This window comes from Microcebus murinus, chromosome 10, assembly GCF_040939455.1.
Source record: "Microcebus murinus isolate Inina chromosome 10, M.murinus_Inina_mat1.0, whole genome shotgun sequence".
In the NCBI taxonomy this organism is placed as follows: domain Eukaryota; kingdom Metazoa; phylum Chordata; class Mammalia; order Primates; family Cheirogaleidae; genus Microcebus; species Microcebus murinus.
In genome coordinates, this window is record NC_134113.1 from 45,540,885 (window position 1) to 45,815,601 (window position 274,717).

Sequence of the window (274,717 nt, forward strand, 5' to 3'; positions counted from 1 at the left end):
GTGAGGATACATAGCAGGACTCCCTGGGATAATCCCAGCCAATAACCAACTGTTACACTAGGAAGAAAAGGACAATGATACAAGCTCACTTCCAAGCACCTTCTGTGTGCAAGAACATTTGAACACATTATCTTATGGACCTCAGGACAACCCCGCACAGTGGGTGTTCTTATTCCAGTTTTGCAAAGACATTCATTTGCCCCAGTCAATGGCAGAGCTGATATCCAAACTCAAATTTTTCTGGCCCAAAGCCCATGCTTGCTCTTTACATTTGTCGTGCCGGCCCCTCTAAGCATCTTGGGGGTTACACAAAAGGAAGGCTGAGTCAAGGTCTTTGCCAACTTTAACTTTATGGCCCAGCAGTTAACTAAAATAAAAAGTGTTTTTCTCAAGCACAATCCCCACCCCATTAGCCCCACCACTAACCTACACTTGCGGCTGAGTGATGCAGTGTGTTTGGTGACACCAAAGTCACCTAATGGGAAATCCATGCTGCCAAGCTCAACGGTGTCCCTTAGAACGATCAGGTCCAAGCCTCTTGTTTCTAGATGAGGGAAAGGACATCATGAAAATTAAACAATTCATTCAAGGTCACACAGCAATTTAAAAAATTCAAACGCTGATCTCCAGAGTGCAAGCGCGGGACCCTTCCCACAGCACCTCCCACCCCATCAGCGTGACTCCAACGGGGCAGGATCCAGGAAAGGTTCAAACGGAGCCCTGCTGTCTGAAAGACGCCCAAGACAGGACAGTACTGAACGCCCCAGACAGGACAGTGCTGAACCGAGGCCCCTTCTCCCTCCAGAGGTAAATGGGAAAAACTAACAAAAGAAAAACCCCGCTCTTCCTGGACGTCTGTGGAGTCCACAGATCCTTGTCCAGCTCATGTAACCTACTCACATAATCACACCTCTGCTCTTTTGTCATCCTGGCATGTACTTAAATACACTTCCTGAGGGAAGCATCACAGATGTCTCCAAGCAAAAACGTCCAGCTGGTGGCCTTCCATGAGCTGCTCCAGGGTCCCTGCCTCCCAGAGATGATGGCTGCTGGACGTAAACCGGATCAAAGAATCCCTGCAGAGAGAGAGAAATGAGTGAGGTCATGGTGTTGACCCCATCCCCGGCTTCAAATCGTCCCATTCCAATGTCAGTTCAGCAGTGCATGGGAGATAAGAGATGACAACCAAGGACATCACGCTGTGTCAAGATTCCCTCGCCACCTTATGCCCACTGAGATGCTCACCAGAGCCACCCAGGTCAGCTTTGCCGTTGGCGTTCACCAGCCTCTCTCTACTTCCGGGCTTATGGATGGCTCACTGGTTCCCAAAGTTGTGAGATTGCTCTACCAGTTCCAGGAGGCTCTAATTTGGAACAGTTTTATTGATATAGCTGGAGCTGACCCCAAACCTGGGCAAATATTGACACTCCTTGAAGATGTGCGGTGATGGCAAACAAGTACTGAGTTGGCCAGAGAGAAAGCCGGGGCAGGGAGGGGGAAACTGACATGTTTTGAGCTTCTGCTGTATTCCAGGTACTTACTGTCATTCAGTCCTCACCGTGACATTATTAGTGTCTCCATTCGACAGACATAGAAAGACTTTCAAAGAGGTAACACTTCCAAAGACTTCTCCAAGGACAGACAGGAAATGGTGGAAGTAAAATTCCATCCCAGAGCCACCTAACTGTCGTCCTGCACACACCAGACATTCCTGTGGCGGGCGCCGAGGGTTTCCTACCTACCCTCCCCTTTCTTGCTGTGATAGAAGCCCGGTTGTACTGAGGCAGCCATGTGCACAGCCCCAGGTGGCCCCAGAGTTTATCGGCATCTACCATCCTCTGAGATCACCTCTAGCTACTGGCCCTGATGCTTCAACTGCAGCTCAGAATCTGTCTCCACATGGAAACCATCTTCCACGCAGCAGTGAGTGAGACTGCAGTCACTGTGGCATCACCATACATATGGTGTTCTACAGAGTAAGCCAACTTTTGTAGGCTAACGCTGAATACCACATTTATGGCATTATTTCCACTGGAAAATGCATTGCAAGATCCACCAGCTCCCCACTCTCAACTTCACCCCCCCCCAAAAAAAAAATCTTACAAGAGATTTCATGAGTCTTTTATAAAGCTTACAGTCTATTCAAATTTCACAGGTCCAAATCCAAAGCTGCCTTCTTATTACCAGCCCTTTACTCATTGGGAAGATCTAGAACTACTACAATTGCCAGAAGAAGTTCTTGAATGTACAGTTGTTTAAGGGGTATTTCTGTACTATCCCACCCACTTTGTTAAACTGAAAGAAAATCTTCCTTAAGACTGAAAAAAAGGTATTCCAGCCAAGAAGATAACATATTAATTATGTCTATTCTATGATGACAGTGTTTCGCTTCCCTGGAGACAACTGGCTGGCACTGTAAAGGCCCAGGGCTTCTCTGCCCCGGCGCTGGTGGCATTTGGGGCCGGGTGACGCTTTGTCGTGGGGAGCTGTGCTGTGCTGCAGAATGTGTAGCAGTGTCCTGGGCCCTGCTCACTGCATGCCAAGAGCACCCTCTCAGTTGTGACAAGCAGAAATGTCTTCAGACGTTGCCAATTGTCCCCTGGGGGAACAAAATCGCCACTAGTTAAAAACCACTGGCAGAGCTGATAGATTCAGAGGACGTGCTTGCAAGGCTGCATTAAACCTGACAGAGCCGCGAAAACATCCAGTGAAGTAAGAAATGCTGACGGCAAATCCGACCTTTGCGAAGTAGGGAGCAGACGGTCACGAAAATGGCCTCCAGCTGTAATTATGGGCAAGACCTTTCTCCAAACCACCAGGAAACCCAGCTTGAGAGAGCTTACCCCCGAACTGCTGGTTCCTGGGGTCGGGAGGCAGACCCTCCAGGTTTTCCTGACCTTGGTTCTCTTCCCTCACACAGAGGCTATGAAAAGGCCGCCTCTCCCACTCGGGCTCATGCTTCCCCTGGCTTCTCACCCTGTGACTTGATGGAACTCCTTCAGGGTTCCTGTTTCATTTCACTGTGCATTGTTGAAGCCCCTTTTCTCAGAATAATTAGCACAGCAGTTGCCATTGAGCAGATGCCAGCACTTTAACATTGAAAGAGAATCTAATTAACTTACAGAATATTCTGGGAGACTTCTCTGGCATGCAGCGTTGGACTTGTTCGTGGAGCAGGCCCAGCACATTACACAGCAGCAGGCTTCCTCCCCGGCACTGTGCTCCCGGAAGCCCCAAACTGGAGCTTATCTTACCCAGGGGTCCTCAAACGTTTTAAACAGGGGGCCAGTTCACTGTCCCTCAGACCATTGGAGAGTGCACACTCTGGGCCCAGGACGAGTTGGCTGCTAAGCAGGACAGACAGCGGTGGCAAAAACACCCGGATAAATGTGCTAGGTGGCCCGCATGTGGCCCACAGGCCGTAGATTGAGGACACCTGTACGTTACCAAGCAAATGTGAATCCCTTTCTGGGTTCTTCCAACCCTGTATGTATCTTGTTATCTCTTCTGAATAAATTCTGTGAGTTCTTTTCAGAGCATCTCTCCATTACCTCAATGATTATCAATGGCAGGAAAAAAATTCTAGCAGCAATTTAAGTTTACATTAGCAAACTGAGAGCAATGCATCATTCATTCATTCATTCATTCATTCAAATGCTCTAGGAGGAAAGGAAATTTCGTCCGTGGTTTGCCACTTATTTATTGAATAGATGAATGGCCATCTTGTTTGAGGTGCTGTCATTAGTGCTGAGAATACAACAGTGGCAGGGCCCAGTGGCTCGTGCCAGTAATCCTAGCAATTTGGGAGGTTGAGGTGGGAGGATTGTTTGAGGCCGGGAGTTTGAGATCATCCTGAGCACCATAGCAAGACCCCAAGACTCCAGCCCTACAAAAAACATAAATAAATTAGCCAGGCATGGTGGCACACAACTGCAGTCCCAGCCACTCGAGAGACTGAAGCAAGAGGATCACTTGAGCCCAGGAGCTTGAAGCTGCAATGAGCTATGATGACGCCACTGCACTCCAGCCTGGGTAACAGTGCAAAACCCTGTTTCAAAAAAAAAAAAAAAAAAAAGGATAGAATACAACAGTGAACAGAAATGGCACAGGCCTCAGGGAGTTTATAGTCCAGCAGGGAAGCAAGAGAATTAAGAAATAGAACAATCACAAATTGTGATAAGAGCTAACATCGAGAGAAGCTGGTAGAGGAGGCAGCCCTGCTTAAATAGACCTTGAGGAGATACTGATGAAGGACTTGGCCTGAAAAGGTATTCAGGGAATCATACACACATGCACACACATAAATACACATGCACACACATGCACATGCCACACACACATGCACACATACACACACCTGATCTGCTTCAAGGGAACATTTCAGGGCTGAGGGACAAGACTTTAGCACAAAGGCCCTGAGGCTTACTCATTTGTATCACTCAGTAAAAAGACAGGGGAAAGACACTTCATCTCCCATGACGATTGTATTTGCCACGATGCTGAGTGATAGATACGTCAGGAAGCCTTAAATTAATAATGGTGCAGGAGATAATAGGAAAAGTCTTTATTCTTGGGACTGACTCTGGATTTTCTCCCAAATGTATAGATTTTAGGACTGGGGGATTAGAAGTATTTTTTATTTAGGAAAAAAAAAACTTTGTGATTTAAATACCACCCAGAAGAGTAAGTTTGTTATTTTTGATTATTCTGTGTCAAAAACTACTTACCTATGCTCCTCCTATGTTCAACTACATATCTACTCCGTGTCACATTACACAAGGTCCTGTCGAAAGCAGGGCTGCCTGGGGAACATCAATTAAATCTGTGTTCCTTCCTAAATCTAGTGCTGTCTTTAGCAATTAAAAATTATTTTCTGTGTGCAAATCAATGCCTACTTCCCTAGCAATTAGCATCAGCTCATTTGTTTATCCTTTTGCTGAGGACCTACCATGTGCCAGGCATCGAGCTAGAGGCTGACAGATGCAATGTGGGCAACTCCCTGGTCTCTGCACTGGCGGAGATTACAGTCTAGTGGGGGAGGAGGGGCAATCAACAAACATTTATAGAGTATTGACGGCACATGATAAAATCACTAACCCTGCCCGAGAGGTCAGGAAATGACTTGCAAGTTGGGACCCTACAGATGGGTAAGAGTCAGTGTCAGCCGGCGAAGAGGGGTGGTTTGGGGAGCTCCTTCCAGGCAGAGGGGGCTGCATGTGGGAAGCCCTGGGCATGGGCAGCGGGGGCAGTTGGCACATTTGCTGAACCCAGAGACGGTCAGAGTGGCAAGAGGCCAGTGTGAAAGAAAAATGATCCACAACACAATTTTTTTTTCCATTTGACTAAAAAAGCAATTCGTGAATTGGGGAATACCAGACCAACAGTGGTTTGGTGATGCACTGAGGGAACTTCAGAGGCAAGCGTTTATTGGGAAAATGCAGGAGTGAAATATAAAGAAATCTGATTGGTTTGCAGTTACATAATTGTCTTTTGGGGGCTAACTTGTTGGAAAGTCTCTAGTCACATAATTATATGTTAGTTGGCTGCTTATGATTGGCTGGGGTTAAGTCTTATTTCTGTCTAACAACATTTACCAGAAATGGCCCACGTTTTGCTTATATTTGCAGTTATGATCCAAGTCAGGTTTCACTTACGTTTGCAGTTTAAGCTAGATTGGGGCTATTTTTAAGGCCTAGCTGGTTTTGTCTGCTCAGAAATCTTTCAGGCTCGGTCGCCATTTTAGTTTGACTTTAAACCAGGAAATGAGGACTCAAGCAGCTGATGGGCCCGACCGATGGGCAGGGGCCAGCCCCGAGGGTCTTATGAGCCATGTTAGGAATCTGGGCTTCCTTCTACGTGAAATCAGACGCCCTGCACAGGCTGGAGGTGGCATATGACACAGATTTGCACTTTAGGAAGATCCCCGAGACCCAATGCTTCCCCCTAGCCCCGGGACAGACCCTGGAGTTGTAGTCAGCCACCCACACGGCCCCTCCAGGTGACACTGTGGCCAACAAGTGGGAAATGGGTAGGGGAGGCTGGGGAGGACACAACAGAGAGGCCGCTGGAGATGAGCGGCAGGGGACACTTCCATTTGGAATAGGTCACGCTCTGTTCCTGAAGCCTTGAGATCCCAACCCTGCGTGCCACGAGCGCAGGGGGCTGTGAGGCCTTTGGAAACCTCCCAGGAACCAGTCATTGCCACGAGCAGGCTGCCCTTCTCTTGCTCTTAAAAACCACTGCCTTCTTACACACAGCTCTTGGCTGACTCAGGCCCTACACACCTTCTACAGGTCCCTCAGACAAACCAGCGCCGAGCTCTCTGGGGCCTGGAAAACTGGCCATAGGTGGTAATCCAGGGTAATTGTCCCACAGGGGTCACCTGACATGTTCGATATATCCACAGACATCTGCAGGCAGGGAGGTTGCCATCCTTCCAGTGACTTTGTGAAGCGGGTCACGTGAGTCTATGAAATGCCATGGAACCAGCAACCTGTCCCTTGGCCAGTCAACTGTCAGCAACGCAGGGTGAGTCAACAAACCAATCACGGAATGATTGATCCATAACCCATGAGGATTTTCCAGAGATAGTTTACTCACTCTAAGCCGGATGCAAATGCATTAAATGTGAGGGCAGGATACACCTCCCCGCAGGTAAAATCCACTGGAAAGAGTTCAATTCTTTTGACTCCCACAGACTGAGCCTTGGAGGGTGAGGAGACCTTGGGGCTGCCCCTCTGCTACGTCAGGAAAATGCTGCTCACAAAGAAGGAAGGAAGGTGTGATCCTTTTTTTGTGCTGGAAAGTGGCTTCCTGGGAAATCTCGGTGGTGTGATCCAGGGAAAGGAGAGGGAAGGGAGAATGAGGCTTCTGAAAGAGGAAACCACCAGTTGAGCGACAAGAACCACACGTGCAACAGGATGTTCACGATTTGCCTGGACTCTGGGAAGTGCCCGCAGGAGACTCCGCATCTGCTCTAGGTCTGTATGATGCAATCTGAGAAAATGCAGTCTGGAGAAAGGCCTGTATGGGTTTCATGTGTTTAATTCCAAAAGAGCAGAGAGCTGTCTTGGGGAGAAAAAGAGTGGTTAGAAAATGAGGCCAGGAGAGAGTGAGGTGCCACCACGTCGAAGGCATTGGGACAGATGCTGCACCGCCTCCCGGTGCCTGTCACCCCTGCTGCTCACATCTTGTTCTCCGCAAGCCCCTGGGCTGGTCCAGAGGCTGTACTCGAGGACAGGGCCTTAGGGGCACCTGTTCTGAGTGGGAGCTGGAGGGAGAGAAAGACATGTAGGGACAGTCTCAGGAAGAATTGCTGGGCATCATGAAAGTCACCTTCCTTCGTCATTTTCCCAAACCACAGTGATAAAGATTTAAATTGCATTTCATTTATTTTTGGATGCTGTGTGACTTTTTCAAATGCAACATCAAGTCAAAATAGGGGCCAAGTTACCCCAGCTTTACAAGGATTGCATAACATAAGGGTACACATGCCTCTCATCGAATGCTCAATTCATCCATGTCATTAATTCCCCAACACTGACCAAGCGCCAACCATGTGCTTAGTCTCTTCATCTCCCACCTCGGTCAAGCCTTAGGAAACCCTAGCTGCACTCCAGGTCACGGGGTCACTTAGGCCAGGTACTTGTCCAGTGTTCATCCTGCTTGTAGACAGAGCGCAACATCACAACATCGTAAGTACCCAGCCCTACAGCGCAGCTACGATACCAGCTCATGGTTAGCACTAAGGGCAGAGCCTGTGCTAATTACTTTAAGTGCATTATCCCATTTAATCTTCACACTAACCCAATACAATGGATAACTGAAATTATCTCCATTTTACAGATGAAGAGCCCAAGGCACAGAAACTTTGTCCAAAGTCCTGAAACAAATATACGGCACAGTTCAAATTCAGACCATGAGTCTCTTTAATGACAAAGTCTTTGCTCTTAACACTAAATTCTGCTGTCACCTTGTTAACCAAAGTACTACATAGTCAAAGAGTCTGAATTAATCAAGTCTAAATGACAAAATGTAGGAAAAAGAAATCTTTTCATTATTTACTTTTAAGTACATAACAGAACCGGGTTAACTAAATGTTACTGAGCAGTTCTGTTTTGATGGATGACTTTCAATAAATGTTTTTTAGTAACCGATAGAAATAATCCTTATCCATTAATGTTTAATTGACACATCATTTTCCTGCCAAAGTAGTACTGTCAACTGCTGATCATTGAATGTTACTGTCACATTGAATGTTACTGGATTCTGTTGGAGGTCTTAAGATTATAAAGCTTCCATTCAAAATCTTTTAACAGTATCCAATTGTTTAGAAAACCTGTCATGTCCCAGCTCTGGGGAATCATCATGTATTCCATATTAATTAAGTCTGCTTTAATAAACTACTCACAATAGTCTCATTGCTACGGGAAGAAAAATTAACTGTGCAGAGTCAGCCAGCCCTGCGGGGATGGGACCACAGACTAGCTGTGGTGAGTATTTGTGATTCTTTCTGGCTGTCAGCATATAACTCACCTTCCCATGTTTGGGGAATTTCTCACCTTGTGAATCTTGGTGCTGGAAAAAGACCACTCCCCGTTATAGGGTGTGAAAGCTCGACTCCACCTCTTTTGCTAGGGTGGGGCATGTGACCAGTGGATCCTCCCCGTTGGCCCCTGATTCAACTGCTAGTGATACAAAGAGCAGGACCTTCGCTAAATCCATTCCACAGAGCAGGGTGGCTGCGGCAGTGGCTACGCCCAGGTTCAGGGGCAGCAGCTGACACCACTGGGGTCAGAGGTGCAAGCAGCAGGGGCTGGGCCCAGGGGTGATGCCAATGACATCCTCACAGCACCAGTTCTGCACTGCACTTTAGGACTGTGGTCCTGTCTATAGCATCCGAGCCCGGTTCCCAGCACACGCAGGGAGTCTAGGAGCTTCCTAATATCTTATAATAAATTCCTTTTCATCAGAATCATCCAAAGATGGTTTCTGTTGCATTGAGGTTAAGAACCACAACACTAGAACTGTACCGTGAAGCATTTGAAGAGCCAGTATCAGGTGTCTCTGAACCAAAGTTTGGAGTTCAGATTCAAAACCAACAGGTGCAAATGGTCAGACACAGGCTGGGTGGGACAGGACTGCTTTTGGACTGCTCTCCTGGAAGGCCCAGGACTCTGCCCATGGGAGCTCTTCTCTGCATCTGGCACCATGGTCGCCATGAATTCAAACAAAGGAAAAGCCAGCTGCACCTCAAAGCTAATTAACGTGCTGAATGAAGCTCTATATGTGGGGTCCAAGTTTGTCACCTGGTGTGGCTTAACAGGAACCCCCTCTCCCACCCTCAGAGAACTGTGCACTCTGTGAGATCAGGGTCCTGTCCGTCTTGTGAGTCAGCAGACTCCCTGCATCTGGAGCGCAGCAGGTGTTCAGTGACATTAAACCACTCTGAGCCACAGTTTTCTCATCTGAGAAGTGGGGGGAAACATATTTATCTGGCAGGTGTTGCAAGAATAGACAAGGTATGTAAAGCATCTGGCACAGTACTTAGTATTTAGTAAGTAACAACTGGTAGCAACATTATTATTATTATCTTTCTAGGGGTGGCATCAGGGCAGCTGCTACAAGAGCATTTGCGGTCCCCGTGGACCATGCAAAATATAGAAGCAAAGCACAGTTGAGAGGCCAGTTACTATAGTACAAATAAGCACAGTGAGGGGAGGGCTCGAGATAATGGCCCCTGACATTCATGTGTAGAAAGTCCAGGAACACTGACTCCAGAGGTGACCTTGGGGGTGGGAATTGGGCGGTGATGCTGCATCACCAAACAGCTCTGTAGACTCACCACTCGGTGGAACGCTCCTCCGCGGGGTGGTCTGTTCAAGCAGTTTAGCAGCAAAGGCATGGGGGAGGTGCAGCGGTGCAGGCCTCCCCCACATCCAGACACTCTGTGCAGACGGCAGGCAGGCAGCTGATGGATTGGGTTTTTTATGGAACAGAGTATTTAAATTTAAAATCATATATGTCTATAGTTTTTTTTAAAAAAAAATTAAATAGTACAAAAGGAGGTAAATGGAAAAGTCAGCATCCCTATCACCCCCAAACCTTCAGGCAGATTCCCCAGAGATAATCATCAATATTTCTTACAGATATTTTTAGGCAAACACAAGGCTATATGCATAGTTTTTCACAGATGGGAATCATAAAAAGCTGTTCTGAAACTTGCTTTTTTCCCCTCTTCTCACTTTATTTGTCCTGAATAGCTTCCCATATCAGTGTGTGCAGATTGACCTCCTCATTTCTAACAACTGCTCTATTTATAAGGTAACATAACAGATAAGCTCCCAGGTCTCAATAGACTACATAATTGAAATTTATTTCTCATTTACCTTAATCCAATTGGTGATCAAGTGGGGAATGGGGGGAAGAAAGAGGCTCTGTTCCTAGCACTGATTCAGGAATCCAGGGTGACCAAGGCCCTGCCACTTTCAACATGTGACTTCCACATGTGGCTTCTAAAGTCACCCTGGTGACACTATCCAGCCAGCAGATGGGGAAAGAGAGTGGAAAAGGGTGAGAAGTTAGTTTTACAGAGAACCACATCTAGAGGTGACAGCTAACACTTCTGCCCACATCCCATTGGCCAGAACTTGAAGAGCCCCCACCCCACACAACTACTAAGAGACGTGCTGGCCGGACAGCTGCTCCCCCACAACCCATGCTGTAGAAGGGGAGCACAAACCTTCGGGGGACGTCAAATACACACAACACAGTTGCACTGTAGGAATACCTCGGGATTTATTTAAGCTCTAGAAAGCTAGTTTTCTTCTTCTCTTTCTTCTGCTTTTCTACCTGTCTTTTGTCAAAGGCAAGTTTTAAAGTGTGGAATGATACCACGTAACAAGAATGAAGAAATAAGAAAGTGGACACCTGGCACCACTGCTGGTGGGTATACATACCAGTTCAGGTTTTGTTGGGTAGGGAGAAAACTCCAATGAAAAAGCCTTCTAAAGGATGCATAACTTTACATCTAAGGATGTTTCTTAAAGAAATCAGTGGGTCACAACTCATGTCTGTGTATACAAGGATGTTTATAACAGTCACACATTGTAAGCAACTTTGATGCCCAACCACAGAGAACTGTTTAAATTACTGTGTACGTCCATATAATGGAATACTATGCAGGTATTTAAAATGATTGTGTAGATACCAGCAAACATAAAAATGTCCATGATACCTTATGATAAAAAAAGTAAGACTCCTAAAGTACAATTTTTTAAAAAACAAATTGATATATGTAACAAAAAGGCTAGAGGACACATTCAAATTTTTGCAATATTTATCCCTGGGGAGTTGAACTCCAGGTGTTTTTCACTTTCTTCTTTTATACCTTTCTGTATTGTGTCGATATTTTATCATTAAAAATAAAACCAGCAAATCTATTTTCAGATTGAAATGAAAAAAAAAAAAAGTAGATAAAGGGGACTGGGGTTTAGGTGATTAAAGGCAAGCATGTGAGTCAGACATGGCCTGCTGGCCCTGCCTGTCTGTTGGATCTGTCGCCTGACACTCAAGTTGCTATCAGGAGCACTTTTCTCTGTCAAAGAGACTGGCTTTTGTCACGCAATCCCCAGGTTATAATGGGAAGGAAGGACGGGCCCCAGAGCAGTCGGCAGAGCCAGCCCCGCTTGAGTCGGTCACCGTGGCTCGCCATGCCCCGGCCTCCGCATGGGGAACGCCATCAGGGCCCTCGTGGCCTTCATCCCTGCTGAGCGCTGCCAGAACTATGTGGTCAGAGACCTCCAAGAGATGCCGCTGGACAGGATGGTGGACCTCAGTGGGAGCCAGCTGCGCCGCTGCCCTGTGCACGTGTGCTCCTTCAGGGAGCTGGTCAAGCTCTACCTGAGTGACAACCACCTCAACAGCCTGCCTCCAGAGCTGGGGCAGCTGCAGAACCTGCAGATCCTGGCCTTGGACTTCAACAACTTCCGGGCTCTGCCCCAGGTGGTGTGCACCTTGAAACAGCTCTGCATCCTCTATCTGGGCAACAACAAACTCTGCGACCTCCCCAGTGAGCTGAGCCTGCTCCAGAACCTCCGGACCCTGTGGATCGAGGCCAACTACCTCACCCAGCTGCCGGACGTGGTCTGCAAGCTGAGTCTCCTTAAGACTCTGCATGCCGGCTCTAATGCCCTGCGTCTGCTGCCAGGCCAGCTCCGGCGCCTCCAGGAGCTGAGGACCATCTGGCTCTCAGGCAACCTGCTGACCAATTTCCCCCCTGTGCTGCTTCACATGCCTTTCCTGGAGGTGATCGATGTGGATCGGAACAACATCCAGTACTTCCCCAGCCTGGCCCACCTGTCAAGCCTGAAGCTGGTCATCTATGACCACAATCCTTGCAGGAACGCACCCAAAGTGGCCAAAGGTGTGCGCCGTGTGGGAAGATGGGCAGAGGAGACACCAGAACCTGACCCCAGAAAAGCCCGGCGTTATGCGCTGGTCAGAGAGGAAAGCCAGGAGCTACAGGCACCTGCCCCATCTCCCCCAGCCCCTCCTAGCAGCTCCTGAGGAGCTTTACTTATAGGCCAGTGACAAATACGTTCCAGAGACCTCTCCATTAGAGTGGAAAGTATTGCTCTGGGTCCTCTGGGGTGGCCCTGCCAGTAGGGGCTGATGGAGAGCTAGGTAAAATGCCATAGCCACATCACACGGAGAAGAAAACATTTCTGGCCAACAGCATCTCTCCAGAGGGAAGTTGTCATGCTATTGGTGGCATAGCAACCCAGAGTGATCATGACTTCTAAGAAAATGGCTTCTCCAAGCAGTTTTTGAAATAGTGAAGAGGAAAGGCCGGGGCACTTTGGCCCAGAGTGGCTGGTCATGAGGCTCATGACCTCTTCAAATAAGGTATTTGTTGTAGAACTAAGTGTTCAGGGGGCCTGCCCCTTTGCAAGATATATATTCTTTCCTATGAATGACCACAAAGAATATCAAAGTATTGTTACTGATTCAGGCCACTGAAAAGGATATTTCTACCTAGTCCATCAGTCAGATTCACAGAAAAAAGGCTTTTTGTTGCAAAGGCTCGAGATCAAAACATGTCCCCCAGCAGCTTAGCACCTGCTGAAAAGCCCCCTGATGGAGAAAGCCTCTTGGTGGAGTCCGGCTGCCACTTTAAACTTGACAGTGGTTCGTGTTGATTTAGTTCGTTTCCCCTAAAAGGTTTGACCCAAGGTCTGCTCCCGACAGTTTACTGTCACTGACAATGTTGGAAGTCATCTGGAAAGCAGAACCTCTCTTCGGCAATGCGGTCTCATGTAAGTCAAGCCTTGTGATTCCTGGCTGCTTCCCTGAGGAAGAGCCCTTGTTTATTCACATTAATGAACCAGATCTGAGCTCAACTGAATCCCCATCCTTGGAGGGAAACCACATTTCCAGAAACCTAGTAGGTTAAAGGTAGTCAGTGAGAAATCTGTTCACTTGAAACAAGCACTTTGAAACTTGAATTGCAGGGTTGTAGTGTACATATGAAATCTCTGCCTCTGCAGTCTCTGCCTACTTAGTCTCTGCCTAAGTATCTCTGCCTTTGTTCTGATTTGTTTTTGTTTTTATTTTTATAGAGTCTTTTGACAGTGTATACACTTCGGCATTTTGACCATTGTTTTTGGAAGTATGTAAATTGTGACCTTCCCATGAATATATAAACTTTAAAGAAATTTCTGTCAGTGGATGATTTAATAACACAATCTCCTTAATGTGTTTGAACTTTTTCAGCAAACAAAAAGTATCATCTTAAATAAAACATACTTTACTGAGCTTTTAAAAAGTACTTTTCCCAAAAAAGCATCTTAACCCAGCAAAGTTTGCTTCTAAAATGACATCATACAATAAGACTATTTCTATGTATGTCTTCCTACCAGAAGTATTTCTTGCTAAACCAGAGGAAGAGAAAGTTCCATGATATTGTATAATCCCTTCCTACTGTCACCTCCTATCTGCAGGGCATCTGCAACACAGTGATCAGACTGCCAAAAGGGCCCTTCAATCATTTAATATAATTAATAGGTTATACCTATAGGTCAAACATGGTTAACTCCTTTAGTAACACGTTCAGATTTCTATTAGACAGCTAGGATTTAGAGTCTTTTCTCATTCCTAATGATTGAAACCCAACTATACTCAGCTGATGATAGAAACTTTTGTCAACAGAACTTGCCTTCTAAGCTTTATCTACAGCAAAGTTTATGGATTGCTGACTTTCTTTTGACCCTCTCTTCTCCCTCCCAAGATTAATGGGCCCACCTTTTCTAATGTAGCTGAACTATAGCCATAAAACAGAATGAAGCCAATTGATCATATAGAGCTCTCATCTAATGAGCTAACTGGTCCGAATTAAATGTCAAATTATAAACATTTTGGCCTATAGTCAAGCTGTTTTCTTCTAAAACAATCAATACACAACAAATCAACATTTCTCAAACAATATGGTTGAGCATTCACTAAATTTGCTATTCAAAAATGTTTTCACTGTAGGTTTTCGAGGAATCTTATAAAGTATATAAATGCATACTTACATTTCTATAACCCTTCTGATGTTTTCTGGAAATGTTGACATAATTAGAAAGCAAAGGAACAAAAAAAATGTTGAAGCACCAAATACAACCCTTTTACTCCTGATTTTAAAACCCAAAGGGTTAATGCATCAAAGGGAAAATCTCCTCTAAAAGTTTACATAGGACTTCAGCTTCCATAAGTCATACCAGCTAAAACCTTTATAACACGGATTCAATGGAAATGAATCAGCAACCACGCTTGCTTCTTTATTTTTTCCTAAAACGCAATATCACTACAGTTTGTAATTTTACACCTAAAAAGTAGGCTTCTGCCCTAAAAATCAACTGAATTCAAACAACTTTAATTAAAAGTATGTATCAAACACATAGTGACCCAGAGGCAGAGAGCATGGCCCTTCAGACCACCTGGGTTCAAATCTTAGCTTTGCCACTTACTAATCACTTATCATCTGTGTGCCTCAGTTTCCTCATCAGTAAAACAGTATGTTTCTACCTCACAAGGCACTGTAAGGGTTAAACCAATTACTGTGTATAAAATGCATAGAACACTGTCTGGCGTGTGATAATGAATGTATACATAACATGTTTTTTACTAAGTCGTATATCATGCAGCACAACACTTATATTTACCCTAAAATCAGTATAATTCCTGTCTTAAAGAAAAAAAACCTCAGTGGCAATAGAACAAAAAGGCTTTTTTCTCCCTCAGTAAATTTTCAACCATGGTATATGTAGTCCTAAATATAAGAAATATAACCACAATTTGGTCAAATGCTCCTGGATTACCTAAATAAGAAAACAGACATGATTGTTTAACAAGGATTCGTTTTTTAATTTCTAAATGAAAAGTCTGCTCCCCCATTGTTAGTCTACAATTTACAAAAGCACCTAAGTACTTGAAAACATGATACGCGCCAGGCAGGCGCGGTGGCTCACGCCTCTAATCCTTGCACTCTGGGAGGCTGAGGCGGGCAGATTGCTCTAGGTCAGGAGTTTGAGACCATCCTGAGCAAGAGCGAGACCCTGACTCTACTAAAAATAGAAAGAAATTAATTGGCCAACAAAAAATATATAGAAAAAATTAGCTGGGCATGGTGGTACATGCCTGTAGTCCCAGCTACTTGGGACGCTGAGGCAGTAGAATTGCTTGAGCCCAGGAGTTTGAGGTTGCTGTGAGCTAGGCTGATGCCACGGCACTCACTCTAGCCTGGGCAACAAAGTGAGACTGTCTCAAAAAAAAAAAAAAAAAAGAGACTGTGAGGGCTGTCCGGAAAGTATCCAGCCATCATTAATATAACAATGGCTACATGGCTGGATACTTTCCGGACAGCCCTTGTATTCCTTGGCACTAGGGGCAGGAGGAATGTGACTGAAGTCAGGAGTCCTGCTGTTAATACTTTTACTGTCTTTTTGTCATTTTTTTAAAAAACCATACTCCTTGTTATCTATCATAGAAAGGATACTATTAAAAAACAACAAAAATAAAAAATAAAAAAATAAAAATAAATAAAAAACAACAAAGTATGTATTATATATGCCTCTTTTCCCTTCTGGATTACTTCTGGAAAATGGGAAGCAGATCTTATCTGACTCCGCAGTTCCAGCATGCTACTTGATTATGGAAGATTTTATCACGGATCCAGGCTGTAGGACAGGAGGCAGGCTGACATGTGGAGCACCCTAAAGGTCACGTACTATCTTCAGGGTCTTAATTTAATTCATATAATCTTTTCAATATTCCTTTGAAAATAAGGTGTTATATAGAGCTCATAATTTAAAACTCAGACATTTGAAATAAGGATTGTCTTTATTCTTCTACTGGGAGAGAAAACAGAGAAATGTTACCCAAACCCATTAAGAGCTGAGAGCCATGGAAGAAGAGTTGCCTAGCCAAGACGTAGTAGGTCCTGCAGGGATGCAGCTACTTCCAAAGAGCAAAGTCAAGAAGAAAACAGATTTCCTCTCCCCATATTCTGCCAACACCTCTTAAACCAACAGAACACCAGTTCACAGGGAATTGTGAAAGAGGCAGCTGGCAAGGGTAAGCCTGCATGGCCTCAGAGCAGATGAAAGCTGGATTTGGGAATGAGGAGATAAAAGGATTGCACACACAAATCATCCTTCTTTGAAGAAAGGCTGAAGCAACTTGGATAGATGTAAAAATCTTAAGCACATAGACAAGTTTCTATGCAGTGACAATAACTATTAATGTATATTCCAAATTTCTATTTCCCTTCCACAAGTCTTCTGAAAATAAAAACTCACTGCTTCCATACTTGCTGTTTCTGAGTTGAAAGAAACTATATCAACTTAAAATCACTATAGAAATTAGAGGGCCTAGGCTGTACTTACCTCTGATACTAAAGATTTTAAAATTTGTGAATTTGAGATTTTTCTGAAGACAACAAAATTTGTAAGGGCTTCAAAGGATACAAACTCAAAGAAGGAAAAGAGCATGGCTGTATTCTTGGATACAATAATTGTTTCCACATTTCTACCTCCTTTTAGATTAATATTTAGTGACCTTTTTAAGGTCTTTGGAGAAAATGTGCCCAAGTATCCTCTCAGATTAAACTAACTCCAGGCTATCTGGTCTCTCAGTATAGACAAGCCGACCTCTCCCACGAAACCTCTGCGGGTTTTCAGTCATATGCTCACCTGGCTCCACCTTCCTCAGTTGTGGGGATCACACCTACTATATGACATGATAAAGCACTTAAAAAAAATCACAGTGGATGGTACTGCTATGGTACTAAAAGAAGTCTCTTTGATAACACTAAATTTTTCCACTTTTATGAGACTGGGGCCGGGCACAGTGGCTCACACCTGTAATCCTAGCTCTCTGGGAGGCCAAAGCGAGCAGATCACTCAGGGTTAGGAGTTTGAAACCACCCTGAGCAAGAGCGAGACCCCGTCTCTACTATAAATAGAAAGAAATTAATTGGCCAACTAAAAATATATATAGAAAAAATTAGCCGGGCACAGTGACGCATGCCTGTAGTCCCAGCTACTCGGGAGACTGAGGCAGAAGGATCATTTGAGTCAAGGAGTTTCAGGTTGCTGTGAGCTAGGCTGACACCATAGCACTCTAGCCCAGGCAACAGAGTGAGACTGTCTCAAAAAAAAAAAAAAAAAAAAATACTGAGACAAACTTTTAGATGCTCTAACTCCCCCAGCCCCACAAAAAATATTGGTGTATCAATGTTTCTTTGAAAATCCTTTGCTCTTTTTTGGGAATTGTACATAAGAGAGATATCCAACTTAAAAACACACAACCTATTGCTAGGCTCTTTTATTTCTTGTGCATTGTTATATACTGATGTATCAATCTAAATCTAAAGTAGCCTGTAAATCATCAAACTCAGTACATACTTACGCCCATTCTCTTGTCCATTTACCAAAAGTCTAGGGGGAGGGGGAAACAGTGCTTAAGTCTTAACTATACCCATCTTCTTTAAGAGAGTGTTAGCTCACAAAACACTTGGAGAGGTGCTTGGACCATCATGCAATAACCAATATTTAAAATACTACCTTTGCAAACTCGAAGTAACAGACACCGTAATTTCTTCCAATGTAAAAGCACTCAGAAACAAAACTAAACGAGTACTACATTTTATGGTACTTTCACTACACATAATTAAATGGGTAGTAAAAATTATATATGATTGCATATATTTACAGCACAGCAACAAAACCAAAAAGATCAATGTATGTGTGCTTATCACATTTGACTTGGGTTTGTATTAATCAAGAAAATAATTCCATAAATGTATATAGTTAATGATTTAAGTGGAACTCTACACTGAAAATACAATAGTTAATTTCCATTAAGTAGAGTTCAAACAAAGTACATATAAATCAATAAGACATAAGAACTAAGTCATTATTCAAATTTTTATTTTAATGCACAGTATGAGAAATGAACTTTTTAATCAACTGAATTGTATGGAAAATGACACAGCAAATAAATTAGACCCATGTTAAAACAGAAGGTCAGCTAAATGTCCAAACTTAAGGATATAATAACGGGCATAGATAAAGATAGATTCCACAGTTGTCTTCAAGAGGTTAAAGTCTTTCAAACGCAAATCTGTTACAAACTGGTCCAAAGATTAACAGCATATGGGAATTGCTTAACAGGGGTGGTGATCAGGAACACGTTTCCTGTAAGGAAAAACATACATTTAAGACAAAAGTCAATAGTAAAAAATGAAAGGCATGATTTTAACCAAAGTTTTAAACTAAATACAAATTAGGTTAGAATCCTAATTTTATTAAAAGTATAATCCTGCTGTGGTTTGATGTCTGTCACCTCTAAAACTCATGCCGAAAATCACCAACGTGGCACTATTGGGAGACAGGGTCTTTGAGGGCTCTGCTCTCATGAATAGATTAATGAGGTTATCATGGGAGTAGGACTGGTGGCTTTATAAAAAGAGGAAGAGAGACCTGAGCTAGCAGCTCAGCCCCCTTGCCATGTGATGCCTGGCACCACCACCTCAGGACTCTGCAGAATGTCCACATCAGCCAGCAAGAAGGACCTAAGCAGATGTAGCCCTTCAACCTTGAACTTCACAGCCTTTATAACTGTAAGAAATCAATTATTTTTCTTTTAGGTATTCTGTTATAAGCAATAGAAAAAGGACTAAGACAACTCAATTCTCTAAAGATGTTTCTACCTCATGACTAACGTTCTTCAAATACTGTTATTAGTAACAGGACATTAGAAAATCTGTGGAATGTGAAGAAGGCCTGACTTATTTTATTTAACAGTTCTTAACTTCTCCAACCACCCTACACAACAAAGATGAATTTTCCAGAAAAGGGCTAATTCATGCATGTTAGGGAATTTTACTAAATTAATGAGACAATTACTTTTAATTGTTGTAAAATGACAAGGCTCTGGGGCTTCTAGATGAAAACCTCTGGAATGCTATTACTCAAAAAAAAAAAAAACAAAAAAACCTGCCAATAGATAAGCTGGTGATTGGATAGTATAACTCACTAAAGTATGCCAATGTTATCCCCCTCACATCTTTTATTTTTTGGTGACCATAAAGTGAAGGAGCACATGACAATCTTTTGGAAAGAGAGAATGGCAAGGGCAATAACACAGTTTTTTTACTTAATATTTGTTCAAGAAGCAAAAACTTGAGAAACACTGCTTCTCGAAGCTAGCACAACAGTTAAGAAAAGCAGTTGAAAAAAGTGTTAAGAACAGACTCAAACCTTCCAACCTCAGTAGCCTATTGGGGAACCAGGATGCTGCTAATCATTCTCAAAAAAGTTACCAAACAGCTGTTAACAAGGCACTCTTCTGAAAAAAATAAGTCCTTTGGAGGTTAATAAGGAATATAAAAAAATAGTTCACAGTACAGTAAGTTTGGAAAGGGCTCAGTTAAACAAAATTATTCCTTTTTTTTACTGCAAATTACTAAGAATTCTAATGTATTTGTGGATAAGGGCACTGAATTATTGTGAAGATTTCTGAGAGTAGGTGTGACCTTGCTCTCTAAGTCAGAACACTTTAAGAGCAGCGGTCCCCAACCTTTTTGACACCAGGAACTGGTTTCATAGAAGACAATTTTTTCATGGACAGGGCTGGGAGAGATGATGGGGCTCTGTGGCAGGGTCCCTAATAGGCCACAGATTCATACCCGTCCGCATCCCTGGGTGGGGGACCACAGCTTTAGAGAACTGTTACCTTCTGCTGTCATTCTGCTTAAAGACAACAGAAAGCATATCACAGCATTTTATTATTCCAAGAAAACTTTCTGTCAACTTTTCCCCTCACATACTATCAAAATATGGAATGCTTCCCATTAACCTATCCTCCCAATCAGAAAATCTCTGGGTTTCTCAGCCCTGTGTTCTTTCCATTACATCACAGTGGACTTAAATATATAGTCCATCTTTTCTCTAGACATCCAAATCATTTTCTACTCTCCATCCTCTAACAGTAACCAGACAGCTATCATTCATGTAAGCAAGCAAGTGAAATGAGTGCTGCAAAGTTTTGCACAAAGAAATTCCTCATAATTTAGTTCATTTAAGGGTGTAATTTTCCAATATTTCCACTTCCCTCCTGTACCTATGGATAAACTCCCCATGCTCTTATCTAAAAGCATCTCCTCCTAGCAAATCTCTTCCCCATAAAGAGTAAAGAAAAAAAATTAAAAAAAAAAAAAAAGAAGAAATAAATTTAGTATAATAAAGAAAAAATAAATAAAATAAAAAGCATCTCCTACTCTGGTCCTCTAAATCTCCATGTCCTCTCTTAGCTACCTAGTGGACTGTTCTCCTCTTCTGCATGCTACTCCCTCTCTACTAATCTCTCCCGCTGAAACATGCGGAGTTTTCACAGAAAGACCCACACCTCCTCTAACTACTCTACTATCCCACTTCTCTGCTCCCATCCATAACAGACTCCTGAAAAAAGTGGTCTATAAACACTTTCTCCAATTCCCCTTTTCTAGTCTTTATTGAACCTATCCCAGACTATTGCCCCTTTCAATTTTGACATTTTAAAAATCATCAAAGGCTTCTCTATGTTGCTAAATCCATTTTTTCTTTTTTTTGAGACATAGTTTCTCTCTGTTGCCCTGGCTATAGTGCAGTGGCATCATCACAACTCACTGCAACCTCAAACTATTCTCCTGCCTCAGCCTTCCAAGTAGCTGGGACCATAGGCACAAACCACGATGCCCAGTTAATTTTTCTATTTTTTTTTTTTTGTAGAGACAGGGGTCTCGGTTTTGCTCAGGCTGGCCTCAAGCAATCCTCTCATCTTGGCCTCCTAGAGTGGTAGGATTACAGGCATGAGCCACCACCTCTGGCCACTAAATCCAATTTTTAAGGTGCATTTTTAGTCCTTATCTTACTTGGCCTATTATCATTTTAGCAGGTTATCAACCCTTCTCCCTAAGTACTTTCTTCATTTGGCTTCTGTCAGACAACTCCTTGGTTTTCCTATCTCAGTGGCATCCCTCCCTTTTAGAATTTTGTATTATGGAAACGGTCAAATGTATATTAAAGCAGAGTGATTGTATAATGAATTCTTATGTGTCTATCACCCAGTTTTAACAATTTTCCACACATGTACATTCCTTCTTAGTGTCCTTTATTGGTTGCTCTGAATCTTTCCAAACTTATTGCAGGAGTTCTCTAACTTTCAGTATTTAAAATCCCTTTCCTTCTTTAGCTATAACATTCACTCTTAGAGATCCAACCAGTCTCATAGTTTTAAATACTATATACAGGCTGACAATTTCTAAACATATAACTATAGCTTGAACTTCTCCCCTAAACTATGGACTCATCTATCCAACTGCCTTAACAAGACACCTGAATGTACCAAATTGAAACCCCCATTTTCTGTCCCTCTTCCTCCCTCCTATAGCCTCCCCCATCTCAGCTAAGAGAAACTATTTTTCGAGACAAAAACCTTGAATTATCCTTAATTCTCTTTCCTCTCATACCTTATATCCAACCCTACCAGCTCCACCTTCAAAATATATCCATAATCAATCCCTTCTCACCATCTTCACCATTATTTCCTAGTCCAAGCAGCCACACTTTCCCATCTCCCTGAACTCCCACTAACAGTAAAATGAATGGTTTTGGTAACTACTCACAAAAGCAATTAAAAATTATTAACTAAATCTTCAAGAATTAAGATTTTCTTGCCACTTAACCATTTTTGTGTGAGTTTTTTAAATATCAAAGAAAAACTGCTGGCACGAAAACACTAAGCAACCTTGCACGTTACGTGCTCAAGCTCTTGCTACTAAGCCCTTCTCCCCAAGCCCTAGCTCTCCAACACTTGACTTTCCAATCCCAGTTCTTTTTGTGCCTTTTAAATTCTGCTGCCCATCCCTCTTACCTCGTAAGCTTTTCTAGCTTAAATGTAAGAGTTGTGATTACATAGTTTAAATAACTTCAGAAATACTTTTATCTAGGCAAAAACATCTCCACTTTTCCATTAATTACAATTATCAAATACAGCTTCCTATTTTGTTTTGGAAATTGTTTCTTGAGAAACAGAAGTGCTACAGTACCTTGGTGCTGCTTTGATGATGTTGTCCACACGTAGAATCACCTCTGCTGCTTCAGCTGCACTCAAAAGAACTTGTCGCTTCACTTGAAAACTTTCAGTTATACCCAGTACAGCCATATCTCCAATGGTACCTTCCCTCATATCTGAATAAAAAGTGTTTATTGTAAGTAGTTTTAACAAACTATTATACCAAAACATCTCTAATGATTTATAAAAAATGAAGTTGATCCTGTTATTAATAAAATAAGATTACAACACCCAACAACTTGATTTAGTAAAAGGACTCATCTATAAATGCACTCAAGGGAAGCTTTTAAAGAAATTTATAAGGTAAACTACTGATCCACCTATATTAACAGAGGATACCAATGTCAAATAACAAAAAATTATACAGAATACCAGACCACTTACATTAATCTTCTACCTATCTTCATCTGTACCTATCTATATAAAATTATTGCAAAAATTTTGCTTATCGCTACTAGTGTGGAATCTTATGAATTGAAAAATAATTTAGGCTGGGCACAGTGGCTCATGCCTGTAATCCTAGCACTCTGCGAGGCCGAGGCAGGTGGACCGCTCAATGTCAGGAGTTCGAAACCAGCCTGAGCAAGAGCGAGACCCCGTCTCTACTAAAAATAGAAAAATTAATTGGCCAACTAAAAAAATATAGAGAAAAAATTAGCCGGGCATGGTGGCGTATGCCTGTAGTCCCAGCTACTTGGGAGGCTGAGGCAGAAGGATCACTTGAGCCTAGGAGTTTCAGGTTGCTGTGAGCTGAGCTAATGTCATGGCACTCTAGCCAGGGTAACAAAGAGTCTGTCTCAAAAAAAAAAAGAATTGAAAGAAAATTAAGAAGTCATCTACTCAACTTCTCATTAAGAATTCTACATCAGCCGGGCGAGGTGGCTCACGCCTGTAATCCTAGCACTCTGGGAGGCCGAGGCGGGCGGATTGCCTGAGGTCAGGAGTTCGAAACCAGCCTGAGCAAGAGTGAGACCCCTGTCTCTATTATAAATAGAAAGAAATTAATCGGGCAACTAATATATATAGAAAAAATTAGCCAGGCATGGTGGCACATGCCTGTAGTTCCAGCTACTCGGGAGGCTGAGGCAGCAGGATTACTTGAGCCCAGGAGTTTGAGGTTGCTATGAGCTAGGCTGACGCCACGGCACTCACTCTAGCCTGGGAAACAAAGTGAAACTCTGTCTCATAAAAAAAAAAAAAAAAAAAAAAGAATTCTACTTCATCTTCTGCAAGATTATTAATTGGCCCTCTCTTGTTTAATGACAGATTTATCTACCTGCTTAAGACTGTTCCTTTAATGTACTACACAGCCTGTCAGAGCCGGGAAGCTGGAGATCTGTGATCTATGCTCAAGAATGTCTCAAAATAAGTTCACTATGAATTTAGGAGTTACCACTGAGTATATTAGAAACACAGCCATTTACACTTTTTTCAGCTATGAGTACTATTTATGTATTTAAATTCTATAGTCATAGTTACAAATCTTCTAACTAGTGTCATACCTCTTATGGAACAACAGTTTTGGGAGTAATGAGAATACGAAGTTAAACACATTTTCCAAGTATATACAATGGTTACAAAAGCATGGGTCACAGGAATCTTTTATATGGTTATCATAAGAACTTTTATCTCCCTCCACCAAAAAAAAGAAAACCCCTCGATGACAATTACTTTTAAACACCACTACAAAGTTCCCCTTGATTTCTTACCCAGTCCAGCAGTTGTATTGCCTTCGCTGTGAGCGGCTCGGAGCTGTGCCACCAGATCTGCACTATCATAGCCTGCATTGTCAGCTATGATGGTTGGCAACTATAAAATGAAGAAAAAAATTAACTACCTACTCTACTATCAGAACCATTGATTTTTAAGTAGAAGGATAGCTTGTTAAAATTAAACATTTAGAAACAATGTAAAATATGCTTCCTTTTAATTACTGCTCACAAAGTAGATATACTCCAGAATCAAATTTAAAAGAGGTGTTAAACAATTCACTTTCTATTCATTTTAAAACTATCAGTTACTCACAAAATTTAAGTTCAGATCGCTTACTTGTATTAACTTACCATTCTCAATGCTTTTGCGTAAGATTCCATTGCAACTGCTTCTTTGCCTGGTGTTCTATTGGCAAGCTGTGTCACAGCATGAGCCATCAACATCTCAGAACAGCCTACAGATTAAATTCCAAACAAAAATATTGTTAGGCTTAGTTATCTTCAAGACATGAATTTCTGACTTCCCTTTAGATATGTCAAGCATTTTAAAATTAAGTGCAAAGGCAATATAAAGTTTCTATAAGAACCATTAAAACCACTTCTTATACTTTAATAAAAGAAAATGTTTTAACATTTTCTAAATGCTTACCTCCTCCATAAACCGTTCTAGAATCCTTAACAGTTTGGGCAAGAACACACAGTGCATCATGCAAAGATCTTTCTGCTTCATCTAAAATTTGTTGAGTGGCACCACGCAAAACAATGGTGCAGGCCTCACCTAAAAGTAAAACAATATTCTTATGTCACAGTGACCACCTAAGTCATAAAACGTAATACAGTTTGCCTTCTATTATTTATGTAGGTGTTGTTCGTAATATTAAGTTTTTTTTTTTTTTTTTTTGAGACAGAGTCTCACTTTGTTGCCCAGGCTAGAGTGAGTGCCGTGGCGTCAGCCTGGCTCACAGCAACCTCAATCTCCTGGGCTCAGCGATCCTACTGCCTCAGCCTCCCGAGTAGCTGGGACTACAGGCATGCGCCACCATGCCCGGCTAATTTTTTGTATATATATTTTTAGTTGGTCAATTAATTTATTTCTATTTTTGGTAGAGACGGGGTCTCGCTCAGGCTGGTTTCGAACTCCTGACCTTGAGCAATCCGCCCGCCTCGGCCTCCCAAAGTGCTAGGATTACAGGCGTGAGCCACCACGCCCGGCCTGTAATATTAAGTTTTGAAAGCTGACACATCTTCTACTGTTATGCATTCTCTTTGCGAACAATCCAAGTTCATAATGGCTCCAAGTAATCAAGAAAGAAAACTATGTTCACTAAGGCATGGTAGAAATGAAGCTAACCTTAAAAGGGACTGAAACAAAACATGATATATACATTACCATATCTTAAAGTTTCAGGAGTTAGGACTTGTTAAGATATCATTTTCTAGTAACCATAATAACCATCTTTCACTTCAACAGAGCCTACCAAAGATTCAGGCACCTTAACCAGGATCTACATAATTGCTCACCAAGGGCAACCCCAGAAAAGTGAATGAGTTTATCTTCTCCAATCATGACTTCCTCAATAAGTTTGCAACTTCCAAGCTTCACCAGTTCTGGGTGATCAAAGGTAGAGGCAATTTCACCACCTATAAAACATAAAACATGTATTAATTAAACGTATAACAGGTTTAAAATTCCTGTTTTCTAGCAAGCAGTAATGGATAGAAAACATGTTATCTAACATTTTAAAAACTGATTTCTGGCTGGGCACATTGGCTCACACCCGTAATCCCAAAACTTTGGGAAGCCAAGGCAGGAAGACAGCTTGAGCCCAGGAGTTTGAGACCAGCCTGGGCAACACAGCCAGACCTCATCTCTATTTTCTTTTTAAAATAAATAAAATAAAAACTAATTGCTTACTATGTGTGAGGCACTCTTTTTAAGCATTTCATATGGACTAATTATTTAATCTTCACAACAATCCTCTGAGTTAGGTTCCATTATTACTGCATTTTACACATGAGAAAATGAGGCAAAGAGGCTTAGTTACTTATCCCAGGTTACACAGGACAAACAGGACAAATATGAAACTGGCATTCAAACACAGGCAGTCTTGCTTCAGACCTATATGCACCAACTGTGCAATACTACCTCCCTAAGGTTAAACTGAGACTTGAAACCATTACCTTTCAGTCTGAATTTAAATTGAGATTCTCTTAACCCAGTCTGGAAGACTAAACCCTTATGAAACCCAGAAGACACGAAAATATTTGTCCTACTGTGTCAACAACTGTATACTTTATGAATTGCTTAAAATAATGAACACTCAGTATCTCTAATTATCAAAACAACTGAAATGTCAGAAAGCCCGAGTAAGGCCTAGAAAAGGAGATATGCGTACTAAGAATCTCCCAGAGCAAACTGAGCAAGCTGTCAAGGGTAAATTCATTTTAATCCTTACATTTTATTTCTATTCCTATCTTCCCTCCACCTTCCATGCTGTAAACCAAACAGGTCAGTCACTTTCTTTCCCATTTCTTAAGTTAAATTAGGATTCCATTTCAAAATCCTTTCTCTAGCTGATTACTCTTTCTCTTTTAATAACGTGGATTCCACACATTACCAATCAACCCTTCTTTTCCTAATCTTTACCATCTACTGACTACTCAATGCTGTTATCTTTCTATTTTACAATAAATTTATAAAAAGACTCTGGTCTTCTAAACTCTAATTTATAGTACATAATTTGTGTAGCTTAGATCCTTTTTACTTTTGGTTGGGAAATTTTAGAGACTGCGTTGTGTTCTAGATGAGAGACTCTAAGATAGATACTTGGGACATCATATCCAAAAGTAAGACTTAGTCTATTTCTTCTTGCAATTTAAAACAAAACAAAGACCACTTGTCTTACAAGCATTTTCATGTGATGTCTCTCTCTCTCTCTGACATGTCTCACTGTGTTCCCCAGACTAGAACAGACTATTCACAGGCACAATCGACAGCATACTAAAGCCTGAACTCCTGAGCTCAAGTGATCCTCCTACCCCAGCCTCCCAAATAGCTGAGACTACACGCACATGGCACCATGCCCAGCACAAAACATTTCTTGACATTTGCAATCAATGCCATATACCTTACAACTCAACAGCTAAGGATGAGAGCCACTATGGGATCAATTTTGCAGCCATAAAGTTGGTCTAATTGATGCAGTAAACTTTTGTGTGTGTATATGAAGTAATTTCAGGTACCAAGACCTTGTGATATCAGGTTATCCTCTGAATGTGATATCATTAACATTTATCTCTTAGACCTTTAAAGCAGGTAAACCCACTTTAAAATAATTAATGAAAGGAAAATATCTCCAAATTATAAAGTGTTTTAAGAAATTATTCTGGGATGAGACCAAGTCTACTCTTCAAATGTTAGTATGCTTTAATTTCTTCTAATATTCATGACGGTTCCAAACAGAATGTAACAATCCTAGTGACTTCATGTCTCAAAACCCAGATCTCCTTCATTCTCATTCCCAGATACCAAACCAACTTTCCTACCTTTTCAATTCATTCATTTTCAAGGACCTAACATTTAGATAAAGGTTGTTAAACTTAGTTTTTTGAGCACTACTTAGAGAAACCATTACCACAAGAAAATAAAAACAAGCTGCACTGTGTCATTTTTGATATAGACATATCTAACTTGTAAACACAATTTCTACTCAACACAACTGGGATTGTATCACCCATACTTCCATTGAAGGGTGCTGGAGTCTACAAACTTTCACCATACACTGGTGGATTGTTTCACTTATTTCAATATCTATTACTTTCAGAAACTGTTAAAAATTAACAAAAGTGGCTGGGCACGGTGGCTCACACCTGTAATCCTAGCACTCTGGGAGGCTGAGGCAGGCGGATTGCTCGAGGTCAGGAGTTCAAAACCAGCCTGAGCAAGAGCGAGACCCCGTCTCTACTATAAATAGAAAGAAATTAATTGGCCAACTAATATATATAGAAAAAATGAGCCAGGCATGGTGGTGCATGCCTGTAGTCCCAGCTACTCGGGAGGCTGAGGCAGCAGGATTGCTTGAACCCAGGAGTTTGAGGTTGCTGTGAGCTAGGCTGACGCCACAGCACTCATTCTAGCCTGGGCAACAAAGCGAGACTCTGTCTCAAAAAAAAAAAAAAAAATTAACAAAAGTAATATTTAAGTATTTGACCCTCTCTCCAACAGACAGTAGGTATTCAACAAAGGTAACTATTATAACTGTACTACTGTACCATACAAAAAACATTCAGTTACTTAACAGAAATAAATGAATAAACTCAATAAAGACTCCTTTTTTAACCTCTAATTTGTTCAGAGCATGTTTATTACAGGTTTCTGAGAAAAAAAGATCTATCATTTTTAAAGCAATAACATAACAAAATCTGTACTTACGGCAAACCTGATATATAATTTGGTATATTAAAAATAACATAACTAGGCCGGGCGCTGTGGCTCACGCCTGTAATCCTAGCTCTTGGGAGGCCGAGGCGGGCGGATTGCTCAAGGTCAGGAGTTCAAAACCAGCCTGAGCAAGAGCGAGACCCCGTCTCTACTATAAATAGAAAGAAATTAATTGGCCAACTGATATATATATATAAAAAAAAAAATTAGCCGGGCATGGTGGCGCATGCCTGTAGTCCCAGCTACCCGGGAGGCTGAGGCAGAAGGATCACTTGAGCCCAGGAGTTTGAGGTTGCTGTGAGCTAGGCTGACGCCACGGCACTCACTCTAGCCTGGGCAACAAAGCGAGACTCTGTCTCAAAAAAAAAAACACACACACACAAAAAAAAAATAACATAACTAAGTATACTTTAAAATAACTGAAACTGGAATGTTTCTAACAAGAATGAAAAATGCCTGAGGTGATGACCCCATTACCCTGATTTAATTTATTCATGTTGTTTGCCTGTGTCAAAACATCATATGTACCCTATAAAAGATATACTACAATTATTATACCCATAATAATTAAAGTAACTAAATTAAATGTATCCGAAAGTATAAATCAGATTTCAAAATAACTGTTGACACTCTAAGCTTCTTAAAGGAACTTCTTTGTATTTTCAAAAATGGGTTGCATAAAGTTAACACTCAATAAATTTAAGAGTGACTGTTATGTTACAAATCAATGCTTTTTTTCTCATACCTGTGACAAGAGCTAAGCGTTCTACACCTGCAAAATCTGCATGCTCAATAGCCATAACACCAGCAGCACCAAAGAGCTGTTCAGGATAATTATAAATTAACTGCCTGTAAATAAAATACATAAAAGCAATATGTTTTAAAACTGCCACTGCACAAGATAAACTACATCAGACTAAAAAACAAGGAAACACATTTACTTCACCAATGACCAAAGAAATGCAAATTAGATCAAGATATTACTTCTCAGTTGTACTTATGATTTATAAATGTAATACTAATGCATCTATGCTAGCACCAAAAATACGTTTTATATTGCTGACTGTATAAACTGGTCCCATAATTCTGGAAAGCAATTCAGCAGTAATAAATCAAAAACCTTATCTACATTTGTATGTGGAAAAAATGAAGTCCGAGTGAAAAAAGGAAAATATATTTATATGCTCTGATTTCTGGGAATCTACAGCAATAAAACTAAAGATTTAAAATCTTAACAAGGCAGCCGGGTGTGGCGGCTCACGCCTGTAATCCTAGCACTCTGGGAGGCCGAGGCGGGCAGACTGCCTGAGGTCAGGAGTTCGAAACCAGCCTGAGCAAGGCCGAGACCCCATCTCTACTATAAATAGAAAGAAATTAATTGGCCAACTGATATATATATATATATAAAAAAATTAGCCGGGCATGGTGGCTCATGCCTGTAGTCCCAGCTACTCGGGAGGCTGAGGCAGAAGGATCGCTCGAGCCCAGGAGTTTGAGGTTGCTGTGAGCTAGGCTGACGCCACGGCACTCACTCTAGCCTGGACAACAAAGCAAGACTCTGTCTCAAAAAAAAAATAAAAAATAAAAATAAATAATAATAAAAAAAAGAAATTAATTGGCCAACTAAAATATATATAAGAAAAAATTAGCCGGGCATGGTGACACATGCCTGTAGTCCCAGCTACTCGGGAGGCTGAGGCAGTAGGATTGCTTGAGCCCAGGAGTTTGAGGTTGCTGTGAGCTAGGCTGAAGCCACGGCACTCACTCTAGCCTGGGCAACAAAGCAAGACTCTGTCTCAAAAAAAAAAAAAAAAAAAACAATCTTAACAAGGCTATTTATAAGAATTTTTATATTTAACAATGCATCTTGCCAACAAACTAAATGTCCACTAGAAGAGTGTGCATAAACCATAATTTAATGGTTTAAACTACGAAAATCCTTAATTTTGAGCAAAAATATTCACAGCAGTTCGTAAATAACAAATCACAAATTCAACATAAGTAATCCATAATCCTTATGGAAGTGTATAAGGCACTTCCATAAGGTAGGAAAAAAGCTCTTTTCTCAGATTACAAATATTAGCACAAGCAAACACAGACCTGTTAATAAAGCAATTTATTCCATGCTTAAGAATACGCTCAACTTTCTCCTTCATTTTTTCCTTTTCTGCATGTTCTATTTCTGCAACCTTTGCTGTAGAATCAACTCTTACCCGGGAACCAAATATCTGAGACAAAGAAAAGCATAAACAGTGCATCAGTTTCATTATTACTGTTCAAGAGTACCATAGCATATTTCAACATTTTCATCAACACATATGCCAAAAAAGTTTACAAACATGTAAGTGCATATATATTCATATATATACTCCAAGCTTTTTCATGAAAACTATTCCAACCTGAGTTTACAGCAGTCAGAAATCAGAATTTCAAGAAACGGTTACATACCTTTATTTTGTCTGTATCCATTCCAGTATTTGCAATAAGAATTTTAGCATTTTCAATTCGCTTAGGTTGATTTACTCCAATTTTTTTATCTAACAGAAAGCCTACAATAAATAGAAGGGTAGAACTATATTAAATACTTCAATGTTCCATTAGTAAGTCTTATAAAACTGTCTGCTTTATCAAATTACTATTTCGAAGAAAGCATGTAAGTCCAATTTACCAAGCTTCTACAACCTATGAAGCATTCCACAGGACCAGTGATCACAAAATCAACTTAGTGAGTTACTTAAAAAATAACATACAAAACAGAAAATATAAGGGGGCACAGTACAGACAGTAAAAGTAAACAAGATTTTGAAACTTTTATTTCAGATATGTATTATACACACAGGTAAGAGTTGCAATGTAAAGGTACTAAGTCGACTTTCCTTAGCTTAAAATCAACACAAGAGAAAAGAAGCTATGAAGATTCAGACACACACAGTATACTGTTAGAAATTACTGAACTTCTCAAATTGAGGCTGCTGGTAAAATTGAAAAAACCATAGTCAATGGAGTCAAACCTGGCCTTGATATACACTTGATGTTCACTGGCTATGTAACCTTGGACAAATTATTCACTCATCTGTAACACAGGAATATAACTAGTGGCAGACACATACTAGTTATTAGCCTAGCCCAGCTGATTTGGAACTATCATATGAACTCAGTACTGTCTACCTTTCCAAGCATTTTTTAGTTGCTTAAAAATCTTTTCTTAAGCTGGCCGTGGTGGTGGCTCATGCCTGTAATCCTAGCACTCTGGGAGGCCAAGGTGGGAGGATCGTTTGAGCTCAGGAGTTTGAGACAAGCCTGAGCAAGAGCAAGACTCTGTCTCTACTATAAATAGAAAGAAACTAGCCAAACTAAAAATAGAAAAAATTAGCCAGGCACCGTGGCACGTGCCTGCAGTCCCAGCTACCTGGGAAGCTGAGGCAGGAGGATCCCTTGAGCCCAGGAGTTTGAGGTTGCTGTGAGCTAGGCTGACGCCATGGCACTCTAGCCCGGGCAAAGGAGTGAGACTCTCTCTCAAAAAAATAAAACCAAAACTTTTTTATCTTATGAAGCCATTATTATCTTGAGTTTTCTGCTCTATTCAACTAAACCTAATCTTCAATGTGTCCTCATAATGAGAACTAAATGGCCAAAATACCTATTACAAGGCCTGGCACAAAACAGACATTCAAGAATATAAGTGCTCATGCTACTATCCTTGTTTTACTAATCTTTCCCTACCAACAGCCCCATTAGAAATTTGCAGAGCCCTTGCACATAAATTTTACCAAGGACATTTTCAGAACTGATACTTTCTTACAGTAAACAGACACACATGACATATAGCAAAACCAAGACTCCAAATCACAGGTAAAAGCAAAAGCAGTAAAGCATAACCTAATCCTTTTTTTCCTTCTCAGGGAATGCCTATACTTTCTATAAGCCATTTTCTGAAGTAAATACAAGGTGAAGATACTTTGAAAAACTATGTGCTATAAACAAAACATAGTATTAAAAAAAAAATAGTTGCTAAGACTCAATCACTCAAAAATTGGATCCTCACAACCTGTAAACATATACAATTATTTATCAAATTAAATTTTTTTAAAAAGAAACTAGTCACCCCTCAGTATACTCAGGGGACTGGTTCTAGGACCCCCATGTCTAACAAAATCTGCACATATTCAAGTTCTAGTCAGCCCTAAAGAACCAGCACATACAAAAAGCTGTTGCTGCCCCTGCCATGGAGGTTTTGCATACTGAGAATACTGTAGTTTCCATCTACTTTTGGTTGCAGATGCAGAATCTGTGGATATGGAGTGCCCACTGTGTTGAAAAATAAGTTATTTGATAATATTAATTTAAAAAATAGAAAGCCCATGTACAGGTTGGACCCACACAGTTCAAACCTATGTTGAAAGGCAACAGAGCAAGACCCTGTTTTTTAAAAAAAAAAAGAAAGAAAGAAAAAGTTCACGTGCTTTGTGAAGTGTCACTGGTCCCAATTAACGCATGAACTGCCATGTGAGTTGTATTAAACTCACACTAGTTTTGAGCCTCGACCTCATGAAGCGTATGTAACTCACATGCCTCTTCACCTTGGGAGCCCTGTGCATATAACTTATGCACAGAAACAATAAAAAATAAATTTTTCGGCTGGGCGAGGTGGCTCATGCCTATAATCCTAGCACTCTGGGAGGCCGAGGGGGGGAGGATCACTCAAGGTCAGGAGTTTGAAACCAGCCTGAGCAAGAGTAAGACCCCGTCTCTGTTAAAAATAGAAAGAAATTAATTGGTCAACTAAAAATATATAGAAAAAAATTAGCCAGCCATGGTGGCGCATGTCTGTAGTCCCAGCTACTCGGGAAGCTGAGGCAGGAGGATTGCTTGAGCCCAGGAGTCTGGTCTGAGGTTGCTATGAGCTAGGCTAACACCACAGCACTCAGTCTAACCCAGGCAACAGAGTGAGACTCTGTCTCAGAAATAAACAAATAAATAAAAATAAAATTTTCATTAAATCAGAAAGGATTGTTTTATTTTCGAAGCTTTTATTCTATTTTCATAACTAAACACTGTGGCCCCAAGGAAGAAACTTTTTTTTCTAGTATGGCAGTCAATGTGTTAACTAAAAACAGGATTCACTCAATATTCAGCCCTCAACACCTAATGAAAGCTTCTTTCTCATATTTGACATTCATACTTACCTTCGTCTAAATACGAATCTGCCAGACTTCCTCCTAGCTTCTTGATGACATGAATTGCCTCCAGATTACCAGAGCCTTTCAGTCTGAGAACAGCTTCTACAGCTAACTTAGTAAAGTGGTCTTTGTGATGAGTAAGAAGTTTTGAGGATAATGTTGTTCCTGCAATATTCATTAGATCTCGACGGAATTTAACTTCATCAGAACTAAAACCAACCAAACAAAAAGAAACTCATGCCTGTTCTTAAAATGCTTACCCAAAGATATCAACCGTAACTTTTCAAAAATTTTTATCTAGATAGTCATATGACAACAGATAACTTTACTCTAACCTATTAGGCCTCTAAGTCATATGAAAAAAACTAAACCTCATCAGTAATCAAGAAACACAAATTAAAGGATGTTATTATTTTCCCCACCAAAGTGACAAAAAAAAAAAAAAAAAGGGAAGGAAGGAAAACAAGCAAACAAATGAATATCAAATGTCAATAATGTGGGGAAATAAGCATTTTACAGCAAGTGGGAGTATATATTAATCAATTTTTTCCAGAGACTTATTTGGTGATGTACATAAAAAGTGCCTTAAAACACACACTTACCTTTGGACCCAGCAATTGTACTTCTAGAAACATTCTGGGGGCAAACTTATTACATTATTATAAGGCTAAAAACTGTCAAAAACACAACTCTTCACCTGTAGTCAGATTAAGTAAATCACTCTAGTCATATACTCAAATGCGTAACTCTATTATAACTAATGCTGCAGAAAATATTGACACCCAAAAAAAGAAAAAAAAATATTGTCACCCAAAAGTGTGCTTGTTTTTTAAGTAGGTTATAAAGATGCTAACACATCCTACAAGATGATACTATTAGTTTTGTTTGCATGTTTGAGCAACATGCAAAAAGACTAGAAATCTAAACTTTAACTTTAGTGACTATCTTGGGAGGGTGATATGGTTTTGACTACTGGGGGAGGAGCTGCAGGATCATGCTTATGTATGCTTTTCAGCACATACAGCATGTTATGAAAGAATGTTAAATGTTCAGAACAATAGTACTTTGGTATACCAACCCATGATCAACTGCAGAATTCAACAGAGCCTCTCTTGCAGCCTTTGTGGCTTCTCTCCAACCCGCAATGATGGTTTGTGGATGAATCTTTTTTGCAATTAAAGATTCTGCTTCCTATTAATAAACAGTTACAGAAATAAAAATTACAAATAGAAAGTTAATAAACACGATTACTTCTGGTATTCAAAAACCACAGCAGCAACAATAAAACAAGGTTAGAGTTGCTCGGTTACTCTTACCCTCAGTAATTCTGCTGCTAAAACAGTAACAGAGGTAGTGCCATCACCAACTTCATCATCTTGAACTCTTGACATATCTAGAAAAAGAAATTAGTTTTTACCAACTCAAAATTACTACTCTGTAGCTTACTAAGTTCTCCAAAAATAACCACTATCGATCTAAATCTCACTTATCTAGGTTCCTAACCTGACAAATTCTTTGGAACTTTAGGGTATGGCATACAATAGTTTTACCACCAATTATTACATGGCACTCCTAAAGGTATATTTTAATAATGACAACAATTAAAAAGTGATGGACATCGATTAATTGAAAGTACAGATAGTGACACAGTCTATCAAAAAAGTTATTTCGGGGCCAAGTGCAATGGCTCACACCTGTAATCCTAGCATTCTGGGAGGCCGAGACAGAAGGACTGCTTGAGCTGAGAGCTCAGGAGACCACCCTGACCAAGAGTGAGACACCCGTTTCTACTAAATATAGAAAAATTAGTGGGGCACCATAGCGTGCAACTGTAGTCCCAACTACTGATGCAAGAGGATTGCTTGACCACAGAATTTGAGGTTGCAGTGAGCTACAATGATGCCACTGTGCTCTACCCAGACCAACAGAGGGAGAGTCTGTCTCAAAAAAAAAGTTTTTTCAAAATGTTAAGCATTATATACACTCACCAACTAAAACTTTAGCTGCCGGATTGTCAACACCAATGTTTTTGAGAATAGTGGCACCATCATTGGTTACCATAAGAGAGGCATCTCGTCCACTGCTTAGAAGAATTTTGTCCTAAAGGGTAAATATTTGGTTCAAGTAGACATAAGTACATCTTGAAGAATGCATGAGTCAATCAGTACTCTCATATACTGCTAGTGTATAAATACTCTCACATACACCTGTTTGGCAATATCCATTCAAACATTTTCAATGCATACACCCACAACCAAAACTTGGTATCTACCCCTAGAAACACTAGAAGCACAGGGAGACACAAACTAGGTTTGTTTTGGCACTATTAATAGCAAAAACAATGTAAACAAACTAAACGCCCATCGATACAATCATAATCAAATTAAAAAATAATCAAGCTGCAGAATATTTGCAGTTAATTATTTGCTTACTCTGAATTTAAAAGAGCAAGCTACAGAAAAAGTATTTGTAGTGTTTCATAAAAACATTACTTCAGAATATGTAAGAAAATACATAAGATACACACCTATCTACAAAAACAATGAAAATAATATTGGGACGATGTACATCCAAATGATAACAGTGGCTACCACTGGGGAGAGATGTGGGATTGGGGATGGTTGACCCAAGGGGACTTTCATTTTTAGAAAGGAAAATACATTTCTCTCACTTTTATAATTAAGAGTTTAAAGATTAAAAGGCATTAAAAGTGTTTGTTATTAATTGTATTTCCACTAAGGTCTCTAAGACAATATTAAAACTTATATAAAAATTCCCGGCCGGGCGCGGTGGCTCACGCCTGTAATCCTAGCTCTCTGGGAGGCCGAGGCGGGCGGATTGCTCAAGGTCAGGAGTTCAAAACCAGCCTGAGCAAGAGCGAGACCCTGTCTCTACTATAAATAGAAAGAAATTAATTGGCCAACTGATATATATATAAAAAATTAGCCGGGCATGGTGGCACATGCCTGTAGTCCCAGCTACTCGGGAGGCTGAGGCAGAAGGATCGCTGGAGCCCAGGAGTTTGAGGTTGCTGTGAGCTAGGCTGACGCCATGACACTCACTCTAGCCTGGACAACAAAGCAAGACTCTGTCTCAAAAAAAAAAAAAAAAAAAAAAATTCCCTATTTTTCTTACCATGCCCTTGGGTCCCAATGTGCTCTTTACCAAGTCTCCAATGGCGATGGCGCCAATAAAAGACGACTGGAATAACAATCAGAAAGATTTTAAGAGTCAGTTTTACAGAGAAAAATACAATTTATCTTTAAAAGAATGAGGCGAAAGAGGCTCACCAGACGAGCTGTCTCTGCTCTCTCTTCATCAGCTCCAGCCTTGAAGATGTTAACAGGTGCAAGGGAAAGGGACGCCTAAAAAGTAAAATCAAGAAACATTCAGCTTGAATAATACTTTTAACACACACTTATGTGTCTTCCACTAGTCTGACAAGTAGATATCTAAGAGAAAATCTGCTTAAAACATAGCATTTTCAAACACATGAAACCTCCATCATTGGAACAGGCATTTAAGTGGGAGGGAAGGACTTAATGGAGGGCAACACCGGGCTTTTTGAATTTACAAGGGCGCCAGGAATATAAATTATACGCCCGGAATATAATTAGACTGTTAAGTGTGGCACGAGTAAACACGATCTTGAACTAAGGATGAAGCAGGCAGAGGTCGTAGGCCATTAGCCAGACGACCACCAGGCGGCCGAGGGAACGTGCGGCCATCATATTCCACCTCGGGTAGCTCCCACCCGCGCACTCCAGGCTCCGCCCTCCCTGTCAGGGCGGAGCCGGTCCAGCACTAGAAATTTCTACGCTTGAGGTGAGATCCAGGCCTCGCGGTCCCAGGACTTTGGAGAGACCGAGTCAGAATGGGACGCTGGCCTGACGGCCCGCCCCTCCCCCCGGCCCGCACGGAGGCCCCACAGGCCGGCCCGGCGCAGGCCACACGCCGCGCGGCCCGTGCGTGCCATGTGCGGCAGGCTTCGGAGAGGTATAGGGAGCCTGAGACGCTGAGAGGACAGAGAGAGCAGTTGGGTAGGAGGGAACGAGGAGGCAGGAGCAAGAGGCATGTGGCAGGGGGCCAGGCTTACCATGGTTCCGAGGAGTTCGGCACACAAGCAACTCCCTCACAGCTCGCGCCCCGGTCCAGCAGCGGAAAGGAAGCCGGAAGTGACGCCACACGCCCTACTGAAGGGGGCGGGGCCCCGGCCTGCGCACCTCCGCCGCCTCTCGTGGCGGGGCCATTTTGATGGAGCTCACCGGCTGGAAGCGCAGTCTTTCACGCTGGAGAGGGCGGGCCTCCGCTCGCGCTCCGCCCCCTGAGGCGCCACCCTCTCGGGACGAGAAAGGAACAGAGTCCAGCAGATTTGGAGTAGAACCGCCGAAGAACAAAGACACCCGGGGGGGGGGGGTTGCCATAGCAACGGAGTTCGTGCTCGCATTTTTAACTTTTCTTGAATTTGATCTTTTAAAATTTATATTAAAGTCACACATATAAACCGTTTAAAGTATTATGTACTAATAATCAAGAACATAATTCACCTACTTCATCACTTCCTGTCCCCAGAGACAACTTTTAACTTTCAACCTTTTCAAAAAAATTTTTTTTGGTTATTTACCGTCATATTTCTAAATAATATGTTATTGCTATTTCGATTTTACATATTATTTGTCGAGTATTACAGAGGAAGATTTCCTTTCCTTTTATTTAGTTTTAAACGCTGTTTCTAACTGAACGTTGACTGCCCTGAAGGACAAGGTCTTGTGAACTGTGAGGAAGGCATTTACAATACTTTATCTGTCCCATTTATTCATGTCCAGGAATTCTTGCATTTCATTCTTTTTTTCCTCCAATAACATTCTTACTAACTATCTTGACAGAAATCAAGATCAATCCCAAATATTTCAGTTTACTAAAAACAAACTTAATTTTCTTTCGACTCCTTAAGATGTCTAAAGCAAAATTTTGTGCTTTAAAAAATGTGTTAGTTTCCTATCATCCACTCATACCCACTTTTCTCCCTTTGATTAACTGATCATTTAGCAAGCTCCTGGATTTTTAAGCTTTTTTTTTTTTAGAGACTCCTGAGCTTGAGCCATCCTCCTGCCTCAGCATCCCTAGTAGCTTAGATCTCCTGAGTTTTTGACAATTGCTATCATTGATGGGTATTTTCAATTTTCAATTGTTTCTACCCTTCAGATATACTCTAAGTGGGTTGATATACACCTGGAATTGGCAAGCTAAGAAGAGTCAAATCCAGCCTGCCAGTTGTTTTGTATGGTCCCAGAGCTAAGAATGGTTTCTACATTCTGAAATAGTTGAAAAAATAAAAAGAACATTTCATGACACAGGAAGATTCTGTGAAATTCATATTTTGGTGTCCATAAAGCTTTGTTGGAGCATAGGCATACCCCTTCATTTTTACTCCGTCACAATACAGTAGCAGAGTTTTGCAATGGTAGAGTTGAGTCATTATGACAGAGATAGGATGGGCCCACAAAGCCTAAAATATTTATTATCTGATACTTTACAGAAAACGTTTGCTGCCCCTGGTTTATACTATTCCTAAGGTCCAACATGAAAAGGAGTGTTCAGGCTGGACAAATTGTTATTTTGAAACTACCAAGAGTTTTCTGTTCTTTGTGGAAAAACTTGCTCTTCTTTCAGAAAATGTACTTTAATAGGCAGATCCTAAATCACATTTGGGAATAAGAAAAGTCATAATGAAAAACTAAGATTCCTGCATAATATTGAAAAAAGGCTGTTTTTCTTGTGGGCAAAATTACAGACCTGGGGATATTTGTCATGTCTTCTGGCAGGTAAGCCTGAGACTGTGGGTGATAGGGAAACCAATACTCCTCCCTGCCAGGCTTTGCACAAGTAGGGTGAACAGAGACAGGGGAATTAGGATGGGGACAGGGAGGCAGGCCCTACCACTTTGGAGCTGAGGCCAGAGGCAGCCAGACCTCTATGATGGGACCCCAGAAATTTGTCTTCTCTACACTGCATCTCTTGACCCTTCCTTCTTTCCCACCTCCCCCGCCTTTGATGCCTCTCCTACACTCCAGAGGTTAAACACTCAGCTTCTAGACCCAAGCTGCACAAGCTTGAATTTCAACTCTTTTATAATATATACTAGTTTTGTAATCTTGGGTGGGTTCCAGAGGCTTTTCAAATCAATTCACAGAAGGCCATTTCAGAGAGTGACCAACTTGCTGGCCTATGAAAAACATGTCTTTTTAGCTAATTATAAATTTTATGATAATTTGTATTAGATAGGTTACAGGGTCTAAGGAGGTAGTGAAACCTTGGGAATCCACTTGTCTGTGATAGTTTGACTTTCTCCTTGTTCATCTCCTCTGTGCCCCTTGGTCTTGGCTTCTCTTAGTTAAGCCCTCCTCTCTCTGCCTCACAGACTTTGTGACCCTCTCCTTTCAGTGCTCCTATCTCTTCCCCTTGGTATGAATTCACTTTCAGTGAGTTGGCTTTTTGTTAATTGGCGAGCTTCCAGTTACATCACCTCTATGTGCCTCCATTTCCTGGTGTGCAAAATGGGAGATAATAATAATACCTATCTCACATAACTGTCATGAAGACTAAATTGCTTAGAACGGTGCCTGGCCTACAGTAAGCTCTCAGGTTAGCTCAGATATTGTTATCATTGTTATATCTCCAATAGTCCAATGAACTTTGTTAAGCATTGTAGCCACGGTTGGATGTGCTTGGCATGATGTGGAACTAGGAAAGCACCATAGGATACTTTTATCTGATGACTAGAGGTAGTTTGGGGCCAGGGTGGTGTCATGATTTGGAGTGAAATAACTAGTTGAAGTGGTAAATCACCACCAACACAGAGTTATGGAACTTGTCAACATTCCGCAGGAACGCTGAGAATACCTGGGGAGGGAAACCAAATAAAGGACCAGGAGTCCACAGCCACACCGAATCAGGGTCCATCCAGACTCCTTCTGTTTGGGTAGTAGTGAGAAGGCTGGAAAACTTAATAATATCCAGATATCACACACAATTTGACATTTGGTGCTTTGCCAATAAAGGGACACTCTAGTCAGAAATTAAGGCTAAGATCATCTTTAAGGTAAGGCTAATGAAATATTTGTGAAAGTTCTTTGTAATTGTTAAAACACTACACAATTCAAAATTCCAAGCTTCTACGAAAAGAATTTACCAGTATCCAAGCAATACACTGCTTTAGATTATTTCGTTACTTTTGTTGATTCTGTTTGTTTATAGATACCTTCTGGATCCAGTGGTTCACAATGGGCATGGTATGTGGAGCCCTTTAAGGTTATAAAAATTGTTGTGAACTACTACTGTAATTTGTTACAGTATGGGAGGGTGGAACCATGGGTCCTAGATATTTGGTGGTGCATGGAGTGTCCTGCACAATAAAACTTTGTTCCACATCATATGGAATTGTCAGAGGTTCCACACAGGTTTTATTTACATAGATGAATAACCTGTCATAACTGTAAGGAGCACAGAACCTAAATCTGTTTTACATATATGCAGGCCTTTTTAAAAATGAAAGTTTTAATATACATATAAAATTTCTAGGCATACCAATAAGGTACATATAGATTGAGGACAGATTGTATTTTATTGTTGAGAGAAATTTACTAAGAATTATTCAACCATTTTGGGGAAAATCACATTATTGAAGGCAAGACTGTTTACAGTATCAGAGTCACCAATATGATATGCTTTTGAAGTCTGCATTTGACTGTTGCATTCATGCTGATTCCACATGGAAATGCAAACATTCAATCAATTCATTGTCTTCCAATATTCTTTAAGTAAATCCTTGAGTACTACTTAGGCTTTTATTATAAATTATTTTCCATTTATCTTTCCTTTATATTAGGTGTTGTATTAACTATTTTTAAAAATTACATATATGGGTAGGTTGTATCCTCAATGGCTTTCACTTGTAATGGCAGTTTACAAAGTATTTTTTATAAAAAGCATGTGTTGGATGTGAGAGCTAAGAAGCACTGAGGTTAGACTTAAATGCCCAATTTGGGGGAAGGAGAGAGTAAAAAATTTACAATATGCATTTTTCTCTAAGAGTTATAACAACAACCATTTATCAGGTATTTACTGTGTGCACAGTCCTTTGGTGGGTATCTTTGTGCACAGTCCTTTGGTGGGCTCTTTGATCACAGGTATTTCCTGACTCTGTCCTTGGGATACTATGCATTCTATTATACAAACTTGTACGTACCACCCAGGTGGCTCCCCAGCTCCAGACTTAGATATCATGCAAGCTCTAAACCTCCTAGGGTTAAGTGATATTCAGATATCTGTGGTGAAGGGCTTTCTTAGAATTCCAATGTCTCAGACCAATACTTTTAGAAAATATAAAATCATGGGCTTGAATGTTGCCACAACTGCTATACATTTTTAAACATCTCAATTTTGTATTTATCTCGTTGCAGGCCGGTGGCAAACAGTTTGCAGACAGAAGCCACCAGTCTATGGACTACACTTATAGTAGCACTCCTTTAGGCTACTAAGGCACATCATCAATTTTTCTGAATCAGGAAATAGGTAAAAAGCCTTTCTGGTATTAACTGAGAAGTCATCTCAGGAATGAAGATGGGAAAAGCTCATAATTACATCCTGCAAGAGAATCACCCAAGATGAAAGTAAAGAGATAAAGAAGACTTCTTGGTACTTAGGTCAGGTGTGTAGAATGAGAAAAACTGTGTTTAAGAACATGACCTCTGCAGCCAAAGCACCTAGGGTTCAGAATCCTGGCTCTAAATTATAGGGTGGGACCTGGAACAAGTTACCTAACCACTCTGTTTTATTCTTCTGTAAAATGGAAATAATAGAAACTATCTCCTATGGTTATCCTAAAGCTGCAAAGCATTAATATATGAACAGTGCTTGGTATACAATAAGCACTGTTCTGTACACAGGAAGGGATGAATGTCAGCATGGGAGATGAGGGAGTAAGGTAGAAATACCTAGTTTCCTATTTCTGTACTTTAAGCCTGGCTAGTTTGCCTGGAACTTTGTTCTGTACAGTTGTGAGAAATGTCTAAAATAGGGTATTCCAAAAGGCTGCCATTTATAATGTCTTTAAAAAGATCGCTCAGCTTTGTTACTGAGGAAATTGCTGTTGACAGAAACCATCTAGCCATCTAGCAACCTACTGGACATATCCTGGTCTGTGGATGGCCCACAGACCATGAACTAAGTCCCCAGTGGAACACACCATGTTCTTCTCTATACCTATAACCCTTAGGTAAATTTTTAATCTCAGTGAACTGGCACCATCAACTACCTAGTCACTTAAGCCAGAAAACTGGGTGTCATCCTTAATTCCTCCATCTGTCATTCCCCTTATTATTCAGAGGTGTTGATTATTCCTCCTTTAGGCACTCATGTATTGGTGGCCCTGAATAAACTACACCTTTGATGTTCATGCCTCTGCATGATCCACTGCCCTTGAATCTGGGATTAACCGAATACAGCAGAACTGACATTGTGCCAGTTGTGGACTTAGGCCTCAAGAAAGCTCAGCTCTTGGGAACGCTAAGTTGCCATGTAAAAAGACCACTGAAGAAAGACAAAAGACTACATGGAAGAAAACTAAGGAACCCAGGAGACAGCAAGAACTGAAGTTCCAGATATGACCCAGTTGAGCCGCTCCAGCCAGTCCCCAGCTGTCTGAACCATACTAGCTGAGGCACAAAATATGTAAGTGAAGAAGCCAGCCTTCCAGATAGCACGTGGAGTAGACACAAGATGAACCATCTCTGCTGTGCCCTGCCAATCCTGATCTACAGCAACTTGAGAAATAAGAAAATGATTGCTGCTTTAAGCGACTAAGTTTTAAGGTGGTTTGTTGCACAGCAATAAATAATCCAAACAGTCCTTTAATGATACTCACAGGCATTTATCAGGTCTTGCCTCCGTCTCTGAGAAAGGCTCCTGGCCAGTTTCCTGTTTTATTAAAATGTCATGCCCTCCATTGTATCCTTTATGTTGTCAGAGCAATCTTCCTAAACTATCATTTCTCCAATGCTTAAAATTCTTCATGTTCTCTCATCTTATTTAAACAAAAACTCCTTAGTATTCTATGTAATCTGCCTCTCATTGATCCCTTCGTCTCTGTCCCCCCACCTTGCCTTTGCAGTCTATGCTCCAGTCAGATGGAAACTCTTGCTGCCATTGAACATCATGATCTTTCTATACCTCTGTGCCTTTGCATGGGCTATCTCTTCTCCCTAAGACATCCTTGCCTCCTCTAACCTACAAAGGCTTTCATCAAAACACCTGGATGGATTACCCCTTCCAAGAAGCTCTGCTTGAAAACCTCCCCCCCTTGGCTGAGTTAGATGCCCTTTGTGCATGCCTGTATCACACCAGTTATATTAAGAATCAGAGTGACAATTTTCTCAAGTGTTGTAAAGTACATAGCTAATAACATCCTAGAGGAATCAGAGAGAAGTTAATTCATTACATATATGTCCCAGTGCTTAGTTCTCTGGGGGAAGGAATGGCATTGCTTCCAAGAGCTATTCCAAACTACAAATTCTTTTGAGGACAAGGACATACACAGGGCCTTGTTCATGGTCATTTGTTAAATAAAAAGAACACGTGACTAACTACCATCCTTAAAAAAGCTTCAAAGAAAAATTACAGAAATAATCCAAAGAAGTTTTTGATTTTTAAGAACAAATGCCCAGGTTTTCCAAGATATAGTCTCTGCCACCACATCTTAACCAATTTTGTATTCTCTAGGGTCTTGCACATAGTAAGCATCCAATCATTTGTGGACTTGTCTATCTCCTTCATTGTATAAATGATGTCCACCTTGAACTGTAGTCAACTAGGCTTTACAGTGTCACTCAGTGGCTAAAAACAAGTTTGGAGTCCCAGTGCTGAGAACTATTAATACTAGTTTGAATGACCACACAGATAAAACTGTGAAAGTTTGTCATTTACATACAATTTCATTTTGATGAAACACATAATCTTTAACTTACTATATGTTCATTTGGAAAATGGACACAGTGATAGGAGACTAAGAAAACCTCTATCATAAAGTTTCAAGTAATGTGTGAGATACAAATACAGTAAAACTTTAAATAGGTATTCAACCAAAGTTTTATTGGGGTTTTATTGCAATCTACTCTCAGCAACAAGGGGAAAACGACCATAAAAACTCCGGTCAGACTTTACCCAACCAAGCGGTTTTTCATGAATGCTAAAGGTCAGTGTATAGTCAGCTCAGCTTCTATTATCAACTTGAGTACCTCATCATGAATATTTATGCAAGAATGACAAGAGTAAGGCGTCGCAAGATCCTAAGTCATCTAAGATTAAACCATATTTTACATATTATAATTTTTAGGATAGTAAAGTATACCAATACTCTACAATAAAGATTTTTTTAAAAAATGTGTTGGTTAGCCCTTGTTGAATCAAATTCAATTATTAGCTTATTCTTTAAGTACTCCAGTTAATAAAGGTTTAACTGTACTTTAAGAACTCTGACTTTTCCAAAGATACAAAATTAGTTCTTATTTGTCAGGATAAAAATTAAGCTTAAAAACACATTCACACTTGTCCTTAAAAGCATGTTTACATCATATATGAAAGAACAACTCATGCTTGATGACATGGCTTATATAATAAAAAGTCATATGCAAAGGACAACTAGAGGACAATCCTCCCATCCTCACTTCCTGCAAAAAGCCACACTAGGCCTCGGTGTAAAAGTTATATTTTATTGCCATGCTACAAAATGTATGAAGTTGGCACTGATAGGGAGAAATAGAGACAAAGGGTGGAAGGGATAGAGGGCAAATGATGTTGTTACATATACAATAAGGTTTTATTTTAATTAACAGTGGTTAAGTTTTGCCAATATTAAAAATGCAAACCAAAATTTTAAAATGCTGATATGAAACAGCATTAAAATACAATTTATGCATAGTACAGTATCACTTATGTCTTTTATTAGAGAAATATGGAATGTTTATAAAAGAAATCAACTATAGGGGGTAAAATTCATATTTCATATACAATTTGGCAATGGTAGTCCCACTGTTAGACAATCTTTTATAAAGAAAAAATTAAAAATCTAATAAGCTACCTTTATACAAAGTTGCTATATTTATGCCTTTATGTAGGAAAAAAACATTTATAATGCAAATTAGGACATACAATAATCTTACAATATTATACAATGTAATGAAAATAAAAACATAACACAAAGTTTGTCCTTTATAAAATGTATATTTTGCATTTACTAATGCAAATGTGGCACACTGGTGACTACTGTACTATTAATACCAGTCTGTTTCCATGCTATAATTGTCCAATTGTCAGAATTGCAATTATAATGATGCTACAAAAGAACTGTTATACCCCCAAAAAATGAGGAAGTAGGGATGGGGAGTAGAAATGTAAAGAACAGGAAAGATAGATAGGGTGCTGGTTTGGGCAGAGTATATTGTGGTATGTCATAAAATATTTGTTAAATTTTCAAGCCAAAAACATTTTCTTTACATTCTATAATTTCGTACCAATGCCTTTATTCAAATTTGGCAAACATCAAGGAAAAAGTAATTAGTACCATATACCTCACATATCAGAAATATGAATGAGATGCCAATACATCGCTTACTTCTGAATGATGTCTCTGATGGTATGTCTATTTCAAGAATATATATTTATACACACACACTACACATTGCACAAAACACTTGGGCATTATGAATAAGGAACAGCACAAGGGGAATTGGAAAGTACGTTTTAGCTTGTTAAAACCCTTGAGGCAAAAATATGGTGGCACATTGTTGGGAAATTATGAAAACATAAGGCCCCTGTCCCATTTTTAATAGAACATCATTGAGGTACATTTTTATATGCTGTGCCACAGATTTGGGGTGGGGTGGGAACAGAAACACAAGCTTGACTTATTCTGATAACATTGAACTGGGGGTCAACATTAATATCTATAAAAACAAAGATTACTTGGCAAATTTTCCTAAGTCTCAAATGTGATCTATTCTGGATATACTGGAAGTAAAAAGCTTTTTGCTGAGTCTTCAAGAGTAAAGTGCATATCTCATCACTCCACAGCAGCAGTAAATAAAAGGAACTATTTGCCAATCTTCCTGGAGGGAGGGAAGGCACCATATTTTCATTTTTAAAGGAAGATGAAACTGGGAAATAAAACACACTAACAAAAAACACAGGTATTACCAATATCAGTTTTCAACCCTGGTCTGGGATAAATGCTATTACGATCTATATGGTTAAAAGAGGATTACTGTCTGGGGAAAAACGTATGAACAATGATTATATTTCCAAAACCAAAAAGTAGAATCACATAGTCTATCAATAGAAAATCTAAAATTAGGTCTGTCTCAGAAAATCTGAGACATATGGCCACAATTATATGCCAATAAAATATCTCATTCTAAAATGCACCTGGTAATAGGTACATTCTTCCAGGACAGAGCTAATGCCCATGACTAGACTACTCAAAAGACAAGGAGTATTCTAAATTACTTTTTATTAAATAGGAACACAGGTGATTTCCAGAAGACATCTAGAAATTAACACCAGTTGTATATATCTTCCTAATACTCTTATAGTACCTAAAATCAAATTCTTAGCAGACAAATTGGTCCCATTTTCATTTTTAAAGCACATAGTATTTAAAGCATAAACTGTAATGATTATATTGGAGTTATCTAAAAAATATAAAAACTAATTAGAATCTGGAAGAAAAAAATGAAAAGGATGAAGGGAAACAAAGTATCCAACCTCCAAAGTGAATAAATAGATGAGCCCTTTCATTTGGAGATTAATGTTCTGCCTTGACTGCTTATTTCAGAGAAAACCATGTGCATTGGTTCCATCATAATTCTTACTCCATGTTAAAAAAGCCATTACATAAATTTGGCACAATTAGCAATTTACTCAGAAGAAAGGATAAATGGAAAAATATATTAAAAATGGAAACTGCACATCTATACCACTGCTCTTTTTAAGAGAACAGTGAACACTTTAGTAAGCACCAAGTTCACAGGGGAGAAAAAGGGGGGAAAAGAAAATTCTGCTATGCACACAAAATGATAAAAGATATCGATACTGATTTATGATAAAGACACTGAAAATGGCACTGAAAATAAAGACACCTTTAATAATTTATTTTTTAATAATGGCCCCACTCTATCATTCTGCTAATCCATTCATTGTCCTATGATAGATTATTTATTGAATAGGTTGGATGCTATATCGCTAAAACTTTTTCATGCTAAATTAACCTTAGTTACATCTGGTAGATCCAGATCGATATCTCAAACTTCCTCATATCAAGAGAAAACAGTAAAATATTTTGCAAGGTTATCTGGCCTTCTTTCCACTCTATCTTCTCTTGTATTCTCTAGTGTTTGGGAAATTGGAACATCCTTAATTTTCCAAGAGTATGACAAATGGACTCTCTTCAGTTTATATAAACTTCAGTTCATTTTGAATCCTAAAAATTATGACACAATCTCATTGCTACAAGGCTTCCAATGCACATGCTATGCTGGCAACGGTATTAACATTTCATTGGAATCAAAAAATAATCAAAGATCCAGCTACAAGTGAAAGGACAGCAGAGCTGAGGAACACTAGAGTGGGCAGAGTACAACTGCAGCCATGTAGCTGAGGGAATCACTGCTAAAGTGCTGGGGGGAGTGCCCACAGAGAAAACACAGTACCTTTAGGGAACTTTGCATGTTAAAAGTATCTTCCTTTTTTTTCTCAGCTGCTAAAGAGATCACCTATGGACACAAGTAAAATTTAAAATTGAGATAATGTTTTTATCACCTTGAAAAGTAAACAGTATATAAATAAATACTGGACAAGGGCAACCCTGTTATAGTATAACAGTAAGTTCCAAATGAACCTTCAAAACCACAATTTGACAAAACTGCAAACTAAAAAACAACGAACACATAATCCAATTTCAAAACTATATACAAGCACAAACATTTTAAATTGAAAAAGACATTAAGCAACAAAATAAGACAGCCCAAACACCAAAGAAAAAAACTGAAGATAAATGGAAACCTAATGGCACAATGCCTCCAGAAAACAATGTGTTGTCAATAATCTATAGGAGAGAATCTTTCAAGAGATTATGATTCAGATTTTCAAATGTTTTTGGGTAAAGTGACCTGAGACTGATTCTTGAGCCTATTGTAATTCTGAGTAAGATATCTATCTGGACATGTCCTTCAAATGACATCATGAGATGAGTAAACAGAAAATCTTATCTCCCTCCTGCCTTTCAATATATCAACAGTAAACCATATTCATGGATGTAGGACTCTTTCTAATGACACTGAAGGCAAAGGAGCTGACTGGTATAAAAGGAGGTATGGTACTTCTGTTTTCCTTTACATATGTTTTGGCTCAAGTCAAAAAGCCTTTAATTAATGAAATAAAGGATTCCTCATGTTACATGCTGGAGGCCACATACTGTGAGCAGTGAATCTACAAATTACTTTCAAAGCCTAGAGTTATCTGTTAGCAATACACATTGTCAAGAGGCTTTATAAAAAGTTTTAAATACCAACCATGACTTAGACATGAAAGATATGCGTAAGTCCGGAATATTGATAAAAATCAACCAGCATGTCATTCACTTCAACTCTCATTTTAAATAGGCACTGTGAAAATGGGAATGCTGCTATACAATGAGTAGTATATAATGAAAATTAGTGTTCTTTAAGGAGTACCTGCTCTACATTAATTCCCTTTAGTTAAAGATGCACATGAAATATTCAGAAAAAAATTTTATCAGTCTATAAAAGGAGTTAGTGTTTAGAAATGAAAATGAAGCACTTGCATCTTCATTTTTAAAAATTTCACAAAGGTGCAAACAACATAATGCTTTCCAGGCTCACATGGGCAGATCAGTACTATTATGTCTAGTTTTCCTAGATGTACCATCGTCTCGTGGCAGTGCTTTCTGCAAATTTGACATAGCAGCAGTTCTCTCGATGTCTATCACAGCATACAGCTCTGTGCGCCTGGTAGGGGTTTGTGGAAGGGGAGTGGTAGGTGTTTTCGGAGTCTGAGGGTTGTCAGAGTCACTGCCACCTTCCAAGTCAACCTGTATGTAATTGAGCTGCCTGTGTTCTAAACTTGGGCGTCTGATATCAAAGTTAAAGACTGTCGGTGTACAGTCCCGACGCCTTGAATATTCTATTTTGTGAGCACTTGCCGGCACTGTTACATTCTCTGTATTTACATAGTTATGCATTGGATCTAGATTATTATGGTAGCCATTTAGAGATGGGGTCTTTGGTCCTAAATTGTCGTCTTCATCCCTACTTAGCTTGCGGGCTTCCCAAACAGGAGGCAAAGATGGTAAATTTTCATAGTTTAACAATGCAGTTCTTCTCTGAGCAGAGTTGTTGATATTCTGGGTATCTGAGGTACTGGTGGATGTCAGACGACCTCTCCTGACCCCTGAGGCACTAGGGATAGATAGCCCATTTATATTTTCATACACCAGTTTGTTAACAGAGGGTGCATCTCTTCGTTCATCACTGTCATAGCCAGTGTCCCATTCTGTGTTATTTGCACCACTTCCACTAACTTGATCTTTTCCAAGTTGCTCCAGTTTCTCTTTTTCCATTAATTGCTTTTGAACAGGGGTTGGTCCTAAAACAAACTTGACACTTTCGGGTTCAAGAAGAATCTGAGGGTCCCTGTCCTCAATGCTACTTGGTTCTTCTTTTGGTGTGTTACTTTCAGCATTAGAAACCCTCGCCTCCAATGGGACATGCACACTTGTGCGGTTTTTCCGTTCTTCTTGCACACCTGTAGTGTTAACATAGGTATGGACCTAAAATGAAACAGAAAGTGAATGAGTAATTTACTTAAAAAGCAAAACAAAAAAAGCCTGACCATATCGGTTAATTTTATTAACTTTCTCTCTCTAAATGTACATAAAAACTTCTGCACCTATTTTTTATTAATAAAAAGATGGGAGAAGACGAAGAAGGTAGAAATATCTTCCTAATTTGACAAAAGAATTACTACTTTAAAATAACATGCAGCATTATATTTGATGGTGAAACACAAGTGTTGTGTAAAAAAAAAAATTAAGAACCAAACAGGGATTATCATTTTGATGCAGTTCTAAAAGTTCTCATCAATGCATTAAAACATGATTCAGAAATAAGAAATAACAAGTATTGAAAAAGAAATAAATTTATCATTATTTACTGATGATCTATCTGACTGTATAAAGAGATAAACCCTATTAGATTTAATAAGAGTTCTGTAAAACACATAGATATAAAATAGATACCACCAAGTAAGAAATTATCACTATTTGGAAAAGCTCAATGGCATTTTGGGGAGATAATATAAAAATGTTGGCAAACTTTATACATAAAATTTTAAAGATTCAAAAATGAAATGCAAAATTGGGAAAAATATAATTATGGTAAGTAATATAAGAACTCACTATGTAAAAAGTACAAAGAAATTTATTTTAAAAACACTAAAAACCAGATGTGAAACATTCCATGCATGCGGGCAGCTGCAGTGGGCCACAGAAGATGGTGGTCTCCACAGGAGTTAAAGCTCCTCATAATTTTTGCTTGTTGGAAGAACTTGAAGAAGGACAAAAAGGAGGCGGTGATGGCATAGTTAGCTGGGGCCTTGAAGATGATGAAGATATGACACTTACAAGGTGGATAGGCATGATTATTAGGCCACCAAGGACAAATTATGAAAACAGAATATATAGCTTGAAAGTAGAATGTGGACTTAAATACCCAGAAGCTCCTCCACCAGTTAGATTTGTAACCAAAATTAATATGAATGGAATAAATAATTCCAGTGGGATGGTGGATGCATGGAACATACTGGTATTAGCAAAATGGCAAAATTCATATAGCATTAAAGTTGTACTTCAAGAGCTAAGACATCTAATGATGTCCAAAGAAAATATGAAGCTTCCACAGTCACCAGAAGGACAAGCATACAAAGGTTAATTTTCGTGAATCTCAAACTTATCTTGAATCAACAACCTTCTACTCATGTTAACATCTTGATTAAATATCACAGTGCAAAGTACCCACACAGTAAAAAGTAAAAATTTTTTTTTAATTTTTAAATTTTAAATTTTTTAAATTTTTACTTCCAGGTGGAAGTAAAAATTTCCACCTGGTAAAAATGACCTGGACATTTATAATACCCACTAAATAAGAATATATTTAATATATGTACACCATTATGTTTTCAGATAACAGGAGGAAAAATGCAGCACAATTTTTTTTTCTCTTGTTAAGGTACTGTCATTTAAACATAAACCTGGAATACTCGAGATAGAATTCAGGATTACAAGATGAAAGCATGAAGAGAACGCGGATGGCAGTGGAAGCATGTCTTTTTTCTGAAAAGTAAAAATCTCAAGAAGGAAAAACAGAAATGGCATGCTTTATCCATCTTGCTTAGTGAAAGAGCTGCAGTTAAAATTGTTTAAAATAGCAGGTACAATGAATACCGTCACAAATTGTTAATTTTTGATGCGGTGTTGGTGCTGACTACCAGTAGTATCAAAAATATGTTCAGGGCCGGGCGCGGTGGCTCAAGCCTGTAATCCTAGCTCTCTGGGAGGCCGAGGCGGGCGGATTGCTCGAGGTCAGGAGTTCGAGACCAGCCTGAGCAAGAGCGAGACCCTGTCTCTACTATAAATAGAAAGAAATTAATTGGCCAACTAATATAGAACAAAAAAAAAAAAAAAAAAAAAATTAGCCGGGCATGGTGGCACATGCCTGTAGTCCCAGCTACCCGGGAGGCTGAGGCAGGAGGATTGCTTGAGCCCAGGAGTTTGAGGTTGCTGTGAGCTAGACTGATGCCACGGCACTCACTCTAGCCTGGGCAACAAAGTGAGACTCTGTCTCAAAAAAAAAAAAATAAAAAAAAATAAAAAAAAAATATGTTCAGGATTGTTTTGATACCTGTATTTATAATTTAAAAAATGTTGGGGGAGGGTTGATGAGTTTCTGTTAAAAGCTATTACTGTGTGTTACATGTAACAGACATGATAAATATTTGTTTACAGTCTTTGTTTAACAAACCATGCATTTAATATTAAGTGAAGTCAACAAAAAGGAAATAGGTGCATAGATATGTGATTCTGAGATTAAAGATAGTGCTAAAATGTAAATAAAATGTGGAATGTGTCCTAAAAAAAAAAAACGACTAAAAACCTCTTAATGGTAAATAACATATGGTTTATAAAAGATAGGTAGAATTAATTAATACAGAGGTAATGTTCAACCAGATACTTCCACAAATGAAAACTAGAATAATCAGGAACACTAAATAGCTCCATAACAACATCAGTAACAATACTTTCCTACTAGTAAGTAGTTCAATAATTATAAAGACTACAATATGAAAAGCAGCAGAAATTCTTAATCCATTGGAGGTTCTTATACGGGAACGGACCTTATGTCTTTCTTAATCTATAGATGCACCTCTCCTGTGAACCCACAAATTCCATTTATGCTTCATTTCCCTGAACACTTGCATATATTTGAGCACATGCCAGCAAATACATGCTATTTCCTATTTACTTCACTATAGAAGTAATTTACAAACAGTAAAAGTTAAAAGTATTAGCACAGTAATATTTTAACTCCAGTCATTATTGCTGTTAATACAGGAGCACATGCTTACTTGTTCCTCAGCCACAAGCAAAGGATGTGTAGATTCTTCACCTACTGAAGGCAGGCGAGCACTTCCCACGGAAGGATGTCTGCTTGAAGGATGGGATGAAGCATCTCCAAATGAGGGATAGCGAGGATATCCATTAGGTAAGTTCTGAGCAGCAAACCCTGGAGCTGAATTTTTGTTTATTTGTATATGGAGAAAGGCAGGATATGGGGCAAGGCAGAGAGAATAAAAATGAATAAGAATCTAATCTGCACTGAGAAGATTTAAAAAGGTGTTTCTGGCAAGACAGCAGAAATCAGAACACAAATAGCACCCTCATGCATTTTAGATAATACAAGATATTTAATGTTTTCATTTTAAAAATATTTGAAATGTTTATAACTATAGCTAAGTTTTTTTTTAATTGACAACTATTAGACTTCTGTTAACCAATGGTGACTTCTAGTGTGTTATAAATCAAATATCCACAAATGTCTATAATTCAAAATGTGAGAGGGAAAAAAGAAAAAAAAAGAAAAAAATAAACAAAAAAAGAAAAAAAAGAAAAAAAAAATGTGAGAGGGAAAATGGGTACTTACTTGTAGGTGTTCGAGGTGTTCTGGGGACTTCCAATTCTGTCTGATGATTATTTCTTTCTACAACTGGCTCTTCTACCACATTTATACTATTATTTTGCATAATCTCTTGCAACATGTTAAATAATTCTTCTGCACGGGCACACTTAAAGGCAAAGATTCCTACAAATACACACCAAAAGGGAAAAATGGCTATCATGCCTTTAGAAAAGCTACAGGAATACCTACCAAGGAATAGAACTATAATGCATGCATTCTATATACCAGTAGCAAAAAAAGCCTGTTACATAAATGTCTGATAAACTAATGATTTTCCCTGTTTGAAAACAAACACAAAAGAAAAGTTCACAGAATAATTTTCATTTGTCTAAGGGAAATGGCCCAAAACAAAGCAGACAAAAACCAAGATTTGCACACTTAACACTAGTCTGCTTTTTAACAGCAGAGGGAGCCCAATTCACCACTATCAAGGTGATCATTTACCATTTAATAGGCTCTTTGCTAGGTGTTTTTCAATCATTATCTTGCTTATTACAATAATTCTGTAAGATAGGTATGTCCACTCTCCTTTTATAGAGAAGATACAACAGAAGTCATGTAACTCTCCAAGACCATTCAAGTAGCAGGTGACAAAAAAAATCAAACCATGTTCTGTTTGACTCCAAAGTTTAGGTTCTTCCCCCAACAAGTTATAACAATAAAGACACTTTTAGTCAATTTAGCAGGACTAATCATTTACTAAAAATCTTAAAGTTAACACAAGCCAAAATCTCTGACATAGAAAATGTGCTTAACAAACACTTGATAAATGAATATAGTTTATTATCTTTTCTTAGTAATCCACTTATTTTGGGAATTTTTTCTTTCAAGAGGAAAACAAAATACTAATTTAAATACTATATATAGATTAACTAAAAGAACAAAATTTAAAATAGGATAATATTTGGAAAAAAAAAAAGGCTCTATCTACCTTGTCCAGTTTGACACCTTCGACCACTTTCAAAAGAAAAGAGATTCGAGTCATAGCCATAGCGCCGCAGGCAGAGGTAATGCCATTTTACCGAGTCACGTTTGCGGGTGTATAAAATCAGCTCTGTGTCTGTAAGTTCCATTATGCCAGAACCTAACTCATTCCCATCATCATCCACATTAATGACCTAAAAACAGAAGGTGATAGCCATACAAATATTTTACCAATTCTTCAGAAAAATGCCTTGTTGCTGATTGGTTAAGTTATGTGCTCATTTGTTAGTTCATTCATCAACCAATGTATGTGCAGGGCATGAACTATAAAACAGTATAATACCCAGTTCATATCTGTAATAAATTTACTTTCCCACTAGGGAGACAATATATACAAACACAAAGTCAACACCACAGAATTGTGTATGATTAATTGTCAAATAAATGCAAAAGAGGCTGCAGAAGGCCGGAATTGTGGCTTAAGGCTCTTGAGAAACTTTCATTTAAGAGGAGGAGGGACTTTAGCTGGACCTTCAGTACAATTAAATTTAGACAGGAAATAAAATAAGAGGGAAAACCTAGTGGGTCAGGGGATGTAGGACACATCATAAAGATGCAATGCTAAATCAGTACAAACAAGGTACCTTTCAAAGAGATCAAAATAAGATTAGCACGGAGTTCATATAAGGAAAGGTCTTACACTGCTGAGCTTCAGAAAACATCCAAAGACTAATAACAGGTAACATTTATGGATAAGTTACTATTCCCCTGGGAATGAGCAAAGTGTTATATATTATTTTTCTTATTTAACCCTCATAACAATCCTAGACTGCATTGTACAAATATGGAATTAAAACTTAGTGATAACGTAACTTGCCCAAGGTCACAAAGCCATGAAGTAACAGAAGTGTGACTTACACCCAAGTTTGTGTGATCCAGAGGCTATGATTTATAGCAGACTGAGGTCAGATTACGACAGAGACACTAAATGGCCATGGGAGCATTTAGCCTAAAGGTAACAGAACACCAACCACAGAAGTTTTAGCAAACAAGTTAAGGAATGATGAAAGAGGAAGATTAACTTGATGGTGACTACAGGATGAATCACGGGGTGACTAGAGGTAGATTCCATTTAAGAAATCGTTCAGGCACACATGAAAAGGCCCCTGAAAAATGGCATTTTAAAGACAGTATTACCAGAACTGTGTGGCTATTAGATACAGAAGACCAATGGAAAAGTAAAAAGAGAATTCCATACTGTCAGTAAGAAAAAGTTGTCCTTATTTATTAAACCCAGAAAAGGCAGAGTGGAAAAAAGGGAAATATAAAAGTCTAGTGATAAAAGTCAGAAGGTAAGATATATTAAATGTAGTAAAAGAGGAGCATCCAACTAGGGAGTAAGATATATAACTCAACCAGTTTTACTGACCTTAAACTTGTTCCGATGGTTATCTGGGACAGTGTCTTTATCTGGACAGCTACAACAGCTACCCATGGCTTCTTCAGAAGACCATGTGAGCACTACATGAGAAATAATTTGAAAAAAATTACTCGATGTAGGATATAAAAATTCTAACAGAAAAATACTTTAGAAATTATCTAACACACACATTATTTTGATGCAAAAAAATTAAGCCCAACAAGGCACATGGCTAAAGCCAGATTTCACACAACTAGTCAATCTTGCTCAATAACAAGAATAAATTTTGTGGGGTGGATGTGATAGAGATCTCAAATTTCTAGTTTAATTTGCAAAGGTCTGCCTATTCTAAAATTATCTTAAAAACAAACCAATTTAAGGTCTCTCATATAATACTATGGAAATATTTATGGTTACTTAATTAAGAGTTAATCATGGAATTAATTAATAATTAAGAGTTAATCACAGAATTAATCCTTTGTCACTTATCAAGAATTTCATGTTCTTTTCTTAAAAAATTACTAAAGGGATGCTAGACTTCTGGCTTGGCTGGTATTTTAATTCTTATTACACTTTAGTATCTCTTATGTACTCCACAAGATAACAGTTCATTGATAAATAAGACATAAAATCAAATTTCAAACAATACCTTAATAAGATAGAAAGACAACTCAAAATCCAAGCAGTAGTGTAACACACAGAATAGTGACAAATTGATATAGTAAGTCTATTTAATATTCCTTTCCCAGAAAGCTAGAGATAAGATGTTATATAGGTGACATTAACTGTTCAGGAACATTCTGAATGAACAAGGGAAAAATTCAAAGCATCACTTACAAATAAGGGAAAGAATCAGAATGAATGTGACAACATTTGAAAAAGAGGGAGAGAAGAAGGAAGCACAGAAGCTACAAAACATTACAAATCTGGTTGAAACTTGCTTAAAATTATTCAGTGGATCTCCACCACCTTCAAGATAAAATTTAAAACTTAGTTATCACCTAACGTCCTTCACAATCTGATTCCTGTCTACAGGTTGACTCTAAACTCTCCCTTCTCTCTGCCTCAAGCGCTACCCTTACTCCATCCAGACTGGATCTGTAGTTTTCCCAAAGCACCTTGTTTTCTCACATCCTTCCACATTGCTCCCCTTCTGTGTCTCTCCTTTCTAAAGATTCAACTCAGAATACTATGCCTCTAGGAAGCCTTCCCTGACTCAAACCAACTGGTGAGTTACACTTCTGATGTATCATCCCTCTACCCCTGCCCCAAAGCACCCCAGGCTTCCCAGTAGCATAGCATCTCCCACACTTTGTACTTAATAGAAATTGTCATAAGGTGGTCTGTTTATCTATCTTCTTCCCTCCACTAGGAGCTCTTTTCCAGCAGGGGCAAACCTTACTCAATTCCACATTCATTCACAGTAGGTGCCTCAGGCCCTTTTGTGAGCTAAATGGACTATACTAAACAAATGTGAAGAACGCCTGGCAACTATAAGTATTAAAAAGATGAAAAAGTACTTGTATACTAGTATATAAACCAAAAGAAATCATAAATATAATGGTAAAGTTCATTAAGACTCAGGATCCTAGCTCTCTGGGAGGCCAAAGCAAGAGGATAGCCTGAGCTCAAGAGTTCGACACTGGCCTGAGCAATAGTGAGACCCCATCTCTATTAAAAAAAAAAAAAAAAAAAAAAAAAGGACACATAATATTTGATATTTTGCTCTATCTAACATGGTAGCTAAGTATCATGGTGCAAAGATAAGTCACTGTCTATACCAAAATTATTTGTCTATAATCAAAGAGCTATGATTTAAATGGAGAGAGAGAGACACGCGCAAACAGAAAATGCACTACAATAAACTTGTTGTATTAGAAAATGAGCAGATTACTGTGGGCACAGAGAAGGGAGCAACTAGCTTTCTGGGTTAGGCAGGGAAGGAAGCACTCTTTGAGCTGGGAATTAAAAGAAGACCAGAAACAGTATGCTCAAAAACAAAAACAAGGCCGGGTGCGGTGGCTCACACCTGTAATCCTAGCTCTCTGGGAGGCCGAGGTGGGCAGAGTGCTCGAGGTCAGGGGTTCGAAACCAGCCTGAGCAAGAGCGAGACCCCATCTTTACTATAAATAGAAAGAAATTAACTGGCCAACTAATATATATAGAAAAAAATTAGCCGGGCATGGTGGCACATGCCTGTAGTCCCAGCTACTCGGGAGGCTGAGGCAGTAGGATTGCTTGAGCCCAGGAGTTTGAGGTTGCTGTGAGCTAGGCTGATGCCATGGCACTTACTCTAGCCTGGGCAACAAAGTGAGACTTTGTCTCAAAAAAAAAAAACCCACAAAAACAAAAGATAAATAAGCACTTGAGACAGATAAAAGAGTACATACAAACATAAAGGTCATACTGCATTTAGGAGAAAGTGAGGAGTTCAGTATGACTCCACTACTGAGCAGGCTGGAACACAAGTAGTGGCCCAACTATAAAGCATCCTGAACAAGCTAGGGATCTGGGACTTTATCTTACAACCAACCTGAGGCTAGTGTGAGGCTAGCATGCCTCCTACCCTAACTCTATCGTGGCCTTTAACACACTCCATTGTAATGTTTATCTGCTTGCACCACCCACTTCACTGTGATCTTTCTGAAGACAGGAATCTTGTATTCTTCATTTTCTAAGGCACTAAAAGTATATTGCTTGACATACACATGGTTTTATAAATGTTTACTTTTTAAAATAGTACTAAATGTTTAATTATAGAAGGAAGAAAAAGAATATTAAAAAATTTAAATAAAGGGATAATTGATAGAATTTAAAAGTTTAAAAATTTGCCTTGAAATTATGTATTCATTCTCTGCCCAACCTCTTTGTAAATCTAAAAAGCTAAAAGGTTACTAAAGCATTGGCTTCTGCCACAAAAGATGGTGATTCGAAGGAATGTTTTTAAACTGTTTCTCAAAAGTTGCAGTAAAATAATCCTCCCACTTGCTACCTGTTAATCTTCACGAGCTAGCTGTTGGGGCAGAACCTCTTGTGTTGGTAGGGATATACAGTCATATGCTGCAGAACAATGTTTTGGTCAGCGACAGACTACATATACCACTGAAGTCCCGTAAGATCATAATGAAGCTGAAAAATTCCTATCGCTTAGTGATGTTGGTGCAGTCATAACGTTGGAATGCAATGCATTACTCGCATATTTGAGACGATGCTGGTGTAAGCAAATCTACTGTGCTGCCAGTCGCATAAAAGTATAGCATGTAAAATTAGATATAATACATAAAAATTAACAATAATAATAAATAATTATGTTACTGGTTTATGTATTTACTATACTCTACTTTTTACCATTATTTTAGAGTGCACTCCTACCTATATATTAAAAAAACGTTTACTATAAAACAGCTTCAGGCAGGTCCTTCAGGAGGTATTCCAGAAGAAGGCATTGCTATCATAGGAGATGACAACTCCATGTGTGTTATTGCCCCTGAAAACTTAACAGTGGACAAAATGTGAAGGTGGAAGACTATGATATTAATGATCCAGACCCTGTGCAGGCCTAGGCTAATGTGTGTGTGTCTTAGTTTTTAACAAAAAAGTTTGAAAGGTAAAAAATTTTAAAAATAGAAAAAAACATATAAAGAAGCTGGGAGCAGTGGCTCATGCCAATAATCTTAGCACTCTGAGAGGCCGAGGCAAGAAGACTGCTTGAGCTCAAGAGGTTGAGACCAGCCTGAGCAACAGAGAGATCCTGTCTCTACCAAAAATAGAAAAAATTAGCTAGGCACGGTGGCACATGCCTGTAGTACCAGCTACTCAGGAGCTGAGCCCAGGAGTTTGAGATTACAGTCAGCTATGAGGACACCACTGCACTCTATCCAGGGTGACAGAGTGAGACCCTGTCTCAAAAAAGACAAATACAAAAATAAAAAAAAACTTATAAAGATATAAAGAAAAAATATTTTCAAATAGCTGCACAATGTGTTTGTGATTTAGCAAAGTATTGTTACACAAGAATCAAAAAGTTTTTTTATAAAGCAAAAAAGTTACAGTAAACTAAGGTTAATTTGCCACTGAAGAAAAAAATTTTTAAATAGTATAGCTTAAGTGTACAGTGTTTATAAGTCTACAGAAGTGCATAGTAATGTCCTAGGTGTTCACATTCACTCACCACTCACTCATCCAGGGCCAAATTCCAGCCCTGCAAGCGCCTTTCATTGTAATTGTCCTATACAGGTGTACCATTTCTTATCTTTTTTCTTTTTTTTTTTTTTTTTTTTGATATGGGTTCTTGCTATGTTGCCCAGGCTGGTCTCAAATTCCTGGGCTAACTCGATCCTCCCACCTGGGCCTCCTGAGTAGCTGGACCTATAAGCATGCTACACAGAACCTGGTTTTATCTTTTATACTGTAGTTTTACTGTATTTTTTCTATGTTTAGATACACAAATACTTACTATAGTCTTACAACTGCCTACAATACCTAGTACAGTAACATGCTGTACAGGTTTGTAGACTAGGAACAAAAGGCTATACCATACAGCCTAAGTGTGTAGTACGCTATCCAAAGAGGTTTGTGTAAGTACAATCCATGATGTTCTCACAGTGAGAAAATCTCCTAACAATGCACTACCCAGAACATATCCCTGTTCGTTAAGCAATGTGTGACCTATACGAGGGACTGAACAATCTACACGGGGAGTCCATCTACACTGAATGTTTCAGTTCAGTACAACAATTAATGAAATGCCTAATACGTGACACAAAGGCCTTGTATGCCGTGCCAAGGAGAAAGGATTTTATCCTACACATGATGGAAAGCCACTGATGTATTATTCGTAGCAAAGTGAGATGGTGAGATGTGCATTTTAAATGCATCCATCTGTAGGATAAATTTAAGTAGGAGTTTACACAAAGGAAATCAGTTTGGGACTATTAAATGAAATATGATAAAGACCTAACACCAGAGCAGCAGCAGCGGGAATAAAAAAGAAAAGGATGAATTTAAGGAATATTTAGGAGGAAAAGACAGTGGTAGCAAGTAGCTGGCTTGGTATAATGGAAGGAAAAGGCAGTTCCCAGAATGGCAGATAAAAGGTGCTGGTTCCATTATCTGAGGTAGAAAAAACCAGTAGTCATCAAGTGAAAGTGATGACGATTTGTTCAGTTTTAGATATGTTAAACTGAGATTCCAGAGAATGACCATGTGGAGATATGCAATAGAGAGTTAAGTACACAAGTATGGGTTTGAGGAAGGAGGTAAACTATTAGAACACATATAGCATTTAAATCTATAAAATAGAAGACACTGTGCAAGAATAGTATGAAGAGTGGTCTGTGGTTGAAATTCTGGAAGGATGAACCAGGTGTAGTGGCTCATGCCTGAAATCCCAACACTTGAGAGGATGAGGTGGGACAATAGCTTGAGGTCAAGAGTTCAAGACCAGCCTGGGCAACATAGTGAGATCCTGTCTCTACAAAATAGACAGGCGTGGTAGTTTATGCTTATAGTCCTAGCTACAGGCTAGGCAGGGGGATCACTTGAGCCCAGGAATTTGAGGCTGCAGTGAGCTATGATGCCAGCCCGGGCAACAGAATGAGACCTTGTCTCACCAAAAAAGAAAGAAATTCTGGGAGGATACAAATGTGTTTAAGTATAGGAGCAGAGAGAAGCCAATGAAAGAGAAAAACAAGACTAGACAGAACAGTACAAACTAAGAAAATAAAGTATCAAGAAGGAGGGCACCATCCCTACCATCCCTGGTGGCATGGTAGAGAGGGTTACCAAACCAAGTGAGCAGGAGGAAAATAAGGAGGTAGCCCCCAAAGGATAGAAACTAGTCTTTCAAGAACTGGCTGAGAAAAGAAAGAGTAGAGCATTTTGCAAGCGTCCTCAAACTACGGCCCACGGGCCACACGCAGCCCGCCGAGGACATTTATCTGGCCCGCCGGGTGTTTCTGCCACCACTGTCTGTCCTGCTTAGTAGCCGACTCCTCCTGGGCCCATGGTGCACACGTGTGGAATGTGCGCCTCACTCTCCAATGGCCCTCCAACGGTCTGAGGGACAGTGAACTGGCCTCCTGTTTAAAAAGTTTGAGGACCCCTGTTTTAGGGTGTGGACAGATACAGGATTCAAAAGATTATGTGGCTGGAGTTACTTATTTTAAGATGACAAAGATTTATGTAGGCTTATAATTAGTAGGTCAGAAAAGGTTAAGAGTATAGGAAAAAACAAAGGAAAGAGAAGAATTAATTGATAGGTCAAGACTGAAGGGGACACTAGAGAAGGTGAGTTTTGGGGTCCAGGTTGAGAAGTTTACCCACAGGAGGTGGAATGCTTCATCCTCTAAGGAAAGGGAAGAAATAAGGATTGGTGGAACATAATAGAGACACTGAAGTAGAAAACATCTACCATCCTGAATTTCCTTTGTAAAACAGAAGGGAAGGCTTGCAGAATGAGAGACTTGAAGCGAATGGCAGGATTAGTCACCAAGGAGCTACCCAAGGAAAGGCAGCAGAATTATTAAGTAGGCTGTGATGAGAGCTCAATGGAGGATGCAGAGCAAGATCATTCTGTTTTGCTAGCTGTGCTCGTAGTCCAAAGGATAGACAGTTCAGCTGACACAGGGTCAGAGAGTAGGAGGGCAAAGATATTAAAGGACATTGGCAATACAAGGGTTTGAAATGATGGACAATTAGGTCCAGTTAGGAAAGAAGTAAAGAAAGAAAAGGGCTAACAAATAAGAGAAAATGGAGGCAAAAAGGAATAGGCAGCCTCAATAAGGCTAAAGAATAGGTTTAATATGAGTAAGGGACTGAAACAGCTAGAGCACAGGCATTCATGGTCAATCTTCCAACTCCTAAAAGGAGACTTTTTTTAATGTGACATTTTCGCCCAAATCTCTGATTCTTCCTTCTCAACCACAGACTTCTATGCAAAGAGGAAAGCTAGGTACTAGATATTCTGCATTTATGACCACCAGATTAATATTTGGAAATCACATTTGAGTTATGTGAAAGCTAATAATATATACTAGTATTGTAAACACTTTGATGAACAACCATGTGACCTCATCAGCATATACTTCTCCAAGTTCATAACACAGCAAATGGTTTTATTATGCTCCCTCAAGAGAGCAACAAAAGTAACTAGGGTACATTCAAGAACAAAAGGTAGGCCAGGCGCAGTGGCTCACGCCTGTAATCCTAGCACTCTGGGAGGCCGAGGCGGGCAGAGTGCTCGAGGTCAGGAGTTCAAAACCAGCCTGAGCCAGACCGAGACCCCGTCTCTACTATAAGTAGAAAGAAATTAATTGGCCAACTAATATATATAGAAAAAATTAGCCGGGCATGGTGGCACACGGCTATAGTTCCAGCTACTCAGGAGGCTGAGGCAGTAGGATTGCTTGAGCCCAGGAGTTTGAGGTTGCTGTGAGCTAGGCTGATGCCATGGCACTCACTCTAGCCTGGGCAACAAAGTGAGACTCTGTCTCAAAAAAAAAAAAAAGAACAAAAGGTAGCTTCTGTTTAGGAAGATCAATCTGCAACAAATTTGCTGAGTATTTTAAATTAGTAAACATGTCTTAGTTTAAAGCCATTTTCCCTTATTATTTGGAGGTGGAGGTGTCAGCAAATCAGGAGGCAAAATGTTACATTCAAGAAAACATATTAAATTTTCTAGTTTAAAAAATAATTATAAACTTCATGATATTTTAAAAAATAAACTTCAACTTACCTAGATCTGGCCATTAATAGTCTTAGCCTCTGCTGCAGCATCAGTTTAATCATACTTTAAAATACCATGTTTTCTTTGTTTGCTGACTTAACCTAAAAATAGTAGGAAAAAGTTGAGAATTTCTTATTTCTTTTAAAATAATAATTTTCCTTATGAAATTTCTGTCAGCACTGTTAGTTCAATTAATCTATTTAAATAAACTCAAAAGTATTAAAAATTGATAAAAATTATTTAATACAAGATCAATTTTTTCAGATTAATATAATATGTACATGTTACCATTCCTTTTCAAAAGAAAAAGCAAGAATGCAATAGTTTAAATTTTGTGATGTTTCTGGCTTCTCCACTATAGCTATGACACTAGACAACTCATTTCTCTATACTCATCTCCTCAGCCATAAAATGAGGGGTTAGACTAAACTACCTCCAAGGTTCCTTTCCAGCTCTAAAATTTAGTAGCAGACTAATTCTCCGTACCTGCTGACTTTTCCTAAACTTCACTCAGTCATTCTTCTTAAAGAGCTGACTCTCTTTAAAATCCACCCTCTGCATAGTCCTGTTCCACAAGACCACCCCACAACCAATTCAGAGAAGTCAGTTAAATCAGAAAACAGACTGTATGAACAAGCAGAGGACAGTAAAATTATAGTGATAAATTACAGCCTAGAGTTACAAGAGATCTTAATATATTCTTGAAAATTTTCTGGTCAATTTTGTATTCACTCTCTACACAGAAAAAAATCAAACTCATACAAACAGGAACTACCTATGCTGCATCAAGCATTGTGTTAGGGGTTATGGGAATAGTCTCAGTTTAATCTACATATTAATCAGAGTTAACAAATATGATTGATACCCAAATGTCCTATATATAATCAGCATGTCAGGTGTTTGCTTACACTCCTTGTGAGCTACTGCTGCTACACCTCATTTTAAGATGACTAGCAATCTAGTCCTTCCTCTTTACTATCCCTCTTCTTTTCTGTAGAAGCTCAAACATGTATCATGTTTTGTCTCTAACTTGGAAAACTGCCCCAGGCTGAGCTAATTCTGCCATAAAATCACTTCTTTAATGTGAATATATATTCTCTTTGTCCATCTCTCTCTTCTAAGAGATTTTAGCCAATTAACTCAGGAAAATCTCTCTTCCTCTTTCTTCATTCCACTTACAAGCATTCTTCAACCCCCATCCTGAAATGAGTTTAATGAAAGTAAATAAAAGAAAAATAAGATTGATCCATCTATATCTCTGTATCAATGAAAAGTCACAGCTTTAGAATGAAGCTAATTATATTAAAGAATCAGTATGTCAACCTATAAAGTACTTGAAAATATTAAAAAACCCTCATATGAATCTCTGGAAATTTATTAATCTGACATCTTTTTGAGGGTCAATATTTATTCAGTTTTATTGTTTAATTATTCTGATTATTAACACTGCTCAAGTATTATGGAGTTTTTGCTTGCTTTTACTGTTTTTCAGTACAAATACCCAGCATCTCAGTTGTATCAGGGATAAAAAGACATTTTGTGCCTCTTTTAAAAGGATACTTTCTAGAAGAAAACACATTCTGGGTTCCAGACAACTAATATACCAAAGCACTCCTGGAATGAACATAACCCAATGGACTACAGATGTCTTGCCTTTGACTTTTGATTATGAATGCCTCAGATACTCTTATGACTTCTTAATCCCCCCTTTGGTTTCTCCCCACTGATGGAAGACTACGAACTAAAAGGTAATTGGGAAGTAGTGAGAGGGAAGAGGTGGTTATTGCCACTATGTGGAGCTATAATCTTACTGCTGTAACATGGATGTTTTTCTACAAAATAGGTATAACAGTATGAACTATGATGCTTACTCAAAAAGAATATGATTTTACAAAAAAAAATAATCAAGAGGCTAAAAATTACACTAAATCCTGTCTACTACCACCCTATTTTTGTACAGCAAACTAATTTTACAGCCCTTACTATATGCCAGGCATAAGAGTCATTTAGTCCAAACAGGTAGTTTGACCTATGAGGAAGATACACTACCATTATTTCTGTGTTCCAAATGAGGAAACCAAAGCTTATTACAACAGTTAGGTAGTTTTCCCAAGACCAACAGCTGATCAGAGGAAGAGCCATACTTAAATCCTGATCTGACTCCAAAGCCCAAGCTCTTATTAAATAATACGTGTAAAAAGCTTAAAACTGTGCCTGGCATACAGTAAGCACTCACTAAATATTAGCTATGGAAATAATAATAATAAAACAATGCTGTATGCCTTTGGCAGTCAGTCAACCTTTCTGTGCCTAAACTGCCTTTATAAGGCAGAATTTCACAGAATTACTATGAAAACCAAATAAATTCTGGATATAAAGACATTTAGAAAAGTATATAATGTTTTAAAAGACAAGGCATTATTATATCACTACTATAGGTAAAATCCTGTCTCTGCTATCATAAAGGAGTCTTTTGCACTTATAAGCACAGAAAGCTTAGAACTTAAGCACCATCCTTATAATAAGTGTTATATTAATAAATTTAGTAAAGCTGTCCTAAATTATTCCAACATGATTCTTGTGGAATGACATGTAAAGAGAACACTGAACTCTATTCACAAGTGTGATTATAAATTTGGTGCTTAGGAAGGTATATTTGCTCTTTAAGTTCCCCAGCACTGAGGGTGAATTTAGCTTATACTACAGTAGCTCTGTTCAAATACAGCCAGGACAGAATATCTATAGTTAGAAGCATAACAACATAAGTCTAAATTCTGGGCACAGCTAACTGCCATTTTTAATTATATTAAAACAATCAAGAGAATGGCATTCAAAAACCATGCTCTTTGAGTCTGTGGTCTGGCTGTTTGTGCTTTTTTTTTTTTTTCTTTTAAATCATTGGGTAGGTCTTTTATTATTTATACAAATTCCTTTTCTGTTTATTCTTAACATTGACAAGAATTTTTACATTTTCCTGAGGCACAAGAGTTTAAAAAAAAAAAAAAAGCTAAGGAGGGGAGAGTCTCAGTACATTTTGCTAGTTACCTAGACCAGAGCCGTTATGTGAAAAGTAAGGACACCTGCATAGTTTCCTTGTTAGCTGAAAACTACAAAGGTATGAGTATTTTTTAAGCATCTATGCGTGAATATGGCTATATCTTCATATTCCTAAATAGATTTTTCTTCCCTTAGGTTTTTTATTGTAAGAGCCATGTTGATGAACTGCTTCACAATTCATAACTCTCCACCCATCTCCACTCCCCTTTTTTAACTCTTGAAAAAATATTTTACATTACTTACAAATCACTTCAATATCTGGTACTTTATTTTCTGGAAACTCTTTATGTCTAATCTAAATTCCTTATACTGCAATTTAAACCAGATTCCTCTCATTTCTGTTTTCTCTGTAAGAGATAAGTAAAACCAGGATAATCAAGAAAGATTACACACATGCTTATGTATATTTAAACTGCCATCAATTTATTTTTCTGTGGATAAATCTAAAATATTAATAAAGTGGCATTTCTTTATTTCAGACATAGTTGCTTGAATTAAGCTAACACAACGTTACTTAGTAGATAAAAATGATTTGTAAGCAATTATCAATATTAAAGAGAGCATTAAAAAATGAATTCATTCATTTCTTCATCCACTCTCTGAAGCATCCAACAAAGTTATTTTCTGAGCACCTACTCTCTACCAGGCACTGAGTTAAATGCTAGAAATAATGATAAAAGACACATTCCCTGATTCCAGGGAGCTTACTGTCTAGGGAGGGAGACAGACAAGAAAATGAATACACGGCAGAGTTGCAGACCCATGTGTCATTAAACATTCAACTAGAGCAGAAGAAAGGGCAGAAGTAAGAATAAAGAAGACTTCCTGGGAAAGCTGGTCCCTAAACTGTGCCCTGAAAGATGGGTGGGAGTTAACTGAGACAGGGGCAATCCAGATCAAGAAGAACGCATGCAAAAGCCCATGGGCCTAAAAGAACACAGCTGCCTTCAGGAGCAGCAAATAGTTCCTAAGAGTTAAAGAGTGTAGAGTACGCATGAGAGGTAGGTGGGAAGGTAGGCACATGGCCACTTCACGAAGGGTCAGTCTGCACTACTGAGGCTAGTTCACATTCTCCCTTAGAATCTTAAAGAAATCACTAACATCCTATCAAAATACTTTCCTATAGAGGCAGAAAATCTGGATTACATACAAGGAAAATTTATCTTAAAATAAATTGGTAAGATTGGTAAGAATAAAATTAATAGTGTTTTACTGTCTGTGATGCCCAAAATAGTAACCTTCAAGTCATAGCATCCACCTATAAACATAAACATTCTCCCATAGCATTTGGACTTGCTGTGAATGTCACTGTAGAATGACTTGAACCTCAGAATCTCCCCTTCCCTTTCAGACCTAGAAAACTCATCCACCTTAGCCCTATATTTCATATTGAATCTGACAGTCACTTTAATCATGCATTTTGGATTTTAGGAACAGAAATACAAGAATATATGTGTATAAATACATATATAGATTCTTGTGTGTGTATTGTAACAATTTTATGTGTATTTGGCAAATACTGAGAACATGTTACTAAAATGGTTTGCTAAAAATAGAACAAAAAAAAACTAAAATGAAAGACAATATAAAATACAACCTCTACAATTTTTTTTTTTTTTTTTTTAGAGAAGCAGGGTCTCACTCTGTCACCCTGGCTGGAGTACAGTATCGTGTTCATAGCTCATTGCAGCCTCAATTTCCTGGCCTCCAGCAATCCTGTCACCTTGGCCTCCCAAAGTGCTAGGATTACAGGCATGAGCCACCATGCCTGGCCACATCTCTACCTGTAATAGTGCTGGTTCATAACTCAATCCTGGGGTCATCCTTAACCTTGGAATATACCTATACCCAGAGACATTGGTGTTGAAAATTTACACAAATCAGAATGCCCACAATCTCTATCCTAAGATATGTGCAAACCCAGCGGATGAGTCACTCTGCCTTAGCTAAGTCAATAATGTAATCAGTACCAAGGGCACCAATCCCAGCACCTTCAATCACAGGAAAAAGGTATCTTCAGCCTTCTGAACTCTCAAAAGAACTCTTAGTTTAGTGCTTTACATTACAATATAAAAATATATACAGGGAAATCAAATACTCCTCCAGCAACATAAAAGGATGAACATTCTATATGAGAGATCGTGTAGCTCTTTCCATTAAAAATTTACAGATTGCACCACAGAAAGTAGAGATGTATTTTTAAGGTAATACTAAGAAAATATAGGCATTCTCTAGAAAGCATTTGTCATTTACTCAAATATATTTGATGAATATATTAGATCTTATAGAAATAAGCTGTCTATAAACACTGCATATCAGAATTCCATGTTTATATTCTTCAACTCAATTATGATGTCTATTTACTAATTCTTACAACTGTGTCAAATTAATAAATGACACTTAACCCTCATAATAAACCTCTAGTTTATAAAATTACTAATAGACACTAATCCCCTATCAAGGACTGAACTCTAGCATGATAAATACTTGCTTATGAAAAAAATCACACATCATACAAAACCTTTAACCCAATACCCATTTACTAAAAAATGGGTAAATTTTAGTAAATGGGTACCCAATTTTAGTAAATTGGGTACCCATTTATTAAAATGGGTACCCGATACTCATTTACTAAAAAATACTAAAATTCAAAGGAACTGCTATTTCCCAAATAAATGCCATGTTCTTCTTAGTATAATCACTGAGTAACTTAAAATCAATTCAGTTTTTGTAATACTACAACTGTGGTTTTAGTTAATGAGATTTTACTAAACTGAGCAACAGGAGGAGGTAAAACCTCAAGTATGAATTTTATAATATTTTTCTCAATATTGTATATCTAAGAATTCTTAAAAAGCATTTGACTTTATTATGGCTTTATCTGCCCCCCCAACCCCCATTTTTTTTATTTTTTAAAGAGACACAGTCTCTTTATCACCTAGGCTGGAGTACAGTGGCATGATCACAGCTCACTGCAACCTTTATTTTTAATTTTTTTTTTTTTTTTTGAGACAGAGTCTTACTCTGTTGCTGGGCTACAGTGCTGTGGCGTCAGCCTAGCTCACAGCAACCTCAAACTCCTGGGCTCAGGCAATCCTCCTGCCTCAGCCTCCCGAGTAGCTGGGACTACAGGCATAATATTTTTAGCTGGCCAATTAATTTCTTTCTATTTTTTAGTAGAGACAAGGTCTCGCTCTTGCTTAGGCTGGTTTCAAACTCCTGACCTTGAGCGATCCTCCCGTCTTGGCATCCCAGAGTGCTAGGACTACAGGCATGAGCCCCCACACCCCCACTGCAACCTTGAAAGCCTGGACTAAAGCAATCCTTCTGCCTCAGCCCCCCAAGTAGCTGGGACTATAGGCATGCACCACCACACCTGGCTAATTTTTAAAATTTTTTGTAGAGACATGGGTCTTGCTATGTTGTCCAGGCTTGTCTCAACTCCTGGCCTCAAGTGATCCTGGAACCTTAGCCTCCAAAAGTGCTCAGATTACAGGCATGAGTCATTGTGCCTGGCTATCTTCACTTTTTATATAATATCCTTAGGTAGAACTAAATAAACACTAACAATGAATAACAGAAGTAAATAAAAAAGGTATTTATCAAAACTGAATACAGGCCGGGCGCGGTGGCTCACGCCCGTAATCCTAGCTCTTGGGAGGCCGAAGCGGGCGGATTGCTCAAGGTCAGGAGTTCAAAACCAGCCTGAGCAAGAGCGAGACCCCGTCTCTACTATAAATAGAAAGAAATTAATTGGCCAACTGATATATATATAAAAAATTAGCCGGGCATGGTGGCTCATGCCTGTAGTCCCAGCTACTCGGGAGGCTGAGGCAGAAGGATCGCTCGAGCCCAGGAGTTTGAGGTTGCTGTGAGCTAGGCTGACGCCACGGCACTCACTCTAGCCTGGACAACAAAGCGAGACTCTGTCTCAAAAAAAAAAAAAAAAAAAAAAACTGAATACAGAGGTATATAAATAGAATTTGCTGTAAATCTCCATTTCCACACTCAGGTAGATATCATGTTAGTTACTAAACTAGTATTAAAAGTCTAAATATTGACTATGTGTATATAAAATATGTATGTATATACAAACACAATCTGCTGCTCGAAATAAACTAAGCCAAATGCCAAGCAACCCTAAATAACCCCCAAACAAATTGTTTCATGAAAAGCTCATCAGTTTCTGCATTTAAATCAATCTAAAATGCTCTTAAGCATACTCTCAAAGGAACTAAATTTGCTTCATTTTCTACTTTTATAGCAAAGCATTCAAAATTATGGTTATAATCTAGCACAAAACAACTCACCTGACCCACTAATAAGAGTGCTCTATATAGTCACCCCTCGATATACGTGAGGTATTGGTTCCAGGAACCCCTGCATCTACTAAAATCCGCCCATACACAAGTCCTACAGTTGGCCCTGCAGAATCCACGTATATGAAATGTCGGCCTTCTGTATGCACAGGTTTCACCACCCCCCAGTACTGTTTGGTTGGGAAAACACTGGACCTATGCAGTTCAAAGCCCATGTTGTTCAAGGGTCAACTATATATATATTTGCTAACATGTCCCACTTTCACAAAATGCTGACCAAAAAAAGTTAACCAAAAAATTTTGCATCAGAGTACATCTATCCATGTGATTAACTTTTATGGTGTCATTAACAAGCATTGTTCAAAAAATATTTTATGACAGAGAAAAAATGCTCATGATATAAAGTTAAGCAGAAAATAAAGGATAAAGACTGTTATTTGATAAAACAAACTCCATTAAATGTAATATGGTATCCTAGGTGAGATCCTGGAACAGAAAAAGGACATTAGTGGAAAAACTGATAAAATTCAAATAGTCTGTAGTTTAGTTAATAATATTGTACCAGTGATTATTTCTTAGTTCTGACAAACATATAGTTATGGAAGATGTTAACATTGGGGAAGCTAGATGAAGAGTATATGGGAATCTCTGTACTACCTTTGCAACTTTTTTGTCACTCTAAAATTGTTCTGAAAAAAAAGTTTATTTTAAAAGTTGTTCTTCATGCCCAGGAGCAAATTTGAGAGGATTTGCGTTTTAAAAAATAACATTTTACACTTATTTTTCTTTTCTCTATCCCTACAGAAAATATATAAATTCAGGGAAAAAAGAGTAAACTAACACACACTAAAACATTAATACTGATTCACTTGGTGGTAGAATGAGAATTTTTTCTTCTTTATATTTCCTATACCATGAGAATTGCTTTTACAATCAACAACTAACTAAAAAATATACAAATCAATACTTATCAAAGGTTTCTTTAGGAAGAAAAACTATAAATGTCTAAGCAGAGCCCAAAGGCAGACTACATACAAAACAGGTTAGGGCAGACTGTGAAGAACACAGTGGCCAAGAGAAAGTGCCAGGAGAATTTAAGTAGGCAAAACCTAATTAGTAAATGCTGGAAACCTGCCAATATGCAGAACTTAACATCCACTCACAGGCTAAAGGTGCCTGAGGCCAGCAAAGCTATGCTCAGAATTCATGTCTTAGGGGAATGTCCTGAAAAGCTCCCAGTACTAAGAATTTATAGAGATATAAAGGCTAGGTTTATTCCAAACAAGAATAATACAGCTGGACACCTGGTACACAAATGCCCACTGAGAATTGCTAGAGACACTCTTAAGTACCACTACGTGTTCCCTGAGTTTTTCTACCTTTCTTCTTTCCTAACACCTTCTTACCACCCATGCCCAGTCCTTAGTCCTAAAACCTAAAATCGGGCACCCTGATACCACTCAGCAAAATGGGTAGAATTATTAGGGTCTAGAGATCACTGGATTACAGAATCAAATACTATTTCAGATGTCTGACAGATGCCTCTACAAAAGTTTCTTTTTCCTTGATATTTTCAGGGCAAAATATGTTTTAGTGACTCCATTAAGTCACAAGAGAAGGAAATTAACCAACAAGTATTCTTCAATCAAAATTTAAAAAATAAAATACATTTTGTCCCTCAAAGATTGTGCCAGTGGAATCAGATAGACTGCACTTTAATAAAGAATCTCTTCCAAGCTGTAGTGTGTTAGGCTGTTTGCTCCTCTTAAAATAGCTCTAAGAGGCCAGTTCTGGGTTTCATGTTGCTTTTTAAAAATAGTTTTTAACTTTTAGTTTATTGTTTTGTTTTTGCTTTTGGGTTTTTTTTTTTTTTTTGGTAGAGCGGAGGTCTTTACAGGCTAGTCATGAACAGGCGATCCTCCTGCCTCAGCCTCAGCCTCCCAAAGTGCTAGGATTACAGGTGTGAGCCACTATGTCCGGCCAGTTTTTAAAGTTTTTAATTCTTAGTTTTCTTATGGGTTACCATCACTCTCAGCTGAGAATACAGTAAGTTCTGGAACTGCCACTTACTAAACATTTATATGCATTCTTTTTTAGTTTACTTTCTTTTGAATCCTCATAGATTTTGTAATAAAATGCCCAGATTATTCTTAATAAGATGAAAAGTAGGCCGGGCGCGGTGGCTCACGCCTATAATCCTAACACTCTGTGAGGCCGAGGTGGGCAGATTGCTCAAGGTCAGGAGTTCCAAACCAGCCTGAGTGAGACCCTGTCTCTACTAAAAATAGACAGACATTAATTGACCAACTAAAAATATATATACAAAAAATTAGCCAGGCATAGTGGCGCACGCCTGTAGTCTCTGTTACTTGGGAGGCTGAGGCAGGAGGATTGCTTGAGCCCAGGAGATTGAAGTTGCTGTGAGCTAGGCTGTCGCCACGGCACTCACTCTAGCCTGGGCAACAAAAGTGAGACTCTGTCTCAAAAAAAAAAAAAAAAAAAAAAAAAAAGATGAAAAGTAAGGCCCTATACTCATAGCCAAAGTGATTTTGCATGTTAAAGTGCCTGGCTTTTACTTCATGAGTTCTATAAACAGTGATGTTAAGCATCAGAAGCCTTTTTTGTTTAATTTCTAGTTCTTGGTCATGTTTAAGAAAATAGAGGCTACCAAAAAAAAAAAAAAGTGATCCCCAGGAGTAACTATTTAATATACCATTATTATTGCTGTTATTATTTTAAATACTAACATACAGTTTTTCATCAAAGCTGAGAAATGACTGATTTTAAGACCAACATTTCATATACTACTGAGAAAGACAAAAAAATTGTCAATTTATTAATAACTATAACCTGCCACTAATTGTAAGATACACCCAAATTTTAGTGAATAAAATCAGGAAATGTCTTTTAGAATCCATGAAGCATGGTATGTGGTCAACAAAAGAACTACTGATGCAATACAAATAACACTAATGAAAAGTTGTTTGGACTATCTTTTCTATGCTTCTTCTCAGATACTAGAAGGCAGTTACAATCAGGTGGTAGGATTTCAGAGCATCCAAGACTGATGTTCTTTGGAGCCCTTGTTAAATATTGATCTAAGAACAATCTTGGCCAGGGGCGGTGGCTCACACCTGTTATGCTACTACTCTGGGAGGCCAAGGTGGAAGGATTGCTTGAGATCAGGAGTTTAAGACCAGCGTAAGTAAGAGCAAGACCCTGTCTCTACTAAAAAATAGAAAAATTAGCCGGGCATGGTGGTACATGCCTATAGTCCCAGCTACTCAGGATGCTGAGGCAGAAGGATCTCTTGAGCCCAGGAGTTAGAGGTTACTGTGAGCTAGGCTGACACCATGGCACTCTACTCAGGGCAAAAGAGTGAGACTCTATCTCAAAAAGAAGAAAGAAAAAAAAGAACAATCTCCTAACGTAGACTTCCAGAAACTATTTTCCCCATTTTTCAAATGGGGAAACGAAGGTGAAGAAATTATTTTACTGGAAGCTAAATTTAGAATGTTTAGTTTTCCTCTCTACAATTTTAATGCACCCTTACCCTCAAGGTTTCATGGTTTGTTTTCCTTCAGATTTATCTTGCTCTTAAACTCAGGATATCAATCATCCATGGTGAAGGTAGTTCTGAAGAGCCACATTCACAATTACAGCTCAGGTCACAGGAGCTATTCCCTCTGAGCACAACTTATGATAAAATATAATTTGAAAGCAACTGTAAGAATATTTCTTTTCTTCTTTTTTAAAGACAAAAAACAGTTGAAATTTCTAAGATGTTTTATTCTGTCCTACTTTCAAAATGTTTCATCACCAGTACTGGCTGAAAAGCTGTTTACTTTAAATCCTCTTTTTAAAAAAGTCTTTGAACTTAATTCAACAGTTAGCTAACAAAGAATATTAGTTTCATATAATTATGTATATAAAATACTCATGTTGAAGACTAAAAATTTTACATTTTCCCCATACAAATTTTGAATTGAAACTATTAATCTTCTAAATAAAAAGTACAATATGGCTTAAGCAAGATTTTAATTTTCATATATATAACTGACAAATAGCATGTATCTTTGCTACCTAAATGTACTTTAAATATTACATTAGAATCTAAAATAAAAGGCTTTGTTTTTAGCAATCTAAATTTCTTCAATAGAAGGCATTATCAATCTCCAATAATGCCAGCAGGGTAGCATGATACAGTGAAAATATAGGCTACAGAGTTAGAGAGATCTGAGTTCTTACTAAACCTCTCTAACTCTACATTTCCTCATAGGTAAGTTAAAAACACTTCCCACCACCAATACTCTCTTATTTCATATGGTTGTTACACATTTAGAGGCAGTTGTAATAATAACCATGAAATTAGGGTACTAAACAATGAATATGAAAAAAAGAGGATGGATTCAAGTGATACTTAGGAGCTAACATCAGTAACACCAGATGATTAGGTTGGGAAGGATAGCTGAAGTCAAGGAAGATACCCATAGGTGACAGTACATTCATTAAGATGGGGAACATAAGAAGATTTAGAGCAGCACATAAGCTCAGTTTTTAACGTAATTTGATGCCTATGAGATGAATTTTGTCAAACATGCAAGGAAGAAATAATTTTACACAAAGTATTCCAGAGAGTGGTTTTAAAAGGTTTCTTCTGAAGGAACTAGGGTAGTTCTGAAGAAACCAGCATAATCTTGATAATAAAACCCAAAAAGGATAGCACAGCACAATGAAAGAAAATCATAAGTTGATCTCCTTTACAATTATTGGTGCAAAAATTTAAAAATATTAGAAAACTGAGTACAGTAACAAATAAAATGGGTAAGGACTCATGACTTTTTTGGAGTTATACCAGCAATCAAGGGCAGGTTTAACATTAGAAAACCAAAGTAATTCTCCACATTTAATAGACTAATAAAGAGAAAAATCATACAACTACTAACAGATTCAGGGAAAAGAAATCTTTTCACAGGTTTCTCTCAACAAAAAAGGTAAAACTATAAGGCTGTTTTGGAACCAAGTAGCCTAAAAGGACCCACCTCTGTGTTTCCAAGGAAAAGAGTAGGCTGTAGTGCTCAAGGAAGGGGGAAGCCACTCTACATGACAAAGATGCTACCAGTATCATTTGCTTTCAAAAGAAAAACATTAGCATCAAAAATCCTTACCAAGTTTTTCTTATATATTTAATGTTAAATGCAGTCATGCTTGGTGTGCCCTCACACATTTGTTCTGACAGTCTACTAACAAATCTCTTATAACAATCAATTTGTAAGACAAAGATGGTCTATAATGTTGCCCTTGATTTACTACTAATCATTTGCATTAAAGGGGAGATGAATGCACAACTCTTCTGTTACCCTTATTCAGGATACGTTGATATAATTACCTTTTCCCTTACCTTGTTGCTACCCACGAAAGAGCTCCCTATCTGAAGAAAGCATGATTGTTTCCATTGGCACAAACTTTAAGAAAGTTAAGTAGAACCTATTTTAATCCAATTAAAGCAGAAAATTCATACACACACACACACATATTCACCATTTTATTTTAGCCTCAACATATAAAAAGGCATGAATTCAGCAATCTTATAGTCATGGCCTTTTTTGAAAAAAATGGGGCCCACCAATTAGAATTTTGTTCTGTATTTTACATAAACCTTACTTAAAATGTATGTTACTTGAAATGGATCAAGGAATTCTATTTCTGGCAACATTGTAGGTTGGATGCCTAGATGGGTTCTATTGCTTGAATCTACAATACTATATTAAAAAATTGTTTTTTAATTTTTTTAAACTTCTTCCTAATTTGGCACAACTGTAAAAAGCTATGGGAGTTGGCTCTTGACTTTAAGGTGACCTCACAACGCTGCTTTGAAAACTGCAGACTGCGGGAGACAGAGTTATATTCTAAGACTCCCTTACATGCAGCTGAAAATCCAAAGGGCTAAAGCTGCAAAGCACACATGAATGAATAGTAAACCTACCATGTAGAAGGTGACAGCAAGCAAACTTGCCTGCTTGACTTTGTGGTGCTGGCAGAAAGAAGAAAAAAATCTCCTTTGAGAATTTATAACTATAAGCCAACTAAAATGAGTTTGTGGAGAAGAAAAAATATAAAAAGGGGGTAAGAGACATGGAAAATAGATTATATGTCTAATTAGAGTTATAGAAGGAGAAAATAAGAGGCATTATTCAAAGAGATAATTGTCAAGAATTTTCCACAATTATTCAAAGACATTATCATTTTCCTCAGATCCAGGAAGCCCAAAGAATCCCAAGAAGGATTACGAAAAATAAAATAATAAAATGAAATGAATAAAGAACACTTCAATACATTACATAAAACTAGAGAACAACACTAAAAGAAGAAAAAAAAGAGGGCTTAAAACAGCCAAATAAAAGAGAGATTACTTACAAAGGAAGGGCAATTAAGACTTCTCAACAGCAACACTGGCAGTCAAAGGACTGGAATAATGTCTTCAGTGTGATGAGAAAACTTAGAATTCTACACACAGGGAAACTACCTTTTAAACATGGAGATGAAATGAAGACATCTTCAGATAAAGAAAAAAGTGTCCTTTTTACCAAAAGATTCTTCATCACAGGAAATTCTAAAATAATACACTTCAAGTAGGAAAAAAATTATCAGGTCTCAGATCCAAAAAAGAATAATGTGCCAAGAAAATAGTAACTAGGTAAATAAATGTAAACAAAATTTGACTACCTAAAACAATAATTTCCATAAAATTTTGTGTGTACGCAGAAGAATATGCTAAAACTAAGATAATAAGCAATAGTGTTACAAGTTGGGAAGAAGACAATCAGAGCATTCTAAGTTATTGTATTATTCAGGAAAAGGTTAAAGACTCTGATTAATTGAGATTTTTCCTAAGAAAATATGCATGTTAAGACAGTTAGGATAACCACTAATAGAATAAAGAATGTATTACCTTATAAATATGTGTGCATGTACATGCATACAAAATGTGAAAAGGGACAAAATGAGAAAGAACCATGCACACATGAAGGTATTCACACACTTAATAGAAAAGAATGGCAAAAATGGGAGAAAAGCAGAGTAGGATAAATAGAAAGAACACAGACAAGGATAAAAATAAATCTAAATCTATCAGTAATCACAACTGACCAAAATTCTCCAGTGAAGACTGCCATTATGAACAAAAACAAAACTCAACCCTACTCCGTTTACTAGACACAAACTAAAATATATGAAAAGCTAAAGAATGGAATATACAATACTAACCCAAAGTAAACTAGAGTAGCTATATTAATCCAAGAAAACAGCAACAACAACAAAACAACAACAACAAAAAACTGTAAGACTAAAAACATTTTTAGATACAGGGCCCTTTCATAAGGATAAAAAGTTCAATTCAACAAAAAGATAAAACATTCTAAATTGTTTTAATGTTTTGTTCTATTATTTTGGTTTATTATTAATGTACTTAACATAGATTCAAAATAAAGTAAAAACTAACATATCTACAAGGAGAAACTGACAAACATACCACCATGGTGAGACACTAACATGTCTTTCTCAGTAGAAAAACTGATACAGTGGTCCCAAAATAAAACCAAGCCTGAATCCAAAACAAAATCAAGACAAACAAACACAGAAGATTTGAATAGAAAAATTAATTAGCTCATTGACATATATGTAATGCTGTATTTAATAAATGGAGAATTTACATTATTTCCAAATGCACATGGAAAATTTATGAAAACTAGCCATAAACTATAAACTATTTATAAAACACAAACTATTTATGAAACTAGTCTTTTTTTTTTTGAGACAGAATCTCACTTTCTTGCCCAGGCTAGAGTGAGTGCCATGGCATCAGCCTGACTCACAGCAAATTCAGTCTCCTGGGCTAAGCGATCCTACTGCCTCAGCCTCCCAAATAGCTGGGACTACAGGCATGCACCACCATGCCCGGCTAATTTTTTGTATATATATTTTTAGTTGGTCAATCAATTTCTTTCTATTTTTGGTACAGACGGGGTCTCAGGCTGGTTTAGAACTCCTGATCTCGAGCAATCTGCCCACCTTGGCCTCCCAGAGTGCTAGGATTACAGGTGTGAGCCACCATGCCCAGCCTATGAAACTAGTTTTATTCTCTACAAATTATATCACTATGGTCTCTGATCATAATGAAACAATTGGAATTGCATTACCAAAAAATTTTATAGCTAAAAAAAGTTATACATTTTGAAACTAAGTATACACTTCTAAATAATTCATGGGGCAAATAACTATTTTTAAAATAAACAGAACCAAGAATATTACACATCCAAAATTAGGGGAGGCAGCTGAGATGGCACTTAAAGTCAAATTTAAAGACCAATAATCCAAATTTGAAAGTTTTTATAAAGAATAGGAAAAAAACTAAAAGTTTTGAGAAGTAGAAAGAAACTAATAGCAGAACTTAAAAGAACAGAGAGGCCGGATGTGGTGGCTCACACCTATAACCTAGCACTCTGGGAGGCCACGGTGGGCGGATTGCTCGAGGTCAGGAGTTCAAAACCAGCCTGAGCAAGAGTGAGACCCCTGTCTCTACTATAAATAGAAAGAAATTAATTGGCCAACTAATATATAGAAAAAATCAGCCGGGCATGGTAGCCCATGCCTGTAGTCCCAGCTACTCGGGAGGCTGAGGCAGCAGGATTGCTTGAGCCCAGGAGTTTGAGGTTGCTGTGAGCGAGGCTGACGCCATGGTACTCACTCTAACCTGGGCAACAAAGCGAGACTCTGTCTCAAAAAAAAAAAAAAGAACAGAGAAACATTTTACAATAGAGATGACTGACAGCCATAAGTTCATTCTTTGAAAGAGTAATTAAAACAATAAACCTCTGGAAAAGCTAGTTGAGAAAAGGAGAAAACAGACAGTAATAAGAATGAAAAGAGAACATAATTAGATTCTATAGTGATTCAACTGGTAAGAGGATATTACTGACAATTTTATAGCAATAAATTTGAAAACAAACTTTGAAAAAACATTTTTAAATATGATTTATTAAAAATGATTCAAAAAGAAATAGTAGAGGCGAGACACTGAGGCCTCTACTCCCAGCACTCTGGGAGACCGAGGCAGGAGGATCGCTTGAGATCAAGAGTTGGACACCAGCCTGAACAAAAGCATACTTCGTCTCTACAAAAAAATAGAAAAATCAGCCACGTGCAGTGGCACATGCCTGTAGTCCCAACTACTTGGGAGGCTGAGGCAGGAAGATTGCTTCAATCCAGGAGTTTGAGGCCGCAATAAGCTAGGAAGATGCCACTGTACTCTAGCCAGGGTGACAGAGTGAGACTCTTGTCTCCAAAAAAACAAAAAGTAAGAAAGAAAGAAAAGATAAGAAATAGTACTCTATTTTAAAACTTCGTATCATACAAAGCTACCACCACCGAGCATCAAATCATCAAGTGTGGTACTGGCATAAGGAAAGATATATAGATCAATGGAAAAGAACCAAAGGTCCAGAAATAAACTCATACATTTATGGTCATTTTCACATTTTCAACAAGAGTGCCAAGACAATTCAATGTCAAAAGCTAGTCTCTTCAACAAACAGTGCTGGGACAAATAGATTTCCACATACAAAATAATGAAGGGAGGCCCTTAACTGAGATACAAAAATTAATTAAAAATAGATTAAAGACCTAATGGTAAAACCTAAAACTATAAAACTCTTAAAGAAAACAGAGGAAAGCTTTATGACATTAGATTTGGCAATGATTTCTTGAATTTAATACAAAAACCATAGGCAACAAAAGTAAAAACAGATAAACTGGGCCATATAAAAATTTGAAACTTCTGTGTACCAAAGGAAACTATCAACAGAGTAAAAAGGCAACCTATGGAAGAAAATATTTGTAAATCATGTGTCTGATAAGGGGTTAATATCCAGAGTATATAAAGAACTCATACAAAGTCAGCAACCAAAAACAAACAAGCAAGAATAAGCCAATTAAATAATGGGCAAAGGACTTGAATAGACACTTCTATAAAGACACATGAATGGCCAACAAGCATATGAAAAGAGGTTCAATATCACTAACCATTGGGGAAATATAAGTCAAAACCACAATGAGATACTACCTCATGCCCATTAGTATGGCTGCTATCAATAAAACAGAAAATAACAAATGTTGGGGAGGATATGGAGAAACTGGAACCCTTGTGCACTGTTGGGGCAGTTACTGTGGAAAACAGTATAGTAATTCCTCCAAAAATTAAAAATAGAATTACCATATGATGTAGCAATTCCACTTCTGGATATATATCCAAAAGAACTGAAGGCAAGATATTGAAGAGATATCTGCCTACCCATGTTCATAGCAGCATTATTCACAATAGCCAAAAGGTAGAAGCAACCAAAGTGTCTATCAGTGGGTGAACCAATAAGCAAAATGTAGTATATACATACAGTGGAATATTAATCAGCCTTTAAAAGGAAGGAAAATCCATGTTGTAGCATGCAATATGCTACAACATGGACAAAACTTAAAGACATTATGCTAAGTGAAATAAGCTAATCACACAAAGACAAATACTGTATAACTTCACTTATTTGAAGTACATCCTCAAACTCATAAAAATATAAAAGAGAATGATGGTTGCCAGAAGTTAGGGGCAAGAGGAAATGGGAAATTGTTTAATGGGTACAGAGTCTCATCTTTGCAAGATTAAAAGTTCTGGAGATTGGCTGTGCAACAATATATGTAATGCTACTGAACTGTACACTTAAAAATGAGTAAAATGGCAACTTTTATGTGTATTTTACAATAATTAAAAATGTTTTTTAGGCCAGGCGCAGTGGCTCACGCCTGTAATCCTAGCACTCTGGGAGGCCGAGGCAGGCAGATAGTTCGAAGTCAGGAGTTTGAAACCAGCCTGAGCAAGAGCAAGACCCGTCTCTACTATAAATAGAAAAAAATTAATTGGCCAACTAATATATATAGAAAAAATTAGCCGGGCATGGTGGCACATGTCTGTAGTCCTAGCTACTTGGGAAGCTGAGTCAGGAGGATTGCTTGAGCCCAGGAGTTTGAGGTTGCTGTGAGCTAGGCTGACACCACGGGACTCTAGCCTGGGCAACAAAGCAAGACTCTGTCTCAAAAAAAAAAAAAAAAAAAAAAAAAAAAGTTTTTTAGAAAACTTCATTAAAAAAGAGAGGTTTTTAAAAATCTAGCTAGGACAATATGAGACAAGAAAATTACAGGCCAAACTGACTCGTGAAATAGAAGTAAAAACCCTAAACAAAATATAAGCAAACCAAATCCAGAGATTTATAAAAAGAAAATCTAAATTGGGTTTATCCCAAGAATGCCTGGTTAGCCTCAAATGCAAGTCAAAGTAACTAATCACATCAACAGATAATGAAAAAAAAAAATTCAATCATCTCTAGAGTTAGGAAATGGAAAACCTTTCAATATAACTCAACATCCATTTATGATTTTAAAAACAAACAAAACTTTCAGCAAATAAGAATAGAATGAAACTTCCTTCACTTGGTAAAGGATGTCTAAAAAAAAAAAATCTACTGAACAAGTGTCATTCTTAATGACACTTGAAAGTTGAAAGCATTTCTTTTGTGAACAGGAACAAGACAAAAAGACCCCAAACTATGAATATCTGCAGATGTCTAAAGAATACAATATGGTTCAGGGGTAGACAAAAAGACCAGTGATACAGGAGAGAATATCAAAACTAAATTACCCATATATGAAAACTTGATTTATGGCATAGGGAGATCTGCAGATCAGGGAGAAAACGAAGGACTACTTCAATGAACAGTACTGGAATAACAATTATCCTTATGAAAAAAATGAAGTATCCCTTACCTCTCACTCTCAAAAATACCATTTTCTAGGAGATTTAAGTATTAAATATGAAAAGCAAAACCATAAAGCTTTTAGTGGCTAATATAAGAAAGAATATCTATCTGTATGACCTCTAGGTGGGAAAGGATTTAAGATAAACTATAAAGGGAAAAAAGCATATATTTAACTACATTAAAATGAAGGACTGTTGTGAGGTATACATGCAAACCGATTATATTCTGCTGTATGGGTGGGAGAGGGCGAGTTACAGAGAATGCCACCCCAAAGTTATCAAGGTATACATGAGAAATGCCAAATAATCAACTTAATTCAGAGATCAAATTATTTCACACCTTTAATTTCCCTTCGTATTTTACAAATTAATCAGAGAAAAATCACACCAAAGTAAGTGGACGGATTATGAAACGATAATATGACGCTAATGTAATACAGGGCTGCCACTGTTTCAAGTACTTCACATCTTAAGTATATTACACATTTATGCCCTTATTTAAGATCAACACATTATTATAGGGATTTGGAAATAAGGACAAAAAACAAAAACAACACATGGTTCAGTAAGTGTCTGTATCAATACCTATATCTAGATCTCATTTCAAGTATTAGCAATGATGCCCATGGTAAAATCTAAATAGGTCTCAGGTTAAGTGGGATATTAGTTTGACCCTTCTCGCTGTCCTTCAATCATTTTTACCAAATAGGCTACTCACTTGTCAGATATGCCAGAATCTATCTTTGGATGCTTCAAGAAAGAAGTACTCAATGCATCAAGATATGATCTCCCCTGAAAAAGTAACTTTTTTTAAAAAGGGAAGAAATAGACTAAGTAGACAACATCTTTTTAGGACTTTGCAAATAATTCTGAAATTAAAGTGCCAGAGAAATACAAAATTACAAGGAACACATTATTTACTCAAGGAACTATTAACATTGTATGTATGACTGAACAGTATGAATTAGAAAGACAACACTTAGCCCAAGATATATACTTAAAAAAAAAAACAATGAAAGAATGTATCCATAAAGCAACATAAATTCATCCCCATTTCATCTACCATCAAAGTGCACCCCCCCTCCGTTAACCCCAAACACAGACACACACACACACACACACACACACACACACACACACACACACACACAGAGTAGACATTTTTCATCTGAACTGTAAGCCTGCCTCACATGAAAATAAATTATTTTAACCACACACAAGCTCCAGCGCTTGTAGTTTCTACATGCTGCCCACACAGCATTTTGCGAGCATGTGATTAGGAGAAATGATGCACAATCACACCACATTCCTTCCCTCGGCTCACACATCAAGAACTTGCCCTCTCAGCTGCATTCTTCTCCAAACAGCCATAGTTACCTTAGCAACCCTATGCTCCTAATATGGACAGCTGGTCCATTTAAAGTCAGTCCTTCTTGGCAGGGAAAATGCTTGTTCTTCAAATTGGGGGAGAGAGGAGAGGTTTTCCTTTCAATACATATTACAGGGGTTGATTTAACTTGATCAGCACTTTTGTTCTGCGGCAGCAATTTGTGTTGAGTTTCCACCTATTCTAAATTTTTTTAAATCTAAAAGCAAGTAGCTGAAAAAAATCAAGCCAGCTCATATGGAACTCTAAGAGGGGAACATGAAACAAAAAGGTACCTAAAAGAATTGTCTTTTATAAAACTACAAACATATCCACATTTTTGTGGATAAAGTTCAACTTTAGTTAAATTGAACTGTAATATCTGAAGCCTTAACACAGAATAAGAAATCAAAGACAGAAGACTTGTGTCTTTTTAATATTATATAGCCTAATTTTGAACAACAAAAACACTGCTAAATTTCAAAGTCCCGTAACTCCAAAGTATTAAATAGACTATCAGTCTGCATTCCTTTATTCTACCACATACATGTGAAATCTCTCACAATCTTTTCACAGGCTCAAATGTAAGCCAGGTATTGAAACCGAGTGTTTAGTTTATCTGAAGACCCTCCAGACTTAGAATGACCTAGAATAGCACTGGATTACTCAAAACCAATCTAGATCTCTGCCTATACCATTAGAGCTGGGTCTAAACCAAATTAAGCCTCTCAAGATAAAAGACACTGGTTTATAATCCAGTATACCTGATTTTTACACTATAAAAAATTTGGGGAGAGGGATTACCATATTTTGAAATATATGAGATCAAATTGCTTGTTTCATATCCGCAAAGGAATTCTAATCTCCCATCTATCAAAACCAGACACCTAACCTCTAAGGAAAGTAAACAGGCATACTCAAAACTAAAAATACCTAAGTTTATGGCATTCATTGTAAATTATAAATATTTATGAAATACTTTTCTATATAAGGTGGACCAAATCTATACAATGTAACAAATGTTCCTTTAGTAAATCTTAAGGTTAAATGAATACCACCTACATTATTCATTGCTTATATTTTTGTGTATATATGTTTTTTAAACTTCTCAGGCTATGAGGTTCTTCCTGGTTAGAAACATTTCTTTCAAGTTAAGACTAACTACAACTTCTGTATAAGGTAAAGTATCAGTTGGCAGGGTAGCAGTATAGATTAGTGAAAAGAACCTAAAGCCAATTGTAAACTGAGAATACTATCTGTTCTACTTATGCAGTGACGTGGTAACATTAAAGTGAGAATAATGAAATTACTATGCTATAGAAAGACTCAAAAATTACAGAAACTGGAGAAAGGGACTATGTTACCTAATGTCTAATTCTCTGTATTATATTTTTTTAAAAGGATGGGGGGAGTATTCAACAATGCATGGAATAACTAGTCAATATCAACTTCAAGGGTTTCTAGTCTTCCCACCAAAGTTCTTATAAATACTCTAAGTGTTAATGTATAAATAACTACTTCTTTCAAAAACCCTCAACCTTGGCTTAACTTTTAGCAGACATGTGAATTCCCTTCCTGCTATGGTTTGAATGTGTCTCCTCCAAAATTCAAGTGTTGAAATTTAATGGCCAATGTGACAGTATTAAGAGGTGGGGATTTTAAGAAATATTTAGGTCATGAGGGTTCCTTCCTCGTGAATAGGATTAAGGCCTTTATACTTTTATAAAGCTGCACTCAGTGTTAGTACTCACTTGCCCTTCTACCTTCTGCCATGTGTGGACACAGTATTCTTCCCCTCTAGAGGATGAAACCCTTACTGGATAGCCAAACCTCCTAGCACCTTGATCTTAGACTTCTGAGCCACCAGAAATGGGAGAAATAAATTTATGTTCTTTATAAATTACACAGTCTGTGGTATTTTGTTACAGCAGCACGAACGGACTGAGACACTTCCATTTTTCTATTCCACTACTGAATCAGTTCTATATTTTCTCCTAGCCCCCAGAACTAAGTGCCCCTAAGCTGCTCACCTTACACTTAAAGAAACTGCTTCCAACAAGGTACCTTTAACTCTTTCCACTGATGGAAGACCCTCCCAGATCTGTTTACTACTGTCATTATCCCCTACTTAATGTCAGGCCCAAATCCATCCTCTCACAAGAGATACTCTGACTCTCTTCTCTTCACTACTACTGGGAATACCACCACCATAGACTTATAGCTTCTAAAGTTCCCACTCTCTGATAATTTCTAATGAGGGGATCGAACAGAAGGTGCTCCTTCTGATACTGTACCACTATAGAGGAAATTGTGTTTCTGTACACAGATATAGAACCCTGCATTTGTTTTTGTTTTTTTTATTTAGAGCCCTGCATTTGTATTTATTCGGTTCTGATTCCTTGTTAGTTTCAGCAATGGGGATTCAAAGAATATGTTCTACTTCAAGGAAGTAGCAGGAGAAATAAGATGAATGTTCAAATATAATGCAGACAATAAATAGTAAGTAATAGGTAACAGGAACGTTCCATATTACTGGTACTATCTTTCAACTAGTAACTTTTTGTGGACTAATACTGATATCTAAGCATTTTTAATACGCTATTTCTATAAGAAAAACACATGTTTTTGCTGCACTTGACTAGTCTTAAAAAAAAACACACACACATGTTTTTGTTAGGCTCCATTATCCTTTTTTCTGACTGTTCCAACAAACTGTTTGATAAGCAGTACTCTAAACAGATGTATTTCTTTCTCTAATTCTAAACTTCCACAGCACCTAATTCACATTCTTTAACTTCAATTCTGATATAAAGAAACTAGCATAAATTGGCCTTTTCTTAAATGCCCATTTCAGTGTACCTCACACATTTAAGGAATTTTACATTTAAGAGCCTATTTTCATAAATATCAACCTGGAGTATAATGTACCAGTAAGATAAACAAACTACATGAATACTCAGCAACATGGCCAGATCTTTTTTTTTTTGAGACAGAGTCTCACTTTCTTGCCCAGGCCAGAGTGAGTGCCGTGGCATCAGCTTTGCTCACAGCAACCTCAAACTCCTGGGCTCAAGCGATCCTCCTGCCTCAGCCTCCCAAGTAGCTGGGACTACAGGCATGAGCCACTTTGCCCGGCTAATTTTTTCTATATATATATTAGTTGGCCAATTAATTTCTTTCTATTTATAGTAGAGACGGGGTCTCGCTCTTTCTCAGGCTGATTTCGAACTCCTGACCTTGAGCAATCCGCCGGCCTCAGCCTCCCATAGTGCTAGGATTACAGGCGTGAGCCACGGTGCCCAGCCAACATGGCCAGATCTTGGGGGGGAAAAGGAGGAGGAGGACAATGGAGCAGAGTACAATAATCAGACTTTATATGTATATATGTCAAATCCTTTTATTCTAAGGTTTGTTATGGTCCAGAAGAGTGTTTTATTCTATGTAGGTTTCTTAAGTAATATTAGCATGGTTTAGGGTAGCATATTATCTTTTTTTGTATGTGTATTATCTTTTATATAAATAAAATACAGGCACATAAAATAATAAAACCTTTTGTAGGACAAACAAAAGAATATACATCAAACACATTAAAAAGTCATTTATATAGTAAATAAATATAAAAAGGATAGAAGAAAGGTCCTTTAATAAACCAATGGTGATAGGTATGACACAAATTGAAGGACATATTAACACTCCTGTACTTGAGGTTAAAAATTGATGTCAGATAAAGTCATTCTCTTTCATAAATAATTAACCAAAAATTAAAACAAAATCATGGTTAAATATAATACATAACATAAAATTTATTATTTTAACCACTCTTTGAAACTGTACAATCATTTTTTTTAAAGTTGTCACTGTCCTTTTGATACCTTTAACTACATATCAGGGTAATACTATATAAATGTGAATCTTCCCTTGATATTTTTTATGCCAAAAAAAAAATTATGAAAGCTTCTGGGTATCTATACAAATAAACATATATACTTTTATATTTTTGCTTTTTTCCCTAGGCAGGGAATTTAAAAAATAAGTATATATCAAACACTTACAGGGCAGCCCTAAGGGTACCAAACACTATGATCCATTTGTCAGTGTGTATCATACACTATATTAACATGGAAGACTTAGATTTCATTTGCCAAAAGAACAGTGAAAAAGATATAATAGATTAAATTCATTGAGATTAAATTTTTTAAAATTTCTCCTTTTACTTTAAGCACTGTGGTCCAAAAAAGGAAGGATCTGGACTTCTCCTATAGTACTGTTTCACTGCCTGTGAGCAGTGCCCTGGAAGATTAGACAGTGCTACACATAAGTTCCAGGACCCCTTCTTTAACCTCCTAGAAGTATAGAAGAAAAAAATAGGGGGAAAAAGTTTTACAAGCAACTTGAAAAGAAAATAAATCTTGGGTGATCTGCTCTTCCCTTCTCCTCCTCAGCTAGTGGGTCCCTTTATTTTAACCCTTTATTTTCTTTCAGTGACAAGGGTAAAGACTGACCCGATTAACTAAATCTACAGCAGTTTCAAAAAATAAGAGAAAAAGGTGTGTTTGAAAATGCATGTTCTCCTCAGGATATGAGATATTGAAAAGGAAAAATAAATAAAAAATAGGGTTATTGATCTGAATAATTCACTTTATAAGCATTTGCAGTTGACAAACTGAATTAATCAATCAGTAATCACTACTACCTATCCCAAAAAGTTCCTGAGAATATTTTAATAAAAGTAACTTCTTAAAGGTGCCAAACAACTGATTTCAAGTAATCAACTCATTTGAAGATTTCACCTTTCAGAAATCTAAATATAATAATATAAATTAATGATGACTCAAAATCCATTATAAAGTTGATCATTCAGGAATTTAAATATATATAGTGGCACCTTTATATATATATTAACGTTTTATTATCTACCTGGTAGGAAGCATTCTACTTTTAAACTAAACATAGGTGTTTAGGTGGGAACATAGCTAAACAATCTCCTTTAAATCCCCTGAGATAGCTTCTATGAACATCCTACTCCCTAAAGTCACTTATATAGTAAATTCTGAGGTAGTAAAAGAGTAGCTAATAAATTTGTGAGAATCTTGTAATAATCAAGAAAAGATATGAAATAAATACATGGAAAAAGGTTTTTTTAAAAATCAAGAGCAATTAAGCCTGTATTCAACTATATTTGTTGTATTACTATATTAACAATTTCTTACCTTGTGGAATTCTCTTCTGAGAAAAACAGATACAATTTTGTTCCTAAAAAAATTTCAGGTAGAAAGTTAAAAATGTTAGTTTCAAAAGAGTCTCTTAAAAATAAAAAACTACAAATGCTAACATGCTACATTCAAAATATTATGACATTTGATATTACCAAAGCTTAAGAGAAAGGTCTCTAATAATAAAAGTACTTTTTATAAAAATACTTATAGAATTTATTACTTTTATTATTATAAAAATACTTATCATTCTACTGACTGAACATCAAATCATTTTTGCTAGGTACATAATGATGTGTGGCACATTTTCATATTCTAAAACATCAATAAATCTCTCCAAGATTTGATATTCTGAAGGATACTTTTTTTTGGTATAATTCACATAACCTAAAATTCATCCCTTTAAACAGTGTTTTTTAACATAGTCACAAAGTTTCACCGCCATCTAATTCCATAATATTTTCACCACTCCAATAAGAAACTCTATACTCAAGAGTACATTTTTTTTTTTTTGAGCCAGAGTCTCACTTTGTTGCCCAGGCTAGAGTGAGTGCCATGGCGCCTAGCTCACAGCAACCTCAAACTCCTGGGCTCAGCAATCCTACTGCCTCAGCCTCCTGAGTAGCTGGGACTACAGGCATGCGCCACCATGCCCGGCTAATTTTTTGTATATATATTTTTTTAGTTGGTCAATTAATTTCTTTCTATTTTTGGTAGAGACGGGGTCTTGCTCAGGCTGCTTTTGAACTCCTGACCTTGAGCAATCCGCCCGCCTCAGCCTCCCAGAGTGCTAGGATTACAGGCGTGAGCCACCACGCCCGGTTCAAGAGTACATTTTTAATTCCAGGGAGAAAATCTGAAACATATTTAATTTTAAAAGATAACCAGACACATACTCTTTAAAACATTATGATCAAAATTATGTTTTCAAAAAATATATAGAACAATGATTAAAAGGAAAAACAAACATCCAAAAATTATAAGAGTAGCTATATTTAAATATTTGTGTTTGTAGCAATATAATGACTGTTTTCCATATATTTTCTTTACTGCTGTGATTCTATATTATCTTTATGATTCTTAAAAAAGGTATCTAATACAACCATAGAGCTATATGCTAGAATTTGTACTACAAGGTAAAACCAAAAATACAAGGTGACCTTTTTAAATGTCCACCATATTTTCTATTAAATGTTTTTCAAAGTAGATAAAATAAGTATAAAGTTTTAAAAAGATTTGGCCACACTTACTAATCTGGTTGAAACGCCACAGCTGCATCTTACTTTATGACAAATGGACTGTTTCATCACTTTTGCATCTGGGCATCTACTTCTTAATGGTCATTTCTGAAATAAAGGTGCAATTATTAAGAAAGTTATTCCTGAATATATTATAACAAAAAAACAGAAAAATCTTTAAGGACGATCACCTAAATTGTCATGACCAGAGAGAACTACCAAAACACTTCTTGAGAAACCTTCTAATAAAAAACATTATTAACAGGGCTGAGGGTGGTGTGGAAGGGATAGAAGATAGGCTATCATCCCACAGGACCAGACCTCGTCAGTCCTCAATGCTTTCACTCAGCGGCACCTTGCAATTCCCAAATGCCATTTACAGACTGGGGAAAAAAGTACAGATGGTAGTGGGCAAGGGGCGGCAGAGAGGCATGGGAGAAAAGGGAAAACATGGATGGGGAGTCCTTAAACCGCACATTTTGAATACAATAATTTTTTTTTTTTTTTGAGACAGAGTCTCCTCTGTTGCCCGAGCTAGAGTGCCATGGTGTCATTCTAGCTCACAGCAACCTCAAACTCCTGGGCTCAAGCTATTCTCCTGATTCAGCCACCCGAGCAGCTGGGACTACAGCTGCGCAACTACACCTGGCAATTTTTTTCTATTTTTAGTAGCTCCTGGCTAATTATTTCTATTATTATTATTATATATGTATTTTTTAGTAGATACAGGGTCCTGCTGTTGCTCAGACTGGCCTCAAACTCCTGAGCTCAAGCGATCCTCCCACCTCGGCCTCCCAGAGTGCTAGGATTATAGGCATGAGCCACCATGGTCCCACAATAAATTGTTTACTGATTATGTTTATTTTATTGTCCATTTCCCCCTTTCACCTTGAACATAAGCCCCAGAAGGGCATCTTTGTTGGTTTTATTTACCAATATCTTTCAAGCACCTAATACAATGACTACCATACCACAAGTGTTAATATTTAATGAAACGATGAATAAATTGATGAATTACTTAACTTCAATGGATGAAATATTTACGCTTATGGTATTTTAAAATAGCAAATCTCAAAATGTCTTCTTTCACAGTGACACCACTGATGTTAACATCAACATCATCATTGTTTTATACCCAATAAACAAAGACCATAATTAAAAGACACAAACCCCAATGTTTAAGGAACCAGAACAAAGACAACGTCACTCAATAATTTTGTCACTGTACCTTAGGTAAAGACTCTTAAGGAGGGGAGTTGCTGGATATGCAATTTTGCTAAATATTGCCAAATGGGGTAGATGGGTGATCTTTTTCTTTTTTAAACATGTATGCTTTTTGAGGTACTTGTGGAGACAGCAGGAATATAGGGGGAAATCTTTCATAAAAAGTGAAAAGTTGCTACTGTAACAGTTCTCAAGACCAGCCCTCAAGGAATCCAGTAAGTAGTTCCCTACTTTACATCCCATAGCTTAATAGCATTCCATAAAATGTTATTTTGTAAAAAAAAAAAAAACTTAGAATACATCTATAAGTACAGATTTGCTTTTGTTTTGCCTTTCAAAAAGCAACAATGAAAGGATAAACCAAAACCATTTTAAAATGATTATCTATGGAGAAAAAAGAAGCAGGTGGAAAAGACAGGAATGGAAGCTAGACTTCTCAGGAAATACCTCATTTTACAGTTTTTACTTTGGAAACACGTTTTAAAATAATTTAAAATACAAAATAGGCCGGGCGCTGTGGCTCACGCCTGTAATCCTAGCTCTTGAGAGGCCGAGGCGGGCGGATTGCTCAAGGTCAGGAGTTCAAAACCAGCCTGAGCAAGAGCAAGACCCCGTCTCTACTATAAATAGAAAGAAATTAATTGGCCAACTGATATATATATATAAAAAAAAATTAGCCGGGCATGGTGGCGCATGCCTGTAGTCCCAGCTACCCGGGAGGCTGAGGCAGAAGGATCACTCGAGCCCAGGAGTTTGAGGTTGCTGTGAGCTAGGATGCCACGGCACTCACTCTAGCCTGGGCAACAAAGCGAGACTCTGTCTCAAAAAAAATAAATAAATAAAAAATAAAATACAAAATAAATTCAAAAGGAAAACTAATCTGTAAGAATAAGAAACTGAAACAAATGAATCAGACTATATATATTAATTTGGTGACATAACCACACATAAGATCACTTCAAGGCACTTTAAAACAACATTTTAAGAGTATATCCTGGGCATGGGCAATATAAGTAACCTTAACACTTGTATCCCCATAATACGCTAAAATAAAAAAATTAACAACAAAAAGAATATATCCTTAGCAGGATATATCCAAAAAGCAACAAAACAAAACAAAACAAAACCCGACCTAAAAAAATATCTTAAACTACATTCAGCAGTTTTTGTTACAACAAATGCTGGCAAATAGGTAATATCTGTCATTAGGAACAAAGGTTTGCAGCATAAGAGAAAAAAGATTCAAATATAAAATCACAGATGTAAAAATCCTATAATCTGACATTTGAATTAGAATACCTATAAGGACCCAGGATTTATATAACTTTAATAAATATCAATTCTTTGTTCTGCCCCCCAAAAAAGCTTTGAAGCAATGATTATCCAGTCACAAAGCACTCCTAGTCTAGACTGTGTTCTCTAAATACCATTTTCCACTTAAAGCAACCAAGACTCCTAGAACATGTGTTGTGCTAGGAAGCAAGCTATTGAAGATTACTAGAGTTGTGGAAAAAAGTGACACAGAGGCCAGTTTGAAGGACCCAAGTAGCCCACTAGACAAAGGTGAGTCAATTTTAACATCAAAAAGATAATGATCACCATTGATTGAAATGTTAAATATGCAAAAATTCGTAATAACCTCTGGGAGTTGCTATGGCACTAACTTTATATGAAAGGTACCCAGAGTAATCAAGCAATCAATAAATCTGAAGTCTTCTTTGTAGGACTCCAAATGGCAAATATAGAAGAAAGGACAGGATTTTAAAAAATCACCATTTTGCAACCCCTAGTGAAATAACAAACTAAAAAATAACTGGTTGCTAAAACCAGTAGATGAAAGGTTAATGGGAAACTTATAATGGATGAATCAGGCTGGCAAAATCTGAATCCAGTGATTAATCTTAACATCATTACAAATGGGTCTGTTAGAAATTTATGTACATAAGTATTCATCACTACGCATGAAGTGTTCATCCTGGGAGCTCCAGTTTAAAAGATATTCCTAATATTACTACTTTTACCACTTGCAGTCTTTTTTTTTTTTTACTTGCAGTCTTATTGCCATAGTCCACAGCACCTTATTTTGTATCTACATTTTTACCTCAACAAGTCAGTCATATTAGCCATTTTCAAAAGAAAGTCAGATCATGTCATTCTTCTGATCAAGCCATCCAGTGGAATCCATCTCACTAGTCTAAAAGCCAAAGTCCTTCCAAAGGTCCCTAAAGACCATGATCTGCTATCTTCCTCCATCTCTCTGACCTCATCTCCTGCTAGCTTCTTTCCTTTCCTTAAACACAAGCATGTTCTCACTTCAGGGCCTCAGAACTTTTTTTCCTTCAGCCTGGAATACCAGATCTCTCTCCAGCTTATTCCTACACTTTCTTTAGGACTTGGTTTTTATAAGTCACCTAATCAAAGAGATCCACCCTAGTACCCTGGGCAAGACTAAAATATCTGCCTGTTTTCTTTATCTGGCAGAGAATATACAAGGAAAAATAAATTATAAATTTTGGAGACTATAATCTTCAAAAATATCATCAATTTTCAGACCTTCATGTCTAAACATCTACAGAGAATATACTATCCCTTTTAGAAGATTCTTATGTTCCCAAATTCAAATAATTAATGAAGATGTATCTACTATAGTATGGTTTTTGAGGGGGTTTTTTGGGGGGGAGGATTGATTTTAAATCATCTGTTCCATAACTCTGGAAATAAGTGGTGGAAGATGTGAATTAAATGAATCCCATTAAAAAACAACAACTAGCAAAATAAATGACATTCTCTTTCTTCCCACTTCTTTAGAGATTTGTTTGGGATTACATTATAAAGCTCCCAATAATCTCAAGAAAAGTTTACTTCCAAATTATCTATTACCTTTAGGTGCCATAACCACCAGAAAAGAATCAAAAAAACTCACTAACTCTTAACATGACTAAACTAGCTATGACATGGTAGTATATTTGAACTTAATTACTTTTTCTTTAAATAACAAACTCCCTCTGGGCTAAGGCCTCCTCTGCCTTTTAAACATCCTACGACTGGCAGACTTCAGGGTCTTAAAAGAAATAGTCAAGGGACAGAGAAAACAGCAAGTATGACTCAGTGATCATATTTAATAGTCCCTGAAGACCAAAACAAAGATACCAGTTCTGTCAAGAGTTCTCTAGAGTTGCCTAAAAACTGACTTCTCCACATACCTTCCATCTGAACATCTATTTTCACTTAGTTTAAGGTTCATAAAGCATACCTCAGGTATAAAAATAAATCAAGATTACAATGAAAACAATTAGCAGGAGTTCCAAAAGTTGGATGATGAAATTTAATGCTAAAATCTGCTTTGATTGGGCAGGGGGGTGGAAAGAAGCCTTGAATATTTTTGTACAGAAATGCTCCCACTCATCTAGAAATCAGACTTTAGCAAGTTCAACTAGTTGAACAACAACTAGTTAATACTAAAGTTACCTTTATTGAACAACTTCTATGTGCTACATATTTATGTTAGCTCACTTAATTCTCAGAACTTCTCTATGGGAAAGGTATTAACAAAGCACATGACAGTTAAATAACTTATCCAAACCAGAGATAGCTCCAGGATTTCAAATCTCATTTTGTCTTTTTCAACTATTATAATCTGCAGTAACCTGGAATAAAATTATTAGTCACAAGTCCTGCATTTGCCTCACAGGAGTAACATGTGAACACAGGCTTCTCATTTAAAAAATCTGCTCCAAGGCCTGTAATCCTAGCACTCTGGGAGGCCGAGGCGGGCGGATTGCTCAAGGTCAGGAGTTCAAAACCACCCTGAGCAAGAGTGAGACCCCGTCTCTACTATAAATAGAAACAAATTAATTGGCAAACTAATATATATAAAAAAAAAAATTAGCCGGGCATGGTGGTGCATGCCTGTAGTCCCAGCTACTCGGGAGGCTGAGGCAGGAGGATTGCTTGAGCCCAGGAGTTTGAGGTTGCTGTGAGCTAGGCTGACGCCATGGCACTCACTCTAGCCTGGGCAACAAAATGAGACTCTGTCTCAAAAAAAAAAAAAAAATCTGCTCTAAGCCAGGCATGGTGGTGCACACCTGTACTCCCAGCTATTAGGGAGGCTGCGCTAGAAGGATTATTTGAGCCCAGGAGTTTGAGTCCAGCCTGGGCAACATAGCAAGACCACATCTCTAATTTTTTAAAATTTTGCTCCATTATTATTTTAGACAAGAAGACAAAAGGGGAAGCCTGTGGCATTAAGGGATGGATCCAAAGAACATGCTACACTTAGATCTAAGAGAATTGAGTAAGCTAGACATAGCACAGCACAATAACTGGCTTTTGATTCTTAATGATTAATCTAAATCATCTCTAAATGACTGACTACATCCATACACTTAGAATAGTCAGAGAAGAAATGCTGGGTTTAACAGAGTTGGTACACAGATGTTTACTAAAAGTTTCTTTATTTTTCTGAATATATAAAATATTTTTCTCTTTTAGCCCTCTTTATATATATGAATATATATATGTAAAAGCATTTTTAAAGTACTGTTACAATTTATAATGCAATTGTTAGAGTTATGATTCCTAATTTTCATTTTCTGAAAAATCATTTCATGTGGAATACCTTAGTTCCTGACACTATTAGATAACACTGATTGGCTTTAGTTCTTCAGACTTAATAGAATCTGATTTTTAATGTGTCATTAATCAGAAAATATTGTGTAGAAATATTTTCTTTCATCTAAGGACTTCTTGTGTATGAAAGAAAAAAAAAAAAAAAAAAAAAAAAAGAAATATTTTCTTTCTAAATTGTAAACTAAATTATTATAGTACTATTAGACACACCTACTGCCTATCATACAGCAAAAGTAACCTATCTACTGTATTCTAAAATAATTGAAGTAATTCTTTAACTATCAGGACATTATATGGCCTTGCTATACTAATGTCCTCAGTTATTTGGAGAAAGTAAAAATTTCTTGGGACAAATTATTCCCATGACTAAAACACATGCTATTTAAACATAAATACAACTTACTGATTTACACAGAAGAGAAACTCAATAGATTTATTTAATATTCACAAAGGACTACATACACATGCTAGACTTCTAAATACTTGTGACCTAAGAATTTTCAGTAAAAATTAACATTAAAAAAAAACTCACACCACTTGGTTAAGTTTATGGTATCAAAAAAAACAAAACAAAACAAAAAATCTCCCTCACAGTCTCAGTTAATTGTACACTGATGGTTAAGAATGATGAAGGGTTTTGCAACAATCTGGATAGAATTGGAGACCATTCTCCTAAGTGAAGTACCTCAAGAATGGAAAAAACAAAACAACACATGTACTCACTATTAAATTGGAAATAACCAATGAGCACACATGTGCACCCAAAGAAGTAAAATTCAGTGGAAATCAATCAGGGGGGCTGAGGGAGGAGAAGTGGGGCAAAAACCCACCTAATGGGTATAATGAGCAATATTTGGATGCCGGGCACACCTATAGCCAGGACTTAAGCATTACAAAAGTGATCCATGGTAACCTAAAACTTTTGTACCCCCTTAATATTTTGAAATTTAAAAAAAAAAAAAAGAATGACAAAGGCAAGGAACAGGGAGGAAAGAGAGGATATATACTCTCGAGATATCAATTATAATATATATTTTTCAAGATCGTAGGATTTCAGTGTTTCTCAGCAACAAAACCTTTGTGTGCAGATCTATAATTAAAACTACACAAGGCCGGGCATGGTGGCTCACGCCTGTACTCCTAACACTCTGGGAAGCCTAGGCAGAAGGATTGCTTGAGCTCAGGAGTTGGAGACTAGCCTGAACAAGAGCGAGAACCTATCTCTACTAAAAATAGAAACATTAGCTGGACGTGGTGGTGTACACCCGTAGTACCAGCTACTCAGGGAGGCTGAGGCAAGAGGATCACAATGAACCCAGGAGTCTGAAGTTGCTGTGAGCTACGATGACTTCACTGCACTCTGCCAAGGGCAACAGAGTAAGATTCTGTCTCAAAAAAAAAAAAAAAAAAAAAAAAGACTATGTAAAGAAAATGGTCTGTATTTTTTTAATAAGCCAACAGGTCAAAAAAGCTCTATACAGTTTTGAAATCAGAGAAACAGGCCCAGGCTCCTCCAGGCCTATATGTGCAATCTCTCTATAACCAGTGTTTGTCTTATCTTTCTCTCCTTTCCTTCCTTCATCTTGCATATACTCATACACAGTATGAACTACTGTCCTTTAAATATTCGTGTTTTGTATAAAAACATGCCATTCACATTCTGTGTCATGATATGAAAATGCATTTTTTAGTAAGACAAAACATTACATCTTAACTGTGATTCAATTAAGAACAACAAGGTAAAAACTTCCAGAGTAAGTTTTCTTTATTTCTTCAACATTATGTACAAACAGACATATACAAATCTAAACATCAACAGAGTCTACGGCTTGTTCTTGTTCTTCAAGAATTTTCATGCAATATACAAAATATTCATTATGAAGAGCACCTTGATATTAAAGCAAGTTTGCCTTCGATACTATCCCAGGAAGCTGACTTACTTGAATATCAAAAGACCTGCTTTTTGATAACCTCTTCTTGAAGATGCTGTCTTTATATGTGACACCATCACCTCACTGCATTAACTTCCTCAGAAGCGGAAGGAATTTTTATAAAGCACTCCTCAGACCCTTTATTTTGCTGTGGTGCCCAACCACCAGGCCATGTACCAGTGAGCAGCCTGTTAGTGACCAGGCCAACAGAGCTCCACTCCCCGCCCCACATCTGTGTCTTCTGTGAAAGTTAGGAAGAGGTGGGGGAGCTGCACAATAGGAGGTGAGTGGTAGGCGAGCCAGGGAAGCTTCATCTATATTTACAGCCCCTATCACTGACATCACTGCCTAAGCTCCACCTCCTCCCCAACCCATCTGTGGAAAAATTGCCTTCCATGAAACCGGTCCCTGGTGCTAAAAAGATTGGAGACTGCTGTTCTAAAGGATAATCTATAACTTCAAAACTAGAAGTCAAGCAAAAATAGATTTTTTTTTCAAAATTCCTCCTTACAAAACACCATCTTCATTCTTCAGTAGTTCTGGTAGGCTCTAAATATTTTTCAGCAATGTATAGGATATAGAGACAATTTTTCCCCACAACCAAACACTAAGGTAATTTCTCATGGTAGGAATTTTACAAAGGACAATGAAAGAAAGAATGACCAATGTCTTCAACCAATTTCCAGCAAACTAAGAAATATAATTCATGTCTCATGAGAAGGCCTTCAATAAATCCATATCCCAAAACACCCAAGACAAGATATACCCATTTTCTCTGAACTACTGCTGTGAAATATGTTTCCTCCTGAAATCTATAAAGATAATCAAACATTTCTCTTGTTTCTCTGCTGTAAGAAATAAAAAAAAAAAAAGATAATCAAACAAATTTGATCGCCCTCCCTAACATGTGCCTCCTTCCTTATACATCAAGAACTTGCTGAATAGTCTATGTTTAAATGCAATGTAGAAAAAAGGCTAAGAAGGTAAACAAGACAAACCTCAGAAATTTTATTAGAAATAAAAGAACAGATTTTGAGAGTGGAGGAAAACCTGTGAAATCATTTTAGATTTTATTGATATGAAGAAACTAAAGTAGCTTATGAGCAAGGAAGGAATCAAAGTTCATGTTATAAATAGTATTTTCCCCCTGAATTACCCATTCCAACAAATCTATAATAGACATTTACCTTAATACATATATAACATATAATATATGAATCACAACAGATTACAGTGCTGAAGAGTTTAAATGAATGCATGAATTCTGAGTGAGTGTGTAAGTTAAGAGAAATTAGAAATGACCCATGTGCCCTTTAGGAATGGCAGAAATCCAATAAATAACCTATTTTCTCGGTGCAGCTCTTTTGGTCAGTCTAAGTTAGATAGATGCTGTTCCGACCCAGCATGTCATTTCATATATAGATGATTAATTCACCATTAGCTAATGCCCTAGGAAGATAAGAAAATGTATACAGGTGAGTTTTCCTCATTTGAAATGCTTGTGACCAGAAGTGTTTTAAATTTTTTCAGATTTTGGAATATGTGCATGTACATAATAGGATATTAGGATATACTGAGGATGGGATCTAGTCTTATATATACCATAACATATAGACTGAAGGTAATTTTATATAATTTTACACAATATTTTTAATAATTTTTGTGCAGGAAACAAAGTTTATACATACTGACCCATCAAAAAGCAAAGGTATCACTATCTCAGCCACCCACGTACGGAGACAAACTGTAGTTGTTTGGCATCACCATCATTCTGTGCACTAAAAAGATATATTGCAGCTGGGGACAGTGGCTTGTACCTATAGTCTTAGCTACTTGGGAGAATGAGGCAGGAAGATCACCTGAGGCCAGAAAACCAGCCTGGGTGATACAGTGAGATCCCTACCTCAAAAAAGATATATTGCATATGTTGCAGCTGAAAGGGGTTGGGAGAGTCTTTTTTCCCTTGGGGACACTGAATCAACTGTGTGTTGTGTGCCCACATTTTGACTGCAGCCTGTGATATGAGGTCAGGTGTGGAATCTCCCACTGTAGCATCATGTTTGTGCTCAAAAACTTTCAAATTTTGGAGCATTTTGGATTTCAGACTTTGGATTAGGGATGCTAACCCTGTATATGCCAACACCCTGTGTTCCACCTAGTAGTTCAATGAAAGAACTACTGCTCATTTGAGGCCTGCTGGTTCACTAAAAATGTCTGTACAAGGGGCATAAATCTCAAAGTAAAATAATGGGATAGAAGAGTATATATATAACATCAACTCAATTTATGCAAAACTCCATTTTATACAGCTTGCATTGGACCAAAAGCAAAAAATTCATGAAGAAATAATAGTTCTCAGTGTAATGTTATTAAAATTTATATACTAGGAAAGATCAGATGGGGGTAAGAACAAAAAGAATAGTATACTCAATATTGAAAATTTAATATTAAAGAGAACAAAAATCACTTTTAATTTCATGAACATTTCCCTTACATCAAGCATTTCTCTAGCACCCAGCCCTCATTTATACAGTCTACAAGAGAGTGTGTGTGGAAGGGCACTCCATCTACTCACTTTTACAAAAATTATAGCTGCCCATTTAGTCCCAGAGGCACAAGTGAATAAGAACATTATTATAAAGTGCTATTTTGGGAGCACAGAAAAATCTGCAGGACAGACTTCTACTAAAAGAATAATTAACAAGAGATGTGGTTTATGAAGAAATACTCTAGCTTAGTTGACATCATAGAAACTATAGGTGTTTGTCTTTATGATTTTCTCCCCAAACCAAGTTGGATACTTCCCAAGTTAAATAACAGCTCTTGTTTATTACTCCTAGATATTACACATTTTTTTTAGCTTCAAACTAGAAACATATAGTCAATTTAAAATGCAAACTGGTAGACAGGCTTAAAACTTACAGTTTACTCTAGGAAAAGCACTGATTCAAGCTTAAAAAAAAAAAAAAGACTTCAATGACTTTCCTAAAGCAGAAGGGGAGAGAGTTTGTTTTTCAACCTACCATTACAAGAAAAAAAAATGTAAAAAATGCTTCTTGTAGGATAACATATGTATGTTTGTCCCTTTTTTTTTCCATACATATTGTCCATCCTCCCTCTCCAGTTATGTGGGTGTGTGTATGTAATGTTTCTCCCTTCCTCCTTCAGTCTTAGACACTCTATCTCCCCTCTCCTTCATGTCAGCCTGCCTCTCTTACACTCAGTTTCCAAGCACTAATATTCAGAAAGAAAGCATTTTGTAAGGCTGTAGCCTGTGGCAAAGTGAACTACAAAAAATAGTCAAAAAATGAGAAAAAGAATCAGAAATTATTCAATCATCAGTTGAAAACAGATAAAATTAAAGCAAATTAAAGCCATAAACTTTCAATTTTCTTTAAAAATGTCTAAACATGGGCTGGGCGAGATGGCTCACACCTGTAATCCTAGCACTCTGAGAGGCCAAGGCGGGTGGATTGCTCAAGGTCAGGAGTTCAAAACTAGCCTGAGCAAGAGTGAGACTCCTGTCTCTACTATAAATAGAAAGAAATTAATTGGCCAACTAATATATATAGAAAAAATTAGCCGGGCAGGGTGGCGCATGCCTGTAGTCCCAGCTACTTGGGAGGCTGAGCCAGCAGGACTGCTTGAGCCCAGGAGATTGAGGTTGCTGTGAGCTAGGCTGACACCACGGCACTCATTCTAGCCTGGGCAACAAAGTAAGACTCTGTCTCAAAAAAAAAAAAAGCCTAAACATGGAAAGGACACAACAAAAAAAGAAAACTATAGACCAATATCCCTTACGAATATAGATACAAAACTCTTCAACAAAATACTAGTAAACCAAATTCAATAGCACATCAAAAAAATAATCCACCATGACCAAGTGGGCTTCATCCCACTTGGGATGCAACGGTTTAACATGTGTAAATTAATAACTGTGCTTCACCATATACACAGAAACAAAAATAAAGACCACATGATCATCTCAATAAATGCAGGAAAAACATTAGACAAAATCCAGCACCCTTTCATGATAAAAACCCTCAACAAACTAGGTATAGAAGGAACATCTCAAAATTATAAAAGCTATATATGACAAATTCATAGCTAACATCATACTGAAAGGTAAAAAGCTGAAAGCATTCTCCCTAAGAACAAGAGAAGGGTGCCCACTGTCACCACTTCTGTTCAACATAAAACTGGAAGTCCTAGCCAGAGCAATCAGGCAAGAGAAAGAAATAAAGGGTATCCAAATTGGGAAAGAGGAGGTCAAACTATTACTTTTGTTGACAATATGATCATGTATCTAGAAAATCCCAAAGATTCTGCTAAAAGACTCCTGGAATTGATAAATAAATTCAAATGGCCAACAAACACATATGAAAAAAATGCTCAACATCACTAATCAACAGGGAAATGCAAATTAAAACCACAATGAGATATCACCTTACCACTGTCAGAATTGCTATTATTAAAAAGTCAAAAAACTACAGATGCTGGCATGGATGAAAAGACAAAGGAATGCTTAGTTGGTGGGACTGCAGATTACCACAATCTCTATGAAAAACAGTATGGAAGATTCCTCAAAGAAACAAATATAGACTTACCGTTCAACCCACTATCTACCCAAAGGAAAAGAAGTCATTTTATTAAAAAAAGACACTTGAACTTGAATGTTTACTACAGCACAATTCACAATCGCAAAGATGTAGAATCAACCTAAGTGCTCATCAATACATAGTGATTTAACAAAATGTGGTGTATATATACACCATGGAGTACTACTCAGCCATAAAAAGAAATGAATTAATACATTTTGCAACAATTTGGATGGAACTAGAGACCATTACCCTAAGTGAAGTATCTAAGGAATGAAAAACCAAATATCACACATACTCTCTAATAATTTGGAACTAATTGATGAGCACACATGGGCACAGAGAGAAGTAAAAGTTACTGGAAATCAAGCAGAGGGGAGGAGAGGAGGGGTTAAAAACCTATCTAACTGGTACAATGAACACAATTCGGGTGATGGGCACACTAATAGTCCTGACTTAAGCATTGTAAAAGCTATCCATGTAAGAAAAACATTTCTACTCCCTTAATATTTTGAAATAATAAACTATCGACAGAAAAAAATAAAATAAAAATAAATGCCTAAACACATAAACACACCATACACAAGATCTTGATAAACCTAGTGAACTCTCATAGATTCATTTACAGAATTCTGAGCTAACTGTATCAGGAGAAAAAACATTAAATTAGTAGGTTTAATACAGCAGTTATGAGGCTTTGGAGTCATAGCTCAGAATTTGTATCCCAACTCTGCTATGACAAACCATATGATCTTGAGCAGATTACTTTCACTTGGTCTATTTTTTCATCTCTAAAATGAAACCAGTAAATTTGTTATGAGGATGACACAGATATTATTGTAAAACGTTTGGCATAGTGTCTAGCACACAGTGAAGGCTCAACAAATATTATAGCCAAAGCATCAGGTACATTGAACATCAATCACACTTTTGGTATGTTTAAACTTCCCCTGTCTTATGATTTCAGAAGGCTAAACACTTTCCCACATCTCCTATACATCTACAACATGTACTTAGCCAAATACACATGTGTAGCCCGGACTAGGGATGGTAAACTAGAGAGCAGGAGAAACAGAGAGCAGAGGAAACTCATTCTCACACTAATGGTGGAGCAATTTCAGCAAGGTCAAGTTCAGGGCAGAGGTGCCAGCATTTAGAGGCATCCAGAGCCAGCAGTGTCGCTGGGGCAGGCTGTGGCGTCTGTCTGTCTGTCTCTAGATGGTACTGGCATCCTCATGGGAATTCATTGTGCAATGTGATTTGGGGCATTGTTTCTGACTGCTTAGCCCTGAATCTGGTTCTCTAACCTTCACAACAATTTGATGAGCCACTGAACTCTACCCAATATCCTCTTAAAATATATATTTGAATTAGTGTTTACTACCTCCAAGAATTCTGACTGACGTACCAGGTAGTAGCAACATCCATTCTCACCTGCCCCACCCCCAAGGAGGAAAAAAGGACAATTTTCAATCTCTCCAAAAAACACAAAAAGTATTGTTCATTTTCAACCAGTGGATTTATCCTAGAAAGTCTCAGAAACTTTACCTTTATAAATTATGCATAATCATTTTCCTAACTTAGAAAGTGAGAAATACCTAGGCAATTTTAGATTTATTTCAAAGGAACACTGTCAAGGAGAAGTAGTGACACAGGAAAATAACTACATGCACAGACTAGCTCTCATTGAGGTAACAGATTATTCCAGCAAGGCTGAAACCAACCTATGTACTCTCCCAACAGCTTTCGTCTCAGCAGGAGCTTTTCACTTGAGAGTCTAGAACCAAGGAGCTTCCCCCAAGGGTCATTTTAAGGTCAAAAAATTTTAAATTATTACCAAAAGGCCATATATATTCCTCTTTTATTTTAACTAATAACTCAGTGAAACATCTAAACAGCAAAACTTTCAATTCTGTTAAGACAATACACAAACATCCTCTTCCTCTGCCAGATTTCTCTGCAAGTCTCTCTTATAGTTCAATAATGCTTTTTCCAGTGCCTAGAATATTAAATCTGTTATTTATCAAATTTGTTAATTAACAAATTTGTTAAATTTGTTCATATCAAATCTGTTAATTTTATTACTTGTCAGTATAAATGTGATATAAGGTTTACAGGAAGGGTAAAACTGGGGGGATTAAATGTGAGGTTTCTTTGAGAGTCTCATGAGCCAGTTATCATAAGAGCTAAAACTATGTTTTAATAAATAAATGAACAATTAGAGTAAAATCAAGTATAGCTTTTTTTTAAAGGAAGTCATAGTTTTTTCAGAATAAAATTTAGAAAAAAAGAAGCAAGCATTTGGAAACATATGTTAATATTTAATCTATATCCAATGTAATAAAAAGTCACAGAAAAATTTTGGTAGAGATTAGAAGGATGAGAAGTCACAGAATTTTAGGGTTCATGATTATCATGCATCAGAACTATGTTATAGCACAGAAGTAGCTGAGGCCTTCAGAGTTAAGCAATTTAAGCAAGGAAATCTATTTTCTTTTCTTTTTTTTTTTTTTTTTTTTGAGACAGAGTCTCGCTTTCTTGCCTAGGCTAGAGTGAGTGCCGTGGCGTCAGCCTAGCTCACAGCAACCTCAAACTCCTGGGCTCAAGCGATCCTCCTGCCTCAGCCTCCCGAGTAGCTGGGACTACAGGCACAAGCCACTATGCCCGGCTGATTTTTATATATATATATTAGTTGGCCAATTAATTTCTTTCTATTTTTATGGTAGAGACGGGGTCTCGCTCAGGCTGGTTTTGAACTCCTGACCTTGAGCAATCCGCCCGCCTCGGCCTCCCAGAGTGCTAGGATTACAGGCGTGAGCCACCGCGCTCGGCCTAGGAAATCTATTTTCTGATTCCTAGCTAAGTGATGACATAAAAACATCTTCAATTTCTTAATAATTCTTGCTTCTTTCTAGAAAGAGAAAAGTTGGCAACTTTTGTGAATTAGGCTATAACTACTTTGTAACTAACATGTCCTGCCTATCATCTGTCAGCTGCAAGGTACTCTGGTGAGTCACTACCTCAGACCTTAACTTCTTAAGAGATTTCATTGGCCATAGCTCTGAGGTGGGCATCCAATATTTTGAAAATGTGCTCAGCCAGAAACGCCCAAGTCCATGAGGCTGTGGCAGAATTACAGTTCGGTGGTTTAATGTTAGTTACCTTATAGTTACTGTGAAATTAAAGTCATTTAATGTATGTTCCCCAAAATAAATGTATCTACCCCCAGATTAGATGTAGTATTTTTTGTATAATTGGATTTCCTAATACTGATATTTGTCATCCCCGAAGAATGTGTTTTGTTTTTTTAAAAAAGAAAGTATATGTGGAAATAAAGTCAGATAGAAAATTCACACACACACACACACACACAAAATAAAACAACAAAAAAGACATCTTCATCTTGCCCTTTAAATAAGTTGAAATAAAGTATACCATATGGCATTATTTCTGGATTTAACATAACAAAAAATACTAAATCCAAGGGAAGGGATTTTAACACCCCATTGTTTATATTACTTTTAATATAAATAAAGTTTTGATTTATAATAATTTATAAATACCCTCGACTTAATGATATACAAAAAAAGTCATGAAGAAAAGTAAATGCTTTTTATAGTGCCAAGAAGTTCACTTCTATGCAGGCACGGTGGCTCACACCTGTAATCCTAGCACTCTGGGAGGCTGAGGCAGGTGGATCGCTCAAGGTCAGGAGTTCAAAACCAGCCTGAGCAAGAGCAAGACCCCGTCTCTACTATAAGTAGAAAGAAATTAATTGGCCAACTAATATATATAGAAAAAATTAGCTGGGCATGGTGGCGCATGCCTGTAGTCCCAGCTACTCAGGAGGCTGAAGCAGAAGGATTGCTTGAGCCCAGGAGTTTGAGGTTGCTGTGAGCTAGGCTCACGCCACGGCACTCTAGCCAGAGCAACAGAGTGAGAATCTGTCTCAAAAAAAAAAAAAATTTCACTTCTATGTAATGCCTAGGATATATTGTAAAGTAAAACCATTTTTGTGTATGTGCTAAGGGCTATTTCATTAACCACTAAGTACAATATGTATATTAGTTGTTATTCACTGGATACCCTTATAACATATACCTAAACACTAAGAATTTAATATTATGCCAACTAACCCAAAATATTTTTCTGGTCACAAACCACCCATCTTATAAAAGAACCATGTTCCTTAGGAAAAAGTTCTTTTCCATTTGCTTACCTTATATTAAACATACCAGGAGCTTTCTACTCAGGGGAATAAGAGGAGAAAGTTCACACAAAATCAAACTCTTCTTAAATAAGACATGTCCAAGTCAGCCTTACAAACTAGCTATATTTGTGTTTTATGAGAAGCCTAGAAGAAACAGTGCTAAAAAGGACCTATGGCTAGTTCTGAATTACTACTCTGTTATAAAGAGTAATTTAGGCTATGAAATAACAACAGTAAAAGCCAAAATCCTTAAAAAACAAAGCGGAGCTAACAGACTCCTATCAAAATAAGGTTTATGAACAAAAAGTACACAATACCCAAAAGAGAGCAAAGAGAGAGGGTGTAAAGAGACAAAAGAAAGTTTACAGCAAGGATGTCAAACCCAAGACACATTTCTCCTCATTCAAAACTGGCAGACACACATAAAGGGTGACAGCTCTGTGGAGTCTGGAAAAGGCCTAAAAACCTCTAGATGGCTATTACAAAGCAATGGGAGTTGTCAGAGCAAATAAAATACTGACCCTGGTTTAGATTGCCTGGATGAAGATTGTGCGGAAAATTCACTAAAGAGAGAATATAAGGAAAAATAGTAGCAATAAGAGCAGCAAATATTTACTGGGCTATTTTTTTAAGTTGCGTACATTAACTTCACTTAATCTTCAAAACAAACTTCATAGCTACAAATATTACGTCCATGTTATATATGAAAAAAACCAAACTGAGATTTACAGGATTTTACACAACCCACTCGTCAAAGTCATACATGTAAAAAGTGATGCCTGGGTGCCATAGCGCATGCCTGTAATACTAGCACTGTGGAAGGCTGAGGCAGGAAAATCACTTGAGCCCAGAAGTTCGAGACCAGCCTGGGCAAGAGCAAGACCCTATCTCTATTTTTAAAAAGAAAATGTTTTTTTAAAGTGGTCAAACTGGGGCTCTAATCCAGATCCTTTGTAATGGATCATGGAATTCTTTTTTTTTTTCTCCACTTTTTATTCAGAAACCATGGATCACTGAATTCAACAACTAACTTAACCCTCTATTCATCCCCATGTAAATCCACCAGTTCAGATTTTTTGAGATAAAATTTTAATTATATAAGTAATATCATGTTTCTAATTTAAACTCTGGAAAATATAATGGATGTACTAAAACTGATACCTTTTTATTGCTTTTACTGTTAGTGGTTTAATGAACACCTTGTACATAAATTTCTGTGCACATTTCTATTCCATTTATAAAATCTTACAAATGGAATTTTGGGTCAAAGAGTGTATATACCTCCTGCTAGAACATCTAATTTTAATATTACTGAAATGATAAAGAAATAATGGTCCCTTGAGGAAAACAATTGTCTCATTCTCCCTTGTATCTGAAATGTCTAGGCACATGAACAAGTACTCATTAACTGCTGAATGAATGAAGGAAGTTTACCTTCCCTTAGCACACAAATCTCTGAAGGAAGAATCACATAGAGCAGGTTCCCAAATGAGAAGATATCATGCCAAATACCAAACTTATTGATGGGCTGCATAAAACCCTTCTTAGGGAGAGAAAAGCATGAATATGGACACTGCCATTCAATATATTTCCACATGTTTAAAGGAATTTGGATATCTTATAGTATATTTAAAGAATAAAGTATTTTAGTAGGTATGTAACACTGAAAACATTACTTCTTCCACTTTATTATCTAAATGCCATAATCTATTATTGTCCATGGAGGTAATTTTAGAACATGTTCATATACACAGAGCTTCAAAGTGCTAAATATTTTAAAACTAGCTAGATTTGTCATCTTACTTTGATTTTCATTCATGGATTCTAATGCTATTATAGCAGGCAATGGTCCCCATAAAGATAAAAAACAGATTCAGGACAAGAAAATATGTAGGGCATTGAGCTAGCACTTTAGATGTATTAATATAATCTTTACAACACTATGGCAGGTATTATTATTTCTATTTTACAAGCAAATAAACTGAAGTACAGAGAAATTAAGAAACTTGCTTATTTCTTTGAACCCAGAAATTGTGACCACATTCCTAATAACTACATAGTATTGACTCCCAGTAACAAACATAAGCATTTAATACAGCTTCTGCCATGGTTTTCAGTGGACATTAGTGATAAAAGGGCACAATGACAACATGTTTGCCAGGAAATAGGATGTTGAATCAATCCAGATGGATTATTTATTCATTTACTAAATAATTATTTATCATGGCCCAAGAACTGTATCAGAATATGGGAGTAGTCTCCAAACCTTGACAACATAGTCTAGCAAAGAAAGATACAGACAGATCATGTAATATAGATATCTAGATTTAATATAGATAGAATAAAACAGAATTATTCACCAGTGTCAAGACAAAGGAGTAATTAACTCTGCCCAGGGCACTTAGAAAAGTTGTACAGAAGAGGAAATACCTCAACAGCATCTTGAATAACAGACTCTTATAGAGGTTTCTAGCTAACAGTCTCTCTCCCAAAATCATTCCCCATAGAAGGGCAAGGTTCTCACTGCTATGAGAGGACTGCAGTAGAAGCACAGAATATGGCTTAGCATAGTGGTACCATCTGTGTTCTAGGGAGAGAGAGAAAGGGGTAGGAATTGCAAGGGCTGGGTCTGAGAATTAAACCCATCAGCATGGAGGGGGCCAGTGTTAAAGAAGGAGTCCATTTATCAAGCTTAATTTCATAACTAATACAGCTATAAAACTGCCTTTGGCATACCTGTAAATTCTTAACAAATTTTTAATAAAAGGGAAATACAGGTTTTAAAAAAGGTTTTAAAACAAAGGAATGGGAGAGGGAGTAAGTAGACCTTCAGTTAAGCATCACTGCCTTAAGTTTTTCCTGAAACCTCACTTTAAAAAGTTAAAGGAGTGTTTAGAAGTATAAACCCCATAAGGATAAAGAGAACGGGGAAAGACACAACAGCAAATGAAAGATTTTATGTGACAAGGGGTGATGACCAGCTCAGTGGTTGAACCAAGAAGATCCAAAGCACTTCCCAAAGCCAAAAAAGGTCATGGTCACTGCTTTGGTGGTCTGCTGCTGGTCTGATCCACTACAACTTTCTGAATCCCGCGAAATCATCACATCTGAGAAATATGCTCAGCAAATCGATGAGATACACCAAAAACTGTAATCCCTGCAGCCAGCACTGGTCAACAGAAAGGGCTCAATTCTTCTCCACAACAACGCCTGACTGCAAGTCACACAACCAAGGCTTCAAAAGTTGAACAAATTAGGCTACGAAATTTTGCCTCATCCGCCACATTCACCTGACCTGTTGCCAACCAACTACCATCTTCAAGCATCTCAACAACTTTTTGCTTCCACAGCCAGCAGGATGCAGAAAATGCTTTCCAAGAGTTCATGGAATCCTACCACACAGATTTTTGCACTACAGGGATAGATAAACTTATTTCTCATTGGCGAAAATGTATTGATTGTAATGGTTCCTATTCTGATTAATAAAGATGTGTTTGAACCTAGTTATAATGATTTAAAATTCATGATCCAAAATCTCAATTACTCTTGCACCAACATAGTAACAACAACATTTTAGAAGCTAGAAAAGGAAGAGTGGCAACTTTCCTATCAAGACCAAGAAAGCTGAAACCTAAACCTGACCAGGGAAAGCCATTAGGAAACAAGCTGATAAAGACATAAAGTAGAATAATGATTGCCAGGAGCTGGGAGAGAGAGAAATGGAAAGTTATTGTTTAATGGGTACAGAGTTCCAGTTTGGGATGATGAAAAACTTTTGGAGAAGGATAGCGGTCACAATTGCACAATAATGTTAATGTACTTAATACCACTGAACCGTATATCTTTAAAATGGTTACAAAGGCAAATTTGATTTTATTATATTTTACCAGAATATAAAAAGAAGCACCAGCAAACTGACTCATGCTGGAGAGATTTGGGTATCTGAGGCTCAGTGAAAACAGAATATAGGGTGGGGCTGGAAACCAGATGACTGGTAGAAAGTTTATGTGTGTTGGCTGGGTGTGGTGGCTCACACCTGTAATCCTAGCACTCTGGGAGGCTGAGGCAGGAGGAATGCTTGAGTTCAGGAGTTCAAGACCAGCCTGAGCAAGAGTGAGACCCTGTCTCTACCATAAGGAGAAAGAAATTAGCCAAACAACTAAAAATAGAAAAAAAAAATTAGCCAGGCATGGTGGCGCATGCCTGTAGTTCTAGTTACTCAGGAGGCTGAGGCAGAAGGATTGCTTAAGCCAGTAATTTGAGGTTGCTGTGAGCTAGGCTGACGCCATGGCACTCTAGCCCGGGCAATACAGTGAGACCCTGTCTCAAAAAAAAAAAAAAAAGAAAGTTTATGTGTGGCCTCACCCAGAAAACCAATCTTCTCCCCATCCTCGATAAAAGTCTGGAGATGCACCTCTGGAGACAGTAAACCAAACAAGTAACAATGAAGCAAGATAAAATGCCTTACTGCAAAACAGGAGAATTATGTGAAATTTTGTTCAAGATGCAGAAGGCTGTCTCCAAGAAGAAAATGGAGCTCGGCGATTACTTGATGTGTCCAACCATGTTGAAAGCTGTTTTAGATTTGTCAGAGAATTGCAGATGAATTAAATTGTGCCTACTGGCACAAAAACAAAAAATTTTAAACTGGAATAATTATGTGGGAAAACTAAGTTGAACAAGAAAGGAAATACAATCATAATGAATTTTGATTCAGCTGTGAAAAATACCTGCATAGTCATAAAATAAATAATAAATAATTTACCCCTCAGAATCTGATATCCTATAAAGAATCTGATATCTTATAAAGAGAACATGAGAAAAAGGGAATATGTTAACGTTTGTGGGCAGTAAAGTGATTAAGATAACTAATCACCATCTTTCTTAGAAGGAAGCCAGTAAACACTGTCAAAAATGAAAAAGCAACAAGAAGCAAATAAGTGACTTAGAAAAATGAAGACATGTATCAGAACAAATAGCTGCCTCTAAAGATTGGAAATTGGAGGTCAGGAGAAATGGGGAACTGCTGTTTTCATTAAACCTTTTAACACAACTTGTCTTTTTAGAACTATGCATATATAAATATCACTTTAATTTAAAAATAAATAAAAATTTAATTTAGAAAGGGAAAGCAGAAGGTTGTTTAAAAGATCTAAAATTGTCTAAAGTGAGTATACATTATTTTTTCCAACTATTGAGTTCTGTTAAGTCTTAGAATTTCCAGTGATACTGAGGTTGATCATAATAAATACCTTTCTTGTAACACAATTCACTGACTGATACAGTATGCAATTCATTAGAGAAATACTTTGGGAATGTAGCAATTCTAAAGCCTAGCTGTTAGAAACCACTCCTTAAATACAGTATTTATTTTTTTCCCAAAAATATATATTTGGATATATTTTATATAAAAGTTTCTATTATTTGCAACTCTTGGGTCAAATCCAAATTTTGACATTTTGAATGACTAGCATTTGTAAGCACCAATGATGGTAAAGTTGAACTTTAAGTCTGAATGTCAAATGATACAAATGGACAAAACTGAAAGCCTACCTCATGGAAAAATGTACGAAGCACTAAATATGCAAAAGAAAACAGGAAACAATCTTATCTGCAAGAACTGTAGCAACTTGCAACTTTTTAAAAGTCACATTCTTGTGGGTACAAATTCACCAACTAAATATAATCTAATTAACATACTTCTACACAGTCAAAACCAAGAACCTCATTCCAGAAAAAGAAAACAGTCAAAGCACAAGATTAAAACTACATCAGAATCTACTGAATGTTTAAAAACTTAATGAAGTTCTTTTCTTAGAAAGATAAAAAGCTATGAGCCTTGATTTGCTCTTCCAGCAGTACTAACGGACTATGATATTCTACAACATATAGTTGCTCAACTTCAGGTGTCAATTATAAAACAAATTTGTAAATAATTAAACTATTACAAAGGCTTAAGAGCATTAAAATCATATTTGTTATATTATCTACATTACACACCCACATAATCAGACAGGAAACAGAGTCAGAGATACAGTAACCAAGGAAAGCCCCAAATATTTATCAGTCAGTGCCCATTATGTGAGGGAACATGAGAGAGAGAAATGCATATGAAACAAGACTCCTTGCACTCAAGAATTCTGAAGTTTAACAGTGCAGGAAAGGAGGTAAGAAATGTGTATAGTAGGGCTATGTCTTACTCTCTTTTCTGTTGCTTATAAGAGAATACTTGAAACTGAATAACTTATAAGAAAGGAAATTTATTTCCTACAATTAAGGAGGCTAAGAAGTCCAGGATTGAGTGGCTATATCTGGTGAGAGTATTCTTGCCTGGTGTGGGTTCTCTGCTGAGCCCCAAGGTGGCAGAGGATATCACATGCTGAAGATCTCTATTCCTCTCCTTATAAAGCCACCAGTCCCACTCCTATTGCAACCCATTAATCCATTAGGGCAGAGCGCTCATGATCCAATCACCTCTTAAAGGCCTTACCTCTCAATACTGCCACACTGGGAATTAAGTTTCAACATGAGTTTTGGAGGGGACAAACATTCAAACCATAGCAGGCTGCCAATATCAAGACATGAAAACAATCATGAACAATACAAAACAGTGAAATGACTAAGAACTAAACTAAAAAATTACAAATTTACAGAAGGGCAAGATAATAGAGGGCTTGAAAGAAATGGGCACCAACCTGAGTCTCAAAGAAGTATAAAAGTGGATGGACATGCTTGAAGCTCTTACTCGAGGGGGGAGGGGGAGCATGGGCAATATATGTAACCTTAACACTTGTACCCCCATAACACGCTAAAATAAAAAAAATTTAAAAAGTATAAAAGCATTTGAAGAGATAAGAGAGATAAGGGAGAAAGATCACTCTCTCTCTCTCTAGATTTTGCTATATATTTAAATGTTTTTCATAATGAAATATTGGGGGGAAATGTATGCAAATCAAAAAAGGAAGATTACGCCTGTAATCCTAGCACTCTGGGAGGCCGAGGCGGGCGGATTGCTCAAGGTCAGGAGTTCAAAACCAGCCTGAGCGAGACCCCGTCTCTACCAAAAATAGAAAGAAATTAATTGACCAACTAAAAATATATATACAAAAAATTAGCCGGGCATGGTGGAGCATGCCTGTAGTCCCAGCTACTCGGGAGGCTAAGGCAGTAGGATCGCTGAGCCCCGGAGATTGAGGTTGCTGTGAGCCAAGCTGACGCCACGGCACTCACTCTAGCCTGGGCAAGTGAGACTCTGTCTCAAAAAAAAAAAAAAAAAAAAAGGAAGATTATCTGAAAAGAACTACCCAGAAAATTAATGAATTATCTACAACTTAAAAAAAAAAACCAAACAACCAGTTATCTTGTGTACCAATAAATGTTCACATTATTTCAATTAGCCTCATTCTATTATTTGAGAGAGAATAAGAGCAAAAGCACTACAATCCTATTTCCACAATGAGAAATTGACAAAAAGAGGTCACTTACAGTTAGTGACAAAACTACATAAAGACAACAGCTGAGACCTACTAATTCCCAGTCCTATAATATATCCATTATACAGTACTATACTATATAGTGTTAACATACTGTTTTACACTGGACTTGCTTTATTATCAAGCTCAATCTCTTATATCAACCAAAAATTAGGATGCTATAGACAGTACTAAAAAAGATTTTTATTTTTTAAGTATGCTATAATACACAACAGTCAATGGGTCTCAATTAAGATCATGAAACTTTTAAAACTAGAACCGGGGCCTTTTCAGTAACTAGAGATATGTTACTAATATTCTCAGTGTGTCCTCTAGCCAACAGGACGTTCCAATGGTTAGAGGAAGACAGGGTGGTGCTCAGGTCAGAGCTAAAGTCATAGTTCCGAGGAACTTATACCCACAATTTTTTCAGTGTTTTATCTAAATTATTTTGGCTATAAATTAAGCTACATGAATAGGGATCCACTACTTATTAATTGATCACAATTACTTAGTATGCAGACAGGTATAATTCAGTTTCCTGCCTACATTTTTATATGTGTTAATGTGTGACTGGGAGAAGCTGGAAAAAGGAGTTTTGAATGGAGACACAAGAGACAATCTTCCACCCTCTAAAGCGGCTGGGCCATAATACAAAAAGCAATACACCTGGAGAAGAGGACCAGAACCTTAATCCCAGCTCTGCTACTTCACTATTTATTAAATAGACCTCCTGCACCTGGCACCTGTCCTTCAAGTTGGCCTCTGTATTTAACCAACACTTGTATAGTGTTCACTATGTATGCCAGCAACTGCTCTAAGTACTTTACAACTTATTTAACCCTCATAACAACCTTATGACATAGGTACCAATATCATCCCCATTTTATAAATGAAGAAACTGAGGGACACAGAGATTAAATTACTTACCTAAATCCCACAGCTAAGTAAGCAATGGAACCAGGATTCAAACCCAAGTAGCCTGACACCACAACCCACACTCGTAATCACTCCACTAAGCAGCCATGTAGTAGTAGATGGATAATTATTTCCACTTACCTTTAGATATGTGCTTTTACTATACATCATCCTGATTAAGTCTTAGATTAATATTTAAAACAATATTATCTGAATCTGTTAACACAGAAGTAATTATATAGTGGGTATCAAGAGCAAGTCAGAAACTCAGATCAGTGCTTTATCGATCATATTCAGAAAATCAATAGGAATAACATTCGCTAAAGTACTTCATTAACCATTCAGGACTTTATTATTTTTAATTCTCTGAAAAATAATATCAATCTATCAAGTTCAAACACGCAGACATACAAAAATACATGAACTACTGTCTGTTAAATTATTAGTCTGTTTCAAAGACCATGTATCAGACTAAACATTTGACCAATGAAATATACCCAATGGAAAGTTAGACGCCATTTAACATTAGTTACATTTCAGTGATAATTGTAAAAAGATACTATACAAACTTCCATAGATTACCAAAAATTAAACCATACAATTTTTATTGCTGCCACCATAAAGTTTTATCTAATAGCTATTAGTACTAACATTTATTAAAGTCTTATATTTACAAGAACATTTAAGTTATTAACGGCATTAATATTAAAAATATATCCCCTAAATAGTACATACCAGTACTTCCCAAATTTATCAGCATAATTATATTTGCAATATTCTTCTAAAATACTGAATAAACTAGAGAAATTACTAAAAGTTGGTTACAATTTTATGAAGAATCTGAGATCAAACCAATTCAAGTGTTATAGAACCCAACTGTAACAACAAAATCAAATATACTCTTTGGGGATACAAGACAAAAAAAAAAAAAAAAAACAGACTTCTGGAATTCTTATTAACATTAAGACAATAAACTAAATTTTGAAACAATTCCCAGAAGTGTTAATGCTGGAAGTGACTCCTCTTCATGAAGAGAAATTTATGCAATATAAACATGTCTTACAAGCCAACTCAAACAGTGTTAGGGTGAAAATAAAAAACATCTGAAGACAACTTTACTGTCCCATAATTTTTTAAAGCTCAAGGAGAAAATTTTAGGTTAGTATAAAAACATTAATTAAAGAAAATAAGAAAATAAAAATAAGAAAAAGTAATGAAACACTTCTGGAAAAAGAAGGGGAGCTTCTAATTAATAAAAGATGAAGATAATAGAAAAAAGACAAAGAACTCATGTGTAGAAGAAACATTCTTGGAATCTGCATTGAAAATAAATTATACAAAGTAATGACCATAAAATAGGTGGTCCCACCTAGTGGGCTAAAAGTATAAAGAGCTTATATCACATATTTCCACACAAACTCAATGAAGACTTTTCCTCCACTATAAATACACAAAAGGTTTTTGTTGGTTTGATTTACTATGCCTATTCTCAGCCCTAGGATATTTTTGTACCCAATCTCCAATTGGAAATGGGATGTTATCTGTCCTCAAAATGTCGAGTTATTGGCATAAACATAGTTCCATGTCTAATAGAACTTTTATGCTCTACAAGTCTTTTAAGTGGCACTCCTATTGAGATGTAAGACCACCTATATATTTAAAACTGTAAATCAAAACTTATGGGGTACATCGTTCACTGATAACGGATCAAAATTTTTTCCTAGTATGAGAATACAATTTCGGTACTTATGTTTTCATCATAAAATAGATTAGATGCTATCATTAAATAGATGAATTCATATTATGTATATCTTTTATTTTATGGAATTAGTATTTCAAGGTTAGCTACACAGTGAATCTGACTTTCCCACCACTATAAAAGCAAAAAAATGTTCCACAGAACTATTCCCAAAACATTAAGCAAAAAAACTACTACAAAAGAAAGTTCACACTTCTTTGCTTCCATTTCTTCATTTGGTAACATTGGGTACCATGTGATATCCAGTATTTTTTAGGAATAGAAAATGGAAACATATTGGCTGGGTGCGGTGGCTCACACCTGTAATCCTAGCACTCTGGGAGGCTGAGGCGGGTGGATAGCTCAAGGTCAGGAGTTCAAAACCAGTCTGAGCAAGAGTGAGACCCCATCTTTACTATAAATAGAAAGAAATTAATTGGCCAACTAATATATACAGAAAAAATTAGCCAGGCATGGTAGCACATGTCTATAGTCCCAGGTACTCTGGAGTCTGAGGCAGTAGGATCGCTTGAGCTCAGGAGTTTGAGGTAGCTGTGAGCTAGGCTGACGCCACAGCACTCACTCTAGCCTGGGCAACAAAGCGAGACTCTGTCTCAAAAAAAAAGGAAATATATTAATAATTATAAGATTGCTAGCCAGGTGTGATGGTTTGCACCTATAATCCCAGCAACTCTGGAGGTTGAGGTGAGAGGATCACTTAAAGCCGGGAGTTTGAGATCAGCCTGAGCAACACAGTGACGCCCATCTCTAAAAAATAATAATATCAATTATTATAAGATTTCGACCACCAGATGCACTATTGTGAGCAATTTAAAAAGTAAGGCATTAGAACTAGTTGTCCACTTACTTCCATTAGGCTCTGTGATTCTACTTTGAGAAAGGAGGAAAGGTTTTGTGTTTTAAAAGTTATAATAATGCATACATTATGTAAAATGCATACATTAAACCAAAAGGACATTATTATATTATAAGAGTCTATTGAAAAAATATATATCTTATAATGAGATGCTATTGACTTGGGTTATTTTCCCTTTATCATTTATATAGATGTTCCTCAACTTACAATGAGGTTACATCCAATAAATTCATTATGAAGTTGAGAAATCATAAGTCAAGCCATCATAATTGAGGACTGTCTGTACTCTGTTTCATTTAATCTTCCTCAGTATAATATATTCTCATTTCAATCTCCTGGTTCTATGCTTTCAATTCCCTTAAAATTTTTGTATAAAAAAAATCTGTAAAAACAATTTAACTAATACTAGTTTTCATTGGAGTGGGGGGAACCTTGGCATTCTCATTTCTATAAAATGGCTAACCTTTGAGCCCCAGGAGAGATGTGGGGCATAAGAATCCACCCTTCCACTCTGCTTTCTTCCCTGAGCCACCATTCCTCCACTCCTAGCACTGAAGAAATAAATGCAGCAGCACTGTTCCACTACTTCAGCCAATTCCTACCAACTACTTCTGCCCAAACTCCTCTCAACAGCCCAAAGGAAAATTTATTATAATCACTGCAGAAGTTCATGGTCACTGACCACAGATAACATATGAAGGAAAGCTGCTAATTCTCTTTTTCACACACAAAAGAGCCAACTGTAACACTTACTAGCAGCCATGCAATGAGGACTGTAATCAGCAGAATTCTAAGATCCAAGATTCCTATTCCCTGGTGTATGTACCCTGTAAAATCCCTGGGACTATGAAGATGATGGGGTTTCACTCTCATGATCAGGTTAACTTTAAGAAAGTGGGATTATCCAGGTGGATGGATAATCCTGAACTAACCACATAAATCCTTCAAATATGGGTCTAGAAGTAAGAGACAAAGAAATCAGAGAGATTGGTGAGTGAGAGAGATTAGACATGAGGGATATTCTCCATAGCTGGCTTTGAAGATGGAGGAGGCCACATGGCAAAGAATACAAGCAGCATCTATAAGCTGAGAGTGGCTCCCAGCCACCAGCCAGCAAAGAAATGTAACAACAGTCCTACAGCAGCAAGGAACTGAGGTCTGCCAATAATCTAAATGAGCCTAGAAGTCAATTTCCCCCAGAGCCTAAGGACAAGAAATCAACCCAGATGACACCTTGATTTCAGCATTGTGATACCCTGAGCAGAGAATCTAGCCACACTGTACCCAGAATTTGATATATATAGAACTATGAGCTAATAAATGGGTGTTGTTCTAAGTCACTGAATTTATGTAATTTGTTATGCAGCAAAAGTAATAAGGGACTCTGGAGGGAAAGGTTGTAGGCTGATGCTGCATGCAGTAAGTAGGTTTCCTTTTAGCAACAGCAACACCACAACAGGAAGATCTGAAGCGGAACATAAATTTGCCTGAAAACTAAAGGGTCACCATAATGGGGTATTTGCTTGGAAAACACCCTGCTTTCACTTCCTTCATATTTATCATTACCAGACTATATGTATTAATTTGCCTGCTGCTTGTCTCACTCACTGGAATGAAAGCTACATCAGAACAGAGATGTCTCTTATTCTCAAATGAATACCCAGCACCTTAAAAAATGCCTGGCACATAGGCATGCAATAAATATTTGCTAAATGAATAGCCAATAACCAAAAAATCACAGTAAACTGTGTTAAATTTGAGGTTTATTGGAATAACTACATTATCAACTAGATAAGCTGCAGCCAACCAAGTCCATCATAACAAACTCCCTTTAATACAAAACAGACAGGTGTTTCTCCATACACAGTTGTTTCATACATGCTTTTACAGATGCCCATCCATTAAAGAATGCTTGTAGCCTGGTAAATGTATTGACAAGAGTGTTTTAATAAACAATATAGTAATAAAATCCCAACATCAAACTGATTAACATGGGGAATTTACCTCCAATTGATAAAGCCAATTCATGTCAATTGCCCTCCACCCTCCAGAGTTCAAGAATCCTGATATGCTTGAAAAAACTTAGAACCAGAAAATTCTCCAGATGAGCAGTAGAGCACATTTCTACAGAGTGAATCACATTCACATCTAGTTTCTTTGTTGTGCTAAACTGAATGTTGCTCAAAGTAAGTTTAAACTCCCTAATATAATACAAAATAAATATAGTGACAATTATACCTTTTATTAGATACAGACTCAGGCACTTTCAATATCGGATAACAGCAAGAGACATCCAATTCTCTTTTAATACATCTCTTTTCTGCTAGAACCAATTATTTCTACAGCAGTTTCCAACTTAAACATGGTTAGTTTAAAATCCTAAAATCGTTTGTTGGTTGGTTAGCTGGGAGTCATAAATGCCTTTGCCCCATAGAATCACTGTTATAAATGGTGGTTAGGTGTCGCAGTACTATAGTTCAGGTACATTATAGGGTTTTGTGGCCTGGCAACTACACTATGTACTTTATTTATTTATAGTTTGTCTCAGTCTCTTAAAAAATGGGGAGGCTGAGGCTATAATCATCATTATATGTAGCAATTTAATAATTTTTTTAACCACTGCAATTCCTAAACAAGTCTTTCAATTGAAAAAAGTACATCTTAAATTGAGACCATCTAAATTAAGCTTGAAAATAAGGCATGAGAACTATTCTCTAGGCCACTAGAAAATAAATTTAAAAAAAAAAATTTTAAATTCAAAAAATTAAAAAAGAAAATAAGTCATGGAAAGTATATATGTTCTACTTAGATATTCTGTAAAATTAATTTTATAATGTAGAGAAAAAGCACTATTATGAAAAGTAGAAATGATTTTTATCACCATAAATTCAAAGAACTTTCAAAATATGTCCAGAGTTAAGGGACAAATTTTCATTTTAAGGATAACAAAAACACAGTCGACTATTTGTTAATACACTCATTCCTCCCATCCAACAAAAGTAAAAAGAACTTCACATTTGTGACCAGTGTTGGTTCATACTTCTGCATATGAATCGAGAAAAAAAACTGTATAATAACTATTCTTCAAACTTATTCCTTATCCCTATAATATATAATCAAATTTCCTCAAAGTAGGATCTAAAAAGGGATGGAATTCTTCCTCTTTAGATAAACAGTTCATACATAAAATGATGACAGCCTGAGTCATGTTAATGCCTGTATCCACAAATTTCATTTACTGAATTATTATTGCTGAATTAAATAAACCTGCTACAGCTCAATCATATGAATAAGAACATAAATAAGATCATGTTCTAATTGTTACTAAATCTGAAATCTAAGAATGTATTTTCCTCATCATTGTATGTGCCTTCTCCAATTGTCATTATTTATATTCTAGATAAAAACTTCCTAATACACTGACAAAGTACTTTATCAATATTTTGGTATCATCACTTTAATTTTTCCATTGCCAATTATTTAAAGCAAGTGATATTAGTTTTCCGTTTACAGTACCAATATAAAGTTTTTCTTTAAATATATGTACTTAAGTAAAAGGATCATTTAAAGAAAAGTATTAAGGAAATAAGATTTCCCTAAAACCTGAAGTCTCCAAAACACTACTCTGACCAGAACTGTGGCTATTTTTCAACTCAATTCTTTCTCCACATTTTCTGGCTTAACTGGCATAAATAATTTAAGCTGAGTATATTCAATGTATAGTTTTAGCTCTCTTAAATTTCCATTAATTTGAAGCAATTGGTTTCTTTGTTCTGTAACATATATAACTTAAAGGTTCTAAGCTCTGCAATATTTAGAAGGTACTTACTTAGCACTTACAAATGACATTTCTTATTAGCCACTTTTGCCAAAGAGTATGTGTTCTGGGACGAGAGAGACAAAGATGTCTAAAAGCTCCATCTTTAGCTCCCAAGAAACATTTAAACATCTAGGAGATTTGGTCCTCATACCATTATAAAGGAATACTGAATCATAACCTAGAAGCAACAACCAGTGTGGGAGAACTTAGGTGTTTGTGAGATTAAATGCAGGGTTCAGCACATAGAAGATATTGAGACCTACCCACTACAATAAAGCCAACATTGCATTGTGATGAATTACCAAAGAATGTAAGAAAGCATAATTTTTGCCCTGGAGAAATTTTAAATTATTAAGAGATACATAGCAATAAAATATACTGACAGATTTATCACACAGTAGGCACTCAAAAAAGTTTATGGATGGGTAAAATTCACAAAATATGGCCGGGTGCGGTGGCTCACGCCTGTAATCCTCGCACTCTGGGAGGCCGAGGTGGGCGGATTGCTTGAGGTCAGGAGTTCAAAACCAGCCTGAGCAAGAGTGGGACCCCGTCTCTACTAAAAATAGAAAGAAATTAATTGGCCAACTAATATATATAGGAAAAATTAGCCGAGCATGGTGGCACATGCCTGTAGTCCCAGCTACTCGGGAGGCTGAGGCAGCAGGATCGCTTGAGCCCAGGAGTTTGAGGTTGCTGTGAGTTAGGCTGACATGTTCTAACCTTGGCAACAAAGTGAGACTCTGTCCCAAAAAAAAAAAAAAATAGAAAAAAATTCAAAATATATCTGAGGCCACAAATGAAAACTTATGGTATACACATGAAACAGAATTAATCAAGGAAAGGTATATTTTTTTTTTTTTTTTTTTTTGAGACAGAGTCTCGCTTTCTTGCCTAGGCTAGAGTGAGTGCCGTGGCATCAGCCTAGCTCACAGCAACCTCAAACTCCTGGGCTGAAGCGATCCTCCTGCCTCAGCCTCCCGAGTAGCTGGGACTACAGGCACGAGCCACCATGCCCGGCTGATTTTTATATTATATATATTAGTTGGCCAATTAATTTCTTTCTATTTTTATGGTAGAGACGGGGTCTCGCTCAGGCTGGTTTTGAACTCCTGACCTTGAGCAATCCCCCGCCTCAGCCTCCCAGAGTGCTAGGATTACAGGCGTGAGCCACCACACCCAGCCAGGAAAGGTATATTTTTAATTAACCTAATCCTATGTATATGCAGCTAGTTATCTTCTAAAGGCTTTGTATCTTAAAGAACAAACATCAAAATGACAAGTGCTATCATTTGTCATTTTAGCAATGCTTAGATAAATTTCTTAATTCAGATGATGGCAGCATATTTTAGCAGGTTCAAAGGGCATTTTATGCAATTTTAAAAACCACATTAGATTTTAATGGAAGCTTATCAAATTCCTGACATCTGCAATCCATCTTAATTATCTTAAATGGTCTGAGACAGAATAAGACCAAAGGGGCTGATGCCCAAATGTCTGAATACTTTGCTGAAAAGGCTGAGCTTAAAGATACCCAAAGTGTGTTAGAAGCAACTTTGAAAATGCACAAATGTAACAATTATTTTAAACCAACAATTTTAGAAAAATAGCAGTTCCTATCTAAAGCTTATATAAATAAGACACTGGCTTGCAAATGTCAGCAGAGTTTTAAGATCCCTTTCTAAAGTGATAGTCTCCCTCTCTGTTTTGCTTGGTATCTTAATTTGCTTTTAGTTTCAAAACTAAATTTGCCAACACTATTCCTCTCAAAACCTCAGGAATTCCATTACTAGTTTTAAGCTAAATTAAAGGAAAATAGATGCATTCAACCCAGGGCAGAAGTATGCACAAAGTGTTTGTTGATGCTCATAAATAGACTGAGAAAGTTAGACATGTCTGAAGGACAACGGCTGTACAGTCAACTCTGTTTTGCTCCACCATGGAACCAAATAGAGAATTACTGCTACCCTTTCAAGTGAAGCCAGCCCTTGATGCCTTTAAACTAATCGGGATATAACAGAACATTCTCTTTAAGTCAGAGCTTTTGTGTATGTTTTTACTTCAGTAAAGTAAAAAATCCATATAGAGCCAAGATGTTACTGCCCAATCCCTCAAAACAATCCTTAAAATGCCCTCAACCCTGACTACCCACTTGCCTCCAAAAAACATATAAAATATTTTTTAAATAAACTATAAATGCTTAATATATGATATTTTTATTGTTTTATCCCTTGAACACTTCTTTTCCATTCCATTTCCCTTTTCTCAAACTCTATGAATTCTCCTGACAATTACAACCATTTCCACTTCCCATCCCTCTCCATCACCTCCCTCAAGACCTAATTCATCTCAACTCATCTGAATCCCAGGTATCAGGATTCCCTGGGTGGAACCAGAAACATTATTTCCCATTTCCCTATTCCCTCCCTTAGCCTGTCCCAGCAAAGCAGCAACAAATGACAGGGGGGAAAACACCTTACATTCATTACCATTTCTCACTCTTTTACCCCTAACTCATTCACTCTCCCCACTAGCTGTTTTGCTCTTCAGATCACCCTTTCTAACTCCCTTGCCCCAAGTAATGGAAGTCACAACCAACCAAGGTCCTAGATTTTAAGTAGACCCAAGCCCCTAAAAGAGGGCTACAGCAGGATGAATGTATTTTCACCAGTGTTATAAAGGGGAGTTAGAATATAATGGGTTAAATTCTTTATGGCTTGACCTGATAAGCTAAACTTCATTTTTATATGACTTACTGGAAACATGGATTCTTAATTCCACATTTCTTTTTTGTTTGTTTGTTTTAAATTCCCCATTTCCTCTACCCTCAACCCCTGGCCAAATTCCTTTTTAAATAAAATTCACTCACAAGGTAGAAACATCTATATAAAAGAATAAAATTACAATGACTACTAGTAATTAAAATAACACATTTTTGACAAAATAAACAAATGCTAGTTGTTTGTACGACATGAGTGATCAGTGCTTGCAACCACATAATTAATAAAAATAGAGAAAATGAATTTAGTTATAAACTGCATATAACCCATATACTTTTTGCATAGGATCTTATAAAACTAACATTCTAACTTTGGAAATGAATACACCAAGAACAATTTGGCAACACTTACCAAAAATTTTAATGTATATCCATTACCACAAAAATTCCACGTCTAAAATTTAAAGCATGATATATTTAAAGGTGTAAAACATGTATACAATATTCATAATAGCATTATTTAAAAAGCCAAACATAAGAAACAAGCTTAATGTCCAGTCTACCAAAACAGGAATTTGTAATGCCAGAATGTAATACATTCCATACAATGGATACCATGCAACCATTAAAAAGGATGGAATATGGTCATAAATGTAGAAAGAAAATTTGCTATAAAACAGCAACCACCTCAGGGAGGGGACCTGGTAGACAGGCAGTAAGGAAAAGAGACTTGCTTTCACAGTAAACCTTTTGTATCTTTAAGTTTTAGATCATGTGCACATACTACCCTGATGTTAAAAGTGAGTGATTTTTAAAATTGTTAAAGGATTTAGACCCTTCTTTCCAATCTTCTAATCCATAATAGTTCTACTCCTTCATCTGTAAGCAATGCTAATTAAGATTGAAAATCTAGGCTACTAGAGGTTACCAACAACCAAGGGTAGAAGACTTACTTACTTTTTAGTGAGAAGTACAACTTATGGCAACTGCATCAGCCAAAACAAAATAGGTGAAGAAATGGGTAAAGAATTCTTTTTTTTTCCTTCCTAAGTGGATGCAATGGGTAAAAAATTTATCTTACCCAAAACAACCTTTATTACAGAAAAAAAAAAACTGGATACAATATAATTTTGTCAGCACTCTACAAATCATGCTTCAACATAAGAGAAAAACTAACTGGCTGGAATTTTTGGTTAGGGTCTAGATCTCAAATGGCTACACAGGCCAGAAATATTTTGTAAAGAACCTAAGACGTACCAAAATCATCTGAATTCAAAAGGCAGTTAAAAACAAGGGGAAGGCGAAAGGACAAAGACTTGGGCAGTAAGTTTCAAATGCCAAAACAAAACAAAAAACCACACACTTTTAAGATATTTTTCTCTTTAGTTCTTAAATTCCAAGTAAGATTGAGCACTATAATCCCTTGCTTAGTAATTAAAACTCAAGAAATTGAAAGAAACAATTCAAACTCCTTTTCAAGCTTTTTTTTTTTTTTTGAGACAGAGTCTTGCTCTGTTGTCCAGGCTAGAATCAGTGGCGGGCTAGAGTGCCATAGCATTATCGTCACAGCTCACTGCAACTACAAACTCCTGCACTCAAAGGATCCTCCTGCGTTAGCCTCCTGACTGGCTGGAACTACAGGTACATGGCCCCAGACCCAGCTAATTTTTGTATTTTTTGTAGAAAAGAGGTCTTACTACTAAATTTATGTACAAACCTTAATTTAAAAATACTTTATGCTAAAAAATGCTAACAATCACCTGAGCCTTTAAAAGTGGTAGTCTTGCCGGGCCCAGTGGCTCATGCCTGTAATCCTAGCTCTTTGGGAGGCCAAGGCAGGCAGATTGCTCAAGGTCAGGAGTTCGAAACCAGCCTGAGCAAGAGCAAGACCCCGTCTCTACGATAAATAGAAAGAAATTAATTGGCCAACTAAGATATATAGAGAGAAAAAATTAGCCAGGCATGGTGGCGCATGCCTGTAGTCCCAGCTACTCGGGAGGCTGAGGCAGCAGGATTGCTCGAGCGCAGGAGTTTGAGGTTGCTGTGAGCTAGGCTGATGCCACGGCACTCACTCTAGTCTGGGCAACAAAGCAAGACTCTGTCTCAAAAAAAATAAATAATAAAAGTGGTAATCTTTTTGCTAGTGAAGGGTGTTGTCTCAATATTGATAGCTGCTGATTGATTAGGGTGGTGGTTGCTGAAGGCTGGGTAGCTCTGGCAATTTCTTATAATAAGGCAACAATTAATTTGCTACCCATCAATTGATTCTTTCTTTCATGAAAGATTTCTCTGTAGCATGTGATACTATTTGACAGCATTTTACCCACAGAACTTCCTTCAAAATTGCAGTCAATCCTCTCAAACTCTGCCACTGTTTTATCAACTAAATATATTCTAAATCTTTTGTTGTCATTTCAACAATGCTCACAGCATCTTCACCAGGAGTAGATTCCATCTCAAAAAACCCTTTTCTTTGCTTCTCCATAAGAAGTAACTCCTCATCCATGAAAGTTTTATCATGTGATTACAGCAATTGAATCAGATCTTGAGGCTCCACTCCTAGTTCTCTTGCTATTTCTATACCATCTGCAGTTACTTTCTCCACTGAAGTCTTGAATCCCCCAAAGACATACATGAGGGTTGCAATTAACTTCTTCCAAACTCCTGTTAATGTTGATATTTTGACCTCCTTCCATGAATCACAAATGCTCTTAATGGCATCTGAAATGGTGAATCCTTTCCAGAAGATTTTCAATTGACTTTGCCCAAATCCATCCTAAGAATCACTATCGACAGCAACTATAGCCTTATGAAATACATTTCTTAACAAGACTTGGAAGTTAAAATTACTCCTTAATCCATGGGTTGCAGAATGCATGTTGTGTTAGCAGGCATGAAAATCATCAGGGCTCCTTGGGAAGTAATATTTGGAAAGGAATCATTTTTTCTGTGCAGGTCTCAACAGTGGGCTTAAAATATTCAGCAAACCATGCTATAAACAGATATGCTGTCATCCTAGCTTCCTTGTTCCATTTCTAGAGCACAGACAGAAAAAATTTAGCATAATTCTTAAGGGCCCTACGATTTTCAGAACAGTAAATGAGCACTGGCTTCAACTTAAAGTCACCAGCTGCACTAGTCCCTAAGAGAGTCAGTCTGTCCTTTGAATCTTTGAAGCAAGGCACTATCTCGTCTCTATTAAAGTCCTAGCTGGCATCTTTTTCCAATAGAGGGCTGTTTCATTTTACATTAAAATTCTGTTGTTTAGTGTAGCCACTCTCATCAATTATTTAAGCTAGATCTGGATAAATTGCTGCAGCTTCTACATCAGCACTTGTTTCACCTTCCACTTTTATGTTATGAAGACAGCTTGTTTCCTTAAATCTCAAGAATCAACCTCTGCTAGCTTTTCAAACTACAACTTCCTCACCTCTCTCAGCCTTCACAGAATTAAAGAGAATTAGGAACTTGCTCTGGATTAGGGTTTGGCTTTAAGAGAATGTTGTCGGTAGTTTGATCTTCTATTCAGGCTACTCAAACGTCATCCATACCAGCAATATGGCAGTTTCTCTTTCTTATTATTCAGGTGTTCCCCCGGGTGGTAGCATTACTAATTTCCTTCAAGAACTCTTTCTTTGGCTGAGCATGGTGGCTCACACCTGTAATCCCAGCACCCTGTCTCTACAAAAAAGAGAAAAATTAGCCAGGCATGGTGGCATACACTTGTCCTCCCAGCAGCTACTTGGGAGCCTGAGGCTGGAGGATGGCTTGAGCCCAGGAGTTTGAGGTTACAGTGAGATGCAGTAACACCACTGCACTCTAGCCGGAGCCACAAAGCGAGACTCTGTCTCAACAACAATTTAAAAACTTTTCCTTTGCATTCACAATTTAGCTAACCATTTGGTGCAAGAGGCCTAGCTTTCAGCAAATCTTGGCTTTCAACATGCCATCATCACTAAGCTTAATCATTTCTAACTTTTGATTTAAAGTGAAATACTTGTGACTCTTCCTTTCACTTGACCACCTAGAAGCCACTGTTGGATTATCGATTGGCCTGATTTCAATTTTGTTGAGTCTCAGTGAAAAGGAAGGCCCAAGGGGGAGAGATGGGTGAACGACCGGTCAGTGGAGCAGTCAGAACACACACAACATTTATTAAGTTCACCATCTTAGATGGGCAAAGTTCATGGCATCCCAAAATAATTCCAATAGTAACATCAAAGATCACTGATCACTATCACATAATAATGAAAAAAATTGAAATGTTGCAAGAATTATCAAATCGTAACACAGAGATATGAAATGAGCTCATGCTGCTGGAAAAATGACACCAACAGACTTCTCAATGTAGGGTTGCCACAAACCTTCAATTTGTAAAAAATGCAATATCTGCACAATGCAATAAGACAAAGAGTAATAAAACAAGGTACACTTGTATTACACTGAAAGTACCTTTAAATTCTCTCTGTTCTATAAGAAAAGGATACTATTGGAATACTTAATGGATAATACTGCATGGCTGTAGATTGTGCTAAAAAGACAATCCAGAACTTTAATAAAAAGACCCATCTACAAAGAAAAACCTTGACCCTATGGAAAAATGGTGAAAGTAATGTATATTCAAGTTAAAATTTAAAATACATATTACTTTTTATGATTCCCTGCTAACCAACATTTTCAATTACATACTCAATATGTCACATACAGAATCTATATACGTAACTACTTCAAAATGTACAGAATTATTGTGAAGACTAAATAATGTACTTAAGCACAATGCCTGGCACTTAGTAAATATTCAATTAAAAACTTCTATCTTACTTTAACGATTCTGTGCTCTTGAGATGTGGTTTCACTATGTCTCCCAAGATAGTCTCAAACTCTTAGGGCTCAAGCAATCCTCCAGCCTCAGCCTCCCAAGTCATTAGGATTACAGGCACGTGCCACCACACTCAGTGAATTTTGTCTTTTGTTGTTACCCTGATGGTCTAATGCTCTTAGAATATAGTACTGCTGTCTCCCAAAACATATAGAAAAGTAAAAGATGCACAATTTTCTTGTTATTCTGTTATTTTTGTATTCATGTATATTATACATGTATACTTAACACATTATTAGTCAGTCATACAAATTCAGTGGTGGCCATTAAAAAAGTGAACATGTCCAATACTCCTGAAAGCTCCAGGAGACTATGGTGTCCTAAGGTTATACTTAACTGTAAGAATAAGATTACAGCAATGCATTAACATGTCAGCATGACCAGGTACTTGAAGCTGACAAGAACATAGGGAAAAAGAATGAGATGCTGGTATGGTATCTGTGGAAGGAGCAGCTGCTCTATGAACAAGATAGGGGAAAAAGGTTAAAGATCCAGATTGAGGAGAGTAAGTAGGAGATAATGGCACAGACCAAAGAGAAGCAATGTAGAAACTGGCAATCATTTGTAGGTGACAAACCTGTAAGCTAATGAGAAATATCTGATATTTTAACCTCTAGCTCAGAACTGTTGAACACTGGCAGATATATTTAAATGCCTTTCCAAATTACTTAAAAACAATATCATTTTTAAAAGTTCATGTCATGACATTGCAATCAATTTTACTCTTCATGGAAAAAACTGTTACATAAAGAAAGGTGCTCTAAAATTAGAACAATGAAGTATCTTTCTTACCTACTAAATTAGGGGGAAAAAAGAACCACTAATAAGCCAGGTGCCACGATGCATGCCTGTAGTCTCTGCCACTCAGTCGAATCACTTCAGTCAGGGCAACAAAGCAAGACCTCCTTTTTTCTTTTCTTTCTTTCCTTTTTTTTTTTTTTCTGAGACAGTCTCACTCTGTCATCCCGCTAGAGTGCAGTCGCCTCATTGTAGCTCATTGCTACCTCAAAATCCTGGCTCAAGCCATCCTTCTGCCTCAGCCTCCAGAGTAGCCAAGACTACAAAGCATGCACTGCTAATTTTTCTATTTTTTGTAGAGACAGAGTCTCGCTCTTGCTTAGGCTGGTCTCGAACTCCTGAGCTCAAACAATCCACCCGCCTCGGCCTCTCAGAGTGGTAGGATTACAGGCGTGAGCCACAACACCTAGCTGATTTCACTTTTTCAATTAAAATAAATTATATTTTCAAAACATGCATCCCAAATGATTACATATTGCATGATTTCATTCAGATAACATTCTCAAAACGGCAAACTAGTGGTTTGTAGGGGACATTGTGAATAGAAAGAGGTAGTACTAAGAGGTTCTTCTGTGGTGACAGAAAAGTTCTGTAAGTTGACTGTGGTAGTGGCTATACAAAACTATACATGGGACAAAAATGCACAGAAATATATGCACATGCACACACAAAGAAGTACAGGTTTAAAGAATGGTGAAATGGGTATAGGGTTTGTAGTTTAGTTAACAGTAATGTATCAATGTCAGTTTCCTCATTTTTTTTTTGTAATTGACAGATACATAAGATATTTTCATTGGAAAACTGAGTGAAGGGTAGACAGGATACTGTATTATCTTGCAACTTTCAGTGAGTCTCTACTTCAAAATAAAATGGTTTTGTTGTTGTTGTTGTTGTTGTTGTTTTTGAGACAGAGTCTCACTTTGTTGCCCAGGCTAGAGTGAGTGCCGTGGCATCAGCCTAGCTCACAGCAACCTCAAACTCCTTGGGCTCAAGCAATCCTGCTGCCTCAGCCTCCCAAGTAGCTGGGACTACAGGCATGCACCACCATGCCCAGCTGTTTTTTTCTCTCTATATTAGTTGGCCAATTAATTTCTTTCTATTTATAGTAGAGACGGTGTCTCGCTCTTGCTCAGGCTGGTTTCGAACTTCTGACCTCAAGCAATCCGCCCGCCTTGGCCCCCCAGAGTGCTAGGATTACAGGCGTGAGCCACCGTGACAGGCCTCAAAATAAAATGTTTTTAAAAAATAGACACACCAGCACGCATAATATTAAACTTTTTTAAGGGGATGGGAAATATAGGAATGTAAAATGAGCCACGTAACACGTAGCTTTCAAAGCACTAACCTACTAACTATTCACAAAACCCATAGGAGGCAAATCTTTAGATTGACTATAACTTACTTAAGCCAGGCTTTAATAAAAGGCTTCAATTTAAATAAAAGTATCAGTCAATTTTCTGAACATGCTTAACTGAATAGTTTTGAACTTCAAAGACTATAGTTACATAATCAATTAAGCAAGAGCCCTCAGAACTTTCTTCCTTGCCAGAGAACAGTTTAAACAGATACAAATAGGATTTTCTTACATATATTCAAATTAAATATATAAATTACTACAAAGAATAGCTTACCATCTCTGGACTGTGCTCAATGACAAAAATCACATCTGTCTTAATTCACCATTTTAACTCAATGCCTAGCATGGTTCTTGATACATACTAGGCTCCTGATAACTATTTACTGAATCAATCCATCAATGAATGAATTCATGTTCTAACCAAGGTTCAATGCCCAAGTCCCTCCAGCTCAACTGGGAATGTGAGGTAAAAGTTAAGAGAAAAAAGGGTAAATCTTCATAGGACCCAGCTTCTACCAATTCACCTGTTCAAAGGATTATGTTAAACACCATACCCTAGTACCAATGCAAACTTTGACCTTAGGAAAAACTTAAGTCACCTCCTCTAATCAGGCCAAGTCCTAAAAGCTTGTGTAATAACTAGAAAAAGAATTGAACTGGTATCAGAAAATCTGCCTTACTAACTTTCTCACCTAATGCTTTTGAATTTTCTTTGTTATGTACAAATCTATCAACTTTTGATATGACAAATCTTAGCTAGAGTTATGCAAAGTATCAAAAACCTCTTCCACATAAGCCTTAAGTGCTCAACAATTATATATTTAATTATATCTATTACATATACTTACATTTTTTGTATATTCATATAGAAATAACATATATCATATAAAAAAACACGATTACACTAGAATCTCACCTTGTAAGTGAGATTGGCAATTCATGCCTTTATGTTATTCATTCAATAATCCAAGGTACTGACAATGTAACAGTGAACAGGACACAGACCATGCCTTGACTTAAGTTTATAGTCTATTTAGTAACTTAAAAGGCAACAACTATAGCTAGTGAAAAGACTCTTAATACCAGGGTTTGAATTCCAATGCTACCTCTTATCAGCTACATCTCTGAGTCTTAGTATCCAGAACTATAAAGTAGGTCCTACCTACTGACATAAAGATTAAAATAAAATCATAATATATAAAAATGCCTGGCAAACTAGAAAGCACTATACAAATATAAGGTATAAATCACTACATATAGATTTTCATTAAGGAGAAAAAACAAAACACTAGGCTACCTCTCTACACACTGCTTATCAGTTGTAAGGGAGAAAATATTAACTTTAGAGTAGATAAACCAGACACCTTCATCAAAATTAAAATGAGCAATGAAAGGCAAATGGGCATTATGTGTCCCTAGATGTGATATCCTGAGAAGGAAGCATCACTTTTGTAGTATTCTGACTGAAGATAAATAACCTGAATCACAAAACAAATCAGCTCAAATCCGACAAATCCAATTTGAAAAATGTTCTGTAAAATAACTGACCTGTATCCTTCAAATGCATAAAAGACAAAGAGCGGCTAAGGAACTCTTCACAAATTAAAGGAGACTACAATATGTGATCAAATTGACAAAACTGGAATATAAAGTATAGGTCGGATAAAAGTAGCATATCAATGTAAAATGGAATTTGAAATTTGATGATGGTACTGTGATTACCTAAGAGATTATCTCTATTCTTAGGAAATACATTCTAAGATATTAAGGGGTAAAAAGGCATACAATTCTTCAATGGTTCTCTCTCTCTCTCACACACACACACACACACACACACACACACAAAGTGTGTATGCCATAAGACAAATATGGTAAAATGTCAAAAAAGGGGATAAAGAGTATACCAGAGTCTACTATATTATTCTTGCAACTTTTCTGTAAGTTTGAAATTAATCCAAAATGAAAGGTTTAAGAGAACAGGATACTCCTATATTCCAGGGGTTTATTTCTAAGTTCTAAGTTATAGAAGTTTGAAGTACTGCTAAAAATCACTCTGCAAAATTAAATAAATTTATACATGAACTCTAAGTTCATGTATAAATTACATGAACCTCACAGTCAAAAATTATTCAAGTAGGCTGTGTTACCTGAGAAAAGGAAAAAAAAAAATTACAAGACCAGGGACCAGGCAGGGTGGATCACGCCTGTGATTCCAGCACTTTGGAAGGCCAAAGCAGGAGAATTGCTTGAGGCCAGAAGTCAAGGGGGCCAGCCTGGGCAACACAGTGAGGCCCTGCCTCTACAAAACAAAAATTTTTTTTAATTAGCCAGGCATGGTGGAGCATGCCTATAGTCCTAACTACGTGGGAGGCTGAAGTGGGAGGATTGCTTGAGCCCAGAAGTCCAAGGTTCCAGTGAGCTATGACCCCACCACTGCACTCCAGCCTAGGCAATAGAGCAAGACCCTATCTCTAAAAAAATAAGAAAACTTATAAGACTAGGAAGCATGGCACCATGAGCAACAGCCAGCAAAATTATCAAACACGAAATGTAAAATAAATATATTTAATAGGTTTTTAAGAAATAAAAGAAATACTGGGAATATGGCCAAGAAAAGAAATAAGACTACTCAAAAAAGGATAAAGCAGTGTTAAGAAGTAACTGAATAAAACTTCTAGAAAAAAAATATACAGTAAATGAAATTTTGAAACAATCAGTGGCGGGGCACAGTGGTTAATATCCATCAGTCCCAGCTACTCAAGAGGCTGAGGCAGGAGGAACACTTGAGCCCAGGAATTCAAGGCTGTAATGTGCTATGATCACACCCATGAACAGCGACTATGCTCCAGCCTGGGCAACCTGGTGAGACTCTGTCTCTAAAAAATAAAGAAATAAAAATTTAAAAAAATTTTTAAAACTCAATATGTTACAAGATAGATGAACCCTGAGGACATGATGAGTGAAATAAAACAGATATAAAAAGACACATATTATATGATAAGGTACCTAGAACAGTAAAATTCATAGAGATAGAAAGTAAAATAGTAGTTGCTAGGAGCTGGGGGGGCGGGGAGGGAATAGGGAATTATTGCTTAATGGATACAGATCTCAGTTTGTGATAATGCAAAAGTTCTGGAGATGACTAATGGTGATGGCTGCACAATGATGTAAATGTACTTACTGCTACTGAACTATACACTTAAAAATGGTTAAATGGTAAATTCAATATTTTGTTTATTTTACCATAATGGAAAAAATGGGTATTATTGTTAAAATAATTTTTAATTGTATAAACTAGTAGAACAAAGCAGAAGAGAGAACTAGCTAACTTCAAGAAAAGACACTAATTATTCACAACATGATACAGAACAATAGAGAAATGGAAAATATGAAAGATAGGCTAAGAGGCACGGAAGGTATAGTAAGAAGATCTAACATACATCAAACACAAGTTCCAGACAGAAAATACAGGACATAAAATTTGAGAGAATGGCAGAAAAATTCTCCAAAATTGTTTAAGGACACCAATCTTCAGATTTCAAAGCCTAGAGAATATTAAGTATGATAAATAAAATCAACTTTTAAAAATATAAAAATGAAGTGCAGAACACCAAGGACAAAGAAAAAAACTCTAAAACTATCCATAAAGAACACAGATTGCCTATAAAGCAATGACAATTACACTGACCGGATTTTTCAACAGCAATAAAAACCAAAACAGAATAAAATAAGATCTATAATGAGCAAAGAAAAAAATAACTGCTAATCTGGAATATATATTGAGGAATATCATCTTCAGAAATTACATTAAAGACATTTTCCAACAAATAAAACATTTTCCAACATACCTTCACTAGAGAAAACTCTAAAAGATACATTTCAGGCAAAGAGAAAACAATCTCAGATTCCCAGATCTTGGAGGTCTCAGATGCAAATGAGAATGACGAGCAAAGACATCTGTAAACACAGTATATAGGCAAATCAAAGCAGCAGTGTTTAAAACTGCTTTAAATTTATAATTCTTTAAAGTATAAAATGAACTATAGTATACACACTATATACTACAGTGCATGCTTTTGTAAGGGTAATAAAAGTAAATTTTAAAAATCAATATAAAAGATTCTCTTCTACCCTTCGTTTTATTAAAAAGTAAATTTTTAAAAAATCAACATAAAGCCAGGCTAAGTGAACAAAGCCAAACACATAAAGCCACATACTGTATGATTCCATTTATATGAAATGTCCAAGAAAGGCAAATCAGTAGAAGGCCAGGCGCGGTGGCTCACGTCTGTAATCCTAGCACTCTGGGAGGCCAAGGCGGGCAGATTGCTCCAGGTCAGGAGTTTGAAACCAGCCTGAGCAAGAGCGAGACCCCGTATCTACTAAAAATAGAAAGAAATTAATTGGCCAACTAAAAATATTTAGAAAAAATTAGCCAGGCATGGTGGTGCATGCCTGTAGTCCCAGCTACTCGGGAGGCTGAGGCAGCAGGATTGCTTGAGCCCAGGAGTTTGAGGTTGCTGTGAGCTAGCTGTGAGCTAGGCTGACACCACGGCCCTCTAGCCCGGGCAACAGAGTGAGACTCTGTCTCCAAATAAAAAAAAAAAATCAATATAGAAGAAAAATCAAAAGACTATTAGCTTGTATGCCTAATGTTAAAAAAAAAAAAAAAGAAAGAAAACAAAAGACTACGAATCATTCCCCAAAAATCTAGAATATTTCACAAAATTTGGTCTTTAAAATTGAAACAATAAGAAAATGGATTATTGCATTCAACAAATACTGACTGCCTAATCTGCCTAAACCTGAACTGAGGTTTAAAGATTTCTAGCCTCCCTTCTCCCTCTTCATCTTGCTAGCCCTATAGATTTGCACTAACAAAGTAGCCACTCACCACATGTAGCTATTTACATTTAAATTAATTAAAATGAAATAAAACTTAAAATTCAGTTCTTCTGTATTACTAGACAATTATAAGTGCTCAATAATCATATATGGATACCCATATTAAATAGCATAAATATAGAACAGTTCCATTATTACAGAAAGCACTATGAGACAGTATTGCTATATTTCATTATAACACAGAAATACATTTTAGTTAGTCATGTTTGTGTTGCTATAGCAGTGGTCCCCAACCTTTTGGGCATCAGAGACCAGTTTCATGGAAGACAAAAGGAGTAGAGGGGAGGTGGAGCTCAGGCAGTGATGGCAGCATTTAGGAGTGGCTATAAATATGCTGGCTCACCTGCCACTCACCTCCTGCTGTTCATTCAGCTCCCTGATTTCATGGAAGACAATTTTTCCAGGGGGGGGGGGGTGTGACTGGTCCCTATCAGGCTACAGACCTGTACCAGTCTGCAGCATGGGGCTGGGGAACACAGCTATAAGGACTACCTGAAGCTGAGTAATTTATAAAGATAAGAGGTTTATTTGGCTCACAGTTCTGCAGGCTATACAAGAAGCATGACACCAGCATCTGCTTCTGGTGAGGGCTTCAGGCTGCTTCCACTCATGGCATGTAGAGGTCACATGGCAAGAGAGAGGGGAGAAGTGCCAGGCTCTTTTTAACAGCCAGCTCTTTCAGGAACTAATAGAGCAAGAACTCACTCATTACCATGAGGATGGTAACAAGCCAATCATGAGGGATCCACCCCCATAACCTAAACGTTTCCCATTAGTCCCCACATCCAACACTGGGGATATCAAATTACAACATGAGGCTTGGGGGAACAAACATCCAAACTACAGCAATGTTGATAATCAAAAAATCTTAAATATAAAACAACATTTTAAAAGTTAAATAAATTCCCTTTTGAAGATATTTTATCTCTATCAAATGACAGCTCTTTAGTATTTAAAAGTTTTCTGTTTATTAAATATATATATATATATGTGTATATAAACAGTAACAGAAATTGTTCACCCTCTCCTATGTCCTAACAAAACTATCAGACACAGAATTAGAAAAGGGGTGGGTGGTGGTGGTACGGTGGTGGTACGGTGGCTCAAGCCTGTAATCCTAGCACTCTGGGAGGCAGAGGCTGGAGGATTCCTTGAGTTCACGAGTTCAAGACCAGCCTGAGCAAGAGCAAGACCCCATATTTACTTAAAAAAAAAGACAAAAAGAAAGAAAAATTAGCCGGGCACAGTGGTGCACTTCTGTAGTCCCAGCTACTAGCTTGAGTCCAGGAGTTTGAGGTTGCCGTGAACTAGGATAACACCACTACACTCCAGCTGGGGTGACAAAGTGAGACTCTGTCTCGAAAAAGGAATGAGGCAATAATAAAAAAATAGTTAAGCACAGTCCTACTGAACTGCAATATAAGCCATGTCATACGGATATGTAAATCTACAGGATGAAAATACAACTATTTCTTGGGGTCATCAGTTTTATTTGAGAGTACTTTCTTTTTTTTTTTTTTTTTTTTTAAGAGACAGGGTCTTCCTCTGTCTCCCAGTCTAGAGTGCAGTGGTGTAATCATAGCTCACTGTTACCTTGAACTCCTGGACTGAAGTGATCCTCTTACCTCAGCCTACCAAGTACATAGGTGCATGCCACCATACAGCTAGTTTTTAAATTTTTTGTAGAGATGGGGGTCTCAATATGTTGCCCAGAGTAGTCTCAAACTCCCGGCCTCAAGCAATCCTCCTGCCTTGGCTTTCCAAAGTGCTGGGATTATAGGTGTGAGCAGTCTGAGAATATTTTAAAATACTGCTTACATGCATAAAAGATAGCAAAAAGCAAATTTTATATTAATTTTAAAAAATATAACTCTACAGGCATCAGAGACTTTTCAATTTACAACAGGCACATTCTGGGCTGCATCCCTATACTTCTGGGGATACTCATTCACATTCTGCCATTGGAAGTAGTCTGAGAGAAAAATTTAAGCATTGTTAAAATAAACGAATTATACACGATTTTATTTAACAGAAACAATCTACAACAAAATTCTTATCTATAAAGCAATATCACCTTTAATATCTGAAGCACCAAACCTTTAAATTTCTTTAAAATTAAATGACAGAGGGCCCAAGCTATTTCAACTTAACCTGAACATTGTGCTTTAGGCATTCTAACACATATTTAAATATTTCTATAGCAGTTCCAACTTTTTAAATTAACCACAAACACTCAAAGGAAACAAATGTTAAGCCTTAATTTAACAGTAGCTGAGACTAGGTTTCCACCTTAGATTCCTTCCCTCCATCGCTCCTCCCCCCAACGCTAAGTGAACTAGGGAGTCAATAAACTTCTCATCTAGACAACTGATGCAATTTCAGTAAGCGCTTATGTTAATAATTGGTTTGTGTCCCCAGGAGGACTTCTGTGGCTCCACTTACATAACCCATTATGCACAGTGCCACACTATTCTTTCTCTAGAAAGCATTCTGAATACTGATATTTGCACAAGGTTTACTTGCTGTATTAAATAAAAAGTCTTTTCTTGCTCTATCTTTCCTATGGAAGAGGTGAAAAGGAAGCCCAATTTCTGCTACTTTGCTAAATAACTTGTCAAAGGTGAGTTATTTATGTTATTGGCTAATCAACAGAGTAATGACTTAAAAAGCAGCACCCCCAGGCAACCCCAACAGTTCACCAGTTTTCTCCTAGGGCTCTGGTTGAGCATCACAGTCTTGAACAAATAATTTGGAACAACTTTTATGAACTCAACTGAAAACAGGCTGAACTGCTCCTTGAAATGTACTTAAGTATTAACTGTGAAACTTGACAAAATTCAATTCAATGGTGCTGAGAGTCACAATGCACCCTCTGTAGGGTAACAGAAGGGCAGAATATACCCCAGACTTAACTTGAATATTCATAAATATGTTGGATGAATACTCTCCCTAAATCCCTCAGATTCTGTTTAAGCCAAAATTTTCGGATTTCACAGAACCATAATCTTAAAAAAAGGAGGTGGGGGTAGGGTAACCAGCATAAGGTTGCCAACTTTTATTCTGCCAAGGACATTTAAAACAAAACAAACAACAACAAAAAACCCGACCAATTACCCATCAGCACTATTTCATAAAAGAATATGTTCCCACCAAAAATAGTAAAATGTAATTTTAGAAAAAAATTATCTTCTCAATTCAATAGATTTAGCTTTATGAAAAGGTAACTACATTCTCATTTCACTTCAGACAAGTGAAAACTTTGTCATAGACTGACAATAGTCTCACAGTTCTGCAATTGGGAATCACAGGTCTAAGTGGCTAGCTCCCATTTAGACAAGAAAAGCAATGATAGCACATGCCCAAACCAAATATTAACCTGTTAAATAATGAGGAAATGCAGGCTTGGAGGGGTTTAGGGACTCTCCCAAGGTTGCAAATGAAGGATTTTGACAGAGATCTAATTCCAGAGTCAGAGTTCCAAACCATTATGCTAAGTTTCCTCTAATATTCTTCCAATGTTATAAAGATCCACCCTCATCCAGTCACCTTTGTGACCAATGACAACCAAGGAATTTCTAAGACAGCTGGAGGGAGTGAGAGGTGTACTCCCTGGCCATCACTCAGACTAAAGCTAAATGGAACTCCTGACCTTTGCCTCATTAATACCAGGCTCGCTGAAACTAAGCCAAACAGCCCAGACAAAGCACACACAAAATCCCCTGCCTCCAACAACACTGACACAGGACTCTTTGGACTTTCCCAAGTGCCTGTGATATAGTGAAAAACATATTCCTGAAAAACAAAAGGAATGTATTAATTCTCAAGAAGGAAATAAAGACTTCCATGGTAACTCAGTCTGAAAATAATAAACTTGCCCTCAAAAAATTACAAATTTAAGCCTTATTCTGCAAACTATTATAATCTTTTACACATTAATACACAAGTTTCTCCATTTAAATATCTAAACAGAAAACCACATGAAATTCTATAAATTTACAGTTCTTAAAGTTTTCAAAATAAAATATATAATTTTCATATATGTATTATACAATGGATAAAATTATCTTATTTTATCCCTCTAGGCTAATCAGAAGATTAGAGACAAAACTATTCAAGTTAACTTAAGTACTTATCAAAGAGAGTTGGAAGAAAAATATGTAATTAAATACCATTTTCTATAAAAGGCAATATTAACAGCCATAATAAGATACAAATATTAGCTTTGAATAGTCAGAGGTTCTTGATATTGAAACCAAAACCGAAGTTACACACATAAATAAATGGAATATTGTATCAGAGATTTGCTTCCAAATCCTCACATATCACTTGTCAAACAAATGTCCAAAAGAAACAACCAAACATAGCTTTTAAGTAACCAAAGTCTGACACTCTGGATCAAAAAAATCTGAAATAGTTTGTCCTTCCTGAAATAGGGTAATGGCAGCATAGTATTCTTGCTAGCAAGGGCAAGAAAATTGTATTTCCCTATTGGATTTTTAATGATCAGATTCTTTCTACTCCATCTGAATTTGTAATGTGAGGGAGCAAGCAGTACACAGACTATCAAATTCTTTACCCAGGGCATAAAATAATCTATTTAGGTGTCTTTTCCTTCTGTTTTAAATAGATGGTATCTTAAAGATTTTTTTATTTTTCCTTTCCCTCCACACTCTCCCTTGGTACTTTCATCTTCTTAGATTCAACTAGTACACCTATTTGTATTATTCGCAAACCCATGCTTGATACATGCCTAGCCCCTGACCTATCCTGAACTGCAAGCCCACGTTTCCAAAAGCCTCTGGGCATTCCTAGTGTTTAGCTAGTATATAAAAAACTCAATATATCCAAAACTGATCTTATTACATACTTCCTTACCCATATTTCTAGTAACAGTACTACCATCAACATTGCCTGCCCCTAAAAAATATAATCTTCAATTTCCATCTCCAAACTTTCCCCAACAATCCCCTCTCCCTTGCCCACCTACTAAATCAATTGCCAAGTACTACTGAGCCTTTATTCTCATCCCATTACCACTGCCCCTGCCCAGTATTTATACTATATTGAAAGTCGGGTTTTCTACAACAAATCATTCTGTATACCACATTATTAGACTTCTCATTACCTCCCAAATGCTGAAAATCTAAATACAGCATTTGAACATGCTCTACAGTCTGGTCCCAACTTAAATTTCAAACCTCATCTCTTATTCCCCCAAAATGAACCGTATATTCTAGGTAATCTGGTCCACTAACTCTTCTTCAAGTACACAGTGAACTTTCCCACCTCCACACTTCTGCTCACATCATTTTCTTTATTTGAAAGGCCTTCTTCACCCACCTACTCCCAACCCATAAATATTTGTCTTAGAAAAGTCTTACCCTCTGCAACACTGAACTCATGATGTAGTGGAAACACACAGGCTTTGGCACCAGGCAGAACTGGATTCAAATCGGGGCTGTTACCTGCTAGCCACATAGCCCAGGCAAGTAACTTAACATATTTGAGCCTCACTGTCCTCATTAGCAAGAAAGATACTTATATGTTGCTGAGAAGCTAAGATATACATAATGCAACTAGCATAGAGCTTGGTGCTCAACAAGCACTCAATAAATAATAGCTTCAGAGCTATTCTTATAAATATTACTATATCTTCACTACTTTCCATGATTACTTAAGCTAAAAATGAACTCTTCCTTCTGTACAATTCCAAACTTTAGATCAAACCACATGTGGGTATTTACAAATATTTCTTTATCTTATAAATATTTATGCAAATATCTTACATTCCCTTCTAGATTTCAAATTCCTAAAGGCCAAAGACTTAATCTTTGTATCCTATAAGCATAACACAGTGCTTTTATGAAACACTCAACATCCACCTCCGATGTTAAGTCCCAATTAGAAAAAAAATTTTAATATGCCTAAACAATACAATTCAACTCTTCAGACACACATAAAAAAATTATTTCCAAACCATGAATTTTAGTTATGACTGTATCTTTATTTATTCCAACATGGTTGCCTAACATAGCCTGATTCATAGCAAATGCTCAATATTTGTTGAATTAACTTGAGTAATATAATAAAATTTACAATGCCTAAGAATATCTGATTTTCCCCAATCACCTTTTTCTACTCTTACAATTCTTGAAATATTTCTCATCTAAACACATTAACTATCATATCTACAGTAAGGATGCATAACTATAACTTAACTCTTTTTCCAGATTCTCTCATTTCCAATATTCCGACTCTATGCTTTAAACAACTAAACACCTCAAATGTCTAAGAAGCTACAACTTTCATCTAAATCTAAACGTTGTGCAACCAATTTCTCTCCACAATTTTTTCCAAGGACTTTTAAAATCACCCACCCTTTGCCTATTCAAGATCAACAACCTTGAAATAAATTTTCCTTTGCAAAGCAGAGTTCACTGAACTTTTCACTTCAGTCTATTTTCCCTAATTCATGGTATTACCTCCCCTTCCAGTGGTGGGAGGAGACAGAATGACATAAGTATGGGGGGGGACACAAAAACTACAGTGTAAGTCCTAATATAAGCACAAGATGAGTGATGAAGATAGTGTCACTAGTTTCGTGAAGGTCGTCTGTGTATACCTTACTCTGCAAAAATCTGCAGTAACTCCATCCTTTGGGACCATAATAAAAAAAAATCACCATTAAATGTGGAAAACGATATTTCCTACAGACCTTTTTAACAGTAGTTTACCACCTAAAATCTGTCCACTACATCAGTGAGATGTAGAGATCTGTACCTACATCAACTTCACCTGTAGGAAATTCTCGGTTTATCCGAGGTAAACACATCATAATATAAAGTTAAAAACACAAAACACCCTGCTCACCTGTGTGAACCTCTGCATTGCAGCAACAACTAGAACAATATAAGGAATCTATTAGGAGAAATCAAGAAGAATTTTTCTTTAAAAGTTAAGGAAAATGACAGTTCTAAATAGGAAGGTAAACAAACTTTGGGGGAAAGAGGCTATAGTAATTGTCCAGCCTTTGCAATCAATTTTTGCAACTGAACTCAGCATACAACTCAGATTTCACATTACCACAAGAATCTAAGAGCGTAGATTAGAGAATAACATTTTTTTATATCTGCAAAAATAAACTGCGGAATTTATCTGAAGTACTAATTTTCCTCAAGCAAGTTTTTTGTTTAGTTTTGTTGTTTGTGTAGTTTTGTTTTGAAACGTGACTTCCACACAGCTTCAGTAAGCTTTCAAGCGAGTAAAGATCATGCGGGGCATGCTGGTGCCACGGTGACCTACGTATCCAGAACCGGCTCCGAGCGCAATCCAAATTTATCCATGGCAACCCCGAAGCGGGTCTGGATGAAAAGCTCTGCGAAAGATCCCTGGCATCCACACAGGCAGCGCCCCACCCTGGGACTGAGAAGACGACACCCCTGGGACCCGGGCTAATTACTAAGCCCGGGGACAGACCCAGAAGAGGCGAAAGTCGAGAACTAGAGCCCAAGATTGAGTCTAATGCCCAAGTTCCTAGCCCCAGGTCGGACACAGAAAACTAAACTGGGGAGGCGGCGGGATCTGGGGGAGCAGACAGAAGGGGTCGGACGGACAGAGGCCCAGCCCATCCTCACTCTCGAGTCCCAGCAGCAACAACAGCTCCGGGAACCCCCTCCTCGGCTCCGCCCCGCCCACCCCACGGCCCCGCAGCCCTCTGCTTCCCGCGCCGCCAGCGAGGCGAAGACAGCGGAGGTCAACAACCCCCTTCCCCGGACCTCGACAGCCGAGCCCGCAGCCCGGAGCCGGCAGCGGGCAGCGGGACACGAGAACGCCAGCGCCGACGCGGGCCCGCGGCCGTCCCAGTCCGTTTTCCTGGCCACTCACCGTCGGCCCGGGCGCTGGGAGGAGGCAGGGCGCGGGTCGGCGGGCGCAGACCCTCGGACTCCGACCCGGGCTAGAGACCCTACTTGGAGCCGATGGAGCCTCAGCGGCTATGCCTACAAGGCCTCTCTCCGGCCCGAACCCTGGAAAAGCACTTCCGGGGGAGCGGGGGAGGGAAGAGTTTTGGCACCGGAACTGCTCGCCGCCTGGAGCTGCCAGGGCCTCCCGGGCGGGGCGGGGCCTCTCCCGCCAGGCGACCGCAAATCCGCCCCCGGGCTCCTAGCTAACCCTTTCGGCCCCGCGACCCCTAGGTTCCCTCGGCTGCGGCTTCACCCTTTACTTAGCTGCTGTTAGTGTCGTTCTGCTCTAGCCACCTAATTTTACAGACAAGGAAACCGAGGTTCAGAGAACTTAGGTGCAAGAGTCCAGCGCATACACCCGGGCTCCCGACTTTCTCCAGTATTCTGAACACCCCAATCTGCCTCCTTTAAAAATAATGATAGTTAACATTTATTGAATGCTTTCTACCTAGTGAGCACTGTATTTAGCCCTTCTGGTGCTTTAACTCATCTAATCATCCCCAAACCCATTGAGGTTGGTGCTGTTTATCTGCATCTTGCCAGGGAGGAAAAGGGCCAATGATACTAAACCCAGTATCACAAACGTTGGCTTATTTTATTTTAATTCATGTTGTGTGTATAAATCTTATCTCTCCCTAACAAGGTTTTTATAATACTTTAAGGACAGGAACCAAATTATATTTCTATATTCTATCATCACTTGCAACTTCAAAAGGCTAGAGTTGGAGAGCTCTGGAATCTTACTGCCTCCATCCCCTTATTTACTTTTACTTTTTTTACCCTAGCAAGTTATAAAATCATCTCTGGTTCTTGTAGGAATTGAAAATGATAATGAGTGATAAACATTTCAGACTATCTAGCACTGGATTAAAGTCAACAATTATTTTTATCTCAGCAATACACAATAGAAAACGTTAGTTAAGGAAACAATAAGAAAAGAGTAGAGGTTTTTACAATGGGAAAAGTGAAGGTAAGTGAGCCAAAGAATAGCCTGGAGCCACTCTGGATACTTCTGAATCTCTGAGCCCAGTCAGTGTGTAGATCTACAGAGTCAGACGCCAAACCGAGGAAAGAGAGGGGTGGGAGGAGAGGTGGGGATTCCTCAGCCACAAAATCAGAAAGGCACTATCTGAAGCAACTTCTGTATCTGAGGCCAGATACAGGGGAGGAAAAAAAGCCTGTTAGTATGCATACTATCTACAAAACAAATGTACAAACATCTCTTGAAACTGTGGGGGAAGATGATTTAAATTTTCTACTAAGAAAGGCAGGGGAAATCGAAATAGTTGAGAACCAGTTATTACAAATTTAAGATGCAAACAGTGCCATGCTATTGCCTTTATCTGTAGCACTGTCGTATTTGTTTTATTTTTATGATCACAGAAGTGTTTGTAAATACTTCCATAATACCCAAATGCAAGCAGCCTTTTGTGCCTAAAGAGTGTAAAGAAGGGGCCAGGCCTGGCGAGGCGGGCGGATTGCTCAAGGTCAGGAGTTCGAAATCAGCCTGAGCAAGAGTGAGACCCCCATCTCTACTATAAATAGAAAGAAATTAATTGGCTAACTAATATATATATAGAAAAAATTAGCCGGGCATGGTGGCGCATGCCTGTAGTCCCAGCTACTCGGGAGGCTGAGACAGTAGGATTGCTTGAGCCAGGAGTTTGAGGTTGCTGTGAGCTAGGCTAAGGCCATGGCACTCACTCTAGCCTGGGCAACAAAGTGAGACTCTGTCTCAAAAAAAAAAAAACAAAGAGTGTGAAGAAGTCAAAGACAGCCTGAGCTGGCAGGACTCATTAACAATTTGTCTCTCCACTCCAGGCCTAGAGGGATAGTGAGAGAACTCCTTAGTCACAAACATTGTCAGGCACTGTGCAAGATGCAGAGGTGCTAGAGGTTGGTCTTTTAACCTTGGTAAATGGTGCATCCTGGATTTGAACATGGGTCTATCTTCTCAGATGCTTTTCACCACTACACCAATAGTTCTCAAACTTGAGAGTGCATCATAATCACCTGGAGGGCTTGTTAAAACAGATTGCTGGGCTCCACCCCCAGAAGTCCCTGGACTAGCACCTCAACCTCATCAGTGAACTTGTTACAGATGCACATTACTGGGCCCCACCCCAGGCCTTGTGAATCAGAAACTCTAGGGCGGGACCCAGAAATCTGTGTTTTAACAAGCCCTTCAGGAGATTCTGATACACTCTCAAGTTTGCGAACCAGTGCACTAATACCTCATCTTACACATATTCCTCTTTTTTTCTAATTATCCCCAACAGGAGTAACTCTCCTGAAGCAAAAGTTCTTCCCATTAAATTAAATAATTTATTGAAGGTTTTTTATTCATGTTTTGCTCTTGGTGGGAGATGAAGCAGGAAAAAAATTAGTATTAATGGAGGATTCTTTTTAGATTACTTTAAATTTGTACTGAAATTTAACCAGATAATACTGGGTTAGGGGTGGAACTAATCTTATTTGAGAATTACTCTATGCCAAGACTTTACATGCATTTTCTAAATTAATCTTCACTACGACGCTGCTATGAGGTTTTATGGTCATAATTTTACAGATGAGGATAACTGAGACTTCGTTGAAGTAATTAACTTAAGGCCACATTCTTCTTGTTAAGGGGCAGAATCAGGATTGTTTGAACAAAGATCCCTCTAATTCCAAAACTCATGTTCTTTCCACTTTGTGGCTGGAGCCTGGAGAACTAAATTCCAGTGTGGGTTCCACCACTCCAGCTATGCAACATTGAGTAAGCGATTTAATCTCTATTTCAATTTCTCCATCTATAAATAATGTTATCATAAATCTGCCCTTCCCACACTGGAATGTCAGAACAAATGAGGAAATTAAAGTGTAAGCACTTTGAGCTTTTTGAAGAAAAACAGTAAAAAGGCAAGTTATTATGGTAGTGTATGTTTAGGCAAGTGTTGCTATGTGAGCCTGGGCATTGAAATCTTTCCTGGTTATCTCCTGATTCCTATAGAAGAGTGCCAAAGAAAAAGTTGTTTGACTTCATTTGCCAGTGTCTCCTGAAGGTAAAAGAAGATGACAGAAGCTTATATGCATCTCTTTTAAAAAGTACAGGGAATCTCTCACCAGGTTCATAGGCTCCAGGTTGTTGCCAAATTGCTGGCCCATCCTCATCCTAGGGATATCTTTTTGACAAACCTTTTTCTTCTATCCATTCCAGGCACCTTCTCCACCCATCTGCCTCCACTCACTAAGGAAGACTTAAAATTCCTGTTACTTTATTATGTAGAAGAATTTAACTCTCAATCCTCATCTCAGGCCACACTACAGGCCACCTTTATTGACACAATCACCAGTTGTGCAATCCCAGGGGGTACCATTCACAAAGAATACAACATGAATGGTGCTCAGGAGGTGCCAAATACAAATGATGCCCCCTGGTACTGTGCAAGGCTGTGGCCCTGTCTATGCATAGCTCCCACACCAAAAATCCATTAAGGTGTTTTGTTAAACAAAAGAGCCACTTACTCAGGTGTCCACCTGTTGCCAAGGTTTGAAATAATGGAGTTCTTTGTTTTTTGTTTGTTTTAACTCAGACCTGATCCTAAACCACCACCACCGCCCACCCACCCCCTTAAGTTCTAGCTTCCACACTCTATGATGGTATTTTTCACTTTTGCTGCCTGTCTCCCCACTAGACTTGAAAGATTCTGAAAACTTTATCATATTTTGTCTTCCTCACCTCTTATTTTGCTTTGAAAAACATTTGCTTTGAATAATAACGCAGTGTACTAGTATATATGAACTAGCATAAGTATATATGACAAAGATTTGACAAATAGTCCCCTAATGTGTTGTTTGATCTACAGAGTTTTGTACAAGAAATAGAGTCAAAATTTTTAAATTGAGAAATGTCATTTAGAAAAAAAAATCCCAATTTCTGGCATCTCTTGAAAATTTAGCCACTCTGGCAGACATCTGGCATGCATCCACAAGGCATCAGCTCAGATGCAGCTGCTATTGTCTAGTAGTACAATGAGTTGGCCTCACCCATATGTGATATCTTCATGGTAAACATTAAGTTTGGGACCACTGGTATATGGGATCATATGGATGTTTCAGAGAGTATAGAATTCAAGTATAGAATTTTGCCTTATAGATTTTACATGTGCTCATAACTATTTATGTCAATGTATTTTCAGGTAATTTTAAATTATTTTTCTGAGGTAGCAGATTGTGGGTACCATGTTGTACCATTTCTAAACAAGCAAGGCAAGTGCACACATCAAATTATAAATATCATTACCACCAACATTTTTTTTTTTGAATCAGAGTCTCACTCTGTTGCCTGGGCTGGAGTGCCGGAACATCAGCCTAGCTCACAGCAACCTCAAATTCCTGGGCTCAAGCGATCCTACTGCCTCAGCCTCCCAAGTAGCTGGGACTACAGGCATGTACCACTATGCCTGGCTAATTTTTTCTGTATATTTTTAGTTGGCCAATTACTTTCTTTCTATTTTTTAGTAGAGATGGGGTATCACTCTTGCTCAGGCTGGCTTCAAACTCCTGACCTTGAGCGATCCTCCTGCCTCAGCCTCCCAGACTGCTAGGATTACAGGCAAGAGCCATCACACCCGGCCAACCACCATTTTTATAGAGTTGTAACTAATGTTATTTGTCAACTGCCTCGGAAATAGAAAAGACAAATAATAGCACTACTTCAATAAACTTGATGATGACCAACCCTATGAGGTATGATCAAATAATAGCAAACCAACTCTATGCAATATGATACTCTTTTTTTTCCAGTGGAGGAACAAAAGCAAAGCTGGTTCAAGTAGCTAGCAAGTAATGGGGCCTGGATTAGAATCCAGGCAGTCTGTCTCCAGAGACACAATCTTAACTGCTAAACTAATATTTATTGATCCTCTCCCATGTGCCATGGCCATGACTGCCTCCCAACTGAAAAAGACTACCAGATTTATAGAAGAATGCACATATCTCCTCCAGGCCTTTTACAAAGCACTGTAGTAAACTTATACAGATCCTTCTAATCTCCCTCCCCCTCACACCCCAAGTCATAGTTACGTGTTTATAATCTTTATTTTCAAAGTGGACAAATTGCCAGATGTATAAAACTTCTTTTAATTCCCATATATTTCTTGCACAAAATTTGACTATGGAGCGAAAGTTATCATGAAGAGTCCTGTGCATGTGGTGAACAGAAGGCATCTTTCACAGACAATGGAAGCAGTTTGAAGCAATGTAATATTGACATTGGAAACCAATATCTGTAGTCAGTTTGGGCTGATGTGGTAAAATGGGAGATAGCAAGGTTGAATTTGAGCAAAAATGTCACAGTGACACAAATACAGTGAAAGCTCAAAAACAGAGGACCTAAAAGGGAATGCCCATAAATTTTTGGCATATTTTACATTTAATTTTTAATTAAATATCAAGGAAAAAATATTGGAAATGACACCTTCCTTTAAAAGGCTTAAATTAATTAAATTTCTGGGTGTCCAGATTGAGCTATTTAGCAAGGGTTTTAAGGATTTTAAGAGGTTGCATTTCACCCACACTTATTTTTTATCAAAATATGGCCCATCTCACTCTTCCTCAGCTTCTTTTTCAGCAAAATATGCATGATAAATGCATCTTTATATCATAGAGATGTTGTGAGACATAGCTAATAAATGATTATAAAGCATAGTTCTTTGAAGTATAAAGCACCGCATAATTACTAAATATTATAATAATCATCTTTATAATAATAGTAATTTTCAACCAACACATGAACGAGACCCAGATGCCTTTAGTCACCTCCCGATTAGACAAAATTTGTTTGGACTTCCTTATACTTACAGTTTTAACATGGTTTTAATCTTAAACAATAAGATACTATTTAATATGCACCATAAGCTCTTCAGCGCCTAGGATCTTTCTTATGATCTTAATCCAACCTTACTTTATATGTATATATGCCAATTTTATTTTTTAGAGATGAGGTCTTACTCTGTTGCCCAGGCTGGAGTACAGTGGTGCTATCATAGCTCACTGAAGCCTCAAACTCCTCCTGCCTCAGCCTCCAAAGTAGCTGGAACTGCAAGAGTATGCCACCAGGCCGGGCTAATTTTTCTTATTTTTTAGAGATAGGATCTCTCTCTGTGTTGCCCAGGCTGGTCTTGAATTCCTGACCTCAAATGGTCCTCCCACCACCTTGGCCTCCTAAATCTCTGGGTTTACACATATGAGACACTGCACCCTACCAATATTTTTAAAAACATAAATATATTCATATTGTTTTGTAAATGGTTTTATTTGTGTCAATATTTTAAACATGTGACCTTTGCTAAGTAGCAATCTAAACAAGGAACTTACATCATATCTGCCATTTTTCTCCACTAAGAACTACCCCTGTCTAAGGGTTCTATTAGGACAATTTGAATTTCAAAAGCTTCCTTTTCTTGGTAAAGCAAATTTCATTTTCCATCGCATTTTCAAAAAATGTAATGCAATCCTTTTTTAATCTCTACAGAGTGAGTGTATGATGGAGAGAAATCCTGCCGACCAGGAGCTTTCTAAATGGTGACTGTGGAGCGATGCCAAGGAAATCGAATGGTGCCAAACACAGAATCCTCAAGTTGCTCTCTAAACCAACAGAAATTCACTGAGAACTGGATTTCACTGAGGCAGGAAGTATTTCACCTACAAAGATAGAGCACATGTGGAGATTATATTTGGCACCAGGGAATAAAGAAGAAAAGTAAAGCTACATTGTATTTCAGGAGACAGTAAAAAGAGAATATTCCCTGAAGAAAAAGCCAAGGACCTTTGGTGAAGGAAGAAAGAATGTTTAAGCAATAGTTTATGACTATATATATTTAAAATGTTTCCCTTACAGTAAATTAACTGCTGAAATTTTATTATTCCTTCAACAAGCCAAATGTACTTAGAAGATACAAACACAGAGAGGGAGATCCAGAGTTATTTCAAATTTTTAAAATTATATTTATGTGAAATAACCCTGGATTTAAACTACTACAAATGTTTATTGCATGCTTACTGTGACCAAGGCACAGGAAGTCAAGGGAATACCAAGAACTCTAAGTTACAGAACAAGTCCTCTAAGAATAAAAATGCCAGTTTGGGAGACAAGTTACAGGCTTGTGGAAAAAGAACCAAAATAATGCTAAGCATTGGGTGGTAGATGCTGAATGAATAATAGAGTCATTAATTTTTGGAGACATCTTCCATCACTCATGGTCTCAGGACCAAGTAAGAGATGGAACTTAAATAGTGTCTAAAAGGATTTGTAGAAATTATGGAAAAAGGGACATTAAAAAAGTCCCAGCATTCAAAAAAGTACAGATGAAAGAAAGTACAGAGGACATCTAGGAGACCTTGAGCAGATCCTTTTAAGTGAAACAAAGGATTCGTAGGGGAAAACAAAGTGGGAGAAAACTTTGAGTAAGTATACTGGACCTCTAGTCTGAAAGGCCTTAACTACTAAATTAAGATATTTGGATTTTATCTTTTTAGGCAATAAATAATCAAAACTGGTTTCCTGTGAAACAACATAATTAAAGTATACTTTTAAAAAAAAATTATTTTTTTGATGGAGGACATTTGTAAAACACAAAATGGTTCAAAAATAAAATAAAAATTACCACCAGAAATATGTTAAACTGCTTATAGATAAAACTTATAGTATTTTTCTTATAATATATTTGTATGTGTATATAAACTGAGATTATGCTTCATTCATTCACATTATTTTGTATTTTCTTCAATATGACTTTTAATAACTGCATTGTACTTTTTAAAATTCCCTCCTTGTTTTCTCTAACTGCATTGTATTTTCCCATATAAATGCAATATACTATATTATTCAATTTTCCATTTTCCATCCAGGACAAATAACTAAGATTAATCCAAGGTTAACCTAAGCAGTATGTAGAATGGATTGGAGTAAGGATAAACTGAGAGCAGGAGGACCAGTTAAGAAGCAACTGATAGAAGACTGCTTAAATAAATTAGAGAATATTCACACACTGGAATCGTTTATAACTATTATGAAATACATTACAATATATCTATTATTTCAAAGAATGATTCTACCCCCAGTGTTCTATTATAGAGTGATCTCCAAGATATATTTTCTGGTTTTCTCCTTTTCTCCCCAATCTCTTAAATTTGTAGTGCTCCAGAAATGAGTCTTTTCCCTTCCCCTTCATCTACATTTCCTTCCCTGGTGATCTCATCCAGTACCCAAGGCTTAAATACTGTCTATATGCTAACAACTTGGTGGCCTATGGAAACAAAGAGTGGTCTCCATGCAGAGGTGGATACATGTTTCCTGAAAAAGTTTCAAAATTGTAAGTTGAAAATGCCTGGTCCTCTCCCATGCTATCCACTTGACAGTTATAAATACAAAATGCTAGTGTACTGCCCTTGGAAGGGGTACTTGCAAGTGAGGGGACTTGAAGCTGGGTGTATGTATGCTACAGTTCAAGCCAAGGCCTAGAGACAGGAACAGAATGATGTTAGAAAGGAATCAGGAAGGGTGTACCACTATCACAAAGTCAGGAGATGGGATGGGTGGAAAAAACCACTTATGCTCTTTGACCTCTACTCATTCAGATGTGTGTAGAATAATAACCTGAAAGCATCATTTGATTTGGGTTCCTAATAAAGGGCACCTAAGTCATTGTGACAGGGAGTCGAGGGAGAAAAAAACCTCTGTAAACCAATGTTCCTGAGATATAAAGCAAATGCACGTGAATCTCCACTTCCAGTAGCTTCTCCATGTCAAAATTTATTTCATTGTTTCTATTATAAGGTTTGCTTTTCACCAAATAACCCCCTCAGCTAAACTTTGCAAAGAATTCTTTCTTTCCATATTGAAAAGGTCTAGCTATTTTTATATGATAACCATTTGCCCTCCATTATAAGTGAGTAGGTACAAACATGTAAAAATATTTATACATCTCTCCAATCTATAGAAAACCGTTTTAGAGTCTTGAAAACAGACTCTTTACAGACGGAGAGAATGAGAGAAATGTCCTCAGTGTGCTGGCTAAAAACTGCAATGTCTGCCCAGCACTGTGCCTCCTCTCATAACAGGGGATGCTCTGCTGAATGAGCCCTTGTATGTCAAGATTCAAAAAGTTCTTGTTTGCTCCGGTCGAACAAAGCTCTCACAGACAGTGGGATCTGCAGGGCAGCCACCAAGTGTGTTAACCCAACGCTCCCTCTACCACATTGCCGAATAGTTTATCGTAATGGCAGTTCTCACCTTCATGTATAGAGGCCGGTGTTCGTGTTGCCGTCCTGCACAGAGCTCCCACTGACTTCAAAGGAAATGACATAGAACAGAACCCCATGGTGTAAGGAGAAACAAGCAGCATCTGATCAGATTCAGGCTATATATATATTTTTTCATTCTCTCTGTATAAATGGCTAAATTTATAGACAGAATATCTAAAGGCCACCTTTCACTCCAGCAGTTTATGAATTGTCAGATATACACACACTTACTGGGAAGCTCAACACTGAACGGTTTTTTTTTTTTTATGTGGGAGGGGAAGGGAGTGGATTGTGTCGTAGACAAATCCATCTCAATCCCACGTGTTTCTTGGTCTGTGAGACCCCCGAGAGACCAGAGTGAGATTGGGTCTAGGGTAGTGGTTCTGTTTTACTTAAAGCTGGCCTTAAGGCAAACTGTAAGGAAGAGAAGAGGGAGAGGAAAGAGAGGAAGAGAAAAAAGAAAGCATAAGGGTATGTTTATTAAATCTCTGGATTGGGGAGGTCTTTCTCAGCTTAAAAGCAAAGGGAGGAGTCATAAAGAATAGTAGATTTAACTACAAAAATACATAAAAAAATAAGATAGATTTAAATGGCAAAAGAATGGCCGGGCACGGTGGCTCACGCCTGTAATCCTAGCACTCTGGGAGGCCGAGGCAGGCAGATTGCTCGAGGTCAGGAGTTCGAAACCAGCCTGAGCAAGAGCGAGACTCCCATCTCTACTTTAAATAGAAAGAAAATTAATTGACCAACTAACATATATAGAGAAAAAATTAGCCGGGCATGGTGGTGCATGCCTGTAGTCCCAGCTACTTGGGAGGCTGAGGCAGAAGGATTGCTTGAGCCCAGGAGTTTGAGGTTGCTATGAGCTAGGCTGACGCCATGGCGCTCACTCTAGCCTGGGCAACAAAGTGAGACTCTGTCTCAAAAAAAAAAAAAAAAAAAAAGGTACTTACTTAAATGGCAAAAGAAGATAGATTTAAATGGGATAATTGTGATAGGTAAAAGACTAATATTCCTAATGAATTAGAATTTTCTACAGACTGACTTAAATATAACAAAATAAATTCCAGATGGGTACAGAGTTAACACTTAAACTTTCTAAAAACATTTAACAAAAATAATGTGTAAATATCTAACCTCTGGATAAGGAAGGGAGTTTGTAGCTTAAAAATAACATAAATTACAAAGAGAAAGGTCAACATATTCCACCATATAAAAAATTTAAATTCTGCAAATTAAAAACAATTAAAAGAAAATGTGCAATAATTCACTTGGGAAGTATTTGCAACAAACAATTCTGAATTTATAAAGAACTCAAGAAAGTTGATTTTTTAAAAAAGCATTAAGATTTTCATAGTCAAAACAAAGGATTCATAAAATTCACAGAAACATAAATTAAAATGGTTAACATTTGAAAAATGTTCTGTATTACTAATAACCAATAAGAATAATGTGATAAAAATTATTTTTTTGCTTTAAATTGCCAAATATGAAAAAAATGAAACTATGTATTATGGCTTTTTCAAATACAAGCAATAAGCAGAAAATGTAATGAAATAGCAACAAAACAAACAAAATACCAAAGAATATACTTCATGAGATATATGTAGAACCTAAATAAAGGAAAAGACCTTTCCTTCCTTCCTGGCCAGAAAGTAACCTTCTCATGGGGCTGGGGCCTTCATAAGAAGGATGTTCTAGCAAGCCTAAAGTGGCAGCCTAAAGCAACAAACAGCCTAAAACTGTAGCAGCCTAAAGCTGTCAGGAGATTGACAACACACAGGGAGATTAAGCAAACTAGTAGAATATTAAGGATAATGACAATCAAGTTTCTCCCTCTCAAAAAAGAGAGGTAAAAACATGGATGGGGAAAGCTAGAATGAGCCCTATGGTAATGGATTAGAACTGAACCTGTAAGTGTGAATTTATGGTTTTCAATTTATATAGATAGACTTATAAATATGGATGTAAATGCATGTCATGTATGCATATATGTATACAAATGTATGTGTCTAAATGTCTAAATACACAGATATGTACATATGTGATGCATACATATATTTCCTAGCTCAATTAGTGAGGCAGCCTGGGAGAAGCAATGCCCCTGGTAACAATGAGCACCCCTAGTACACTTCCAAATACTGCCCTCTCTTCTCCACGTTAACTCTGCTCTTCGGGGATCTCAACCATTTCCAAAAGCTTCATGCTGATAATACTTACATTTATCTGTCAAGACTAGACCTTTCATCTAAATCTTGGATTAATATATCCAAATTGGTTTTTTGTTTGTTTGTTTATTTGTTTGTTTGTTTAGAGCCTGTTGCCCAGGATAGAGTGCAGTGGTGCAATCACAGCTCACTGTAACTCAGACTCCTAGGTTCAGCTTGCCTTGGCCTCCCGAGTAGCTGGGACTACAGGTGCATGCCACCACGCCTGGCTAGGATTTTTTGTTTGTTTTGAGACAGGGTTTCACTCTGTCACCCAGGCTAGAGTGCAGTGGCATCATTATAGCTGACTACAACCTCAGATTACTGGGCTCAAGAGATCCTCCTGCCTCAGCCTCCTGAGTAGCTGGGACTACAGGCAAGCACCACCACGCCCAGCTAATTTGTCTAATTTTTTGTAGAGACGAGTTCTCACTCTTGCTCAGGCTAATCTCAAACTTTTGGCCTCAAGCAATCTTCTGGCCTCAGCCTCCCAAAGTGCTAGGATTACAGGCATGAGCCACCAAGCCTGCCTAATTTTTTTATAGAGATAAATGAGTCTGAAGATGAGGCAGAGCATAGCATGTTCAGCAAGCTAAAAGCCTTAGGGCTGGAGAGGAGAGTTGAGGAATGGAGTAATGATGAATGGCAAGAGATAAAGCTATATAAATAAGCTGATATAATGGTAAACCTCATTAAACAGTTTCTCTTGAGGAAATGGTACAGCCATTGGAAGGTTGTATGCAGGGAGTAACATGATCGGTTTTGTGTTACACGAAGGTCATTTTAGCTGCGTTGTATATAAGGGATTGAAGACTAAGAGTTAGGAGGCTATGGCAGCAATCTAAATGAAAGCTGACAGGATGACAGTGACATAAACTAGGACAGGAACAATGGTAATATGAAAAATAAGACAGACTTGAAGGGCATTTAAAAAGTAGCAGTGGCAAAAATTAGGCATTCAATAAATGATTTGATAAATGATGTGGGGACAAGTAGTTAACTATTTGGAGGAAAAGAGTAAGACCCTTATTTCAAAATTAGATCAAAATTAACTTTAGGTCAATGAAAGATTTGAATGCTAAAAAAATGAAATTATGAAACCATCAGAAGACTTCAAGACGACACATTGAAGTACCCCATCTCGTTTGAACCTACTTTTAATAGGAGAGTAAAATATAAAGCTGATGACACCCCTCTTCCTGATGCTACGGCATTATATGGAGCTGTGGACTGCAGGAGGTAGGACAGAGATATAGCAACTAAGAACTAAACAAAGTTGACCACTATTTCTGTGATTGAATCTGTGATATCCCTATTATCCCAGAACAGGAACATTGAAGTGCTGCTATAAGACCTCAGTTTGGATTAAGGAACCAGAGTCTGGGTGGAGGTAGTCACAAAACTGCTAGATAAGGAGGAGAGAGCCCAGGAAGTGGGGGAAGGAAATAAAAACAACAACAACAAAATACCCCCAAAATATCCTTACTTAAAATGAGTCTGGAAAACCTAAATTCTAAAACACACAACAATAAAACTAAGGCTAAGAAAAGATTGGCAGTATCATACGGTATTTCCTCCTCCAGGTATGGCAGTCTCTTGGTCTCCCAAGATTAGGGATTAGGGTGGGGCGGGACCAACATGGGGGCCTGAGGCCCAACCTCATCCTTCCTCCCAGGTTGGGCAATTGCACCAAGATAACAGCACCCACTTTCACCCCTAGGCGACCCAGAATTCCTCACTATCTTTCTAACACTTTGCCATGATAGCGGCTGTTCCTTTAGCCTAGGCCCCCAGTTAGAAGACATTTGAATCAGATCTATAGCTGGTCCACAGCCTAGAGCAGAGCTATAATCGACCTCTAGCCCATATATAACAAGAGCAAGAGATAAATGTTTGTTGCTGTAATTCACTGAGATTTGGGGTTTGTTATCTCAACAATGTTGACTAATAAAACTCCCTTTAAACTCCCTCCAGACTCATATATCCACTTGCCATCTGGCACCTACACTTAGATATGTAAAAGGCATCTAAAACTCAGTAGGTTAAAGAAATGAGCTCCTGATAATTCTCACCAAATCTAGTCTTCTTGAAGTCTTTCCATTATGAATGAATGGAAACTCCAATCTTTCTGGGACAAAAAAACTATAGTCATCCTGATTTCTCATTTTTGCTTCTATTCCATGTTCAACTTATTAACAAATCTTGTTGGTTCTATTTTCAAAATAAATCCAGATCCTAGAAATTTCTCACCATCTTCACTGGTACCACCTTGGCCCAAACCATGATCATGTTTGCCTATTTAATGTTACAGCCACAGCAATTCACACCAAGGGAGTGGTCACCTTTGCTTTTTCACAGTCTCAGCTCCTAAACTTTGGTAGAGAAAGTTCCTCTAGAGTGAGAAAACAAAAGTTAATCAATAACTACCCAATAAATGCTACCCAACATCAGCTGGGGGCAAAGTTACTCCCAGGTTATCTTTGAATTATCTCTATCACTTTTTACCACCTCATCACTATCATCTTAGGCCAAGCCCCTGTTTCACCTGGGTTACTCTAAAAGGCACTCAGCTTACTTCTGCTCCTGCCCTCCAGAGTGGACCTTCTAAAACAGTAAGTCAGATTGTGTCACTCCTTTACTGAAACTTTCCTTTCCTCAAATGGTTTCCCTCCTCGAGAAGAGAAAAAAATCAAGTCATTATGATGGTCTCCAACACCCTTTTACATTCTGCACACTCACATCCCCACCTTATTGCTCAAATCTCATCCCTTACAGCCCTCATTTTCTCACTCAGCTTTGGCCACAGTGGCCTCCTTGCTGCTTCTTAAACACACTAGGTATGCTCCCACTTCAGGGCCTTTGCATTGGTTGTTCCCTTTACCTAAGATGCTCTTCCACCAAATGTCTCTATAGTCTGTTTTCTTACCTTCTTCAAGATTTCACTCAAATGTCACCTTCTCAGTGAGACCTTCCTCAACCACTCTATTTTAAATTGTCCACAACTCCCTATTCCTGTTCTCTGCTATATTTCTTTCTACAGGATTCATCACAGAGTATGTAAAATTTAACATATGACAAATTTTACTTATTTATTGTTTCTCTTCCTAACTAGAATGTAAGCTTCATGAACTAAGAGGTTTTTATTTTTTATTTTTTTGGTCAATTTTGTTCACTATTGTATACTCTGAGCATAATAAGTTCTTAATAAATATTTGTTGAGAGAATCAATATAGCCAACAGGTATAGTATCCAGAAGATATAAAGGACTTCCATGTATCAAAATAAAATGTAAAAATAACCAGTTGAAAAATTAACCAAGGATATAGATAATGAATTTACAAAAAAACCCTCACATAATCAATAAACCCCAAAAAAGGGATTTAACCTCACTGGTAATGCATGAATTAAACAAAAGGGGATATCTTTTCATAACCATCCAAATGGCAAAAATTGTAAAAGTTGTAAGCACTGGCAAGAATGTAGAGGAGCAAGAATTCTCATATACTGCTTGCACAACTTTGGAGATTTGCAATATCTATTAATAGTAAAAACTAGAAATGCATGTACCCTCTAACCTAGCAATTCCAGTCCTAGATATAAACCCAAGAAATAAGTGCTAACATGTCTTTTTACAAGAGATGTGTACAAGAATGTTCATGTCAGCATTATTAACAACAGGCTCAAACTGGAAACTCAAATGCCCATTAATAGGAGAATAAATACATAAATTTGGTACATGGATACAATGGAGTATTTTACAGCAATGAAAATGAGAAAGGTACAGCCCAGCACAACAACTTGAAAGCTATCTGAAACTACCTGAAAGCCAAAGGGCAAAGGAGGCTGGATGATGTTGTTCATTTTGACAAAGCACGGAGCAGGGAAGGGGTGGAAGTTGTAGGTTCTGAGAGCAAACAGGGAAATGACAGGCACACATTGGAAGTTGGGTTTGAGTGCAGCTCTTCTTGTTGGCAAGATGGATGGGACCCTGGTCCAGTTGGCCCATTTCCAGACAACCTAAAATGAGCTTCTGGAATCATTTTTGGATTATCCTGTTTGTCATTCTACAATCTATTTCCCTGTATACTCTTCACTCCCTTTATTTACTCACTTCATTAATTAACCCTTCATCTATCAGGTAATGTATTAGGTGTTACAGAGGACAGAAGGAAATAAAAGACGTGTACCTTGTCCTTTGGGAGTTTAGAATCTAATTTCAAAGACAATATTTATCAATGATGAAGTGACACATTCATTTGCTCATTAAAAAAGAAAAAAAGTATCCTAAGGTAGTATACCAATCATCCTGGGAACTCAAGCCAGAAAGGGATTGCTTCTGACTCAGGTAGACAAGGAGATTTCTAGGAGAAAGTGGAAATTCAACTATATTTTAGAAGTGGATTAAGGTTTCAGTGGGCACATATGGGGAAAACTCGTGAATAAGAACTCCTGATGGAACAGATCCCAAGTGAGGTTCACACAAGGACATCCAGTAGGGGTGGACTGAAACACGGGATAAATACAGGGAAGACCAGGGAGAGAAGGGTAAATCAGGCTGAGATTCTATATTGAAGAGTTTTGTAAGGGATGATAAGGAGTTTTATTTATTTATTTATTATTTTGAGACAGGATCTTGCACTGTTGCTTTGGGTAGAGTGCAGTGGCATCACCATAGCTCACTGTAACCTTAAACTCGTGGGCTCAGGTGATTCTCCTGCCTCAGCCTCCCAAGTAGCTGGGACTACAGGCATGCACCGTCATGCCCGGCTAATTTGTCTGTTTTTTTGTAGAGACAGAGTCTTGCTCTTGCTCAGGCTGGTCTCAAACTCCTGGCCTCAAGCAATCCTCCCACTCAGGCCTCCCAAAGTGCTAGGATTACAGGCGCGAGCCACCGCGCTGGCCAGGACTTTTAATTTCAATTAATAGGGTTTGATGTCGGAATAGTTGCATCAAAAAATGTTATGGAGAAATAAACTAGTAATCTGGTAATTGCAGATTAGTTTGGAAGAGGGTGTCTGGAAGCATACCTGTAGTGTTATGAGACATTCTTATACATATCAGTTTTCGTCTACAGTTCCTGGCTCATAAGGAACTCATAACCCTCCTTACAGTCTTTTGCTATAATGTTGGGTGCTGCAGGCCCCAGGAAACAGAATCCCTCTGCTCTCCTGTCCTCCTTTCACCTTTCATCTGCCCCAAGGCAGTATTCTAATCTTCTAGCCTCCCTCACTTTTCTGGTTGTGGGTCATGAGACCCTCATTCCAGAGAGAGTACTGCTCCATGCCCTGGAGGCCAGTCACATTTACACACAGTTTTTCATAAAAACCCAAGAAGACTGGGTCTGAGAGCTTCGAATAGCAAAGTAGTGGAGGATCCTGGGAGGGTGGTGTCCAGGGGGGACATGGAAGCTCCTGCCCTTCCCCCATATCTTGCCCTATGCATATCTTCCTCTGTATCCTTTGTAACATCCTTTATAATAAACTAGTAAACATAAGTGAGTGTTTCCCTGAGTTCTGTGAGCCACTTCAGCAAATGGATCAAACCCAAAGCCAGGGTCACTGAAACTCCAACTCAAACCTAGTGGGTGGGTCAGAAGTTCTGGAGGCCCAGACTTGGGACCAGTGTCTTGGGGGGGGGCAGTCTTAAGTACTGAGCCCTTGACCCTGTGAGATCTGAGACTATCTCCAGAAAGACAGCATCAGATTGAATTGGACTAGAGGATACCAGACTGGTATCCACTGCTTGGTGTTGGGGGGTATGGGGGGACACCCACACATTTGGAAATACTAGAGCCAGCCCTTAAATCCAGCCAGGTCTTTTTGACTCCAAAGGCTAGACTTTAACTCTCTGTTATATTGCCTCTAATGCAATACTGCCAATTATTAATAGATTCTATTCATCTCCATAAGGAGATGGTATGTATCTGATCTAAGGTGGTAGAGGTAAGGAGTATTACTTCAGAAAGATCAAAAGCAAAAACAATGAAAATAGCTATTTTCAACTGGAGGAAAGTTTGAATGACTAATATATGTTTTGAGTGATCTGCTTTAGCTGTGGAAATGGGTAAGATTACTAAAGGGGGCAGTATAGAAACCAAGTTAAAGACCAAGGATAGAAACTTTTCCCTTTGTAGTGTCAGTTGAAGGAAAATATTCAATAAAGATGTAAATAGGCCTGCACGGTGACTCATGCCTGTCATCCTAGCACTTTGGGAGGCTGAGGAGGGAGAATAGCTTGAGGCCAAGAGTTCAAGAGCAGAAGAGTAAGACCCTGTCTCTGCAAAAAATAGAAAAATTGGCTGGGCTTGGTGGCATGCACCTGTAGTCTCAGCTACTCAGAAGGCTGAGGCAGGAGAATTGTTTGAGCCCAGCAGTTTGAGTGAGCTATGATGATGCCACTGCACTCCAGCTTGGGTGACAGAGTGAGACCTCGTCTCAAAAAAAAAAATAAAGGAAATAAATAATTAGAGGAAGCAGAAGCATTTGAAATAGAAACCTTCATGAAAGACAGGGAAAAATAAATTCTCAAAAAAGATGTAATAATATAAAATGCTTCAGAAAGCTCAGGAAGGATGGACAAAGGCTCTTGGTTTTAATGATAAGGAAATCACTAGTGACCTTCTACAAAACAGTTTCGCTCTAATGGCAGAAAAATAATAATTAATGAATTGGGTATGAGGCAGCAATATGAGTGTCTTTTAAAAAATGTTGGCATGACTTGGTGCCAAAGTATCACGCCACTATTATGTGCTGGTTGCAAGGGAAAAAATGTAACCTAAGAGAGGGAGTTCTGGCTGTTGCCTCCCTAACTCAATCATCAATGTTGGCATCACTAAAAGTGGGGCAATCAAAAGTAATGTGCCTAAAATGTGTTGCGACATAAATTCCACAGCATCAGCTATAAAAATTCCTGACTGAAATGTTTAACCTGAGTTGAAATCAGCCTTTTTATCTCATCTCCAGTTTATGGGAAATACAGGAGTTAGACAAACATGTTGAACAACACCAAAAAACAATCAGACAAATCCATTAGATAGGGACAACAGCCCAGTCTTTTCAACAATTAAATGACACAAAAAAAGAGGGGAGGGGAGCACTGTTGAAATTAGAAGAACATTAAGCAATACAATAACCTATGCAATACATGGTCTCTCATTGAATCCTGCATGGAAAAAGCTCAGCCATAAAAGACATTTCTTGAGACCATTGGGAAAATTTCAATATGGTCTATATTATATAATATTAAGGCATTATTATTAGTTTGTTGTGATAACAATATTGCTTTTTATTTTTATTTTTTTTGATACAGAGTCTCACTTTGTTGCCCAGGCTAGAGTGAGTGCTGTGGCGTCAGCCTCGCTCACAGCAACCTCAAACTCCTGGGCTCAAGCGATACTCCTGCCTCAGTCTCCCAAGTAGCTGGGACTACAGGCATGCGCCACCATGCCCAGTTAATTTTTTGTATATATATTAGTTGGCCAAGTAATTTCTTTCTATTTATAGTAGAGTTGGGGGTCTCACGTTTGCTCAGGCTGGTTTTGAGCTCCTGACCTTGAGCAATCCACCCGCCTCGGCCTCCCAGAGTGCTAGGATTACAGGCATGAGCCACTGTACCCGGCCCCGATATTGCTTTTTAGAGATGTATTCTAAAGTACTTAGCGGTTATACAGCCATTAAAAATGTTTATATTCTTTAAAGAAAAAAAGTAAAAATGTATACAAATTTTATAATATATTTATAAAAAAAATAAATAAAGTACTTAGGGGTTAAATGTCATGATTTAATTTAATTTAAAATACTTCAGAAAAAGAAAGATGAAGTGAATATGATTAATTCTTAAATCATGGTGCAAGCATATTGGTACCTATTATGTTATTTTACTTTTCCATATATTTTTAAATTATAATAAAATTAAAAATAAGCTTAGTGGTGGAAAGAAGGTGATGAACTGAGCCAAAGGTTGTTCTTGCTGTGGGCATGTCTCTGAGCGGAAGGGAAGGGGCAATCAGAAGAGGGAGGGAAGAACCGTTAGAGTGACGTCAAAGAAGAAGGTTGCATAGGACAGGCTATAAGGACATAGTTGAGCCTGTCATAGGACAGGTTGAGAAGCATTCAGACCCAAGAGGCATGATCAGCACCTATTCCTCTGAGATCAGAGGGACAACAAATAATGAGTGAAGAGATGAGAACAGTGGAAGACAGCCAAAGTGGGAACGGCCATCCACAATAGTAAACCTAAGGATGCACCAAAAATAGCAAAGGTGGGTTTGGGAACTTGAAGAAGATGAGAAAGTTCTGGAAATGCTGCTGGATACATGCTGCAGGGATGCATTTCTGAAGAGAGGTGGTACCCAGGTGGCATTAGCACACATTTATAGTGAATTCAATCAGTGTCATTGCAAGATTTCCTTCAGGCATGCTCATCAACCAGAAGTGGAAGAAAAGCCAAAGAATGCTAGATTTTCCCTAAGGTGGAGGAAGGGAAGGTGACAACCCTACAAATCAAATAAGTGAATGTGGAGTGAGACTGCATTTCTGTTTTTAGCAAGGACATACCTAAGGAGGCAACATAGGAAGCTCTCTGTGTGAAGCTTTGAGTAAGACTGGGAGGGCATTTCAGACTGTAATAAGAAAGGCTAAAAGGCATAAGTTGTCATGTTTGCTGTGAAGGATGGGTTCAATAGGAGTGAAGAGGTGGGGACAAGGAGAAAGAATGACAAGTTGTGGGAAATATGGCAAGTAAAGAAGATGACAGTTTGGAGAATGTAAAATTCCAAGTGGTGATGAGGTCCTAGGTGTGGCCATGCAGGTCATACCTGAAGTAGAAATGAGTCAGCCAAGTGCTTGACCATGGATTTGATAAGCAGCCTCTAAAATAGCCCCACTGATCCCCACCCCCCGATAGTCACTCCTTTGTATAATTCCCCCCCCCTTGTGTAGGCTGGACCTACTGACTCCCTTCTAATGAATAAAATACGGCAAAAGCGATGGGCTATCACTTCTGAGATTAGGTCACAAAAGGACTCTGGCTTCCATCTTGCTTGCCTTCTCTTGCTCTTTCGTCTGTAATAATAAAGCTGGCTGCCATGTTGTGAGCGCCCAGTGGAAAGATCAACCAGGCAAGGAACTCAGGGAGGCCTCTGGCCAGCCAGCAGCCAGTGTGGAACTGAGACCCTCGGTCCAAAACCCTTGAGGACCTTGGCCTGCCTAAAGCCCCAGGAGTGGGCTTTGAAATGGATCCTCCCTAGCAGAGCCTAAAATGACTACAGACCCAGCCAGCAATTGACTGCTGCTTTGTGAGAGACTCTGACAGGATAGATAAGAAGGTCCAGACAGTAAATATTGCCCTGGTTCCTGACTTACAGAAACTGTGAAATAGTAAATGTTTGTTGTGTTAAGCTGAGAAGTTGAGGTGAATTTCTACATAGCCATAGATAACTGATACAATGGATGTTGATGTCTGAGAAAAACAGGAGACTAGGTAGAGAGGAAAATCATGAGCCAGGAGCAGTGGTCATCATCAAAGTTTTTTTTTGTTTTTTTTGTTTTTGATACACGGTCTCACTCTGTTACCTGTGCTAGAATGCCATGGCGTCAGCCTAGCTCACAGCAACCTCAAACTCCTGGGCTCAAGCAATCTTTCTGCCTCAGCCTCCCAAGTAGCTGGGACTATAGGCATGTGCCACCATGCCCGGCTAATTTTTTCTATTTTTGGTAAAGACAGGGTTTTGCTCTTGCTCAGGCTGGTCTCAAACTCCTGAGCTCAAATGATCTGCCCGTCTGGACCTCCCAGAGTGCTAGGATTATAGGCGTGAGCCACCACACCTGGCCAGGAACACAAAGTGATAGATGCCATAAAAGATACAAAAGTACGGTAGCTTGGCAGGGAAAATGATTCATTTTTCCGAAGACCTCAGTTGTAGAAGAAATTTTGCAGAGTAGGTGAGGTATGAACTGGGCCTTTAGTAGAGTAGACATTAAAAGTGAATCAGGGAATTCTAGGCAGATCAATTTGTACATACATATCTCTCAGACCCCTTTCTTGTACCAATTACAAGCTCGCTTTTCCTCTGTGGGAAGAAAACTCAGAAACTGGCCAACATAAATATTGTCCCACTTGGCTGCTATGTTTCTTCTTATAAATGATTAAATTGATTTCCTGATCCAAATCAGACTCATGTGAGTTTGGTATGCATGAGCCAGTTGTTCTTAGTGCCCGATCAACCCAGGGTAAGCCACGATTGAGGCTCCAGACTTACAAAGGCGGACAAACCGCAGGTTCTGGAAGGGCAGCATTTTTCCTGACCATCACCTCCTCTGTGCACCGTGGGACAGTAAGCCTAAAGAGACTTTACTCATGGTAACATTCATTGTTCATGGAAAGGTACACGAGGCAAATACTCTTAGATTTAGATGTATGTGTTTGGGGGGGAGAGAACCTTGAAAGAGAACTGGAAGAGACTTAATAAACACACTGAATAGATACTGAAGTTCGGGCACGTCAGCCATTTGTGTGCACCGATAGTGAGCCATCAGCGCCATGCTTTTATGCCTTCAACCACAAAAAATACCAACAAAGAGAAGAGAACTGGGTGAACTGTTCCTGGAGCCCCTTTGAAACCATATGTAAGGTCAGTTTGACATCACCACTAATGTTCTGCATGATCAAGTCTGACCAGTTTTTCTCTCTCAGTTAATAGGCAGTTCTTTTCCTGCTCTGTGACTTCTTACTGGCCCTGAACTGCTGTGGCAGCAGTAACTGAGGTAACTGTGGGCCAAGCATGCGTATGAGCATATGAGCACATTGTCACGCCGCTGTAGGTGGCCATGCTCCCTTCTGACTTGATCTCGACACGGACATCCCAACATAAAACTGTCACTAGTCTTTAGCCCACCTTGTTATATGTCGTACTGAGTTCTAATGAGGTTTTTTTTTTTTTTTTGAGACAGAGTGTCACACTCTGTTGCCCAGGCTAGAGTGCCGTGGCGTCAGCCTAGCTCACAGCAACCTCAGACTCCTGGGCTCAAGCAATCCTCCTGCCTCAGCCTCCCGAGTAGCTGGAACTACAGGCATGTGTCACCATGCCTGGCTAATTTTTCTATATATATATATATATATTAGTTGGCCAATTAATTTCTTTCTATTTATAGTAGAGATAGGGTCTCACTCTTGCTCAGGCTGGTTTTGAACTCCTGAACTTGAGCAATCCACCCGCCTCGGCCTCCCAGAGTGCTAGGATTACAGGCGTGAGCCACCGCACCTGGCCTCTTATGAGGTTTTGTTTGTTTGTTTTTAAGATATGGGGTCTTGCTCTGTCACCTGGGCTAGAGTGCAGTGGCACCATCATAGCAAAGCTCACCATAGCTTTGAACTCCTGGGTTCAAGGGATCCTCCAATCTCAGTCCCCTGAGTAGCTAGGACTACAGGTCTTAGTAGGCCCAGCTAATTTTTTAAAAATAGAGACAGGGTCTTGCGATGTTGCCCAGGCTGGTCTTGTACTCCTGGCCTCAAAGGATCCTCCCATCTTGGCCTCCCAAAGTGCTGGGATTACAGGCGTGAGACACTGCACCTGACTGAGTTCTTAGTTTTAATCCCAGTATAATATCCTACATTCCAAAGGCATTTTCTACATTTAAATTTTTATGTCGTACTTAAACAGAAGATCTGATTCCCATATAATATCAAATATTTGACAGAGTTGATATCAGGTTGTTAATTGGCCTGTTTATTAAGTTTATCTCACCCTTCCACCACCTTGAGACATACATACTTAGACACACACTCATGCCTCAGTGTAGACCAGATTCTTATCATACAAAGTAGGTCCAGAGTATTCCAGTGTATTGCTAGAGCAGGATATGCTTAGCCTTGCTCTTTATTGTTGGGTTTTGGTTTGTTTCCAAATTTTGAATATTGTAAATAAAGCTGCCACATACATCCTTGTACAAATTGCCCTTTCTCCTTTTGGGTTGTTAACTTGGCACACATTGCCCAAGCCAGTGGGTGGATAGTAAGGTATCACTGCAGGATTAAAAGCAGGGAAAGGGCATGATCAGATTTTTATCTTTAAAATATCTGTCCAGTGAAGGTAATATCTGTTACAGGGTTTTTGTGAACACTAAATGAGGTCAGAACGGTAACAGCACAGTTAAGAACGATATAAAGATAGATGATTATACTCAGAATTTTGTCAGGAAGTCTATGGAAGAATCGTAGTTAATTGAAGATCATCACACACTCAAAAGTGTTTCTCTTGGGTTCTTATTTTATCTTGCATGCCAAAAATGTTTTCTTGAGGTTCTTATTTAATCCCTGCATGCTAAGGATAGTGCAGTGCCGTGAGGGGCAGCGAATCCCAACAAATAACCGTTCAGAACAGACTGATTCTTTGTCCAGTGAGCAATACTTGCTGCAGGAACTTGGGCTGGCCTCACAAGCATGGAAGTGGCCCACTCTTGAAGCACGACAATATCTGTGACCTGATAAGGAAAAGAAGACATTATCTAGTCTAGACACTGGCTTAAGGGATAGCTTCTCACATTTCTCTTCTCTCTTTTCATTTGATCTGTTGTAATCCTCTTATATTTAAGTCCTATTTTTGCTTCTCTTTCTGTTCTTCGGCACTCAGAATGTCCTAGCCTCACCATCTCTGGCCTCTGTTTTCTCCTCTGGAAAGTGAGGAGGTGATCTTGATGGTGTCCGTGGGCCCCCATGGCGCGGTGGTTCTGTCCACTCTGTCTGGATGGGAAGACCCAGTCTTCTTCCAACCCAGCGTCTTGTTGCCTCAGTTTCCTCACGCCACGAACCACTGGCTCCTTAGAAAAATCTTTGTCACAGTGTGATGTCCGAATCACCCGAAAGCAGGTTAAAATGCAGGTTCCCGGGCCCCAGGCCTGGAGAACCAGAATCTCGGGGGTGAAACCTGGAGAAGCTGTTTTTATAAAAGGCAAACGTGTATTCAATGTGTATGATCTTGGGCCAAACTGGCTGATAGGCTGTCTTAGAGGAACACTTTGCCCCACAAATCCCTTTAGTCTTCACCTTTCCAGTCTTCTGTCCTATTCTTCAAGGTTCTGCTTTCTTTTTTAAAAAAATTATTTTATTCTTTTTAGAGATGAGGTCTTGCTATGTTGCTCAGACTGGCCTCAAACTCCTGGGCTCAAGCAATCTTCCTGCCTCAGCCTCCTTAAAAGCTCTAGTTGTTAAGACTAGAGCTTTCTAGGTTCTGCTTTTCACAACAGGCCAAAAAAGTCACATCAGCTATGTCCAGTGGCTCACACCTGTAATCTCAGCACTTTGGGAGGCTGAGGTGGGAGGATTGCTTGAGACTAGGAGTTCCAGACTAGCCTGGGCAACACAGTGAGACCCCATCTCTACGAAAAATTTTTTAAAAAATTAGTCGGGTGTGGTGGTGCATGCCTGTAGTCCTAGCTACTGGGGAGGCTGACATAGGAGGATTACTTGAGCCCAGAAGACTAAGGGTACAGTAAGCTGTGATTGTGCCACTGCATGCCAGCCTAGGCAGCAGAGCAAGTCCTGTCTGTATTTTTTTTTAAAAAGTCACATCAGAGTCACATCAAAGACAAGTTCAATATATTTAAAAATAACTAAAAGAGTGGAACATGAATAGATGATAAATGCTTGAGGTAATGGATTCCCCAATTATCCTGATTGGGGAATCATTACATGTTATATTCCTGCATCTAAACCTAACATCTAACCCATAAATATATACAACTATTTATACCCATAATAATTAAAAATTGAAAAAGCCATCAAGTTGTATGCCTTGAACATATTATTTTTTGTCAATGTAAAGCAAATTATAAAAGAATTATTTATTTATAATACATATTATTCTTATTTTTAACAAAAATTTTCAAATGCTAGAACCGTCAGGCATTAGAATAATGCACAAATACTTTTCAGCACCATTGATCCTCGAATCCTACCTGGTCTACAGTTGCCTAATCTACTATCATTAAGGCTGATGCTAAATGTGGCATTATTAGGAGGCAGTTATGGATTGAATTGTGCCCCCCCAAAATCCATATGTTGAAGTCCTAACCCCCAGTACCTCAGAATGTGACTTTATTTGAAAATATTGCAGATGTGATTTAACTAATCACAAATGTGATTTAACTAATTTAAATCAGCAGATGTGATTAGTTAAAATGAGGTCCTATTGGAGTAGGGCAGGCCATTGATTCAGTAAGACTCATGTCTTTATAAAAAGGGAAAATTTGGACACAAACAGACACGCACACAGGGAGAATGCCACGAGAACATGAAGACAGAGATCTGGGTGATGCATCTATAAGCCGCAGAACACCAAAGATTGCCAGCAAACCACCAGACCCTAGGAAAGAAGCACAGAACATATTCCCCCTCACAGCCCCCAGAAAGAACCAGCCCCAACCTTGATCTCAAGACTTCTAGCTTCTAGAACTGTAAGACAATAAATTTCTGTTATATAAGACACTTTATTACATCAGCCCTAGCAAACAAATGCAGAGACCTTGGTTATAGTTCCGGCTGGGTCGAGGGGACTGTAAGCTGTTACTTTAGCTACTCTAAGCTTCTCAGTGCCATCTCACTTAGGAAGACAGAAAATATGCCCCATTTGTTAGAAGATGAGTATTGGATGAGATCTCTGTGAATGCACCTGTGAAGTATTCACTATTAGTGAAATTATTATTCTCGAAGTGGCAAACAGGAAACTGCTTCAGGAAGATCATAAAGGAATTACTTGGTAACCAACAGTTATTCCTTACTATGTATAAAGGGAGACACCAGGTGGTAGGTGCCTTCACTTATTCAAAACGTACTTCCAGTATAGATGAACTCCCCGTGCTCTTGTCCACAGTCAATTCCTCCGCCTCTTTGCTGGAATGCATTCCCTCTCACCTGCTCAAGGACATCACTCCAGCACTCTCCCCTTTCTCTCCTAAATCTCCAATTTTCTCCTCATCAGTGCACAAACATGCTATTATTTTTCTTATCTTTAAAAAGCCTTTCTTTGGCTGGGTATAATCCCAGCGCTTTGGGAAGCTGAAGCAGAAGGATCACTTGAGGCCACAAGTTCAAGACCAGACTGAGCAACATAGTGAGACCCTATCTCTACACACACACACACACACACACACACACACAAAATAGCCAGGCATGGCGGTGAATGCCTGTAGTCCCAGTTACGTGGGAAGCTAAGGTGGGAGGATCGGCTGAGCCTAGGAGTTTGATCTGGCTGAGCCCAGGATCGGCTGAGCCAGAAGCTGCAGTGAACTATCATGGCAATACTGTACTCCAGCCTGGATGACAGACCGAGACCTTGTCTAAATTTTTTTTTTAAAAAAGCAACAACTCTTCTTTGATTTTACTCCCCCTGTGAACTACCTTTCATTTTATTCCCTCCCCTTTGCAGCGAAACTTCATGAAAGAATTGCTATAGCCCCTGTCTCCAGTTCCTCTTTTACCATTTTTAATTTTTGGCAAACTCTATTTTAGACATTTAGAAGTACACACATAATCCTAAATGCTCAGTTAACTTCCCCCAAGTGAGCACTCCAGGCAACCAGCACCTAGATCAAGAAATAGAATCTTATCAGCGCCCCAGAAGCTCACCTCCTGACCACTCCCAGACACTAACCCAAAGGTAACCACTATTTTAACTTCTAACACCACAGATTAGTTTTCCTGTTTCTGAACTCTATTCAAGTGAAATCATACAGTGTGTACTCTTTTGTATCTAGCTTCATTTCCTTGACATTATATTTAAGTAATTAATCCATGTTGTTATAAATACTGATGGTTCACACATTCTGATTGCTGTAGGCCAGGGATCAGAGAACTTTTTCTGTAAAGACCAGAGAATAAATACTTTTGGTTTTATGGGCCATAAAGTCTTTCACAACTACTCAGCTCTGCTGCTGTAGCCCACAATAGCACCCACAGACAACTATTACACAAAAGGCCATGGCTGGGTCCCAGTAAAACTTTATAAAAACAGGCCCTGTGCCGGATTTGACTCTCAGGTTGTCGTTCGCTGACTAGTGCTTAGGCCATAGTATGCCATTGAATGAATATGCCGTAATTTTTAAAAATCCATTCTAATGGTGATGGGCATTTCTGATATTTCCAGGTTTTGGTTATCTTACTCAACCCTCTCCTCTTTTTGTGCTTTTAAATCAACTTTATTGAGGATCATTTACATTTAATAAAATTCACCCATTCTCTTGTAAATCCATTCCAATCTGGGTTTCCCCCACCACTCCAACAGAACTTTTGTTAGCAAAATCACCAATGAGCTCCATGTTACAAAATCCAATGGTCAATTTTCAGTCCTCATTTATTTGACTTCTCGGCAGCATTTGACACAGTTGATACCTACCTCCTCCTTGGCACACTTTCCTCACTTGGTTTCAAGAATTTAGCATTCAGGTTTTCCTCCTACCTCACCAATCATTTCATCTGGGTCCCCTTTACTGATTCCCCTTCTTCTCCCAGCCCCTTAATGTTGAAGTGCTCAAAGACTCAGTCCTCAGCCCTCTTCTCTATCCACACTCACTTCCCTGGTGGTCTCATCCAGCCTTTGGCTTTAAATACCACGTGCATGCCAACAACTCCCACATCTATATTTCCAACCTGACTTTCTCTCTGACCTCCAGACTTGTACATCCAACAACCTGCCGTACCTGTGCCTTCTTCATCTTGGTGGTCACAGTCATCTGAATCATCTTTTTGTTGTTGTTTTTCTCACACACCACATCTAATCCATAGCAATTCCAACTGACTTGAACTTCAAATCCTAACCCAAATCGACTACTACGTCTCACCACCTGTGCTATTTACATCCTGGTTCGAGCCAGCATCATTTCTCTTCTAGATAATTGCAATTGCATTCTACGTGGATTTCATGTTTTCCCTCTTGCTCAAATAGGCAATTCACAACACAGCAGGCACAGTGATCTGGTCATAACATAACGTAAGAGAGAATATATCACTCCTCTGCTCAAAACTCTCTAATAGAGTCCCATCTCATTCAGAGTAAAAGTCCTACAACGTAGAAGTCCCTACAATGGCCTACAAGCCCACACGTGATCAGGTCCTTCTTGCCTCTTCCAGCCTCCCGGTCCCCCTCCCTCGCTGTGCTCTAGCCCCCTTTGGGTGCCTTGACACACCAGGTGCACACCTGCTTTGCTGTTTCCTTTGTCTGGTATACTCCTCCGCTAGATGTCCACCTGGCTAATCCTCTCAACATTTCAAGTCTTTGCTCAGATACCATCTTTTCAATGAGCCCCGCCATGACGATTCTGCAACCAGTCCCCCACATTTTCAATTCCCCTTATTCTGCTCTATACTTTTCTCCCCATAACACTTATAGCCTTGTAACATACACTACATTATTTACTTATTTAGTATTTCTATTAATATTATCAATCTCCTGTTTCCCCACACCACAGTATAAGACCCAAGAGGGCATAAATCTTTGTTTTGCTCATTGATACAGTCTAATCGGTAGAATATAGGCACGTAATAAATATTTGTTGAATGAACGAAGGATTAAGAAAACAGAAATGTGTATTTTTCGTTAAGAAGCATTGGTCTCCTTTTTTGGTGCAAATTCTCACCCCAGATTGAAAGCTAAAGGACTCATCTGTCAAGTTCCCAGCGAGTGGTTTGGCAATTATATCAACTACTAGCAGGTCCTCTTAGGTCGATGGACACCTGAGGCTATTTATTTTATTGGTGAAAGCTTGATGTGAGAGCATTTTGGTCTAGTTCACGAAAACAGCAGTGTTCTAACCAGCAGCTCCAATAAATCTTACACATTCTTGAGCCCATAAGTCCTGGCCTCTTGCCTCTCTACACATCCATTCATCCAACTAAGAAGAACTTCTTGTTGGAGTACACAGGGGCACTTGATTAGTAAGAGCAATGGGAAGGAACACAATCCTCTTCCCTTTCTGCCCTGGGGACACAACTTCAGAGCAACCAGCTCTCTGCTCAGGACAGGCAGAATGTAAGACTTTGCATCTTTCCCCACATATACCAAATAGCTTGCCCACTGTCGAGAGACAGATACAGTTAACACATGATGCCGTACACTGACATAGATTTATTCCGAGGCAAGTTATGTTTACTTCTGGGACTCTTTGTTAGTTACTCTATGGCCATCAAAGTCTATAGAGGCAAATAGGCTAAGAGATGGTTCACCCAAAGGAATGTATTTCCAATAATAATTTTCTGATTCCATCTCTCTTTGCACAGAATCTCTATTATAGAACTTTTCACATTTTGCACTGGCATTTTTTGTTTATGTCTTGATCTTCCCATAATTCCTCTTGCTTGTCCTTTGCCACCACTACACACGTAGTCTCTCATAGCTGGAACTATGGTTTATTAACTTGGCAGCAAAGTGTAGTAGACAAAGGCACAGACTCTGAAGCTCTATTGCGTCAATTCCCAGCATTAGCACTTATTAACAAGATCTTGGGAAAGTTATTTTACCTCTCTGTGCCTCAGTTTTGTGGCCTGTTACATGAAAATAATACTACTGCCTCATAAGTTTGTTGCAAGAATGAAATAAATTTATATATATATACACACACACACATAAATTACTTAGCATAACACCTGGCACGTAGGAAACATGACTCTCTCTCTCTCCCCCTACATACACACACACACACACACACACACACACACACACACACACACACACATTGTGTCGTCAAAAGCATTTTGTGTCTTTGCAAGGTAACAAAAATTATCTGAGTTTGCCTTTCAGGGTGACCCCGGCATTGGAATCATGAATGATACAGCTGTTTGGTGAAAAGACTCTAACAAGGTATTAAGGGGAAATAATAAACTTGACCGTGTGCACACACTCCCAGAATACATTTCACCTCCAGCAGGGCTGGGCCAATCTCATGGAACATGCTCCCCAGCAGACATTCTGAAAAGGAGACCTCAGAGGACTGGGGATTTCATGTGGCACTGACGGAATGTAGAGGAGGAAGAAGTGGTGGACAGGTTTTACTTGCTTCCTCCTCACCCCTCAAAATGCATACCAAATCTCTAGGGCCATTGTATATATACACGAGTACTTTGGGCCTAATCTACGGTAGTTACATCCTTCAAGGTTTGCTGCGGACTGAATTGTGAACCCCCCCCTCCAAATTCATATGTTGAAGCCCTAAGCCCCTATGTAATTATATTTGGAGATAAAGCTTTTAGGAGGTAAATAAGGTTAAATGATAGGATCCTAATCCAGTAGGATTGGTGGTTTTATAAGAAGAGAAACAGAAAACAATCTTTTTTTCCTTTCTTGTCTTTTTTTTGAGACAGAGTCTCACACTCTGTAGTCCAGTCTAGATTGCCATGCTGTCAGCCTAGCTCACTGCAACCTCCAACTCCTGCACTCAGAGATCCTCCTGCCTAAGCCTCCTAAGTAGCTGGGACTACAGGCATGTGCCACCACACTAGCTAATTGTTTCTATTTTTATTAGAGTAGGGGGTCTCACTCTTGCAAAGGCTGATCTCGAATTCCTGAGCTCAAGCAATCCTCCCTCCTGGGCCTCCCATAGTGCTAGGATTACAGGCAAGGGCCACTGCACCCAGTCTCTCTCTCTCTCTCTCTTTCTCTCTCTCTCTCCTGAGGAAAGGCCATGTGAGGACGTAGTAAGAAGGTGACCCTCTGCAAGCCAGGAAGAGAGCCCACAGTAGAAATTAACTGGCACCCAATCTTGACTTCCCAGCCTCAAGAACTGTGAGAAATTTCTGTTGTCTAAGCCACCCAGTCTATGGTATTTTGTTCCGGTAGCCCAGGCTGACTGAAACAGGTTGAAATCAGGAGCATGCCCATATGATCCCTGATAATGGGGTTTATTGCTAGGGTTCAGGGGCTGTCTGTCCTCTGTCTCCTTAGCTGGGCAGCCATTCTTGGTCTCAGAGCTTCCCCGGGCAGCTCATGAAGGAAGGAAATAAAATTTCAGCATGGATTGGGATACTGCCTATTCTTTGTTCATTTGTTATTTACATTTCCTGGTCGAGTTGATTTCCTGGTGTCCAATAGAGGGTGTCCCTATTAGGCAATTTGACACCAAGTTCTTTTTTGGCCTCCTTCTGACTAGCTCATTCCCAGGGGACTTTGGCTCCAACCACGTGTGACTGGAGTGGTAGGGTTGGTTTTACATGGCAAGAAATATGACAACAGAGAACAAACCACCAGGGCCCTGTTTCTTAGAAGGGGACTGTGGGCATAGCAGGCACTTAAGAGCTTCAAGGGTTTCTCCTCAGTGTAAACTCTTGCCCTTTCCATGACAACAAAGCTTGAAATTCTCCTATTCTAGTGCTTGTATTAGTTTCCTAGGGCTGCTGTAACTAAGTACCACAAACTTGCTGGCTTAAAACAACAGAAATTTATTCTCTCACAGTTCTGGAGGCTGGAAGTCTGAAATCAAGACATCAGCAGGGCTGTGCTCCCTCCGAAGTCTCTAAGAGAGGATCTTTCTTTGCTTCTTTAAATTTCTGATGGCTCCGGCACTCCTTAACCTGTGGCGGCATAACTTCAATTTCTGTCTGCTCTGTCTTCAGAGGGCCGCCTTCTCTGTGTGCATTTCTGTTTGTCGTCTCCTATTCTTATAAGGACAACAGCCATTGGATTAAAGCCCACTCTAATCCAGTATAACCTCATTTGAACGTAACTAATTACACTGCAGAAACTCTATTTCCAAATAAAGTCACACCCTGAGGTTCTGGATAGACATGAGTTTGGAGGGACACTATTCAACCCGCTACACTGCCTTAGTTAGGAATCTTTAGTTGAAAATTACAGAAAAACATTTGAGCCAGATTATGAAAAAAAAAAACAGATTTTATTAATAGGACACAAGAGTGTTTTACAGAATTTCAGGGCAGTAAATCCATCAGGCCTCAGGACAAGGAAGCAGAGAACCGGGCAGCTCTCAAATGTATTAGTTCTCTCTCTTCCTCTTATCTGAGTTCCCCCCTGCCCGCCAGCATCATTCTCTCTGCAGACTGGCTGTTTCTGTGTTTCCATGCCTGCCCATTCCCTGGGCAGGCAGTGGATGGCCAGCCCATTACTCCAGAGTTTACATTTCCCATCAAATGACCAGTTGAAATTGAATAGTTTTGGTCTCCATTCCAAATTCGCAAGAGAGAATCTGATTGGCCCATCTAGGATCAGGTGTTCAATCCTGGTCCAATCAATTGTGGGTGGGTGGGCAGAGTGATGTAGTAAATCCAACTGGGGGATGGAGGCATCCTAGTGAGGGGAAAGCCAACTCTTAGAGAAAGAGTCAACTCCTCAATAGCCTGAAAAAGGTCTACACGTAGCTTGTGTTTTATAGCATCTACAAGCAAGCAAAGTGTTTTCATTGATACCTTCATTTGATTTCTGCAAATTCATATGGAGTAGGCATAACTGGCTTATTACCCATTTTACAGATATAGAAACAGACTCAGAGAAATTGAATGATCAATCCATAAAGATGGTCGGGGTCATAAGTCACACACAACATTATGTCTTCTGGGTCCTGACCTGACTCTTTCACTTTATACCACACAATAAAGAAATGTAACTGACTTTGTGATTTTTATTACAACCAATTGTCACTTATGTATAACTTTATTATTGAAGTTTATAAACATAATTTTATAAAAATAAAATTTTAGTAGTCTGAAGATTACATTCTACTCTTGTCCAATAGATCCAAAGTTTTTCCACTTCTCATTTTCCTTCTTTCTCAATTCACATTTTCTTCACAATTTTACCCCTTCAGCATCATTATTCCCCCAGGATTTAGCACACTAAAATAAAAAGGGAAAATATTTTCCTTTTCACATTTAAACTCAAATCCCTCTTCCTTTGCATTTTATGATTTCCTCCTACTGGTTCTGGTATCCAATCAGTGTTGGGGAAATGGGCTATTTTGGGATGCACTTTTAATCCTGTTCTTCATCTCTTACATTTTCTCTGAGGCTTGTTTCACACGGTCTCTCCTTCAGGCTCCCTCTTCTCATTTTTTCACCCATTGGATTCCCCAATCTTGCCACCTCTTAGTGAAAAATTTTGCTTCCTGTTCACTGAAACTCCTTTAACTACCATGGCCTTGTTTAATTCCCTTGAACTTTCTGTCTCTACTTTATATTTACCTCTTTCCATTATCTCAGGGAAAAATCATTGCTCTTCTCTTTAGAGATAAGTTTTCTCTTCTAAACCTTCCTAGAATGATTAACCTCACATCATTTCCTCTAACAATTAAATCAATCTTTCTTTACTGCCTCCTCATTAGCTTTCATTTTTAGCTTCTTATATTTTTTTCTAGGAAAAATCCCAACAACAACCTTAGCCTTTGATAAACCTTGTTGCCTTTTTCTGTCTTTGTAATTGTACTTCTGGAATAAATGGTCTTTGTCCTCGACCTTCATTTTGTCCTCCTCATTCCTTTTTCTTTTTCAGCCTGGTGTCATTCTCTGCCATTGTGCTGAAACTTATCTCTCTCTCCTTTTTCTTTTTTCTTTTTTGAGACAGTCTTGCTTTGTTGCCCAGGCTAGAGTGAGTGCCGTGGCGTCAGCCTAGCTCACAGCAACCTCAAACTCCTGGGCTCAAGCGATCCTCCTGCCTCAGCCTCCCGAGTAGCTGGGACTACAGGCATGCACCACCATGCCTGGCTAAGTTTTTCTATATATATTAGTTGGCCAATTAATTTCTTTCTATTTATAGTAGAGACGAGGTCTCGCTCTTGCTCAGGCTGGTTTCGAACTCCTGACCTGGAGCAATCCACCCGCCTCAGCCTCCCAGAGTGCTAGGATTACAGGCGTGAGCCACCGCACCCGGCCTCTCTTTTTTCTATATCTTCCATTTCTCTCATTTTGTTCATGTTTTCATTTAAATAAACAAACACAGTTATAATAGCCATTTTAATATTCTCATCTGCTAATTCTATCTATCTCTAGGATTTCTGTTTCCTTAGAGCAATTTTTTTTTCTGATTATGGGTCACATATTCTTACTTCTTGACATATTTAGTAATTTTTTTATTGGGTGCTGGACATTGTGAGTTTTATACTGAGGAGTGTCTAGGTCTTATTATCTTCCTTCAAAGACTGTTGTTTTGTTGTAGCAAGCAGTAAAGGTAGTTTTGGTTTAGTATGATCCTTTTGGGGTTTGTTTTAAAGCTTTGTTAGGGCAGACCTAAAGTAGCTTTTATTCTAGGAACAGTTTAGTAACATTACTTAGGTATGGCCCTTCTGGGGTTTCTACTGAATGCTCCTCGTGATCAAGGAGGACACCCCCTCTGGCTAGTCAGAACTTGAGGAATTTGCAGCCCTTTATAAGGTCAGAAACTGTTCAATTCACAGCGCCTAATCTCTCTTTTCCCAAACTGTGGAGTTTCACTATATACAAATAAGACTCAAAATGACCCCCATGCAGATTTCTGGAGCTCTCTTTCTGGCTACCTCTCTCCTCTCTGCAACTCTGCCCTACAACTTTAAGCTGCTTCATCTCTCCTGGATTCTGATCTTTGTCTTCTCAACTCAGTAAAACTGCTGCGTTTTACATGGGGTCCCCTTCCCTGCTCCGTGGTCGGACACATATCTCCAGGCAGAAAGCCAGAGGGATCTCAAGGCCACCTTCTCTCAGGGATCACATTCCCATATTACCTATTGTCCAAAGTCTGAAAACAGCTGACTCATATATTTTGTCTGTTTTTAAGTTTTTCATTTAATTTTATTTTTATTATTATTATTATTATTATTTTTTTGAGACAGAGTCTCGCTTTCTTGCCTAGGCTAGAGTGAGTGCCGTGGCGTCAGCCTAGCTCACAGCAACCTCAAACTCCTGGGCTCAAGCGATCCTCCTGCCTCAGCCTCCCGAGTAGCTGGGACTACAGGCACAAGCCACCATGCCCGGCTGATTTATATATATATATATATTAGTTGGCCAATTAATTTCTTTCTATTTTTATGGTAGAGACGGGGTCTCGCTCAGGCTGGTTTTGAACTCCTGACCTTGAGCAATCCGCCCGCCTCGGCCTCCCAGAGTGCTAGGATTACAGGCGTGAGCCACCGCGCCCGGCTAATTTTATTTTTTATGATTTGCAAATAAATAATTGTACATGTTCATGGGGTACATAGTGATGTTTCCATAAATATAATGTATAGTGATCAGATCAGAGTAATTAGCATATCCATCATCTCAAATATATATCATTTCTTTGTGTTGGAAACATTCAATATCCTCCTTCTAGCTGTTTGCAACTATATATTATCATTAATTATAGTCATCCTACAGTGGTATAGAACACTAGCACTTATTCCTTCTACCTAGCTGTAATTTTCTATCCTTTAACACATCTCTCCCTGTTCCCCCTTCCTCCTACACTTCCCAATCTCCAGTATCCTCTGTTCACCTGTTTTTCTAGTTATTCAATGTTAATTCCAGCTCCAGTTACTTCATTATGGCCAGAAGTTGGAGTGTCTAAAACTGCTCTTTTGAAAAACATCAGTAACTGCTTCTAAGTAACCCCAAAGGCTTTTCCTTACTCCCCTCGTTTTTAGGGCAACACTTGGGTTACTGGCCACTGCCTTCTTAAAACTGCCCTCCCTGAACCATTCTACTCTCCTTACTACTCTTTCCTGCCTTGTTATTATCTGTCTCCTGGGGGCCAGGCGAGTGGCAAGCTCAATTACAAAGCAGGTCGTAGCTGATGCTGGCAATTTCCAGTTTGATCAGGCGATGTAATTGGAGGAACCTAGGCAGTGGTCTTTAGGCAAAAATCTCCTTTTTAATCCCTACTGTTAGCAGTTAACAAATATTTGTTGATTGATTTGGGGCCCACTGTACTTATCTGTTAGTAGGATGGTTGAGAGTAGGATGGTGTTTAACATGTATGTATTTCAGTACAAATGCTATTATTTCCTAAACCCATGTGGGGGAGTTCTCAAGATAGTATAGTTGAATAATTTGGAATTCAAATGCTCAAGAATATCATCCTTGAAAGATTTATTGTATTCCACTTTTATCTTGGTGGGTAACCTCTCAACTTGTAAAATTCACCCCATTGGTCCTTTTTCAGTTTGCATATGTGTTTCTTTTCTGGATGGTTTAGCAATATGCTAAAATTTTTAGACTTTGTTTCTGATGTCAGATAAGATTATGTAGGTTAATATCTCTATTTTAAATTATATTTTCATTTATCTTGGTTAGCGATTCCTGATCCCTACAGGCAGAGGCATCCACAAATCCAAGATGATCATGCTGCCAAAGGGATTCAAACCTCATTTTTCCCTTGAGGATATACCTATTAATTACATATAACTCCTACATGTATTTAATATAAAACAAATTTAACTGCATCAAAAATATGTCTGTGATAAGCAGAATAATGCTTAAAAGTAATATACTATTCCACATCTGTCAAAAGAAAATAACGCAGATACTCTTATCATTTGCTGTAACTTTTATTGATATTAGATCACATTAAGATAACCAAACATCAAGCAAAGGATAATTATGTGTCTTTCATTTATTCTTCCAACTCTCTTTCAAGAAACTTGTCCACACAAGCTTGATGTGTTGAGAAATAATGCCTCTTTAAAGGAATCATTATCAAGTTCAAACTGACAACTCAATGCTTAAAATCAAGGACAATTAAAATGTTTGCTTATCCTGGGAGTTAACTTGATGTCCTCGAGACCTCACTTTATCTCCTTGAAGAGTGTTTTTTAAATGAATAGACTGATTTTTTTTTTTTTTTGAGACAGAGTCTCGCTCTGTTGTCCAGGCTAGAGTGAGTGCCATGGCATCAGCCTAGCTCACAGCAACCTCAAACTCCTGGGCTCAAGCAATCCTGCTGCCTCAGCCTCCCAAGTAGCTGGGACTACAGGCATGCGCCACCATGCCCGGCTAATTTTTTGTATATATTAGTTGGCCAATTAATTTCTTTCTATTTATAGTAGAGACGGGGTCTCGCTCTTGCTCAGGCTGGTTTCGAACTCCTGACCTTGAGCAATCCGCCTGCCTCGGCCTCCCAGAGAGCTAGGATTACAGGCGTGAGCCACCGCGCCCGGCCTAATAGACTGATTTTTAAGAAATGCCCCTCATGGTTAAGGGTTTACTTAAACAAATAAAATGTTTAAAAATCCTGCACTGTTTTAGCATCCCCTGGCTGCCTATGTTTAAGAGAATTTAAACTGAAGTAGTATCCATAAATACACAAGAAAATCAGTTCTGAATAATAGCTGCTACTCTTTGCCTTAGCCTAGAAAACAAAGGTTGAGGCAAGGGTATATTCTAATGTTTTATTAGAAGGAAAGGGGCATAATTTTAGGGCAGGAAGAATAAGTAAAAAGAAAATCAATCAGGGATGGAGAAAAAGCAAAGTGGTGCGTTAGGAAGCTGGCTACAGTCTCAGGAGGACACACTGGGTTGCTTAGTAGGGTCATATGGAATGACAGCGCCCAGAGTGGTCCACCAAGGAGCAAGGGGACTGAGTTAATGTGCTGGTTCCTTTGCACATTAACTGTCTGTCTCTCTTTGGTCAAAGTAGACCCCACAGGGTGAAAACTCCCCAGCAGCCCTCCCCCTCAGCTGTGTAACCCAAGCCCCTCCAGGCAGCTCCTGGGGAAGCCACAGCCTGAGGCAGTGCTGACTCTGAGTCTGGAAGTGGTGGGAGGAGTCAAAAACTCCACAGTCAGGTTGGGCTGGCTGGAAAAATGGTTTCACTTCAGCTCTCGCTGAGTGGGTGCCATGGAGGCCGTGCCTGAGCTGGTCCTCATAACAGAGAAGGCGGACGCCACCAGAGCTCTCCATTTAGCCAGCGGCTTGGAAGCCAGTGAGGCAAATCTGGGGAAGTACATAAAATAGTCCAACATTCCTTTTATTGTTATTCAGGCCCCCATCTCAAAATTCTATTTAAAACTTACTTTTTGAGCCCCTCTTATCTGTCAGCCTTTCTGCCATAGGCACTAAGATAAAAGAAAACAAGGCCCTTGGCTTTATCATTAACTATTAAGTTATAATTCACACTAAGACCCTGAGACTTTAATGAGAGAAATGAATTCTCAAAACAAAAACAAAACAAAAAAAGCTATGAGGAAGAAAAAAATACAATGAGTAAGGCAGCGTTGTCTAATCCAGCTCAGACATGTGGCAGGGAAAGATAAAGACTGGTGAGAGATGTAGAAGATTAACCAAGAGTCCTGTCTCATGAGCACAGAAATAAGGCCCTCCATGAGTGACCCTCAGGCAGCAGATTAGGATTTTTGCTCCCTGAACTTTCTACTGTGATGGCTTCATATGAGGCATTGTGGCAATTAACAAAATATCCAACTAATCATGCCTTAAACCATAAAGACGTTCATTATTGACTTGATAAGTTCAAGGCAGGCCATCCCAGAATTGTTCTGGAAACCAAAAATATTGGGGCATGGTGGCTTACACCTGTAATTCCAGCACTTTGAGAGGCTAAGGTAAGTGGATTGCTTGAGCCCAGGAGTTCAAGATCAGCCTGGGCAATATAGTGAGACCCTATCTCTATAAAAAATAATAATTAAAAAATTATCCAGGCATGGTGGTACACCCCTGTAGTCCCAGCTACTCAGGAGGCTGAAGCAGGAGGATCACTTGAGCCCAGGAGTCCAAGGCTGCAGTGAGCTGTGATTGTGCCACTGCACTCCAGCCTGGGCAGCAGAGCAAGTCCCTGTCTTGAAAGAAAGAAAAAGAAAGAAAGAAAGTCAGTCACCAAGAACCCAGGGTCTTCTTTCTGTTCTGCCATCTTTAACTTCTTGGCTTTCAATCCTACAGTCCAGTCTGTCTCCCTTATCCTAGGCAGCTGATCTAAGCTTCTACTTTTTTAAATATAATGTATAATTTCCATTTTAGTTTAGGATAGTTTTTCTTCAGTCCTTAAGACTGAAAGCTCCGGCCAGGTGCTGGTACCAAAGTGGTTAATGTTCCTTCATTCACCTTGACCTGCATTCTCAGCACCTAATGCTTCTCTGTTGCTCACCCTGTTCATCCCTCTCATCTGAAAGGAAAAGGTCTCTCCTATCCCTGAGGATCTCATGCCCTCCACCCACTCCTTAGGCCTCTCTCTCCAGAACCTTCAATCTTCCTTTTGACATCTACTAGCACTCTGGTCTACCCCCAATACTAAAACACCCACCAGCCTGGTACGCCACACTGTCTTACATCTCAAAAGATTCCTATCCTGTTGCTAATGCCACAAACCAAGTCCTTAGAGCAGTGGTTGCTAGAACCGGTGGCTCAAATACCAGATATAACCTATAGCGGTGTTTCACTTCACCCTTACAGTGTTTTAAAAATGGGAAAATTTCACTTAAAAATAAGGAATCCAATCTTTTCCATAAAGGTCAGATAGCTGGCGGTCCTGGGCCAGCTTTTCTACGTGGCAACAATGGTGTGGGCACAGATGCTGCCTTTTGGGCAGACGTGATCACCAGGTGCCGGAGTATCCTCTCACCTTCTCTGCTCACTTGTTACCTGTCATGTCCTTGTAAGCATTTGAGTTTGCAATCCCTAGACGTGTCATTTGGTCCCTATCTTTCCACTGGAAGTGCCCTCTTGAAAGTCACTGGTGATTTCTAGTTATGAGATACACAAGTGTTTGCTCCATCCTCACTGTTCTTGAACTTTTTGTACCTCTCAATCACATCTCCAGAAACCATACCCAGCTTGGCTTCTTTAGCACCGTGTGTTCCTGATTCTCTTAGATTTGCAATGCTAATTTTTTAAAGGTACAAATAGAAAAAAGAGAAAACACAATATAACATTTTAATGGCTGAAATATACAAAAAAAACATACAATAAAGAAAAATAATGTTCTTATTAAGCAACTGCCTGACACACCTTTATAGTATTTTTTTTTTTTTTTTTTGTGACAGAGTCTCGCTTGTTGCCCAGGCTAGAGTGAGTGCTGTGGCGTCAGCCTAGCTCACAGCAACCTCAAACTCCTGGGCTCAAGCAATCCTGCTGCCTCAGCCTCCCGAGTAGCTGGGACTACAGGCATGTGCCACCATGCCCGGCTAATTTTATATATATATTAGTTGGCCAATTAATTTCTTTCTATTTATAGTAGAGACGGGGTCTCGCTCTTGCTCAGGCTGGTTTTGAACTCCTGACCTCGAGCAATCCGCCCGCCTCAGCCTCCCAGAGTGCTAGGATTACAGGCGTGAGCCACCGCGCCCGGCTTTTATAGTATTTTTTTCCTATAAATTTTGGCTTCATGCTTATCGATAACCTTCTCATGTGATGATTCTTAATGTTGTTTTTGTACAGGAAGGTTTATTGTAGTATTATTCATGATATCAAAAGGTGGAAACAAGGCCGGGCGCGGTGGCTCACGCCTGTAATCCTAGCACTCTGGGAGGCTGAGGCGAGCGGATTGCTCAAGGTCAGGAGTTCGAAAACAGCCTGAGCAAGAGCGAGACCCTGTCTATACTATAAATAGAAAGAAATTAATTGGCTACCTAATATATGTAGAAAAAATTAGCCGGGCATGGTGGTGCATGCCTGTAGTCCCAACTACTAGAGGCTGAGGCAGAAGGATTGCTTAAGCCCAGGAGTTTGAGGTTGCTGTGAGCTAGGCTGATGCCACAGCACTCACTCTAGCCTGGGCAACAAAGGGAGACTCTGTTTCAAAAAAAAAAAAAAAAAGGTGGAAACAATCTAAAAGGTAGAAGATTATTTGTCAATAAAAAGAAATGGGCTGGGCACAGTGGCTCATACCTATAATCCTAGCACTTTGGGAGGCTGAGACAGGAGAACAGCTTGAGCTCAGGAGTTTGAAGTTGCAGTGAGCTATGATGATGCCACTGTGCTCTAGCCCTGGCATAGAGACACTGTCTCAAAGAAAGAAGGAAAGAAAGAAAGACAAGAAAGAAAAGGAAGGAGAAAGGAAGGCAGGCAGGCAGGCAGGCAGCAGGCAAGCACTGACACATGCCATAACACGGACAAACCCTGAAAACACCATGCCAAGTGAAAGATGCAAAAGACCTCAAATTACATCATGATTCCATCCACAAGAAGCATCTAGAATAGGCAAACTCATAGGGACAGAAAGTAGGCTAATAGCCACTAAGAGCTGGTGGGGGGGATGCAATAGGGAAGGGAATGGTAGCTAAAGGACCTCCCCCAAATTTTTATTGTGTTAAAATTCATATAACACAACATTTACCATCTTGATAATTTTTAAGCATACAATTCAGTGACATCCTGGTGCCAATTCAGTGACATTTTGCAGGCTGTGTTCATTCTGCTGCTAAATGAAGGCTTTTCTTAAAGTTTTGTCCTGGAATTTTCTAACTAGGGTCCCACTCACCTCCATGGGCTGAGTGGAATCGTGTGGCTTTTGCCATCTATCGATTTATGTGAAGAGCTGCCAAATTTCTCTCTGTCCCTAATGTCTCTTTCTCATGTTCTTTTCACACATCTTCAACGATCTGCTGGAACTATCCCACTGGATGTGCTTCCAGCACCTCAGATTTACTGTATCTGAAGCACAGCTTGTATCCTGCCTCCTGGCCTCTCCCCTTTGGCCAGACCAGGTCCCTCCCGACTGGTTAACTGTTGATGGAGATCTCACAGTAACCCTGGCTACAAGTCATTTCCTTTGACCTCCACAACATGTCTGCCACCTCCCATAACTCCTGGCCTCCCAACTCGTCTCCCTGCCTCCTGCCCCTTGTCTAAATCTCATTCCTTGCACCCTGGCCAAATCACCTTTTTGAAACATTGCTGCGATAATGTCTTTCCACTGCTCTATATTCAGTGGCTCAGGGAATGACACGTGACATTTAGTAAAGATTCCTGTCCAATTCCTTCTCAGCAATCTAGTTACATTTTGACCTCAAAACAATGACAACCCACTTTCCCCACATCATTCTTTTTTTATTTTTATTTTTTTTTTTTGAGACAGAGTCTCTCTTTGTTGCCCAGGCTAGAGTGAGTGCCGTGGTATCAGCCTAGCTCACAGCAACCTCAAACTTCTGGGCTCAACCGATCCTGCTGCCTCAGCCTCCCAAGTAGCTGGGACTACAGGCATGCGCCACCATGCCCGGCTAATTTTTTGTATATATATTTTTAGTTGGTCAATTAATTGCTTTCTATTTTTAGTAGAGATGGCGTCTCACTCAGGCTAGTTTCAAACTCCTGACCTCAAGCAATCCGCCTGCCTCGGCCTCCCAGAGTGCTAGGATTATAGACGTAAGCCACCACGCCTGGCCCTCCCCACATCATTCTTGATGTCTAAGAGAGTTTTAGTAGTTCTCCATCAATTGAAGAGGAAATTCCAAAACTATGACCTTTAACCATCCTGGCTCACCTAACTTTCCAGCCTTGTATCCTACTGATTCCTAACACCTACATAGGCCTTTTAAATATTATCACAGGGTCTACAATATGACCTTTAACTCCAGCATATACTGCAAATATTTCTTTAAATTATACAGAAAAAAATGAGCCAACTTCTTATTTCTTAACATCTTTGGAAAGAACTTTAACTAGTAAGCAATTTTATAACCCCGAGGGATCATGAAAGCTATTGTGTTGATTGCTGGTAGAGGAAAAAAAAATCTTCATTATAACAAAGCAAGGAGAAATGTTTATTTTATTCCTGTTAATTTACAAAACTAGAATATTTTTCTTTCTATTATGGACCTAAATCTGCCAATTGGAGTTATGTGCATGAAATATATGAAGTTACTTTTTGTAGAGAATAAGTGCTTTTATGTCCCTGAAAGTCCCCTCCCTAAGTAATGATGTTGGCAGTAGCCTTTGAAAAGCTGAAAACCCAAGTAGTGGTACCATAGTTTTTGGTGCTTCTGTGTGAGTGGAGAGTAGCAGCTCATTGTTGAGAGTTGCATGCTGCAAACTAATGGTCAGCAATGAAATAAATACTTCTAGAATGTTAAAAAAAAAAAAAGTTGTCATCTGGACAACTTGAGGATACCTCATGCTTTCTTCCTTTGCTGCTGTAGGTTCATCGTTTGGAAGGTCCTCCCAACATTCTTCAATGTCTCACTGATAGTGTTTTACTGATAATGCCACGTGTTACACACATTCTTGCATTGTATTTATGACCAGTCTTCTCTGGTCCACTCTATTGTACACTCCTTGAGAGTAGGGACTGACTCTTCTCCATTTTTTTTTATCCCATCCAGAGTGCCCAACACATGGCATTCATTCCTCCAACAAGTGTTTAGATGAGCCTTTTATAATGGCAGAGGCCTGGCATACAAAGAAGGATGAGGCAGAGCCCCCACCTTGATGGGCTTCTCACTCCAGCTGATGAGAATGCCACAGAAACATGTAGACCACATGTACAGGTATATGCAAAGCAGAGGGGGGATTTATTCATGGAGGGTGATTGAGAATGGGAAAGTGAGGCCTCCGAGGATGTGGCATTTAAATTGGGCCCTAAAGGAAGAATGATAGTAGGGGTGAGCAGAGGAAATGATTGAAGTAACACTCAACCAGCTATATATATATATATATATATTTTTTTTTTTTTTTTGAGACAATGTCTCTGTCACTCAGGCTAGAGTGCATGGGTGTGATCATAGCTCACTACAGCCTTGAACTCCTGGGCTCAAGTAATCCTCCTGCCTCAGCCTCTGGAGAAGCTAGGATTATAGATGTGTGCCACCATGCCCGAGTAATTTTTAAATTTTTTTGTAGAGAGAGATCTCACTATATTACCCAGTTTTGAACTCCTTACGCCAAGTGATCTTCCCACCTGGGCCTCCCAAAGTGCTGGTATTACAGGTGTGAGCAACCATGCCCAGCAATGTTTTTTTTTTAAGAGACAGTGTCTTGCTCTGTCACCCAGGCTGAAGTGCAATGGCAGGATCATAGCTCACTGCAGGCTCGAATTCCTGGACTGAAGTGATTCTCCCCTCTTCAACCTTCTGAGTAGCTAAGACTACAGGCACCCACTACTATGTCCAGCTTAAGCCAGTTATATTCATAAATTATTGGCAATTATGGTGAAGCTAGCAAAGTTGACAGATTAGCCCAGATATATTTAGACTTTATAGGTTTTAGTTTGGTATGAAACAGATAAATAAGTTAGCTCTATCACACAACAATGGTTTCTACCAAGGGAAATATTAATATGAAAACCTACTTAAGTCACTTGAATTCTTGGTTGCTGACTCCCTCCAACCCATGTATCACTTCGTTGACAGGTGAATACTTTAGACGAGACTTTATTTATCACAGACATTTTAAAAAGAGGGATAGCAAATTGGCAATCAAGATTTGATGCAAGCCAGACGTGGTGGCTCACACCTGTAATCCTAGCACTCTGGGAGGCTGAGGCGGAAGGATGGTTTGAGGCTAGGAGTTCAAGACCAGCCTGAACAAGAGCAAGACTCCTGTCTCTATTAAACATAGAAAAAATTAGCCAGGTGTGGTGGTGCCTGCCTGTAGTCCCAGCTACTCAGCAGGCTGAGGCAGGAGGATCACTCGAGCCCAGGAGTTTGAGGTTGCTGTGAGCTAGGCTGGCGCCACGGTACTCTAGCCCGGCAAGAGAGCAACACTCTGTCTCAAAAAAAAAAAAAAAAAAAAAAAAAAGATTTGATGCAGATCAGAAAACAAGTTGAAAAGGTCTTATACATATTGCAAGCACAGTATCTGCAGTCCAAAAACGACTTAGACTTTGGAACTCTTCCATTCACTGAACATGACTTGAACAGCAGTATCACCTGCCAAGGCTGAAGTCACTGCTAAAATGGCTTTTCTAATACAAGACAATCCCCAGACTCTTGTCTCCATCAGAAGTATGACCTTTGATTTCATCTGTAAGCTACACAGCTTTATTTGACTATGATACCAGAAACTTTAAATATAACATTTCATTTGGTGATTTTAACTGAAATTTCTTTTTAGATTAGAAAAAATTTCCTCATCAGCAGTTTTTTTAGGGAATGTCTGGCTTCAAAAGCTTTCATTGCTTTTTTTCTTTCTATTGTAAAAATATTAAGTCAAACATTTCTGGGGAGGCATGCAACAAAAATGCCAACATTAAACTAAGTCCTGCTGATTTCCAGGAGGATTATTTCTGCAATAACAAGTGGTTGCCGTTGTTTTTACAGAAACATCAATAAATAAACTGTTGTAGAAACAGAGCACATGGATAGCGTGATCAATAAATATTTCTTCCTTTTGAAGCTAGTTCTAGGCTGGGCACAGTGGCTCACCCCTGTAATCCTAGCACTCTGGGAGGCCAAGGTGGGAGAATTGCTTGAGCACAAGAGTTTGAGTCCAGCCTAAACAAGAGCAAGACTCCGTCTCTACTAAAAATAGAAAACTTAGCCAGCTGTGGTAGCACTCACCTGGAGTCCCAGCCCTGGAGGCTGAGGCAGGAGGATCACTTGAGCCCAGGAGTTTGAGGTTGCTGTGAGCTAGGCCTATGTCACTCACTCTAGCCTGGGCAACAGAGCAAGAATCTGTCTCCAAAAAAAAAAAAAAAAAGCTAATTCTGAAACATCACAGAATTACTAGTGGAGAACACAGATAATTAGACTTGAAAAGTGAAGGATTTATGTAGAGTCAGAGGATTTTTAGCCTCTCACCCAGGCAGTCTTATGCACCAGTAGTTGGTTATCCTTTCTCATATGCTCAGAAGTTTCAAAGCATTCACCCAAGATCTTGATCATTTAACCCTGACATAATTGGGCACTGACCGCCCCATCTCTTATCAAATGCATTCTTACTAAATTAAGCACTGGAAAGCTGGGCATGGTGGCTCACGCCTCTAATCCCAGCACTTTGGGAGACTGAGGAGGCAGGATTACTTGAGGCCAGGAGTTTGTCACCAACCTGGGAGATAGCGAGACTCTGTCTCTATAAAAATAAGAAAATTACCGGGCATGGTGGTGCGTGCCAGTAGTCACAGCTACTATGGAGGCTGAGATGGGAGGATTGTTTGAGCCCAGGAGTTCAAGGTTACAGTGAGCTGTGATGGTGCCACTGTACTGTAGCCTGGGCAACAAAGTGAGACTCTGTCTCACCAAAAAAAGAAAAAAAAAAAAAAAAAAAAAAAGCATTGGAGATTAATTACATAATGATCTGAGAGGGAGATAGCCTGTCGTGATGCCTGGTAATTTCAAATCCCAATCTTGAGTTCCAGCCAGCCTAGGCAATATAGTGAGACCCTCATTTAAAAAAAGAAAACAAAACCAAAAACAACAACAAAACCAAAATCTGATGACACCAGCCTGGGTCACCTGGTGGTATGAAGGCTGCAGGGAGATAAGCAGGAATGTGACCCAGGGTGTTTCTTGGGCTGATTTGAACCAAATCAATGAAAATCTTTCCTTATTTTTGGTAAGTGCCTCCACACACACACACTTTGGAAAGTGACCATTCTGATAACCATCACTCAGCCACTGTGCCTGTGACTGATTTCTGGGTTTTTCCCTGGGACCAGTCATTTTGCAATATGTCTCTTGGGCAGACTCCCAGTTCCCTAGCTAGAGGACTGTAAATAGCATAAAAATCAGGAATTTCTTTTGTTTGCTTGCTAGATAACAAAAGAAACACATCAGAGGATGGAAAAGCCTCTAAGTTGTTTGTTGTTGATGTCGTGTTGTTTTATGAGGGGTAGCACGAGGGGTTAACCAGGTTCAGTTCTTCCTACCCTCTGCTCTCAGAAGCACAGTTTGCAGGTGGGAGGTGGTGGCAACAGTAGCCACAGAGAATTGAAGCCAGTATGCAACAGCGTTTTGCACTCTTCTTCCACTGAGGTGGGACCACGGGCTGGGAGATGCCAGGCCTGGAATCCCCCGGGATCCAGCTGCCTCTGGCTTCCAAGGCTGGTGTAATTGCTCTGTTCTCACAGAAGTGCTGACAGAACATGACAAATCGAAAACAGATGTGAACTGACCGTCCAAAAATGTATTTCAAGGCTTCTTAATTTTCATAAGGATCCTTCGGAGTGAGAGAGGCCACCTTCAGGCAGCGACAGGCATGGCATCTGGCAGGGCTGGTCTCCCCATTGCCCAGTCAGACAGCTTTCCTCAACGTCCCTGCTCACACTTGCTCATCGCCCCTGCCTGTCCCCATGCACAGTCTCAGCTTTCCTTCACTAAGTGTTGGGCCTGTTGCCATCCCATTGTTCCTGTTGAGGCTGTTGCTATTGGATCTATAGTTGCTTTGAAATTGTCACTGTCACTGTGCCTGTCTGTTGCTAGCTCCAAATACTTTTTTGACACTAAATATTGGTTTGCAATCATGGAGTACCCTGGAATATTGCCCACTTAACAATTTAACTTAGAACTGTGAGTAGATACTTGGGGGGCTGAAGTGGGAGCATCGCTTGAGGCCAGGAGTTCGAGACTAGCTTGGGAAACATAGTGAGATCCCTGTCTCTAAAAAAAGAAAAGAAAAAAGAAATGCTCAGTAGAGGGGTACAAAGGCCAACTAGAGAAACAAGATTCCATGTTTCTCTCTTACTGCCTTCTTGGTCCCTGGCTCCTAGGCCAAAGTGCTGCTCCTTTTGTAGGTGAGTGTACATTTGGCAGCATGCATGATTCCACAGCTTTTGAATTGCTCAGTTTATGTTCTTTGTGAACACCTGCCAACGTCCTGTAAGAATTAGGGTAAGATTTCTCAGAGTTTTTGTCCTCACAACATCTACAATACTTTGTTTTTTGGTTGTTTGTTTTCTATTTTTTTTTTAGATTTTTTTTAATTTTTTTTTTTTGAGACAGTCTCACTTTGTTGTCTGGGCTAGAGTGCCATGGCGTCAGCCTAGCTCACAGCAACCTCAATCTCCTGGGCTCAAGCAATCCTCCTGCCTCAGCCTCCCAAGTAGCTGGGACTACAGGCATGCACCACCATGCCCGGCTAATTTTTATGTATATATATATATATATATATATATGTTTTTAGTTGGCCAATTAATGTCTTTCTTATTTTAAGTAGAGACGGGGTCTCGCTCTTGCTCAGGCTGGTTTCGAACTCCTGACCTTGAGCGATCCTCCCGCTTCGGCCTCCCAGAGTGCTAGGATTATAGGCATGAGCCACCAAGCCCGACCTACAATACTTTGTTGAAGACTTTCCTCCTTGCCAAGTTGTTGCTATCCCATAAAACAATGGACAGTAACGTTTCCCCTGAGAAAAAATGCCATGTTAAGTACAAGGCAGTGGAAATTCCTTCCCAGTGCCACCGATGAGCAATCAGCTACATCACCTCGCTTAATCCCAAATCAGTCTGGCTTCAAAGTCTTGGCACTTCTCAGTGGGCCAAGCCAGATCTCACCTTGGAAGTCGAGGTGATTCTCTGCTTAAGAAGATGGTGCGTTGTCCTACTTCTGGACATCATATAGCAAGAAATTCCCATCTTATTTTGAAGTAAACTAAATAGAATGTTTAAGACAGAAATGGATAGAGATTGTGGAACTCAAACATTTGAATATTTTCCTATTCTTTTATCACTGAAGACTAAATAATTTACCTAATTTTAGAGATAATTAAAAATGTACTCTTTTAGTTATTTGTGTTTTGCTAATATGCTATTTGTGTGCATTAGCTCAGTTAAGAGTGATGATGATCTTAGGAGCAATATCATGTCAATTGTACAGAGTAGGTAAATGAGGTTCATAGAGGTCATTTATCTATGAAGAGGAAAGCAGGATTCAATTAGACTTGTCCATAACAGTGGCTCCAAGTTTTTGTATTATGAGGGTGAAGGCAACTGATTGATGACAATGTGGGCAGGCACTTGTCTCGAAGCTACGTTTGCATAGCTAGCTCATTGCTTTCCTTAGCACTTGTACTTGGGTTAGACTGCGGGGGAGATGGAGGTCAGGGGAATGTTAGCCTGCAAGCTACTTCTTGGGCTGCCATTGCTTCTCTGACTGTAAATTCCACTCTCTTTCAATTGATATATTTTACAATGTGAGATCCCAGGAAGAAGATGTTAAAGAAGAATCGGCAATTAGTAGATTTTTGATCAATAGATTTACTAGCTCCAAGTTCTATTCTCTGCCTGTTTTTCTGGCTCATTCTATATTGCCAGCCCTTGCACACCTGGGGATCTAACAACATTGTGGATTTTTTTCAGTCTTTCTGATGTCCTACACTCTCACTTCTAGGCCTTTCTTTGCACATGCTCTTCTCTCAACCTGGAGTACTTCCCTCTCAGACCTGTTCTCTCCTCTCCCTGCAACCATCCACTCTTCCCCTGGCTAGCTCCAGTGTCACCTCCTCCAGGTGGCCCTCCTTGCTCTCCCTCCCATAGCATCCTATGACAGCCCCTCACACCCCGTATCTTTAGGAAGGCTCTCTGTAGCCTGACCCTGTGCAGCTGAATCCTGATTTTGCCTGATTATACAACTTTGGGCTACTGACAAGTCTTAGTGCTTGACTTTCCTAGCTTTTAAATGGGGACAATAGTGCAACTGAAGTCCTTCAGCTTCACTGAGAGAATGCCTTTCAACCGCTTAAAGCCGACCTGACTTGTGGGGAGCCTTGTGTCAATGGCAACTCCCACACTGTTTACAGTCATGGGGGGGGCAGGGCACTGTGACAAGGTTGGTGGCCACAGCATACCAGCACCCGGTACAGTGCCTATGACTGTTTGCTGGGTAAACAGATCTCTTGTTGTGCAAACACAGCAGGTCACTGCTCCTGAGCTAGCCACCCACATCTCTTGCCTGGACCCTGGAATAGGCTCTTCTATCACCCCTGCTTCTACCCTTAATCCCCTCTCGACTGGCCAGAGGGACCTTTTCCAAACTTAAGTCAGATCATGTTCTTGGTCTGGTCTCCTGTCTCTCTTGGAATAAAAGCCAAAGTCCTTGCCATGAACCCAAGCCCCTCCGTAGCTTGGCTCGCTGGGGTCCGGCCTGCCCTCATCTTCTGCTCCTCTCCCCGTACTCACGTGGCCTCAGCCACACTGGCCTCTTGGAAGCTCCTGAAACACACCAGGAATGCCTTCGCCTCAGGGGGTTTACCCTGGCTGTTCCTCCTGTCTGGACCACTATTTCTGGAGAGGATCATCAGCTCACTCCTTCACCTCCTTTGAGACTCTTTCAAATGTCACCCTCTCGGCCGGGCGCGGTGGCTCACGCCTGTAATCCTAGCTCTCTGGGAGGCCGAGGCGGGCGGATTGCTCAAGGTCAGGAGTTCAAAACCAGCCTGAGCAAGAGCGAGACCCCGTCTCTACTATAAATAGAAAGAAACTAATTGGCCAACTGATATATATATAAAAAAAAAAAATTAGCCGGGCATGGTGGCGCATGCCTGTAGTCCCAGCTACTCGGGAGGCTGAGACAGAAGGATCGCTCGAGCCCAGGAGTTTGAGGTTGCTGTGAGCTAGGCTGACGCCACGGCACTCACTCTAGCCTGGACAACAAAGTGAGACTCTGTCTCAAGAAAAAAAAAAAAAAAAAAAATGTCACCCTCTCCATAAGGCCTGCATAGAACACCCTGTGTAATGTCGCAACCTTGTCCACACTCTTTCCCAGGACTCCCAACCCTCTTATCCTGCTCTAATGCTCTTTTCTCCACATCGCTTAACACCTTCTAACTTAACACTGTAGTTACTTATTTATTATTATGTTTATCATTTATTTTCGGACTTTCCCTTTTAAAATGTCAGTACTGCAATGGCAGGGACATTTGTTTCCTCACTGACATATTCCCAAGTGCTTATAATAGTATATCTGGCACACACAAAGTGCTTAATAAATACTGTTGACCAAATGGTGACATATAGACACTCACACACGCATATGGTCAGCTATACATAATATCCATTTATAGTTACTAGGGCTGGTAGTTTATGGGAGAGAGGGCTAACTCTTCTTCTAGGTGTGAGAAAAGCAAAGCCTTTTCCAGTTGCAGTTTTCACATAACGCCCTAGATAGATGTCACTCAAAGGGTCTTTAAACAAAAGAGGCGTTGCACAAAAACCCTTCTTCACATGGCCTCAACACTCTCCTTGGTGGTTTGGACACTCTGCCGTCTCGGCTGTGGCCCTGCACATGTGGTCTTGATGGAATGTCCCGATTCGTTATCAGATGTGCCTGAGCAGCGCTGGGGAATGGCTTGTCAGTTCAGGTTTTCCTTAGCAGTTCTATCGAAATTCTTCTTGGACTGTCTCTATCCTCCGGCAACTCAAAACAGCACACTCCCCGATGTCTCTTTGTCAATCTTTTCCCCTATTGATTGCTAAAAATAAACTGGTTATTTCTCAAGTTATGATTACAACAGTCATTTTGGCTGCATATCTCAATCCTCATTCCAAGTATTCTGAGGCACATAAAATAATTTTCCTCTGACTTACATTGCAAATAAATTATGACGGGAATACGTTTCTCTGCAGACAAGTTACACAGTGGAAGATTTGGGCTCATTATAAGAAATTTTAGCAAGAACATGGTAAGGATATAGAATGGGTTGATTCTCAATATATAAAATTTCCTAATCACTAGAGATGATTTATATGAAATGTTCAGAAAAGGCAAAGCTATCAAGACAGAGAGTATATGAGTGGTTGCCCCGAGCTGCAGGTGGGACTGTGAGGTGATTGCAAATGGGGACCAGGCTTCTTTAGAGGTGATGAAAATATTCTAAAATTAGATTGTGGTAATCGTTGTACAACTGTAAATTTACTAAAAATCACTGAAATATACACTAAAATGGGTGACTTTTATGGTATGTATATTAGTTTGCTAGGGTTGCCATAACAAAATGTCACAGACTGGGTGGCATCAATGACAGAAATTAATTTTCTGGAGGCTGAAAAGTCTAAGATCCAGGTGTCTGTCTGCCATGTTGGTTCCTTCTGAGGGCTGTAAGAGAAGGATCTGCTCCAGGTCTCCTTGGCTTGTAGATGACCATCTTCTCCCTTTGCCTTTACATCACCTTCCCTCTGTATGGGTCTGTGTTCAAATTTCTTTTTCTTTTTCTTTTTTTAGATAGGGTCTCACTCTGTCACCTAGGTTGGAGTACTGGGCTCAAGCGATCTTCCTGCCTCAGCCTCCCAAGGAGCTAAGACTAGAGGGGTGCACCACCACGCCCAGCTAATTTTTTATTTTTTGTAATAAAAATATTTTTTGTTGCCCAAGCTGGTCTTGAACTCCTGGCCTCATGTGATCCTCCTGCCTTGGCTGCCCAAAGTGCTGGGATTTTTAGGCATGAGCCACTGTGCCTGGCCCAAATTTCTTCTTTTTCTAAGGACACCAGTCATATTGGGTTAGAACTCACTCTACAAACCCATTTTAGTTTAACTACATATTTAATGAATTTATCTCTAAAAATAGTTATATTCTGAGGTATAAGGGGTTAGGACAACACATGAATTTTGGAGGAGACATGATTCAGTTCATAATAGTATGTAAATTATGCCTCAATAAAAACTGTTTTTAAAATGATATTAATTGAGCACTTACTAGGTTCTAAATCCTGTGCCAAATACTTTACATACATGATTTCATGTTAGCTTCTCAATAACACCATGAGGTAAGTATGATTATACCCACTTTAAACATGAGGAAAGTAAGGCACAGAGAGGTTAAATAACTTGCCTGTGGTCACAAAGCTAGTAAGCAGTGAAACCATGATTCAAACCCAGTAGCCCGACTCCAAAGCCCAAACTAAAATCCCTATGCTAACGCCCACAATGTCCAGGTAGGTCAGGCACTGTAAATCAGTCCTCTGATCTAAATCTTATAATCTCAGTTGCACACAAGAGAAAACTGAGGCTCAGAGAGATCCAGTAACCTGCCGAAGTTCACACAGTCTAAAATTGGGCTTCTCCAAAACGCAAGTCGTTTCTAAATATTGGACATTTCACCGTGGCTCTCACTGTTTTTGACAGGAGAGCTCTGGGACAGGAAAAACGCTCCTGACACACAATAGATGTTCCAGCCAGAGCTGTGGAATGAATGAGCACATATTGCAAGGGCTGGCCTGTAGTTTTAACTTCACACTGACACACAAAGGAATCTGCTCGAGCGGGAGAGAACTGCCTGAGGTCTGCGATTCTGGAGACCACTTGGGCCACAGGTCAGGAGATCATCTTGCGTGTGGATTTCAATATACAATCCTCCAGGAGTTACCTCTTGACGGAATAAATTTGTCTGAGGAAATGGGCACCCGCGTAGTCTGCTGGTGCCAGGGCAAACTGGAGTGAACTTCTCATTGGGCAACCTGGCGACATGTATCGAAAACCTTACCCACATACCACACACACCCCCACACACATCCTTTATTTCCCAATAATTCCTCATCTAAGAATGTATGTGTTAGCCTACTACCATTTAGCAAGCTACACTCAACTTACAGCAAGCGATGCACTTATACTTCTGTCATTACAACCTCTCTCCTTCTACTCCCCCCACCAATTCACTTGTCTATAAAAATGAGAAATTAGGCCAGGCCAGGTGGCTCACACCTGTAATCAATCCTTGCACTCTGGGAGGCCGAGGCAGGAGGCTCGCTTGAGCTCAGGAGTTCGAGACAAGCCCGAGCAAGACCCTGAGTCTACTAAAAATAGAAAAAATTAGCCAGGTGTGGTGGCACATGCCTGTTGTCCCAGCTACTCAGGAAGCGGAGGCAGAAGGATGGCTTGAGCCCAGGAGTTTGAGGTTGCTGTGAACTAGGCTGATACCACAGCACTCTACCCTGGGGCACAGAGCAAGACTCTGTCACCAAAAAAATAAAAATAAATAAATATATAACAATGAGAAATTAATCTAGTATCAGGTCTAAAGAAATGTAACGTCACTAGCACTACCTCAATACTCTTCTCAGTCTCCACCTCTCGGGGGTCACTAGTAAGTTTGAAGGATCCTTGATGAATCTGATGATCTTGTGATGCCCAACAGCATCTCCCCGGAGTAGTTTTCCTAGAAGTTTGTAGAGTCCAAGACCCTCTCCACACGAAAATACATTTCACAGTCCTCTTCTGATTCAGTTGGCCACCCCAATGGTTACCACAACAATCCATAACTCACAATCAGTGAGAATCATTGTTAAGACGGGATTTGCCCTTAGGGACGGAAGATGGCACTAGCCTACCAGCAGCAGGAGCCTCCATCTGCGTCATGGAATTCCCAGTGCTCTGGTTCCTGATGTGCTGCACAGTTTCCTCAGTCCTTCACAAGTCCAGTTGTATAATGATAACACTGAAAGATTTCATAGTGGCTTTCCAGGAAATAGGGAGATGGGTGTTCGTATCACGTCAGGGTCACCAAAAACAAACAAAACAAAACAAAAAAAAGACAATAAAAAAATAAATAGGGAGATGGCAAAGAATTTCAAGTCTAAGTATATGCTAATCCTAAAAAAAGAATTCTAGATCAAAGGTATATCTCACAATTTTTTTCATGAAATACAGGCTCACTTTACATTACATTCGCTAATATGTATCTAGCACCTACCATGCATCAGGGACTGTGCAAAGTACTTATATACATTTTCTCATTTAGTCCTCAGTGAAGGAAACAGAGGCTTAGAGAAGTTAGTCCACACTGCTGGCAGGTCCATCAGCTGACAAAGCTCTTGCTCTTAACGGGAATTCTAGCTATTTACCACCTTAGTTGTGAACATCTTATCCTGAGCTATGCTTATTCTCATTCTCACTTCTAGAAAGGAAAAAAAAAAAGAATACATCAGTGTTAAGAAAAATTGGAAACAATTTAAATGTCCGGTAATGAAAGAATATTACAATGTACTCATAGAATGGAATAACATGCAGTTCTTATTGATGATGTTTTTAATTATTGTTCTAGATAAAGTTCACGACATAATATTAAGTGAAAAAAGCAAAAGATAAAACCAGTTACATGGCAGTTCTCAGAAAAAGAAATGCAAATGGACAATAAGTATATGAAAAGATAATCTCATTCAAAATTTAAATAAATGCAAAATAATGAAATACTTTGCATCAATGAGATTGGCAAAGAGCTCGGCAGGATATAGAGAAGCAGGTACTCGAATGCACAATTGTTGAAAGTATTAATTGGTATAAGCTTTTGGGAGACATTTGGCAATGTTATTAAAAACTAGGCTCGAGCCGGGCGTGGTGGCTCACGCCTGTAATCCTAGCACTCTGGGAGGCCGAGGCGGGCGGATTGCTCAAGGTCAGGAGTTCAAAACCAGCCTGAGCGAGACCCCGTCTCTACAATAAAAATAGAAAGAAATTAATTGGCCAACTAATGTATATAATATAAAAAAAATCAGCCGGGCATGGTGGCGCATGCCTGTAGTCCCAGCTACTCGGGAGGCTGAGGCAGGAGGATCGCTTGAGCCCAGGAGTTTGAGGTTGCTGTGAGCGAGGCTGACACCACGGCACTCACTCTAGCCTAGGCAAGAAAGCGAGACTCTGTCTCAAAAAAAAAAAAAAGGCCGGGCGCTGTGGCTCACGCCTGTAATCCTAGCTCTTGGGAGGCCGAGGCGGGCGGATTGCTCAAGGTCAGGAGTTCAAAAAACCAGCCTGAGCAAGAGCGAGACCCCGTCTCTACTATAAATAGAAAGAAATTAATTGGCCAACTGATATATATATGTAAAAAATTAGCCGGGCATGGTGGCGCATGCCTGTAGTCCCAGCTACTCGGGAGGCTGAGGCAGAAGGATCACTCAAGCCCAGGAGTTTGAGGTTGCTGTGAGCTAGGCTGACGCCACGGCACTCACTCTAGCCTGGGCAACAAAGTGAGACTCTGTCTCAAAAAAAAAAAAAAAAAAAAAAAAAAAAAAAAAACTAGGCTCGACCTGGTGGCTCAGACCTATAATCCCAGCACTTTGGGAAACCAAAGTAGGAGGATTGCTTGAGGCCAGGAGTTCAAGATCAGCCTGAACAACATAGTGAGACCCCATCTCTACAAAAAATAGAAAAATTATCCAGGCATGGTGGTACGCATCTGTAGTCCTAGCTACTTGGGAGGCTGAGGTGGTAGGATCACTTGAGCTCAGTAGTTGGAAGTTGTAATGATCTAAGAAGACTCTACAGCATTCTAGTCAGGGCAATAGAATGAGACCCTGTTTCAAAAAAAAAAAAAATTAAATTAAATTAAAAATATGTGCCCTCTTTGACCTAGCAATTTTACTTCTAGACATTTGTTCTATGGAAATACATACATATGCAAAGATGGTCATTATACCACTGCTTATAGTAGCAAAAAAAAAAACAAAAACATGGAAACAAATATTCATCAATAACCAAATGATGAAATAAATGGTAGAACATTCATACAGTAAAACACAGCAGTTCTTAAAATACATGATGTAGATGTCTATGTGCTTATTTGCAAAGATATCTACATCAGTCAGGATCCAGCTAGGAACACTAAACTTAAACTCATGTAGATAATTCAATAGGTGGAATTTAATATAGTGGTCCCACTTCACCCCAGGTTCTGTTTTCCACTTCAGTTTCAGTTACCTGCTCTCCAAAAATATCCAGTGGAAAATTCCAGAAATAAACAATTCATAAGTTTTCAATTGCGCATGGTTCTGAGCAGTAGGATGAGATTTTTCACAATCCCACTCCATCCTGCCTAGTACATGAATATCCCTTTGTCCAGGGGATCCACGCTGTCTATGCTACCTGCCCACTAGTAGGCACCCTGGCTATCAGAATCAGATTTTAAATTTGATAGAATTTATTGTATTTCTTCCTATTTTTTCCTTTGTGAATTAGTTGATCATAGACTTTGCCCATTTTTCTATTGAATTGACTGCTTTCACTGATTCATGAGATAACATATATATTGTAGCAATGTTTATATACGCACAAAAAATAAATAGCTTTATTTTATTTTATTTTATTTGAGTATTATTACATATGTAAAGGGAAATATTGAAGACTTTTGATCAGTACAGCTTGGTGGTTAATTGAGTATTAGGGCTTTTTTTTTATGTTTCACTCTGAGAGAGTATAGGGCTTTGGAGTTAGACTTGAGTCTCAGCTCAATGGTTTCCTAGTATGTAACCTTGGGCAAAGCACTTAACCTCCTTGAACCTCAGTTTTCTTATCTGTTAAGTGGGAATAATAATATGCACTCACTGGGTTGTCTTTAGCTAAGTGTGAGGCACATAAAGTATTCAGCAAATAATAACACTTAGCATTATTATTATTATTTTTTTTTTTTTGAGACAGAGTCTCACTTTGTTGCCCAGGCTAGAGTGAGTGCCGTGACGTCAGCCTGGCTCACAGCAACCTCAATCTCCGGGGCTCAGCGATCCTACTGCCTCAGCCTCCCGAGTAGCTGGGACTACAGGCATGCACCACCATGCCCGGCTAATTTTTTTTTTTGTATATATATTTTTAGTTGGTCAATTAATTTATTTCTATTTTTGGTAGAGACGGGGTCTCGCTCAGGCTGGTTTCAAACTCCTGACCTTGAGCAATCTGCCCGCCTCAGCCTCCCAAAGTGCTAGGATTACAGGCGTGAGCCACCACGCCCGGCAGCATTATTATTTTTTAAATTGATATATAATTCACATACCATAAATTGTACAAGTCAATAGTTTTTAGTACATTAGATGTTTGTGCAATCATCACCACCATCTAATTAATAAAACATTTTATTACCACAAAAAGAAATCTTGTACCCAGTCATCCCCCCTACCTGCCCTACCCTCATCTCCTGGCAACCACTCATCACCTCCTGTCTCTATGGATTTGCTTATTCTGGCCATTTCATATAAGTAGAGTCATACAATATGTGGCCTTTGTATCTGGCACTTTTCATTTCACGTAATATTTACAAGGTTCATTCATATTTTAGTTCAGCATGTTTAGCATTTCATTCATTTTTATTGCCAAATAACAATCCATTGTATTGATATACCACATTTTATTTATTCATTCATGTTCATTTATTCATGAACATTTAGATTGCTTCCACTTTTAGCTATTATGAATAATGCTGCTATAAATATTCATGTATAAGTTTTTGGGTGGACATACGTTTTCAATTTTCTTGGATATATATCTAGAAGTAAAATTTGGGTGTCATATGGTAACTCCATGTTTAACTTTTTAAGGAACTCTCCAACTTTTTCCTCAGCAGCTGTCCTGTTTTTACATTTTCATCAGTAATATATTAAAGTTTCAATTTATCCATATCCTTGTCAACACTTGTTATCATCTGTCTCTTTTATTACAGCCATTCTAGTGGGTATGAAGTAGTATCTCATTGTCATTTTGATTTGCCTTTCCAAATGATGCTAAACATCTTTTCATATGTTTAATAGCATTTGTATGTCTTTTTTGGAGAAATGTCTATTCAAACGTTTTGCCTAAATTTTAATTGTGTTGTCTTTTTATCATTGAGTTGTAAGAATTTTTTGTATATTCTGGATACCAGGGCCTTGTCAGATTTGCAATTTGCAAATACTTTCTCCCATTCTGTGGGTTGTCTTTTCACTTTCTTGAAAATGTCCTTTTGAAGTACAAAAGTTTTTAATGATGAAGTACTATTTATCTATTTTTTGTTTGCTTGTGCTTTAGCTGTTATATTTATTCTTTTTGATGTCACTACAAATAAATTTTTTTCTTAATTATAATTTTCAGATTATTAGTGCTAGTGTATAGAAATATAACTGATCTTTGTATATTGATCTTATATCCTGCAACCTTGCTACACTCATTATTACCTCTAAGAGTGTGTATGTGTGTATTTCTTAGGATTTTCTTGGTACAAGATCATGTCATCTGCAAATAAAGATCATTTTACTTCTTACTTTCTAATCCAGCTGAATGAATTATATCCCTTTTTCTTGCCTAATTGCCCTGGTTAAAAACTCCTGCTTAGTGTAGAATAGATGTGAAGAGAAAAAATATCCTTGCTTTATTCCTGATCTTATAGGAAAAGGACCCAGTCTTTCACCACTATATATGATGTTTCAGGTTGAGGAAGTTCCCTATATTCCTAGTTTGCTGAATTGTTTTTTTTAATCATAAAGGGGTGTTGGATTTTGTCAAATGCTTTTTTTGCATTTATTGAGATAATAATTTGTTTTATTGTCCTTTAGTAATACAGTGTATGTATTAGTTTGCTAGGATTACCATAACAAAGTGCCACGTAGTGGGTGGTTTAAACAACAGAAACTTATTTTTCTCACAATTCTGGAGGCTAGGGGTCAGATCAAGGTGTAGGCAGGATTGATGTCTCCTGAGGCTTCTCTCCTTGGCTTGTAAGATGGCCATCTTCTCCCACTGTCTTTATACGGTCTTCCTTCTGTGTGTATCTGTGTCCCAATCTCCTCTCATAGAGACACTAGTCATGTTAGATTAGGGCCCACCCTAGTGACCTCATGTTAATTTAATTACCTCTTTAAAAAACACTATCTCCAAATACAGTCACATTCTGAGGTATTGGGGCTTAGGACCTCCACATATGAATTTGAGGGGGACAGAATTCAGCTCATAAGAGTGATTTTATATGTTGAACCAACCTTGCATTCCTAGGATAAATTCCCCTTGATAATGGAATTTATTATCCTTTTTATATATTGCTAGATTTGGTTTGTTGAGGATTTTTGTGAACAGCTAGCATTATCTTTTTTATTCCTACCATTGAAAGTGCTTTTACATGTGCTATTTCATTTACCCTTAAACAGAACTCCACAAGGTAGATAGTATACTCATATTCACCAAAGCAAACTGATGCTCAGGAATGTTGATATTCCACTAATTATAAATTTGCAGTAGTACATAGTATAAATTGGAATTAAAATTACAGATGGGGAGAACATTTAGGGAGATGAAAGAAAGCAGGATTTGGTGAGAACAAAGAGAAACTTTGCATGGATGGAAGTTTACAGAGTCAATTTGAATAGCATCAATGATTTCAATGATGTAAGAACTGAGGTCATCTGCTGATGTGCAGAATAAGATTAAATAGATTTGTGGTTTCAATTCATGCATGTAATTAAACCAAGTAGGGATGACATTCTCAGTAAATTTGAGAACATGATTTGATCAGATTAACTAGAAGGAGAACAAACCAAAATTTTAATGATAGGGATTTGACTATATCAGTTAACAGTAAACCCCAGCTTACAGATTCCTTCTTTCTTGGAAAGTTGGTTTCTTGGAAAGTTAGTTTCCAAGTTGATTTCCAGTTCACACACTCCTCTCTAAGCCTTAGTGGTGCTGTACCGTGACTGCTCAATCAGGAAATGCTGAATTCAAATTCTATCTCTGGCCTCAAGGATTGTATGACTTTGGAAGTCATTTAACTTCTTAAAGACTTTATTCCCTTATCAAATGAGGGAATTGAATGAGATGATTAGCTCCCTTCTAGTTTCATGACTCTATTCATTTAGTGAATAAGGGGAGTGGTGACTCAATTGACTGGAATTTTCAAACAGCAATGATGAGGAATGCACTAAGGGGAGAATAAGGAATCACTAAAGAGCAATGAAAGCTTGTTGAGGGTAGAGAATAGTTAACCCAGGGAGGGTAGCCAGTGAAAGTGAGAAAGAGTAAACAGACTGGGGTGGTGGTGGGAAAGGGGGAGGGCTACCTAGAATTGGGGATTGGCATGGGGCATATTATATAAGGCTACTGGAATCTAGGTGGTCAATTAATTAAAGTTTATTTTAATTACAAATAACTAAAATAATTAAAAAACAAGATCAGAGAGTCCAGGCTAGGGCAGAAGATAGATGAAACTCATACTTTTAACCACCTCTTTCTACATCAGGCTCATGATGTTATTTATCCTAGTTCACCAGACAACACGCTGAAGAGCAAAGACCTTACCCATAAGGACATTTAACCTCCAGTAAAGTCCCTGTAAGAGTCCTGGTCCCCTCAATCTCTCATATCATTTACAGATCATGTCTCATTTCTTTTCTTTTCTATTTTTTTTTTGTGAGACAAGAGCCTTACTCTGTTGCCCAGGCTAGAGTGCGGTGGCGTCAGCCTAGCTCACAGCGACCTCAAACTCCTGGGTTCCAGCGATCCTGCTGCCTCAGTCTCCCAAGTAGCTGGGACTACAGGCATGCGCCACCATGCCCGGCTAATTTTTTCTATATATTTTTAGCTGGCCAATTAATTTCTTTCTATTTTTAGTAGAGACGGGGTCTTGCTCAGGCTGGTTTTGAACTCCTGACCTTGAGCGATCCGCCGTCCTCGGCCTCCCAGAGTGCTAGGATTACAGGCATGAGCCACCATGCCCAGCCCATGTCTCATTTCTTTGAACTGTCCCATGATACTTTATCATGATTTGGTTCATAGGAAGCAATGTTCTGATAATCAAGACCTTTGTTTTTTCCCTTAATTTAATTTTTAAATTATTTTTAATTCTCTCACTTAAATAAAATGCATTCTTCTTATAATTCAAGTATTAATATTTAGACATATTATGTAGATAGTGAGAGTCCTTATAATAATTTTGTTGTTAAGATTAGTGAAAATTTCTTTCTCTGAAGCAGGCTAGAAAAAAAAATAAATTGGTGAAAATTCCTCCAAGTTATTTTTCTCTGTACACCCCAATATGTGACTTACAAAAATGGGATCATAAACACTGTTTTTCAAACTGCCTTTTCCCCCTCACTAACCAGAATGCATAAACCAGCTATTTTTTCATGTCAGGCCATACAAATCTGTTTTATGCATTTTGACAATCATAGAGGATTCCACTATATAACTATATATCATAATTTACACAGTTTCTATTAACAGACATTTGCCTCATTTACAATTTTTTCCCCTTTGTTTATTGTAAACAATGCTGTAGTGAACATCTTTGTATGTATCTTGCATATTTGGATAACTATTCCTAAATAATACATTCTTAAAAGTTTAACTGCTATAAGTAAAAAAGTTAAATGAATATAAATTTTAAAAGTGAAATTGCTGAATGAAAGAGTATTTTAGTAGATATTGCCAAACTGTTTTCCAAAAATGTTGAATTAATTTACAATCTCACCACTGTTTCTCCACTCTCTTGCTAGCAATGGTCAGTCTTGGTTTTGTTTTGCTTTGTTCTTTCAAATCTAAACTTTCAAATATAGAGTTAGCAAATAAAAATACAAGATGTCTAGTTAAATTTGAATTTCAGATAAAAAATAAAGACCATCCATTTTCATCTGCCAGATGGCCTATATTTCTGGTCTCTTCTTTGTTATCATCAGTGGTGTCTTCTGTTATCAATATTTATCTGTACTGTTTATCTCATCCTACATGGATGAGAAATATTTGCAATTTAAATTTGCAAATAAGATTTAGTGAGGTCAAGCATATTAACTGGCCATTTTATGTCCTCTGTGGTGAACTACCTGTTTAAATCTTTGCTCCTTTTGCCAGTGGTTCACTCATTTTCCTTAATGATTTATAATCATTTCTTTACCGTAAGGAATTAGATACGACTATATATGTCCTAGTTTTCCTTTAGACTATTTTTATTGTTTTCCCCCCCATCTAGAAATGTTGCATTTTTATGTAGTCCACTGACCAAGTTGTGCCACTATGACAGTTTCTCAAATTACCTGGATGCCTTGTACAAATGCAAATTCCTGGGCCCCATTCCAGACCTAAACTTCTGGGGGTGAACTTTAGGACTCTGTACTTTTAAAAAGCTCCATAGGAGATTTTCTTTCTCCTTTCCTATCTCCCCCCTTTCTTTTCCCTCCTTCTCATCCATCCTTCCAAACTTTTCTTATATTCAATAATCAGTATTGGCCGGGCGCAGTGGCTCACACCTGTAATCCTAGCACTCTGGGAGGCCGAGGTGGGCGGATTGCTTGAGGTCAGGAGTTCGAAACCAGCCTGAGCAAGAGCAAGACCCCGTCTCTACTAAAAATAGAAAGAAATTAATTGGCCAACTAATATATATATAGAAAAAATTAGCCGGGCATGGTGGCACATGCCTGTAGTCCCAGCTACTCAGGAGGCTGAGGCAGAAGGATTGCTTGAGCCCAGGAGTTTGAGGTTGCTGTGAGCTAGGCTGATGCCATGGTACTCACTCTAGCCTGGGCAACAAAGCAAGACTCTGTCTCAAAAAAACAAAACAAAACAAAACAAATCAGTATTGAAGAATTTGCTAGAATAAAATATAGAATAAACATGCTAACCATGCAACCGGAAGCCATTGTCATCTTCTGAGACAGTGTGCTAATTAAATAAGATCAAATGACTTATTCTTTATGAGTTGACTTCAGGGAGAAGAAAAAATCATAACTATTTTTCCTAACACCTAAAAAAATTTATTATTGAAAATCTCAAGCATATACAAAAGTAGAGAAAATAATAAATTCCCATGAACCCATTACCAAGCTTCAACAATTACCTACAGTCAATCTCGTTTCATCTGTACTTCCCATTCCTCCTACTTTTCCCATTCCCTAGATTATTTTAAAGCAAATCTCAGGAGATTCCCAAACTCATTCAAATTTGAGACTCAAAACTTTATGATTTCTGGGTTTTGCATTGTGCTTACAAAGTTCTTTTCAACTCCAAGAAAATATCTACTCATTTTTTTCTAGCTAGTATCTGTATGATCTCATTTTATTTGGTTTTAATCTCAAGAGTTTGAAGTCTATATTATTAAAAAACAAAACTGGAGACATTAGGGTTAATGCTAAGGAATAGGTACCTGAAATGTCTTCTGCAAGACATTTCAAATATCTGTTCTTTAGAATTCCCTCTGACAGGACTTAACACCAGAATTTTCCTACATGTTACTAACGGCCAGCAAGATTCTTATCTACAGTGCTTTGCCTTTATGCTACCTGATATTCATATTTGATATAGTCTTAAATTACTCCAATTAGTTAAAGGAAGGAGGTTTGAGATGTATTTAAGCATGAGCAACAAACAATTAAAAATGCTAACGCTTTGAACATGAGAATTAAGCATGAGGCAGAGAGGCATATAGCTGTAGATTACTTGTCTGAGTCACTGCTGGTTGACTCAACATCAAGCTGTAGTCCCTTAATCTCCTATCTGTAAAATATGGATAACAGCACTACTTACCTACATTGGTTAGAAAAATGAGCCTTACACTTTGATCTTCAAAGAAGTGAGCTGCCTAATTAGCTGAGTTTCCTTTAATTGTTCTTAGTTCTCATCTCGATGGAGGAATTATCCCTTGGTAAACAAATATTCTCTTCTGATTGTAGAATGGGGAAATAGAAATCAAGACTTTATAAAATATTAATATTTTAAAGGTTTTTAGAATTCTAAACAAAAATTGCCACTTAAATGTTTTCAAACATTTTTGTCAAGATAATATTCACATAATGCTCACCATTTTAACCATTTTGAAGTATACAATTCAGTGTTTTTTGTATATTCACAAGGTTGTGCAACTATCACCACTAATTCCTGAACATTTCATCACCCAAAAGGGAAACCCTTTCCACTCCCTCTTCTCCCCACCCCATCCCCTGGCAACTACTACTGAGCCTTCTCTTTCTACACATTTGCTTTTTTTTTTTTTTGAGACAGAGACTCACTCTGTTGCCCAGGGTAGAGTGCAGTGTCATCAGCCTAGCTTATAGCAATCTCAAAGTCCTGGGCTCAAGCAATCCTTCTGCCTCAGCCTCCTGAGTAGCCAGGACTACAGGCATGCACCACCATGCCCTGCTAATTTTTTCTATATATTTTTAGTTGGCCAATTAATTTCTTTCTATTTGTATTAGAGACAGGGTCTCACTCTTGCTCAGGCTGGTTTCAAACTTCTGACCTTGAGCGATCCGTCCGCCTCGGCCTCCCAGAGTTGCTAGGATTACAGGCATGAGCCACAGCACCCGGCCTTCTACGGATTTGCCTTTCCTGGAGATTTCATATAAATGGAATCATACAATATGTGGCTTTGTGTGTTTGGCTTTGTTCACTTAGTGTAATGTTTCCATCAGCCTTCTGAGTAGCTGGGACTACAGGCACGAGGCTACCACGTCCCACTAATTTTTCTATTCTTTGTAGAGACAAGGTCTCACACTTGCTCAGGCTGGTCTCAAACTCCTTGCCTCAGGTGATTGGCACACCTCAGTCTCCCAAAGTGCTAGGATTACAGGCATGAGCCACTGTGCCTGACCAGTACTTCCTTTTTACAAAGGCTGAATAATATTTTAGCATGTGGATATATAACATTTCATTAATTCATTAGTTGATAAATATTTGGGTTGTTTCCTTTTTGGCAATTATGCATAATGCTATGAACATTTGTATGTAAGTTTTTGTGAGAACGTGTTTTCATTTCTCTTAGGTAGTAGGAATGGAATTGCTGGGTCATTGGGTATCTATGCTTAATATTTTGAGGAATTGCCAAACTGTTATCCAAAGTGGCTATACCATTTTACGTTCCCACCAAGAATGTATGAGGGTTCCAATTAGCTACATCCTCACCAACTTTTTTGTGTTGTTTAAATTATAGCCATACTAGAGAATTTTAAGTGGTATCTCATTGTAGTCCTGATTTGCATTTTCCTAATGACTAACGATGTTGAGCATTTTCTTAAGTGCATATTGGCCATTTCTACATCTTCCTTAGAGAAATGTCTACTCAAATACTTAGTCCATTTTTATCTTTGGTTGCCTTTTTATTATTGAGTTATAGTTCCTTGTAACCTCATAAGATCTTACCAAGATTAAAGCCAACACAGAACCATGATGACATATTTTGCATGTCATGTATGCATGACATACATGTATGCATGTATTCATGTATGCATAAAGTCAGACCTGCAAACATGGACTTTGGTTTTATGAACCAATACGTTCTCAGGGCCTAATCTTACTAGAATAGAGGGATGATCATCCATGTAAAGGCTCCTCAAGTAGAATGGGGCTTTTCTCACACTAGTTTTTCTGAACTAATCCCCAGGACCTACCCTACACTGTGGGGAATCTTATCCTGATGGGCCTGGCAGGCATGGGGCTAGGAGGTAGCAGAAAGCTGAATGATGTTTGCCTCAATTTTAAGTGCTACTCCCAAGCTCCTGGAGGCCTTGGCAGAAATTTAAAATCAGAGACCTTTGCACAACATCTATAATGCTTATAAATGCCACAACTTAAAAACTAAAGCAACAAAATAAAAAGTAACCAATCTGCCAGGGCAGATAAGATTAAAAAGTATTTTAAAGTGTCAGAGTAGTTAGTTATGACTAGAGAATACAAAAACCCTTCATTAGGCATAGGCATAGTTGCCAGTTTTTAGGAGCTGTGTAACTTCTTAATATCACATTTTCCAAAATACTTTTCCTTTTTTTGGAGACATGATCTCGCTCTGTTGCCAGGGCTAGAGTGCTATGGCATCATCATAGCTCACTGCAACCTCAAAGTCCTAGGGCTCAAGCCATCCTCCTGCCTCAGTCTCCTGAGTAGCTGGGACTACTGGCAGGCACCACCACGTCCAGCTAATTTTTCTATTTTTTGTAGAGATGAGGTCTCACTCTTGCTCAGGCTGGTCTTGAACTCCTGGCCTCAAGGAGTCCACCCAACTTGGCCTCCCAAAGTGCTAGGATTATAGATAGGCGTGAGCCACCACACACGGCCCTAAATACTTTCCTACCTATTTTTGTCCCTAGGTTGCCAAGATGGTTCGGTTAACATGCTTTTTCTTTTTTTTTTTTTAATTTAAAATTTTTAATTTATTCTTTTTTTTCTTTTCTTAGTTCAATGTAGTGTTTTAAAGCAAAGATTAGCCAACATGCCTTTACAGATGAAGTATTACTGAATGTTCAACGTAGAGTTCAAAAATAGAGGACTCACCATGTGGACTTGAACAAGAGAGGCTAAGAGCAGGAGAAGGTAGAGAAATTAGGGGTGCTGCATGAAGTTGATGCATAGCCGTTTCCCATGTGTCTCTGGAACATGCACAAAGACTTTAATATTTTCATATGTGAAGAATGAAACTGTGATAATTAAGCAGAACAAAACTTAAGAGCTGATTTTTGTCACTTTAGAGCTTCTGTATGCTATCATGAGTGCCAATAAGAGGTGTGAGCTCACAATACTACGGAGGTATGTTACTTCTACTGAGGGAGTTCCAGGTAGTCTTCAAAGAGGAAGAAACACATCAAGAGGCAGAAACAGGTTCCATACACTACATTTATTGAATACTGACTGGGCGTAACATATACAAAAAAGGATGGGGATAGGTAAGAATTTACATATTAATATTATCACTAATAACTACTAGAGAAGTACAAAATTTGTACAAGTTATATTTTATAATAAATTTTAATGCCTGTCAAAAAGATAACAAGCTACACACACACTACAATAAAAATATTTTTAAATTGTGCTTAACATCAGAATTTCCCTAAAATTGGGTTGGTAAAATGCCTATATAGCATCTACTCTTCCACACAAATATTTTCCATTGAAGATTGCTTGAACAGTACAAATACTTCGACCCCATTGCTGAGAAATCCACTGTCGACCACTATATATATAGTTCCTCTAAGAAACATCACAACATTTGCATTAAGTCCATTTCTCCATTAAAGTCCACCTTATTTTGAGTCTGGCTTATTATTAAGTTCTCTTTAGAACTGTTTATATATCTTTAGTCTGATCATCTTCTTCAAGTTTCCTGATTTCATTTTTTAGACAATTTATAGTTTCACGACTTGCTTTTAATCTCTCCTTAAGCTCTGCAATCTCAAAGCTTGTTTTTTTCTTGGCAGCTTCCAATTTTTCTCTTGTTTTCACTTCAAGTTCTGCAACTAAGAAAAACAAATACTTTTAATGAATTATTTTTCCTCACATCTAAGATGTCATAGAATAATAAATACAGCATTTCTTTAGGTCAATAATTTCATGATGAAATATGGACAACTTAGATATATAACATTAAACATGGGCTGGTGAGGGGTGGGAGAAATTTTCTGAATTCCCAAGAGAGAATCTGTTTTCTACAACTAAGAATGAAATTCTGGTCACTAACTCAACAGTTAAGACTTAAGACACAATGTCCTTGGTTTTTCACCATTTATATATTAATATGGAAATAAGTGGACATACAAATTTAAGAGACATCAGCTAATAAGAAGAGCTAACCAAAAGTATTCTTAAATTGACGTACAGGTGAAACTTACATAAACAAAGATCACACTATCAAAACAAGTCCATATCTTTTTTCCAAAAAATGTAGCATTAACTAAGTTTGAATTCTGTTCTACCACTTATTAGCTGTGATACTCTAAGTTATTGAATCTATGTTCATTTCCTCATTTATAAAACAGAGGTTATAATAGCAAACACCTCATAATATTATTAAGAATATTTTAAATGAATTAACGTATGTAATGTACCCAGAATAATGCCTGGTACATAAAAAGCCCTATCAACTATTATTATGATAACAGAGGACATTAAATTATTATTATTATTTTTTGATACAGTATCACTCTGTTCCCAGGGCTAGAGTGCTGTACCATCTACCTAGCTCACAGCAACCTCAAACTCCTGGGCTCAAGCAATCCTTCTGCCTCAGCCTCCTGAGTAGCTGGGACCACAGGCATGCGCCACCATGCCCGGCTAATTTTTTCTATATATTTTTAGTTGGCCAGATAATTTCTATTTTTAGTAGAGACAGGGTCTTGTTCTTGCTCAGGCTGGTCTTGAACTCCTGAGCTCAAATGATCCTCCTGTCTCAGCCTCCCTGAGTGCTAGGATTACAGGCATAAGTCACCAGGCCCAGCCAACATTAAGTGATTTTTGAAACATTCTAGCTGGCTATACAACAAATTACTAAAGAAAATGTCATTACTGTAAAATAGGATACATCTATTTAAATATGCTGCTTGAATATGTAGCACTATGTTTTACAAAGAAAAATGCCTGCTTGAATCCAACATTTCCATCTTGTGGACATTTTAGGTAATTGCTGTTGCTGACTATTAAAGTTGCACTTTAACTAATATAAGACAGTCACTAGTTGGAAGCAGGATAGTTGGATGGAGCCAGCTTTGAAATCAGAAAGACTTGAGCTCAAATAAATCCTTAGTCCCATATTAGCTGAAGCTGACATTTCTAAGTCTCCCTCAGTCTTTTCCTCTTTATGATATGGTTAAAACTAGATATTTCTCAGAGAATGTATAAGGATTAAGTGAAACAATTATATGTAAAGCATCTAACAGGTAAAAATATGCAATAAATGTTAGTGAGTACTTTCTTATGTTCATTGCCAGTGACTTGCTTTGCTTTTTGTGATCTTTTTTTTGAGATGGAATCTCGCCCTGTCACCTGAGCTAGTGTGCCATGGCGTGGGCCTAGCTCACAACAACCTCAAACTCGTGGGCCCAAGTGATTCTCCTGCCTCAGCCTCCCAAGTAGCTGGGATTACAGGTGTGTGCCACCACACCCAGCTAATTTTTCTATTTTTAGTAGAAATGGGGTCCTGTTCTTGCTCAGACTGGTCTCAAACTTCTGAACTCAAGCAATCCTCCTGCCTCAGCCTCCTAGAGTGCCGAGGATTATAAGTGTGAGTCATCATCCTGGCCTGTGATAACCTTATGTAACACAATAAATTTTATATTGCCAAAACAATCCATATTTTTCTTTGCAATTTTTCCCTGCTTTTATTTTTTAAAGTATTTAAAAAACAAGGTAGTACATACATGATACAAGTTAAAAGGCTGAAAAGAGTGGATAGCAAAAAACTCTTTGTACTTCTGCCTCCCACCTGTCCCCACAACCAACAGTGCTTCTTCTCAGAAATAATCAGGTTTCTCTGGTGTCTTTCCATCTGTTGATATACAAGCATATTCCTAAGTGCAGTTTCTTTTTTATCTCCTCAATGTGATGGGTATCATATTATACACATTGTTCTGCACTGTGCTGTTTCACTTAACATTATCTCTGGAAGCTCATTCTGTATCACAGAGCTATCGCATTCTTAATAACGACTGCAGAGGACTTCATTGAATGTATACAGTCTGTCCCCTATTGATGTACATTCAGAGTATTTCCATTTTTTCTATTACGAACACTGCAATAATGTGCATGCAGCACATAATCATATCTGTATACTTGTAAAATAAATTCTTGTAAGTGGAACTGTTAGGTTAAAGAATGTAGGTACTTGAGATTTTAGAAGAATGCCAAGCAACTTCTAGAAGGATCTATCAATTTATAATTCCACTGGCATTACATGTGTGTTTACTTACTGCATCAACTTTTTGGTCTTAATCTGAAAGGCCAAAAACAGTATCTCAGAGTAATTTTAAATTGCATTTCTCTTATTACTATTGAGGCTAATCTTTTTATATGTTTAAGAAACATTTCCCACTCCCCTTCTAAGAATTCTGTTTTTCCTTTGCTCATTTTCCTACTATTGACCTTTCTTATCGATTTGTAGGAGCTCTTTATGTAGTGGTCCCCGCTTACTCGAGGTTTTGCTTCCCATGGTTTCAGTTATTCACTGTCAACAGTGGTCTGAAAATAGGTGAGTATAGTACAATTAGATATTTTAAGAGGTACAGCATATTCACATAATTTTAATTACAGTGTGTTGTTATAATTTTTCTACTTTATTATTAGTTGTTGATGTTAATCTCTTACTGTGCCTAATTTATAAACTAAACTTTATCATAGATATGTCTGAAGTGCAGGAAAAAACACAGTATATATAAGGTTTGGGACTATCCACAGTTTCAGGTATCCACTGGGGGTCTTTGATGCATCCCCAATGGACAAGGGGGGACTACAATATGTTAAGGAAACTAGTAATTTGTAACATGAGTACAATACTTTTTCATGGCTTATCAGTCATTAGACTTTTTTCACAGTGCTTTTTACTATGCAGAAATGTGTATTCTTTTGTATACTCCCCACATCAATTAAAAAAACATACATTGAATGATAGGCACTTTGTTAGATGCTGGGGTACAGAGGTAGGAAATAGATAAAAAATAAAAAAGTGTCGGGAGAGGGGGGCATGGGCAATATATGTAACCTTAACATTTGTACCCCCATAATATGCTGAAATAAAAAAAAAATGTCATATAGTGTCACAAGGTAATCACAGGAAGCTACAAGAGAAGACTAGCTTCATATCAAAGAGAAAGGGTGCATATTATCTGGGAAGACTTCCTGTCAGAAGTAAAATTTGAACTGAGTTTTAAAGAATGAGAAAGGAGTTAGATGAAGTGAACAAAGCAGGCCCTGCAAGCAGCATACAAACAAGTGGTCCTGTATCATTGTAAAAGGTAGTTTAAATCTAGTCAGGGAGACCTAATTTAACTCAATTATCAGAAGGACAGCATTCACTGTAGACATAACATAGATTCTTATTGCTTTAATCATGATACCTTATTTTTGACAACTCATAAGACTACAAAGGGCATGATATATTTGGAAGAAGACCTGAGTTAATTAGCAGTGAGATCCTGGGGGAAAACATTTTAAAACCTCTTTTAGCTTATTCCAGTTTTCTGCTTCTTATATGTTAAACACTCATATAAAACAGAAAAGTTTGTTATAGTAAAGTCTCAATTTAAAGGAAGTCAATCCAAAAAAGAATTATTGGCTGGGTGTGGTGGCTCATTCCTGTAGTCCCAGCATTTTGGGAGGCTGAGGTGGGAGGATCACCTGAGGCCAGGAGTTTGAGACCAGCCTGGTAACTTAGAGAGGCCCTCATTTCTACAAAAAAATTAAAAAATTAGCCAGGTGTGGTGGTGCACACCTGCAGTCCCAGCTACTCAAGAGGCTGAGGCAGGAGGACTGCTTGAGCCCAGGAGTTGAAGGCTGCAGTGAGCTATGATCACGCCACTGTACTCCAGCCTAGACGACAAAACAAGACCTTGTCTTAAGGGAAAAAAAAAAAAGGGACTATTACTTTTGTTGAGTAAGTATAACCTACTGCTTAGAAGCACAGACTGTAAGGCTTTTACACAGAGACAGTAGGTTATTAGTTAAGAGGACAGAATCTGGGTTTAAATCCAGGCTCCAATGGGTAATTTTGGGCAAGTTATCAAATCTCTCTAGGGTCCTTAAGTACAAAATAAGGCTAATCATAGCACCTCCCTTCTAGGGTTGTTATTGGTATTCAATAAATTAAGAAATGTAAAGTGTTTGTCTGGTACATACTAAGCTCTCAGTAACTATTCACTATCATTTTTATTATTCCTTGTAGAAGCAATTACTACTATTAAAAGTTAGATCATTAGTGCTTAAGTAAAATTCTACTGGTTTACAGTATAAGCATCTTTATAAACTTTTAATATCTTCCATAATGATCAACCTCTATCCCAAATATTATCCTATCTAAAAACATCACTAAATTTTTAGAGCCTAAGTTTTGAGGACTGCCTGGGATCACGTTCTGATGCTACCATTAACTAGCTGTGTTACCCTGCGAAGTTTCTTAACCTTAACCTCCCCGTGCCTTAGTTTCCTTTTCTAAATGGGATTACTCAATAAAGTTGTTGTACAGTTAAATTATTTGAGTTTATACATGTACAGACTTAGAAGAGTACACAGAGTAAGCACTCAAATCTGATAATTTATTATTAACAAATATTGAGTATCATGCCTTTGAACTGGTAAAAGTACACATTTTTTAGGCGCTTGAGTAATATTCCCAAATAGCTTTCCTAAAAGATAAAACAATTTATACTCAAACAATTCATGAGAATGCAAGGTTTACCACATCCTTAATAGGTTCACTATTAAAAACTCCTTTTGCTAGTTTTGATAGGAAAAATATAGTCACTCATTACTATTTGGTCAGGATTTTTTAAATTACCAGCAGGACCAATATTTTCCCATTTACTGATGATCTCTTCTTCTTCCATCTTTTGACCATTCATCCACTGAAATTTAAAATGTTTTCTAAATGCATACAAGTAGTGCTTTTTACCTTTTCAGTGTTATCATAAACTTATCTATTTTATGTTTGTAACAAAGTAGGCCAGGCAAATATTTTTGCAGGTGTAGAAAGTGAAGCATACAAACTTTCAGTGACTATCAAATGGCAAAATTATAAATTAACATCCTAACCTTATTATTATTTATTTATTTATTTTTGAGACAGAGTCTCACTTTGTTGCCCAGGCTAGAGTGAGTACTGTGGCATCAGCCTAGCTCACAGCAACCTCAAACTCCAGGGCTCAAGCGATCCTACTGCCTCAGCCTCCTGAGTAGCTGGGACTACAGGCATGCACTACCATGCCCGGCTAATTTTTTGTATATATGTTTTTAGTTGGTCAATTAATTTCTTTCTATTTTTAGTAGAGACAGGGTCTCGCTCAGGCTGGTTTCCAACTCCTGACCTCAAGCAATCCGCCCTCCTCGGCCTCCCAGAGTGCTAGGATTAAAGGCATGAACCACCACACCCAGCCAACATCCTCATTTTTTAACTCCTAGTCATATGTTTCATGAAAATGACTAATGGTTAAATAGCAATCCCCTTCACCCCTGCATGACCATCCCTCCACCCCTTCTTTTACTGGATCACTTTCATTTCCCCATGAAAACAATACCCTCTTGACCCCATATCCCAATTCTGCTTCAAGGGCTCCCCTTTATAGGCAAGCTCCCCTTTATAGGCAAGCTCCAACACAGACTTATCTATAGTGTCTGTTTTCAATTTCTCTCATCTCATTTTCTCATTGTCTCTTCAACTGCTCTATCCTTACGATTCTCCTTAAACGATTCGTGTTAAGGTCATTGAGGACTTCCATCTTGCTACATAGCCAATGTCTTGGCCCTTATCTTACTTGATCTATCAGCAGTATTGGACACAGCTGATGACTCTAGTTTCTTGATACACTTTCTTCACTTGGCTTTTAGAACATTACTGTAAGACTGATGGTGGGCCCCCCTCCCCTCTCTAGATCAAAAAGAAAAGGTTCACGAGACCAGACCCGCCAAGGACAACTGCCAGGCCCCGCTGAAAATAACCACACCTGGATGTCCAGTTTCTGTTCCTGGATTCCACAAATACTGCCAGCCCCTCCTATTTCTCAATGATCGCCAAAGGTCACAGTGAAAAATCCCTAGCTCTTCCTGCCAAAAATCCCAAACCTGCTTCAAATAATATAAAAGCCCTCACCCCCTTCAAATGGGCGTGACTTCTTGCCCGCCCCCCGCCTAAATCCCTCCCGGGAGCGCTCAATAAAGCCACGTTGTTTGGCCCCACTCTCTGTCTTTACTTTTCGAGGCTGACAAAAACTTTACAATTACATGTACCTGGTTTTTCTCTCTCCATAGAAGCATAGAAGTCTTCATTCACTCCTTTGATAGTACCACCTGGTCTCACAAATTTAGAATTCTATTAATTTCCAAATTCGTATCTTCAGCCTAGGCTTCTCCTTGAATACCAGACTTTAAGGTACCACACCCCTCTCAACATCTCCACTTTACATGTCTTACAGGCATCCCACATCCAATATGTCCAAAATGATACCCTTAATCTTTCCCCCAAAACCTGTTCTTCCCAGACTTTCCATCTCCATAAAAAGCAATTAATTTGGGGGGATTCCTCAGGTCCCAAACCTTTGCTCATCTTTCTCCCACATCTCAATATTCAAATCATCAGCAAATTCTATTGGAACTATCTTAAAAATAAGTCCAGCATCTGGCCCCTCCTCATCACTGCTATTACTCTGGTCCAAGCCACTATTCTATCATATCTGGATTATTGGAACAGTCTCCTAACTATTCTTTCTGCTTCTACCAGTTTTGCTTTATAGTCTACTCTCAACACAGATTGTTTTAAAATGTTAACACTGTTCCTATTGCTTCTGCTAGCTAAGAAATAAATACATAAATAAATAAAAAATGTTACACTGATAATGTTATTCTTCTGCTCAAAACCCACAAATGACTTCACATCTCATTCAGTTACCCATAAGTCCCTACACAGCCTTTTCTGGCTTCTTCTCCCATTCCTCGTCCTCTTGTTCACTCTACTCCAGCCACACTGGCCTTCTTGCGGTTCCTCAGATATGCCAGACATGCTCTTAGGTCAGGGTTTTTGCCCTTGCTGCATTCTCTACATATAATACTCTTCCCTCAGATCTCTCCTTTACACCTTTTGGTTCCCAAATGTTACAAACTGAGGAAACAATTTCTGATCCGATATTTAAAATACCATCTATCTCCTTCCAACAAAGTTGCTCCCTGCCCTGCCCTGCTTTACTTTTCTCCCAGTGCCCAATCACTACCTTATACTTCATTGTTCTATTTATTTAATACTTGTCTTCCTCCCACTAGAATGAAAGCCCCACAAAAGTGGGGCTTTTTGTCTGATTTAGACACTGCTCTATCCTCATACCTGGAATAATGCCTGGCATATAACTGGTGCTCAATATATACTGCAAACAAATGAATGAAAGATCAAAAAAATGACTAAATGAACAGTGACATAAATGTTAACATAGGGATGGCAACTAGGTTTCACCTTGAATGCCAACTGCAAATGATTGGCAACAGATGCATGAAGGGACATGTAGAGGATTCTGAGGCCATGTCAGCTTAGGGGGAAAATATAATATGAATGATTCAGGTATTCACCACTTGAACATTAATCTGAAATTATATGTAAAATGACATAGGTAAAAACATGAGATAAACTAGTTCACAGTACACAAAAGTATAATTATGTCCTACAAGGTTCTTCATGCAGATGTCATTGGCAAAGACAAGTAAATGAAATGATTGAGTGATAGGCTAAGCAAGACTAATGAAAAGCTATACTTAAAACCATATTAGGGGCCGGGCGCAGTGGCTCACGCCTGTAATCCTAGCACTCGGGGAGGCCGAGGCAGGCGGATCGCTCAAGGTCAGGAGTTCAAAACCAGCCTGAGCAAGAGCCAGACCCTGTCTCTACTAAAAAGAGAAAGAAATTAATTGGCCAACTAAAAATATATATAAAAAAATTATCTGGGCATTGTGGTACATGCCTGTAGTCCCAGCTACTCGGGAGGCTGAGGCAGAAGGACTGCTTGAGCCCAGGACTTTGAGGTTGCTGTGAGCTAGGCTGATGCCATGGCACTCTAGCCAGGGCAACAGAGTGAGACTCTGTCTCAAAATAAATAAATAAAATAAAACCATATTAGGGAATACAATAGACAAACAGTATTTCACAGAATGAGAGGCTGTCTTTTACCTTTTTGAAAGTAGGCCTACTTTGAGAACAATTTAAAACATCCTTCTTACATGTTTTTTTTTTTTGAGACAGTCTCACTTTGTTGCCCAGGCTAGAGTGAGTGCCGTGGCGTCAGCCTACCTCACAGCAACCTCGGTCTCCTGGGCTCAAGCAATCCTACTGCCTCAGCCTCCCGAGTGGCTGGGATTACAGGCATGTGCCACCATGCCCGGCTAATTTTTTCTATATATATTAGTTGGCCAATTAATTTCTTTCTATTTATAGTAGAGACGGGGTCTCGCTCTTGCTCACGCTGGTTTCGAACTCCTGACCTCGAGCAATCCGCCCGCCTCGGCCTCCCAGAGTGCTAGGATTACAGGCGTGAGCCACTGCGCCCGGCTTTCTTACATGTTTTACAGTAATACATACCTTGTTTTTAACATGTATCATTATGAAACAGTTTAATAACCACTAATCACACAATCCTCTCACTATTACAGAATACATTATTTTTTCGGGACTAATTGTGAATACACGGCACTTACATTCTGTTTCATGCTTATAGGCTCCTAATGTTAGCTGACGAGATGTTGTTAATAACTGTTGCATCATTGCCGTTGGGTCTTGAAATATCTAATAGGACAGAATGAAAAAAAAGCCCAATAACTTCAAAGTTCTCCAGCTTAAAAATGCTTTTTAAACTCTCATTATAAAATCTTCCTACCATTTCATCATAGAACTCTGAAACTACTGTCTTTTTTCCCAGCATTGCATTGGTGTCTGATTGAAACAGCTTTAGTAAATGATACAGGGTTACCTGTGAAATAAAAACATATGTCACACCTGTGCAATAGTTTTTATCATCACACACTGTCATTTCTTTCACTAAATTAGAGACTGGAATAAGTGGACATATCAAATTCATGATCTTGTTTTAACTTATTGTGTCAAGTCACTCAAACTCTCTGTATCTTTAGTTTCCTATTAGGTACTACCATCCATCCACACCTACTCATCATGAACATTCTGAAGAAGGTAAGTAAAAATCTGTTCAAATTTTCTAGAGAGTAACTATATATATAAAAATAACACAAGGCCGAGTGCAGTGGCTCACACCTGTAATCCTAGCATTCTAGGAGACCAAGGTGGGAGGATCACTTGAACCCAGGAGTTTGAGGTTGCAGTGAGCTATGATGATGCCACTGCACTCTAGCTGGGGTGACAGAGAAAGACTCTGTCTCAAAACAAAAACAAAAACAAAAAACAACAAAAAACCTCACAACACACACCTATGGAAATTAAACTGAGAAATCACTATAAATTCCTTTACTCACACAAGTGAAACTAGATTAATTTGTGACAGTTATCCCTGAAGATTAGAGTTAAAAAATTTACTGCAGGAAAAAAAGATTTGATACTTTCAAATGAAATGATCAATATTCGATTGTTCAGTTAGGGCAAGATAAGCTCTTTGGGGATCTATGAGATTATTACATACATGACATAATAAAGAAACATAAATAAGAAGTTGGTCAGTGATAATTCACTTTGATAAGAGCAACATGTTTTCAAATACTTAAAAACAGGTGTACTAAGAAATCAAAGGAACAACTGTGCAGCACAATGTGTGATTATTTTAGGAAAATGAAATCTAGCTGGCAAAATATCAGAGTTGATAAAGCTACAGAAACCCATTCAGAGGCCTCAAAGAATTTTCCAAAAAAGTTAGCTAAAATCATTATATGGGAATGCTATTCTTCAAAACAGTCATGAAATAGGGAGAAAGGAAGGATACAATGAAGTCAGAAAATATGAAAAATTCTTGCAAGTGAATTTGAACAAGCATCAACTCCCTTTAAAGACAATCTAGTTCAATTTATAGAAAAGTCAGATTTTCCTGGACATGGCTCAGTAAGTGAAAATATCCTATTTAAAGAACATCCTCTAGGTTCAAGATGGTGTACCAAGAATATGGAAAGGGAGGAGGGAAACACACAGAATTCCACTGAAATAACAGTAAAGACAATCTGAAATGAGAGAGCACAAATTACATATAAATTTAAAGCAGATAATTTGACAAATTTCTGGAATAGACAGAAAGCAGATGACACTACGAGGAAGAATAATAAAACCACTAACAGAGAAAAATCACAACCTGAAAACTAAAGGAAGACAACTGTATCAGAAGAAGGAGCCAGGGCTCCCAGGAGCCCAGAGAGGCTCCAATCTCCCAATTGGCAGGAACCAAAATCAAGAATGCTGTGGTGTAGCTGAGCCTGTTGACCTTCCCTTCTTCCCCTTCCACTCACAGACAAGAAAGAATGTCCTTCCTTTGGTACCTAGAATTTTTCACCCCAACAATCAAGTATAATTGAAAAATAAAGACATGTTCAAATGGGCATGGCTCCAAAAGTTTCTCAGACATTCTTTCTGAAGAAATTCCTCCAGCAAAATGAATAAAAAAAAAAAAAAAAAAAAAAAACTTTAAAAAAGGAAGAAAAAAGACCATCTGTCATCATTAAAAGATATTATCTAAAAGTTGAGAAATCCAAAGTAAGTGTTTAAATATATGAGATGCGTGGGAGTAATTTCTAGAGAAATTGAAACAGGTTAACTGATTTTTGGGGGTAGGGGTGGAGACAGAGTCTCACTCTGTTGTCCTGGGCAGAGTGCAATGGCATCATCATAGCTAACTGTAGCCTGCAACTCCTGGACTCAAGGACTCCTCCTGCCTCAGCCTCCCCAGTAATTGGGACTACAGGACTACAGACAGGCGCCATAACTCTCAGCTAATTTTTCTATTTTTGGTTGAGAAGAGGTCTCACTCTTGCTCAGGCTGTTCTCAAACTCCTGAGCTCAAGCAATCCTCCCACCTCAGCCTCTCAGAGTGCTAGGATTACAGGCATGAGCCACTGCCTCTGGCCATAAAACAGGTAACTGTTAAAAGGTGGTTTTCCTGGGGATGGGGTTTGAGATGGGGGAAAGATGTTATGGGTTGATTTTTGTCTCCCCAAAAGATATGTATGCTGAAGTCCTAACTTTTATTACCTGTGGATGTGATCTTATTTGGAAATAGTCTTTGTAGATTTAATAAAATTAAAATGAAGTCATTAGAGTTGGCCCTAATCTGACTGGTATCCTAAAAAGAAGAGAAGAGATACAGAGACAGGGAGGGAGATAAAGCCATGTGTCCATGGAGGCAAAGACTAGAGTTATGCTGCCAAAAGCTAAGGAACATCTGGGGCTACTAGGAACTAGAAGAGGCAAGGAAAGATACTTCTCTCTAGAAAAAACCTTTGGAAAAAAACATGGCCAACACTTTGATTTTAGACTTATAGCTTCCAGAACTGTGAGAATAAATTTCTATTCTTTTTTTTTTTTTTTTAAGCCTCTAAACATTTGGCAGAGAATAAATTTCTATTGTTTTAAGCCACCCAGTTTGTAGTACTAGGAAAGTAACACAGGAGGCTTGTACTTTTTATTTTAGAAGTCTTCTTTTAAAACTATGTGCATGTCTGACTTTTATAATTAAAATCTTTTTACTATTGCATCATAAAACTGTCCTTTTCTAAATTTATTATTCAGACTTCAGAAGCACTCATGCAGATATAAGCAATAAAAAATTTCAAGAAATATGTCTCTAATTTTGAGCAGTATGTGAAAATTCTTACAGAATGAAACTGCCTGTTCTTGCCTAGAAATCCTCATTTCTAAGAATGAAATTCCAATTTCAGCATTTTGCCTTTACAAACAACCATTTTTTAACAGACTATTTTCATTAAGGTCAGGTACAGCATCTTCTCTTTGTATCCTTCTCAGTCCCTTACAATATCTTGCAAATAATGAATATTTAATAATATCTTACCAAACAATATAAATTGTGTGAGAATGTTAAAGGACAAGAATGATAGGAGATCTAAAAATCCTATCACATGAAAAATGTTTAAATGAGTCATGAATATTTATTCAGGAGAAAACTAATATATGAACAGCTAGCAGTAAAACGTTTAAGAAATGTAACATAAAGCAACAGCTTTCTTAAACGAGAACTACCCCAAAGCTGAATAGGATGCTTCACTTAAGGATAGAAGTTAATCTTCCACACTGGAGATATGCAAGCCCAAACTAGATTCTCATTTGAGAGACTGCCTAAATACATTCCTATGTAGGAAGAGTAAGGATTACATCAGTGGGTCCCAAATCTCACTGTGCATCAATATCACCTGGGTTGTTGGCCTCGCTCCAGGCCTACTGAATTAGATTCTCCAGAAAAGGAGGCCTCAGAGTTTGAATGCTTAAAAAGTACATCAGGTGTTTCCTATGTGCCAGTTAGGATATGGTTCTCTGAACCATTGGCCCAGGTGATATTCAACTCCTTTAAAAGCACAACAGCAAGACCCTGTCACTACAAAAAAATTTTTAAAAAAGCAATTAGCCCTCTGTGGTGGCACTCCTGTACTCCTAGCTATTCAGAAGGCTAAGGCAGGAGGATTCCTTAAACCCAGGAGTTCAAGGTTACAGTGAACTGAACCACTGAATTCCAGCCTGGGGAGCAGAGCAAGACCCTCTTTAAAAACTAAAGCACATAGTTTAAAAAAATGTAATCTGATAATTAGAGCCTAAATATTTGGTGCTAAAAGAATAAGCTGATTCTAACAAGACGAAAATTAATGGTGATGAATGTTAAAGTCCTGAAACCTGAGTCAACTCCCAGCCACACATATGTGGAATGAGAAAGAGCCGTAAGTGAGTTGTGACGTTTTAGGTTGTTAAAAAAAAAAAAAAAAAAAAGTTTAGTGGTTTTAGTCAAAAGGAAAAGTACTAGAAAGAAAGTCTGAAGGCAAATATCTGGGTTTAAAAACAAGCTCTGTCACAATTGAGTGTTTTTGAGCACATGACTTGACCTCTGAGCCTTAGTATCCTCATCTCTAAAATGAGGATATCACTAACCTCACAAAGCTGCTGAAGGATCAAAGTGAAAGCCTGGAGGGATATTTTACATTATCAAGCAATAATCTGATAAGAAAAGATCAAAAGATGAAAAAGTCAGTGGTTATAAATATTCATGAAAGACATAAAATAAAGCTGGTAGTACTGATGGCAGCTTAAAAAAGCAAAGACTAAGACCTTAACTTCTTAAGAGAATATGGACTCAATGTTTTTATTACTAACAACCAAATAATATTAATTTTAAAATTTTGCCATATTAATCATCTGATTTTCAGTTTCTTTCCAATATATATTCATATTATATCCCTTCTTTCCATACTTGAAAAAAAAAGTTTTGAAAGGCACTTCATTTAAAAATGGAAAATTTTAACTCATAGCAAGATACATTATTCCATAAGCTTACATAAAGTATATCTTAATAAACAATATTAAAAAAATTTGCTTTTAGGAATATTTTATGTGCTTATATCTTCATACATATTCATTAAGTATTATTACATTTTCATACTTACTAAAACATGTATTTGCAAAGATTAATGTTACTCACAGGTCTTTCATTAGGGTCAATAAAAAATATTTTGATGATTATTTCAAATTCACCCCATCCCGTTTCAGTAATTTCATATGGAGGTTTAGTAACAACTGAAGAGAAAAAAAAAATTGTACATTACTGATTTGGTTTCCTAGCTCTTTTTAACATTGTATACTATGACTGAAAAGACTGTACTGTACCTCTTAAGGGATTGCCATAGCTTTCATGTAATTTAAACTGGATTTTCTTCACATATGCTGACATATCCTAAAATATAAGAAATTAATTAGTTCTACCATCTACATATGAAAACTAGAAAAGAAATACACTTGAGCATAGTATATATATGTGATTTTATAAAACATATTTCCTAGGCCGGGCGCTGTGGCTCACGCCTGTAATCCTAGCTCTTGGGAGGCCGAGGCGGGCGGATTGCTCAAGGTCAGGAGTTCAAAACCAGCCTGAGCAAGAGCGAGACCCCGTCTCTACTATAAATAGAAAGAAATTAATTGGCCAACTGATATATATATAAAAAAAATTAGCCGGGCATGGTGGCGCATGCCTGTAGTCCCAGCTACCGGGGAGGCTGAGGCAGAAGGATCACTCGAGCCCAGGAGTTTGAGGTTGCTGTGAGCTAGGCTGACGCCACGGCACTCACTCTAGCCTGGGCAACAAAGCGAGACTCTGTCTCAAAAAAAAAAAACACACACAAAAAAACCAAAAAAAAAACATATTTCCTCTCAAATTTTATGGAATCTAATTTTCTAAAAAGCATGAATTATATACCAGTGGTTTTATTTTTAAAAAAACAAGGGAAGCTTACGCTGAATTCTCTTATAATTTATAATATATAGAATATATCATTCATAATATATAATTCAATATATAGCAAAGGAAGCTTATGCTGAATAATTCATAATATATAACATATATGTCCCTAATTCTCTTGTTTTGCAAGTCCTATTTTTATGTATCTCCATAGACAATAATCTAAATCAATTTTGATTTTTCCATAAAAACAATACATTTCTGGTATTTTTATAAACATAACCATATAAACCAAAGCAAATCTATAGTCACCTTCAAAGAACAAAATAATATTACATAAAGCTAAGGACAACTAATCTAAAGCAACCTAAAACTGTTGAGTACAAAAATTCCCCTTTAATTTTATTTTGAAGCACATTCATTAGTTCTAACACATAAAAGGGCTTCTGCTGGTGAAGGTGGCTTTTGAAAAAAAAACACATAGTTCACTATAGAAATAGAAAACATGGAAAACAGAATAAGTCACACTCAATAATAATGTTTATTAACCTTTTTATTTGCTTTCAGGAATGTTTTATGTGCTTATATTTTCATACATTTAATTTTTAAAAAATAAAACTGGGATCATACTGTCATGATATCTTAATACTTTGCTTTGTCACTGTTATACTATATTGTGAGGATATAAGTCTATAGGAAGGGAAACTAATTTAAATGTCTTTTGGAGGTCGAGAAAGTAGTTTCAAAGAAAACTGACACGTGAACTAAGACCAAAAGGATCAATGAGAATAAAGTGGGTGGGAAGGAATGAGTGGAGCAGTTTAAGAGTGTTCTTTTGGAAAACTGAGACTATTTTAGTATTGGCAGAATGCAAGGTATGAGGAAACGAGGCACAGATAAGAGATAAGGCTGCAAAGTAAGGAAAGATCAGGGCAGGCTTTCTAAAACATAATAAAGAATTTGAACTTCATCATGAGGGCAATAGGTAGTCATTGAAGATTTTATAATAGCTTTATTGAGATATAATTCACATCCTCTACAATTTACCTAAAGTGTACAATTTAAGAACATTTTTATCAAAACAAAAAGAAACTCCACACCCATTAAGCACTCACTTCCTATTCCCTCTCCTCCCACCCACTGGAAACCACTAATATATTTTCTGTGTCTATACATTTGCCTATTCTGGACATTTCACATAAATGGAATCATACACTATGTGGCCTTGTGTATCTAGCTTCTTTCACTTAGCATAATGCTTCCAAATTCATCCATGTGGTGGCAGGTATCAGTACTTTCTTTTTATTGCATAATAATATGCAATTGTATGGATATGCCACATTTATTTATCCATTCATCAGTTGATGAGACATTTGGGTTATTTCCATTTTTTGGCTACTAGGAATAGTGCTGCTATGAACATTCATATACAAGTTTCTATGTGGACTCTGAAGGGTTTAAATAAAGCAATTTTTTATACAATAAACATATGTTAAATACCTATGTACTTGCTGCATTCAAGTATTAGCTGTTCTGAGAAACCTGATTAAATACTATGTTAACTTAAGATGTGACATTAGAAGGCATACTTGTACTGTGTTTATAGCATGATAGTTCTTGTTATCTTAATTTTAATTAGAAAATATTTTTGGAAAAGTGATTTCTACTAATAATTATAGGAAGGTGACAGTTTGCACTTTATTTTTTCAAAAATTTTTTGTTAACAGTTCTACAATGGGTCAGTTTTATAATCAGAAAGTTACTACAAAAGAATTATCACAATTTATTTTCAAGCAAAACAAACTGAAGGTTCAAAAAGTTCTAAGAAAAAAACAAGTGCCTACCTCATTTCTATATGGTTTTACATATACTGTCCACTGATGGGTATGCCCATCTTCTTCTCTTTTCTTTCCAAAATATCGAGCAACATTACCATAAACTATTGGTTTAACGATAGTAACCCCCTAAAAGAAAAATAATTTAAAAACAATAAACATTGTACCATTACCTAAAATAAACAAAATGAAGGCTCTGAAAACTTGTTTCAAGGAATGGCAGTCTAATAATTTAGAGTTTGTTTATGACATGGATTTCTCTCAAATCAATTTTAGATACTTATTCTCATTTCATATTAACAGAAATAACTGAATGTTCCCACTTTGAAAATGATTTTACTTAAATCACCATGTGAAGCACTTTGAAAGTTTTGTTAAAAGAAATGCAAAAAGGAGGACTTTGACACAGGAGTCAGCCAACCTCATTTACTCTTCCCTTCTCCTCAAAAAAATAAAAAATAAAAAATAAAAGAAAGAAAGAAAGAAACAGAAAAAGAAATGCAAAAAGCCCTTAACTTACAAATCTGAAAGCCAGGTGTTAGAATAAAAATTGTCAATTTTGACTGGCATCATCTGATGGTAACATCCTTATTAACCAGCCTATGGTAACGTTTCCCAAAGCATAGTACAAATATAAAAGGCAGTTCATGAGAAGTAGAATAGGGGTAAATATTTTTCACTTAATAAATGTATTAATACATAAAAGATGTCATAGCTGCTACTGTGTTCCTAGGAACTTGCAAAGCTCCTCAATGATGAAAAAGGGGATCATTTTTCAAGATGTTCTACCTGGATGAAATGTATCTAAATTGCAAAATGATGCCTAAGAATCAGCAAGGAGAAATCAATTCCCAATTTTGAAGCTTTATGTTACTATTTTTGGTGGAAAAGCATTTGAGGACCACAGGCTTAACCTCTTCAAGTCACTATAGGGGCTGAAACTTGCAAACTTTTAAAATTCAGTATGATTACAAGCAAAGAAAGTTCTGTAATTTCTTTCCCAAAATCTAACGTTTGTCCTCAAGTAGTTTCCTATCAGTCCAAAATCTAGCCCAAAATCTTGGTCAAAATGTATGTTCACAAAGCTTCTGGTAATATGAACTTTTCACTTGGCATCTTTCTCTTCCATTAAATTTCAGCAGGTTTTAAAATTTTCAAAGAATTCCCACCTTTACATGTGATATGAAAAGACCCTGTATAATAGCTGTATACACACTATAATTAAATTATGCAAAAATGACATAAATAAGGACTAAAAAAATCTACAGATTAACAATTTTGGTGCAAAAGTGGGTGATTTCTTTTTAATAAAAAAATTCCTTCCTGCTACAAATAAAAGTCAAAAGGAGTAAAAACAGGTGTTATACCAGGAACTAGTGGGTCTGCCTTAAAAATTAACCTGCCAGGCGATGCAGGAAAATGTGAGAGAAGTGTCAACAATGTCAAACATTAATGTTAGGCTCTATAACTCTCATAAAAAACAAAAGCTGAGATTTATTGAATGTTCCCTATGCGCCAGGTACGGTGTAACGTTCTCTGCAGGCCTTGGCCGTAGCTTTGGGGCTTTGTGAACACCATGAACTCGGGCAAATTTTCTGAACTTTTTTCTACGCCTCGGTGCCTCAGTTATCGCGCTTGTAAATACTGTGGGGAAGCGCTCGTCGACTATTCGCTACTGTTATTACTGTCCTCACGACCAGATGGGTGGCATCCCCGGGTTAACCGATGACCTCGGCTGGCAGTTAATGTGCACCATGCCAAGATTTCCTAGCCCTCGGAGCAGCCAGTTTCCGCGGCAGCCGCGTGGGTCTCCCCTCGCCACCGCGGCTTGAAGTTTGTCTTTCGGCGGGGACGGGAGGGTGGCAGTAACGCGGTGCAGCCGAAGCCCAGTGAACACTGACTTTTCGCTCGGTATCCCTGACTCGCTCTCCGCCATGAAACCGCGGTTCAAAAGCGAGGAGAAAAGGCGCCAAAGGAAACCAAACGGGCCCTCCCCACGCCGCACAGGGAGGAGCCGGGCCGGGAGAGCCGCCCAAGAAGGGAGCGCGGGCCGGGCACTGACCTTCACTCTCCCGCCGGAGTCAGGCCCAAATTCGGCCATTCTCTTGAACATATTGTCCCACGGAAGAAGCCGCCACCGCCGCCAGGGAAAGAGACCGGGGCCGGCGCGGTCGCCGCTCCCCTGAGAGGCCCCGCTCCTCCCGCGCGAGCCCAGGCGGAGGGTTTCGGGCCCAAGGAGGGCGAGTCACCGGGGCTCGCGGCGTTCCGGAAGGCCATTCAGCCCGGCGTCAGTGGAAAGCGCTGCGGGAGGAGGGGCGACGGTGACGCCTACGCTGTGCGCAGGCGCGACAGGCTAGCGGGGGGGGGGGGGCGCACACTGCGCAAGCGCCTGGCCGCTGCTGCGCCGTCGGAGGACCGGTATAGTAGGAGTTCGTGGGGAACAAAGAAGTTGGAGGAAAGGAAATGGTCAGTAAGTGATTTCAGAAAGCTTTCTAGAATTTAGGATATGATTTCCACACTGAAAGAGCCTACTAGGCACTCAGCACAAATATGAAAACATTCACGTCGAGGCGTGTCATTGTGAATTTTCAAAACATGGACGATAAAGAGAAGACCCCACACACTTCCAGGTTTTAAAGACTCTGGAATCAGAATGGCTTCAAGTTGCTCAACTGCAATATTGGAATCTAGATAGCAGTAAAGTACTACCTTCAAAATTCTAGAGGAAAACTACTTCCAATTTTCTTTAGTACTCAGCCAACTATCAACCAAGTTTGTGAATAGAATAAAGGCATTTTCAGACATGCTAATTCTAAAAAACAAAAGAAGTACCTGTCATGCTCCCTTTTCTCAGGATCTCCAGGAAGATCTGCAGATGTGATCCACCAAAATAAGGGGATAAGCCAAGAAGGAGGAAATGATGAAATACAGGAACACAACAAATATCAAACACGGAAAAATAATTTAATCCCAAGATGATACCAAAAAGGAAGACCCCAGGATGACAGCTATGGCAACTCTGTACAGGCAGAGACAGTAACCCCTCCAAATTAGATTTAGTCAGAAGTCTTTGAGAGATACTCCTTCAGAAGGATGGAATTGACAAAAGTCCAGCTGCTAATGAAGCCTTCAGAGGAGAGTTAATAATCAGAAGTAGACGTTGGGAGTTGCACTGATGACAGACACACAGAAAACTGATCAGATTTAAGAATCATATAGCTATTAACTCTAGGAAAAACAAAATCTTGTATAAGAAACAAAATCTTGTATAAGAAAAGAAAGTAATTGTATTATGGCAACAAATACTGTGTATTCATCTAACAAAAAAATATACATTTGGAAAAATGGGCTTTGTAGAAGGGTACCATGTGTGATGGGGATGCGGAGGAGGAACTAGAGCTTAATCTTTAATTTCCATAGTAGGAACTCAATATCCTTAAACGGTACAATCAGGAAGGAGCAATATAAGCCTAATATTTAAAAGCATGGGGGTAAATATAAAAATAATAAGCTAAAGGTAGAAAGTCACTACTGATTGTATTTTTTTCCATGTAGCAAGTTTTTGTTTTTTTTTTTTAAAGAGACAGGATCTCACTATATTGCCCAGGCCAGACTACAGTGATGCAATCAAAGCTTACTGCATCCTCCAACTCCTGGACTTAATCGAGCCTCCTGCCTCCCCCTCCTGATTAGCTGGAAGTACTATGCCTCCCTAATCTTTAAATGTTTTTAGAGACGACGTCTCACTATGATGCCCAGGCTGGTCTCGAACACTTGGCCTCAAGTGATCCTCCCACCTCACCCTCCCAAAGTGCTGGGATTACAGGTGTGAGCCATTGTGCCTGGCCCTATTTAGTGACTTTTGAGAAAATACGTTTAAAATGATTTCTCTAAATGGAAGTGCAAAAACTGTACTGAGGGCTTAGTTACAATTAGCCCCACATGAAGAGCTCATTTGTCATATGGATGTCATTATGCATTTCAAGCAACATAGGAATTGAGTTTCTTTTGAAAATGATCAAACATTGATTATTATTCTGTTCCCAGAATAAGAGTAGAAGTTTGGTTTGGGAGCTTAATTATATTTCCAAAATTGTAGTTATCCTAGCTTCTCCAGAGGCTGAGGCTGGAGGATTGCTTGAGCCCAGGAGTTTGATGCTGCAGTGAGCTATGATAGTGCCACTGCATTCCAGCCTGGGTGACAGAGCGAGACCCCATCTCTAAAAAAAATATAAAAATAAAAAAACACTGAAACAAAACCTCCAAGAAACATTGCTTTCCCTCTGCAATCGACTTTTGCTAATCTTTGGCAGTTTCTTCAGTCAGCCTGTGTCTTTGGGCTCTCCTGGAACTTCTTAGACGTGTTCCATCTCTGCTTCTCAACTATCACTCTTCAAGTCTCTCTCCCCTACCTTGACCCACTCTTTGTACACCTCAGGGTATCCTGCTATGAATAAACTCCTATTCTTTCCGAGTTTATTCACGTTAGAATGGTCCAAGGATCTTGAAGCCTAAGGCTGCACTTGTGTAGCGGCCCTCTGCTGCCCTCCAATGGCTGCTCTTTGTGCTACATTTATATGGACAAGACATGGCTTGGAATCCCAGAAGCTGCTGTACTGGTATCATGTGGCCTTCAAGAGTAAGAAAAGCCTTAGAACGTTCAGCATGGAGAGAATGTACTAAATAATCAGCAAAAGACTCGTTCCATCAATTGATATTTTGTGAGCATGTACCATGTTCTAGTCACTGTTCTAGGTGTTTGGAATACAGAAATGATCTAGTCTGCCCTCCTTCCTAACAGGACAGTGGCTCAGCCTGGTGTGTCAGAGATGTAACATGATAAAGAGGGCATCCAGGAGTAGAGGGGACCCACTTGGTCTCAGAGCCTGAGTGGAGGGCATCTATTACATGGCAGTGATGGGAGATTGATTACTTACAAGCAAAGCCATCAAATACATAAATGTACTAAAGATATATTTTAAGGACACTAAGTAAAAGGGATGCCAAGTTTCTCACTGTCAGGAGAAGGAAGTTAAAACATGGAAAAGGAGAAAACTACAATGAACCTGATGGTGTGGATTGGAATTGAAGCTATTGCTATAAACTCATGATTTTCAGTATAAGTAGATGTAGAGTTAAATATAGCATAAATATATGTATCTTCTAGCTCTGTTCTGGCCTGGGAACCGTGACACCCTAGATCTTGCTTTTAAAAGACTATTATAGGCTGGGCGCAGTGGCTCACTCCTGTAATCCTAGCACTCTGGGAGGCCGAGGCGGGCAGATTGCTTGAGCTCAGGAGTTCGAGACCAGCCTGAGCAAGACTGGGACTCCATCTCTACTATAATAGAAAGAAATTAGCCAAATAACTAAAAATAGAAAAAAAAATAGCTGGGCATGGTGGCACGTGCCTGTAGTCCCAGCTACTCGGGAGGTTGAGGCAGGAGGATTGCTTGAGTCCAGGAGTTTGAGGTTGCTGTGAGCTAGGCTGACGCCATGGCACTCTAGCTCAGGCAAAACAGTGAGACTCTGTCTCAAAAAAAAAAAAAAGACTATTATACATGTGCTCGCTTTGATGGCACATATACTAAACTTAGAACGATACAGAAAAGACTAGCTCGGCCAAAAGAAAAAAAAAAAGACTATTATACATGTGCTTGCTTTGATGGCACATAAACTAAACTTAGAACGATACAGAAAAGATTAGCTTGGCCAAAAGAAAAAAAAAAGACTATTAGACATGTGCTCGCTTTGGTGGCACATATACTAAAATTAGAATGATACAGAAAAGATTGGCATGGCCAAAAGGAAAAAAAAAAAAGACTTGTACACTTTGAGGAATCAGGGTCCCACGGAGAAATGTCTATTCCATTTCTGGAAGTAAGGAAAGAACAAAGTGAGCCTTAGACTATCTTGTGCCAGAAAAAAAAAAAAAAAAAAAGAATATCTTGTGCCAGCAAACAAGAAAGTGCTCAAAGAATGATGGGAACATGTCAAAATGATACAAAAGCCAGCTTGAAAGGGCTCACTTGCCATATCAGTGACAATATGAACATCAAAATAATGATAGTAATGAATAACTCATTATTATTTAAAATATAAAACAGAAGCTGTGGTTGGTCCAAGTGCAGTGGTGTTTACAACTAATTGATCACAATCAGTTACAAATTCCTTTGTTCCTTTTCCACTCCCACTGCTTCACTTGACAAGCCTTTAAAAAATTAAATTAAATTAAATTTAAAAACCAGAAGCTAAGAGTCCATATTGGCATACTAAATACATAAATTGAAAATCAGAAATAGTCTCAAAGTACCTCCCCCCAAATACTTGATGTTGGAGACAGCTTGCAGACATCAACTTAATCAAGTGATCCAAGTACACATCATCAGTAGTGGGAGAAATCAAAACTTCATGCCACCTAAAAGGGTGCAATGAGAAGACTATCACTTCTGTGGTATTCCTGCCAAAGACACATAACTTAATCAAATCAAGAGAACACCAGAAAAACCTTAGGGATATTCTAAAACATAACCAGTCTGTGGTCTTCAATGGTGTCAAGGTCATAAAAGTCAAGAAAAAAACAACTGAGGAAATGATCCAGATTGAGGCAACTAAAAACATGAAAATAAAATACGCCACATGATTCTGAATTAGATCTATTTGTTGCAAAAGGCTTATTGGGACAATTGATGAAATGGAGTGGCAGCTGATGATTAGCTGGTGGTAATATATCGGTGTTATTAATAATTTTCTAATTTGGATAATTGTTTTGAGGTTAGGTAGGAAAATGTTTTTGTAGGAATTAAACACTGAAATATTCAGTGTCATTGGGTACTGTGTTGGCATCTTACTCTCAAACAGTTCAGAAAAAAATAAAAGGCCTTTGTACCGTACTTGAAATTTTTTGCAGATTGAAATTATTTCAGCGTTTTTAAAAAGTGGAAAAAAGGCCAGGCATAGTGGCTCACACCTGTAATCCTAGCATTCTGGGAGGCCAAGGCAGGAGGATTGCTTGAGCTCAAGGGTTCAAGACCAGCCTGCGCAGGACCAAACCCCGTCTCTACTATAAATAGAAAGAAATTAGCCAAACAACTAAAAATAGAAAAAATTAGCCAGGCACGGTGGTGTGTGCCTGTAGTCCCAGCTACTTGGGAGGCTGAGGCAGAAGGATTGCTTGAGCCCAGGAGTTTGAGGTTGCTATGAACTAGGCTGATGCCATGGCACTCTAGCCCAGGCAAGAAAGTGAGACTCTGTCTCAAAAAAAAAAAAAAAAAGTGGAATAAAACTATGTCTCTTTGGAAGTTATATTTTGGTGAGAAGAGACAAATAAGCAAAATAACGTAGTATATCAAATGGTTATAGGCTTGAGCCCTGAAACACTCCCACATTTAGAAATTAAAGGCTGGGAGAGGTGGCTCAAGGCTGTAATCCTAGCAGTCTGGGAGGCTGAGGTGGGAATATTGCTTGAGCTCAGGAGTTGGACACCAGCTGAGCAAGAGTGAGACCCCATCTCTATTAAAAATAGGAAAAATTAGCCTGGCATGATGGCATGCGCCTATAATCCCAGCTACTCAGGAGGCTGAGGCAGGAGGATCACCTGAGCCCAGGAATTTCAGTGCCACAGCACTGAAGCTGAGGAGGCAGAGTGAGACTGTCTAAAAAAAAAAAAAAGGCAGAGAAAGCAAGAAGGTCTGAGAAGGAGCAGTCAGTGCGGGAGGCTATAAATGAGAAGCCCAGGGAGGAAAGGTTGTTAGGAGGCCAGTGCCTTTTCCATTAGGCAACTGGGAAAGGTTGTTAGAAGTAGGAAATGGTTCACTTTGTCAAATGCTGCTGAGATGAACAGAGGTGATTACTGGAACTGGCACTAAGGAATCATGGGAGAAATCCTGGGGGAATGATTTTAATTGGATGAGGATAGAAGCCAGATTAGAGAGAGTCGAAAGGAGAATGGGAGGTGAGGACAAGGGGTTGGTGAGTACAGACATCTTTTCCTAAAAGTCTTGCTGTAAAGGGAGCAGAGAATGAAATTGTAGTTGGAGGGTTAGGTAGGGTCAGCGGAGTATTCTTTGTAATATGGAGGTTATTATGGCAGAGTGTAGGATGATGGAGGTGACCCAGGGAAGAGGTAGAAACGCAGGTTGCAGGAAACACTCAGCCTAAGTTGGAGTAGTGAGTGGGATGGGCTAGAGACTGCCTGTGTTGACACTGCCGTTGACAGGAGCAGAGGCCCTTCATCCTGGTAATACAAGGGAAGCAAGGATGGATGGGTCCATGGGAAGGTGTGACTTCTGTTTTGGTGACACGGAGGGGGAAATTGTGTGTGAAGTTGCGTGTGTTCTCTCAGTGTAACATGAGGCCAGGTTATCTGCTGAGAGCAGCAAAGGGTAGAGGATGAGTGGGCAGAGGAGAGGGTTGGATGTGGATGTTCAGGCTTTGAAAAGAAAAGAGGAAAAGTAAAATATAGTAATAGTTATTTTGGAATCAGGGACAACAACACAGGATTGCAGAGAAGTGACTAAGATGGCCAGGCACACTTGAGGGCCCATTTGATATTTGTGGTTATGAATTTACAGTGAGACCTGTCAGCATGCTTGTGGGTTTTTCTCTAACAATATTCAGCTGGAGGAGGACACAGTAGATATTAAGAGAGCCAAATCTTTTTTTCAAATACATATATTTTTCTACAGACACACTAGATGGTTCTAAACAAAAAAAGACAAAGAATGCATTGCAAAGCCTTTTAATGATAATTTTTGTATTTTTTTACAACATGCATAATTTTATACCTGTGGTTAGTCATTAATAGCAGTTATTTCAATACTTGTAAGCTCAACTGCCTCTGATTTAGTCATACTGCACGAATCCTCAAATTAATAAAATTAAGGAATAGCAGTTTAGTAAGAAATACATCTTATGAAAACAAAATTCTTAATTCAGGTTGTCTCCATTTTTAGCCATTTGGCATTCTGCTCCTTTAAAAATTTTATACTGCCCAACAAAGAGTGGTTATTTTTACTATTTTGGGAGATGCCTGAACAGGTGAAGCCATCAGATCCCACACAGCTGGGATTTTGCCTAAGAGCAATCTAAGGTAAGTCTCTTGCTATAATTTTATCTGGTATTGGGGAATACTTGTATCATTCAAGATTCAGTCTGGGTTATTTCTTTGAGAAGAAATGAATGTACTGAAGATGTACTTGATAACCAAGGCTTTAGACAAAATTTTCACCAGCATTAGTTCTATTTGTAAACTAAAAAATATTGTAGGCTTAATATCAAATAATTACCACATTAGTGAACATTAAGCCTTTTAGAAGGAAGACCATATTTTGCTCCTGCTTCTGTAAAGAATGTTATTTGTTTGAAGAGGAAACTGACAGTGTGCCTTTCATTTAACTACCACTCTGTTAATAAGAAAAAGAGACAAAGTGAGCTGAAGAAGGAAAATTCCGCAGTTACACTCCACAACCCCGAATATACTCAGTGAGATCTCGGTTTTGACAACGATTTCTCCATGCCACCCTGTAGAGAAAGGTAAAACAAACAGTGAAAAGGTTAAAACAAATCTTCATTGTAATATACATACTTCCAACCCTTTGGGGAAACAAAATATTTTGTTGAGAGAGAAAATACAGGCTACAGATAGACCCACATATTGCTATTTATTAAATGAAGGTATGTATAGAAATTACTTAACGCCTCCTCAACACACTAGAATGCTGAACATGAGGGTTGAGTAACGTGCACTGCACAACAGTACCTGCAAAGCACATTCCACATTAACTTATCCTAAAAATAACTCTGGACATGAAAAGGAATTGGTAAAATGTGAAGAATCACAAAGACTCTAGAAATCCCTTAAAATAAACTGAGGAATAGTAAAAGAGTAAGATTCTGAGTTAGTTAAGGTAATTGTTTCTTCAAGGATTTAGGTAATACATTGTTAGCACAAGTCAAAAGCTGCAATTTTCAGTTCTCAGTAGCATACTTTGGTCTTTGAAAGTCTCACTGCTTATGTCAACAGTATTTTCCCATTTAACACTTAAAACATACCATGCTCTAATGCCTTGTGGATCCCTGACAACTCTCTTTGCACAGTTTATGGCTTGAGTGATGTCATCTTGCAGCAAAGCTGAAAGAGAGATGGTAAGGAATGAAAACAGCTTTCATAGAAATTTCATTTTAAGTTTAGGTTTAGCCAGTTGCATTCTGTTAAGCTGAGGAAAGAATGCTAAGAAATTCTTTTCTTTTCTTTTTCTTTCTTTCTTTTTTTTTTTTTCTCTCTGTTGCCCAGGCTAGAGTGCCATGGCGTCAGCCTAGGTCACAGCAACTTCAAACTCCTGAGCTCAAGCAATCCTCCTGCCTCTGCCTCCTAAGTAGCTGGGACTACAGGCACATGCTGCCATGCCCTGCTGATTTTTTCTATTTTTAGTTGTCCGGGTAATTTCTGTTTTTCCTGGAGGCTGAGGCCAGAGGCTCGCTTGAGCCCAGGATGTGTCAAGGTTATAGCGAGCTCTGATCTACACTCCAGCCTGGGAGACACAGAGAGACCTTGTCTCAAAAAAGTATTTAAAAAGCTGTTCATAGCAATTTGTAAAAGGTAAAAATGGAACAACTTATATACTTAATAGTAATAGTTGGATCAGTAAATTATAGAATATTCACATATTAGAATTCTATTCATTCTTTGAAAATGATAACAGATTTGTATTTGCTGAAATGGAAATAATTTTGTGCGATAAGAAAATTGTAAAGCAGTACATATAATACAATTTAATTTTTGTAACAATATACATTGCTTACATGTTTTTATGTGGGTACATTTGTGCATGATATAACTTACCTTTCATATACATGATTGATATACATTCTGGAAGTATATACCAAAATTTACCAGTGGTCATAAAATCTCTGGGTAATAAGATTATGGGTACTATTTTTTCTTATTTGTGTTTTCTAATTTTTCTTTAATGACCACAGATTATTATATAGTATAAAATATTATAAAATTTAATTGACTTTTAAAAAGAATATTCTAAGATTAATCTTCTCTATTGGGAATTTTAATATTTAGAAATTTAATAATGTCAAGTTTACAATATTCATGCAATATTTTTTGCTCTAAAGATTTCACATGTTATTTCTGTTTTTATAGGAGTTCAATAAAATATTTGTTTCACCCCAAATAAACAAATCCATAAGTTAATTTGTTAGTTGTGACAGTGATTATTTAGGAACTATATTTTTTGGAGATCCAAACTAAAAAGTTTAGAAATGAAATGTCATAATGTTTCCAATTCACTTAAAAATCTCTGAGCAAAAAAAAAAAAAAATATCTAGAAGAAGCAACTCTGGCAAAATGTTAACAAATATAAAAGTGTATGATGGAGGCCAGGCGTGGTGGCTCACGCCTGGAATCCTAGCACTCTGGGAGGCTGAGACGGGTGGATTGCTTGAGGTCAGGAGTTCGCAACCAGCCTGAGCAAGAGTGAGACCCCTGTCTCTACTATAAATAGAAAGAAATTAATTGGCCAATTATTATATATAGAAAAAATTAGCCGGGCATGGTGGTGTATGCCTGTAGTCCCAGCTACTTGGGAGGCTGAGGCAGCAGGATTGCTTGAGCCCAGGAGTTTGAGGTTGCTGTGAGCTAGGCTGACGCCATGGCACTCACTCTAGCCTGGGCAACAAAGCGAGACTCTGTCTCAAAAAAAAAAAAAAAAAAGTGTATGATGGACATACAGCCATTTTATTATACTAATGTCTCTAATTTTCTTTATATTTGGAATCTTTCATAATAAAAAGTGAAACAATTGAAAAAGGACCATGCAACCAAATTATCCCTAAACCTTCCCAAAGTGAATGGGTGGACATTGTTCTGGACAAAGCATCAGTAAGGACATTTATAATAAATGTCATTCCAGAAACTTTTATATATTAAAAAAAACACTAAACTTTTATGATACCTCTTTAGTTTCTTACTTAGGGAATTATAATGGCTTTCTAGAAGTTGAGATGGAGTTTTTCTAGGTCCCTGATGAACCCTTCCAGGCTTTTTCATTTACATTGGATCCCTATTCTTATAGATATAACCAGATAGGTCCTATGCCATCACTTGGATACTATCTTGTCTTACCATTGCAGGATATACCACAGGCATTAACTGCTCTTGGGGTTTTGCCATCATTACACCAATAGCGGCTGTTGATCTGAAATATCCCATAATCAGTGCTTCGGTCTCCCGGATTGTAGTTTGTAGCTCGTGTGTTATAACTACTCTCCCATCTGGCCAAACACATCCCTGAAAAGAACATATTTTTAGTAATAAACAGTAACACTAAATGATGTAATGCTGTATACCAAAATCAGGTCTATTTAGCTATTTCTATTTTACTGACTTACTTTATAAGTATAAAGATGTATTTAACTTTAAAATTTTTTAACACCTTTAGTGTAAAAGGGCCCATAAGACAGTCCTTTTGTCATGCAAATCATTTTATAATACTAAACAAACAATATAAGGTCCTTTAAAAAATATTAAAACAGCCATTTCTTCCATTGCATTTACCCTTCCCTCAGACAACATTCAGCCTAGAATAGAAAAAACTAACTGAGCTACTGAGTGGATTTTGTAAATTCATAACAGATAAGTAAGCTGCTAGAAAAATGCTTTTTATTAGGAAAAAAACCAAGGATTTTCTGTGAGAGAGAAATTTTCTTACAATACCAAATGGCAAATTTGGATATCAAGTTAGAATCTTGAAAACAGGAATTATAAAATAGGGGCCAGGCACGGTGGCTCAGGCCTATAATCCTAGCACTCTGGGAGGCTGAGGCCGGAGGATCGCTCAAGGTCAGGAGTTCAAAACCAGCCTGAGCAAGAGCGAGACCCCATCTCTACTAAAAATAGAAAGAAATTAGCTGAACAACTAAAAATATATGGAAAAAATTAGCTGGGCATGGTGGTGCATGCCTGTAGTCCCAGCTACTCGGGAGGCTGAGGCAGGAGGATCCCTTGAGCCCAGGAATTTGAGGTTGCTGTGAGCTAGGCTGATGCCATGGCACTCTAGCCTGGGCAACAGAGTGAGACTCTGTCTCAAAAAAAAAAAAAAAAAGAGTTTTAGAATAGGAACGACTGTTCTGGGATTTCATCTATTGACTTATTCATTCAAAAATAGTTATTCAGGGGAAATGTTTAAAGTCAATCTGAAAAGTACAGTGATTACATCAACGAATATGGATGAAACTATAAAGTAACTTTTCCTAATGGCCCATCTTGAATTATGCTTGAATGGCCCATCTTGAGGAAAATGAAAAATTGTTAAATTATTAGAGTGAATAAAAATAATAAAACATTTCATGCTGCCTTTCAGGGATCCTTATATAAACATTGATGAATGAGGGGACATTGGTTCCTACTGCCCCCATATGGGGAATTCAACGTAATTTTTAAAAACTTTTCTGTTAAAAATCCCATGTCATGGCATGAGAATCTAAAAAGAGAAAAATGCTGCATCACTCTAGGCTCTCAGAGCTCAAGTTTTAAATGAGAAATGACTGGAGTTAAGTCCCAAGGACTCTGATGGCGCTCTGCCAGGTCCTCAAAGGCATCTTTCAGTCAGCCTGTGTGTGCCCTGGGGTCCGAGGCAGTGGGCAGACTTAGTGGCACTAGAACAGTACAATAGGTCCTGTTTTACTTAGAGTAGCATAGAATTTTCCCCTGCCGTGCCCTCATGCCTTCATCTGGTATCTCTGATAATAAAGGACTAAACTGATGTCTGTAACCATTTGTGCACAAACCCACAAAGAAATAAAAACGTCTCTTCACTCAGAGCCCCTTCTTACTATTCCTTCTCTCATATTGTCTGTTCGACACTTGGCTAACTCTCTGGAAGTATGAAGGAGTGCGCAGACTTACAGTTTGCCAGGCTAATTCCTCTGTAGCCATCCATTCCCTGGCTTTTCATGGTTCTGGCCAACTCACACCTTTCATAGATTTTGCCCTGGACTGTGCCGGACAGGAGGACGAGCCCCAGAAGGAGGAGAGCCTTCATGTTGACTGCGCAGCCAGACAGCCAGCCTGACCAGGGTAGCCGGCCCCAGTATTTAACATCTTTTAACTTCCTTCTTCCCCTTGTGGTTTGGGGGCTCCACCCTTTGAGCTGTGTGGAAAGCAGGAACTTTTTATTGATCCACTGACTTCAAAAGGGTTTTTTGTGTTTTTTTTTTATGTTTGAAGAGAGATATGCTGATTTCCTGTATTTTACCCTACAGGAAAATAATGAAATGACATTGTTTAAAGACTTGGCTCAGGAGAAGGGGGAAGTAGCACTGCTTCTTAGACACCAACTTTCTTCTATTTCATTATGAATTTGAGCAACTATGAAGAAAAAAAATAACTATTTTGTCAGCTTGAAATGGTCTGTGTGGTGTTGACTAACATTAATTTTCATGAAATCCTGTCGTGTGCATTCAATTTTGTATGAATTTTTTCACTTAAAATTATTTTATATACACTTTTCCATGAAATGAACATGACACATGGGCCTGTCGTCTTAATGAGTACATAGCATGACACCATGTTGCTCAGCCAGTTTCCTATTCTAGACATTTTTTGTTACTGTGTAAATTTTTTGTCATAAGTCAATGTTTTACTACTATAAATAAGTCTCATGTGAATAACTTTTCTAAATCCCTTTCCATAATGCTTTGCTCCTCATTTCCATGTTAGAACATGAGGTCATTATAGAGCAGTAGGACTTTAAAACTCAAACCTATTCAAACACATATACCCAACTAACATAATCATTTCAGGAGGCTGTGCACATTTTAAAAAACAATGCATGAGGACTCAAAAGGAACTGTGCATCTGGATCTGCCTAAGAAGACAGATTCTGAGCCACACAAAATGTCATCACTTTGTAGGGACCCTTATTTTTCATCTGTGGCAGTCCTTTTCTGCTTGGCCTCTAAAGATTACCAGCTTTGACTCTAAGTGGCTATTTGGGGACTATGTCCAAAATCACGAATAATTCCATTTTTCAGGCTAGGCCTACGGCTATCCTTTAATAATAGTGAGACAGATTTTCAGACCCCAAAAAGACAGAAACCAGTTAAAAGAGTTAGTCTTTGGTCCCCTTTATACCATTCCCAACTCAATGCTAAATGACATCCAGTTATTTTATACACTGGTTTCAGCCTTCTGCTGGTTAGGTTAATTTTTCTTTCAAATGTTTGAACAGATATGAACTTATACTTTCTTGGGGTAGAATAAGCAAATATTTGGTTGCCACCCTGAGCCAAACTGATAGCATGATATCACATGACTACTACAAAGGGAAAGAGGTGTTTTTGATCCCCTTAATTATCTCCCTGGGGGCAGAAGTTATGGGCAGTTAAAATGTCCAATTATGATCCTGTTTTTCCATTTGAGATATGTTTGATGAGCAATCTATTTAAAAATAAAATAGTAAGTAAGCATGATTTTTGGGCTAAGATTGTTTACCCCCAGAAATTTTGGACATACTACAGATTCTACTTGATATAATATATGCATTCTGGCCAGAAACAGTGCTCATGCCTGTAATCCTATCACTGTGGGAAGCTGAGGAGGGATGATTGGTTGAGCTCAGGAGTTTGAGACCAGCTTGAGTAAGACACTGTCTCTACTAAAAACAGAAAAAAATAGCTGGGCATTGTGGTCTGCACTTGTAGTCCCAGCTACTTGGGAGGCAGAAGCAGGAGTATTGCTTGAGCCCAGGAGTTTGAGGTTGCTGTGAGCTAGGCTGACACCATGGCACTCTAGGCCAGGCAACAGAGTGAGATGCTGTCTCAAAAAACAAACTATATATATATATATATATATATATATATTTTATATATATATGCATTCTATCTTTTTAGAAAGGTTGCTTACAGATCTGAGATTATTCTGTTGTATTATAATGGACAATTGTCATAATTTATTCAGTTTGCTTACCAAAATAGAAAAACAATTATTTATGATAAGTGTTAGGGGCTTCAGGCCTAGGAAAGGGAATTTGACCAAGGGTCTCTTAGACTTTTGACTATTCCCTAAAACTAAAACCATCCTTAAAAAACAAAGATTTTCCACAATTTAAGACATTCTATTCAATTTAAAGTGTGCTATAAAACTTCTAATAAAAGTAGTGGGTTAGGCATACAAGTTTATCTCTGTTCCCTTCCCAAATCTCATTAAATTACCAACAAAAGAAGTTTTAAAAGGCATGTTAAACCCACAAGGGCAAATGAAAAGGAGAAGAAATGATAATAGATGAGAGATGCTAACAAAATTTTATAATACAGAGTGGATGAATGGTAACTAACTTAAGATAATGGAGAACATTGATACCCAAGTGCCTGCAAAATGAGGAATCAATAAAAAGCAAGCTGGGGCCGGGCGCGGTGGCTCACGCCTGTAATCCTAACTCTCTGGGAGGCCGAGGCGGGCAGATTGCTTAAGGTCAGGAGTTCAAAACCAGCCTGAGCAAGAGCGAGACCCGTCTCTACTATAAATAGAAATAAATTAATTGGCCAACTGATATGTATATAAAAAATTAGCCGGGCATGGTGGCGCATGCCTGTAGTCCCAGCTACTCGGGAGGCTGAGGCAGCAGGATCGCTTGAGCCCAGGAGTTTGAGGTTGCTGTGAGCTAGGCTGATGCCACGGCACTCACTCTAGCCTGGGCAACAAAGCGAGACTCTGTCTCAAAAAAAAAAAAAAAAGCAAGCTGGGTCTTGCCCTAGAACCTGGAAAAGACCAGGTAATTCTGAGGACAGGACTGCATGGCAGTGCTATGCACGGGAACACAGGTTGGAAGCCCATCTATGGAGCAGTTAAACCCCAGACCTTCTCCTCTAGGCCAGGAAACCAGGCTGCATCCCCTTCCCAAGCCCAGAAGAATGGGAGGATCACTCTTTGGAGAAGAACCAGAGAGACTCTGGACTTGGGACTCAAGGCACAGCTGAAGGCAAGCGACAATGCCGTAAAGAAGATAGGGAGATGAAGTAAAAGTCCTCATTCTGAGCAGTAAGCCAGTCCCCTAGTTCTCATCGTGTCCCTACTAAGCTCCTTGATTTCTGGCTGCCAAAATGACCTCCCAAGCAGGAGCCAGTAGGATCCTTTCTGGGGTAAATGTCTGAACTAGGAGAAAAGAGCTATAGATACTAACTAATATTGGGAGCCCACAATGAAACGGCCAGTCTTGCTCAATTCCCTGTGCTGAGACCCACCCAGGCTCACATTTTCCACTCAGCTCCTTAGTGTTTCCTCGTATATAATCAGCCAACGATCACCAGATACTTGAGGAAAGCCCCTATTATGAAAGATAAATCAAACATTTAGAGAGGAGGACCTCAGAGGAACACAGGCAAAACAAAATCAAATATAAAGTATAATGAATATCTCAGAAAGATAAGAGGAAAATAAGAGAAAGAGAGACAGGGAGAAAGAGAGGAATGTGTTTTAGGCCTTGAAGGGAACTTGTAGAGAAGAATTCCAAAAATATTTTAATCAACAGCAAAATTAGGCTGGGCGCGGTGGCTCACGCCTGTCATCCTGGCACTCTGGGAGGCCGAGGTGGGAGGATCACTCAAGGTCAGGAGTTCGAAACCAGCCTGAGCAAGAGCAAGACTCCGTCTCTACTAAAAATAGAATAAATTAATTGACCAACTAAAAATATATATACAAAAAATTAGCCAGGCATGGTGGCGCATGCCTGTAGTCCTAGCTACTCGAGAGGCTGAGGCAGTAGGATCACTTGAGCCCAGGAGATTGAGGTTGCTGTGAGCTAGGCTAATGCCACAGCATTCACTCTACCCTGAACAACAAAGTGAGACTCTGTCTAAAAAAAAAAAAAAATAGCAGAATTACCAAAATAAGTGTGATTGTTTTGAAGTCTTCATCATTCATCTGTATGTATGAGCTCTGCCATGTTTATGGAGACAGTCATGTTACTTTATGATCATCTTTCTCCTATGCCACTCATCTGAATCCAGATCTGTGGGTCCAATGGAAAGTAGTTAAATATTTGCACAGAGTTTTATGAGCTGCATTAAAATGACAGATAAGATATATAGAAAGTAACCAGGGAGAACATCCTTGTACAATGCTCTTTTGGTAGGAGCATTTTTATTGCCTATTATTATTATTATTATTATTATTTTTTTTGAGACAGAGTCTCACTTTGTTGTTCAGGGTAGAGTGAGTGCTGTGGCATTAGCCTAACTCACAGCAACCTCAACTCCTGGGCTCAAGCAATCCTTCTGCCTCAGCCTCCCGAGTAGCTGAGACTATAGGCATGTGCCACCGTGCCTGGCTAATTTTTTCTATTTTTAGTGGAGACGGAGTCTCGCTCTTGCTCAGGCTGGTCTCGAACTCCTGAGCTCAAACAATCTGCCTGCTTTGGCCTCCCAGAGTGCTAGGATTACATATGTGAGGACTGCGCCTAGCCAATCCTAGCACTTGGGAACGCTGATATGGGAGCATCACCTGAGGCCGGGAGTTTGAGAATAGCAGTTATATTTCCTGGAAATATACACAAGTTGCCAAGCTTCTAGAATACAACCTCCAAGTTCTTGTTTGGGAAACTAAGTCCATTGAGGAGAGATGAGCCAGGGAGGGGATTTTCTGAGGTCATGGATATTAATGGGGCTAATTTGGCCAGATCTAAGGTGATAGTGGTAGCAGATTCCAAGAATGGCAGCTCTCTGCATCCCACTTCCATGTGGGGCTCAGGGCAATGGCAAGAGGTCTCTTGGATGCCATGTAGCTGCTGGGGAAATTGAATACTAATTGCCCTGCCTTGGGAATCAACAAAGTTTGGAAAAGGAGCCTCTTGCCCTTAAATGACTACATTAGTTTGGGCAACAACCATTGTATGCACATCTCAGGTGTGACCATGACAGACCGAAGCTCTAAGGTCTTCCCCAGCTTTCCTGGACTTTGTAGTTTCTTAAGACTTTTTGAAGCTCCTGGACAGGCGATCAGCTAGAAAAGTTTTAAAAAAGACTATCGTTGCCTTACCATGTAGGGGGAAGTGGGGCCTAGAGACAAAATTTTGTTGATTTTGAAAAATAAAGCCAAGTGATGTTTCTTGTATCCATTAGTGGTATAGTAAATATAAACTCACTACACTATTTGATCTAGATTTGCTTGCTTTGATTAGAATGTGATTGAAAGTAGGAAGTGAGATGGTTCCTGGGAGCCCTAGAGATTAAACTATTTTCCTGAAAGTGGCTCTTTGTTTCCACAATTTCAGATACTGTTAACCCCAGAGGTAACCCTAGGTGTTTTGGTTTTCAGTGACTCAGACTAGTGAGACAGACCTCTCCGTGTTTATAATCTTGTTTCGCTATAATTTATGCTACTATTTCTTTTGCTCCTGCAATCCTGCTTTCTCTATTAGTATGAAATAATTAAAATCTACTTGTGTCAGTATATGAGAGACATGGGAAAAAATAGCCTCAGAAAGTCACCGATGCAGGTAAATCAAAATTGTATGAATGGAAGGAGGCATTGGCATGGATTTTGTCAAAGGGCGTAAACAACCACTTGCCAGTGAAGCTGTGCTGCTTCCTTGAAGCTGCTGAAGAACTTGGGATCCTGGGGGTAGTCAGCTGCACTGCACTCGGTGCTCAGCCGATGCTGCCCCTGTGGGGTTTGGCTCAGGGGTGCAGAGGACCTAGTGTCATCTCTGTTGTGGCCGCTTGGCTGCTAGGAGACTATGTGGGGGCTGGGGAGTTGGGGAGGGGTGGGACCATAGTCTCTGGCTCTCCAGGGGAGACCAGATGCAAAAAGGTTAAAGTAAAGTAATTCCTTTCTCAACTAGTGGAACTAGTCTTTATCTAGCTGTGTACCACTCTTGTGAAATAGAACTAGCACCCAGCAGCCTGCCACAGGTGAAAGTGGGAGGGCTTGACCCCAATCCAAAGGTGGTATTTTGTTGGCCTTTGAGGTGCATGGGTTGCTAGGAAATGGCAAGTAATTTAGGCTATATCAAACAAGCTAGATAATTTCCTTCCTGGGTTTTCTGATGTGATCCAAACTTCAGAACTCATCTAACTTGAACTCCAGAAATTGCCTAGCTTTAATTTATGCCATGGTCTCGCTGTTGTTGCATTTTGAGTCAGGTAACTGGTTAACACTGAGAGGACATAATACTATTCAACATACACCAGAGGACTGGGCAACAGGGATTACTTCTACTGTAGTCTCTGGCAAGAGCCACAAGTTACCGTGTTTGAAACCCGTCACTTGATCACTTAGCCTGATAAGCAGCACTAGCATAGCAAGATCCTGCCCTACATTTTACCTCCAGCCACAGAGAATTCACTGTTCCTGGGTTTTGCTGTGCACTCACTCTCTTCTTTGCCTTCGCTCCTGCTGTTTCTTCAATCTGCTGTGCTCTTCTCCATCTATTCTGCCTGTGGAAACCCCATTTGATAAAGTTCAACTGAACGCCCTCAGGATAAAATATTCTTTCCTATGTACTCTAATAACGTTTTCAGGAAATCTCTGTTACATTTAATTGGTTACCTATTTGCTTCTCCTACTAGACCAGAAGCTCCTCTAATTTATCTCCCTCTCCCCTGACACCTAGCCCTGTCCTTTGCACATGGGAGGCCAGCTATGACAACCACTTATTAGAGAGGCTATCATCGTGGAATTGGAGATACTGAGGAGATTTAAAGCTAGGTAGAAGTTCTTACTTTACTGAGGCAAAAATAATAATAATAATAATAAAAAAAAATAAAAAAAATAAAAAAATAAAAAATAAATTAAAAAAAAATAAAGCTAGGTAGAAGACTCTAAAACACATCTATAATCATGGGTCTAATTTTTATCATCAGGGCACAAATCTCTTAACAAGAAAGACTCAGTGTTTCATCAATCCTGAATTCATTCACTTACCAAACAAAAACTGAGCACCTACTGGACCACTCTGAACTAAGGGCAGGGAATTCTGAGACAAAAGAGTGAGCATGGAGGAGAATAAGGCCCACCTGAGTCTTAAAGAAGTCCAAGCCAGCCAGGGGAGTGGGGTGGGCAGAGAGGAAAGTAATGTGAGCAAAGGCAGGAGAAAAGAGAGTAGGACACATTTGGAGGAATCACTGAAAATAGTTTTAAAAGTAAGAATATTGCTGTTAAAGGGATATTAAGGTTAAGACTCTTCTAGAGTCTAGAGTGATGTTTAAAGTTTAAAAACACTTTTGTAAAAGATAATCTGGCATTTAAGCTCTTAACTTGCTTTTAACATACTTCTTACAGTAGCTGTCTTTGCCGTGTGCCACACTTCCGTGAATTTATTGGGAAGTAATAAAAATTATTGGGAATTTATCCAGTAGCTACCATCTGCTAGGCAAGCACTGTGCTAGGAACTCAGATTCTGGTAGGAACTAGACAAATAATATCCTTGCCCTTATACAGTTTATAGAATAGTAAGTCAATGCTGATTGAAAACAAATAATTTTAAGTGTGGTGAGTACTACAAAAATAGAAGCACAGTATTGATGGAAGAAATTAACAGAGGTAATAAACCTGTCTAGGAGGCTCTAGGTGAGACCTGTACAATGAGCTGTAGTAGCCAAATGAAAGAGGTGGGGAAATTGAGGGAGAGTGGAGCTGAAACAGCATGTCCTAAAACCCAGAGGTGTTGAAGAATAGGTTGATGTAGACACTGAATGAGGTGCTAGGATGTCTGGTGGAAAAAATGGTGAAGAGAACTGAGGTTTGGGGGTGGGGGAGCAGGGCCACACGTAGGTGCTTAATCCCCAAAACAGTGGGATTTAGGATTTAATCCCCCACACAATGGGAAACTATTCATGAGTATTAAAGTAAGAGTAGCACGCTTAAAATGTTTTTTAAAACTTACTCTAGATTGGCTTCAGGGAGAGCTGCTAGAGAACGCACAAATAACCCAGAAGGCAGGTGACGACTGGGTACGGAGAGAACTGAGAGGGTTCAAGAGACATTCAGGGGGTGGAATTGTCAAGTCTTGGTGATTTCTCAGACTATTTGGAGATAAAGGATACAAGGAAAGGAAACAATACTAGCTTCTGTTAATTGTGTGCTTACAAAGTGCTAGTCATTTAATAAATATTACCTATAATTCTTACAGGGTAAGTATTATTTCCATTTTACAGATGAAAAATCTGTGTCCCAGAGAGGTAAAGTAACTTACCCAAAGAAATGTGGCTAGTAAGTGCCAGAGCTGGGGTTTGGATTCAGGTCAGCTCCATCCTCTTTTCAGTTCACCACAGTACCTCGTATAAATTGAAGTGGAAAAGGAATAAATTCTATTGAGACCCAATTCTTACGCTTTGACACATAACTTCCTGTGTACATCTTATCTAATTTCAGCTCCTGATGTAGTTGTGCAAACACATTTTATTTTTGAAAACATTAAAAGAAATTTTTTTTTTTTTTGAGACAGAGTCTCGCTTTGTTGCCCAGGCTAGAGTGAGTGCCGTGGTGTCAGCCTAGCTCACAGCAACTTCCAACTCCTGGGCTTAAGCAATCCTTCTGCCTCAGCCTCCCAAGTGGCTGGGACTATAGGCATGCACCACCATGCCCGGCTAATTTTTTCTATATATATTAGTTGGCCAATTAATTTCTTTCTATTTATAGTAGAGATGGGGTCTCGCTCTTGCTCAGGCTGGTTTCGAACTCCTGATCTCGAGCAATCTGCCTGCCTCGGTCTCCCAGAATGCTAGGATTACAGGCGTGAGCCACCTCGCCCGGCCTAAAAGATTTTTTTTGGAGATGGAGTCTCACTATGTTGCCCAGGCTGGAGTGCAGTAGCTATTCACAGGTATGATCATATTAATAGCTCACTGCAGCCCCAAATGCCTGGGCTCCAGTGATCCTCTCCCTGAGTCTCTCAAGTAGCTGGGACTACAGGTGTGCACCACCACACTCAGCTTATATATTTATTTTATTTTGAGACAGCATCTCACTCTGTTGCCCGGGCTAGAGTGCTGTGGCGTCAGCGTACTCACAGCAACCTCAAACTCCTGGGCTCAAGCGATTCTCCTGCCTCAGCCTCCTGGGTAGCTGGGACTATATATTTATTTTAAAGATGTGACTTTTCTTAGATAGGTTGGTCTAACACCAGGCCATGTGACAGAACACTCAGAGGCTATTCTAAAAATCAGTATCCTTGGGGTTGAACAACTGATAAAATCACTCTGGAGGGTTTTTGATTTCTTTGTGAATACTTTCTCAATACTCTATTATTTCTGTTATCTTTAAGCTTCAGGGCCAAAGTAATTAGAACGGAACTTTGGCTGGGTCTCACTTCCCCTTTTCCCATTATAAGCAAATACTTTCCTTCCCACTTTGGTCAAGTTACAAAGATCCTTTCTCAATTTACACAATAACTGGGTGTGCAACACTGAGAAATTATAATGAAATAGGTAACCGATGTTTCCAGCATGTGGTGAAATGCAGTCTTGTTTACAAAGAAAAGGAAATGTTCCCATTTTGATTTCCTCTTTCCAGAAGAGCATTCTGATTTCACTTCTGTATTAAGTATGATCTTTGTGTATGAATTCTGTATAATCTTTTCATTTTTGTGTCTATCCAACTATATATTTATTAAATTCCCTTTAATTGAACTAGAAAGCAGTGATTTCAACCCATAAATGAGCTCTAGTACCAACATTACAAAATGTTGAGGGAAGAGATTAGAAATGTTAGAGGGAAGAAATTGTTGCAAATAGGGCAACGGGGTCATATACTTGGGTTGCATCTTCTCCCCTCTTGACAACTATTTTATTGCAACCTTTAGCAAACAAGATAAAATCTCTACTTCTTATTAACAATAGTTTATGTGATACATTTACTTGAAGATGATGCTGTTCTTCTTTTTGTCATCACTCTAAGTTATTTTGGATGCAGCTGCAGTATCTTATTCTCCCCTGCCTGCCTCGCCCCAACTCCAGTACAGCACACCTCTCTGTGGGAGGTGGCAGGTTGCTGGCACAGGAACAGTCCATTTCCCACTCAGTCCAGTAGAAACTGAACCCACAAATACAGTGCCATCTACACATGGGCTTTGCAATGAAGTCAGCAGGACCCAAAGATGACGAGGGCTGGTATCAGTGTCTCATACACTTATTTCGGAAAATAGTTTCTTTGACTGCTGATTCAAACTGTTAATTAAAGAGTAACTTGATGTTATTAGAAATGTTATTTTAAAAAAATAGGGTGGTAAACTCTTACCGGCTAAAAAAGAATGGATTTTTTAGCATCCAGAAGTGAAGATATTTTTAAGTTTCCCCCATAAGTGTACTAATTTCTAAAATAGAAACATTTATACATTCACATACCTGTGCTAGGCTGCTAATTTCTGTGAAAAACAATAAGAATAAAATAAACCTAAATACATAAAAACTACACTTAAAATGTCTCCTTTATGTAAGGAATTCAATCACACTGCAGGTTAAATATCCTCTGTGTATTGTGGCGTGTAAGAATCTGTTTTAGACCTGAATTTCATGACTGGACTGCTAACATGGCTTTCTCACCAGTCTCCTTAAACTCCAATTTCTCTCCCTTCCCACTGACTCTGCACCCAGAGCATGCCATCCTTGAACTCAGATGATTTATTGTTTAAAACACACGTATGTCAGTCACATGTCACCCATGACTTTATCCTCTATTGTTGTGGCTTGCTGTCATATTGTCTTTATATATAATTGACACCATGAGCTCTTTGAGGGCTTCTTATTCTCCTTTCAGCCTTCTCCTCTGCCTTCCCAGTGAGAAGCTCACTCCTGTGTACAATGTAGACACTCAGCAAATTTGGTAAAGTCATTGTATACAAATGCATTCCACCTACAGTTAAAAGTGTTACTCTTCTCTCCTGCCCCTGTGTGTTAAAATAGGATTCTGACATTACAAATAATGTAATGAAGTCACACAAACTTACAAATAAAAACCAACCACAAACTACTGAAGAATGTGCTTTTTTGCAAATTAGAAAATAATTATAAAAGATAGCTCAGAGTTTTTAAAAAAGGAGAATAATTTTGAAAAAACATACAGTTAACCTACTTCTCTGGAATAAATTAGAAATAAGACCATATGTTTGAGACACAGAATTTTTCATACCAATCTAGATAGAAACTATTTGATGGTATGTTTTGATACTTCCTTTAAAGTTATTTTTTATTTTTTATTTATTTATTTTTTTCCATGTAACAGACATTTGTAGATTTTTTATTTTTTATTTATTTATTTTTTTTTTCCTTTAAAGTTAAAAAGGGCAAAAATAAATTACACTTTGATTGCTAGGAAATTATATATGATTAATTTTATTATAGAAGAAGGTCTTGTGTAACATTTGGTTACAAAGTTTAAGAATCTATCTATTCTCAAACATTGTCTTCCAAAAAAAAAAAAAAAAGAATCTATCTATTCATTAATTTGATAAATAATAAAAGTTAATTCAATAATTTCTATGTAAGAGATATTGTATTGATGCTGAGGATACCAAGCTGAAAAAATGTCTTTGTTTTCTTTTACAGGACATGTAAACCAACAATTATAATGCAATATGATATTAATAGCTGTCTTAATGCTGATACCTACAAAGTACTGAAGGAGAATGGAGGGGACCTAAAGTCCATCTGGAAGAGAGTGAAAGCTTTATAGCATTTCAGCTAAATAAGAATTGGAGGAAGAATAGAATTTTGTTTGGTGGGCAATTGGGGTAGTAACTTCTAGTACTCACCCATGTTTAGTTCTCTCCTTCCAGGCAAAAAGGAGGATTATACTTCCCCATCTCCTTGAAGTTAGGCAGAGTTCTATGTGTTAATAACTACTTCTAGTCAGTGAGCTATGGGTAGACATGTCATTACTAAGTAAAAGCATTTAATTGCTAGTGCAAAACACTCCAGTGCTCTTCATTTGCCTTGGCAAGTGATGAAGTTGTATGTTTCAGAAGGTGCAGCTACCTGATGGTAGAACTTCTGGCAGCCTGAGTCTCAGAGTGACTATATGGATCACAGACACTTGCTGATTAGACATTTTGGAATGAACATAAAATAAAATGTGTGTTAAACCATTGAAATTTTGGAACTGTTTTATTATTTCAGCATTCCAGATAGAGGTAAACATATTTAAAAATAAAGGAAAGGGCCAGGTGTGGTGGTGCATGCCTATAGTCCCAGTTACTTGGGAGGCTGAGGCAGGAGGATCACTTGAGCCCAGGAGTTTAAGGTTGCAGTGAGCTATGATGATGCCACTGCAATGTAGCCTGGGTGACAGAGCAAGACTCTGTCTCAAAACAAACAAATAAATAAAATAAAATAAAGGAAAGGTAAAATAGACAAATATTCCATGTAGAAGAATTTCAGGTACTTTATGTAGATACTGTGCCCTCAAAGAAGCACAGTGGAATTCCCCCTTCCTTAAGTATGGGTTGTGCATAGTGACTTCCTTTTAAAGAATACAGTATGGAAAGGGGAAGAAAAGAGTAATTTTACAGTAGAGAAACCTGACAAATTCTACCTAAGCAGTCTTCCTGCCTAAAACATATTACTCCGTTCTCACCATGAGAAAAACGTCAGACAAATCCCAATTAAAGATTATTCTACAAAATATCTAACTAGTACTCCCTAAAAATGTCAAGGTTAGCAAAAACAAGGGAAGTTTGAGAAACTGTTACAGCCAAGAGGAGCCAAAAGAGATATAACAACAAAATGTCATGTGGTACCCTGGAAAGGATCTTGAAACACAAATGAGATATTAGGTAAAACCTAAAAAAAATCTGAATAAAGCATGGATTATAGCTAATAACATATCAATGTTAGTTCATTAATTATAACAAATTTATTAATACCTTACTGGTGTAAGATGTTAATATTAGGGAAAAGTAGGTGTGGGGAATATAGAAACTGTCCTATCACCACAATTTTTCTGTAAATCTATTCTAAAATTAAAAATTTATTTTAAAAAAAGAGATAAAGAGAGAACATTGTATGCTCTGAAAAGTCTTTTTGAAGGTGGGGGGTGGGGAAGTGAAGAGCTTGGCTGGACAGGTGAAGAGTTTTTTGTTCTATTCAAAGGAAATTCCATTTTTTATTGTATAGGCTAGGAGAGATCCCTAGAAGACCTATGGGTAGGCTTCAGGAGTGTTGCAAAACCTCCAAAATTATATAAAATTATATTGTGTATATATGTATATGTACATTTTTCTTGGAAGGATGTAAAATGCTTTGTTTATTATTTCTTTATTCTCAGAGGAAAAGTAACTAAAGTATGTTAATAATCATTGCTGAAGTCAATGTAAAAACTGAAGTGCTCTGAGCAAAAGATATGACACAATTACATTTTTTGTGCTAAAAAAGATCACTGATCACTTTTTGGTAGTACAGACTAAAGTCATAGAGGGAGTGAGTGAGTGAGTGTGTGTGTGTGTGTGTGTGTGTGTGTGTGTGTTTGGAGAAGAAGGTGAAATTAAAGGCAACAGGATAACAAAGACAGTGGACTTCAAAATCTTGATTGTGGTCCATTTTGCAGGGGAGGAAACGATCCCATAACTCACCTTACCCCACTTGTTGCCACTTTCCCAAGGACAAAGTACTGAGTCATTAAGATGAAATGTCACTTTTTTTTTTTTTTTTTTTTTTTTTTTTTTTTTAAAAATAAGAAACTCCTGGAATTGATAAGAAATGTCACTTTTTAAAAAAAATCAATTTTGGTGGGATTTTAATTACATCTACTTTAGCATTAGGGTTATAAATATTAATATCTGAATCAGAATGCATGAATCTTTAATTATAGATATAAACATAAAGCTTTGTGATATAAATCTACTTATGGGAAAGTATCATTAAAAAGCAAAAAAGCAGGAACTGAAAACCATGACACTGATAACAAAATGTCCTTTCTGAAAATTAGGGTAATTCCAACTACATATACACAATAACATTGCATTCAGCCAGAATTCTTTGTAGAATACTAGTTTAATCAGTAAATCCTATTAATGTGCTAATTTTAGCTTATTAACACTAAATTTCAGTAATCCTTAGTAACTCATTTAGGTGATTATTAGCAGTTAATCTTTTCTTATATATAAAAATGAAAATATATGGAATTGTGCTTCAGTTCATAAAAATGAAAATAAACTTTCATTTTTTGGTCATTTCCTGGGCTTTTAGGAGGACTATAGACTGCCACTCATTCTTTGAGAAATTGCTGTTACAATGTACAAGAGAAATGATGAGAGAAGTCAAGCTAGGTGAACGTAGGAGGTACAGAGAGAGGAAGCAGATACGAGATACCAAGGGTGCAGAATCAACAGAATTTTTTGATTGTTTGGAAGGGTAGGTTTAAAGTAGAGGGGAAAATCTAGCTTGATATTTAAGTTTTTGGTGGGCCAATTATGGGGAATGCAGGATGGTGAATAAACTTAAAGGAGGATAGGGTGTGTAGAAGATAATGAGTCCAATGTTGAATATATGTGTTTAAGGTGCCAAGTGGGTATGCAGTTGGATCCTGAAATCCTGCAGGGTCTCGATGCGAGCTGTAAGTTTCTTTTTTCTTTCTTTCTTTTCTTGTCTTTTTTTTTTTTTTTTCTTTTGAGAAAGAGCCTCACTCTGTTGCCCAGGCTAGAGTGCCATGGTGTCAGCCTAGCTCACAGCAACCTCAAACTCCTGGGCTCAAGCGATCCTACTGCCTCAGCCTCCCGAGTAGCTGGGACTACAGGCATGCGCCACCATGCCCGGCTAATTTTTTTTTTATATATATTTTTAGTTGGCCAATTAATTTCTTTCTATTTTTAGTAGAGACCGGATCTCACTCTTGCTCAGGCTGTTTTTGAACTCTTGACCTTGAGCAATATGCCCACCTCGGCCTCCCAGAGTGCTAGGATTACAGGCGTGAGCCACCACGCTGGCCTTGACTCTTAGTATATAGAAATGCTACTGATTTGTGTACATTGATTTTATAACCAGAAACTTTGCTGAATTTGTTTATAAATTCTGGGAGTCTTTTGGTGGAGTCTTTAGGCTCTTCTAGATACAAGATCATATCATTGGCAAACAGGGATAGTTTGACCTCCACTTTCCCAATTTGGATGCCCTTTATTTCTTTCTCATGCCTGATTTCTCTGGCTAGGACTTCCAGTACTGCAAATAGAAGTGGTGAATTGAATAGAAGTGGTGACCGTGGACACCCCTGTCTTGTTTGAGTTTTTTTTTTTCTTAAGGCTGGTCAAGTGAAGCAGTGGAAGTGGAGAAGAAACAAAGGCTTGTTTGAGTTCTTAATTAGTTAAGCACCTCTGAATGGTGAAGCAGGACACTAAGACAAAGCACCATTCAAAATACAGAATTATGAATCATGGAGTCTCCACAAATATCTTTTCTTCCCAACCTCACGTGACCATGAAGAGATTATCAATGGCTGAATTAGCACCATCAGAGTTTACAGTTCCAGTGAGCAACATAAATTTGGCTCCAGGCACCTCAGAGATACTTGCCCAAGCAATTTCTCTAAAAGAAAGATTAAGAAACTCTACTGATCTCTATGATCCTGGCCAGTTATTCACACTCTATGAAGCTCAGTTTCCTCCTGTTTAAGATGAGGATACTAATAACTTTGTGGCTTTGTTGAAATTGTACCATGAAGACCATGGAACATTTTAAACAGTCAATAAATGACAATTCTTCCTTTTCCCATTCCCAGTTCTCTCTCTTCTCTAGACAACAAAAACAAGTTATCATAAAGTAACCAGAATAATTAAACTAACCTAAATTGAGCACTTACACAGTGTGCAAAAAACTATTCTGAATGCTTGTGTATAGTCTCCTCAGTCTATAAATGTAATAGACATTTGAGAAAAATTTCAGACTTTTAATACATCACATGCCATAGCATTTATAGATAACAATGCTCTGATATCTGAATAAACAAAAAATGGGCTATGCATTGGTTTATTCCAGATGGACAAGAATGAGAAGATTTTTAATATAGTTGACTCAACTTGATTCTAGAATGAGAGAAATCAGAGAAAATTTGCTATCTTCATAGCATCTATTATTAGTATTAATATTTTTAGGAATTTTGAGAAAAAAGATAACACCTAAAAAGACAGTTATTAAAAATTGATCACAGTAATCAAGACAGCATGATACTGAAGGAAGGACATGTAGATCAATGGAACAGAAGAGAGAACTCAGACTACACAAATATGCCCAGTTAATTTTTGACAAAAGAGCAAAAGCAATTAATGCAGGAAGGATAGCCTTTCAACAAGTATGTTGGAGGAATTGGACATTCACTGGCAAAAAATGAACCTGAACCTAGACCTTACACCTTATACAAAAATTAACAGAATATATCATGAACTCAAATGCAAAATGTAAAACTACAAAATTTCTAGGAAAGAACACAGAAGAAAATCTTTGAGACCTCAGACTAAGAGTTCTTAGATTTGACACGAAAAGCACAATCCCCAAGAGGAAGTATAGATAAATTCGACCTCATCAAAATGAACTTCTGCTCTGCCACATACACAAAAAAAATCCTGTTAAAAAAATGAAAAGACAAACCACAGACTGAGAGAAAATATTTTCAAGTCACTTATTAGACAAAGTTCTTTTGCCTAGAATATATAAAGAAGCCTCAAAACTCAATAAAAAAGTAAACAATTCAACTACAAAATTGAACATTGACACAGAAAAGACATTCACAGACATTTCACCATGGGATATACTGGTGGCAACTAAACACATGAAAAGATGTTCAACATAATTCGCCATTAGAGAAATGTAAATATAATAAAATTACAATGAAATATCATTACACATATATGAGAATTGCTAAAACTAAAAATTGCAATAACACCAAATGTTCACAAGGATGTAGGGAAACTGAATCACTCACACATTGTTGGTGGGAATATAAAATATTATAGCCACTCTGGATAATAGCCCAATGTCTTAGTCTGTTTGGGCTGCTATACTAAAATACCATAGACAGAGTGGCTTATAAACAGCAGAAATTTATTTCTCAGAGTTCTGGAGGCTGGGAAGTCCAATATTAAGGCACCAATGATTTGCTGTCTGATGAGGGTTCACAGACAGCCATCTTTTCACTGTGTCCTCACAAGGCAGAAGGGTCCAATGAGCTCTCTGGGGTCTCTTTTACAAGGGCACTAATCTCATTCATGAGGGCTCACCTCCCAAAGGTCCTGCCACCTAATATCATCACCTTGGGGGTTAGGATTTCAACATACAAATTTGGTGGGGGAGACCACAAACATTCAGACCATACCACCTACCTGGAAATTCTTGTCAAAATTAAAAATGGACTTACAATACAGTAGTACATTCTTGAATATATAAAGAATGTACTATATCCCAGAGATATAACTTATATATCCCAGAGATATAACTTATTTGCACACAAGAACTTATACATGAATATTCATAGCAGCCTTATTCCTAGTAGCCCCAAACTGTATAAACTATCCAAACAGCCTTTAATAGGTAAATGGTTAAACAAACTGTGGTATGTCCATATCATGAAATACTATTCATCAATAAAAAAGGAACTAACCATTGGTTCCATTGAATTGTCTATGTGTATTTTCTTGTATTTCATTGACTTTTCTTTTTCTTTTCTTTCTTTTTTTTTTTTTTTTTTTTTTTGAGACAGAGTCTCGCTTTGTTGCTCAGGCTAGAGTGAGTGCCATGGCGTCAGCCTAGCTCACAGCAACCTCAAACTCCTGGCTCAAGCAATCCTGCTGCCTCAGCCTTCAGAGTAGCTGGAACTGCAGGCATGCACCACCACACCCGGCTAATATATATATATATATATATTATATATTTTTTCTATATATATTAGTTAGCCAATTAATTTCTTTCTATTTATAGTAGAGACGGACTCTCGCTTTTGCTCAGGCTGGTTTCGAACTCCTGACCTTGAGCAATCCGCCCACCTTGGCCTCCCAGAGTGCTAGGATTACAGGCGTGAGCCACCTCGCCCAGCCTCATTGAGTTTTCTTAAGATCATTATTTTGACTTCCTTTTCTGGCAATCCATTGATTGGAGTCTGTTCATTGGGGCCTGTGACTAGACAGTTAAGTTCCTTTGGCGGTGTTCTATTTCCTTGCTTTTTCATGTTTCTTGCGTCCTCGCACTGATGTCTGTGCATCTGGTGGAACAATTACCTCTTCCAAACTTTCTAGGGTGGATTTCAGAGAGAAAGACTTGCATTTGCAGTTGGGTCTTAGGGCACCAGTTGAGAAGAATGTGTTGACTCTGTTTCCAGGTAGGCATAGTGGTATAGTCTCCCTGTAACTTCTTCTGCTGTGTTCAACATCAGCAGTAACTGTGGGCACCTCGGTGGCCTGGGCTGTAGAACTTTGTTGTAGTGGTGGCAGTGGCATAGGTTGTTAGTGTCCTCAATGACAAGGGCTTTTGGGGTCCTATTATCATTTTCCTCATGCTAAGTAGATTTAGCTGAGGGGATCCTTCTTGGTGTCAGGTCTGACATGGCCTACAAGCAGCTGCAGCACTGGGTTGTTCCAGGTATAGGTGCTCAGAGTAGTAGCTGTGGGGCTGAGGTCCTAGGCTCAGGGTCTCACAAACCTATTGTAGCACCTGGGTCTTGGGGTGCAGGTTTGCTCTGTGGCGGGTTTGTATGTAGGCTGCCCACAGAGCCAGGACCTGTGATTCTGAGGTATTCCCTAGCAGCTCGGGTCCAGGAGGTCAGGTTGTAGCTGCAATTCTACCCCAGGAGCGGGTGGAGTGCCCTGCCCCAACTCCAGAGAAGAAGTGGTGCTCTGGAGGGTTGAGCCTGGGGCACAGGGTACAACTGTAATTCAGGGGCCTGAGACAATAGGGCTCAGTAGGCAACTTGGGTCCCAGGGGATGAGGCACCAGGCAGTGATGACTCTAGATCCTGGAATGGTGGGGCTTGGCAGAATTCCAGACTGTAAGGCCAAGTGCAACAGCACCAAGTACCTCAGAATAACCAAATATTACTGTAGTTTGGGCCCTTGAGGGGGGACTGGGAGCAGCACAACAATGACTGTAGCCCCAGGGAAGCAAGATACTAGAGTTGCTAGACCTTTAGAACGAAGTGTTTGGGCTCAGCCATTGCTCTGTTGCCCTGGGACTCTGGGTACTACCTCAGATCAGCCTTGGGATGCCCAGCTGGCCATTTTTGCCCATGTTAAAATCAATTTTTTGTTGCTCAGTTTAGAAGTTCCTTATGCAGTCTGGAATATTAACCCTCTATTAGATATATGATTTGCAAGTATTTTCTCCCATTTAATAGGCTACCTTTTCACTCCATTGTTTCTTTCAATGTGCAGAAGAATTTAAGTTTGACGTCCTTCCATTTGTTTATTTTTGCTTTTGTTGCCTGTGTTTTTGGTGACATATCCAAGAAATCATTGCCAAATCCAGTGTCCTGAAGCTATCCCCGCATATTTTTCTATGAGAGCTTTATAGTCTTAGTCTAAAAGTTAGGTCTTTAATCCATTTTAAGTTAATTTTTGTTATGTGGTGTACGGTAAGGGTCCAATTTCATTCTTTTGCATGTGGATATCCAGTTTTTCCTTACATTGTCATTTGTTGAAGAGACTGTCCTTTCCCCATTGTGTGATCTAAGCACCCTGTCGAAGATCACCTGCCCATAAATACAAAGGTTTATTGCTGTGCTCTCTATTCTGTTCCACTGGTCTATATATTTATCTTTATGGTATTATCACACCATCTTTTGTGTGTGTGTGTGAGATGAAAACTCACTCTGTTGCCCTGAGCAGAGTGCCATGACATCAGCCTAGCTCACAGCAACCTCAAACTTCTGGGCTCAAGCGATCCTCCTGCATCAGCCTCCCACACAGCTGGGACTACAGGCATGCACCACCAGGCCCAGCTAATTTTTTCTATTTTTTTAGTAGAGATGGGGTCTCATTCCTGCTCAGGCTGGTCTCAAACTCCTGAGCTCAAGCAATCCTCCCTCCTTGGCTTCCCAGAGTACTAGGATTACAGGTGTGAACCACTGCCCTTGGCCCACACCATCTTACCGTTATTTTGTGGTTTGTTTTGAAATGAGGAAGTCTGAGGCCTCCAATTTTGTCCTTTTTCAAGATTATTTAGGCTATTCTGTGTCCCTTGAGAGTCCATGTAAATTTTAGGATTATTTTACTATTTCTGCATTGGGATTCTGATAGAGAGTGCATTGAATCTGTAGATTGCTTTTGGTAGTATGGATATTTTAACAATATTAAGTCTTCCAAGTCACAAGCATGAGATATCTTTCCATTTATTTATATCTTCTTTGATTTCTTTTAGCAATGTTTGGTACTTTTCAGTGTATAATTCTTTCAACTTCTTGTATTTTATCCATTTTGCTGCTAAGGTATATGGAATTGTTTTTATAATTTCCTTTTCTGTTTGGTCATTGTTAGTGTATAGAAATACAATTAATTTTTGTGCATTGATTTTTGTATCCTGCAATTTTGCTGAAATTGTTTATTAGTTGTAGTTTTTGGTGGAATCTTTAGAATTTTTAAAATAAGAGATTATATTGTCTGTAGATAGAGATAATTGTACTTTTCAAACTTGGATATCTTTTATTTCTTTTCCTTACCTAATTGCTCTGGCTAGAATTTCCTGTTAAATATTATTGGTGACAGTGGGCATCCATGTACTGTTGCTCATCTTAGAGGAAAAGCTTTCAGTCTTTCACCACTGAGTATGATGTCATCTATGGGCTTGTCACATATGACCTTTATTATATTGAGGTAAATTCCTAATGTGCCTTGTTTGTTGCATGTATGTATATTCATCAGGAATATTGGTTTATAGTTTTCATGTTGTTGTGTCTTTGTCTGGTTGCCATATCATGGTAATGCTGGCCTCATAGAATGAGTCAGTGTTCCCTCTTCTTCAACTCTTTGAAAGAAAGTGAGGAGGATTATTATTAATTCTTTAAATATGTGATGGAATTCCCTAGTGAAGCCATCTGGTCCTGAGCTTTTCTTTTTTTGGGAAGTTTTTGGTTATTGATTTTCAATAATCTATTCAGTTTATTTTGTCATGATTCAGTCTTTGTAAGTGGTATGTCTCTAGGAATTTACCCATTTCTTTTAGGGTTTCCAATTTGTTGGCATATCTGTTTATAGCAGTCTCATAACCCTTTTTATTTCTATGATATCTGTTGTAACGTCCTCTCTTGCATTTCTAATTTTTGTTGTTTGAATCATTTCGCTTTTTTCTTAGTTGGCCTAGCTAGTTTGTCAATTTTGCTGATCTATTTTTTTTTAAACAAACTCTTCGTTTCCTTGATTTTTTTTCTATTGTATTTCTATTCTCTACTTAAGCTACTCTGCTATGATCTTTATTATTTCCTTCTTTCTGTTATCTTTGGACTTGGTTTATTCTTCTTTTCTAGTTCAGGTATAAAGTTAAGTTGTTGATTTGAGGTCATTCTTCTTATTTTTTAAGTTATATTTTTATTTTTTTTGAGACAGAGTCTCACTCTGTAGCCTGGACTAGAGTGCCGTGGGATCAGCTAACTTACAGCAACATCAAATTCCTGGCCTCAAACTATCTTCCTGCCTTAGCCTCCCCAGTAGCTGGCACTACAGGCATGCACCACCATGCCTAGCTAATTTTTTTCTATGTATTTTTAGTTGGCCAATTAATTTGTTTCTATTTATAGTAGGGACGGGGGTCTCGCTCTTGCTCAGGCTGGTTTCGAACTCCTGACCTTGAGTCATCTGCCCGCCTCGGCCTCCCAGAGTGCTACGATTATAAGCGTGAGCCACCACGCCCAGCTATATAATTACTTTTTATGCTTTTGTTTTTAAAATTCTATGTAAGACTTAAAAGTGATTTCACACCTACAATACTATAGGATTGTATGTATGTCTATACATTTACCTTTATCAGGGCCTTCTATGTTTTTATATGGTTTTATGTTGCTGTTAATTATATTTTCTCTTCAACTTGAAGGAAGCACCTTCAGCATTTCTTGTAGGCAGGCCCAGTGGTGATGAATGCTCTTAGCTTTTGTTTATCTGGTAAAGTGTTAATTTCTCCTTTGTTTTTGAAGTACAGTTTTTTGTTGTTTTTTTTTGAGACAGAGTCTCACTTTGTTGCCCAGGCTAGAGTGAGTGCCGTGGTGTCAGCCTAGCTCACAGCAACCTCAAACTCCTGGGCTCAAGCAATCCTGCTGCCTCAGCCTCCCGAGTAGCTGGGACTACAGGCATGTGCCACCATGCCCGGCTAAGTTTATATATATATATATATATATATTAGTTGGCCAATTAATTTCTTTCTATTTATAGTAGAAACAGGGTCTCGCTCTTGCTCAGGCTGGTTTCGAACTCCTGACCTTGAGCAATCTGCCTGCCTCGGCCTCCCAGAGTGCTAGGAGTACAGGCTTGAGCCACCGCGCCCGGCCTAAAGTACAGTTTTGATATCTACAGTATTCTTGCTTGGCATATTTTGGAATACTTTGAATGTGTCATTCATTCCCTTCTAGTCTGCAAAGTTTCTGCTGAGAAATCTGCTGATAATCTAATAAGAGGTCTTGGAATTGCTTTCTCTTGCTGTTTTCAAGATTCTCTCTTTGTGGCTTTTGAGTTTTATTATGATGTGTCTTGATGTGAGTCTCTTTAGGTTTACCTCATTGAAGTTCTTTAATCTATAAGTCCATTTCTCTCAGATTTGGGAAGTTTTCAGCCATTATTTCTTCAAATATTTCTCTACCTCTTTCTCTCTCTTTTCCTTCTGAAATTCCCATAATGATGTTCTGTTTGATGATGCCCCATCAGTCCGTTTGGTACTCTTCATATTATTTCATTCTTTTTCCTCCTCTGCCTCAGCAATTCTGAAAGTCTTGTTCTTTAGTTTGCTGATTCTTTCTTCTGCCTGGTCAAGTTTGCTGTTGAATCCCTCTCATTTATTTTTCAATTCACTTCAGAATTTGTTTGGTTCTTCTTTGCAGCTTCTGTCTGATGATATTCTCAGTCTGTTCATGCATCATTTTCCTGATTTTGTTTTGTTGTCTATGCTCTTTTAATTCATCAAGCATTCTTATGATGATATTTCTGAATTCTTTGGCAACTCATAGATCTTCATTCATTTCAAGGTTTCTGGGTTTCTTAAAAGTGTGCCATGTTTCTGCTTCTTTTTATATCTTGTTAAGTTTTGTTGGTATTTCAGCATTGAAGAATCAGCCAGCCACCTCTCTCAGATTTTGCAGTCCAGTTTTCTATATTAAAGACTTTTTCCTCAGTCCAGGTCTCCTACCTTGAGCTGTGTGCAGATGGTGTCAGAGCCAAGCAGAGTTGATCAGGAATGTCACAGACATGTAGCTTGTCATCTTGTCATGTAGCATGTCGCTCTCTTTGCCTGTTGTTCTCTCCCACTACATGGCTGTCAGCAACCTCAAGGAGGAGGAATGAATGTGGCCCTTTCCCCACCCGAGGGTTCGAGGATATAGTCAGAGGCCAGACTGAGGGTGTGAGGGGTTTTCACACTTCCCTTCATCCCTTCTACCCATTACAACATACAAAGCAACTACACCTGGATTTTTCCAAACAACGTTTATTTCCTCAGTGTTCCTTAACCCTATGGAACAAGGATCAGCCAAGGGAATAGGGCTCAGTACAGGGGCTGCTTTCTTTTCCTTGCTTCATCCCCCAATATAAAAATATAGATTAAAAAAAAAAAAAGACTTCTCTATTGAGCCTGGCTAGAGATTCTGGAGGATTCTCGAGCCTTTTGTAGAAATATGTCTTCTCTAGGCTTGTGCTTGTAATTTACTGGTTTTGTTTCTCTGCTCAGGGCCTCCCCTACGGTGTGTCTGCGACACCGCGGGCTCCACGGTCCTGGCGCTCCGCCTAGTGTTTGTCTGTGAGACCGCAGGCTTTAGCACACCGTCTTTGCGTCTCCGAGACCGCAACGTGGCGCCCTGTTCCTGTCAGTTCTTGGGTTCAGGAAGGACAGAAACTGGTCCTTCAGGCAGGTCCTTTAAAGTCAAAATTTTGCATATATGTTATACTTTTTCCCCTCCACAGGGAGAAGACGGAAATTGAAGATCTCCCAATTGCACCATGCTGTGCAGGGGTGGCGGGGTGGGAGGCTCTGGCAAGAGACAGTACCCTGAAATTTCCTACCTGGCTTCGAAGCGGTTGATTTCAGACTTGCCTGTGGTACAGGAACCTTCAACTGGTTTATGGACTTCTCACAGAGGAATTTTGTCTGTGTATCATAATTAAGTCCGTTTCTCCACAGGAGAAGGTGGGTTCAGGCTTCCTGTTCCACCATCTCGCTGATGCCCTACAATACTCCTCTTCTAAAAACTGTTTTCACTTTCTCCCTTTTCATTCCCTCCCCAATTCACTAGAATCACCCTTTCGTCCTCACTGCTTCACTGAAGCCATACTCAAATGAACTCAAATCAAATCACGTGGTCAATTCATTTTTTTGTCAATCTCTCAGTGACATGTTACACACTTCACCACTCCCTCTTCTGTGAAACTTGGCTTCGGGGACACCCCTCTCCCCCAATTTGTTTTCTTCTTTTTTGTCTCTCTTAGTTCACAGGCTGCCCCCCTCAGTCTTCTTTACAGAATCATTCTTCTTTAAATATACAAGCACCCCATGGTTCAGTTGGCTGACCTTTTCTTTGTATCCATTTTTATTTTCCCAGTGATCTCATCTGGTCCTACCGCTTTAGATACTATTTACACAACCATACTTCTCATATTTGTATCTCTTTAACCCTGATCTTGACCCTAAATTCCATATATATATATATTTTTTTCAAGTGACTACCTGGTATCTCCAAATGGTGGTCTAACAGTTTTCTCAAACTCAACATATTCAACATGAAATTTTTTATACCTAACCCCACAAAAAAGTTCTCACCCCAACCCCTAGTCATCTACATCTCAGTAGAAGAGAACTCCATTTTTTTAGGTCAAAACCTTTGGAGATATCTTTGATCTTTCTTTTTTAATTTAAAATTAGAGGATATACCTGTGGTGAGAACCCTTGATTTTTCTTACATCCACCTATCCAGCAATAGTAATTTTATCTTAATAATATACTCAAAATCTTACTGTCTCCATTGCTATTCTCCTAATCTATGCCTGTATATTTTTTTATCTATATTAATGCAGTCATTCCAATTGGCCTGCCTGCTTGCACAATTGCTCCTTTACTTTAGTTTTCATTTCTTTTTTTTCTTTCGCCTTCCACTTCCCCAAGAGTTTATTTTTCAAATAGTAACCAGTGATAAAATGTAGGATTATGTCACTTAATTGCTCATATGCTTCCAAATTTGTCATACCATGAATAAAAGCTAAAATCTTTGCCATTCCCTATAAAACCCTACAAAATCATGTCCCCATATAACTATTTCCAACCATTTTCCTCTTCTATTATTCTACCAGTCTTTTTGTTGTTTCACTTAGATTTTGCGTCCTTTGAACTATTTCTTCTGCAGGATGGTTTTCTCTCCCTGAGAGCCACATGGCTGACTCCCTATCTTCTGAGCTCTGTTCAAACCACACCTTATAGGGGTCTTCCTTGATGAAATTATACAATAACTTGCCTTATACCACTTAATACCTTTTAACAAACTATTTGATAATTGTTTTGTTTGTTTTGTTTTGGGGAAAGAGTCTCACTCTGTTGCCCGGGCTAGAGTGCCATGACATCAGCCTAGCTCACGGCAACCTCAAACTCCTGAGCTCAAGTGATCCTCCTGCCTCGGCCTCCCAAATAGCTGGGACTACAGGCATGTGCCACCATGCCTGGCTAATTTTTTCTATATATTTTTAGTTGGCTAATTAATTTTTCTATTTATAGTAGAGACAGGGTCTGGCTCTTGCCAGGCTGATTTCGAACTCCTGACCTTGAGTGACCGCCCGCCTCAGCCTCCCAGAGTGCTAGGATTACAGGCGTGAGCCACCGAGCCCAGCCCAATCATTCTTTCCTCACTAAAAGATAAGCTCTAAAAGAGGAGGGATATTTTGTGATAGTCACTGTTACGTTCATTTCTAGGACCTAGATCTGTGGCCTACAAGTTTGTTGAATGAATGAATCCTACCTATATTAACCTGATTCAGATCCCATATTGGCCTCACATAAACTCTTGTTCTAAGACATTCTGAATACTGCTCCAACACTTCTTTGGTGGCTAATCCTGAAAAGTGCATTACGTGAAAGCTCAAAAAGTGAAATTCGGCCTGGTGGTGGCTCACGCCTGTAATCCTAGCACTCTGGGAGGCCGAGGCAGGCGGATTACTCGAGGTCAGGAGTTCGAAACCAGCCTGAGCAAGAGCGAGACCCTGTCTCTACTATAAATAGAAAGAAATTAATTGGCCATCTAATATATATAGAAAAAATTAGCCGGGCTTAGTGGCACATGCCTGTAGTCCCAGCTACTTGGGAGGCTGAGGCAGGAGGATTGCTTGAGCCCAGGAGTTTGAGGTTGCTGTGAGCTAAGCTGATGCCACGCACTCACCCTAGCCTGGGCAACACAGCGAGACTCTGTCTCAAAAAAAAAAAAAGTGAAATTCCTGAGCTACATCTTCTCCAACCAAGTTCTTTCTATAGTAACCAATAAGATATTAGTCATAGCAGACCTCATCTCTAATAGAGAAAAAAATTTAAAAATTATTTATCTACTGCTTCATGCAAAAATTAGCTTCTCATTTCTTCATTTGTCTTGACACAGTTGTTTTTTTTTTTTTTCAGTTTATCCCTAGCACAATGCTGGGCACATAACGGGCAACTTGGTAATTCCGAAAGAATGAATACACAGAACCCATTGGAACTTAAGGCCTTCCTTTCAAATATTTGAAGACTATTCACCACCAGCCAAATCCCAGCTCCCCCAACCCAGCTTGATGCCTGTCACCTAATGGAACTGCTTCTAGCATTGCTAGGGCCCATTCTGTCCCAGAAAGATCCTGTTTCTAGTGATCTCTGTTAGCTGATTTCTTCAGGAAGTAGCCTCTAATAACTCCAAGAGTTGACAGCTGTGAGCACTCAAAATGGTATTTTGAAAAAAGGAGGCACACCACCACAAGAAGGGCAGAAATGGTTTGGCACAGGTAGATTACCATCAGGTGCAAAGATTCCGGGAACATAGGCTCATCAGAATGGTCCTAAAAGACATATAATTCCAGGACAGTCTGCTTCATAAGGGAGGATGGCTGTTGAGTCTATACCCAGGTACATTACTTGTATTGACCAATGCATCCCAACCAAGATAATACAGGAGGTTTTGTGTAGCATCACATGCAACTCAATCTTTTGAATTGTTTTGTTACTGACCTAGAAATACCACCATTGGTTAAGTGCACTCTTTCCAACCCCAAGTCCAGTACCTGGGACTCTGGTGACCAGGTGCCTGGCTAACTTCATGGCTATCTAGAAAATAGTGTGAGAGCTCAATTCTCACAAAATATAAGCCTTATGACTCTACTTTGATGTTATTTGAAAGAAAATATATCAAAGCAATGATATAATAGTTTTAATATATGCTTTTTCAAACTACATGTTCCGTTCATCTCTTCCATGCTGAGAGTCTCTAATAGAGCTGAAGACTGCAACATTACCTACTTGCTACCTCCATGCCCACATTGGACCTTTATCTGCCACTTCAGGTCAACTGTACTAAAACAAAACAAATTTCAAATACATAAGCAGAAAATTGTTTTAAAGTAGTATTTTCCATATTTTTGAATAAATATTTAAGTATCATTTTAAATATTTGTTACTATCATTTTCTAGGTATGATGATCTTAACTGATCTAGAATCCCTTTAGATGTATACATTTCTATTATTTTATTGTACATATTACAAAATATGCATGTGCATTAAAATGTACTAAAAACACATAGGTGCCAGCCATCTGGTTGACAAATATGCTATGGCGCATTAGGAACCCCCTGTAGGACCTCCTCCTTGACTGCATTCCTCTACCTCCCTGCTCCCAGAAAAATTACGCTGAATTTTATTAGTGATTTCCTTGCATTGCATTTCTATTATTTCCCTAATGTTGGAATATTTAGTACAGTGTCACAATTTTCCATTTTGGAACCTGATATAAATGGAATAATATTGTGTGAATTCTTTTGTGACTTGGTTCTTCCAGTGAACATGTTAAGATTCATTTATGTTCATGTGTGTAACTAAAGTTCTTATATTTTCAAGGTATACAGTATTTCACTGTATGAATGGTCTATTTATCTACTCTATTGGTGGATATCTGAGCTATTTCCAGTTTTTTTGCTATTAAAAATAATGTTGCTACATTCTTGTAAATGTTTCCTAGTGTAAAGATACAAGAGACTCTATAGGAGATATTTACTTTATAAATTAAACTACTTTCCAAAATGGTTGTACCAACTTATACCTCTTCCAGCAATATTTTCCATTGTATCATATCCAACACTAAGAACTGATCAAATATTTGCCAATCTTGTGCACTTCCCAGATTATTAATAAAGTTAAATTTTATTTCATGTATTTATGGACTGTGCTTTTGTGAAATGTCTGTTGCTCATTTTTCTATTGTGGGTTTCTGTTGTTCTTATATATCTATAGTTGATATCAGTCCTTTATCAGTTATATGTATTACAAGTATCTTCTTCCAGTTTGGTACTTCTTTCACCCTTTTAATGGTCAGAAGTTCTTAATTTATTCAAATTTATCTTTTATTATTGTACTTTTATATGTTAAGAATCCCTTCTGCAGTCTTGGTCATAAAATGATTTCTTATATTTTCTTCTTTAATTCCAGCTTTGCCTCTCACATTTAATCTACCTAGAGTTGATATTTATGTGGAAAGACATAAAGATCCTATTTTATTTTTTTTTATTTTTGAGACAGAGTCTCGCTTTGTTGCCCAGGCTAGAGTGAGTGCCATGGCGTCAGCCTAGCTCATAGCAACCTCAAACTTCTGGGCTCAAGCAATCCTCCTGCCTCAGCCTCCCAAGTAGCTGAGACTACAGGCATGCACCACCATGCCCCGCTAATTTTTTCTACATATATTAGTTGGCCAATTAATTTCTTTCTATTTATAGTAGAGACGGTGTCTCGCTCTTGCTCAGGCTGGTTTCGAACTCCTGACCTTGAGCAATCCGCCTGCCTTGGCCTCCCAGAGTGCTAGGATTACAGGCGTGAGCCACCGAGCTCGGCCTAAAGATCCTATTTTAATTTGTCCATTACAGTATAGCCCCTAGCAATTCCCATCTATCAAAAATCTAGTTTTCATACATATGTTTTCCAGTCTCTCTATATTGTTCCATGGTCGGTCTATTCTTGCACCAAGACTATACTATCCTTATTACAGGGTTTGGTATCTGGTAGGGCAAGTCTTACCCCATCTCCTCCTTGTTATCTTGCCTTTGAACTCCCACATAAAATTTGAACCAGCTGGGCGCAGTGACTCATGCCTGTAATCCCAGCACTTTGGGAGCTGAGGCAGGAGGACTGCTTGAGGCCAGGAGTTTGAGACCAACATGGGAAACACAGAAAGACCCTGTCTACCTTGTCTCTAAAAAATAATAAAAATAGAATTCAGAACCAGACTGTCACATTCAATAACAAATCTCTTAGGATTTTAATTCAATTTGCATTGATGCTATAGTTGAATTTAGGAGGAACTGTCATATTTAATACTGACTCCTATCCATGAACACTGTATGTCAATTTGGGTCTATTTTAATGTCTTCCAGTAAGGGTTTAAAACTTTCTACAAAGGACTTTGCACATCTTCTATCAAATTTAACACGAGCTACATTATATCTGGCACCTAAGTTGATTTTGTATTCACTGATCTTGGTAAACTGTGTGTGTGTGTGTGTGTGTGTGTGTGTGTGTGTGTGTGTGTGTGTGTGTGTGCTTTTTAAGAGAGAGGGTCTGTCACCCAGGTTGGAGTGCAGTGGTGTAATCACAGCTCACTGTAATCTCAAAGTGATCCTCCTGCCTCAGTGATCCTTCTACCTCAGCCCCCCAAGTGGCTAGGACTAGAGGCACATACCATCATGCCTGGCTAATTTTCTTTTTTGGTAGATACGAAGTCTCACTATGTTGCTCAGGCTGGTCTCAAACTCATGGCTTCAAGCGATTCTCCTACTTTGGCTTTCCAAAGTGCTGGGATTACAGGATTACAGGATTATGAGTCACCATACACCTAACCAGCTTGGTAAACTTTAATAACATACCTGCAGATATTTTTCACATCATATTATCTGCAAATGACCACTAAGAATCAGTCCTACTGTCACATTCTCTAGGTCGGCTCTTCTTACACCTAAAGTTAATCACTGCTCTGCTACTGAATCTTTCTAATATGGAAAGATTATGTTTCCTTACCTGTAAAACAACTTGCAATAGGACTGCTCTGACACATGAAATCACAAACGGAAAAGTGGCTAGCCTGTATTATTTTTAATTATTTTCTTCCAGATAGTGAATTATTTTTTCTTCATGTGCTCAAAGTATTTTGCACATTGCAATAATTTCAAGTATTCACTGAGTGGAAATCATTTCCCA

General features: G+C 38.5%; 5 protein-coding genes and 1 pseudogene across 8 annotated transcripts; 2 read left to right on the forward strand and 4 right to left on the reverse strand.

The window, feature by feature from the left end:
* Positions 1-11,727: 11,727 nt before the first annotated feature.
* LRRC10 (leucine rich repeat containing 10) lies at positions 11,728-12,567 on the forward strand. Its single transcript, XM_012788695.2, has one exon. The coding sequence runs from the start codon at positions 11,728-11,730 to the stop codon at positions 12,565-12,567; it is 840 nt and encodes a 279-aa protein (XP_012644149.2).
* Positions 12,568-18,452: 5,885 nt separating this feature from the next.
* On the reverse strand, positions 18,453-38,200 carry CCT2 (chaperonin containing TCP1 subunit 2). The gene is made up of 16 exons (XM_012788718.3): positions 38,086-38,200; positions 37,280-37,354; positions 37,125-37,190; positions 35,978-36,089; positions 35,306-35,382; positions 35,068-35,180; positions 33,996-34,198; positions 31,258-31,358; positions 30,910-31,037; positions 29,555-29,658; positions 25,890-26,009; positions 25,018-25,146; positions 24,720-24,823; positions 24,366-24,465; positions 22,631-22,772; positions 18,453-18,737 (listed from the first exon to the last, which is right to left on the reverse strand). The coding sequence occupies exons 1-16, from the start codon at positions 38,086-38,088 to the stop codon at positions 18,707-18,709; spliced, it is 1,608 nt and encodes a 535-aa protein (XP_012644172.1). The 5' UTR covers positions 38,089-38,200; the 3' UTR covers positions 18,453-18,706.
* Positions 38,201-41,029: 2,829 nt separating this feature from the next.
* On the reverse strand, positions 41,030-145,855 carry FRS2 (fibroblast growth factor receptor substrate 2). Of its 2 annotated transcripts, XM_012788717.2 has the most exons (9): positions 145,432-145,855; positions 91,485-91,580; positions 90,232-90,274; positions 64,432-64,523; positions 56,706-56,797; positions 55,284-55,470; positions 54,317-54,475; positions 53,742-53,905; positions 41,030-50,889 (listed from the first exon to the last, which is right to left on the reverse strand). In XM_012788717.2, exons 5-9 carry the CDS (start codon positions 56,769-56,771, stop codon positions 49,939-49,941), a joined length of 1,527 nt encoding a protein of 508 aa, XP_012644171.1. In that variant the 5' UTR covers positions 56,772-56,797; positions 64,432-64,523; positions 90,232-90,274; positions 91,485-91,580; positions 145,432-145,855; the 3' UTR covers positions 41,030-49,938. The 2 variants fall into 2 exon arrangements, with proteins under 2 accessions (XP_012644171.1, XP_012644170.1); XM_012788716.2 differs by lacking the exon at positions 64,432-64,523.
* LOC142873307 (ubiquitin-conjugating enzyme E2 variant 2 pseudogene) lies at positions 51,611-52,048 on the forward strand (annotated as a pseudogene).
* Positions 145,856-213,057: 67,202 nt separating the features above from the next.
* On the reverse strand, positions 213,058-232,485 carry YEATS4 (YEATS domain containing 4). Of its 3 annotated transcripts, XM_076007171.1 has the most exons (8): positions 232,208-232,485; positions 230,155-230,274; positions 227,743-227,809; positions 227,558-227,652; positions 222,785-222,877; positions 222,606-222,693; positions 221,374-221,446; positions 213,635-213,691 (listed from the first exon to the last, which is right to left on the reverse strand). In XM_076007171.1, exons 1-8 carry the CDS (start codon positions 232,256-232,258, stop codon positions 213,679-213,681), a joined length of 600 nt encoding a protein of 199 aa, XP_075863286.1. In that variant the 5' UTR covers positions 232,259-232,485; the 3' UTR covers positions 213,635-213,678. The 3 variants fall into 3 exon arrangements, with proteins under 3 accessions (XP_012644166.2, XP_012644167.1, XP_075863286.1); XM_012788712.3 differs by lacking the exon at positions 221,374-221,446 and having other exon boundaries at positions 213,058-213,691; positions 232,208-232,482; XM_012788713.3 differs by lacking the exons at positions 221,374-221,446; positions 230,155-230,274 and having other exon boundaries at positions 213,058-213,691; positions 232,208-232,482.
* Positions 232,486-238,869: 6,384 nt separating this feature from the next.
* Positions 238,870-244,258, reverse strand: LYZ (lysozyme). The gene is made up of 4 exons (XM_012788714.2): positions 244,064-244,258; positions 242,282-242,446; positions 240,199-240,277; positions 238,870-239,667 (listed from the first exon to the last, which is right to left on the reverse strand). Exons 1-4 carry the CDS (start codon positions 244,197-244,199, stop codon positions 239,601-239,603), a joined length of 447 nt encoding a protein of 148 aa, XP_012644168.2. The 5' UTR covers positions 244,200-244,258; the 3' UTR covers positions 238,870-239,600.
* Positions 244,259-274,717: the final 30,459 nt, after the last annotated feature.

Excerpts from the sequence above, each read along its gene's own strand:
- LRRC10 (XM_012788695.2), top strand. The coding sequence starts at position 11,728 with ATGGGGAACGCCATCAGGGCCCTCGTGGCCTTCATCCCTGCTGAGCGC.
- CCT2 (XM_012788718.3), bottom strand. Across the intron at positions 37,191-37,279 it reads GAGCAGAGACAGCTCGTCTG|TCGTCTTTTATTGGCGCCAT; the intron begins GTGAGCCTCTTT and ends TTGTTATTCCAG. Across the intron at positions 22,773-24,365 it reads CAATACAACTGCTGGACTGG|ATATGAGGGAAGGTACCATT; the intron begins GTAAGAAATCAA and ends CTTTTTATTCAG.
- FRS2 (XM_012788716.2), bottom strand. The coding sequence starts at position 91,541 with ATGAAACAGTCCATTTGTCATAAAGTAAGATGCAGCTGTGGCGTTTCA. Across the intron at positions 53,906-54,316 it reads AACACCTCGAACACCTACAA|CTCCAGGGTTTGCTGCTCAG; the intron begins GTAAGTACCCAT and ends ACAAAAATTCAG. Across the intron at positions 50,890-53,741 it reads TGCTTGTGGCTGAGGAACAA|GTCCATACCTATGTTAACAC; the intron begins GTAAGCATGTGC and ends GTTTCATTTTAG.
- YEATS4 (XM_012788712.3), bottom strand. The coding sequence starts at position 232,258 with ATGTTCAAGAGAATGGCCGAATTTGGGCCTGACTCCGGCGGGAGAGTG. Across the intron at positions 230,275-232,207 it reads ACTCCGGCGGGAGAGTGAAG|GGGGTTACTATCGTTAAACC; the intron begins GTCAGTGCCCGG and ends TTTTTCTTTTAG. Across the intron at positions 213,692-222,605 it reads CTATAAGCATGAAACAGAAT|TTGCAGAACTTGAAGTGAAA; the intron begins GTAAGTGCCGTG and ends TGTTTTTCTTAG.
- LYZ (XM_012788714.2), bottom strand. The coding sequence starts at position 244,199 with ATGAAGGCTCTCCTCCTTCTGGGGCTCGTCCTCCTGTCCGGCACAGTC. Across the intron at positions 242,447-244,063 it reads AGGAATTAGCCTGGCAAACT|GGATGTGTTTGGCCAGATGG; the intron begins GTAAGTCTGCGC and ends TGTTCTTTTCAG. Across the intron at positions 240,278-242,281 it reads CTGTGGTATATCCTGCAATG|CTTTGCTGCAAGATGACATC; the intron begins GTAAGACAAGAT and ends TCTCTCTTTCAG.